The sequence below is a fragment of the Haliotis rufescens genome, unplaced genomic scaffold (assembly GCF_023055435.1).
Source record: "Haliotis rufescens isolate VD_foot unplaced genomic scaffold, xgHalRufe1.0.p SCAF_6, whole genome shotgun sequence".
NCBI lineage: Eukaryota > Metazoa > Mollusca > Gastropoda > Lepetellida > Haliotidae > Haliotis > Haliotis rufescens.
This window is the reverse complement of record NW_025964334.1, coordinates 6,497,696-6,747,146: the sequence shown is the minus strand read 5'-3', so window position 1 is coordinate 6,747,146 and position 249,451 is coordinate 6,497,696. Positions and strand designations below refer to the sequence as shown.

At 41.6% G+C, this 249,451-nt stretch overlaps 8 protein-coding genes across 10 annotated transcripts in view; 6 read left to right on the top strand and 2 right to left on the bottom strand.

The window, feature by feature from the left end:
* Positions 1 to 5,887: 5,887 nt before the first annotated feature.
* LOC124148777 lies at positions 5,888 to 7,171 on the bottom strand. The gene is made up of 2 exons (XM_046520068.2): positions 6,945 to 7,171; positions 5,888 to 6,277 (listed from the first exon to the last, which is right to left on the bottom strand). The coding sequence occupies exons 1-2, from the start codon at positions 7,162 to 7,164 to the stop codon at positions 6,168 to 6,170; spliced, it is 330 nt and encodes a 109-aa protein (XP_046376024.2). The 5' UTR covers positions 7,165 to 7,171; the 3' UTR covers positions 5,888 to 6,167.
* Positions 7,172 to 9,620: 2,449 nt separating this feature from the next.
* Positions 9,621 to 28,103, top strand: LOC124148795 (acyl-CoA synthetase short-chain family member 3, mitochondrial-like). Its single transcript, XM_046520089.2, has 18 exons — positions 9,621 to 9,918; positions 11,052 to 11,196; positions 12,695 to 12,883; positions 13,518 to 13,649; positions 14,308 to 14,451; positions 15,459 to 15,539; positions 16,346 to 16,441; positions 17,031 to 17,141; positions 17,595 to 17,638; positions 17,870 to 17,973; positions 19,501 to 19,596; positions 19,931 to 19,994; positions 20,609 to 20,690; positions 22,292 to 22,414; positions 22,722 to 22,821; positions 23,718 to 23,893; positions 25,520 to 25,604; positions 27,019 to 28,103. Exons 1-17 carry the CDS (start codon positions 9,641 to 9,643, stop codon positions 25,601 to 25,603), a joined length of 2,049 nt encoding a protein of 682 aa, XP_046376045.2. The 5' UTR covers positions 9,621 to 9,640; the 3' UTR covers position 25,604; positions 27,019 to 28,103.
* A 12,330-nt stretch (positions 28,104 to 40,433) lies between these two features.
* Positions 40,434 to 111,859, bottom strand: LOC124148796 (cytoskeleton-associated protein 5-like). 3 transcript variants are annotated; one of them, XM_048385584.1, is made up of 47 exons: positions 111,760 to 111,859; positions 107,654 to 107,719; positions 106,518 to 106,711; positions 105,525 to 105,651; positions 105,007 to 105,086; positions 103,362 to 103,533; positions 102,740 to 102,878; positions 101,224 to 101,321; positions 100,912 to 101,025; positions 99,275 to 99,379; positions 98,059 to 98,148; positions 97,000 to 97,164; positions 94,617 to 94,745; positions 92,954 to 93,097; positions 90,722 to 90,742; positions 89,522 to 89,545; positions 89,078 to 89,167; positions 88,743 to 88,853; positions 87,713 to 87,805; positions 86,082 to 86,267; positions 84,960 to 85,051; positions 84,622 to 84,679; positions 80,615 to 80,740; positions 70,299 to 70,441; positions 69,708 to 69,882; positions 66,239 to 66,352; positions 65,744 to 65,872; positions 64,670 to 64,864; positions 64,044 to 64,247; positions 63,381 to 63,485; positions 62,552 to 62,701; positions 62,186 to 62,389; positions 60,317 to 60,452; positions 59,170 to 59,363; positions 58,148 to 58,269; positions 56,824 to 56,997; positions 55,818 to 55,941; positions 54,820 to 54,999; positions 53,673 to 53,860; positions 52,555 to 52,630; positions 51,561 to 51,749; positions 50,588 to 50,728; positions 50,187 to 50,279; positions 49,602 to 49,743; positions 48,670 to 48,824; positions 46,764 to 46,826; positions 40,434 to 43,791 (listed from the first exon to the last, which is right to left on the bottom strand). In XM_048385584.1, the coding sequence occupies exons 2-47, from the start codon at positions 107,708 to 107,710 to the stop codon at positions 43,645 to 43,647; spliced, it is 5,958 nt and encodes a 1,985-aa protein (XP_048241541.1). In that variant the 5' UTR covers positions 107,711 to 107,719; positions 111,760 to 111,859; the 3' UTR covers positions 40,434 to 43,644. The 3 variants fall into 3 exon arrangements, with proteins under 3 accessions (XP_048241541.1, XP_048241543.1, XP_048241542.1); XM_048385586.1 differs by lacking the exon at positions 46,764 to 46,826; XM_048385585.1 differs by lacking the exon at positions 90,722 to 90,742.
* Positions 111,860 to 112,258: 399 nt separating this feature from the next.
* On the top strand, positions 112,259 to 119,198 carry LOC124148797 (DNA-directed RNA polymerase I subunit RPA43-like). The gene is made up of 4 exons (XM_046520092.2): positions 112,259 to 112,525; positions 115,070 to 115,211; positions 116,015 to 116,217; positions 117,527 to 119,198. The coding sequence occupies exons 1-4, from the start codon at positions 112,356 to 112,358 to the stop codon at positions 118,998 to 119,000; spliced, it is 1,989 nt and encodes a 662-aa protein (XP_046376048.2). The 5' UTR covers positions 112,259 to 112,355; the 3' UTR covers positions 119,001 to 119,198.
* A 32,380-nt stretch (positions 119,199 to 151,578) lies between these two features.
* Positions 151,579 to 167,244, top strand: LOC124148778. Its single transcript, XM_046520069.2, has 2 exons — positions 151,579 to 151,617; positions 166,300 to 167,244. The coding sequence occupies exons 1-2, from the start codon at positions 151,615 to 151,617 to the stop codon at positions 166,846 to 166,848; spliced, it is 552 nt and encodes a 183-aa protein (XP_046376025.2). The 5' UTR covers positions 151,579 to 151,614; the 3' UTR covers positions 166,849 to 167,244.
* Positions 167,245 to 185,858: 18,614 nt separating this feature from the next.
* On the top strand, positions 185,859 to 188,439 carry LOC124148768 (ankyrin repeat and sterile alpha motif domain-containing protein 1B-like). Its single transcript, XM_048385901.1, has 2 exons — positions 185,859 to 185,883; positions 187,619 to 188,439. The coding sequence occupies exons 1-2, from the start codon at positions 185,859 to 185,861 to the stop codon at positions 188,437 to 188,439; spliced, it is 846 nt and encodes a 281-aa protein (XP_048241858.1).
* A 22,669-nt stretch (positions 188,440 to 211,108) lies between these two features.
* On the top strand, positions 211,109 to 233,088 carry LOC124148798. The gene is made up of 12 exons (XM_046520095.2): positions 211,109 to 211,266; positions 215,964 to 216,063; positions 219,347 to 219,462; positions 219,789 to 219,864; positions 221,310 to 221,431; positions 223,201 to 223,273; positions 225,145 to 225,266; positions 226,398 to 226,470; positions 228,113 to 228,243; positions 229,504 to 229,576; positions 232,081 to 232,205; positions 232,381 to 233,088. The coding sequence occupies exons 1-12, from the start codon at positions 211,233 to 211,235 to the stop codon at positions 232,452 to 232,454; spliced, it is 1,119 nt and encodes a 372-aa protein (XP_046376051.2). The 5' UTR covers positions 211,109 to 211,232; the 3' UTR covers positions 232,455 to 233,088.
* Positions 233,089 to 240,949: 7,861 nt separating this feature from the next.
* Positions 240,950 to 249,451, top strand: part of LOC124148799 — a 22,776-nt gene continuing 14,274 nt past the window's right edge. Inside the window, exons 1-3 of the mRNA XM_048386133.1 lie at positions 240,950 to 241,095; positions 243,474 to 243,573; positions 247,079 to 247,194. Coding sequence (XP_048242090.1) covers positions 241,065 to 241,095; positions 243,474 to 243,573; positions 247,079 to 247,194 — 247 coding nt within the window. The 5' untranslated portion in view covers positions 240,950 to 241,064. The remainder of the gene's footprint in view (positions 241,096 to 243,473; positions 243,574 to 247,078; positions 247,195 to 249,451) is intronic.

The following is a 249,451-nucleotide window of genomic DNA, read 5'->3' as shown; positions in this document are numbered from 1 at the left end:
TGTGTAAAAACTAGTGGGTAACAGAAATTTGAATACCCAGATAGAATTACTGATACCCAATGATTTTAAAATGCATGGGTAAAATACCCACAACACCAAAAGCTTATCTGGAGCTCTGTTCATATATATGACATGCATCAACCAAGACACCGAGCCTGACCACCCAATCCCGTTAGTCGCCTCTTACGACAAGCATAGTCGCCTTTGACGGCAAGCATGGGTTGCTGAAGACCTATTCTACCCCGGATGTTCACGGGTATATCTAGTTTTAACGCCATAGGTTGTTTGTATACTAAAGAAAACATAATAAATGGACGTTTTTAAGACATAATGAATGAGCTGGGGTCTCTAAACTGAACCTGAAGAGTGATGGTGTGAGTAAGTTGGGTCGAGCTCCTCTTTGAACAGTATTCAAGACGAGATATATCACGACGTGTCAGCTTGATGTGGGAGGCAAGCCCGAAGTGACGCTTGTGAAACCCACGAGCACGGGTATGGTGCCGACAAACCTAGAAACAATCGCGACGAACTGGGATTCGAACCACATCATAGGATTCTGGTGTGTCCAAGAGCAACAAGTCTCCACAGCGAATTGCTGCACCACTGACGACTGGGCCACCCAGCCCCCCCCCCCCCCCCCCCCCCCCCACACACACACACCCCTACCCTCCCAGATGAAGAAAAGAGGGTGCCAACCCCTCCTCCCCTGAGTCCTGAATACCGTCTAAAATATTCACTATGAGTCTCATCATGTAAGGATAAGATATATGGATGAACAACTTCTTTTTAACAATTAGGAGCGACGTTTCGGTGTATAGGTTCTAACACTTGTTTCATAACGGTGTTAGAACCTACACCAAAACGTCGCTCCTAATTGTAATAATGAAGTTGTTAATCTCTAAATCTTATCCTTACTTAGTATTTGTAAATGCCTCCCAAAGAAGTTAAGAGTCTCTTTGTGCACGCCAGAATCCTGAATGCTACATAACACAAATGTAAAAAGCAAATGGTGAGAATAAAATTAGATTACTGAAAAAGTATCGAAAAAAATAATATATCGGAAACTTTAAAGTACACCATTACTATGTCTAAATTTTGTACCAAATATGATTTTATTTGGTACACACTACCGAGTCCCGAATACCGTTTAAATAGACCACCGAATCCCGCGTACCAAAAGGGGTTGGCAGCCTCAGAAAACGGTGTGGGGTATAGCACCAGTTTCACATTAGAAGCAGCTGACAACCCGCCTAGTGAACTACACTGCATGCACGTTCAGTGAACCTGGGACTTAAACAGGAAGCTGGAAGGCATGCGCACATCTGCTTTATCGTACATGTGCACGTGCAATATGAAACATATAGTCTCATTAATGTTAATCAGTACTGAGTGAAACGGCAACAGCGTACCGTGAATTACATATACACGGATCCATGGTGTTATAGGCACCAAATAAAAATCCAAAGTGTGCAGTGAGCCTGTCCCATTGTTAATAGTAAATTTGGAGATATAAATGCAAGGTTTCATTAATGCAAACAAAGACCACTCGCATTTTACGCATTTAATTCCCGCTCGCGTTAATTTCAAGATTTACAGTATATGATGCGGACAGAGTTAACCAATAAATAATCAATTTCAGTTTATATATTTTAAGTCTGTGCTTGGCATTGTAGGTCAAGCTGGTTGAGACGAATTAAGAATATTTGCCGTTTCTTCGGTTGCGTGGACGGTAATATTAGTTGGGCAATTAAGTAAAGAAACCGCTTCGTAATGATTGACGATTTCTTTCAGTGTGACGCAATGATGAATGTCAAGTTGTACAACCTCGAGCTCACGAGGCAAGACACGTGAAAAACCGACGCCATGTCAGATTATTTAAAATCATGCACTACAACGTGAGAGACGATTGGAAACCGTGGCCGTCTAGGTTGTGTTTGTTTTATATTGGATATATCACTAACAGGGACTCGAATATCAATTTAAAAAGAAATTAAAGAAAAGATTTACACATTTTCTTGACCAAATCACGTCATGAAATCTCCATCCTTTTCTCTGCCACATGTGAGCGCGCGAGTGATTGCACGAGGAGTGAGATTTAGCAGCGTTCAATCAATATCACGGAGGTGGACAAGATACATTCGGTTGGACGAGCGAACGCTTTAACCACTATGCTTAAATCCCAAGCAATATATCCTTAGGACAGCCTGGGGTTACAAGTTTTACAACAATTATTTTTAGAAATAGGGTCGTATCTGGATTGCCCAGATGAAACCATTGAAATAGGTCAAATTACTAGTTTCTAGTAACTATCACATAAATAATACCCTGTATAGCTTGGGGAAACGTTCTGCGCACATTTGGGCCACGTTAAATGTTTGCGTGTGGACATTTTTTACTCTGTGTACCCGGCTTACCTAGCCATGGAGGTGACTGACTATAAACTGGACTTTTATCATCTTCCCGAGGCAAGTGAGTTAACTGACTATAAAAGTCCAGTTTCCACCCTTGCCGAACTAGGCTGGTATTATGGAGTCACATTTCGGCTGGATTAACGAGTCTATGCTTAGTCCAATCAAAATCGCACAAAGAAATCGACATCCTGTCCGTAAACTGTCGTTCAGATTTCGGTCGATTGCAGGATTTGTAAAGCATGTGCTACGCCAACTCGGCGTCAACAGATATTTTCCAAATCTTTGCATGTTTTTAATCAAGGTGCTCATGTGATTTGATGCTTTTTGCGATTTAAGACCCGTTTAACCACAGCATAGATCGTGATTGTCGATCAGATCGTCTTGAGTGGGCGCAAATGTAAGTGATACAAGAGGTGGAATCTGATTGGTCAATAGGAGAGGCATAGAAGGGACACAACTCGTAATAACCACTGGTGGCGTTACGATCGAGCCAGAAATTCCAGTCTAGTTCGGCAAGGGTGGAAACTGGACTTTTGTAGTCAGTTAACTCTCTTGCTCGGGAAGATGGACTTTTATAGTCAGTTAATGCCCTTGCCTCTGGATGATGCTTTGTACCATTTTTCCCTGGGATTTTCTTTGTCTGCCAAGGGTCTGCTCTTTCCGCAAATACAATATTGTCCAGGAATGTATTTCGACATTGGTCTTGAAGTATGAGCGGTTACTGATAGACATTTAGAAGTCACCGAAAGTTAGACTTTTTCAGAACTTCAAATGGCTGTAAAGTTGTTCTTTTGGTAGTTTTGATTTATTTTAGTGATACTGTTGAATGCACACTGTGTACATGCATCTACATCATGTGGTATGGTTTAAGAAGGGGTCACGTGACCAGCCCCCAATGCATTATGGTCGGAAATTTCGGTTGAACCCGGTTTGGACGTGCAGAGTATATGGTCAGAGCGGGAGTGAGTGAGTGAGTTGGGTTTAACGCCGCCTTTAACAGTATTCCAGTTATATTACGGCGTGTCAGCTTAATGTTGGAGGAAAGCCCGGAGTGATGCAGGTCTGAGACGTTTACCACTACGTTGAAACCCACGATCATGGGTATGATGCTGACACACCCAGACACATAATTGGGGCGAACAGGGATTCGAACCCACAATCATAGGTTTCTGGGGTGTCCAAGGGACGCAACTCTGCACAGCGAATCACGGCGCCTTAGACGACTGGGCCGAAGGGAGTCTGAGAGTTGCTTCGATGCAGGGACCGTGGGGCGCAGCGGAGCATGATGCGGTATATGTAACAACCTGGTAGTCTATATATATACTCCTACCATGGTTATAACAGGAAAGTTGATCAGAAGAATGTAAACACAAATGACGAAATATCGCTAAGCGAGCGTCAGCGAGATAGATTTAGGGCACAACGTATTGCAGTTAATGTAGAGTAAACGGCCTACTACATTTCAACATAGAGTACAGGGAACCACACATGTGAGACTTAACCATAGAGTATACGGCCATGACCCTCACTTTAATGAACATATGAAACATCCTGAAACGAATTGCAGAGGTGCTTCGCTCGGGCTGATTGGCTTTGCAGGTCTGAATCAGCCCATTTATAGTGAGTGAGTGAGTATGGTTCTATGAAGCTTTAAGCAACATTCCAGCCATATCAGGGCGGGGGATACCGGAAATGAGCTTTACACATGTGGGGAATCGAATCCGGGTCTTCGGGAACGCTTTTACCACTAGGCTACCAAACCCATTTATAGATCAATCTAGCAGGTTTAGGCTCACATAATCTAATGAAATGACAGCCCACTTAGCAACCCATTCATACAAGATCTAATAACAAGACGTCACCATGCGTGCATTCCCACATGACCTAATTGATATTGGGTACCTAGGGTTGAAAATTTAGATTATGTGGGATGACACCTACTATAGCAATGCGTGAGCCCGCTAGGAGAAAGAAGTTCGGCTGAACACCGATTTAAGCTATTCCAGCAATATTATATAGAGAGACCAGAAATGGGTTTTTCATAGTGTACCCATGTGAAGATATAGAATCGAGTGAGTGAGTATGGTTTTACGCTGTTTTTAGCAATATTCCAGCAATATCCAAACTTTTAAAAGAAAATGTATCTTTGACTCACGTGTGTTTAATCATATGCGTACATACGAAATACATAAATAATTATGAAAATATGTTTTAAAACATTCATATTATTATACTAAACATGTATATGTTATTCGGCAACAATTACAACAGGGAGCAAGACTGGGTTATGTGCCCTATAGCGCCGCTAGGAGACGAAGGGCAGTATACCAGTCTAGCTCTATCCGACCTTTTTCCCCATACAACATTTCACTGCGGTGGGACGTTGACACATTTCCGTGAAGCGGGTCTGTTTGTCGAGAGGGACGGAGATAGGCCTACAGCATATCGCTATATCTGAAACGTTGACCCAATTCCGTGTAGCGAGACATTAGCAATTTTGGACAGTGTGAATAATTGACGTGTCAGGCTGCAGGATTAAACATATTACCGTTAGGGAGGTAGAAGTATTGTTCATGGTTAACAATATACAAGCGCACTCACAACGTTATGGGTTTCAATTTTTTACAATATCTGCATGTCTCCACAGATCTACTTCATTATAAAATAATATAAGAACAAATTGAACAATGTAGGCATTACTGTGATAAGATTAGAAATGTGATACATTTTCATCGACGACGGTGATGAACTGTCACCAGCAAATATTTTGCTATTGTTTTGCGATATATACATTTTATACTTCATCTCTATGTACAGTAATCTATTTTCATTTCGAGAACGATTTCATGATTCTTAATACTTATAGGTATCATTTAATTAGAAAGAAACATTGTTCAAATTTTGCTAAGCGACATTTACTCTATAAAGGGAAATCACTCTTCCTACCATACGGATTGAATCCCTCATAAAATCCTGATATAGCCGATCGACTCAATGTCCCCTAAATATATGTACAAACACAGACCCTGGATCGTCAATCTATCACAGACAGAAGAGGGCGTGGGGCCTATTCGTAGATTATATGTTGATGTGTGATTTTGTTTTGTTGTGACGTCGTGTCCGATTTGCCTCCAGTATATGAAAATATGCCATCAATCTGCTCAGGGAGATTACACAAAGATGTCGACTCCCTGACCTGCTAAATGGTAAAATGGTAAGATTGTCTCTCGTCTAGCGATATGTCAAGCGCCGTATTTCGTAGTGATGTAAATCTAATATTTCAGTTTTCACATCTACCCCAACAGGCGACTGGACATGCATATGCTGGAAACCACTCGGGGCAGAACAAAACACGGATGACCGTTGTCTGGCATCTCCGTTTTCAGCGCATCTCGGAGGAGTGAGTATAATTATGTCCATCTCGCAACTTTCACATCGCTCATCATTCTGGTTAAGGAAACACCACAACACTGACTTTATGTAAGTTTGGAAAATGAGTTTTAATTCTGTTTGACTGCTAGATGTACACACGCCATGCTGCTTCTATTACCACCATCTGCATACACAACACGATTTGTAAGTTTGTTTTCCAATGACAATATATTTGAACGAATTTTGGTGATATTTAAGATGATTCTATGCAAATATTTACAATATTTTTACAAGTGTATATATACAAACTCTTCTAAGAAAATAGGGTTTATCTACAGTTCTGTATCCATGACAACCAGTAGTAACAGTCACTCAGGAAGTTGGTCACGTGATGGACAAGTCCAGGAACCTTTCTAAGAAATGACCTGTGACTTCTTGGCTTCTGTTCACGTTGTTTCCTTGGTTCAAAACTGCCTTCTTCTCCGTTTCTGTAACTGAAAATATAAGACGTGACTATGCTTGTAAGAGGTAACTAATGGGATCGGGTGGTCAGGATCGCTGACTTGGTTGATGTTTGTCATCGCATCCTGTAGATCGATGTTGATGATGTTAATCAATGGATATCTGGGCCCACTTGCACAAAGCGATCTTAGCGCTAAGATCGCTTTGTGCAAATGGGCCCTGGCCCAGATTCGATTATTAACAGACCGCCGTCATGTAGCTGGAATATTGCCGAGGGCGGCGTTAAACAAACAAACAAACAAACAAACAAATCATTCATCCAGGTAGCAAACACGTGAATAAATGTTAAAACAGGGAAACACTCTTTGTAACTCAGGTATATAAGTGTAATTAGTAGCGTGTACATTTGACCAAAGTTTTTTTAAAATCGTGTGTGTAAGTAGGATCTTCAGTCCAACAATGAGGAGGAACTACTAAAGTGACGTAGACCGTCTATCATCTTGGTGAAGCCCACAAGCCCCGGGTAATCCAGTCAAACCACGGGTTACAGTTATAGAGAATTCAGGATTCGAACCCACTATCAGCAAATACATGCACTGACGTCATTAAACTCTGCAGTGCAAACGTTGGCGGCTTAGGCCAGAGGCCCACCCTTGACCCTTCTTCAAATAGAAATGAATATTTGACGTGTATACTTACTGACAAATGGTTTCTTGTTTGTCTCATGTCGTGACTGCCAGCTCGACATGACATGACTCATCCCCGAGGTCACAAGGTCATCCAAATTCTCCGCGGCATTCTCGTCTGCTTCTGGGTGATGGTGGTGTGGGACGAGGTGGACGATGGCGTGTTCCAGACTGCCCGGATGGAGAGCTGCTCGCAGTTGTTGGAGATGAATCTGTTGGCACGCTCCTCCCATCTCTTCACCTTCCTCGTTGTCACGTCGACGACCGCCCACTTCCACTGGTAGTCACGGTGGACGTCCAGTAGAGTATTTGCCTGAAGAAAAACATGGACTGAATTATGATAATTATGCATTTCGGGATTTCTATCTGAAACATATCTAAATTATTAATACAATTGTATCTCCAATGGGAAATGACTTTAAAGTAACGTTTAGCATATTAGTCATGTTAGTGATGTTAGGCTTGGAAATAAATCAAAGCTCAATAGATGAACGTGCATTTTTTACATGAAGAAAACATCTTTTCCAATACCACGCCAAGTTATGGTGTTTCCAAATTATGTGTTGTGAATTATCTCGTAACCGTCATGAAACCTAATGCTGCACTAATCTACCTACCCGCCAGGGGCCAGATTTCTCCGGGTACTCGTGAGCCGTCAATGCTTTCTTGGATCCAAGACATGGCTCCGCACAGCCTACAACAGCGAGAGCTTCCCCTGCCTCACAGTGGTAGCGAGTCTCCAGCTTCAGGGCGCAGGACCGGGAGACAAAATAGGTCGGATCCCGTTCCCCACGACCCATGTATCGACCCCTCGTGGTAGGACAGTCGGATCCTGAAATAAGAGATCAAGTTCATTCAAATAAACTTAGGCCACAACAAACTTCCTCTTATTTATTATTTTTCATGTTAAATTACGATAAACGTACTAAAACACATATCTACTCTTTAAGCGAAATCAAGCATCTCTATGCCAATGTGTTCGTGTTGAAGTAGGTTTACATCTACCATGAAAATGCACTTTGAGAAAGGTTTCCAAGGGGAAAGTATTTTGTAAGCTTCTACCAAGTTCCTCAGAAAAGTACTTGATTCATGCCGCCTCTTAAATCAGGGATTACCTTCTGTCCTGTGCGGGATGCCAGAAGAGGACATTCTTGTCATCAGCCACCAGCCACGACCATTCGAAGGACAAGGACACCGGAAGTTCAGCTGTAAAAAAATAAACAACAATTTTAAAAACATTTACTGCAATCAACACACAACGAATGTCACTGACCCACTTTTACACATATGGAAACGTCATAGAACAAACCAGATGACGTCACTATTGAACATTATAGCTAAAATGGATAGAATTATCATAAAAACGCCCGCATGTTATCAGAAATGAGCGGGCCACTGTAACTTGATAATGCCCTCATATTGCTTGATGACTGGTCATTATCACCCCCATTGTTATGTGACGTCATATTGATCATTTGCAGAAGCCCTCGGTCTTTTCAACCGCCCGCCTTCGTCGGGCCGTAAATGATCACCCGCGATGATTCTCTCTCTCTCTCTCTCTCTCTCTCTCTCTCTCTCTCTCTCTCTGTACAAGTACTCGACGTGAGGATTGTGTGAACGTGCGGGAAATACATTTTGTACATTTTGTCATCATCCTTAAAGAGGCTGTACATTATGTTGATAATGTATGATATTATGTTGATAAGAAATAAACGACCCGTGGTCGTTGTTTATCGTACAATAAAACACTGCGGGGAGAATAAACCACTGCGCAGTCGTCGGTTATTCCTTAATATTATTAAATGTTCAGGTTCCTACACACGATGTGAACGGGACGCATGCTGAAGGTATTACCTGAACTGTTAATATTCAAACGACATTGCTGCTCCGCTAGCCTATATTTCCCTATTTCTCTTTAACATAATTTTTTACATAAAAGCGGCGTTAAACCCAACTCACTCACCCAAAGGGTACCCTTTTTTCGTACTTATAGCCTTTGAGACGTCACAGAGTTAGCCTGATAGACTGGTAATATCCACGGATAGTCCTAGATATTTTAGCTTTAAAGCATGCTTGATAGTATTTTATTATATCAATTATTAATTTATCGATGTCCCAAATTTGTATTTTTAGATATCAATAAATAGGTTTATTGATATCAGTAAATCGATTTTAAGATATCAATAAAATCTATGTATTTTTAGATATCACCAAATCGAATTAATGATATCAAATAATGAATTATTGATATCACAAATTCGATTATTTGATAAAAAATAAATTGATATCACAATATAGATGTGATGTCATAAAATACATTTTTTTCGAATTTGTGATCTCAATAAGTATTTAATGATATCAATAATTATTTTATATAATAAATTCGATTTTGATTATTGATATCATAAAATCAGGAATAAATAGTAAACACTAATACACTGACATTGACAAATGCATAACGGGGTCTAAATGGTCTAATTAAATCCAATAGTGAGGACAGTTATTATTACAGAATTAAAACAGTTTGCTAATTGCTTATTAAATATGCCATGTCGTTATTACATTGATGCCTGGGCTCTGTCAACTCAAACGAATATATGCGCTATGTGTTAACAAACCGTAACCATTTTATGTGCATTCACTACGCCAGCCATAGCCCCGTGGCTTCACCCTGCTGCCTGTCGGGTCAAGGTCGGGTCACGAAGCAAGATGGTGTTAACTAGACGAGCGGTCCGTTTTGCGAGGTTTTTGAAACATTGCACTGTGAAAACATCAACAGTGAACGATCTATGCAAGTGGGAGAAGTGTATATTTAATCTCGACAAACGTGCATTCAGTACCACAAGATGTGTCAGGCTCTACGACAACGCATTTTCACGATCTACACAGCAACCGGACGAATACTGGGCCGAAGCAGCTGAACAGATAACTTGGCATAAGAAATGGACAAAAGTCTTAGATGACAGTAATTCCCCATTCACTAAATGGTAAGCTTGATGTCAGTATTCACTTATAACAAACATAGACATCACCGTCAATGCTTGTCAGATCAGACGGCACTGTGGCCATATTGATGTAGACCAGAGGAATGTTTATAAACAACTTTTTCCAAACTATTTTCTTCCATGGCCATATTGGGGAGAGGGAGGGGTGGGGGAGTGAAAAGAGAAAAGATGGGGTGGTTTTATAAGTACAATGTTTTGGAAGCATCATAAACAATGGACAGCTATTTCATGGTAAAGATTTTAAATGCAAGCTAAATTTAAACACTCCTTCAGAGCAGAAGAAATACAGAGTAGATCTATAACGTTTCTTTTATGTTAGATCTATGTGTTTAATATATGGTTATGTAGAAATGGATGACTTGATATATTTTCTCTTGATGTTGATTAATTTGATCATTTAATATTTGATTGTTTAATTAGACAGGAAATTGTATGAACCAAGCTGTGGCAGATCTCTATAGTCTCAGATTGCAAGTCATTATGATTCATTATCAGCATATACACCTGCCGCTATCTCTAGCTTGAGGTGATCCTTCAGCTGTCATGCCTATTGCTGGCTGTGTTTCTCACTCACTCACTCACGACAATGTACTGATAACAATGTTCTGTTTTTCTTTATGGATATACTGACGGCAATGTTGTAGAACATTGTCATCAGAATAAAATTGGGTCTTATAGCTGGAATATTGCTGAGTGCGGCAATGTTGTACTGACGGCAATGTTGTACTAATGGCAACGTTGTACTGATGGCAATGTTGTACTGACGACAATGTTGTACTAATGGCAATGTTGTACTGACAGCAATGTTGTACTGACACCAATGTTGTACTGACAGCAATGTTGTACTGACGACAATGTTGTACTGACGACAATGTTGTACTAATGGCAATGTTGTACTGATGGCAATGGCAATGTTGTACTGATGGCAATGTTGTACTGACAGCAGTGTTGTACTGACAGCAATGTTGTACTGACGGCAATGTTGTACTGACGGCAATGTTGTACTGATGGCAATGTTGTACTGATGGCAATGTTGTACTGACGGCAATGTTGTACTGATGGCAATGTTGTACTGATGGCAATGTTGTACTGACGGCAATGTTGTACTGACATAGGTTTGTTGACGGGGAGCTGAACATCTGCTACAATGCTGTTGATCGGCATGTGGAAAGCGGGCATGGAGAAAGGACAGCCATTATACACGACAGTCCAGTCACCAAGTCAATCCAGAAGATCACTTTCAAGGAACTCAAACGAGAGGTAACAGCAAGGGAATTATTGCCATAGTCCTGTTGATACAAACATGGACACTTGCCCTACCACAGATATGTAATAAACTAGCTACGGTTATAACAAACTCAAATTTTAGTTATAACCGTAATTCGTTATAAGCAAATATGCAGCATATGCAGCAAATGTCTGGGACCAAGAAGTAGATTCGTTATATCCGTCAGTTCGTTATAAGCGTGTTCGTTATAAATGTAGTTTACTGTATCTCTAACAGTTCATCTTTGTTCTGACCTTTGGTTTTTTTAATTGAATTTCACAGTATTACCACGTTTGGCCAGTTATAAATGTGTTCTTGTTGTGTGCCGAATAAAAATCAGATGAAGCAGTGAATAAATAACCAGACTCAGTAATTGATGAAAATATTATAGGAAATCTTATATGAGCACTGAAAATATTTCAATGGTTAGACAAGGGCAGTCGGGTAGCCTACTGGTTAAAGCGTTCGCTCGTCATGCCGAAGACCCGGGTTCGATTCCCGACATGGGTACAATGTGTGAAGCCCATTTCTGTTGTCCCCTGCCGTGATATTGCTGGAATATTGCTAAAAGCGGCGTAAAACCATACACACTCACTCACTCACTCACTCAATGGTCAGACTAATACATTTTAGAAGGCCTACCTAGGGACCATAATTTTGCACTCGGCACCACACCATTCATATGTTTTACCAACACAACACAAAAATATTCCTTTAGTGGTTTGTTTGCTTGTTTGTTGTTTAACGCCACACTCAGAACATTCCAGCTATATGATGGCGGAAAATAATCGAGTCCGGACCAGACAATCCAGTGATTGGCATCATGAGCATTGATCCGTGCAATTGGGATCGATGACAGGCATCAAATAAGGCAGCGAGCCTGACCACCCGATCCCATTAGTCGCCTCTTACCACAAGCATAGTCAGTTTAACAGCAATCATGGGTTTCTGAAGACCTATTCTACCCCGGATCCTTATGGGTTCCTTCAGTGGTACTCCCATTTTGGGTGTCAATGCCATAAAATATCCACAATATAGTAATGTGTTTTGTGCGTCCCGTGTTAGGATTTATGCCACGAGCCAGACTGGATTAATCAGACGAATACATGTTAGAATGCCAACCTAGGGACCAGCATTTTAAAATCGGCACCACATCGTTCATATGTTTTACTCACAAACAAATTCAAACAAATTCCTAATTCATTGTAAATCACAATAACTGTTTGGTTGAGTGGAGGTTAGCCTGTATTGCTCATAGGGGGTTATAAGAGATTTATTCCCCCGCTGAGAAACTTATGACCCTCCAAGGCGTGTATTTTATCAAGATCACCAATCAGATCTCATCATTCTGACAATGAGGTATGGTAAGACGTATTGACATCATTGAGGGTTGTCATATTTTTACGAGGAGAGGGTTTGTTTCGGAGTAATCGATCACAATTTAATTAAATTGATTTTAGCCCTCGATTTTGTATTATTTTAATCTTGCAGGTAGAAAAGTTTGCGGGTGTGCTGCGGAAGTATGGTGTGGAGAAGGGTGACCGAGTGTTGATCTATATGCCGATGATCCCGGAGGCTGTGGTGGCCATGTTGGCCTGCGCCCGTCTAGGGGCTATACATTCCCTGGTGTTTGGAGGATTTGCTTCTAAAGAACTCGCAACTCGGATCCACCATTCAGAGGTCAGTGCTGGTTGAAAGGTGTAAGGTGTAACCCGACATGGACACAAAAAATCATAAATGGAGACACAAAATGGATGCATTGCAAATAAATCTTTGAAATCATCCTTCTGTAATGTTAGGATGAATGTGTGAGTGAGTTTAATGAGAGAGTTAAACAGTATCTTATCATTACTTGTAAAACAATCCATCTATGTATTTGACCAATGTCATGAAAAAAACTGTACTGGTCAGCTGGCCGGTCTGTACGGTCAACTGTTGCGAGTTTGCATGCTTGTCACGTCAATATCGAAAATCTATGTCTCGCACAAATGTGCTTTCCTGAATACGTCTTTAAAACTGGTGTAATGTCAGACTGACTGTGATATCTGTAGAGGGCGTGTCAGACTGACTGTGATATCTGTAGAGGGCATGTCAGACTGACTGTGATATGTGTAGAGGGCGTGTCAGACTGACTGTGATATCTGTAGAGGGCGTGTCAGTCTGACTGTTATATCTGTAGAGGGTGTGTCAGTCTGACTGATATCTGTAGAGGGTGTGTCAGACTGACTGTGATATCTGTAGAGGGCGTGTCAGACTGACTGTGATATCTGTAGAGGGCGTGTCAGACTGACTGTGACTGTTTTGTCTGTTTCAGGCTAAGGTAGTTGTAAGCGCCAACTGTGGAGTGGAGCCGTCGCGCGTCGTCCCGTACAAGCCCATGCTTGATGAGGCCATCAACCTCAGTGAGTTCAAGCCACAGAAGTGCATCATCTACAACAGGCCTGGGGTTGGTAGTCCGCATCCTATGTAACTAGATTCATGACTCAGTTTACGTCAAGTTATGGCAATGAAGGTATGGTGAATCAAAGTCAACGTAAACGTTAATCTGGTCAGTGTAGCTGTGATCAGACGATCGGTTCCCAAACGATTTTGCTGAAAATGAATTAAACTGTATTTAATTAATGTTTGAATAATATAACTGTGGTAATGAAATACATGTAGGTCATAAATACTAATATACTGTTAATACATAGTGTTCACCATTTCATAAAGAATACTGTAATTACTGGACAAAATGGCATCCCTAAAAACAGATCCCTAAAAACAGATTGATATGCCCACAGTAATGTTTTTCATATAATAAGCACTCCTACACAGCTGAATTTTCTGTAGAAGAATTTGTATAATGCACAAAAGATTATAAACTTGTACTGTGTGGTTTTAATGATTATTTGTAGATTGGTGAAAAACTTGGTCATTATTTGAACAGGTTGCTTACTACGGCAAATACGGTAATTTGGAGATTTGATGAAATGAAGGTGAAGGTGCTGTGTCTTTATTTGCAAGTACTTGGACACACCTCTAGTTCATTAAAGTTCATATTTCATCAACTTCTTTGACTTATAAATGCCTTTTATTGATTGGATTGTTGTGAAATGTTTCAGTTTGAGGCTGCAGCCATGACACCTGGGATGGATGTGTCCTGGCAGGAGGAAATGACCGTGGACTACTCTGTCGACTGCGTCCCCGTGTCGGCCATGGACCCCCTCTACCTCCTGTATACGTCGGGCACCACGGGGCTCCCAAAGGTAAGGGTACATTACTCCCTGAGGTAAGGGCAGATAACTACCCCAGGTAAGTGTACAATACTCCCTGAAGTAAGGGCAGATAACTTCCCAAAGTAAGGGCACATTACTCCCTGAGGTAAGGGCAGATAACTACCCCAGGTAAGGGTACATTACTCCATGAGGTAAGGGCAGAAAACTACCCCAGGTAAAGGTACATTACTCCCTGAGGTAAGGGCAGATAACTCCACAAGGAAAAGGGGGATAACTATCCAAACTAAGGGCAGATAACTATCCAAAGCAAGCGAAGATAACCGAAGGCAGACAGTAAAACATGTGAACCATTTTGTATACAGAGGTCTTCTCAGGAAAATCAAAGTTTTGATAAATGGGCATTTCTATATAGCAGGGACTTATTTGTGATTGATAATACCAAAGGAAGCATTTATGCATGTATAGGACAAGGAAAGAGGAGTCCAACAGTAATCCTTAGGATTCAGATGAGAGCCTTGGGGCAGGGTCATCGTGTGGGTCATTCGTAAAATTTTGTTTGCCGTTTTCACTAAAACACATTTTCTTAAGTTATGTATTAGGTCTTATGCATGTAGTTGTTATATGATTTGAAAACTTAAGTCTTACATGTGACTTTACTGACTGAATGAATGAATGAGTATGGTTTTACCACTTTTAGGAATATTCCAGCAATATCACAGCAGGGACACCAGTAAAGGGCATCACACGTTGTACCAATGTGGGGAATCGATGAGTGAACGCTTAAACTACTAGGCTACCCCACCACCCCAGTATGACTTTAGATGACAATATTATGATGTAAGTCATGTTTATGAGTAGCATGTGCTATATGTTTCACTGGATTCCACCTGGAGACATTTAGGAATGTTAACGACTTGTTACTGATATTGAAGTCCAGTTCTCTCTCAGAAATGGCAGTGAAGGGGCTCCTGTATTATGTTTGTCTCGTTATTTGTCAATATTAACCTCATCAAAGATTTACTTATTTCGTTACGTAGGCTGTTGTTCGGCCCACGGGAGGATATGCTGTCAATCTGAAGTGGTCAATGTACAGCGTGTATGGCATGAATCCAGGAGACGTGAGTCCTACAGATTAGTGAGTGAGTGAGTGAGTAGGGTTTTACGCCGCTTTTAGCAATATTCAAGCAATATCACGGCGAGTGTCACCAGAAATGGGCATCACACGTTGTACCCATGTGGGGAATTGAACCTGGGTCTTCTGTGTGACGAGCGAGTTAACCACTAGGCTACCTGACCATCCCCTAACAGATAAGACATCAGTACTTCACACGACATTCCTCCATTAGCTGTGAGTACACATGCCCACCTTGTGGTGTAACAGCCAGTGTCTATATTAAGTCAGGTCATGCAATGAGGCCATCTATAACTCACAGAAGTCACATGAGCCCTGCTCTGTGGTAGTCTGGGTTAGAACAGGTCCGAGCAGCCTGTATGTTGTAAGAGATGACCAATGGATTGGGTGGCAGTGGTCGGGCTCTGTGATTTGGTTGATAGTGTGTATTTAGATCATTGTTGACAATATCAATGACTGGATTGACGTGTTCAGACTCGATTATTTACATAAAGCTGAAAAATTACTGAGTGTGGCATTAAACAAACAAACAAACAAACAAACAAACAAACAAACAAACAAATGAGTCATACCCGGTGCATGAACTTTGTGTGTGAATACTTTTCTTGAGAAGCATTGTATTTCTGTCCCAAATTTGAAAAAATGTGTCATTTGCCTTTGCAAAACGGCTACAGCATACACTGTAATTTAAGTTTGGTGAATATTTATCAGAACAACTTCAATTAAGTATTTTTTTCCATATTCTGATAACTAGATGGGTTGAGACTGTTTTCTCCCTACTGTTGGCTGCAGGTGTGGTGGGCGGCGTCTGACTTGGGCTGGGTGGTTGGACATTCCTACATCGCCTACGCTCCTCTGCTCAACAACAACACAACAATTATTTTTGAAGTGAGTATTCATGTTCTAAAATATATTATTAATGTATTACCTACAATCATGACAATCACGCCGACGCCCAGTCTGCCTGCTTCTTGGATTCTGTTATACATTGTCTCCTCTCTGTCAGCTCATCCAATAGATACCAGTGCCTTTTTTCCCTTGCAACCTGTCTTGTTCATGGTGGGGTATAAGAGATTTATTCCCACTGAGAAATTTATTTCCCTCCAAGGAGTGATACATAGTATTTTATCAAGGTCATGTGGACCAATCAGATCTCATCATTCTGACATGGAGGTATGATAATATTGATTGGCTGTCATTGTACCCCAGTGGCAGTGGATGTTGCTCTTTATATCAACCAGTGGTTTGTCCTGAATACCTACAGGCAGGCACGACATGGCTGGAATCTGTGAAACACCAAACAATAAAAGATTTAAAAAATACACTATCCGGAATTTGTGTTAATTAATCAACTGTGTGCATGACTATGGAGGTGCCTGCACTGGGTGAGTCTGTTCAGTCAGGGGAGTTTGGGTGAGATGGGATGTGCCCATGATTCTGTTGTGGATGTGATAGAACAGCGCTCCGTGTGTTGCAGGGTAAGCCAGTAGGAACGCCGGATGCCGGGACATTCTTCCGTCTGTTACAGGAACACGGTGTCAACGGAATGTTCACCGCACCCACAGCACTCCGAGCTATCAGAGCAGAGGTGAGTCGCATAGATGGCGGTGTGTTATATTGATAGTCACATAGATAGAGTTGTGCCACAATGATAGAGGTGTGCCACATTGCTAGAGGTGTGTCATATTGCTAGAGGTGTGTCACATTGCTAGAGGTGTGTTATATTGCTAGAGGTGTGTCACATTGCTAGAGGTGTCATATTGCTAGAGGTGTGTCACATTGCTAGAGGTGTGTCACATTGCTAGAGGTGTGTCATATTACTAGAGGTGTGTCACATTGCTAGATGTGTGTCACATTGATAGAGGTGTGTCATATTGCTAGAGGTGTGTCACATTGCTAGAGGTGTGTCACATTGCTAGAGTTGTGCCACATTGAGAGAGGTGTGTCACATAGATAGAGGTGTGTCACATTGATGTAGGTGTGTCATATAGATACAGGTGTTTCTGTGTGACTATATTTTACATGATATTTATTATTTCAGGATCCTGAAGGAAAACTATTGAGACAATATTTACCTCTAGAAAAGTAAGTATATTTCTTTCTTAAATGCTGACATACATACCAGTACATACATTATACTGAGCTGATATTTTCTCATCGACTCTTGTAATGATAAAAGTCACCGTAGACTTTGTGATCACAACAATATTAACATGAATTGGGATAATGTAATTATTATTTGGGAATCTACCTGCTGATTTAGGGGTGATTATTGTCCTCTGAGCACATGTAGATGTCATCGTTCTACTTGAACAGCTTCCGGACGTTGTTTGTGGCTGGGGAACACATGGACCCCGAGACGATGATGTGGATCCAGGAGATCATCAAGAAGCCCATCCTAGACAACTGGTGGCAAACAGGTTGGTTTGTATCTGTTGTGTATGTCTTCAGACATACATGGATTCCACCTCACAACACCCAACACTCCTTTTACGGCAATACGGACTACTTTTCATATCAATGCTTGGTATTCATACGCCACTCTGATAGATTCAGAAGCGTACGTAATATATATATATATCAAGCCCATTGTCAGTACATAACAATATTACAACTGGCAAACTACCAAAGTGTAAATTGTCTAAAATTTGCTTGACTTGGTACTTTCCTCCTTCAATAATGTTGTCATCATAGAAACTTGGCAGTTCTTAATACTTTAGGGAATTATCAATTGTAGCAGGGCGTGGAGTCATCCCACAGATGACATCCTTACCATGTCAGCTTGCTGACAGGGTTAACTTCTTTGGTCATATGGACAATGTGTCAGAAGGTCTGTAGTTTAAATCCCATCACGGGACTCGGAAATCTTTTGGCCGCTACATTGGCGCCCAACGTGGGGCTGAGCACATTCATTTTAAATTTGAGCAAAATAAGCCTCAGTACCCTGCTATGCAGCCCGGGACGTGCCTTCTGTTGACAAGGGAGTATGTAGCAGGGCGTGGAGTCATCCTACAGATGACATTCTTACCTTGTCAGCCTGCTGACAGGGTTAACCTCTTTGGTCATTTGGACAAGGCGTTGACTTCTGATTAGAAGGTCTGTGGTTCGATTCCCATCACGAGACTTGGAAATTTTATGGCCGCTACATAATTACAAATACTTGACCAAAGTGAAATTTAAAAAACGGAAATAGTGAAAACAGATGTGAAATTGTCCCCCAAACGAAAAAAGGTGATTCCCCTTAGTGGAGGTTAAAATGGGTTCCTGGTGTTTGACATGCTGTGCAATTTCAACAATCATGACGCTCGGGTGGAAGTCCAGTCTGCCTACTTCTGCCTCGGATTCTGTAATACATCGTCTTTTTTCCTGTCTGCTCATCCATTTAATTACCGTATCTACAACTTTTGTCACCTTGATAACAGGACTGAAGAAGCCTTCAGTTGTTTTATCAGGGGATTTATCTCTGACATGCATTTATTGTGGAAAATAGGATGGAGGATGTTAGTAAGAAATCGCTAGTTACCGATTGTTAATTGTTATTCTAATTATTCACATTGTCAAGTTCAAAGGTCGTTTCACACATTCAATTCATGTGTGCAATGTTGTTATTTTTGTATTTGTAACAGAAATTGCAGAAACAGTATTTATATAATGGCTGTGAATCATTGGAAAGACAAACGTGGCAAAACTATCAGCCAATGAAAACAGTTGTCACTGCTGTGTCGGTAGCGTTAGGCCACTCCCCCAAATAGGTTTGTTTTGAAGCCGATTACGGTGTGTGTGATTTCAGTACTTTCACATAGACATTGAATACTTTCTACGAATGTAATGAGTTTCTCTCTCTCGGAAATTGACTAAATGTATTTAGGAAAATTGATAATCACTTTCCTTGCCCTTTAATGCCTACTCACTTATCCTACAAGATTTATAAATGTTGTGTATTACAGAGACAGGGTCGCCGATCACGTCTACGTGTGTTGGTCTCGGCATGCAGTTGTATCCTCCTTCAGGGGTTGCTGGGAAACCGGTGCCAGGATGGAATGGTGACTATTTTGGGTTTCACTGTGGTTCAATAATAATAATAATAATAATAATGATGATGATGATGCAAGCATGCAGGTAATATTATTTGTAAGAGACGTATATATCTAAAAGGGTAAAATACTGAGATCGGTTGTTTTCTGTGTTCGCCAAACCACGAAATTTACAATCTTTCAATTTTTTAATTTTTTTTAACCAAAATTATATTCTAGTAAGTGGCCCCTATGTTTAATTTTGAGAGCGCCCTGGGCGCTTATTACGTCGAATACAGTAGTAGATGAAATTGAAGAAGTGAATCTGGTAGCCATGTTTCTCACGTGTCTGTCTGTGTGTCAGTGAAGGTACTGAGGGAAGATGGGAGTGAGACAGAGCCAGAAGAACTCGGCCAGATTGCTGTCAAGTAGGTCACTCTGATATATCGGGTCGTTTATGTCAGTCAGTCAGAGACCTGTTCAAGCCTAGAGATTTTAGCTCAGTTCAGTAAGGTTGAAAACTGGACTTTTATAGTCCGTTAGCGATCTTGCCTTGGGAAGATGAACCTCAAAGATGGGGCTAGAATAGGTCCCCACTCTGTTGCTTGTCATGTTTGGCAATTTTATTTGATTGGATGGTCAGGTGACATTGCTCATAATATCAACCACAGGTTGGTGTATTTACTGGCCACTGTGAGACTAGGCATGAAACGAACAATGTTTTCTAAGACTGTGTCTGAAACAAGCATGTATAGTGCATGTTGGAGAGACTATGACGAGTCTATTGTTTAATCAAGGTTTATGTTCATGGTAAGGCAATATGGGTATGTTCTAAGATGTGTTTTGTGTGTGACACACCTATCAATGAAACAAACAATGTTTTCCAAGACTGAAACAAGCATGTATAGTGCATATATACTCTGTGATCTTGTGTGAGTACTGTATGGAGAGACGATGACGAGTCTGTTGTTTAGTCAAGGGTTATGTTCGTGCTAAGACAGTAAGTGTACCGATGTGCTAAGATGTGTGTTGTCTGTGTCAGACTGCCTCTCCCCCCCGGCTCCTTCTCCACACTATGGATGGCCGACCAGCGCTTCCGAGAAACTTACTTCACCAAAATACCCGTGAGTACACCCCTCATGCTGTATATGTGTCATATCATGTCAGCGTGTCAACTTAATATACCATACTCGACGTAATAAGCACCCAGGGCGCTTTCAAAATTAGAAATAGGGGGCTCTTATTAGAATATCATTTTAGTGAAAAAAAACAGAGTTAAAAGATAAATTTTGTGGTTTATGCTGACAGCCTGAAATGTTTATGTACGACAGATATACTTTTCCAGAATTTAATTGCCATAATTAAGGGTGCATATAACACACACGAGTGCGTATTATACGCGAATATATAAGTCTTGTGTACATTGATCAATCGGAAGGGGTGCTATTTAGGATTGTTCACTAGCCAATATATAAGCAAATATTGCCGTGGGCGCTTATTAGAGCGGGGCGCTTATTACGTCGAATACGGTAGGTGGAATGTGTGTTTTTACCCGACAACCGTTCATCCAACAGTGCCACTGCCGCTATTCAGAGAATATTTTGGTTATTTTTGGGTTTTATCTGAATTTTTTTCAATGGGCAGGAAAATTTGGAAAAGTTCCTTCCTTTATTTTCAAACTGTGATTTTTTTTATTGTTGTTATATTCCTAACTTCAGAGGTATTTTAACATGGCATTGTATACATTAATATCTAACTCAGCATTAAAGCCTCTTTATATTGTTCTTGTTATCAGGGAAATACAAACAATACAACGCCATAACATGCATTATAACTATAACATGAACTGGAAAACTTTTAACCGATGTTATATTTGGGATAACACTTTCTTAGTAAAGTACAGATCCTCATACGTTTTTGGGGTTGAGTCCTATCCGGTATTTGGACCTACACTGCCAGAGTGAGGCACCTAATCGCCATCACACAAAGTCAGTGATCTAACCCACTCAGCCACCGAGGCTTCCACAAAAATGAAAGTCCGACAACTGGTAATCTAGATCACATACTTTGAGTACCCCTCTGACAAGTGTTAATTGGCACGGCTCCCATGGCTGAAAGCTATGAACACCCAATGGCATTAAAAAAGTACAAGAATCTGTACTTTACTAAGAAAGTGTTATCCCAAATATAACATTGGTTACATTTGACCACTTTCTTAATGGCATTGTGTGTTAATGGAAAACTTTTATTTCAAATATGTAGACTGGTGACTTGGGGTTGGTTGGTTGTTTAACGCCGCACTCAGCAATATTACAGCTATATGGCGGCGGTCTGTAAATAATCGAGTCTGGACCAGACAATCCAGTGATTAATATCATGAGCATCGATCCACGCAATTGGGATCGATGACATGCATCAACCAAGTCAGCGAGCCTGACCACCCGATCCCGTTAGTCGCCTTTTACGACAAGCATAGTCGCCTTTTACGGCAAGCGACTTGGGGATGAATATCAGTCTCTGTACAGAAGATAATGTGGTCATGATTTGTGGAAAAAATTACCTTGTTGTATATTTTTGAGAATGAGTTCCTCCCCAAGTCATCATGTGTTACTGACTGGTCAGTCAGCAGTTGACATCGATATCGTCAACAAGTGCTCTGTGTTCACTGTTCACTGTTCAGGGAAGTTTAGCCTGTTTAACAAATCTCTACATCGCATTGATCCAGGGTTACTACGACACAATGGACGCAGGTTTCCGAGACGAGAACGGCTACATCGCTGTGATGGCAAGAAGTGATGATGTCATCAATGTCGCAGGTCACAGGATCTCGGCAGGGGCACTCGAAGAGGTCGGTCAGATGGGAGGTCATTCATATGAGTGAGTGAGTGAGTGACAGGTAGATGGGTGAGTGAGTGAGTGACAGGTGGATAGATGAGTGAGTGACAGGTGGGTGAGTCAGTGAGTGACAGGTGGATGAGTGAGTGAATGACAGGTGGGTGAGTGAGTGAGTGACAGGTGGGTGTGTGAATGACAGGTGGGTGACAGGTTAGTGAGTGAGAGTGAGTGAGTGACAGCTGGGTGAGTGAGGGAATGAGTGAGTGAATCAATGCTTGTTTTGTACTGCAACTGTTGTTGATAATCAGTTCTCCCTCCAGGCTATCCTGGAGTGCGAGGATGTCGTGGAGTCAGCTGTCATCGGTGTCCCCGACTCTCTCAAGGGGCAGATCCCAGTGGGCATCTGCATCATCAGGCAGGGTAAGGGTCAAGGTCAGGCAGAGTAAGGGTCAAGGTCAGGCAGGGTAAGTGAGTGAGTGAGTATGGTTTTACGCCGCTTTTAGCAATATTCCAGCAATATCACGGCGGGGGACACCAGAAATGGGCTTCACACATTGTACCCTTGTTGGGAATCGAACCCGGGTCTTCGGCGTGACGAGCGAACGCTTTAACCACTAGGCTACCCGACCGCCCCTCAGGCAGGGTAAGGGTCAAGGCAGGCAGGGTAAGGGTCAGGCACGGTAAGGGTCAAGGTCAGGCAGGGTAAGGGTCAATGTCAGGCAGGGTAAGGGTCAAGGCAGGCATGGTAAGGGTCAAGGTCAGGCAGGGTAAGGGTCAAGGTCAGGCAGGGTAAGGGTCAGGCACGGTAAAGGTCAAGGTCAGGCAAGGTAAGGGTCAAAATCCGGCAGGGTAAGGGTCAAGGCAGGCATGGTAAGGGTCAAGGTCAGGCATGGTAAGGGTCAAGGTCAGGCAGGGTAAGGGTCAGGCACGGTAAGGGTCAAGGTCAGGCAAGGTAAGGGTCAAAATCCGGCAGGGTAAGGGTCAAGGTCATTCAACAACACAAGGTACCCATCACTGCAGAAATACATTGTTTAATCAGTCAGTTTATTCAGTTTGCAACATCTGGAAAATGAATATCACAGTTAATGTGCCAGCATTATGCAGGTTCCCATTCTGCGGCACTAGCACTACTTTGTTACTGAGCATTGTAATTTGTCATAATGAGTTTTAATGAATCACAAAAATAGCATGATCTGTTCATTTTTTAATTCAAAAGGACATGTTCCAAGGTATTTTGCCGTTCTATGTTCAAGGTCCAGCCATTACAGTTAGAGTGTGCGACTGAGACATTGTCTAAGTTGCTTCCTATTTTCCAGGCCTGGAGAAGGCTGGTGAGGATGTGATACGAGATGTGATTCAGGCAGTGAGAGAGAAGATCGGACCGGTCGCCGCCTTCAAGAAAGCTGTCATCGTACCCAAACTTCCCAAGACACGCTCTGGGAAAGTCGCACGGAATACCATGGCAGCAATGGCGGCTAACAAGCCCTACAAGGTCGGCCAAGTTTGTTCAGCCTAACAGTAATGTTGACACGAGATATTCCACTGTGTAAGATATATGGCCTTGATAAACAGAATCCGGATCAAGGCGGATCCAGAGGTGGGGTCCAGAGGGTCCAGACCCCCCTTTTTGAAAACCGAATGTAGTGTGTTGTAAACAATCCCCCCCCCACCCCCCCTACTGAGATAGGATTTTGAGATTTTGGACCCCTCCTTTATTAAAATGCTGGATCAGCTTTAGACACAATCGAAAGGGAGGAGCATGGCGGGCCAGCGGACAACTAGGATCATCTAGTGTTCACATTAGGCTAAAAAAATAATAGTCTTGGTTCTCAGACACCTACTGCATCATCCTAAAGTCTGCTGTACGTTTCGTTTTTATTTCCATTTTCCCCAAAAATGAAAAATTCTAATATGTGATCCATAGTACACATTTACTTCCTTTACATGCGTACTGCTTTACTGCACATCTCGTGTTTGTTTGTGTAGGTAGGCCCTTTCCCAGGTTGATGGTACACAACTGTTTATCTGGTGACATGCTAGTTTGAACAAGCAAACAAACAAAAACAGCCCACCTGCACTATTACCGAACCGATTCTTTAAGTTTTTTAAGCCTTATCTCTGTGGTTTAAATACCCTGTCCCACCAAGCTTCATTTTCAGTCATACTCATTCCACCAATGACGTCACAATGGTCTACAAAGCATTGTGATGCAATTTCCTTGCAGCGATATCTACAATGTAGATATCGTTTGATCTCACAAAAGTGATATCTCCTGTGGGAGCCAGTTTTGGATGATAATTAACCATATACATGTGTGAGCTAATCACATGCTATTGCAGCCAAGACTACAAGTTGAAATATTCTGATTTTGGTAACATATTAACCCAGTCACTGCGTTATGTAATTTCTTTCAACAGTTTACCAGTTTTCTTGCAGTGGAAACGTTGCTTCTGCCAACTGGTGAATTAATTGTGTCTGGTTGCTGCGGTATTTCCCTTTTCTACTGTTACTATAGTACTCACAGAAATGAAAAAAACCTGTTTTTTCGACCTCAGATCTTAAATAAATGCAGTTAATATACAAAATATGTAAATATTCAAACAACTAAATTAGTACTAATTGGGCCGTGGCACAAATACAGCGTATCAAATGATTTTATGCCTTTTTACACGTAAAAGTGTGTCAAAATGTGAATAAAACAGACTATTATGAAACAGGGCATAACCAGGTGTAAGTAGATCAAGGTGACCTATGACACCTTGACGACAGGTGAGAACAGGTGCATAATGCCTATATTCTGTTTCTGCTATGTCAATTTGGACTTAGTTTTATTTTTGAATGTTGAAAGTGCCGACAAATTACCTGCTGTAAAGTACATTTTGTATTGTTCACTGAGATCAAACTAGCAAATCCAGACTAGTACTTTTCGAGTTGTTTTGTTATTTCGTATTTACATCTACGTAATGCTTTGTGTCGATTTTTAGATTGAGAAAAACAGGTTTTTTTCATTTCCGTGAGTACTTTAATATTGTTGTAATGTTCCACATCTGTATGACACATCCCCCCACCCCCCATCTCTCCCCCAGCATGTGAGTGAGCTTGTTCTGTCTCTCCCCAGATCCCTGCTACGATTGAAGACGCCTCCGTCTACCCACAGATCAAGGCCGCTCTACAGACGATTGGCTATGCCACCGGAGACTGAAGTAGGGTTCTTCTGTTTGTCCTCAGTATTCATGATCAAGTTGGGTGGTGAGGTAAACTTGTGATCACAGTCCAGGGGTCATCGTTGCAATGTTAGCCTTATTTTTGGTGTCCCTGATGTGATATTGCTGGAATATTGCTAAAAGTGGCATAAAACCATACTCACTTGCTCACTATGAAGGGTTTGGTTTGGTTTGGTTTGTTGTTTAACGCCGCACTCAGCAATATGACGGCGGTCTGTAAATAATCGAGTCTGGACCAGACAATCCAGTGATTAATATCATGAGCATCGATCCGCCAAATTGGGATCGATGACATGCAACAAGTCAGCCAAGTCAGCGAGCCTGGCCACCCGATCCCGTTAGTCGCCTCTTACGACAAGCATAGTCGCCTTTTACGACAATATCCCAATTGCGTGGATCGATGCTCATGATGTCAATCACTGGATTGTCTGGTCCAGACTGTGTTATTTACAGAATACTATCATATAGCTGGAATATTGCTGTGTGCAGCATTAAACAAAAAAAACCAACACAAAATCAAAATGCTGTGTCAGATCCTACTCACTCAGTTGCTCACTTATAATCAAGGAATGCTGGCTGCCATGGTCTGATGGCCTTTAGTGAAATCTTGGCAAAAGTCATCTTCCCGAGGCAAGGGAATTAACTGACTTTTAAAGTCCAGTTTACACCCTTGCCGAACTAGGCTGGGATTATGGAGCTACATTTTGGCTGGACTTGCGAGTCTTTGCATAGTCCAATACAAAGCGCGCACCAAAGTCGAAATCGAGCGACGTTTCGGTGTAGGTTCTAATCACTTGCTTGATAACGGTGTTAGAACCTACACCAAAACGTCACTCTTCATTGTAATAAAGAAGTTGTTCATCCATAAATTCTTTTCCTTAGTTATATTTTCCAAATCCTTTTATGTGTTAATCAAGGTGCTCACATGATTTGATGCACTTCACGAGGTAAGACCCATTTTATTACAATATAGATCTTGATCATCAATCAGATTGTCTTGACTGGGCGCCACCATGTTGTTTGAAGAAAGTACAAGTTATATGACAGTTGGAATCTGATTGGTCAATAGGAGGGGCATAGCAGGGACATAACTCGTAGTCGCCACTGGTGGCGCTACAACCGAGCCCAAAAATTCCAGTCTAGTTTGGCATGGTAGGCAACTGAACCTTTATAGTCAGTTAACTCCCTTGCCTTGGGAAGATGGGCAAAAGTGTGGTCTAAGAAGATCATGTATAGCGTTGTAGTTACATTGTGGATTGAAGATCGTTAAAGAAGGTAATACAGATTGTCACTGAAGTCACAATATGACCGGTGAGCTAAAGCGTTTTTACTTACTTGATCTAGTGAAAAAAATACTTAACAAATACATAATGTGTTTATTCTTTCATTTCAGAGTCCTGTACAGGGGAACCTTGTTACAGTAGACACTTGTTACAATGGACCTTTGATATTGTGGACCCATTTATTTTAGAGATTGTTACAATGGACCTTTGATATTGTGGACCTTTTTGATAGTAGACCTTGGTATAATAGACCCTTTTACAGTTAAACCTTGCTACAGTGGACTCTCATTAAAGTGGACTCTTGTTATTTATTTAAAAGTTTGCATTATTGAAGCATAAACAAGCTCAGGACAGTTTTTATGTAGTACTTGGGTTTACAGACTATTTCCCTAAAGTTTTGTTTGAAAAGAAATTGGAAAAGAAATATGGATAACATGCATTATTTTAAAGGAAGTTCTTGTCATTTGGGTGAAGTAAATCAGAAAATATTAAATAGAATATAAAATAGTGTTTAGGGGGAGTGGCCATTGTTCCTTTCATTAGGATCTGTATGAAGTTTTTGTGGTTACCATGGCTATCAGACTCTGCCCAAGGCAAAAATGCCGCCATATATATCTTTTATTCTATATTGGTGAAACTTAGGGATGGCAGATCTGTAAACTAAGTACTTACAAATTATAGAACTGCATACATATTTTCCATCCAGTATTTGGCATATTTTGTCACTGGACTTCAGTATATAGATCTCAGATTATGGTATATGCCGCACTGGGACCAACTCAGAGATTAGCCTGATGGGAATATATTGTAGTTTCAAATACAGTCAAGTCCCGCTAATCTGACATGGTTGGTTGCATATGATTATGTCGGAATAACGAGTATGTTGGATAAACAAATTAAGTAGTATCAAAAGTTAGTGATTGAAAATCGGACAACTACACAATACATTACAATACAAACATGTAATAAATAAATGGAAAATGAAATATTCATATTCATTATACATTGTTAGTGGAATATGTATTTTAATCATACAACCTCTAAAGCTAAACACAAAACTACAGTTACTGACTGTATGACTGTTTCAAAATTCTTTAAAAAACATAGTCTGGAATAGAAGTCGCCAGTTTGACTGAGTTCGTTCTGACGTGACCTGTAATGGGATGTCCTCAGCGGTAGCGAGAACTTGTATCTGATATATCTCAATTGCTTGGATTGATGCTCATGAAATCAATCACTGGATTGTCTGGTCCAGACTCTACTATTTACAGACCGCCGTCATATAGCTGGAATATTGCTGAGTGTGGCGTAAAACATAAAAACAAAAAAAAAAACATAGTGAGGTTAAGGTAATCTAAGCATGTGATTAATCCTGTTTTGTTATTTAAAGCAGTAATTGTTTATTGTAAAGCAAGTTTATCTCTGCAGCTACTAGCTGACTCTTGTCGCATCAAAACACGAGCAGTGTACTCGCGGGCAGATGACCACAGAGTACGTTGATCACTGTGTCGGATTAACAAGACTGATTAGTGAGTGATTTCAGTAATTCGTTGGAAATTAGGTGTGTCGGATAACAGAGTGCTTAACTGTCTGGTTAACAGTTCTAAATAGCATTGATTAGATTGGTTTTCATCATTTGTATCAGAAAAAAACGATTGTCAGATTAAAGAGTCTCAGATTAACGAGACTTGACTGTATGAGACAAATGATCTTTTTATGAAAGAAACAAATTAGCATAGTCGGGGCCATGAAGTCGATATATTGGCACATTAGCGATTTCACTGAGGAATGTGGTTCAACTGTAATTCCCGTCACACCACATGCCTGTTCTATACATGCAGTCCTCGACCTGACAAGACAACCTGTCATAATGTGACTCAAGTTCTATGACATAATCAGATCACGTGATATTTTCGGTCTTCCAGCCGTTAGGTGTGCCTTACTGAAGACCTTTAAACGCAACAAGTTGCAATGGCTGGAGATTACTACTTACTCATTCACCATGGTATTCAGTTCTATATCACACAGCAGCCTTTTTACACTGGTTTGATGTACACAATATTTGTGTTTATCTACCAATTTATAGATGCATTTACTCTTTCAATGGATTTTACATGCTTACTGCCAAAATGTATATGGTAGTTTATTAGTTGTTAGTTTATTAGTTTTTGTTTATTCAAGAATGACATTGTAAATAATGTACTCATTTTGTTTACATATATATAACCAAACATACAGTGAAAATTGTTAAACCAGAACCTATTGATCTTGAAGTCGATCCTTCCAGACAATCTCTATGGATTTATTATACATATAGTTATGCCAAGGTTCCATCCATCCGTCTGTCCGTCAGTCCGTCCGTCTTTCCGAAAACTTTGTCCGCGCGATTTCTCTTAAACTATTCCGTGGATTCATCTCAAACTTAGTACATGTAATATGTGTCATATGGAGGGGTGCAGTCAAAAGATAAATATTGTTTTTATTAATTTTCCATTTTTTTATGAATTTTTCAAACCCTAACCCTATCCTAGATATTTTTAATTTGTAACTACTGACACACTAGGCCGGTTGGGGGTATTAGTGAGCCACACTCACTTTTGCACTTGTTTAAAAAATGTATGATGAAGGGACAATACCCTGAAACATTTTTGGTAAAGCTGGAGTTTTGAATATCTGGGCAATTCTGTCTGGATTTCTGGGTTTTCATTGTGTGAGATGATGACAGGATGTTGGAGACACTTGTCTTGTATGTCAGGTAAACTCTCCTTTTATACTAGCTCATTTCTTCCTGACAATATTTCCTTCACTGATATTAAATTTATCACCACAAATGTTTATACTCATACATTTTTACCCAGTTGTGTTGTTTGCTATTATGTTGGTACTATGTGGCGCCACTCGGCTCCATACCTTTGTGAAATAAGAAAAGTTTTGTTTTCCACCCCATCTCATTCAGCGATAGAAACTAATGTTTTTCGTCCACTAGTCCTTATAATGATAACATATAGCAAACCCTAAAAAATGGCAAATTTCTACTAGTCCTTATGATACCCTAACTATTGGGCAGTTTGGCAAGGACTACAGGACTAGTGCCAATTTTTAACACTGTCATTGAAGTCATTATGTGCTCCCTTACAATACCACTCTGCATCAAGAACTGACAACACCTCAAGGAGGTTGGTCAGGTGAACCATGAGGGAACTTTGACCATCCAATCTGCATGCAGGATGCATAGGCTCTTGAGCCAATCAGATGTCAGCTTTCTAAAACGATTAGACTTCATTTCTTTACAATCTCGATTCAATTCAATCGATTCAATCTTGAGATCTCGGCAAAAGACAACTGCCATAGAACAAATATATATATTCGATAGGACATCCTTTGGTAACATAATGTTCTAACGGTTCAGTTTGTTTTCAGCATCAGAATTCCCCAGTATATTTTCATTTCCGAGATACTTAATAAAAAATCAGAGATGCTTGTCGGAATGCTTCACTTGCTGAAACCGAGAATTTAGAAGCCTTGATGATGATTGGCTGATTCGAAAATTCACCTGATGTGACCTCCTATGGAGAGGCATTGCATTGGAGTTTGTATTTGATTGTGTCCCCCATCACAGTGATGAATATTCATGAGGTGGTTATAATATTCTCTGGTACTGCATTCATCCATGACGTATTTAAGAATTGACTTCAATATGTTTGCGTTGATGGAGATAGATAAAGTGGTGTGAAAACTGTAAATCTACGTAGCACACTCAATTATCAGCCAATCAGGAAACATAATCTGTTTGTGGGCGTGGGCTACTTTGTTTAATGGTTAAATCTACGTAGTACACTCAGTTATCAGCCAATCAGGCAACTTAATCTGTTTGTGTATGGGGGTTAATTTGTTTAATGGTTAAATCTACGTAGCACACTCAATTATCAGCCAATCAGGAAACATAATCTGTTAGTGGGCGTGGTCTTATTGCTTAGGTGGATGTAAACAGATACGCTGCCGAAAAGGCATTGAATTATTTGCAACACTTAGCTGACATCAGAAGGTAAGAGACCCAAAAAGTTCGTACCAATCCCTAGCTGACACAAATTAAGGTCCAATGAGCTGAGACTGAAGGGGAAGGGAGGATATTGATCTCAAAACAGGTGGAATTTTAGTTACAGTATTGTAATGGCTACAAGACTATGTGATTGATGTCACTGACCACAATTAATATCAGTCTCATAAAAATCAAATATTTTGCCTCAATTCAATACTTTTCTGTGAGATCTGACCAACTCTGCCTAGAAGGTCGCGTGGGGTGAACTTTCGAATCTGCCAATCAGCTTCTGAGTTCTCAGCATGATCAAGCACAGCATTCAGATTTTCTGTATTCCAAAATGATTATGAACAGGCAGTTCTGAATGACAATAAATGTTACACTCTTATATTGTTGTGGACATGGTACACTCACCCTATTTGTGTTTTCTTTCATTAAGACTGAAATGAAAGGAAATTGGTTTTGTAAGCTGACATCAGATCGGTTCAAGGAACCCACACGTCGTTCTTTTTTAGATTGGGTGGACAAAGTTCAGCCAGGGTTCACTTGATTCGACCTCCAAAGTAATGTTTGGTCAGACTTCAAGCAGAGAGGTTTCATAACGGAACACAACATCTGATTTTAATGAGATTGCAATAATATAATGAATATAAATGGGCAGTTCTGAATGACAATAATATAAGACCTGTTGCACTAGCCCTACTGAAGACTGAAACAAGCATAGGGCAGTGGGGTAGCCTTGTGGTTAAAGCGTTTGCTCATCACGCCAAGGTCCCAGGTTCGGTTCCCCACATACATACAATGTGTGAAGCCCATTTCTGGTGTCCCCGCCATGATTGAAGGAATATTGCTAAAAGCAGCGTAAAATCAAACTCACTCACTCACCCACTGAAGCCAGCATTATCTCCCTGGATTAGGGTGGGCTGTAACCCACTACCAGAAAATACTCCTACTCAGAAACCATGGGTGTTTTGACCAAATATTATGACAATTTTGTCAGCTGCTTTTTAATGTTTCTAACATAAGTTAATGTTTCTAACCTTAACTATTGGGCAGTTTGGCAAGAAAAAGGTGGCCTTTACAATCTATTTATAGATGATACCTGTCTTGGGACAGCCCTTTTGTCAAAAGTACATCTTTACCAGATATTATGCAATTTTGTTATTGTTTTATACTATTGTATTATATATTGTGTTTTATTGCCTGTTATAAAACAGTGTCAAGTGGTGTATGCCTCTCTATTATTGAGAGAAACTGCTTTTCTGCAACTCAACCTTGTGAGGATTCCAGAGAAGAACAGGTCCCCAGGACCAGACACATGCCAGTTAGGGAGAAATGGGGTTACAATGTGTGACCTGGGGCCAGTTGTGCAAAGCAACATTAGCACTACAACTGCTGCAAGCCAGTGTTAAAGTATGGGAAGTACGACTATCTTAGCGCTACAACTGTCATAAGTCTTTGTGAGAGTATGAAAATTACGATCATCTTAGCGCTACAACTGTCGTAAATCTATGTTAAAGTATGGGAATTACGATCATCTTAGTGCTACAACTGCCGCAAGTCGGTGTTAAAGTATGAGAATTACGATCATCTTATCGCTACAACTGCCGCAAGTCTGTGTTAAAGTATGGGAATTACGATCATCTTAGCGCTACAACTGCCGCAAGTCTGTGTTAAAGTATGGGAATTACGATCATCTTAGCGCTACAACTGCCGCAAGTCTGTGTTAAAGTATGGGAATTACGATCATCTTAGCGCTACAACTGCCGCAAGTCTGTGTTAAAGTATGGGAATTACGATCATCTTAGCGCTACAACTGCCGCAAGTCTGTGTTAAAGTATGGGAATTACAATCATCTTAGCGCTACAACTGCCGCAAGTCTGTGTTAAAGTATGAGAATTACGATCATCTTAGCGCTACAACTGCCGCAAGTCTGTGTTAAAGTATGGGAATTACGATCATCTTAGCGCTACAACTGCCGCAAGTCTGTGTTAAAGTATGAGAATTACGATCATCTTAGCGCTACAACTGCCGCAAGTCGGTGTTAAAGTATGGGAATTACAATCATCTTAGCGCTACAACTGCCGCAAGTCTGTGTTAAAGTATGGGAATTACGATCATCTTAGCGCTACACATGCCGCAGGTCCATGTTAAAACTTTCAACTTTGTGAGCCTCCTTTCAGTAGCTCTTGTATCATCTTCCCAAGAGAGTTAACCGATTATAAATGTCCAGTTTCCACCCTAGCCGGACTAGGGTGGAATTCCGGAGTTATATTTAGGCTGGACTAAAGTCTATGCATTGTTCAATCAAAATCACATAATGGAATCGACATCCCGTTTGTAAACAACATAGCAGAAGCTTTGCAGATTAAAGACATTCAACTGGGTGTCAAGAAATATTTTCCAGATCTTTTATGTTTTTAATCAACTGACTCAAAGTGATTTGATGCACTTTGTGTGAGTAAGTCCCATTACTTGCAATATAAATCTTGATTATCAATCAGATTGTCTTGACCATTTTGTTTGAAGCAAATGCAAGTGATATGAGAGGTGGAATTTAATTGGTCAGTAGGAGTGACATAGAAGGGACATAGTCACTGGTGGTGCTATGATCGAGCCACGAAATTTCAGCCTAGTTCGTCAAGGGTGGAAACTGGACTTTTAGATGCAGTTAACTCCCTTGCCTCTGGAAGATGCCGATGTGTATGAAGAGATTTATAAGTAGTTACCTGTCCTTAACGATCAAGTGCAAGGTCAGAGTTCATTATAGCTTTGTAAATATGCAAACAGATATTTTTACCTCAAAGAATTTTAATTTAACCTTAGGGAGCAGTTGCAAAGTTTGACGTTGGATAAAATGTTTGTTTCATCTTCAGAAAATTAATAGCATCCTGTCATAAGCGAAAAAAGTGATAAAATGCAAGAAAGATAGAGACAATGCAAAAACTTTCCTTGACGTGAGTATATGTTGCAAAACTTGAACTGGCAAGCACCAACAATTCTAACATCATGATTTTATATACAGATGTTCATCAAGATACACAGGGGCGGTCGGGTAGCCTAGTGGTTAAAGCGTTCGCTCGTCACGCAGAAGACCCGGGTTTGATTCCCAACATGGGTACAATGTGTGAAGCCCATTTCTGTGTCCCCCGCCGTGATATTGCTGGAATATTGCTAAAAGCGGCGTAAAACCATATTCACTCACTCACTCAAGATACACAGTGATACCTCACTCCCCAAATAGAAAATTGTAGTAACATTATGAGCCCTTTTCATACAAGTGCTCCTTGCACCTGTTCAGCTGAAATAACTTTCATCTATTGTCATAAATATTTACTGTCAGACATTTTGTTGTGGGATTCAAGATGGTGGACCATCACAATGTGTTCTTGAAGGAATTCATCAATGTTGGACCTTGTAAAGAGTTATTTCTTCCATGGTTTTTTTTAAAATATCGTTGTAGTTTAACAATATGAGATAATTCCAGAAATAACTACCTCAGAATCATACTGAATTTTGTTCTATATAGGGCACTACCCTCATTTTCTTAACTATGAAGGCACAGCTAGGCAAGTTGTGTCAGGAGCCATGGTTCACTGTGCAGAGTTGTGTCCCTTTGTTGGATCATCTGGTTGAAAAATGGTTCTGAATCGGCTTCCCTCAGATTGTGATCTTGATTTTCTTGTGGATAAACAAAATACGTCCTTTTATACTTGCTTCCACATTATACAGACAAATGCAAATACTGTATAAAGTGGCGATTAACCCAACTCACTCAGCCGTTACTGCAGTTGAAGATGGCTTGTCTAAATTCCGGAGTCATTATTAATAATAAAACATAATACCCCCCCTTCTCATCCTGAGTTCGGTGTGTTAGGCACATTACTAATAGCAGAATGGAGATAGATACTGTATAATCAAGGATTTAGATGATTAGATAATAAATTGTCAGTTGTGGGATGAAGTTGTTAGCTAATCCATCATGCATGTATTTACAATGATTTGCTACAAGGATGATTGGCAGTTATTGCTCAATGTAAAACAATTGATTTGATGCTCATTGCATCTGACCAAATATTACTGTCGCACATGCAGAAATGAATGATTTCAATAAATAAATGGATTTTATGTGCAGTGTTGTTTGTTCTGTGGTATATTTCTTGTTTAACGCCGCACTCGGCAACGTTCCATCTACATATATACGACGGCAGTTTGAAAAAAAAAATGATAATTTTTTTTCCTATTTGTCTTGGTATAGCCATTATAGAAACTAGATGTGAAATTCCAGGCAAGAAAATTTATCATCCAAAACTGGCTCCAACAGGAGATATCGCTTGGATTAGATCAAGCGATATCTACACTGTAGATATCGCTGCAATGAAATTACATCACAATGCTTTGCAGACCATTGTGACGTCACAATCAAATGACATCACTAATGGCTCTGCTACTGAAGCTGTTAGCAGTACTTTTTACACTTAAGACACTGCTTATTACTGTCTACAAATTGAAAAAGTTGGAAGAATGATTTTGGATGATAAATAAAATCTCACCCTGGTGTCTTTTGATATCAAATATATCAACACTCGTTGATAAAAGTGACAAAAATCCTCGGCAAGCCTCGGGATTTTTCCACTTTTATCAACTCGTGTTGATATATTTGATATCAAAAGACACTCAGGTGAGATTCTCTATATGTCCTTAGCAACCAATGATTGTCATAAGAGGCGACCAACAGGATCGGGTGGTCAGGCTCTGACTTAGTTGATGCAGGTCATCGTATCCCAATTGCGTAGATCAATGCTTATGTCAGTCATTGGATTGTCAGGTCCAGACTTGATTATTTACAAACCGCCGGAATATTTGTCCTCGGCAACCTGTGCTTGTAAGAGGTGGCTTAAATGAATCGGGTGATTTGTCCTCGGCAACCTGTGCTTGTAAGAGGTGGCTTAAATGAATCGGGTGATTTGTCCTCGGCAACCTGTGCTTGTAAGAGGTGGCTTAAATGAATCGGGTGACTTGTCCTCGGCAACCTGTGCTTGTAAGAGGTGGCTTAAATGAATCGGGTGACTTGTCCTCGGCAACCTGTGCTTGTAAGAGGTGGCTTAAATGAATCGGGTGACTTGTCCTCGGCAACCTGTGCTTGTAAGAGGTGGCTTAAATGAATCGGGTGACTTGTCCTCGGCAACCTGTGCTTGTAAGAGGTGGCTTAAATGAATCGGGTGACTTGTCCTCGGCAACCTGTGCTTGTAAGAGGTGGCTTAAATGAATCGGGTGATTTGTCCTCGGCAACCTGTGCTTGTAAGAGGTGGCTTAAATGAATCGGGTGATTTGTCCTCGGCAACCTGTGCTTGTAAGAGGTGGCTTAAATGAATCGGGTGACTCGTCCTCGGCAACCTGTGCTTGTAAGAGGTGGCTTAAATGAATCGGGTGACTTGTCCTCGGCAACCTGTGCTTGTAAGAGGTGGCTTAAATGAATCGGGTGACTTGTTGATTTTTTATATCTGAACTGTGTGGATCAATGCTCATATTGTCAATCACTTGCTTGTCTGGTCCAGACTGTTTACAGGTCAAACCTAATCTTCATCAAAACAGATTTATATACCCTTCTTGGTAAGAATAGGTCTTCAGCAGCCTATGCTTCTTGTATGAGGCAATTACTTGGACAGGGTGGTAGGTCTCCAGCAGCCTATGCTTCTTGTAAGAGGCAATTACTTGGACAGGGTGGTCAGACTTGTGACAGAGTTGACTCATTAAGACGCCGGGGTAGAATAGGTCTTCAGCAGCCTATGCTTCTTGTAAGAGGCAATTACTTGTGACAGAGTTGACTCATTGATGGCGTGGGATGTTGCTCATGCCATCCACTGGTTTGTTTTGTTCAGCCTCAGTTATTTGCAGGCGACTGCCATATCACTGACTGTAGCAAACAACATACACTCACTCACTCACTGTTCCTTCTGAACAAGTTGGTTTGTTGTTTTACGCCGCACTCAGCACTATTCCAGCTATATGACTGCTGTCTGTAAATATTCGAGTCTGGACCAGACAATCCACAGATTGATGTCATGAGCATTGATCCACGCAATTGGGATTGATGACATGCTCAACCAATTCAGCGAGTCTGACCACCCGATCCTGTTAGTCGCCTGTTACGGCAAGCATGGGTTGCTGAAGACAAATTCTATGCACAGCATGACTTCATTAGGCTGTATCTAAGCTGTAGACCGACATATTTGGCCCTGGAACACCAAAAACAAATTCGGACAGAACAAACTCAGACCTCCATGGCATCCACAGAAATACAATCAAAAATGACATAATTGTAGATGTTTTTTATTTCATTTATGTTGCATTATTACAGATTTACACAACAAATGTGTGTGTGAGAGAGAGAGAGAAGATTGACAGTTAGGAGATAGACAGAAGGGACTAAGATTCTGCTTTGTGGATCAGACATCTCAGCAGCCAGACAGCAAACTTACACTCACGCTTCTACTTCTTAGCGCTTCAAACACATGGCATGGTACAGCACACATCTTGCTGGCCTACACAACTTTGGGGATGGGGTGTGTGTCTATCACACAGACTGCTGAAATATACTGTTCTTTAGATGAAAAAAAATCCTATTAATCCAACATAAGGCCACATCAGTTGATTGATTGCTTTACAGATTTTCATTAATAAAATCGGCAGGGGAAATTATTTTAAAAAACTTAAACCACTTCTTATATAAATCAAATCACAGAGTGAAATTATACTGCATTATTACTGCATATAGAATGCACAATTTCTGGGGTTATCTTTTGGGCGTGTGCTAAGAAATGCTGTCACTTAAACTTAAACCACTTCTTATATAAATCAAATCACAGAGTGAAATTATACTGCATTATTACTGCATATAGAATGCACAATTTCTGGGGTGTTTTTTGGGCGTGTGCTAAGAAATGCTGTCCTTCGCTTCAGGAGTGAGCTGAAGGAAACATGGGCAAAATGCCCTTGTTACTATTTTTTCTGGGAGGGGGAGAAATGGCTAAAGAGTGATTGGAAGATCTTCTTTGAAAGAAAGGAACAGATTCTTTAAGCAAAGGCAGCCCCGAAAGTGACAGCCAGGAAGACTGCAAGGCTTGCACCAGCCCAACACTATACTGTACATATATACACAACAGCTGGCCAGGATAAAATGGTTCTCAGCTAACTGTAGAGAACAGGTAAAAGCTTATACAAAATAGCAGACTTTAGAGCACTTCAATTACATCAAAGCTGCTTTGTAACTATCAGTAAAACGAAAGTCACAAAGGTAGCCAAGCTAGCACATTTACCACTACAAACACCATACCCTGTGTGCCTGATTGGTTCAAGATCTGTGGGACACTAACGCAAAGGCAGAGAAGAATCAGCTTGTCTACTGACTTCTATAGGGCGCCTGATTCCAGGAAGGACCTTCGCTATGTCACCAAACGTAGTGCTACGACAGGGGCTATGCAGGATCTTAAGACTGGCTTCTGACCAGAGCACAAAAAGGCAGCAAACAATCATTGTGTCATTAGACCTGACACCTCAAACACTCAGCAGCCAACACGAACATTGCTTGTCACACACAAGTGGTTAAATACTAGAGTTACCTCCCCTTGCACAGGTGCCCACGCCGGCCCAGTCAAATCCTGCTTCCTATATAATACCTCATGCAGCACTGGAGAAGTGATGAAACAGAATATCATTGTACTATTGAATCCTGCAGCATGTGACAGACTCTCAGCTTAATATGCTTGAAAATATTGTGTCCGATTTTGATTTGGAGAAGCAAAAGGAAAGTCACAATTGCAGCCATTTTTTCTTGTGATGACAGTCACATGTTCCTAAATATGCTAGATCCTGAATAAGAGCGAGGCAACGAAATGAATTTGAGTAAATAACATTATAGTTGTATCTATTTGGTCACATACCTCTTGTTACACATACCTTTCATTACGCAGTGGAGGACCAGCTGATACACCAATCTGCTTAATGAAACAGTCCGTTCTACTCAAGTCAGGTGCTTGTTACACATCACATACTTGGACATCTGGTGCAAGGGAAGATAACTCGCTTTCCAATATAAGGTAATGAAGCATAACACATAGCCACACCCATAGAGATGACAGTGTCTGTCAGTGAATACAATCAATATTGTACATGTACCATACACCATCAGAGCGAGTCCTCATATTCAACACATCCCCTGACCTTCATAAACCCTTCACGAATAAAAGTAAAAATAACTTGAGTTAAGTTAATTGTTAAAGAACAACAGAGTTTTGCTGTCATGATATATGCTCGGTCTAGTAATGCTGATAACACGATGTCTTAACTCTTCTACAACATAAAACACCCTGGTTCATAAGCAAATACCATGTCTTTAATGGAAACTATATTTGTATTATTATTATAATTATTATAATTATTATCATTATTACATCACCACTCCCTAGTAAATACAAATACAAGCACATCACAATATCAACAGCGTCTTTGTACCAAGACTAAATTGGTCAATGTGGTGTTCATATATATATATGAAGATGTTTAGTAATTTGGATTCAAAGAAATTCGAGGAATGAATGGCCAAATAAAAGATACCGTATTCAACGTAATAAGCGCCCAGGGCGCTCTCAAAATTAGAAATAGGGGGCGCTTATTAGCATATTATTTTGAGTTGAAAGGTCGTAAATTTCATGGTTTATGCTAACAGCCTGAAATGTTTACATACGACAGATATATTTTTCAAGAATTTAATTGCCAATAATTAAGGGTGATATAACACACGAGTGCGTATTATACACGAATAAATAAGTCTTGTGTACATTTATCAATCGGAAGGGGTGCTGATTGGGTATTGTTTACTGGCCAATATATTAGCAAATATCGCTGTGGGCCCTTATTAGAGCGGGGCGCTTATTACGTCGAAAACGGTACTCATAAAAAACTATATAAAGCTGAAAGGATTAGGACTGAGTATTGTACTGACATATATTTCCCTGCACATAATCTGCCATAACAAATCATAAATGCCATTTGTCAACAAAGCAATGAACGTGGTGAAATGGAACGAAGACCACTGACAGTTTCATCAGACGTTTGTTGTCGAACACACACTTGTCTACACATTCGTATTAAACTGACCATTACACACTCAATCCTAGTGTTCAACCAGCCTGAGAAAAGTCATACCGGTACCCGATTATGCATTTCTCAGAATATACTTTTCACACTCTATTTACTAATGACAAGGTATTATGTACTCCCAAAAGCACAATTCGTTTGTTCAAATTGCAAATAAAATGTATACATCTTTTATTTCTGACAAGCTGAACCTCAATGATTTGACTAATGATGTGATGAATACTACTGACCAAGCCACTGTTGATGGTGTTGATGGTGTTGATGGTGATGATGGTGATGATGATGAGGACGATGATGTCAAAATAGGCTAAGATGATGTTGCAAATGTCAATGCTGATATATTTAATGAACATGAGAACGGAACAGACTAACTGTTCTATACAAGTAACGAATTGAACATGTTTTGGGATCACATTGTAGGACTGAAAATAACATGAACCTAATCAGACTAAAAAAATGAGCAAGGGACCAGTTTCACAAAGGAGTCATAGCACTAAGTTGACACAACTCATAAGTTTCAACACAGACTTACAACAGTCATGGCCCTAAAACAGCTTTGAGAAATGGGCTCCGAGATGCCTACCAAAGCGCAATCGCTGTAATAAGTCAATGTTGACGTGCGGGACGAAAAAAGGCCGCAGCTATGACGATTTTGTGCAGTGGGTTCCTTGCTGCTAACACTAAACCAATCAGATTGAATCCTCTGACTGAAGAAACATCCCGATCAAAATCAATATAAACAAAGATAAATGCTCCTGTTCAAAATGGTCACGTGATGACTGGAGGGGGGTAGCAAGAGGATCGTGGAGAAACATTCAGCACTCATGGTCACAGTGGTCTGTCCATTGCTAATGGTACTCGCTGGGCAACAATGTGCCTATATGTTATTATTTGGGCTAGAAAAAACGAACTGTTTACCCTGTACAAACAGATAAAAATCTCACACAAAATAAAAAGCACACCCGATAATGCGGAGAGAGATGTTATCAGAGAACAGGGCCAGAATTCTCAAAACAAACTTTAAGTTTATACTCAAATCTCAGTAGCATTTCTTGAATCAAACTCAGCAGTTGTATACATCCGTTTCTGCTCGAAACATAAATCTAAGGAATAAACCGTCATCCGACATTAATTCCAGTGGGTTTTCACGCTCGGTAAGCCTCCAAGAAATAACACCTCTCCTCCTCAATCACTGCTTACATCTATTTGCATTAAAACTTAAGTTACCATGTAAGCTAACTAAAGTTACCATATAGGCTAACTTAAGTTTTACGGGGTTTCGAACTCAGTTTAAACTTAGTTTTGTTTCAGAAATCCATTTTTCTGAGTTTTCTCAAATTTGAGTAAAACCTCGAACTTAAGTCAGTTTTGAATATAAGTTTGTTTTGAGAAATCGGGGCCAGGTATAATATACCTCTACCCCGGTAGTGACTTGAAGATGCTATGTTTAGCAGTAAGTAACACACCGGTTCATGGACACAGACGTCAGAACATACTTTGTATATACTCATGACACGGATAATGAGCATGTGGGGATATCCTTGATTCATACATATAACTTTCACTATGTAGTGTTTATATACAACCTAGACGCAGGTCAAGCAACATGGTAACAAGGAACCAACGTTCTGCCTGTGATGTTGTAACATAGTAAGTGAATCAAAATCTTCCCATGAACTATTCTGAACACTCATTTAATCTGCCAAGGAGAAACACTAAGTCAAGACATGCCTGACCTTGAAGATTTGACCTTTTTCTGTAACATATGATGATGTCATTTATTTGGGTGCATAACCTGAACACTGTCCAACGACCCAAGTTTGAAGGGTATATCGCATGTGAATTTGTGTGTAGCAAGTTGCCTCACACAGCCTTGAACTGTGAAACAAGCAATCGTCCAGACCTGTTCCTGCCCTTACTGTAGGCCCATCAAACACAACACTATTGCCTCTGATCAGAACTATCTAGTCACGAACATATCAATGTTCAACCTAAAACCTATTTTGATGACATTGCAGAACTGTTCTTGACCATAAAAACAATTGAGTTATTTCATTTTGATAAATACCTTTGAAGTTTTCTTTTCATAAGTAAACTATGCTATTTTCACAAACTCTTACAGCATTCGTTCCGAGTATATTACCTATCTTGAGCGAGTGAGTATGGTTTTACGCCTCTTTTAGCAATATTCCAGCAATATCACGGCTGGGGTCACTAGAAATTGGCTTCACACATTCTACCCATGTCGGGAATTGAACCCGGGTCTTCGGCGTGACAAGCGAACGCCTTAACCACGAGGCTACTTGACCGCCCTTATCCATCTTGAAATATTGGTACCTGGTTACATCATCCTTGTTTATCCAGTTTATCATATCTCCATGATTTCTTTTTGAGTCATACCTATTATTTGAATCACATGGCTCTATGGAAATGGAAACGTCACTTCTGAAATGAAGCTATGGACGTGCATGGGTCCAGGGTATTTATTATGGAGATATAATACCCTGGATTGATGGGGATGGGTTAGTTATAAGTCTTCATGGCGGTTGACACCGTTAGTCATATGCTACTTGTCCACAACTCATTTCAATATGCTGATTGATGTAAATAACTAGATTCTGGAATAAATCAACTAGTCTCTCAAGATTTTGACTAGTTTTGGACTAAAAGACATGTAGCCATCTCTAACAGTGCTCAAATAGCACTTCATAGATTCTGCTCAAACTTTCTTCAGTAAGTACGAGTGTGCGAGATCTGAACAGTCCAATCGTGGACGTGACATGTACACCTTCATCAGATAAATGTGGGGAAGATGGAGTAAGCGAGTATTGTTTTACGCCACTTTTAGCAATATTCCAACAATATCACGGCAGGGGACACCAGAAATGGGCTTCACACATTGTACCCATGTCGGGAATCGAACCTGGGTCTTCGACGTGACGAGCGAACGCTTTAACCATTAGGCTACCTGACCGCCCCTGGGGAAGATGGAGAAACAGATGCTGCAACAACACTCAACGTACACTGGAAGCTGCAGGTAACAATAATGTAACAACAATAGCACTTCATCATGTATCAAATCAGATCAGCTTCGTATCTTCAGATTCTCACCAAGCAAGTTCAGCAAACAAAGCTTCGAGAAGATCTTTGACATCTGGATTTTGTGTACCTGTACAAGATTAGCCTTAAGTCTGCAAGCCACTTCAATACACCAACGTGACCATCAAGTTTCACTGTGGATTTGCAGCCAACATGGCATATTGATAGAGAATCATAAATAAGATTACAGTAAATATACAGTTTGTAGGTCGCAGATTCAGTAAACAAACAAGCTGGGACACACTGACAATGCTGGGCAATGTTGACTGTTTATCACAAAGTTGGTGAGTCCGTCCTCTGGTGAGACGATGTAAGCAGGCACATAAATAAAGCAGAGTCCCACCAGTGGCCGACACATTGCTCAGGAAGTCCACAATGCTGAAGCAGGCCCTCCATGTTTTGTTTAACCAGCTCATTTCTGTGATTTTCTTGGATCATCTCAGCTTTTGTTCGCCAGCTTTTTAATTCTTTCAAGCCTCATTTTCAGATCGGACACATCTACGGAGACGGCAGGGTTGGTGGGCTGAGGAGGTTCGGGGTCGATGTTCTCCTGCTGTTTGTCGTCATCAAGGGAGGTAGCTTCGTCCTGAAACAGCCAATGATGAGTGAGAGTGCGAGCGTGAGTGACAGGGGGATGGAGTATGCAGCGTTCACATTTACAGCCAATTCATGTGGCTGCCAGTCCCTGTGGACCGGGAAATAAAGTGCCTTATAAATCATGCTTGTTGACCAAAACATCGGCGATAAACTTTTAAGTATATTTTTCAAACAAAGTCAGGTGGTCTGTTATCAGTGTTTCCCCATTGTTTATTTTTGTTCTAGGAAATCACTTTTCCCTGTGTTTCGAGGCTAAATATCTATTTGTAGTGTCTTGAACCAAAGTGAAATATCTAAAACGAGAGGGAGAGAGAGTAAAGATTGAACTTTGTGTGAATGACGTGTACATCTCAGTTACTTCATTGAGGATAATGTTGAATTAAGGATTGACTGTGTATTTTTTTCGGTTCATTGAGGTATGAATCGAAAAACCGATGTGCAAACTGTATGAATCCGCGTAGCAGATTCTTACAAAAGTTTGCACGTCGGTTTTTCGATTCATACCTCAATGAACCGAAAAAAATACACAGTCAATGCTTATAATTAAATTCGACAACGTTAAACATGTTTTATCTACAATAGTTTAACCCAAAACAGTTGCATATATCAAAACAGACAAAAATGACGACATTGATAAACATTCCAGGTGTAGGAATATATACAATGGCGTGACATGAATCAGGTGATCGTTTAATTTATGCACATAACTTGACACGCCTACACAGTCAGTAGCCAATCAACGGAGAGTGGGATTAAAACAATGTTCATTAGACCTGTCAATTAAGGCAAGAGGCAAAAAGAACTGCAACAGTCAGACTGTAACGAACCGGAAGATATATGTCGACCGAGAGAAGGCGGCTGTTTCAAATAACATGGTCATTTACTGCGTGATTCAAACATTACTTCCCTGATTACGGTAAAACTCAGTTAGAGAAATGCTAGTTAGAAATGAAACCCGAAGACATGAAAGTTGAACCGAGACGAGCAGGAAAAAAACAGGCGAGAGAGCCTGCACGTTTGCTGTTTCATTCGTTTTCGGCCTTCTGTTTCAAAGGGTTGTTTGGAAAATGAATATGCAAGAAAGTCGCTAAATATCCTGTGCATAACGATACACGTGAGCAGAAAGGGAATTCCCTCGACTGTAATATTGGGATTCCCCGACATTCAGCAGTAATAAAAGTAGTGCGCCGCGGTGGGTGTGGCTTAATTTTTTACATTCATTGGGAAATGAATGCAATAACACGTGACCAATTCAGCTAATCAGAATGCAGGAATTTCCATGAACACAACGAAAATTTAATTATAGAAGTATAACCAGGCATGTTTCATATGTTTATTTATTCGTTCAAAGTTGGGACTGACAAAAATTTGGGGGGACAGGTATTTTTTAGAGTTGCCCTTCCATTGTGACTGTCAGTTTAAAATGCCAGCGGTTGGTTGGTTGGTTTGTCGTTTAACGCCGCACTCAGCAATATTCCAGCTATATGACGGCGGTCTGTAAATAATCGAGTCTGGACCAGACAATCCAGTGATTGACATCATGAGCATCAATCCACGCAATTGGGATTGATGACGTGCATCAACCAAGTCAGCGAGTCTGACCACCCGATCCCGTTAGTCACCTTTTACAACAAGCATAGTCGCCTTTGACAGCAAGCATGGGTTGCTGAAGAGCTATTCTACCCCGGAATCTTCACGGGTCAAAAAAAGAAAAAGAAAAAAAAAGCCAGCGGGAACACTGGTATGGAGACCAAGAAGTGCCGCCAATCCTTGACCCTGGAGCAATTCTGGACACCTCCTCCCCATCTTTACATACAAATAGACTGGTGTCGTGGGAACATGGGGTGTGCTGGAGTGAGTGCCTGGATGCACTATACCAGTCACCAATATTATAGCCATGTCACCGGGTCTGTCGACCCATGAAGATTCTGGGGTAGAATAGGTCTTCAGCCACCCATGCTTGCCGTAAAAGGTGACTATGCTTGTCGTAAAAGGCGACTAACGGGATCGGGTGGTCCGGCGCTGACTTGGTTGAAGCATGTCATCGATCCCAATTGCGTGGATCGATGCTCATGATATTTACAGACCGCCATCATATAGCTGGAATATTGCTGAGTGCGGCGTTAAACAACAAAGCAACCAACCACCACCGGGTCTGTCACTAATTGAGTTCGATTTGTTTGTTGTTTAATGCCACACTCAGCAATATATCAGCTATAGGTTGATGGTCTGTAAATAATCGAGTCTGGGCCAGACAATCCAGTGATTAATATCATGAGCATCGATCTAGGCAATTGGGATACGACGACATACATCAACCAAGTCAGCGAGCCTGACCACCCAATCCCGTTAGTCTCCTCTTATGGCAAGCATGGGTTGCTGAAGACCTATTCTAACCCGGATCTTCACTGGTAAATTGAGTTTGGGATAAGTGAATAAGTTGTGGACATCTTCAACAATGACCCAGGCCGTCAGGTACAGTGACAGTGGGAGGGCGGGCTAAGATAACATGTGGTACCGTGGACCCACTCTCCTTTGGAAACCCAGAGAAACAAATCAAGTCAAAATTAGGGGGCACTCACAGATAAAAGACATACATGACTTGTTTATACCATACTTGTAACATTAAGCACGTTACATAAAGTCCAACAAATTCTAAAGCTCTAACAGTCAGATTAATCACAATAAGGATAAAATAAAATTTAAAAGGTCAAAGGCATGCACAGATTTGAATGAGGGGATTGCAAGGCTTGGTACCATTCCCCAATATATTTCCCATAAACACTATATTGAGGCTTTCTGGAACTATGTTTTCTTCCTCTGACCCTCAAGCAATCCAAACTGAGGAAATGGCGGCCATGTTTGGCGTGACACTTTGAGGACACAAAGACACATGCAATGTTTGAATGTAGAGAGTTCCAAGGCAATAGCTATACAATCTGCCCTTCCTACGCTACTTACGATTTCTTCAGTGCTACCTAGGAGGTCAATGCCGTCAGTGTTGCTGGGATCGGGATCCCCGGCCTGGAGACGGAGGAAACAACATAGAAAGCTTGTCATGCCACAACAGTCAGACCAGTCTCTGCCTCCATCCCCTACACCCAGGGCCCTATTTCAGAAACACACCAACCGTGGAAAGAACTTTTGGCAAAAAATAGAATCTGTGTTTCCATTTCAGCCCATCCAAAAATAGAGTACGTAGGTCATTTTATGCTTGATCGTTTTACTTGTTTGACTCTGTTTTCCAAAGAAAAATCTACTTTGACAGTTTTTTTTAGCGCTAGCCCACTGAAATACCAGTGTTTTACTGATCCCAGAACATCAGAGACCAGAGAGTGTTTGTAACCCGAAGGACACTGAAATGGTAACTTCCTAACACCTGGGTGGTGGAGGGTGGCAGACACAGACTGGGAAATCACAACATTCTTGGCTAGAACAAACCTGACATCTTGTAAATGTGCAGCAATGTCCTTTCTTGCACATGTTGCAGCATATGTTTCTTCTCAAAAGTCATAACACAAAGTAAATTACACATAATGTGTTTGCACTGTTACAATTAATGCCATGCAAAGTCAAGGACGACTGACTCTAATCAACATATCACAAAATCAAACTTACAATTCAAATAAACATTGAAAAGAATAAAACTAAACAGTCTTCTAGAAAACGTTTACTCCAACAATTCTAATCTTACAAAACAAGGAATAGCAAGCTTGTTACATGCCACATGTATTTCCAATGATGGTCAAGACACAAAATAACACCTAAATGAATGTCATTATAAACAAGAGCAGCAACAACAGCACATGACTCAGGTGGACATATCAATCATGCATGGGTTGAAATGAAGATGGGGAAAGGCCTGTACCAGAGATTCAGCTTTCACTTATTTACAGGGAGAGAATGCATGTTGTTTTGTGATGCAGACAGCAGTATTCCAGCTGTATTCTAGGTGTCAAGTCTGTAATGAGGGTGGAAAGAGTGTCCAGGTGTCAACTCTGTAATGAGGGTGGAAAGAGTGTCCAGGTGTGAACTCTGTACTTTGAGGGTGGAAAGAGTGTCCAGGTGTCAAGTCTGTAATGAGGGTGGAAAGAGGGTCCAGGTGTCAACTCTGTAATGAGGGTGGAAAGAGTGTCCAGGTGTCAACTCTGTACTTTGAGGGTGGAAAGAGTGTCCAGGTGTCAAGTCTGTAATGAGGGTGGAAAGAGGGTCCAGCAAACTATGCTGGGACAGACAGCTATAACTCTGTTGTTCCATGGAGTGATCTTTGTGCTGTTACTGGACTTGAGGTACAGTGTACTGGACTAGAGGCAATAACATAAGCTGGGATATACTGACAGCAACTTGATATTCTATAAAGTGAGTGAGTGAGTCAGTCAGTAAGTGAATATGGTTTCAGCAATATTCCAGCAATATCACGGCGGGGTACACCAGAAATGAACTTCACACATTGTACCCATGTGGGTAATCAAACTCGGGTCTTCGGCGTGACAAGCTAACACTTAAACCACTAGGCTACCCAACTGCCCCTATTCTGTAAAGTAAACTTCGTGCCAGGGTCGTTCTTTGGGGAAACAGGATCCTGCATAAATGTTAATTACAGCCAGGACACAGTGTGTGAAATAAGCGCCTTCACGTAGACTGTGGCAGGTAGATCTCGTGGTGGGCTCGTAGTATCAAATTTGTATGGGTCTTTATGGATTGCACTACATTTGTGTGTCGATTTATTTGTCACAATAAGCTGCATATTTTTTAAATGAGGGCCTGAAAAGTTTAATCAGGGCCTGCAGCTTGTAAAGTCTGGATGGCAGCCTGGCAGTTGCTTTATGTCAAACACTGCCAGGACATGTCATGTACACAGCCTTACCTCCTTGTTGTGGTCAAGGCCACACTTGACCCGGAGCATCTTCAGTCTCTCGCGGAAGTAGTTGGGGTCCTCCTTCTCCTCGCCAGATCCCACACTTGGACCCGATGACGATGATGATGTGGATGACATCAAGACAGGAATGATGCCAGATTCACCTGACAGAAATAGGAACATTACACTACATCCTCTATCTATACACCAGTAGGGCTAGCCTAGTCCCTGCCCTGCACGCTATCCTGTCCTCACACTGCTGAGTGAGTGAGTGTGGTTTTACGCTGCTTTTATCAATATTCCAGCAATAGCCGGGGACACCAGAAATGGCCTCCACATGGGCTATGGTGAAAGCCATGATCACGAATATGGTGGTGACAACCCAGAGACTTAATCTGGGACCAACTCTGCACAGTGACGTCCAGCACCATAGACCCCCAATCAGTAAAGTGGGTGTTTCTTTGTTTGTTTAATGCTGTACTCAGCAATATTCCAGCCATATGACAGCCGTCTGTAAATAATTGAGTCTGGACCAGACAATCCAGGGACTGACATCATGAACATCGATCCACACATTTGGGATACAATGACATGCATCAACCAAGTCAGCGAGCCTGACCACCCAATCCTATTACAGTAAACTACGGTTATAACGAACACGCTTATAACGAACTGACGGATATAACAAACTTACTTTTTGGTCCCGACTATTTGCTGTAGTTATGCTGTATATATGCTTATAACGAACTACGGTTATAACGAACTAAAATTAGTAGTCCCTTTGAGTTCGTTATAACCGTAGTTTACTGTAGTTGCCTCTTACGACAAGCATCCTCGCCTTTTACCGCAAGCATGGGTTGCTGAAGACCTATTCTACCCAAGATGTTCACGGGGGTCCAGTACTGTGGGTCATGGTGCTAGACCGCGACTGGCCACCTCACCTGATGATCCCATCCTCTCCTCCTCGATGCCGCGCAGGCCACGCTCGATGTAATTCTGGAAGAACTGGGAAGACTTTTTGAGGAAGGGTTCCAGGTCGGCATCAGGGTACTTCCTCTTGAAGTCATACAGGTCATTCAGGCCCTGGGGACACAGACAAGCAAAGGAATGACAGCTGCTTGGTTTTAGTTGAATATTTCAGATGTGCTAAACAATGCTTGGACCAACAGTTTCTAACACAGCTTGTAAGCTTAACATAAATCATCAAAGATTGTCTGATTGAGCTGGGTTAAATGCCGCTTTCATCATTATTCTATCCATATCAAGGCAGCGGACACAAAAATTGAGCTTCAGACACTGTACAGATGTTCAAACACCAAAGACGACATCGTCACTAGTGATGACTTAAGTTGTGATCCATCAAATAACACTTTTCTTGTGACATTTGGCAACACTGACAAAGGGGCTAGGCAATGACGGAACCATGAGTTGGGTAAACAGTTGGGTAAACAATTAACTAAACATTGAGGAATGATCACACCCATACAAATCACCATGCCGTAAATCAGTAGTTAGTCCATGCTCACCTCTTTAGTGTTTTCCTTGGCACCAATCTTCTTGAAAATCTCTGCCAACATGTCATGTGTTGTTTTGGAGAATCTTTTCGTTTTTGTTGAACTCTGAAAAAGAAAGAAAAAGTCTCAAGGAAATAAATGAGTGAGTGAGCGATCTGATTTTACACAGCTTTTAGCAATATTCCAGCAATATCACATTGGGGAACACCAGATATGGGCTTTACATATTTACCCATGTTGGGAATCGAACCTGGGTCTTCGGTGTGACGAGCGAACACTTTAACCACTAGGCTACCTCAAGGAAATAAGAAACATACCAACATGTCACCAATCACCAACACGATTTTAACAAGCTCTGCATCTGATAATTTTCAAGGTGTGTTCTTATTTATATATTGTATTTATTTTCTAACCTTTGGTGTCTTCTCCCTGTTGTCATTCAGCTCATCATTTTTAGCATTTGTGGCAGCGACATCGTTTTTGAGAACCTTCTGGAGGTATGCCTCCACCTCGGAGTTCTCGGAGCTCTCGATCATCCCAGTGTGGTACAGAATCTGCAGTGACAGAACAATGTCATACACAACACAACCAATGTCATACACCACACAACCAACGTCACCACCTAGCTCTCGATCATCCCAGTGTGGTACAGAATCTGCAGTGACAGAACAATGTCATACACAACACAACCAATGTCATACACAAGACACAACCAATGTCACCAGCTATCTATCGATCATCCCGGTGTGGTACAGAATCTGCAGTGACAGAACAATGTCATACACAACACAACCAACGTCACCACCTAACTCTCGATCATCCCAGTGTGATACAGAATCTGCAGTGACAGAACAATGTCATACACAACACAACCAATGTCATACACCACACACAACCAACGTCATACACAACACACAACCAACGTCACCACCTAGCTCTCGATCATCCCAGCCTGGTACAGATTCTGCACCGACAGAACAATGTCATACACAACACAACCAATGTCATACACAACACACAACCAACGTCACACACAACCAACGTCATACGCAACACACAACCAACGTCACCACCTAGCTCTTGATCATCCCAGCCTGGTACAGATTCTGCACCGACAGAACAATGTCATACACTACTTACATACCAATGTGACAAACATATTCTCTAAGTGTTCCTTCATAGAACATTCGAAAAACATTTTCAACTTGAAAGCTGTGTTATCTACTCACATGGATCAAGATGTAATGAGAAACATCCAATATACATCCATTATGAACTGACCTTATGACCCTTACATCAAGCCAATATGAACTGACCTTACGATACTTGAGTCGAGCCAATATGAACTGACCTTATGACCCTTGAGTCGACCCAATATGAACTGACCTTATGACCCTTGAGTCGAGCCAGGGAATGTAAAATGGTTTTGATGGTCCTCAAGGGGAGGTCACTCCCCTTGTCCTTCCAGGAGCTGGAGGGGAACGCACGCAGGAAGAGATGGCAGTCCATGAGGATGCGATCCACGTTCAGGTCATTGATGATGTCGGGCAACATCCGGATCATCTTCCACAGACACTGCAACACACCAACGTGGAATGTGAATTAAAATCAGAAGTATAACATGTCATCCACTATTTGTCTGATGACACCTGGAATATTATGAACTTTCTTAGCAATTTTGGATTGTTTGTCATTTATCAGTTGTGCATGATTTTTCAACCTACAATGTTTAGTGGTCTTAAGCCACTTCTAAAATATTCAAGCCACTACAAGGGTTTCACATATTGTACCCATGAAGCGTGAGTGAATATAGTTTTTCGCGGCTTTTAGCAAAATTCCAGAAATAATATGGCAGGGGAGGCCATGTGGGGCCATGTTGGGGCCATGTGGGGCCATGTGGAGGCCAGGTGGGGCCATGTGGGGCCATGTTGGGGTCATGTGGAAGCCATGTAGAGACCATGTTGGGGGCCATGTTGGGGCCATGTGGAGGCCATGTTGGGGTCATGTGGACGCCATGTAGAGACCATGTTGGGGCCATGTGGACGCAATGTTGGGGCCATGAGGAGGCCATGTAGAGGCCATGTGGGGACCATGGAGACGCCATGTGGAGGCCATGTAGGGCCCATGGAGACGCCATGTAGAGGCCATGAGGAGGCCATGTAGAGGCCATGTGGGGACCATGGAGACGCCATGTAGAGGCCATGTCGACGCCATGTAGAGGCCATGTTGGGGCCATGTAGAGCCCATGTTGGGGTCATGTGGGGGTCATGTGGGGGTCATGTGGGGGCCATATAGGGAATCAAACTCAGTTTTTGGTGTGGCAAGCTATGCTACACATTAGCACTGAAATTCACAGCAAACATGGACACGAGGTGCCTACCTTCATGATGAGGTCTAGGAACTTGCTGGTGCATGTCTCACTGCTCACACAGTCTTGTAGGAGCCGAATCAGGGCACTGAAAGCAAACACCACCATCTAAGCCGAGCTCACACTGTATTCAACAAAGGCAGGGATGCAAACTTGCACTAGTCTGCCAGCCCCAATCAGTTTGTTTGTTCTTCAATTCTGCACTCAGCAATATTCCAGCTATTTGGCAGCGGTGTGTAAATAATCGAGTCTGGACCAGACAATATAGTGATATCATGAGCATCGATCCACACAATTGGGATACGATGACATGCATCATTCAAGTCAGCAAGCCTGACAACCCGATTGTGTTAGTCACCTCTTACAAAAAAACATAGTTGTCTTTTACAGCAAGCATGGGTTGCTGAAGACCTATTCTACACTGGATCTTCACCGGCCCCAGTCAGTAGCTAACTAGATAGTTGAATGTTATCACTACAGAACAGCCCATATCATCATCATTTTCAAAGTATACACAAGACTGAATCTAAATCTGTTGCTATGATATTTTTGTTATTTCCATGACAAAGGACCATATGTTTCGTTTCTCTGAACATGAATGATTTCAATGCCACAAATAAGTCTCATGTAGGGTACATCATAGTAGTGTGTGCAGATACCGATTGATAATGGCTCTGTAGTTACATACAGTAATTACTTCTCTCAAATGCTAAAATAATACATTTGTGTGCATATTGTTTTATGCTGCACTCAGTAATATTCAGGGATGAGAATGGATATTTTCCTTTTCGGCTGAAACTTCTTGGCAATGGAGCGTGGTAAATAATTTGGGGGTGTTTAGGGGGGAAGCAAAGAAGTAAACAAATTTGTGGTCACTAAAATTCACGGAAGATTCTCATCCCTGAATATTCCAGCTATATGATGGCAGCCTGTAAATAAACCAGAGACTGATATTGTGAACAACGATCCCCACTGTTGGGGTACGTTGACACACCATCAACAATCACTGAGCCTGAAAACATCTGATCCATTTGGTCGCCTCTACGACCAAATTAGGTCACTGAGGACCAATTCCAATCCGGAATCCAATGGGCCTCTGTAACCAATGTGTTTCAGAACAAGTGACCCACCCTGTGATGCTGGTGTGGTCGGTCTTCTCGACGATCTTGACGACGGTGACGTTGACGGAGCGGACGACCTGGGGCCCCTCCTCCAGCTCCATCAGGCGACTGTCCAGCAGGATGGTGATTAGTGAGTTGACCACGTCCTTCAGGATGTCCTTGCCAGCCTTCTTGGCCAGACGCTGGGTCTGGAGGATCTGGAGCAAAGAGTCATCCACACTGAGGCCAAACAGTTTATTTCTTTAAAATTTCTTGTCTTCTTGAAAACAATGTGGCTTGTATGTGGAGATTTCACATAGTTTTGTTCTTTTCATCATAAGGTAAATGAAAATTTTAAAATAAATTGTCTATTTATATTCTCATCCTATCTCACACTATGGATTTCTTTTTCAATCTTACGGAGTTGCTGGGATGTGTTCGGATGAATTATTTTTGAGAGGCTGGAAACCATGTTTCCACATAGGATCGAAGAGGAAAGAAGAAATGCATAGTGTGAGATAGAATAAGTTTAAAAATTCTGAACATGTTGCCCTGTGTGCCACGGCTTGTCTCATCGATCTTGCAGCTTAACCTATTGAATGGACGTTTGCATTGGAAAAAACACACAAAATGATAATGTATTACTTTTGTTCCACTAGCACAATCTGTGAAACTTAAAAAAAAAAAGTCTTTAGAAAACCAACACATCTCAAAACTAAGTTAGCAAAGCAATTTAAAAAAATCTTGTCATTTGTTTCTCAAGGTGTGTGTGTGTGCGTGTCTGCTTGTACTAGTCTGGACTGATGCCGATTTTTAGTGCTAGCCCACTGAGATACCATGCCGCAGTTTAACATGAATACCCCACTCAGACACAGTATACCCTGAGCCGATCAGTCCTTGTTTCAGCCCCTTAATGCCGAGCGTAAGCCAGCGTAACAACAAGTACCATCTTTCAATGTCTTTTGGTATGATGCTGCCGGGGATCGAACCCCGGACTTTGCGCTCTCCGGGCGGACGCTCTACCACTAGACCACGGAGGCGGTGCGAAACTAAGTAGCAAGTAAGACATTATATTTTAAGGCTACTTTTCACAATACTGCATCCCACGGAGTCTGGTCCAACATAAAACCCTCCCTGACTACATGTGATCCTTACAAACAAGCAATTCACTACTCACTGCTAGTAGTGTTCCCAGCAGACATCTGTAGAGTCTGACCACGTCGTCCTTCGGGGTGTCCTCGTCCCCCATGTGGGTGGAGTACACCATCTTGAACTGCATGGACAGCGTCAGCAGCAGCTGGTCCACGTGACCCGCCATGATCTCTGCCCTCTCCTCGTCCTTCAACACCTCATCAACCTGGAGGAAATAAAAAATAAAAAATATCTAGATATTTTTTACAGTTGTATACTTATCCTGCATTACTCCTTAATGCATTCACTGCTTACCTTACGACAATGAACTTTTCCTCTTCAAGGTTTATCAACCAACTTGTGTTGTGTTTTCAGGGTGTGAATTATTGAGGTTTCTGTATTTCTGAAGGTTTACCCACCTCCAAACTGTCGGTAGAGATGCATTAAGGAGTAATGCAGGATAAGTAAATTCTTTTAGCAAAACCTAAAAATTGTTTACATTTGTATACTTATCCATTACTATGTTTAAGGACCCACCGGTCACAGATTTTGTCTACACAAACCTCAAAAGTATGTTTTTTAAGCTCAGGCGACAGGCAGTGATTCTTTATTTCTTCACACAAGATTGAGTGAGTGAGTATGGTTTTATGCCACTTTGATCAATATTCCAGCAATATCACGGCGGGGGACATCCAGAAATGGGCTTCACCCATTGTAGCCATGTCAGGAATCGAACCTGGGTCTTTGGGGTGATGAGCGAACACTTTAACCACAAGGCTACGCCACCACCCATAGCTACGATAAGATTGATAACATAAGAGTACACGTCCATGAATGACAAACATTTCAAATCTGGGGAAAATTACAAACTCGTCAGCCTGTTTGAGGCATCAGGTCAACATGGTAAATAAGAAATCTTTTCAACTTGGAGGAGAAAACAGCCAATGAAACGATGGTTTTAACCCCTAGGCTAGCCCACTGCCCCTCCCACTGCCCCTCCCCCTGCCCCTCCCCCTACAGTGGACAGTGTCACTTGGTGATCACCTGGACCAGGGCTTGAATACATGTTGTGATGTCGGGACTGGTGATCTGTGATATGACGAAGCCAATGGTTGCCGCAGCATCGTTGGAGTTGAGCAGCTTCATCGAGGGAGATGGGGGCCTGGCTCTGTGGGAGACAAACGTTGCATCATTCTAACACGTAGTGAAGACAAGTGTGTATATAATAGACATACAGAAATACTTTTTCAATTTTCAACATTCAATCTTGTACTTTGTACATTACCTGTTTTAACAGAAACATACCGTGTCAACTCATTTCCCCGAAGCATTAAATGCTTTAGTGCCAAGGATGTTGCAATTGCTTTTTTAACCTTAATAGAAATTATTGTCAACCAATTTGTTTGGGTTGATCAAAATACATATAAATAGGTGTACCTCATTAGTACAAGTTATTTAGCATACAACTCTCTGTGTCTGTCAGTTAAGTGTGTGTGTGTGTGTGTGGGGGGGGGGGGGGAAAGTAAATGCTGGATCTGTTCAAATGCAGGATATATAGTTCTGTTACAGTGACATGCCTGTATACTTGCATGTTTCAGAGAAAGCTTCTCTTATAAGAGGATTGCAATTGCCAGAAATAACGTACAATGTATCTGATCAATTATAAATAAAAAATTATTGTCAAAAATATTTTACATGTATCTATTTTCCTACTCAATCAAGAGTGAGCGAGTATGGTTTTACGCTGCTTTTTGCAATATTCCAGCAATATCATGGAGGGGGATACCAGAAATGGGCTTCACAAATTTTAACGATGTCGGGAATCAAACCAGGGTCTTCGGTGTGACGAGCGAACGCTTTAACCACTAGGCTACACGACAGCCCCTACTCCATCAAGAATAGAAGAGGCAAATAAAAATAAGTCTAAACTACTTGTATGCTATTTACGGAATTATTTCTACAAAAGAATACGTCTTGAGTGTTTGTACAGTTCAGTTTCCTGCCTTATATACATGCATGCCTGCAAAGACAAAGGTAAACAGGCTCTCACTTAATCTTGGGTAGTTTGACCGGCTCGTAGATGTCATCTAGATCGTGCTGAATCAGCTGTGGCATGTCGTAGGAATTGGTGGGCTCCGTGTCGATGTCCAGAGCAAACTCGCGCTTCACGGAGTTGGAGGAGGAAGACTTCTGCATCGCAGAGTTGGCACGAGGAATATTGGGTCTGGAAAATGGTAGTGATAAAAACATAACGAAAGAACCAAATAAAATAGATCTGTCACAAGTGAATGTTGATTAATGCCAGTGCAGCTTTATCATGCAGCCTCTAAATAATCAAGTTTGGACTAGGTTGGTTGGTTGGTTTGTTGTTTTACGCCGCACTCAGCAATGTTCCAGCTATATGACAGCGGTCTGTAAATAATCGAGTCTGGACCAGACAATCCAGTGATTAATATCATGAGCATCGATCCACGCAATTGGGATCGATGACAAGCATCAACCAAGTCAGCGCAGCAAGCCTGACCACCCGAATAACTATGAATAACCACAGTTGTAGTGTGAGAGGGGCACCTGCAGTTATGAATAACACTGCCATTCACTAGGACACAATTGTAGTGTGAGAGGGGCACCTTCACACTATGAATAACACTGCCACTCACTGGGACATAGTTGTGTGAGAGGGGCACCTTCACACTATGAATAACACTGCCACTCACTGGGACATAGTTGTGTGAGAGGGGCACCTGCACACTATAAATAACACTACCACTCACTGGGACATAGTTGTAGTGTGAGAGGGGCACCTGCACACTATGAATAACACTGCCACTCACTGGGACACAGTTGTAGTGTGAGGGGGGCACCTGCACACTATAAATAACACTGCCACTCACTAGGACACAGTTGTAGTGTGAGAGGGGCACCTAAACACTATAAATAACACTGCCACTCACTGGGACACAGTTTTAGTGTGAGGGGGGCACCTGCACACTATGAATAACACTGCCACTCACTGGGACACAGTTGTAGTGTGAGGGGGGCACCTCCACACTATGAATAACACTGCCACTCACTGGGACACAGTTGTAGTGTGAGAGGGGCACCTGCACACTATGAATAACACTGCCACTCACTGGGACACAGTTGTAGTGTGAGGGGGGCACCTGCACACTATGAATAACACTGCCACTCACTGGGACACAGATGTAGTGTGAGAGGGGCACCTTCACACTATGAATAACACTGCCACTTACTGGGACATAGTTGTAGAGTGAGAGGGGCACCTGCACACTATGAATAACACTGCCACTCACTGGGACACAGTTGTAGTGTGAGAGGGGCACCTGCACACTATAAATAACACTGCTACTCACTGGGACATAGTTTTCTGTGTTAGTGGTGCTGTCTTCGGCCTTTCTTCCTGTTTTGGAGGTGGTCTGGTCTTTGCTGACCTCTTGATTCTCTCTTCCAGAAGACTCTGATCCTTCTCTGCCAACTACAACAAAATACCACACTTTCAATCCCACATGACTTGATGACAAAGTTCACATTTGTTTGCATTGATTTTTGACTGGATCATCTGAAGGGTCCTATTGCTCAATTACAATCTTCAAAAGTCTCAGTAAAGAAGCACAGTACACCCCAAACAATAAAATATTTTCTTATTTAAACAAAAGTGAAATTTTATAATTAGCTGGTATTTTTTGTTGTTGTAAGTACTTAAGTCTTTTGCCTTCCGACAGAGAGAGTGTTTGTCATCATTGCTACTTCCACATTCCTTAATGACCTTGAGTCATCTCTTCAAAGTTTACATTAGTGCCTAATGATTTGCTGACGAAATTATTTTCTATGTACTCTCCATGCAATTCATGTTGCTAGTTTACGTAGCTACTCTTGTTTATCAAACACCCACCAGAATTTACAACTGTCTGTAAGTAGGGCATAGTTGCAATGTTTGTTTGTTTGCCGCACTCAGCAATATTCCAGCTATAGGATGGCGGTCTGTAAATAATCAAGCGTGGACCAGACAATCCAGTGATTGATATGAGCATCGATCCATGCAATTGGGATACGATGACATGCATCAACCAAGTTAGCGAGCCTGACCACCTGGGCCCACTTGCACAAAGCGATCTTAGCGCTACAACTATTGTAAGCCTATGTTAAAGTATGGGAATTACGATCATCTTAGCGCTAAGATCGCTTTGTGCAAGTGGGCCCTGATCCTGTTAGTCGCCTCTTTAGGCACACATGGATTGCTGAAGACCTATTCTCTACCCCGACCTTCTCGGGGGGAAACATGTATTTAGTACATAGATGAAGAATTCACAACAGTACCCCAGCTTATATTCTGCTTTTCAGTGTCTCAGCCTGACTCAGGTCTCTAGATACTCACGTGGCCTATGTACTTGTAGAGCCCGTCGCCCAGGATAGTGTGTGCTGTTAAAACCGTGTTGAGGGCTGCATTCCTGACAGATGTGTCCCGGTCACTGATCTGCTGGGCGATGATCTTGAGGGCGTGGGCCGGAGACGGCTGACATATGGTGATGCCGTACGACTCAATGAGGCTCCCCAGCTCATCCAGACACTCTGTACGGACAGCGAGCAGCATGTTACATGAACACACGTATCATTTTTCAAACATAATGTTGCGATCTGAAAGGCCAGTCTCAATGATTTGGAAACTCATAATGACAAATTAGTTACACGTGTCATTTTATGAGCAGAGTGTTCTTGTTCACATTTGAGCACTACTTTCTACTAGAACTACATTGCACTAGAAGCACAAGTGACTCATACAAGGATGGGGTGAGGTGAAATGAGGTTTTAACTCGTGTCCAAGAATATTACACTTGTACAGTGATGTGAATGGGTACGTGGTCGCTGCTAGTGCAAGCCCACTGAGATACCATTAACATGGATACCCACTCAGGCACAGTGCACTGACTTCGAGCACATCAGTCCTTGTTTTAGCCCCTTAATGCAAAGCGACAGGGTAACATCAAGTACCATCTTTTAACGTCTTTTGGTATGATGTGGCTGGGGACAAACACACCACTATGAACAGAGTCAAAGTCAAACTTATTGCCATGGAAACAGGGAAAAGATAAATTTATAAAAAATCCTAAATAGCAAAAGGCACCACTTCAGCCCCTGATTAATACATCTAAGTTTGGATGCAAAATATTTCAAAGTTTTCAAGTTACAGTCCGGAAACAAAATACGGATGGATAGACGGACAGACCAGATGATGGCTATATTCCCTAGCATTATATGCCGAGGGGATTATAAAAATTTCGCAAGCCAAAAGTTAAAAACTTCATCAATTCTAGTTAACTAAAGTGAGTGAGTGAGTGAGTATGGTTTTACGCCGCTTTTAGCAATATTCCAGCAATATCACGGCGGGGGACACCAGAAATGGGCTTCACACATTGTACCCATGTCGGGAATTGAACCCGGGTCTTCGGCGTGACAAGCGAACGCTTTAACCACTAGGCTACCCGACCGCCCCTAGTTAACCAAAGAATGAAATCAGTGCACACCTGCTCTCTGTTTGGAGTTCTTTGACTTGAGGCCATCGATGAGATGTGAGAACATCTTGCTGGCCGGGTACACCTTGCAGATGAGCTTGAAGATTTTCCGCACTTCACGCCGTACGTTGTCTTTAGATTCCCCCACCTGTAATACAAGGCATAAGTTGTAGCTACACTTCACCGTTCATTATTAGAGAGCCACAGTCATAATCGTAATGACTCGTAATGGTATGAAGAACAGACATCTGAAGGTAAGTGAGGCAGCAACATTCGCGCCATATTACACAAGACTGTAAAGAAGAATCTGAGCCAGCAAAACCAGAGGTAGACAGCGTGTACAACAATCCATGCCATCTCTTAGGCAGATTTTTGTTTTTGTTGTTTAATTCCACTCTCAACAATATTCCAGCTATATGATCGCGGTCTGCAAATAAAAGAGTCCGGACCAGACAATCCAGTGATTGATGTCATGACCATCGATCAACGCAATTGGGATATGATGACATGCATCCACCAAGTCAGTGAACATGACCACCTGATCTTGTTAGTCACCTCTAATGACAAGCATAGTCGCCTCTTACTCAGGCATTGGTTGCTGAAGACCTATTCTAACCCAGATCTTCACGAGTGACAGGTTACATGTTGTGACTGCCCTTTTGTTACTGGTCTTCTGAAATATGATGTTCAGGGACAGGTATGGTGTAAAGGAGACAGCCAGCATGACAGCCTACCTTGAGGACAAGATAAGGTGTGACAACGTACCTTGAGGACAAGATAAGGTGTGACAGCCTACCTTGAGGGCAAGATAAGGTGTTACAGCCTACCTTGAGGGCGAGATAAGGTGTGACAACGTACCTTGAGGACAAGATAAGGTGTGACAGCCTACCTTGAGGACAAGATAAGGTGTGACAGCCTACCTTGAGGGCAAGATAAGGTGTGACAACGTACCTTGAGGACAAGATAAGGTGTGACAGCCTACCTTGAGGACAAGATAAGGTGTGACAACGTACCTTGAGGACAAGATAAGGTGTGACAGCCTACCTTGAGGGCAAGATAAGGTGTGACAACGTACCTTGAGGGCGAGATAAGGTGTGACAACGTACCTTGAGGACAAGATAAGGTGTGACAGCCTACCTTGAGGACAAGATAAGGTGTGACAGCCTACCTTGAGGGCAAGATAAGGTGTGACAACGTACCTTGAGGACAAGATAAGGTGTGACAGCCTACCTTGAGGGCAAGATAAGGTGTGACAACGTACCTTCAGGGCGAGATAATGTGTGACAACGTACCTTGAGGACAAGATAAGGTGTGACAACGTACCTTGAGGACAAGATAAGGTGTGACAACGTACCTTGAGGACAAGATAAGGTGTGACAGCCTACCTTGAGGACAAGATAAGGTGTGACAACGTACCTTGAGGACAAGATAAGGTGTGACAACGTACCTTGAGGACAAGATAAGGTGTGACAACGTACCTTGAGGACAAGATAAGGTGTGACAGCCTACCTTGAGGGCAAGATAAGGTGTGACAGCCTACCTTGAGGACAAGATAAGGTGTGACAGCCTACCTTGAGGACAAGATAAGGTGTGACAGCCTACCTTGAGGACAAGATAAGGTGTGACAGCCTACCTTGAGGGCAAGATAAGGTGTTACAGCCTACCTTGAGGACAAGATAAGGTGTGACAACCTACCTTGAAGGCGAGATAAGGTGTGACAACGTACCTTGAGGACACGATAAGGTGTGACAACCTACCTTGAGGACAAGATAAGGTGTGACAACGTACCTTGAGGACACGATAAGGTGTGACAACCTACCTTGAGGCTGAGATAAGGTGTGACAACGTACCTTGAGGGCGAGATAAGGTGTGACAACGTACCTTGAGGACAAGATAAGGTATGAAAGAAATGGCCTCGATGTCGGCCAGGTGGTAGTCGGAGTCGGCCAGCATGGAGAACAACTTATCCAGGAACTCCAGGGCCTTGTTCAGCATACTGGGGTTGGTGTCGTAGAACCGCAGCGTAATCCACTTGAGGATCAGGTCCAGGTTTCCCACAGTCTCCTCTGTGTGCGTGTCGAGGCACTGGAAACATCAACACTTGCACAGGTCAGGCACAGATCAGGAAGGTTAGGATCAGTTCAACATCATCAAGGGCTGTTTCTTTATACAAAACACAAACACACAAATGTTTGTTCCATCCTAACATATGTATTGATTGAAACAGCTCCTCTGGGCTGGGCCTACCTTGATGAACACCTGGATGGCTTTGATGTGGAACTTGAAGTCGTTGTGGAACAACTGGTCCATGGTGCTCTTGCTGAAGTTCTTCTCCATCTGTGTGCGCAGCTGCTCCACATATTCCCCGCGCACCTCCAGGAAGTTCCACTTCAGCACCTGATGAGTGAGTGAGTGAGTGAGTGAGTGAGTGAGTGAGTGAGTGAGTGAGTGAGTGAGTGAGTGAGTGAGTGAGTGAGTAAGTGAGTTTAACACTGCTTCAAACAGTATTTCAGTTACATCAGGCAGCTACATGTGTGAGGAAAGCTAAAGAGACGGAGGACATTAGTGGGCAGGACATGAAATATACTCCATGTTTGTCAAATTGCTACCACAATGGATGTTGCCACAAGCAATTATGAATATTTTCATTTTTATTTTATTTTTCGTTAATGTTAATGCTTAAGTTGTGTATTAATTTCTTTGAGTGAGTAAGGTTTTGCTCCGCTTTTAGCAATATTCCTGCAACATCCGGGCGGGGACACCAGAAATGGGCTTCACACATTGTACCTATGTCAGGAATCGAACCCGGGTCTTCAGCGTGACGAGCGAACGCTTTAACCACTAGGCTACCTGACCGCCCTCGGTCAAAAGAAGTTAAACTTAAAGAAGTTCACTTGGAGTAGTATATATGAGTTTATGATCACAGAACCTTTTGCAAATGCTTTAACCACTAGGCTACCCAACCGCCCCGTTAATAACATAACAAAATATAATGGCTGGGTATTGGTAAGTTATAGGTCTATCCTGTCCCCTGTGCCTGAATGGAGAATAAATATATATGCAGTTAGTAACAGACCTTCATGTTTTTCTCATCCTTGAACCTCTGCTCCTTGGGGACCATGAGTGTAATGGGGGGACCAGTCTCCTCTTCCTCCTTCTTCTTCCCTGATGAGGCAGGAGCCTGGGAACAGAAGAGGATTTCTTCAAGCGTGAGAGAGTGAGTGAGTGAGTGAGTAGTGTTTAGTGTCGCTTATAACAGTATTCCACATAATGAAGGAGAAAAGCCCGAAGTAATGCAGGTCTCAGATGTTTACCACTTTGGTGAAACCCAGGAGCACAATAATGATGCAAACAAATCTAGAAACATAATCAGGGCAAACCAGGATTCGAACCCACCATCGTAAGTTTCTGGTGGGTCCAATGGATGCACCTTTGAAAAGCTAATTGCGGTGCCTTAGATGACTGGGCCAGCCCTGCCCACTCTTCAAGAAGAAGACAACAACAACATTTAACAGTGGGGGATATTCTATTCATCAGTGATGGCATGTTGGAGCATAAACAAAGGGGAAACAGGATGGGGTAAACGACACAGTAACGACAAATGACAATGAAGGGGACAAATTTGTGATTTGAACCAACAACATCTTGGCACAGCAAGGAACAAAACACAATTTTGTCAAGGGACACAACTCTGCAAGGAAGCTATTTACTTAAGTGGTGTCACTCCTAATTATCTCACCTTGGCTCCCTTGCCCTTCACCGCCTTTGACTTGGGCTCGGCCTTGGCTTGTTTAGCTGGCTCCTCCGGCTCGTCAAACCGTGATGACGCTGATGGAGGTGGTGCTGCAGCAGGGGCACTTGCCTTCTTGCCTTTAGGTGCCTTAGCAGGGAGATTCGCCCGCGCAGCCTCGATGATCTTCACGATCTGATCCTTGGATGCCGGCTGAAGGAAAAGGTAGGATGTCAGACACAGATTATTAACGCAACCTTTATTTTTATTTTTTCAAAATCACTTCAAGCTCAGTGAAATTGAAAGGAAAAATACATCTTTGAGAGTGACGATAGTTTTACGCGGTTTAATTCAAATTTCAAGCTATTTCACAGCTTGGTTGAGCAAGAATGCAAGTGGGGAATCCAACACAAACCTATAAACCATGATGCTACCCTACCATCCTTGAAGATTACACCATACAAATTCAACATTAGTGTCACTTTCAACATCACCCATGATTTTATGACAGTACATGTTCTTTAACTCTGCCAAGGAGTGAAGTGACAGTCTGGAAGCAATATTCCAGATACGTGATTCTGGCCAATAAAAATCTGAGTCTACTCTGCACTATCACCTGGAGAATGCGAAGTTACCTTTAGCTTTGAGGTAGCTTTAAAGAATGAATCATAGCCTGTATGAATCATGAATGGGACGAGAGATTCCTGGGCTTTCTTGCGGACATCAGCGTTCCGGTCCTCCAGACAGGCAAGGACAACTGGCACGCACATCCTCAGCTCTGTGGGAAGGACTCTGTGAGTGGGAAGTTTTTCCACCAACCAGTTCAACAGCTGAAATAGGCAGTAAAGTGTCATAAAATAGACAGTACAGTGTTCAACAGCTGAAATAGGCAGTAAAGTGTCATAAAATAGACAGTACAGTGTTCAACAGCTGAAATAGGCAGTAAAGTGTCATAAAATAGACAGTACAGTGTTCAACAGCTGAAATAGGCAGTAAAGTGTCATAAAATAGACAGTACAGTGTTCAACAGCTGAAATAGGTAGTAAAGTGTCATAAAATAGACAGTACAGTGTTCAACAGCTGACATAGGCAGTAAAGTGTCATAAAATAGACAGTACAGTGTTCAACAGCTGAAATAGGAAGTGGAAATAAGCAGACATCGACACGATCCACAGCATAAACCAATTCTGAATAAACAACTTCAAAAACATTCAATACACATATTAATTTAATACCATACTACATTCACTAGAATAGGTTTAGAAACAGTGTATCAATACATTTCCTGTGTGAACTGCACCATTCATTACATAGCGCCCAATGATTTGCAACCATGTTTGTTTAGTCAATAGTCTTTGGGCAAGTTTGTTTATTGAGTAATGCCAAACTCAGCAAAATTCAAGCTATATGATGGCGATCTGTAAAAATTGGAGCCTGGACCAGACAATCCAGTGATTGACATCATGAACCAGACAACTGGGATATGATTACATGCATCAACCAAGTCAGTGAGCCTGACAACCCGATCCCGTCAACCACTGAATAACTGTATGAAACTTACCATGCTTATTGAAAGTTTATACACCAAGTTGATCAGATTGGCTTATCGCAATGATATTTTTGTGATAAACAAAAGTACGGGCTTCAAAAGTTAAAATAAGGTAAACGTATGTGCTAGGGTCTGAATGTTAACGTGGTAAATATCTTACCTCTGTTCTAAGGTTGGGGTTTTCTGTCTTCAGTCCGTCAAAGATGGCCTCGCTCTCCACCAGGGGAGTCAGGGTGCACTGATCCACCCAAGCGTTCAGGGCGTTCACCGTCGCTGCCCGGACCTGAGGCTGTGAGGAAGAGAGGGAACATGTGTGAGTGAGTGAGTGAGTGAGTGAGTGAGTGAGTGAGTGAGTGAGTGAGTGAGTGAGTGAGTGAGTGAGTGAATGAATGAGTGAGTGAGTGAGTGAGTGAGAGTGTTTTTAGCAATATACCACCAATATCACGGTGGGTAACACCACAGTTTTAGTCCACTTGCCCTTATAATGAAAACCTATAAAAGTGGCAAATTTTTACTCATCCTCATGATACCTTAACTTTGGCAAGGGCTACAGGACTAGAGCCAATTTCTAACGCAGGACTATAGCTTGTTTCAGGATTGACTTCACTGTCTCCAACTCTGTTAACCGTTATCACTATGTCAATGTGTGGTTTACCTTTCCGTCGGCCATACAACTGATGAGACCTGGTCCGATGTTCTTGATGTGATGCTTGCAGTGAGGACCCATCGCCGTCGCCAAGCTCAGACAGATTCCGATAGTGTTGTTTACCTGAAATGTAATGGTACATTTTAAAGTCTAGTAAATATCAATCCCTTTCATGACAGATTTGACAAAATTGCATAGTCATCAGAAAATAATTATTTTTCTCTCCTCCCACATTTTCAGTACAAATGAATTAAGCAAATTAATCTCTTGATGTTCAATATAAGTATAAGTACATGAGTGATAGAAGGTTTCATAGGTAGCAATATCACATCATCTTTCTGGGACAAGGGAGTTAACTCACTGTAACAGTCCAGTTTCCAACCCTGCCGAACTAGGCTGGAATTATGGAGTTATCATTTGGTTGGACTAACAAGTCCATATATAGTCCAATCAAAATCGTGAAAAGAAATCAACATCTGGTTCATAAACAACATGAATTTCAATGTGTACATTTCGATCGACTGCAGGATTTACAAAGCATATGTATCGTCGTCAACTGTGCGTCGACATATATTTTCCAAATCTTTTCATGTTTGAATCAAGGTGCTCACGATTTATTTTGTTTGATAGGCATTGCTTAGAAGTTACGGATGACAAGATAGACACAATTTTATGGATAACAACTTCTTTAATACTGTGAAAAGCGACGTTTCGGTATAGAACCTTATACCGTTGTCAAGGATCTATACCGAAACGTCGCTTTTCACAGTATTAAAAAAATTGTTATCCATAAAATTGTGTCTATCTTCTCACATGATTTGATGCCTTCACGAGGTATTTTGTTTCAAAACAGCTATTGATCATCGATCAGACTGTCTTGACTGGGCACCACCATTTTGTTTGAAGCAAATGTATGTGATATGAGAGATGGAATCAAATTGATCAATAGGAGGGGCAGGTAAGGGACATAACTCGTAATAACCACTGGTGGCGCTATAATAGAGCCCAGAAATTCCAGCCTTATATTAATCTGGCAAGGGTGGAAACTGGACTTTTAGAGTCAGTTAACTCCCTTGCCTCGAGAAGATGTAGTACATACCAGCTATATGATGGCATTTTCAAATAACAACTGCATGGCAACAAGATGAGTATCAACCCATGCCGTCAGAGTCACACGATGTGGGAGGTCAAAGCTAAGATTTGGTCTTTTCTGGGCTAACCCATTTTAGTACTGTCTGAAGCCATATTTGGAATTGTCATCTCGATAGAGAGAGTGAGTTGGGTTCAAAGCCACTTGGAACAGTATTCCAGTTATAACACAGTCGGGATCTCCTGAGAACCAACTTAGGACCACCTTTGGATGCCGGTGGATTATCCCTGGATGAACATAGGATCACCAATCTCCTGGTCCCACTTGCACAAAGCGATCTTAGGGCTAAGACAATTGTAAGCCTATGCTAAAGTATGGGAGTTACGTTCATCTTAGCACTAAGATTGCTTTGTGCAAGTAGGCCCTGGGCATTATCCGCATAACCCCTCCTGGTCACCTGAATATATCATGAAGGTTACCCGTGGATATCGTGTTGATCACCATGGATATCATGAAGGTGTCCCCTGGATACCATGTAGGTCACCATGGACATTGTGTCGGTCACCATGGATGTTGTGTAGGTCACCCATGGATGTTGTGTAGGTCACCCATGGATATCGTGTAGGTCACCATGGATATCGTGTTGGTCATCATGGATGTCATGTAGGTCACCTGAATATATCATGAAAGTCACCCGTGGATATCGTGTAGGTCACCATGGATGTCGTGAAGGTCACCATGGATGTCGTGTAGGTCATCATGGATATCATGTAGGTCACCAGAAAATATCTGTCGACGCACAGTTGACGATACACATGCTTTGTAAATCCTGCAGCCGACCGAAATCTACACGTTGAAATCCATGTTGTTTAAGAACCTGATGTTCAATTTTTGTACACGATTTTGACTGGACTATGCATAGATGTAGGTCACTATGGATATCGTGTAGGTCACCCGTGGATATCGTGTAGGTCATGTCACCTGTGGATATCGTGTAGGTCACCATGGATATTGTGTAGGTCATCATGGACATCGTGTAGGTCACCATGTATATTGTGTACGTCACCATGGAAATGTAGGTTGCAATGGATATTGTGTAGGTCACCCAAGGATATTGTGTTGGTCACCAGTGGAGACTGTGGATAACAGGTAGGTCACCAGTGGAGACTGTGGATAACAGGTAGGTCACCCGTGGATATCATGTAGGTCACCCGTGACCCATGGATAACATGTAGGTCACCCGTGGATATCATGTAGGTCACCCGTGAATATCATGTAGGTCACCCGTGGATAACATGGAGGTCACCCGTGACCCGTGGATATCATGTGGGTCACCCGTGGATAACATGTAGGTCACCCGTGGATATCATGTAGGTCACCCGTGGATATCATGTAGGTCACCCGTGGATATCATGTAGGTCACCCGTGGATATCATGTAGGTCACCCGTGGATAACATGTAGGTCACCCATGGATATCATGTGGGTCACCCGTGGATAACATGTAGGTCACCCATGGATATCATGTGGGTCACCCATGGATATCATGTAGGTCACCCGTGGATATCATGTAGGTCACCAGTGGATATCATGTGGGTCACCCGTGGATATCATGTAGGTCACCCGTGGATATCATGTGGGTCCCCCGTGGATAACATGTAGGTCACCCATGGATATCATGTGGGTCACCCGTGGATAACATGTAGGTCACCAATGTATATCATGTAGGTCACCAGTGGATATCATGTAGGTCACCCGTGGATAACATGTAGGTCACCCGTGGATATCATGTAGGTCACCCGTGGATATCATGTGGGTCACCCGTGGATAACATGGAGGTCACCCATGGATATCATGTAGGTCACCCGTGGATATCATGTAGGTCACCCATGGATATCATGTGGGTCACCCGCGGATAACATGGAGGTCACCCATGGATATCATGTAGGTCACCCGTGGATAACATGGAGGTCACCCGTGGATAACATGGAGGTCACCCGTGGATAACATGGAGGTCACCCGTGGATATCATGTAGGTCACCCGTGGATATCATGTAGGTCACCCGTGGATATCATGTAGGTCACCTGTGGATATCATGTGGGTCACCCGTGGATATCATGTAGGTCACCCGTGGATATCATGTGGGTCACCCGTGGATATCATGTAGGTCACCTGTGGATATCATGTAGGTCACTTGTGGATTTTCTGAAAGTCACCCATGGGCCACTTGTGTTGAGTGTTGCCCCAAGAAAATTAAGTGAGTTATCATTTAACATCACATCGGCCATAAAGTGACAAGTACCCCAAGATAAGCTGTGGATCTCCATGGATAACCTGGGGACTACTGGGAATCTCAACAACTCTGTACACATTGTTGACATGAACTTACTAAAATCTTATTTGCGTCACTGAGTCTGGTTTTCAATGCAGAGGCCAGTTCTCCAATGCTGGACTTGATGAACTTGGCCTCATTCAATATGGCGATAACCTTCTGTAGCGCCTCAGCTCGAACCTTCCAGTTCTTGTCAGCCAACTCGGCCAGCAGCTCCTCTGTGATCTTCTCACTGACACAAACAGATGTTTGTCATCATCAAGAAAATATAGAAAAACTATCAGATTAATGTGGGCTGTAATTCTTTGGAAGCAAGTTCTACACAAATTGGATGGATGTCAGTGATTAACATGCTTCCCCTTTTATTGGTAACTGTTAGAATAAAATATAACAGTACAACTTTTAAAGTATCCTTTTGAAGACAAGAATCAATCAAACTAATACTTAGCTGATTGAACAAATACCAGTGAAATTCTTTACAAAGTATTTAAACTACAAAATAAAAGTTAATGCCATGACAGATTAACTATAGTAATATGAAAGAATTGGGTGGTCCATAACTTCTTTTTAGTAGTAAATATTACCACAAAAACTACGGGTTCACTCAGGCACATTGATGACAATACTTGAGTATACAGTGCTACATACGAGATGTCATTCCTGGGCATGAGATCCTGCACGTTGACCTCTTCCGCTGCGCCACCGCCACCATCCCCACCGTTCTCCTCCTCATCCTCCTCCTCCACAGCAACAATTCCACGTGTCGGGGCAGGGGGCTTCTGGTCCTTGTTCTGGGACATACAGGCATACAGGTGACTAACTTACACCCTGTGTTCTGGGACATACAGGCATACAGGTGACTAACTTACACCCTGTGTTCTGGGACATACAGGCATACAGGTGACTAACATACACCCTGTGTTCTGGGACATACAGGCATACAGGTGACTAACTTACACCCTGTGTTCTGGGACATACAGGCATACAGGTGACTAACTTACACCCTGTGTTCTGGGACATACAGGCGTACAGGTGACTAACATACACCCTGTGTTCTGGGACATACAGGCATACAGGTGACTAACTTACACCCTGTGTTCTGGGACATACAGGCATACAGGTGACTAACTTACACCCTGTGTTCTGGGACATACAGGCATACAGGTGACTAACTTACACCCTGTGTTCTGGGACATACAGGCATACAGGTGACTAACTTACACCCTGTGTTCTGGGACATACAGGCATACAGGTGACTAACTTACACCCTGTGTTCTGGGACATACAGGCATACAGGTGACTAACATACACCCTGTGTTCTGGGACATACAGGCATACAGGTGACTAACTTACACCCTGTGTTCTGGGACATACAGGCATACAGGTGACTAACTTACACCCTGTGTTCTGGGACATACAGGCATACAGGTGACTAACATACACCCTGTGTTCTGGGACATACAGGCATACAGGTGACTAACTTACACCCTGTGTTCTGGGACATACAGGCATACAGGTGACTAACTTACACCCTGTGTTCTGGGACATACAGGCATACAGGTGACTAACTTACACCCTGTGTTCTGGGACATACAGGCATACAGGTGACTAACTTACACCCTGTGTTCTGGGACATACAGGCATACAGGTGACTAACATACACCCTGTGTTCTGGGACATACAGGCATACAGGTGACTAACTTACACCCTGTGTTCTGGGACATACAGGCATACAGGTGACTAACTTACACCCTGTGTTCTGGGACATACAGGCATACAGGTGACTAACATACACCCTGTGTTCTGGGACATACAGGCATACAGGTGACTAACTTACACCCTGTGTTCTGGGACATACAGGCATACAGGTGACTGACTTACACCCTGTGTTCTGGGACATACAGGCATACAGGTGACTAACTTACACCCTGTGTTCTGGGACATACAGGCATACAGGTGACTAACTTACACCCTGTGTTCTGGGACATACAGGCATACAGGTGACTAACTTACACCCTGTGTTCTGGGACATACAGGCATACAGGTGACTAACATACACCCTGTGTTCTGGGACATACAGGCATACAGGTGACTAACTTACACCCTGTGTTCTGGGACATACAGGCATACAGGTGACTAACTTACACCCTGTGTTCTGGGACATACAGGCATACAGGTGACTAACATACACCCTGTGTTCTGGGACATACAGGTGACTAACTTACACCCTGTGTTCTGGGACATACAGGCATACAGGTGACTAACTTACACCCTGTGTTCTGGGAAATACAGGCATACAGGTGACTAACTTACACCCTGTGTTCTGGGACATACAGGCATACAGGTGACTAACTTACACCCTGTGTTCTGGGACATACAGGCATACAGGTGACTAACATACACCCTGTGTTCTGGGACATACAGGCATACAGGTGACTAACTTACACCCTGTGTTCTGGGACATACAGGCATACAGATGACTAACTTACACCCTGTGTTCTGGGACATACAGGCATACAGGTGACTAACTCACACCCTGTGTTCTGGGACATACAGGCATACAGGTGACTAACTTACACCCTGTGTTCTGGGACATACAGGCATACAGGTGACTAACTTACACCCTGTGTTCTGGGACATACAGGCATACAGGTGACTAACTTACACCCTGTGTTCTGGGACATACAGGCATACAGGTGACTAACTTACACCCTGTGTTCTGGGACATACAGGCATACAGGTGACTAACTTACACCCTGTGTTCTGGGACATACAGGCATACAGGTGACTAACTTACACCCTGTGTTCTGGGACATACAGGCATACAGGTGACTAACTTACACCCTGTGTTCTGGGACATACAGGCATACAGGTGACTAACTTACACCCTGTGTTCTGGGACATACAGGCGTACAGGTGACTAACATACACCCTGTGTTCTGGGACATACAGGTGACTAACTTACACCCTGTGTTCTGGGACATACAGGCATACAGGTGACTAACTTACACCCTGTGTTCTGGGACATACAGGCAACTAACTTACACCCTGTGTTCTGGGACATACAGGCATACAGGTGACTAGCTTACACCCTGTGTTCTGGGACATACAGGCATACAGGTGACTAACATACACCCTGTGTTCTGGGACATACAGGCATACAGGTGACTAACTTACACCCTGTGTTCTGGGACATACAGGCATACAGGTGACTAACTTACACCCTGCGTTCTGGGACATACAGGCATACAGGTGACTAACTTACACCCTGTGTGTTCTGGGACATACAGGCATACAGGTGACTAACTTACACCCTGTGTGTTCTGGGACATACAGGCATACAGGTGACTAACATACACCCTGTGTTCTGGGACATACAGGTGACTAACTTACACCCTGTGTTCTGGGACATACAGGCATACAGGTGACTAACTTACACCCTGTGTTCTGGGACATACAGGCATACAGGTGACTAACTTACACCCTGTGTTCTGGGACATACAGGCATACAGGTGACTAACTTACACCCTGTGTTCTGGGACATACAGGCATACAGGTGACTAACTTACACCCTGTGTTCTGGGACATACATGCATACAGGTGACTAACTTACACCCTGTGTTCTGGGACATACAGGCATACAGCTGACTAACTTACACCCTGTGTTCTGGGACATACAGGCATAGAGGTGACTAACTTACACCCTGTGTTCTGGGACATACAGGCAACTAACTTACACCCTGTGTTCTGGGACATACAGGCATACAGGTGACTAACTTACACCCTGTGTTCTGGGACATACAGGCATACAGGTGACTAACTTACACCCTGTGTTCTGGGACATACAGGCATACAGGTGACCAACTTACACCCTGTGTTCTGGGACATACAGGCATACAGGTGACTAACTTACACCCTGTGTTCTGGGACATACAGGCATACAGGTGACTAACATACACCCTGTGTTCTGGGACATACAGGCATACAGGTGACTAACTTACACCCTGTGTTCTGGGACATACAGGCATACAGGTGACTAACTTACACCCTGTGTTCTGGGACATACAGGCGTACAGGTGACTAACATACACCCTGTGTTCTGGGACATACAGGCATACAGGTGACTAACTTACACCCTGTGTTCTGGGACATACAGGCATACAGGTGACTAACTTACACCCTGTGTTCTGGGACATACAGGCATACAGGTGACTAACTTACACCCTGTGTTCTGGGACATACAGGCATACAGGTGACTAACTTACACCCTGTGTTCTGGGACATACAGGCATACAGGTGACTAACTTACACCCTGTGTTCTGGGACATACAGGCATACAGGTGACTAACATACACCCTGTGTTCTGGGACATACAGGCATACAGGTGACTAACTTACACCCTGTGTTCTGGGACATACAGGCATACAGGTGACTAACTTACACCCTGTCATCTGGGACATACAGGCATACAGGTGACTAACATACACCCTGTGTTCTGGGACATACAGGCATACAGGTGACTAACTTACACCCTGTGTTCTGGGACATACAGGCATACAGGTGACTAACTTACACCCTGTGTTCTGGGACATACAGGCATACAGGTGACTAACTTACACCCTGTGTTCTGGGACATACAGGCATACAGGTGACTAACTTACACCCTGTGTTCTGGGACATACAGGCATACAGGTGACTAACTTACACCCTGTGTTCTGGGACATACAGGCATACAGGTGACTAACATACACCCTGTGTTCTGGGACATACAGGCATACAGGTGACTAACTTACACCCTGTGTTCTGGGACATACAGGCATACAGGTGACTAACTTACACCCTGTGTTCTGGGACATACAGGCATACAGGTGACTAACTTACACCCTGTGTTCTGGGACATACAGGCATACAGGTGACTAACTTACACCCTGTGTTCTGGGACATACAGGCATACAGGTGACTAACTTACACCCTGTGTTCTGGGACATACAGGCATACAGGTGACTAACATACACCCTGTGTTCTGGGACATACAGGCATACAGGTGACTAACTTACACCCTGTGTTCTGGGACATACAGGCATACAGGTGACTAACTTACACCCTGTGTTCTGGGACATACAGGCATACAGGTGACTAACATACACCCTGTGTTCTGGGACATACAGGCAACTAACTTACACCCTGTGTTCTGGGACATACAGGCATACAGGTGACTAACTTACACCCTGTGTTCTGGGACATACAGGCATACAGGTGACTAACTTACACCCTGTGTTCTGGGAAATACAGGCATACAGGTGACTAACTTACACCCTGTGTTCTGGGACATACAGGCATACAGGTGACTAACTTACACCCTGTGTTCTGGGACATACAGGCATACAGGTGACTAACATACACCCTGTGTTCTGGGACATACAGGCATACAGGTGACTAACTTACACCCTGTGTTCTGGGACATACAGGCATACAGATGACTAACTTACACCCTGTGTTCTGGGACATACAGGCATACAGGTGACTAACTCACACCCTGTGTTCTGGGACATACAGGCATACAGGTGACTAACTTACACCCTGTGTTCTGGGACATACAGGCATACAGGTGACTAACTTACACCCTGTGTTCTGGGACATACAGGCAACTAACTTACACCCTGTGTTCTGGGACATACAGGCATACAGGTGACTAACTTACACCCTGTCATCTGGGACATACAGGCATACAGGTGACTAACATACACCCTGTGTTCTGGGACATACAGGCATACAGGTGACTAACTTACACCCTGTGTTCTGGGACATACAGGCATACAGGTGACTAACTTACACCCTGTGTTCTGGGACATACAGGCATACAGGTGACTAACTTACACCCTGTGTTCTGGGACATACAGGCATACAGGTGACTAACTTACACCCTGTGTTCTGGGACATACAGGCATACAGGTGACTAACTTACACCCTGTGTTCTGGGACATACAGGCGTACAGGTGACTAACATACACCCTGTGTTCTGGGACATACAGGTGACTAACTTACACCCTGTGTTCTGGGACATACAGGCATACAGGTGACTAACTTACACCCTGTGTTCTGGGACATACAGGCAACTAACTTACACCCTGTGTTCTGGGACATACAGGCATACAGGTGACTAGCTTACACCCTGTGTTCTGGGACATACAGGCATACAGGTGACTAACATACACCCTGTGTTCTGGGACATACAGGCATACAGGTGACTAACTTACACCCTGTGTTCTGGGACATACAGGCATACAGGTGACTAACTTACACCCTGCGTTCTGGGACATACAGGCATACAGGTGACTAACTTACACCCTGTGTGTTCTGGGACATACAGGCATACAGGTGACTAACTTACACCCTGTGTGTTCTGGGACATACAGGCATACAGGTGACTAACATACACCCTGTGTTCTGGGACATACAGGTGACTAACTTACACCCTGTGTTCTGGGACATACAGGCATACAGGTGACTAACTTACACCCTGTGTTCTGGGACATACAGGCATACAGGTGACTAACTTACACCCTGTGTTCTGGGACATACAGGCATACAGGTGACTAACTTACACCCTGTGTTCTGGGACATACAGGCATACAGGTGACTAACTTACACCCTGTGTTCTGGGACATACATGCATACAGGTGACTAACTTACACCCTGTGTTCTGGGACATACAGGCATACAGCTGACTAACTTACACCCTGTGTTCTGGGACATACAGGCATAGAGGTGACTAACTTACACCCTGTGTTCTGGGACATACAGGCAACTAACTTACACCCTGTGTTCTGGGACATACAGGCATACAGGTGACTAACTTACACCCTGTGTTCTGGGACATACAGGCATACAGGTGACTAACTTACACCCTGTGTTCTGGGACATACAGGCATACAGGTGACTAACTTACACCCTGTGTTCTGGGACATACAGGCATACAGGTGACTAACTTACACCCTGTGTTCTGGGACATACAGGCATACAGGTGACTAACATACACCCTGTGTTCTGGGACATACAGGCATACAGGTGACTAACTTACACCCTGTGTTCTGGGACATACAGGCATACAGGTGACTAACTTACACCCTGTGTTCTGGGACATACAGGCGTACAGGTGACTAACATACACCCTGTGTTCTGGGACATACAGGCATACAGGTGACTAACTTACACCCTGTGTTCTGGGACATACAGGCATACAGGTGACTAACTTACACCCTGTGTTCTGGGACATACAGGCATACAGGTGACTAACTTACACCCTGTGTTCTGGGACATACAGGCATACAGGTGACTAACTTACACCCTGTGTTCTGGGACATACAGGCATACAGGTGACTAACTTACACCCTGTGTTCTGGGACATACAGGCATACAGGTGACTAACATACACCCTGTGTTCTGGGACATACAGGCATACAGGTGACTAACTTACACCCTGTGTTCTGGGACATACAGGCATACAGGTGACTAACTTACACCCTGTCATCTGGGACATACAGGCATACAGGTGACTAACATACACCCTGTGTTCTGGGACATACAGGCATACAGGTGACTAACTTACACCCTGTGTTCTGGGACATACAGGCATACAGGTGACTAACTTACACCCTGTGTTCTGGGACATACAGGCATACAGGTGACTAACTTACACCCTGTGTTCTGGGACATACAGGCATACAGGTGACTAACTTACACCCTGTGTTCTGGGACATACAGGCATACAGGTGACTAACTTACACCCTGTGTTCTGGGACATACAGGCATACAGGTGACTAACATACACCCTGTGTTCTGGGACATACAGGCATACAGGTGACTAACTTACACCCTGTGTTCTGGGACATACAGGCATACAGGTGACTAACTTACACCCTGTGTTCTGGGACATACAGGCATACAGGTGACTAACTTACACCCTGTGTTCTGGGACATACAGGCATACAGGTGACTAACTTACACCCTGTGTTCTGGGACATACAGGCATACAGGTGACTAACTTACACCCTGTGTTCTGGGACATACAGGCATACAGGTGACTAACATACACCCTGTGTTCTGGGACATACAGGCATACAGGTGACTAACTTACACCCTGTGTTCTGGGACATACAGGCATACAGGTGACTAACTTACACCCTGTGTTCTGGGACATACAGGCATACAGGTGACTAACATACACCCTGTGTTCTGGGACATACAGGCAACTAACTTACACCCTGTGTTCTGGGACATACAGGCATACAGGTGACTAACTTACACCCTGTGTTCTGGGACATACAGGCATACAGGTGACTAACTTACACCCTGTGTTCTGGGAAATACAGGCATACAGGTGACTAACTTACACCCTGTGTTCTGGGACATACAGGCATACAGGTGACTAACTTACACCCTGTGTTCTGGGACATACAGGCATACAGGTGACTAACATACACCCTGTGTTCTGGGACATACAGGCATACAGGTGACTAACTTACACCCTGTGTTCTGGGACATACAGGCATACAGATGACTAACTTACACCCTGTGTTCTGGGACATACAGGCATACAGGTGACTAACTCACACCCTGTGTTCTGGGACATACAGGCATACAGGTGACTAACTTACACCCTGTGTTCTGGGACATACAGGCATACAGGTGACTAACTTACACCCTGTGTTCTGGGACATACAGGCAACTAACTTACACCCTGTGTTCTGGGACATACAGGCATACAGGTGACTAACTTACACCCTGTCATCTGGGACATACAGGCATACAGGTGACTAACATACACCCTGTGTTCTGGGACATACAGGCATACAGGTGACTAACTTACACCCTGTGTTCTGGGACATACAGGCATACAGGTGACTAACTTACACCCTGTATTCTGGGACATACAGGCATACAGGTGACTAACTTACACCCTGTGTTCTGGGACATACAGGCATACAGGTGACTAACTTACACCCTGTGTTCTGGGACATACAGGCATACAGGTGACTAACATACACCCTGTGTTCTGGGACATACAGTCATACAGGTGACTAACTTACACCCTGTGTTCTGGGACATACAGGCATACAGGTGACTAACATACACCCTGTGTTCTGGGACATACAGGCATACAGGTGACTAACTTACACCCTGTGTTCTGGGACATACAGGCAACTAACTTACACCCTGTGTTCTGGGACATACAGGCATACAGGTGACTAACTTACACCCTGTGTTCTGGGACATACAGGCATACAGGTGACTAACTTACACCCTGTGTTCTGGGACATACAGGCATACAGGTGACTAACTTACACCCTGTGTTCTGGGACATACAGGCATACAGGTGACTAACTTACACCCTGTGTTCTGGGACATACAGGCATACAGGTGACTAACTTACACCCTGTGTTCTGGGACATACAGGCATACAGGTGACTAACTTACACCCTGTGTTCTGGGACATACAGGCATACAGGTGACTAACTTACACCCTGTGTTCTGGGACATACAGGCGTACAGGTGACTAACTTACACCCTGTGTTCTGGGACATACAGGTGACTAACTTACACCCTGTGTTCTGGGACATACAGGCATACAGGTGACTAACTTACACCCTGTGTTCTGGGACATACAGGCAACTAACTTACACCCTGTGTTCTGGGACATACAGGCATACAGGTGACTAGCTTACACCCTGTGTTCTGGGACATACAGGCATACAGGTGACTAACATACACCCTGTGTTCTGGGACATACAGGCATACAGGTGACTAACTTACACCCTGTGTTCTGGGACATACAGGCATACAGGTGACTAACTTACACCCTGCGTTCTGGGACATACAGGCATACAGGTGACTAACTTACACCCTGTGTGTTCTGGGACATACAGGCATACAGGTGACTAACTTACACCCTGTGTGTTCTGGGAAATACAGGCATACAGGTGACTAACATACACCCTGTGTTCTGGGACATACAGGTGACTAACTTACACCCTGTGTTCTGGGACATACAGGCATACAGGTGACTAACTTACACCCTGTGTTCTGGGACATACAGGCATACAGGTGACTAACTTACACCCTGTGTTCTGGGACATACAGGCATACAGGTGACTAACTTACACCCTGTGTTCTGGGACATACAGGCATACAGGTGACTAACTTACACCCTGTGTTCTGGGACATACATGCATACAGGTGACTAACTTACACCCTGTGTTCTGGGACATACAGGCATACAGCTGACTAACTTACACCCTGTGTTCTGGGACATACAGGCATAGAGGTGACTAACTTACACCCTGTGTTCTGGGACATACAGGCAACTAACTTACACCCTGTGTTCTGGGACATACAGGCATACAGGTGACTAACTTACACCCTGTGTTCTGGGACATACAGGCATACAGGTGACTAACATACACCCTGTGTTCTGGGACATACAGGCATACAGGTGACTAACTTACACCCTGTGTTCTGGGACATACATAAAAAAAGAAATGGTTCTACCTCCTCACTATCCCAATCCAACATTATTTAGAGTCAATATTTCTGAACGTTTGCATCAGGGGTCACTCATACATGTGTTCAGCACTTGCACAGTTTCAATGTACCACCAGTTTCACTCCAAAATCCATTTAACCCCCACAACCTGAATTTCTTTCATTAAAATACTTGTTTCGTTAATCATGATAATGTCACAATAGGGAAGAGAGTTTATGGATGTCAACTTCTGTATTTTGAGGAACCTGATGAAGGAGTAAGCATATACTCCGAAATGTTGTGTTCCTCATAATAAAGAAGTTGACATCCATAAATTCTCTTCCTTATGCGTATCACTTCTAAATGCCTTTCAAAGGCTTGATGTCCCACTAGATTCCACACTTGACAGACACTGTGTCTGTCCACACCTCAACTGATCTCACCTTCTCAAACTCGGCATCAATCTGCTGCAGCAGGGCAGCCTTTTCATCCTCGAAGAACATCCTGAGTTGTGGCCCCATGTACAGGTGCACTGTACCTAGCAGGCCGATAGCTGCCCCTCTCACTGCCTGCAACAAACAGTCCCCCATCAGCAGCTGCATCTCAGGAGCCTGACAGCTACATCAGTTATGACACAGAAGCCTGACAGCTACATCAGTTACGACACAGAAGACTGACAGCTACATCCGTTACGACACAGAATACCTTACAACTACATCAGTTACGACACAGAAGCCTGACAGCTACATCAGTTATGACACAGAAGCCTGACAGCTACGACACAGAAGCCTGACAGCTACATCAGTTACAACACAGAAGCCTGACAGCTACATCAGTTACGACACAGAAGCCTGACAGCTACATCAGTTACGACACAGAAGCCTGACAGCTACATCAGTTACGACACAGAAGCCTGACAGCTACATCAGTTACGACACAGAAGCCTGACAGCTACATCAGTTACGACACAGAAGACTGACAGCTACATCAGTTACGACACAGAAGCCTGACAGCTACATCAGTTATGACACAGAAGCCTGACAGCTACGACACAGAAGCCTGACAGCTACATCAGTTACGACACAGAAGCCTGACAGCTACATCAGTTACGACACAGAAGCCTGACAGCTACATCAGTTACGACACAGAAGCCTGACAGCTACATCAGTTACGACACAGAAGCCTGACAGCTACATCAGTTACGACACAGAAGACTGATAGCTACATCAGTTACGACACAGAAGCCTGACAGCTACATCCGTTACGACACAGAAGCCTTACAACTACATCAGTTACGACACAGAAGCCTGACAGCTACATCAGTTACGACACTGAAGCCTGACAGCTACATCAGTTACGACACAGAAGCCTGACAGCTACATCAGTTACGACACAGAAGCCTGACAGCTACATCAGTTACGACACAGAAGCCTGACAGCAACATCAGTTATGACACAGAAGCCTGACAGCTACGACACAGAAGCCTGACAGCTACATCAGTTACAACACAGAAGCCTGACAGCTACATCAGTTACGACACAGAAGCCTGACAGCTACATCAGTTACGACACAGAAGACTGACAGCTACATCCGTTACGACACAGAATACCTTACAACTACATCAGTTACGACACAGAAGCCTGACAGCTACATCAGTTATGACACAGAAGCCTGACAGCTACGACACAGAAGCCTGACAGCTACATCAGTTACAACACAGAAGCCTGACAGCTACATCAGTTACGACACAGAAGCCTGACAGCTACATCAGTTACGACACAGAAGCCTGACAGCTACATCAGTTACGACACAGAAGACTGATAGCTACATCAGTTACGACACAGAAGCCTGACAGCTACATCCGTTACGACACAGAAGACTATCAGCTACATCAGTTACGACACAGAAGCCTGACAGCTACATCAGTTATGACACAGAAGCCTGACAGCTACGACACAGAAGCCTGACAGCTACATCAGTTACGACACAGAAGCCTGACAGCTACATCAGTTATGACACAGAAGCCTGACAGCTACATCAGTTACGACACAGAAGCCTGACAGCTACATCAGTTACGACACAGAAGCCTGACAGCTACATCAGTTACGACACAGAAGACTGACAGCTACATCCGTTACGACACAGAAGCCTTCCAAATACATCAGTTACGACACAGAAGCCTGACAGCTACATCAGTTATGACACAGAAGCCTGACAGCTACGACACAGAAGCCTGACAGCTACATCAGTTACAACACAGAAGCCTGACAGCTACATCAGTTACGACACAGAAGCCTGACAGCTACATCAGTTACGACACAGAAGCCTGACAGCTACATCAGTTACGACACAGAAGACTGATAGCTACATCAGTTAAGACACAGAAGCCTGACAGCTACATCCGTTACGACACAGAAGACTGACAGCTACATCAGTTACGACACAGAAGCCTGACAGCTACATCAGTTATGACACAGAAGCCTGACAGCTACGACACAGAAGCCTGACAGCTACATCAGTTACGACACAGAAGCCTGACAGCTACATCAGTTACGACACAGAAGCCTGACAGCTACATCAGTTATGACACAGAAGCCTGACAGCTACATCAGTTACGACACAGAAGCCTGACAGCTACATCAGTTACGACACAGAAGCCTGACAGCTACATCAGTTACGACACAGAAGCCTGACAGCTACATCAGTTACGACACAGAAGCCTGACAGCTACATCAGTTACGACACTGAAGCCTGACAGCTACATCAGTTACGACACAGAAGCCTGACAGCTACATCAGTTACGACACAGAAGCCTGACAGCTACATCAGTTACGACACTGAAGCCTGACAGCTACATCAGTTACGACACTGAAGCCTGACAGCTACATCAGTTACGACACAGAAGCCTGACAGCTACATCAGTTACGACACAGAAGCCTGACAGCTACATCAGTTACGACACAGAAGCCTGACAGCTACATCCGTTACGACACAGAAGCCTGACAGCTACGACACAGAAGCCTGACAGCTACGACACAGAAGCCTGACAGCTACATCAGTTACGACACAGAAGACTGACAGCTACATCAGTTACGACACTGAAGCCTGACAGCTACATCAGTTACGACACAGAAGCCTGACAGCTACATCAGTTACGACACAGAAGCCTGACAGCTACATCAGTTACGACACAGAAGCCTGACAGCTACATCAGTTACGACACAGAAGCCTGACAGCTACATCAGTTACGACACTGAAGCCTGACAGCTACATCAGTTACGACACAGAAGCCTGACAGCTACATCAGTTACGACACAGAAGCCTGACAGCTACATCAGTTACGACACAGAAGCCTGACAGCTACATCAGTTACGACACAGAAGCCTGACAGCTACGACACAGAAGCTTGACAGCTACGACACAGAAGCCTGACAGCTACATCAGTTACGACACAGAAGACTGACAGCTACATCAGTTACGACACAGAAGCCTGACAGCTACATCAGTTACAACACAGAAGACTGACAGCTACATCAGTTACAACACAGAAGCCTGACAGCTACATCAGTTACGACACTGAAGCCTGACAGCTACATCAGTTACGACACAGAAGCCTGACAGCTACATCAGTTACGACACAGAAGCCTGACAGCTACATCAGTTACGACACTGAAGCCTGACAGCTACATCAGTTACGACACAGAAGCCTGACAGCTACATCAGTTACGACACAGAAGCCTGACAGCTACATCAGTTACGACACAGAAGCCTGACAGCTACATCAGTTACGACACTGAAGCCTGACAGCTACATCAGTTACGACACAGAAGCCTGACAGCTACATCAGTTACGACACAGAAGCCTGACAGCTACATCAGTTACGACACTGAAGCCTGACAGCTACATCAGTTACGACACAGAAGCCTGACAGCTACATCAGTTACGACACAGAAGCCTGACAGCTACATCAGTTACGACACAGAAGCCTGACAGCTACATCAATTACACCACACAGAATTTGAATCAAAGGACCCCAAAATTTAATCTTTAACATTTGGCTCATGACAAGGATCCCTCTACTTATGCTCAACTTCCAACACTGGTCAGATGGTCTAGATGTATGGCTTCATAGACTGTGTTACAACAGACAAAACACAATAATGAGTGAGTGAGTATGGTTTTACGCCGCTTTTAGCAATATTCCAGCAATATCACGGCGGGGGACACCAGAAATGGGCTTCACACATTGTACCCATGTCGGCATTCGAACCCAGATCTTCGGCGTGACGAGCGAACGCTTTAACCACTAGGCTACCCGACCGCCCCCACAATCATAATATTATTATTTACAATATAAAACAATGATGTAAAGAAACGTCTAAATGTTGAGACCATATTCAACCGTAAATAGACTATCCATATTGCTGAACAGCGTGCATTGTCGACTTACTGGATTGGTAGCAGCCAGTGCCTTCTTGATATTCTCGATCATTGGCTTAATGTTTACTCTGTAAACACAATCACAAAGCATAAAAATTACAAGATAATATTTCCTGGCAATGTTAGCATACTCTAATTATTTCTCGTTCTGGAACCAATATCATATATTTTTATACTAACATTCAATCACTGATATTGACACAGCAAATGGAGAAAGCTTAATAACAACACTATGGATATACATTCTACATACTTCCAAAATGTTAACTATATCTATATTAAACCTAAACAGATCACATCGGAAAAAAATACCAATAAAGTAGAAGTGAGTCAATAATTTTCACTTACTTGAATCCGAAGTCTCGTACCGCCTGTGTCAACCAGACCATGGACTCCGATTGGTTCTTTGGGTTTTTCTGTTCAAAAGCACACCTAATAACCTGTAGACAAAAATGACAAATCGTTACGGCTGTGTATTGGCAAAAAAATTGTATTGCAGGTTCAGGTGCCTGTATTGTAGCACGTACAGGGGTAACAACAAATGTGCATGTAGCCAGCAGGGCTTGCTCCTTTCAAAAGTTACTGGCCCTTCTCTAAACTAACTGGCCTACAACACAATGATGGAGGCAACAAGGCAGCCGAACCCGAATCATATCGTGACTGAGTTACCAAGAGAACTATGAAAATTTCCTAACCCCATCCCTCTTTTCCTGCACTCTGAGATTAAATCTTTACTTCCATTTGCCTCATTTTGTGGTGATTTTTGAGAAAATAAAGATGCTGTTGTACACAACATTACAGAATGGCGACTGATTGTGTCATTTTACCAAGCAGATCAGGATATAACTTTCCTTGAGTTAACCATTCACACGATCTCATCCCCCCTAATTATAATCAAAATTACATGCTTCACAAGCATTGTCAAACTTAGACATAGACAGGGAGATGGGTTGAAATTTGGACTAGTCAGGCGATCTACTTCACATTTCAGCAAGTCTTTTGCAAGTTTAACTGGCCATGGGCCAACGGGCCAGCAGTCAAATTGACACCTGACGTATTGTGATATAGTGGGAGCCTAAGTGTTTCACAGTGATTCACAGCTATTGTACATGCAGATCCTATTTTCTACACACTGAAGGAAATATTACTCAGCATGGCATTTTGCCGCCATGGATACTGAGGAAATAACGTGAGAGAAAAAACACTCCGCTGTTTCATCACTCAATGTCGTAGGGAAACATCATCTGTGAAGGAAATTCTGTGAAGATTTTAGGATAAATGATCAAAATAATATTGAAACTCATTTCCAGTTAGGACTTCGGTAGAAAGAGCAATGTGCAATATGTAATGCAGGAAAAGTTTAAAGCTTATTGCAGTAAACCAGTATACCAGGCAGTCCTACAATTCATGTTACACAAGCTCCAAACACCACTCTCACTGCATAGGTCATAAGTGTACAGTGACACCCACCTCGCTACTGACAAACTGCAGTGACGTGGCCTCCGCAATACAACTCAGAGCTTCCTGTGCGATACTGCCATTCTTCACGTCCCCAACCTTGTCTACAATGTCCGATAGACAGAACTCCGCAGTCGTCTTTGTGAACGCAGAATTCTGTCCCAAGTAGCCGATGAGCTCCAGTTTCAGTTTCAAGACCTGGTCACAAAAATATTTGATTTATACAATAATATAGTGAATACATTATATTTTATCATATGTCAGGGTTTCTACAGAAATACAGTCATAACATTCAAGTCATTTGTTAATTGTACATGAGGTGAGGTGAAATTGGGTTTAACGTCGCATCCAAGATTATTGCACTTATATAGCGACGTGCATGCACGTGTATGTGTGTGTGTGGCTGCTTGTACTAGTCCGGACTGATGCCGATTTATAGTGCTAGCTCACTGAGATACCATGCCGCAGTTTAACATGAATACCCCACTCAGACACAGTATACTGACTCCGAGCCGACCAGTCCTTGTTTTAGCCCCTTAATGCCGAGCGCCAGACAGGGTAACAACAAGTACAATCTTTTAACGTCTTTTTGTATGACGCGGCCCGGGATCGAACCCTGAACCTTCCGCTCTCCGGGCGGACGCTCTACCACAAGACCACGGAGGCGGTCTTAATTGTACATGATAGTTTGTCTGTTGTTACAGCATCAGCTTCATCACGACAGCCTGCACATATTTGATTCTGGGCCAGGTACACAAGTCCACTGTTGGTATACGATACACACACCATCAGCAAAGCCACTGACCCTGACCCTGTCTCCTATTAAGTTGGTTGTTGGACAAGCATGAGAGAGTGATTGAGTTAAAGAAGTATTCAGGTATATCATTGCATGTCAGGTTAAAGTGAGAGGCAAGCCCCAAGTGATGCAGGTCTCAGATGTTCACCACTTTGGTGAAAATCAATGAGCATGGGCATGGTGCTGACAAACCTAGAAACATAAGGTGGTGAACTGGGATTTGAACCCACGATCATAGGTTTCTGGTGTGCCCAAGGGACGCAACTCTGCACAGCACATGTTGGCACCTTATACGACTGGGCCAAACAAGTACACAAGGTAGTGGAGACTTATAATGATCCACAGTCCCACAGTGAGTGAGTGAGTTGGGTTTAACGCCGCTTTTAACAGTATTCCAGTTATATCACGGCGTGTCAGCTTAATGTGGGAGGAAAGTCCGAAGTGATGCAGGTCTCAGACGTTTACCACTTCGGTGAAACCCAGGAGCACGGGTATGGTGCTGATAGAAACATAATTGGGATGAACTGGGAATCGAACCCACAATCATAGGTTTCTGGCATGCCCAAGGGACGCAACTCTGCACAGCGAATTGCGGCGCCTTAGACGACTGGGCCACCCATGCACACCCTCCCCTGAGTCCCAGAAGGGATATATGTATGAAGGTTGAGATAGAAGTATCTGAGTGTGTCTAGTCTTAAGCCGCTTTTAGCCACATTCCAGCAATAGCACGGTGGGGGACACCAGAATTTGGCTTCACACATCGTACCCACGTGGGCAATCGAACCGCAGTCTTCGGGTGGCGAGTGAACGATGAAACCACAAGGCTACCCGACCGCCCCAAACTCACCTGGAAGTTGGTGTCCTTCAGGCCAGGTTTCTTGGTGAGTGTTCTCACAAACACTTGTGTCTGTATCTCCTCCTTGCTCATTCCCTTCACGTTCTGAAACACAAGGAAGGGTGACTTAACATGGGGAAGTCCTCAGCCTGGGCTAACAAAGAAAGAGATCAATCTCTTTTTGTAATCGCTGCACACAACAATATTCTATGTATGAAGACAGCATGTAAATAATTAAGTATGCACCTGAAAAAGAAGTGATTGATATAATGAGCAACGTCCCACACGGTCAGGGTACGATGACACATGATCAACAGTCCCCGAATCTGACCATCTCATCCCTTGACCTTGAACGACAAGAAACTGATTATCATGGAGTATGGTTGAGCAGCCAGGTGATAGAAATGAGGAGAAACCTGGCCATGAATGGAGAGCGGAGTTGTCTTTCCTGGTGGTCACCCATCCCCAATCTGATCGTCCAAAAACAATGAGTGAGTGAGTGAGTGGGTTTATTGTCACGTAGAACACTCGTTCAAACCATGCAGCACAAGTGCGAAGAAAGCCTGAAGAGATGCAGGTCTTAGACACAGTCTGTGAATTTAGCCACTAGTCTGAAGCCTGAGTCTAATGAATATTCTTCAGGTCTAGTAAGATCAGCTGATACTAGTCCACAAACTAAGACTAAAATCTACTGAAAACAATGCTACATTACAATTTAAGCCCAGTCTTTTCGGCATGTTTATCACTTTGGTTGTTTGTTTGTTTGTTAGGAATATTCCAGCAATATGACGGTAGTCTGTAAATAATCGATAATGTACCAGACAATCCTGTGATTGACTTCATGACGATCGATCCACACATTTGGGATACGATGACATGCAGGGGACACCCGAAATTTGCTTCACACATTGTACCCATGTGGGGAATCGAACCTGGACCTTCAGTGTGACGAGTGAACGCTTTAACCACTTAGGCTACCCCACTGCTCCCAGTGCATCAGAAGACTTTGACACACATGACCCATATAAATAACAACTGTTACCTGTGAGAACGTCTCCATGGCAGCCAGCCTGAGTTTCCAGTTGGAGTTGGACAGTCCGGATATAACATCAGCTGACAGAGCCGCTGCAGCCTTCTCCTCTACAACTTCGTCCTGGAACATCAGAGCCATCATATAACATCAGCCATGTGCTCATTGTTTAAATGTATGTTTTCTTGTGGTCAAACACTTGTCAATCTTTTTAACTGTAAATGAGCCAGAATTGGGTTAAGAATTCAAAAACGATCATGAAATTGTCCTTCTTAGTGTTTCCTATAGAATCACTGCTCACATTGATGTGGTGTATCGGCCAGTGAAAGAGAAATGAAAATACTCACTGCAAGGATAGATTCGGTTGGTTCCTCCTTCGCTGCCCCGCCCTTCTTTCCCTTGCCTTTGTCCCCACCCACTTTTTTCTTCCCCGGGGGCTGCAACATACCAATCAGGTCAGTCAGCACCTTCAACCACTAATCCACAGTCTAGGTAGGACATGTCAGAATCATAAATAATTCACCATCAGCCATACCACATAGTCCATGATAGGACATGTTCTGTCAGACAATATAATTCACTACTTATCTCCCATTCGTGAAAGTACCAACAGCAGTGAGAAAATATTGTAATACAGACTGTTAGAAATGAATACAGTAAGAGGTGCTTAACTTTTAGCAGATGGATATTTGGTAGATCAGTTAAAAACATGTTTTACTTCATTCTGTTGCCTAAGTTACTAAACATACTGATTTACACAAATATGAACCGAATACAGAAACATAACTTACTCCTCCTTTGGCAGCGGGCTTGGCCTGAAATGGTGAAAACAGTCTTATACATCAACAGACAAGGTGGAAGACAAGAATGTGCAACGACCCCCTCTGTACTTCAGCATTTCCTTGTCCTAAACCCTTTAAAACCGAGGCTGGCTTGTGCAATATGTCCATGTGGTCTAAAGGGAAACTTTAATCTTGTGTGAGTCGGTCCAGTTAACATCATATCATAAGATCATAGGTTTCCGGACATTATACGTTTTAGGATGGCAATGATTATCGCAATTTCTTGCGCTATCACAAGGGGTGTGACATCATTCAGGTCATAGCGATAGCTGGAAGCACTTCCGTGAGCGGCTGCATAACATGCTTCGTCTAAAACTTCCAAAGGTAAGTACCTTTTATAAAATATGTTAAAGAGACGTACTGTGGAATCAGTTCTCAGATTGTCTGACATACCTTATATATAAATGTCCGTGCAAAAAGGACACTACATTCATGACAAAGTCAAGTCAAACTTGCATGCAAAAATGCATCTTTCCTTGTCCTGACAAACAAATAATTGTCACACTTCCAATGAGGGATGCTTACAGGCAGCAACACTGGGTTAGTGAACAGGGGGCGAGGTGAAATGAGGTTTAACGTCGCGTTCAAGATTATTGCACTTGTATAGCGACATGCATGAACGTGTTTGGCTGCTTGTATAGGTCCGGAAAAATGCTGATTTTTAGTGCTAGCCCACTGATATACCATGCCGCAGTTTGACAGGAATACCCCACTCAGAAACAGTATACTGAATCCGAGCCGACCAGTCCTTGTTTTAACCCAGTAATGCAGAACACAAGGCAGGGTAACAACAAGCACCATCTGTTTCATTGCCTCCTGGTATGACAAGGCCTGGGATCGAAACCCATGACCTTTCGTTTTTTCGGGCAGATGCTCAATCTACTCGACCATGGAGGCAGTCCAGGTTAGTGAATAGTATCGTTACAATTTATGACTTTAAAATCTGTTCAAAGACCCATAAACACATTCAAAAACTTCACTACCGATTCATGCATACTACTTTTGTGTATAACTGTGTAAGGCAATTGTATCAATACTTGTCAACATATAACCACCATTTATCAATATCTGTGTTTGACCATGCATTCTGAAAGATGCAAGTTTTAGTCCTATGTTTATTGAGTGGGATATAAACACACAACCACATACCCCTGAATTAGAGTCTGTAGCCTGGAAAGAAATACAGACAAGTCACAATTACAGGGAGAGACACGCCCACTAGTTGGTTAGTCTGGTTGTTTTAGGCCAACATCTTTTACATAAACCACTGGGCCATAATGACCAATGGTGTCAACCCACGACTTACATTAAGGAAAAGAAAAATCACCCAGTAAACTAAACACTGTACAGGTAAGTGAATGAGACTGATGGAGTGAGTGAGTATGTTTTTACGCCGCTTTTAGCAATATTCCAGCAATATCACAACGGGGGACAGCAGAAATGGGATTCACACACTGTACCCATGTCCGGAATCGAACCCGGGTCATCAGCGTGACGAGCGAACGCTTAAACCACTAGGCTACCCGACCGCCCCGAGACTGATGGAAATGACAAAATGTTATAGATTCGAGAACTGAGTGAGCAGGAGACTGAGTGACTGGTGCTATGCTGCAGTCAGAAATATACTGCTCAAAAGAAGATAAAGAGCACCTGTTTCTTTCATCATGTTCATATGACAAAAGTTAATTTGTCATGCCAAAGGGTGTGTGACATAAACAGCCAAGTCACACAGATGTAATTATTTGATCCCCAGGAGTCCACTCACATGATTTTTTGTTTGTTTGTTTAACGCTGCACTCAGCAATATTCCAGCTATATGATGGCGGTCTCAAATAATCGAGTCTGGACCAGACAATCCAGTGATTGACATCATGAACATCGATCCACGCAATTGGGATACTATGACATGACACACATGGGATACAGGGACCTAGATTGCCCCCGAATCCACATGAGGCAGACTAAAATAGGGTACTGGAGACCTACATCCTCGATTATCCGGTAAATGACAACTCCGTTCTGTTCTATTCTATTCCCTTGTGATGAATACCCTGGGTCTATTCACATAGACTCGTCCAAATGACAATATATTACATAAATTAGTCCTCCAAACAAATCACTCTGTTCTTTCAAAATTGAAAAGAGCAGTGACTTTGCTTGTTTAATGAATGTTGAACTCGGAACGTCTTGTGGCAAAATAACTTCACTCAGGGATACAGGTGGCCTAGTCGTCTTTCGCGGGACAATTCAATGTGCAGAGTTGTGTCCCTTGGGTAAGCAAGAAAACTATGATTGTGTGTTCGAATCCCGTTTCGCCCGTTAAATTTCTAGGTTTGTCAGCACCATACCCTTGTTTGTCGGTGTCACCAAAGTGGTACACGTAAGACACCTTCCTCATGGATCAAGCTGAGATGCCATGATAAAACTCAAATAGTGTTCAGGCAGTGTTAAACCCAACTCACTAACTTCATGCCCCTGTCTTAATACTTTTATTAACCTCCAATGATGTCATCCTATTGTTCTCCAGTCTGGTTATATCTCATAAACAGAGATGTTTAATGTCCTCAGGATTTTATAGGATACTCCAAGCTCATTTGCTATATAATGTGTTATAATATACCAGGGATATTATTAATACAATTTCCAATCTGATTGTAACATTTAATGAAATGTAAAATCAAATGACAAATGTTTTCCTGAGGATCAAACACGCAACCTTGTATCTGTAGCCCAGTGATAACCAGCTGATAACCCGCAAAGCTTTTCAGAAAGTCATTTTCAAGAACCGTACGCCAGATATTTAACACCCGTTTCCTAATGTTCATGGGAAGTATGTTTGGAACATAAAAATGTTGATAAATGTTGTTTTAAGTTTCTTTTTTCGGTTCATAAGTTAGAAAAAACACTTACCCTTGGCTTTTATCCTGCAAATGCGGGTTTTAAATATCATAAAAACCCTTGGATGTGCTTTATCCAACATATAAAACGTTTCTGCCAAACAAGATTTAACTAATGTGGTATATCACAGCCCGCTGGCATGTGGCTGTAATCTTGCATGCAGATCTATGAAAATCTTGCAGTAAGCAGATACATTTTAACCGGCTGTTGATCTTTAGGTCGTGAGTGACAGAAATTCTGCCGAATGTTGGTGAAAAGAGAGGTGGAGCTGGAGACTTCCCCCAAAAAATTGGTGGCATATATTATAATAATATAATGGAGATATCATACACTGGAGTCCCAACGGTGGAAAGACGAGCACGGATTACTGGGAACCTATTCTGTTTTGGGGATCAAAGGAAGGCTGATCAAGAAATAGTTGGACAACATGAAGAGTAATGTTACATATCCTAAAAGCAACTGATGAATCATTATTGAACTTACCCGTGCTGTTGGTTTGGCTGGAGGTCGGGTAACAGGCTTGGGCTCATTTTTCTTGGGGGCAGGAGCGGCAGCTGCTCCACCCCCACCCTGCCTTGGCTCCCCCCGGGCATTTAGCAACACAGCATTTTGACAGCACTCTTGGATCTGGAGATAGAGATGAGAAATTTTATAGTAAACAATTACCATTATTCTTTATCCTGTTTATGGTGAAACTTTATGTTTATGAACAGGTGTTCGGTTTGTTTCTTCATCAAGGGATTAAGATTTGTCAACTTATACCGAGCCTGTGTGTTTGTACTGGAGGATATAACCTTACATTGCACATGGAGTAATATATAGAACTCTAGCTGAGACCCAATCCATCCCTTGGTAGATGAATAGAGAGTAATATATCTCAAATGGTTTTAGAGTTCCTAATAAATGTGACTGAAACCCAGATGAAACTATCTCATGATTTTTTGTTTGTTTGTAATTTAACGCTGCATTCAGCAATATTCCAGCTATATGACAGCAGTCTGTAATTAATCGAGTATGGGCCAGATAATCCAGTGATTGACATCATGAGCATGGATCCACGCAATTGGGATATGATGACATGCATCAGCGAGCCTGACCACCCGATAGTTAGTCGCCTCTTACGACAAGCATAGATGCCTTTTACAGCAAGCATGGGTTGCTGAAGACCTATTCTAGCCCGGATCTTCACGGGTCAACTCTCTTATGAACTATTCTTCATTTGCAAGCTATAGTAAATGTCAAGAATCAGTAATACCTAACACTTGAATAAAGTCAATATGAGCTTCTAATTGCGATTTACCACCATTTTGCAGTCACAATAAAAACATCCAACATACAGTATTTTGAACACAAGGTACCATAACCCTGTATGTCAACAAGCGCACATAAGGGTAAATAAATAAATAATAGTCTTGGTTCTTAGGCACTGCCCACATCAAAGTCAGCTGCACGTTTCATTTTTATTTTCATTTTCAAAAAAAAAAAATCCTTACATTTTCCACATGTTGGACCCCGAAAATGAAATGCTACAATACTTAAAAACATTGGGATCCAATGTAGGATGCAGTTACTTACCTTTACAAGCGTATCTAGTGTTATGGTCATACTGTATTCCAGTTTTTAACTCATCAAGGAATACATTTATGTAGGGAGGCCCTTTCCTAGGTTCATTGTACACATCTGTTTATTTGGTTACATACTAGTTTGAACAACCAAAAAAAACACCGACCGCCATTGCCTGAGAACCAATTCTTTTATTTTTCTAAGCCTAAACAGTTTTATTTCATTCTAATAAATTCCTCCATCACCCATAAATACAGATGAATGCCATGCAGTGAAGTAGCGACTTGTGTTCTTACAAAGAAATGAGGCGATTTATCAAACAAGGATGACAAACGAACAAGACTCCGTGCATGAACTGTGTGAACGCTTGCACTGCCTGACGCAGAAGCAATGTGTACTGCAAGGCTATGGCACATGTTGTCAAGCAAGAAACAACGTTTGTAAGCTGAGTAATTGGTTTCCTCCCACTGGCTCCAGTCCTTTTCTTGATTCAATGGTTAACTACACTGCAGATGTGTTTATGGGATAAAGCATCGATGGAGACAAACAATGGGAATTCTACGCATGAAAGAAAGATTCTCACCTTCTGCATCTTCAGGGTGTCTACATCATTGAGGAAAGGAGCGATGTTCTTCTCCGAGACGACCCTCATGGCTGTCCCTAGAGCCTGGAAGGATGCTTCCCTCACGTCAGGGGTTGTGTCATTGATACTCTGAAACAGTCAGCCGGAAACACTCAACTTCCCATGCTGCTTCAACACTAGGGGTGAGTGAGTGAGTGAGTTGGGTTTAACGCCGCTTTTAACAGTATTCCAGTCATATCACGGCGTGTCAGCTTAATGTGGGAGGAAAGCCCGAAGTGATGCAGGTCTCAGACGTTTACCACTTCGGTGAAACCCACGAGCACGGGTATGGTGCTGACAAACCTAGAAACATAATCGGGGCGAACCGGGATTCGAACCCACAATCATAGGTTTCTGGCGTCCTAAGGGACGCAACTCTGCACAGCGAATCGCGCCGCCTTAGACGACTGGGCCACCCGTGCTCCCCCACTAGGGGTGAAACAATACATCAGTGCACCAGTGAATCGTGAGTTTTCAGGTGACGATATGATACACGATACGTTTTTTTCTGTATCTATGGCGATACACTTGCTGAAATAAATAACTTACTACTCACTTGGTGACCCCTGACGATTTTGTCAGTAAGAAGTAGCAAAATGTGTTGTAATGAGCGTTCCACGTTCAGTACTAAAAATAGCCACTACGAACATGTGTCTTCAGCTAGCCTTTCTTTTTGACCCTGCTCTGAAATATCTGGGCATGGGGGTACGGAGGTAACGGGCGATAACTGGATCAGTGGCCAATCTTTAACAAGGATATCTGCTGGTAGGATTTTGTAATCGGTGCGAATCTCTCATGAATAGGAATGACGAAATATAAAGCAATCTACAGCTCATTTGAAGCAATCTAGAGCACAAATTGGAATTACAAATTTCCCAATTCATTTTATCTGTTACTAACTATTGTCATCTATTTGTAAAAATTACTTGTATTTAAATTTGAGAAAAAAACAACCCAAAAGACAATTCCGCAATTTACTGTCAAGAACACTTCGTTTGAATTCCTGGATAAATCCCTGATACCACAAAAAAGGAATTAACAAATTGATGTATAAATAGAGAATCTCACCCAAGAGTCTTACGATATCAAATATATCAACACGAGTCAATAAAAGTTTAAAACCCTGAGGCTCACCACAGGGGTCCGGAAACCGTCATATGCGCCGGACATGTCCGATTGGGAATCTCAAATGTCCGTTTTAAAATATTGCTTACCGTACATTTCAAAAAGTATTGTCCGGACATTCTTAAATTTTGACCGGACATGATCAACAGTTAGGACTCAGCAGTTTCTGTCTGCAGTTGCAACACAATGAAGATTAACTACACTGACAAGCTTTGTTTGTTTTGATTGCTGAAAATACATCGTACCTACATGATAGTCCAATCGGTCAATCACTGTAATAGGCAATAAACTGAGTTGACACTGATTAATCGAGGATCAATTACTGAGAACATCTTGTTAATTTGAGTGAAAGGTGTTTACAACTGTACATTAATACCTTGCATCATCGATGTACCTCACTATCCTCACAATGCTACGATACGTAACCTCAGACAAGAAGCGAAAGCGTGACGACAGCCAGTCGACCGATGCAGATCTGCCAAACCCTCAAAGTCTGGACGATCATTTTGTAAGTCGTGGCTAACGACTTTCACTTGGTTGACATACAATGAGGATTTGCAGATTTTATTATTTTCAGTAGCTAGTCGTATATTGAATCTTGATTGACCGCCATTTTGCGCTCTCGGACGATCGATATCCAATTTTTTTATGGTCAATAATTAAGTACAGATGAAAACAGTATTCAAATAACTATTGCTATCAACGATATTTTAGTATTTGTGATTAAATTATCTGTCTTGTTTTTAAAAAAAACTTGAGTTAAAAAAAAACCTTTTCCCGTGAGGTCACGTGATAACCAAATATGGGATAATAGCCTCGATCCAAATGTTACAACGCGTACACTTGAGCAGACTCATGAATATAACTCATGAATATTAATTAGACCGTTCACTACGTTAACAGATCGTTATTATAAGAGAAACAAACGTATGTTTTCCATGTAAATCTAAATATTCTCTGATCTCTGATATTATTTGTTATTAATTGTCCGGTGAATTAAACAATTTAAATTGAAACAATTCATAATTCATAATATTATGAATACGTAAACTTGTAATGTGTGTGAAAAGTCGTACTAAAATACGCTATTTGAAGGGGGCGTGGCCTAAATGCAAATGTCCGATTGGGATTTTAAATTTTCCGGACCCCTGGCTCACCACAAGGTTTACAAAAGCCACGTAGTGCCCCGAGGTGCCCCGAGGTGCCCCAAGGTGCTCACCTTCAAGAGACTAGAGCAGTAGCCCTTCAACAGTTTCTTCGGCAGGGTCCCCACTGTACTCTTGGCAAAACATCTTGCAAGGAACTGAGCTGTCTCGGCTCGGATAGAGGGGTTCTTGTTTTCCAGGGCAGTGACACAGTCCTCCATTATTTGATCCAGTGAGGTCTGCCGAGCCACAACTCAAACATTTCATACACAAGGTTTCTACAGCGGAAACACCTTAAACCATGATGCCAAATACAGATCAAGATCAAAATCATGAAAATTATTTTGGTTAAGATATTTAAAAAAATAAGAATAACCCCAGAGTTAATGTCAAAAGAAAACATGGAGCTTTGGACAAGGATCTCTTGAGTTTTCGGGAGCTTGGATCAAGAAACCGATACAGCTCTGATCATTGAGCTCTGGTTAAGGAGGGTTTTTTTAGATCAAGGAGCTCTGGGTTTTTAAGAAGCTGGGTTCAAGGTGCTCTGAACTAAGGAAATATGGTATGCTCTGATAAAGTCACTCTGTTTTACTTCAGGTTGGTTGGTTGGTTGGTTTGTTGTTTAACGCCGCACTCAGAAATATTCCAGCTATATGACGGCGGTCTGTAAATAATCGAGTCTGGACCAGACAATCCAGTGATTGATATCATGAGAATCGATCCACACAATTGGGATCGATGACATGCATCAACCAAGTCAGCGAGCCTGACCACCCGATCCTGTTAGCCGCCTTTTACGACAAGCATAGTCGCCTTTAACGGCAAGCATGGGTTGCTGAAGATCTATTCTACCCCGGAATCTTCACGGGTCATTTTACTTGAGGAGCTTAAATCCAGAAGCTCTGGGTTTTTAAGAAGCTAGGTTCAAGGTGCTCCGAACTAAGGAAATATGGTATGCTCTGATAAAGTCAATCTGTTTTACTTAGGGTTAAATCGAGAAGCTCTGGGTTTTTAAGAAGCTAGGGTCAAGGTGCTCCCATCTCAGGAAATATGGTACACTGATAAAGTCAGAGCTGGATCAAGGTGTCCTCACTAAAGGATCAGTTAGCTTGAGTTCACCAGGCATCACTCACCCCTGCAAAGGAAGCATCGATAGCCTCGCGGAGGGAGGTCACCACTGCTACTTTCTTTTCTTTGAACTTCTCAATGATTCCTGACACACACTGAAACAGGCACCAACAGACTACAGATTGTACAAGTAGATAATACACATCGGAAATAATACTTCAGATTGCCCTTGACATGTGGGTACCTACCCAGGGAGCAGTCTCACTAAAATCAGATCTTTTACTCCAGTCTGCACGAAGACCTGACTGACCCTCCACGGGTCACTCCACGTTAACCCGAGAGAACTCTTACCGCCCAATCAAAGTTAAAGATGAATGGGAGTTTGAGCCAACCAGATGTCGGCTTTCGAAAAAGATCTGACTACATACACAGTCTCATATTCTTCCTCATGGGGTTGTCAGACATACCATCTGAATTTAGTGAATTGGGACTAAAAAACAAAACACACCAAACACAAATGTCCTTTCAATATAACAACATTTTGGTTGCAGATACCACGGCGCTCAGTGAGTGAGTGAGTATGGTTTTACACCGCTTTCAGCAATATTCCAACAATATCACGGCGGGAGACACCAGAAATGGGCCTCACACATTGCACCCATGTGGGGAATCGAACCTGAGTCTTCTGCTTTACGAGCCAAAGCTTTAAGCACTACGCTACCGCACCGCCCCTCATGGCGCTCAGCAAAACAGGGTGTTCATTAAAGTTATTATTATCTCCACTCGGAACTCCTGTCAACATTCATTTCTGAGAGATAGAGACATCAATAGTGCCGCTTTGAATGCTATGCTCGCACAATTGAGAACTAAACCGCTTCCACTCTGGTTGATTAGAAAGTTCCCATGACAAGATCTGTCTATGGAGGGTTTTTCAGATCTTCACCCAGACAGGCATGGAATCAGACGAAAAGATTTGAGTTTAATGAGATTGGCCCAGGAATCCCAATGATTTTTGTTTGTTTGTTTGTAGTTTAACGCTGCATTCAGCAATAATTCAGCTATATGACGGCGGTCTGTAAATAATCGAGTATGGACCAGACAATCCAGTGATTGACATCATGAGCATGGATCCACGCAATTGGGATATGATGACATACATCAACCAAGTCAGCGAGCCTGACCACCCAATTGTTAGTCGCCTCTTACGACAAGCATAGTCACCTTTTACTGTAAGCATAGGTTGCTGAAGACCTATTCCAATGAGGGACATTTTTAACTCACCTGATGAGCGTATGGCTGGAACTTCTTCCTCAGGCCTTTGGCTATGCCGGAAAGACACTTGCCGGCGAGAGCAACCAGCATCACATTGGTGTCCTTGGCTATAACCTGTCAGAGATATGTAACCACCAGTTTAACACCTGTAGAGGCAGTATGCAATATGCAACCAATTCAATGGCGGTTCTCAAATTCCACTCTATTCACCAAATCCTGCAACGAATAGTATCTTCCTACACCAAACCCAGCATTAGAAATTTGTACTAGTCCTGTTGTCCTTGCCGAACTACCTAATAGTTAAGGTATCGTAATGACGAGTAGAAAGTTGTTATTTTTAAGAGTTTTGCTATATATCATCATTATAAGGACAAGCGGACTAAAGATGTTAGTTTCTACCGCTAGAGCCTCTGTGACAAAACAGGATAAGATAATTACATTAGTAAACTAAATTTCACCAAGTTCTGCAGAATATGGACTTTCTATTCAGATAAACATGGACTGAATTATACCACGACTCCAAATGTCTTGACCCCGACTAATGGAATACGACTCCAATACATCAAGGTGTTGACGAGTGAGAGAATGAGTGAATGCTTAGTCAGCAATATTACAGCTTTGTATGGCTTGTAAATAATCAGATCTGAGGCGTGTTCAGGAGGGCGAGCGACCGCGCGAGAGTACAGTGAGGCAATATCACGCCTTTCTGAACGGGAGGTGTGTACTCGCTCTCGCGTCACAGCATCCAAAATGGCGTCGCAGGGTATCAAAACAGCCTTGTCCACAAGTGTCATAGGTTCACACATTTAATTTCATCACAAGTTTGATGGGTTCATACTTTGATGTTTATGATAACAAAGTGTTTATTTTTATTATTAGTTACATGTTCCTGTGCTGGACCAGACAATCCAGCAATCTACATGAGCATCGGTCTGTGCAATGGGGATACGATGACATGCATCACCCAAGTCAGCGAGTCTTATCACTCGATCCTTACGGCAAACATATGGGTTGCGGAAGACCTATTGTCTTCCCTGATCATCACGTGTCAATATATTGAAAATGCAAAAATAACTTTTTGATAACTCTTTTGATCTAGTCTAAAATAATATTCTTTTGACATCGGTTCCATTCTCGTCAAAGGCAAACATTTGTTCAATGTGCGACGCCATCTTGGATTACGAGGCGAACTACCTCTCGGGCTCGAGCGCGAGTACACGTATGGGTTGCGGAAGACCTATTGTCTTCCCTGATCATCACGGGTCAATATATTGAAAATGCAAAAATAACTTTTTGATAACTCTTTTGATCTAGTCTAAAATAATATTCTTTTGACATCGGTTCCATTCTCGTCAAAGGCAAACATTTGTTCAATGTGCGACGCCATCTTGGATTACGAGGCGAACTACCTCTCGGGCTCGGGCGAGTACACGCGTGCGCTCATGCGGTTAGCCGTGTTCAACAGCGCCCTCCCTCCTGAACAGGCCAATTCCACGTTGACGGATATATGACACACAATCAACGAGGCCTAATGGTGCTGTAAGAACTCATCCTTATTACCTGTCTCATACAAGCATGTGGTACTTCGGCAGACAAATTCTGCCCCAGAATCCTGTATAGAGAAGTATGAAGTAGAATTTACGTACCTTCAGAAGGGCTCGGATAACATTACCGAAGTCCCCGTTTTCAATCTTTGGGGAGTCTGTCAGTTTCTGGAGGGCATCTAGGGCCTCCTTCCTCTCCTGCCATTTCTTGGCCTCCTACGAGAAACACACAACCTTGCTTAGACCATGGCATGGTTCATACAAAACTTGAGTCACCAAGTCGAAGTCTTTTTCAAAGCAATGATCCCACTTTTCACTTTCAAAGTAAATTCTGCTAACACTTCAGATAAGACTTTGCTTCTGAAGTATATGATACATCAGGATCATATATGTTTAGCATTGCACAATACTTACTATTTGATCGAAGAAATCCTTGGGGAGTTTTGCCAGTATGTCTACAGCCTCGATGAGGTCAAATGGATCAATCTCTTCTGTTTCAGCAGCACCATCTCCTGAAACACATATTTGAGTGAGTGAGTGAGTGAGTGAGTGAGTGAGTGAGTGAGTGAGTGAGTGAGTGAGTGAGTGAGTGAGTGAGTGAGTGAGTGAGTGAGTGAGTTGGGTTTAACACCGCTTTTAACAGTATTCTAGTTATATCACGGCGTTTCAGCTTAATATGGTAGGAAAGACCGAAGTGATGCAGGTCTCAGATGTTTTACCACTTCGGTGAAACCCACAAGCACGGGTATGGTGCTGACAAACCTAGAAACACAATCGGGGCGAACCAGGATTCGAACCCACAATCATAGGTTTCTGGCGTACCCAAGGGACACAACTCTGCACAGCGAATCGCTGCGCCTTAGACAACTGGGCCACCCGTGCCCCAACATATTCCAGAAATATCCCACCAGTATCATTACATCATGTTTTGTTTTTTTGTTGTTTATCGAAACTCTGCAATATTCCAGCTATATGATGGCGGTCTGTAAATAATCGAGTGATTGACATCATGAGCATTGATCTAAGCAATTGGGATACGATGACATGCACTATGCCCATATATAGGAAACTGAACACTGGTCGTTAGAGAGACAGTGAAAACTTAAACCATGAGTCTACCCAGGGTTCCTGACTTCTGGAGTGAGTGAGTATGGTTTTACGCCGCTTTTAGCAATATACCAGCCATATCACGGCGGGGGACACCAGAAATGGGCTTCACACATTGTACCCATGTCGGGACTCGAACCCGGGTCTTCGGCGTGACGAGCAAACGCTTTAACCACTAGGCTACCCAACCGCCCCTCCCTGACTTCTGGAGGGAAGCCAGGCACAAGGATGCAGACGAAGGATCACAGCCTCTTTCCAGTAAGTCCAACTTTCTTTACATTGTTAGAAGTACTTCCAAGCTCCTCACAGCGATAGCCCATTGAGTTCTCTATACTATTGCTACCCCTACTCACAGCTCCCTACTGTGCTAGGCAGCTTTCAACCATACACAGAGTTGAACATGCAACTGACTGTTTACAAACAAATGATGACTGTTGTGATGTGAAATACCATTCCCCAAGCTAAACCGTTTTGTTCATCAATTTGAATTTCTATTTCATTTCAAATATAATGCAACTAGCAAAATGACTGGAAATGGGAAGTTGGGAGTTTTATCTGATTAAACAAACCAATGTAAATTCATCTGGGAAATATTAATTTAGCACTAACCCTTCTCCTAATTCATTATACTAGCATTACCAAAGACATACACAAAAATATGACTGTCACTTTATTACGGGTTTGAGGCCAAGTTTTCAAGATTCTTGTAATGGCCGCTTGCTAAATGGTGGTAGCAATGGTACCGGGAGATAACAAAGGTATCATGGGCAAGGAAGGAACGTGAAGTAGTTTGAAGTAGTTCAGATCAAGGGAGACAACTCACCTCCAGAAGCCTCCCCTGAAGCTGCGGCAGCTTGCTGTTCCTCTATCTTGGCTTTCAGGTCTTGCTGGGACTTCATGAAGCGGGTCTGAACAGGCTTCTCATTTGGTAGCCTCTCGAACTCAGCCTCCAGCTCTTGAACCTGGAGCACATTGAACAGTGTTACCACCAATGAACAACTACCTATTTGCACACACACTTAAATAATTAAATAATAAATTAATTTCGGGAGAGGGCAGAGTCAGGCGCGGGAGGAAATCCCAACGTGAAGTTGTCCTTGTCCTTTTCAACACTTTGGTGAAACCCTCAAGTTTGGTTATGGTGTTCACAAACCAAGGATAACAACCAGGACAGATATGACGGATCCGCTTTCAACAGTATTTCAGTTATATCACTGAACTCGAAAAAAAAAAAAAAATCAATCAAAAATCCCAAACTATCAAAAGGCACAAGTTCACCAAATTTGGTTAAGATATCTCATGGATTTTGAGTTCTGCTTCAGAAACAAAACGTGACGGACAGACAACACCCATTCCTATATCCTCCTTTCACTTCATTGAGGGGCATAAAAACCCACGTAAATCCCTACATGAGTTTCTATAAACTTGCATGCTGCTGTTCCCACCTGAACAGGCTTGAAGTGGGACATCTGTGGCTTCAGGGCTCCCCCAATCCATCTGTACAACTCAATGATGAACTGCTTCGTCTCCTCACGAACATTCTTGTCTCGGTCCTCCAACAACTTGGGCAGCACCTTCAGGCAAGGCTTGATCTGTATCGTCTTTGAACCAAAGTCTCTGAGAGAAGGACAAAGCAGCTTATTTCAGAGTGTGAGAACGCTAGAACGTGAGAATGAAATGACAGAGTAAGTATGGTTTTATGCCGCTCTTAACAATTTTCCGGCAATATCACGGCAGAAGACACCTGGAACGGACTTCACACGATGTACAAGTGGGAAATCAAATCTTTGGTGTGACGAGCGAACGCTTTAACCACAAGGCTACCTCCATGATGAGGAATTGAGGATTATCACTGTCTGGTGAATTCATTGTTAGCCATGGCAAGGGTTTACAACATAAAATTCATGAGATAGAATTCAGAATGTCAAGAGAATGTCAACACAATCAGGTTCTTAAAGTAGGGTACTCTAAAACCCTGAAGCAATGTTTGGCACTGGTAGAGTGCATTACGTCAAATTAGGACATCATATGTCGTGAAAGAAAATCAATTGTAATTCAAAGCAGTACTACCAACTGATTACAATTCAATATTTTGCCCCACTTGGGCGTTGACAAATGTTCAACAGTGTACATGAATTTTTCTCTATCATACAATATCTCCTTGTTCATCCACAGTTGGTTATTTAGGGGATGCTGTACATAGTAACAGCTTCAATACTGAATGCTGACTGTGGCGGCAAAAATTCTATTGTATTCACTCGCAGGAATTCCTCGCAAAAACATTGTTTGAAATATAGCTTGAACAAGAATCCTTGTCAGAACCCGCAAGTTGATCTACATTGTCCCCAGACTAAAATACTACTTCCAAAGAGACACAAGAAAATCCGGGGTAGATTAGGTCTTGAGCAACCCATGCTTGTCATAAGAGGTGACTATGCTTGTCATAAGAGGCGACTAAGGAGATCGGGTGGTCAGGCTCGCTGACTTGGTTGGTGCACGTCATTGTATCCCAATTGTGCAGATTGATGCTCATATCAATCACTAGATTGTTTGGTCCAGACTCGATTTTTTGCAGACCGCCGTCATAAAGCTGGAGTGGGGTGTTAAACAAACAAACAAAACTTCCAAAGGACTCCTATACACGGAATACTAGGGATGGGTATTGAAGGTTTAAAGTGTATCATAATATTTTGCAATGCCTAAGGCTGTATTGCAAAAGGTATCACGACGTACTGCATAATTTCAGATTTTGAATTCAGAGAAATCTGAAACATCAATGCATGGATGGAAGTTCACAAATAGAACAAAAAGTGGATGCTGGTACAACAAAATGTTTACTCATTTAATAAATATGCAGCCATCTTGGGGCCCTGGCTGCACGCTCAGGGGCAGTGAAGGTATTTGGCGAGTGTATAACATGAAACACATGATAGAAGTCGCCATCTCAAATCACCCAATATACTGAGCATGAAAAAATGATATTGTGATACGTATCGTGGAAAGAATGAACCTCAGTTTACCGATATACCCGTAATACCGTGCACCCTTACTGAATATCTGATACAAATACATACACTGTAGTCTACATACCTGAGGGCGATTGTTAAGGCTTGAATGCAACCAACGACTATTTTCGGCTGTTTGTTTTCAAGACCAGCAAGAAGTTGTTCCTGAAATGGTACAAAGAATAAACATATCAACATTGATTGATTGGGTTGTGTCTAACATGGCTTTTCTTCAATTATCTTGAATTACAGTTTGATGACGTCAAGCCAAGGAAAGCACGACAAATTACACATAACACAGGGATTAGTGATGTATTATGGTAGTATGGTACATCGATTGTTGTTGTGTCGAAAAGTAAGGGTTAGTAAGACACAAATTTGATAATTTTTTACATGAAGCAGGAACATGTAGACATAATATTAGGTTGCAATTTTTAAATAAAAGGTTGCAAATCGAACTCTGTATTATCTCCCTTTACACCGACAGTAATCGCCTAACAGCCAAGGTCATAATGGAGGAGTTAGACTTGACATGTAACTAAAGCAAGCAAGAATTTGCATCGTTGGAAGGCAAAACTGATGCTGCAACGGTGGCACCATTACCTGGACAACATCTGGTTTCTCTATCTCGATGTACATCATGATGATCTCCATGCCTTTCTCCTTTGTCTTCGTCTTGCTGGCATTCAGACATTTTGAAACCACACCAGCCACTACATCAGCTGTCGTCCTGCATCATCAACATAAAACATGTTTAATACTGAAACCTTTACTCTCTAACGATGCTGCTCTAAGGTTAAAAAACTCATCAAGAAATTGTGATATTGCCAAATAAACACAGAATATATTGACATTTAGATCAAATAATTTCAGACGTTTGGGGGGAGGGAGAGAAGAATAGGGAAGAGGGAAGAGGGAAGAGGGAATCATCAATGCAAGCCTCTGGCTCAGTGATTTCTTTAGAGGAAAGCACCTCCTGGAATTTTCATTCCAACATAATACAACCTGATTCCATTATTCCAAAATAATCCAAGCAGCAAGTTAGTTTCATTACAATTATCCCACTATAGGGTGAGACCAATCTAATTACAGATCCCCCTGTCTCCGTTTAATCATTTAAACATAACAGTACCACAGCACTGCAGCCCACCTACTTATGTAGTGAACAGTATTGTACGTCAACAAATGTTGCTGTCAGCATTGCAATTCAAATATGTTCAGAAAAAAGTGTTAACAAATCTGAAATAAGTTTGTTTGTTGTTTACACCACACTCAGCAACATTCCCGCTATATGACAGTGGTCTGTAAATAATCGAGTCTGGACCAGACAATCCACTGATTGACATCATGAGCTAACTTCCACAATGTTTCCAAATCTTAAAAACTTAATGTACTATTTTAGAACATCGGTGCAATGCACAACAGATACATTTACTTGACACAAAGTATCAACACTGAGACTCTAAACCTTCGGAATCTGGACTGCCATAACTTTGTTTCACTGTTTCCTGAAAAACACAGTAAATCCCAATGATTAGAACAAAATGTGATATCAAAAGGAGATACACGTCATATTTAATGTCCTTGTTGACGTACCTTGCAGCCACATGTGCATTTTCCAAAAAATGTAGAACAGCATCCAGAGCCTTTTCCTGAGCTACAGCATTGCTGTCAGTCACAAATTTCTTCATCAAACCCGCATACTTGTTGAATTCAGGACTCTTTTCATCGTCAATGCGCTGGAACAGTTTGCCTGCTTCCTCGTAACCCGCTACACGGGCCTTCCATACCTGGACAAACACAGAATTGATCATCACACGGAGTCTGTTTCCTCGCATCTTCCTGAGGCAAGGGAGTTAACTAGGGGTGAAACGATACATCGGTGCACCTCAAATTTTCATGTGATGATACGATACAGGATATGTTTTTTTTTTCTGTATCAATACAAGACGATACAATTGCTCAAATAAATTACCTACTACTCATTTAATGACGCCCACCCCAGCACTTTTGTCAGTCAAATATTGCAAACTGTTTACAAGTTCACTACTAAAATTATGATCATGTGTCTACGGCCATGAACAGAAATACTGATGTAGTGCATCACAAAAGGAACAAAGAATCCAAAATGATCCCCCAAAATGGATCTGTAGGCTGTGAGTGGCTTTTTATAAGGTCACCTTGTCCCAATTTAGGTTGGGTTAATCATTTATATTGTAAAAAAAATAAGAATTATGTATTGTCATGTTTTTGACATACAGGTTTCTATATATTGTGTGTCACATCAAGGCAATGTATCGCTGTGTATCAGTTCAGTGAATCGTTTCACCCTTAGTTTATATTGACAAGTGTCCGACTGTAAAAATTTGATCATGGACTGTCTTCCATTGTTCAAGAGTAACTATCAAAATACCGAATATTTAACACAATCAATGAATGTCATCCAAATAATCATTGTTTACACAGATGCTACAACGCAACAGGTTTGTAAGCACAACCATACTTTTTCGGATATGAAAACCCCACGAAAATAGCGCTCTCTCACACCATGCAAACTGACATTTTTGCACTCACTTCATTTTTTTTATCATGAACAGTGAATATGACATATACTCTTCAGCACTTGTTATATATTATTGGGCATATGTTTATATACAGGTGGTGAATAAAAACCGTTAACATTCGGTTCTGAACATATCACATATAGGCGATCATGACAAAACAATTCTTACCTTGTGGGTGCACTTTTCCTCTGTGGGGAGTTTCATCCATTCTGAATCATCCCCCATATTGGATCACTGAAAAGTGAATAGGGGTGACTATTGGTCTGGAAATGACTATTGTGATAACTATTGATGCTGAAAGAAACTATTGCGATAACCATTGATATTGCTAGCAACTATTGCGATAAATATCGATAGTCTTCAGTGTATCATTTTAAATGGATTTTACAGTTGAATTAAACCTTGGAACTGAAGTTTCCCTTGAATGTGATAACCATAACAACAAATAAAAAGTAAAGTTTGAGATATGACTGATTTGTTTTTTCTTTACCCTAATAATTTTAGAATAAGAAACTACCACATTACTTTTTTAACTGCGAGCGTGTTTCAGTGACTCAATCACATGATGGTAAATACAATCGAAACTATTGATATTCCTAACTGAAATCGATACTATTGATTGGAAACTGATTTAACAATCGATTTATTGACATTAAGTGCTTACCAATAGCAATATATAGATATTTCGATTTATTGTGACACCCTTAAAAGTGAGAGTTTATAGGATCAGCACCTCCTTGAAACAGTATTTCAGGATGATAGTAACACAGGCCATACACAGAGACTTACTTTGGTCTATCGACTTGAGTGTCCTAGGGACTTAAAATGCAGTTCCCAGGGCGATTGTAGCAACAGTAAATTAATTACACAGAATGTGTGATGCCTTATGCTTTATATGAATCAAAACTTAGCGGTTGAGTGAAAAAAATATGACTTGGACATTGATTGCATTTCTTATCAAAACAGAAATATCAGATAAATCTGACACATTTACAATTTAAATAAGTCCAACATCCATTCTGTGTTGTGTCTAATAGGGCTTTGCAATTGATATCATTTGCATTGATTCTCAATTCCTATTAATACAGAAGGCGATATTTAAAACAATGGGGCAGGTTAACGTGGTCCATCAACCTTTCTTAATATTTTTAACCAGAAATAAGTTGTTTTTTCTTCTAAATTCAAATAAAATTACTGTTAACCATGTTTACTTGTTGATATGAACACGGAAAGAAACAAAGACTTCCCTGTGAACAAAAGACGTCAGGGGTTCACTTTATATTACATATCTCATACCACGAATTAACAGTTTTATGTGGTCAGTTTGTCAATTGGACCTTATATCATGTATATGTCCTTTCTTTCTCAATATGTAGACAGTGGTAGAGGCTGTATGAAAAGACAACTGCTCATTAAGATTTACAGAATTAGGAGCATGAATTGCAGGAATATTACAACACTTAAAGGGGCACTGATCTAACGCAATTCCCCGGACTGGTTGTTGCCTTTGTTATTGTTTTTTTCCCCGTGAGTACCCGGATGATACGCAACGCAACTGAGCGTGACCAGAGACTAGGCTACTGTCTGCAAGGACAGCTAAATAAACTTGGAGGCTGGAGGCAATATTTGTTTTACGCATTTTTGCATAAACACTGATTGGTTACCTGTGATCTATAAAGATTTCGACAAAGGGCGCATGTTAATTAATTTCTTCAGCCTAAACAAACAGACAAAAAGAACGGCGGAGCTCATCGGATGTCGTTATTTGGAAATACCCCAGATGGTTATAGTTGAATACTAAAAAAATGTATCCATGCAGTGAAAGCGTTGATAATACGATTACTACTCCCTTGTTGTCATCCACGTTTTCTCGTCTAACCCTACACTTGTGTATTTGTCGTCATTCACTTGATGCTCAGTTAATGAATTTATTACAGGTACAATTAGTGGTAGCACCACTTCTATTACCTGACAAAGGTTCCCATTTGGCATTTATTGTGTCTGGGGTAATTATTCAATCTAAATCCAGGCTTGAAGTGAGGTGAAATGTGTGCTATGTAATATGCACGTGGCAGCCCAGCAAGAGATGAATGATCAGTGCATTTACTTTTTTTTGTAATTCAATGGATCGTTCCTAGTCATCAAAGGATTAACAGAAAATACGTTGATTGATTAATCACTGTTATCTTGCACAGTGGATATGTCAAAAGTGAGTGTTTACATGTCTAGGTTTACTAAAACAAAGGGAATACACTCATATCATGGCGTGAAGTGCCGATGTAAAAACAACATCTGTTGTTCAAAGGGTTAACTGAAAATACGTTGATTGATTGATTGATCATTGTTATCTATCACTCAATGGAATTTTTAGGAACCGTGGACGTTATGAAAATAGTTGTCACGTGGGCTTTCTCAGCCGACCCTTGAGACTTGATACCTATGTGAAACACCTGAAACAATCCAAGTGATCAGTTGAGAAACGAACATGGGTTATAATATTCCGAAACGATATATATCTTTTAAAATATTTGATTGTTACAGACACGTGACATCGAAAAAGTTTCTTTGTACAGCTGCAGACGAGTGGGATATTGTTCCTTTGTGTGGATATTCACGGATACATTCCTCGAACAAGGAAGCTGCCTAAAAATTTATACACATAAATTTGGTAGGTTGTAATTATGGTATTTGCATTTTGTTTTCCTTCATTTGAACCGATTTGTTCTTGGTTCTCTACGTCTTGGTTGGGAAATTCTTCAATGCCGTTAGACATTGTTTTCACAGGTCTTTTCCTCTGTAAGCGTGTATATATTACCGTCAATTTGTAAAACGTGATTCTCTCAGGCAATTTATAAAATGTGTAAATATTTCAGCCATTTTGACCAAAAAATCTGTCCAGATTGATGAAGACGATCAAACGGGCCTACAAACATCACAACAGATTATTATGTAGGATTAGAAGCCAAACAACATAGAAATGTACTTTTCAACGTAACATTTTCAGTCTCTTGGTGATGACATTAAACATCAAAATGTTTGGAATTCGTGATCATAATAATACAGATGGAAATGTTTTTCAGTCACTTTGTAAAATATTTAGACGTTTAATAAATATGTTACACATTTTGACAGTAACAAAATATACACACTATAAAAAAAGCAATGCTCAGGTGAAATATTTACTTTGTGTTGCAAGTCAAAATAGTGTAAACGAAAATCGCAAAATTACCAAGCAAGTGACTTATCCAAACTTTGTCACCATTACCGATGCTACCCACAAAGATACCTACATTTCCTTATTATCTCGAAAACTGTATTTCATTTTGTTGATCAATGTGACCATACGCCCTTATTACTACCGGTATCCATAAAAGTGACTAATGCGCTTACGAAAGGCGCAGCAGAGGTTGCGAACTAGTCTAGATTTCTGCTATACATCTGGGTACTCACTGGGTAAAAACAATAACAAAGGCAACAACCAGTCCCGGGGAATTGCGTTAGATCAGTGCCCCTTTAATGGCCTATAACACATTGGTAGTTTAAACCAACCACTAGTGTGTTATGTAAACAGTGCTCTTACCTATGACCTTTACATACCTTATTCAGGTAGGTAGTAATTCAACATATATTATAGCATTACTTTTGACTGAACTATGCTCAAGAGATTAAACAACACTGTTTATTTGCTGATGACAACATCTTCAGACATGTCGCAGGACGGTTAACCCATGATCATCAAGCAGTCAATGTGACCTCATCGACCAGCCAAAATGACATTTGAACTTGTTGACATGTCTCATGAACTCCACATAGGAAATAGGAGTTACAGAGAATGCATGTCAGTTTCATAATGCCATTGACATAATCATTATAATCATAAACCTGTCCGGGCTATCTCTCAAATGATATGAGTACGTCTCCCTTCATGTTTTAGAAATCAAGGATTATATATAGACTGATTAGTAATGTGTGCTCAGTGCAGCTGTGCGTAGGCATGAATGCTTAGCATGAACTGTCGTAACAGATTACTTGCTTGTTTAGCACTGGGTGTAGGTTCATAACTTACATGGTATTTAAGGAATGTTTTCTATGACATACTTTGACATAAGTACAACATATCAGACATAATTTGTGAAATTAATATGGCCTGTTGAATGAATCACGCATCTTTTTTCAGAGGGAATTCTCTCCAACTGGGATGACAGCATGTTAAAAGACACTTGATCTTCATCGTCATTACAGTCCTAACCTCACAAAGCAACGATCTAAATTACCTTTTGTGTGTAAATATCGTCAAGTAAACAAATGACAATCTCTTATCATACTTCTTCAGTCCATTTTGAAAACTGAACAGAACAAATTCGGGATTGGTCGATATAGATGGGTGGTTTCCTTAAAACTAATTTTAGGATATAGTATGTCTTATATTTCCAATGTATATTTTATGCTTTATCGGTTCAAATATGACAACAAGTTAATATTTAAATACACCATATATTAAATCATGAGTTTAAGGAGGTACAATCGTCATATTACACCAGTGTGAATGTTTTTAACATCTCGTTCTTAATGTGGCTTACAGAATCTAGCACGCAGAAGCGCCATCTGTTAAAGAACTTAACGCAAAGGGAGGTAATGAAATAAAGGTTAAAACGACATTTAGAAATAAAATATGGATGATTCAATGTGCAAAATATTGTTTTCTGTTAAAGATTAAGATATGATACCAACATATTAACACTATTTAAGAAATATTATCGAAAGAATGAATCAAAGGTTAAGGTCATTTGTTCCATGATGGCCGCCTCCTGAAACCTGAACACCACGTGTAGCAATGTTTACGTGCTGAAAGCTCTGTGTGTCTGTCAGTATGTCCAGTATCTCATATGTATCAGCAACAGACATTCTCAAAGATCCATTTTCTGGATTTAAGGCAATGACAAGTTCAAGAAAGATTTGCCTACCCCCGCGATACTTAGGAAACGTATCTCAAGGAATTCGAGATCAGCTGGACTCGGAAATCAACTTGTTTTGTACAGAGTAAGTGAGACAGAAGCATCAGTTAATAGTTACTTCAGTTTCTACTGTAAGACTTAACAACATGCTCTTATTTGAGTAAAGGGACACTTACCTTGATACCGTGTTTGGTACGTTGTGACATTTCAATGAATGGTGAAATGGGTAAGGCTAGTGAACATACTGCCAGACCCGTGAAGATCCGGGGTAGAATAGGTCTTCAGCAACCCATGATTGCCTTAAGAGGCGACTATGCTTGCGGTAAGAGGCGACTAAAAGGATCAGGTGGTCACGCTTGCTGACTTGGTTGATGCATGTCATCGTATCCCAAATGTGTGGATCGATGCTCATGATGTCAGTCGCTGGATTGTCTAGTCCAGACTCGATTATTTTCAGACCACTGTTATATAGCTGGAATATTGCTGAGTGTGGTGTTAAACAAAAACAACAACAAGAATGTCAATGAAGAATCATACTTTCTTTCTGTTAAGGGGTTTCAGACGCGTAAGAAACATTTGTAGTTTTCTCACTAATCATAAGAACAACTGTAAAACATCTGTAAGAATTAAAAACATGCTCTAGTTTGAGTAATGGGACTCTTACCTGAACACATCTGATACCGTGTTGTGACATTTCAATGAATGATTAAATGGGTCAGGCTAGTTGGCATACTACCAAAAGAGTGTCAATGAACTAATACTAACGAAATGCGTGTTACATAAGTTTTCCATTTTAAGTGAATATAGAGCTATATGTACATTTATGTACATTTTTTCTACTTTAGATCCATTTAACTAGTACATGTAGTAGGGACAGAGGTTAGAAAAAGGTTCCCAACACCCTCAGGGTTAGAAATTAGTCAATGACTTAGTTGATTATGTGTCAACCTGATGGCACATGACATTGCACATAATACCCGTGAAGATCCGGGGTAGAATAGGTCTTCAGCAACCCATGCTTGCCGTAAAAGACGACTATGCTTGTGGTAAGAGGCGACTAAGGAGATCGGGTGGTCAGGCTCACTGACTTGGTTGATGCATGTCATTGTATCCCAATTGCGTGGATCGATGCTCATGATGTCAATCACTAGGTTGTCTGGTCCAGACTTGATTATTTACAGACCGCCGTCATAAAGCTGGAATATTGCTGAGTGAGGCATAAAACAACAAACAAACAAACATTGCACATAATATCCACCTTTCATTTATGTGATCAAGAAAGGATTTTGAACCATGTTCACAGGCTGCTGATATTCCTGTGATATTGTTGACTTCTGTGTAAACAACAAAACAACCCATCCATTTCTAATTTGAGGAAAAAGACAATTATTAAAAAGGTACTTATCTCTGACAATTCACTGGGACTGGTTGTTGCCTTTGTTATTGTTGTTACCCTGTGAATATGATGATATTCCAGAAATCTCGAATAGTTTACGATCCGTGCCGCACCAACTGTAAGCACATTTGTCGCTTTATTGATAGTAAAAGGGCATTTTGACACATTGATCAACAAAATGAAATACAGTTTTGTCTTAGAAATAATAAGGAAATGTAGGCATCTTCGGAGGTAGCTTCATGGTGACAAAGTTTTGAGTGAGTGAGTGAGTATGGTTTTACGCCGCTTTTAGCAATATTCCAGCAATATCACGGCGGGGGACACCAGAAATGGGCTTCACACATTGTACCCATGTCGGGAATCGAACCCGGGTCTTCTGCGTGACGAGCGAACGCTTTAACGACTAGGCTACACGACCGCCCCTACAAAGTTTTGATGAATCACTTGCTTGGTATTGTCCGATTTTCATTTGCACTTTTTTGACTTGTAACCATGGTAACACAAACTTAACTGTAGCATTCACCTGGGCATTGCTTATTTCATCATGTGCATATATGTTTATAGTCAATGTGTAAAATGAGTAAAATTTTCACTGAGGCAATTTAATATTCAGTTATTAACTCTTAAATATTCAGCATGTTCAGTTATTTTAGAATTTACTGAAAAATCTGTCCATTTATGTTGTTATGACAATGAATTCCAAACTTTTATACGTCTAATTCATCACCCAGTGACTGAAAATAATAGGATTAAAAGAAAACGAAAGTAAAACTACATTTCTATTTGTTTTGTCGAGCATCATTAGTCTATTGTGATGTTTTTAAGCCCTTTTGAACTTCTTCATAAACTTTAGTCAGTTCGTTAAATAAATGGACAAATATTTTAGTAAATTTGTAAAATGACTGAAAGTGTTAGACATTTTATACATTACCAGAGTGAATCACATTTTACACATTAACTGTGACATACCTGTCTACAAACAAAAAGGATTGTAAACGTTCCTCCAACATTAAGCTGACATCCCGTGACATAACTGGAATACTGTTCAAAGCGGCTTTAAGCCCACTCACTCACTCACTCACTCAATCACTAGGATGATGTTAGTGTTATACATGAAAACTATTTAGTAGTTTCTCCTCCACCTACCTATGCCTACATAGATAATCCATATCATCTGCTGAAGGGTTTGTTTGAGTTTAGCCTGATTAATGTCATGTCATCACTTATTTTCAGTTTGCAGAGTGTAGTCATAGCCTATGACAACATCAAATTGCTGAGTGCTCTCGGGAATATTATGGATGACTCGCCCTTCCTCCATCTTCGACTACAGGCTGACTACATCCTCTTCAAGCCCACACTGGGGTGTGTTCTCAAGGTAGTCCCAGTCTGTGCTACTAACTCTTCTGTGTTAATGCCTTAGCTACCCTCAACCCTAGTACATGTTTCAAGTAATCAATAAATCGAATGTTGCTTGATAACCATTATAGAGTTGTTAATGACTAGATCTGAAAATATAAAGGTGAAAAGTCATATTATAAGTTATACCCTCTGACATGTGAAGGTCATGTTATACCCTCTGACATGTGAAGGTCATGTTATACCCTTTGACAGGTGAAGGTCATGTTATACCCTTTGACAGGTGAAGGTCATGTTATAAGTTATACCCTCTGACAGGTGAAGGTCATGTTATACCCTCTGACATGTGAAGGTCATGTTATACCCTTTGACAGGTGAAGGTCATGTTATAAGTTATCCCCTCTGAAATGTGATGGAAGACCTGGTTTGATGACCATTATATAGTTATTAATGACTAGATCTGAGAATGTAAGCCTGAAACGTCATACTATAAGAAGATATACAAGTTATACCCTCTGAAATGTGACGGTAGACCTGGTTTCACTTCCCTGTTGGCAACAATGTCCTGATTGCTCCTATTTATTAAATATTTTAAGTTGCAGTTACTCAGATTGATTTGTCTGCAATAGCTCTAAATAAATGTGTGACTGAGTAGTAAGGATTTTAAGTCTAAAGAATCAATATGCCCCTCTTGGGGATGCAGTATTTAAAGAAAGATTTTTTTTGAGTATTATGCCCAGTAAATATGCTTGTGTTCAAATTTAATAATGCTGTTCGCAAATATTCAAATCTCATGGTAACATTTATGGAATCATTTTTCAGGGGACAGTTAACAAAATGAGCAAAGATCATGTTGGTTGTCTGGTTCATGACCGCTTCAATGCATCAATCCATCGACCTCGAACCCACCTGAACGGCTGGCGGGGGTCTGTGCTTCGACCAGGGGAGGAGTTTCCATTCCAAGTGGAAGACATCTACTCCAACAATTCAGTTATCTCCCTCAAGGGGAAGTTGGTGGATCAGAAGTATGTACACTGTTTGTTTTAGCTTAATATGTCAGAAGTATATGATGCTTAAAATTTATACTGATTATTTATGCCCACCCTGTTTACTAATTTGAGACTAAGAACTATAAATATACTGAAACTACTGCTCACAAAGGTAGAACACGGTTGAAATTGACTACAGGGTCTATTTAGTCATTGGCACTTTTTTCCATTTTGTTTGTTGTTTAATGCCGCTCTTAGCAATATTCCAGCTATATGACGGCGGTCTGTAAATAATCGAGTCTGGACCAGACAATCCAGTGATTGACATCATGAGCATCCATCCACGCAATTGGTATATGATGACATGCATCAAAGTAGTCAGTGATCCCGTTTGTCGCCTCTTACGACAAGCATGGGTTGCGGAACACCTATTCTAACCCGGCTCTTCACGGATATGGCACTATTTGTTATTTAAATTGTTAAATTGAAATGGATCATACTGCTTATATCAGACATTAATTATGATATAAGTGTTTATCACATACCTATCAATGCTAGGAGGCATGTGTGGTAGAACCAACATTCAGACAGGGGAGTAATAACCAGACATATTTTGTCTCAGCCAGGCTGATATGGTTTGACAATTTTGAATGGGCGATCTATATCAGCCCAGATGGTAAGAAATTTGAGTTATTTCCCTTAGTGCCTATCTGCTTGGCTAGCTTGCCTGTGACAATGTCTTCCGAACAAGGTGAAAATGTATTGCATTAACTTGCAAATACCGTATTCGACGTAATAAGCGCCCAGGGCGCTCTCAAAATTAGAAATAGGGGGCTCTTATTAGAATGTTATTTTGGTGAACAAAACAGAGTTGAAAGATAAATTTCGTGGTTTATGCTGACAGCCTGCAATGTTTATGTACGACAGATATATTTTTCCAGAATTAAATGCCCATAATTAAGGGTGAATATAACACACGAGTGCGTATTTTACGCGAATAAATAAGTCTTGTGTACATTGATCAATCGGAAGGGGTGCTAATTGGGATTGTACACTAGCCAATATCTTAGCAAATGTCGCCGTGGGCGCTTATTACGTCGAATACGGTAAATAATTTTTATAACTTGATGTTATAGTATATGATAAAAAGGTTATTATATGACAGTTTTCATAACACACCCAATATCAACTCTCGGCCCTCATATCAGCCCTATGGCCTACATCCCTCGGTCTGATATTGGTGTCTCGGGTTGATATAGAGTATGACAGACTTGAAAACTGCCATATATAATAAACTTTAAATATGTATGTGACAGTTTTACAATATTGGCATCTTATCTTACAGGATCATTGAACAGTACCTAAAATCCTTCAAAAAAGATGGCAGCACACCTTGTGCAGGAACAACAAATGATGCTTCTCCAAGGGAGGATAACTCTCTTGTAGACTCAGAAGGGGAGATAACTCTCGACAAGGATCCTATTTTGTCTCAGAAGCGAGGTAGAGCAAGTTCAGGATCTAGAGACTTGGACATGGTTGATGGGAATTTGTCCCAGTTGGTTGATGTTATTTCAGAGAATGACATGTGTCCGTCAAAGTCCAAGAAAATGAAGAAAAAGAAGAGAAAGCATGTGCATGAAGACGTTTCCGAAGTTGCTTGTAAAAAAATACAAGAAAAATCCCTGGCCCACAGTGAACTTGACTCATTTACTGCAGTTTCTGTAAAGAAAAGAAAGCTTAATTATTCAGATTCAATTAATGAAAGTGTGTCGGTGAAAAAGGTTCACTTTGATCCAAAAGTTGTTGATTCTTTTGAAAGATCAAGGGAGAAAAAGAGGAAAAAGAAGAACTCTTTTGACATCTCAGAAATATCTGGTGAAGATACATCACATCTTGTAGATAGTTCCTTCGAGAGTAGTTCTGTTTTTGATAATTTCCATGAGCAGTCAAAGACAGAAAGGAAGAAGAAGAAGAAGAAGGAAAAGAATGTACTTAACATCTCTCAAATTTCAGGAGAAGGTGTGTCAGATTTTGGGGATAGTTCAATCCAGGACAGTTCTTTTGTGGATTGGGAGGAAAGTGAACAGTCTTGGACAGAGAGTAAGAAGAAGAAGAAGAAAAAGAAGAAGAAGAAATTTGAAGATGACAGTTTTGGTAAGGCAGAATTAGCTGCCACAAAAATAAAGCCAAAACAATGTTCACCAGAAAAAGAAACTGTCAGTGATGGTGCAAAGAGCAAGAAGAGGAAGGAGAAGAAGTCCCCGAGACAGAGTGTATCTGAGTTGGAAGGTGATTCAGAAGGTCAGGAGAACGTTCTCAGTGGTCTTGCAGCTGGCCTGGGAGAAATCTTCTCTCAGATGAAGTCCAACATGTCAGCAGGGAAGACGAAAAAGAAAAAGAATCAGAAAGATTTAATGGAGGTGATGATGGCGTTACAGAGTGAGGTGACAAAAGCAGCCAGCAGACTCACAACGCCCTCTCCAGCAGGGAGGAAAAAGAAGAAACAGAAGAAGAAGAGAAAGAGTGGGGCATCTTCCTCTTCGGAACCGGAACTGGATGTGCCCCGAGACAAAACGTCAAATAAGTCGAAACATAAATCAAAGAGTTTTGACTCGTATGTTACAGAGAGTGACCCCTCGACAAGTAGACAGAGTGTGAAAGAGATGGACACCAGTGCTATTGATAGGTCTGTTTTAGAGTCTGTGTCCAGAAAGAGGAAGAGGGAGAGAGACAGTACGGGGCAGACAGCGCATCATGACGAGGAGCTGCTAACAAGGAAAAAGAAAAAAAAGTTAAAGAAAGATCGGATATCAGTTTAAGTTTTGTTTGTAATGTTATCGACAATGAATTCATCATTACCGATAATTTGTAGATTATTCAACACATTTTGTTTTGATGTCTAATGTAGAAAGAAGTTCCCCTCATGTATAATGAAACTGGTGATATCAAAATGCTTTCAGATGTTTGAATAATGTTTCAAGCATATTGAAATGAATATGATAAAGGAAACTGTTGAATATTGTGTCTTTTGTGCCATAATCACATTCAATACACACTGGTACACTAATATATATAAAAAATGCATTTTAATATTGCTCTGTATACAGGTCTGGGCCACCTCCGTGGTCTAGTGGTAGAGCGGGTTGGAAAGCAGAAGGCCCAGGGTTTGATCCCCTGTGTCATACCAAAAGACCTTAAAAGATAAAATTGACTACAGGGTCTATAGTGAGTCATTGGCACTTTTTTTCCATTTTGTTTGTTGTTTAATGCAGCTCTAAGCAATATTCCAGCTATACGACGGCGGTCTGTAAATAATTGAGTCTGGGCCAGACAATCCAGTGATTGACATCATGAGCATCGATCCACGCAATTGGGATATGTAGACATGCATCAACCAAGTCAGCTAGCCTGACCTGCCGATCTCGTTAGCATAGTTGCCTTTTACAGCAAGCATGGGTTGGTGAAGACCTATTCAACCTGGATCTTCAGGGCCCCTATTGTATGTACCATGACAACAAATGAGTCTGCGCTGTGCAGAGTTGCATCCCTTTGGCATGCCAAAAACCTATGATTGTGGGTTCGAATCCCGGTTCGCCCCAATTATGTTTCTAGGTTTGTCAGCACCATACCTGTGCTCGTGGGTTTCACCAAAGTAGTAAACGTTTTAGACCTGCATCACTTCGGGCTTTCCTCCCACATTAAGCTGACACGCGGTGATATAATTGAAATAATGTTAAAAGCGGCGTTAAACCCAGCTCACTCACTCACTCACAAATGGGTCTGATCAGAACAGGACCATAACCTCAAACGATCACAAATGCATCTCATAGACGTGGAACAGTGATTCTGCACAGACTTTCCATGATATCATGTCAGATGAGGCGACACAAACTCGGATTGCAGGGTGCTATCACTGTTTAACACAGATATTAGAAAGGGCGGGAAAATGCATGTGGCCCACGTGGCCTTTTTCCAAGAGAAACCAGCCAGCTGATAATCAACCTGAATGGTGGACAAACATAGATGGATAGATATTCTCGAAATTCAAATGATTAAGATGATTCTGAAATGTATAAATATACTCAGGGTAGCTTTAAGTACATGTGATGCCAGCAACCATAAAATAATCTGTTTCATTCAATACCTTACAAATATCGCATCTCTCATTGTCGTTTAAAGGCCATGTACATAACAGAATGATAGAAAAGGTTAGATCGGAAAATAGTAACAAAACTTTACGTCATTGCATATTTTGTAAACAACACTTCAAATGTTAAAGAAAATGAATACCACTTCCTTTTATGCCCAACATATGCTTTTATAAGACATAAATATATACCTGAAATTTTCAGAGTAAACCCAAAAAAACAAAGGAACTTGTGGCCTCTTAAAATGAATAAACAATCTCTATCTCAGCAATCCATGCTTGTGGTAAGAGACGACTAACGGTATCTGGTGGTCAGGCTTGCTGATTTGGTTGATGCATGTCATGTGTTCCAATTGCGTGGATCGATGCTCATGACATCAATCACTGGATTGCCTGGTCCAGACTCGATTATTTACAGACAGACGTCAAAAAGCTGGATTATTGCTGAGTTAGCAAACAAACAAACAGAAACAAACAAGCATTAAATAAATCGGTCGTAGCCTTAAGTACCAGCAGATCAGTTCTGAAGGTACATTCATTATGACAACTGTTTTTATGAATCCTGGTTGTCCATCATCATGACACTTGCAAACAGGTGCTTGTGACAAGGGTTGACGGACCGCGTCCGTGGTCTAGTGGTAGAGCGTCCGCCCGGAGTGCGTAAGGTCCGTAGTTCGATCCCCGCCGCGTCATACCAAAAGACATTAAAAGATGGTACTTGTTGTTACCATGTTTAGCATTAAGGGGCCCTACCCGTTCGGCATTAAGGGTCTAAAACAAGAACTGGTCGGTATACTGTGTCTAGTGGTGTATTCATATATATATCGGCATCAGTCGGCATCAGTCCGGTCTAGTACAAGTAGCCACACATACACGTTGTTAAATACTCGCAATAAATCTTGGACGCGACGTTAAACCCCATTTCACCTCATCTCACAAAGGGTTGACAGCAAACCAAACGGAATAGGTCGCGATCTTCGCGTGCTGACGTCACGTGAGGCCGCCTTGACCTTGGACGGTCCTTTACCTCATTAGTTTTTCAACGTTTCTGTGTCAAGCTGCTTATAAACGAATGTCGACCTACAGCTTTGTTCATGCCAAGTATTTGCCACATTTCGCCTTAGGATAATCTACGAACCATGTAAACAAGAATTAGACCAGAGGTTCAGAATTATTTCAAATTGTGGTTGGATTAAGGATCGTGCGTTTTTAGCAAGTCGCGGGTAACTTGTTGCACGTGCAACCTTCACGTGATTTGCGCGTCAGTACCACAAGGAAACGTTCACAATTTAGCTATGGATAACTGTTCATGTCATTACCAAAATTATCATTTTACCAATACATTCGCGGTCGCTCGACAGTGATTGACTTTTTCAGGGGGTCTTAACTTCTGTTCAAGGTGTATATTTTCAAGCGTGAATTTCCATATAAAGGAACCTGTAAACAGACCATTCCAGGAACATTTAAAAAGAATATTTTATGATCTCCAACAGTTACTGTTTGTGATGACCAAGCATTTCCAAGGGGTAGTCGGATAGCCTAGTGGTTAAAGCGTTCGCTCGTCACGCCGAAGACCCGGGTTCGATTCCCGACATGGGTACAATGCATGAAGCCCATTTCTGGTGTCCCCCACCGTGATATTGCTGGAATATTGCAAAAAGCGGCGTAAAACCATACTCACTGACTCACTGCATTTCCAAAACCATGCTGGTCGAGCATACCAAAAGACGTTAAAAGAGGTTGCCCTTGGGGACAAAACAAGGTCTGGTCGGCTCGGAGTCAGGATACTGTGTCAGAGCAGGGTATCCATGTTAAACTGCGGCAGAGGGCTAGCACAAAAAGAGTCCCGAGTAGTACAATATGAGCTATATGTTCACGGACGCCACGTTAAACCCCTGCACACCTCATCTCACATTATAACATGTAGAGTCATATTGTGGGATATATGTTTTTGTCAAGATCACACCACGATTCATATTCTAAATACTCTTACGGTGGCACGGCTGGCCCAGTCGTCTAAGGCGCCGCGATTCGCTGTGCAGAGTTGCGTCCCTTGGGCACGCCAGGAACCTATGATTGTGGGTCCGAATCCCGGTTCGCCCCGATTATGTGTTTAGGTTTGTCAGCACCATACCCGTGCTCGTGGGTTTCACCGAAGTGGTAAACGTCCGAGATCTGCATCAATTCGGACTTTCCTCCCACATTAAGCTGACACGCCGTGATATAACTGGAATACTGTTAACAGCGGCGTTAAAGCCAACTCACTCACACACTCTTACAGGGTTTAATACAAATGAGGGGCGGTCGGGTAGCCTAGTGGTTAAAGCGTTCGCTCTTCACGCCGGAGACCCGGGTTCGATCCCGACATGGGTAAAATGGGTGAAGCCCATTTCTGGTGCCCCCCGCCGAGATTTTGCTGGAATATTGCTAAAAGCGGCGTAAAACCATACTCACTCACAAACACAAATGACATTTTGTGAAGGATAAAGCACGATTCCGAGGTTATGGTCGAGGAAGTAAGACCGAGGCAAGAGGGTATTGGTAATTATATCTTATTTCCTCGACCACAACCGAGGAGGAGTGCTTCATATTACTTATAAACCGTCTAAATGCAAGAAATAACAGCAAAAATAAGAAAACATTGAGATATCTTATAGCGAAACAATACAGTGTCGCGGTATAAAAGGAATATGATCAAAGCCTGCAAGAGAAGAAACAGGAGCAGCATAGACAAAACTAAGTTATGACATCTAAAACTAAACATTCTTACATAACCTGCCCCTGAGGCTCAGTGGGAGAACAGTGGATTACTCAACTTTACACGGTATATTAGGCTACAGGTTCGATTCCCGCCATTCATATTAAATAGGTTTCAATTTCTTGTCTTCAATTTTAGAACATTGGACGTTCAAAACACAAGTCCAAATTCCATCTGCTCCTCAAATCACCAGATCTTACTTGCAAAACGTTGAACCCCCAAAGAGATTATTACGAGATCAATCTCATTAAAATCAGATGTCAGATCTCGCTGCCTTGTTTAGCGATAGCGAGAACTAAGATCTGATTTCAATGAGATTGTTACGAGATACCAAGATATCTACAAATTAATAGACAAAAAAGGTTTATACCTTGCACCCAGGTATCCCCACACGGTGTTGAATTAAACGCTTCTTCACACCCCTCCTGGTTGTCTACCATACTCCGCTGTGGCCTTGCCAGGGGCGGTCGGGTAGCCGAGTGGTTAAAGCGTTTGCTCGTCACGCCGAAGACCCGGGATCGAATTCCGACATGGGTACAATGTGTGAAGCCCATTTCTGGTGTCCCCCGCCTTGATATTGCTGGAATTTTGCTAAAAGCGGCGTAAAACCAAACTCACTCACTCACTCACTCACTCACTGTGGCCTTGCCTTACTGATTAAAATGAGTGAGTGAGTGAGTTGGGTTTAACGCCGCTTTTAACAGTATTCCAGTTATATCGCGGCGTGTCAGCTTAATGTGGGAGGAAAGCCCGAAGTGATGCAGGTCCCAGACGTTTACCACTTCGGTGAAACCCACGAGCACGGGTATGGTGCTGACAAACCTAGAAACATAATCAGGGTACTGATTAAAGATTAGAGCCATTCAAGTCAGGAATGTGAATGTATTTTTTATGAAATCTTTCATACATGTATGTGATATATGAAGAAAGATCTGTCACTAGTTTCCATGGAAAAATAGTTACCTGCGGGTTCGGAGTGCGTTCCTGGGTGGAGCTCGGCTCTAAAATTGTTGACTAGCCGAGTTCCTAGCACTCTTCTTACTGCTCTTGTTAACGTTCATTCTTATAGATCGGTGATTTGGGGTTGCAAATGTCATCTGGGACTTAAATGTGGATGTCTAGTTGTTTGTTAGAAACTTTGAGTGTTGATTTCCTTGTTCTGTTTATTCTTGTGGTCCTGTCTAAGTGACCAGACATCTGCCGCTGTTGGTTGTGAATACTGCTTATCCAGGTGTGTTAGGACTTGGACCGGTTTGACCACAAGCCTTCCATTCTTGTTGTAGGGCGGTGGGGTAGCCTAGTGGTTAAAGCGTTCGCTCGTCACGCCAAAAACCCGGGTTCGTTTCCCGACATGGGTACAACGTGTGAAGCCAATTTCAAGTGTCCCCCGCCGTGATATTGCTGGAATATTATTAAAAGCGGCGTAAATCAATACTCACTCACTCCTGTTGTAACCGTGCTCGCCTTTCTCATGCTGTGTTGCAATGCCTGGTGTTTAATTGAATTGGCCGAGATTCCTACTTTAGACTTAGAAAAGTTATCTATTGTCTTCATTGCAAAATCTTTATCCTCTGTAACAACAATCCAGCAATCATCACCCCCACCCCCGCAAACATCAGTCTCGACCTGTTTGTCCCCCCCCCCCCCCCCCCCCTTTACCCGGTTTCCCCCGCCGTGATGTTGCTCGAATATGGCTAAAAGCGGCGTAAAACCATACTCACTCACTCATGCATAACCCATAGAATCGCTCGTATAGTGTTTGTGTATAATTGGCACAGGACTTGCGTAACGTATAATGTAACGGGCACATTGACCTGTATCATTTGGAAATTACACGAACAGTTAAAACAGATTGTAATCAATTGGAACAAACCAATAATAAGTAATGACCGATGATGGAAAATAAACCAAACTGGCTACAGGAGATTGTATGCACCCTCAAGATTGGTCCCTGACGTTAAACGTGGAATGATACCAATTAGAATCGCACATAAAATCTTTAAGCAACTTTAGAGCATCTTTGACGGCAATCAAGAAATACAACACCCCATTTAGCTCTTTGCCTCGTCTAGACGTTTGGTTTTAAAATCTATTTTGGAAACTGGGTTGGATCTAAGCTTTGGGCGATCGCTTGTCAAGTTCAAGGTCTGCCGCTTTTCCTCCCACATCAAGCTGCCATGCCGTGATATAACTCTCATCCTGTTCCTGGGCCCCGTTCTCGATAGCTATCGTAGCGCCACAACTGCCTTACGTCTATGTTAAAGTATAGGAATTACGATCATCTTAGTGCCACAACTGCCGTACGTCTATGTTAAAGTATAGGAATTACGATCATCTTAGTGCCACAACTGCCGTACGTCTATGTTAAAGTATAGGAGTTACGATCATCTTAGTGCCACAACTGTCATAAGTCTATGTTAAAGTATAGGAATTACGATCATCTTAGTGCCACAACTGTCGTACGTCTATGTTAAAGTATAGGAGTTACGATCATCTTAGTGCCACAACTGTCGTACGTCTATGTTAAAGTATAGGAATTACGATCATCTTAGTGCCACAACTGCCGTACGTCTATGTTAAAGTATAGGAATTACGATCATCTTAGTGCCACAACTGTCGTACGTCTATGTTAAAGTATAGGAATTACGATCATCTTAGTGCCACAACTGCCGTACGTCTATGTTAAAGTATAGGAATTACGATCATCTTAGTGCCACAACTGTCGTACGTCTATGTTAAAGTATAGGAATTACGATCATCTTAGTGTTACAACTGTCATAAGTCTATGTTAAAGTATAGGAATTACGATCATCTTAGTGCTACAACTGTCGTACGTCTATGTTAAAGTATAGGAGTTACGATCATCTTAGTGCCACAACTGCCGTACGTCTATGTTAAAGTATAGGAATTACGATCATCTTAGTGCTACCCCTGTCGTACGTCTATGTTAAAGTATAGGAGTTACGATCATCTTAGTGCTACAACTGTCATAAGTCTATGTTAAAGTATATGAGTTACGATCATCTTAGTGCTACAACTGTCATAAGTCTATGTTATAGTTTAGTAGTTACGATCATCTTAGTGCTATAACTGCCGTACGTCTATGTTAAAGTATAGGAAATACGATCATCTTAGTGCTACAACTGTCGCAAGTCTATGTTAAAATATAGGAGTTACGATCATCTTAGTGCTACAACTGTCGTACGTCTATATTAAAGTATATGAGTTACGATCATCTTAGTGCTACACCTGTCGTGCGTCTATGTTAAAGTATAGGAATTACGATCATCTTAGTGCTACAACTGTCGTACGTCTATGTTAAAGTATAGGAGTTACGATCATCTTAGTGATACAACTGTCGTACAAAATTTGCATCATGTCTGGAGCAGGTGCAAATGTAAATGTAAATTTGCACTGTGTGTATATGTTGAAATATGAACGTTTATAGCCCCATTCACATGGAAATTTACTCATGGAGTATATTTACTCATGTAAGCAAAAGTATATTTACATTTCGTTCACATGAAGTTTATGCAAGGCAGAAGTAAACATCATTTCATAAATAAATTGTGGACTTTTATCACTTGAGGCCATGTCGCTGTCGAAGATAGTCAAACAGAGGCGAAAGAGAGACTTTCCATACTTTCTTAGTATGGGATTAGTCTTAGGATTATGCCAGGAAAGAGAACTGTGGAAGAGAGAACGTTCTCAACACTGGTGGAACAATGTCGTCAAACGATCATTTGATAATAAACTGTGGATGGATAACTTTCGCATGACACGCGAAACATTTTATGAACATGTTATGTTCTTTGCAAGGAACTACAGTCGTATTTTCCTGATTATCAGTATCTTGGATTTAATATGCTTACGTAAGCAAATAGAGAATCTGTTCACATGACCAGAAAAACTCCAGGAGCATATATACTTATGAGTAAATATACTTTTACTAGACCTCATCAGGTGTAGCAAATATACTTTTACTCATGTCTCTTTACTCCTGGAGTATATTTACTCACGTAAGCAAATGCGTTCACATGCCACCATAAGTAAATTCACTTATGTAAGTATATATATTCACGTAAGTAAAAGTGTCCATGTGAATGGGGCTTAAGGCGCCGCGATTCGCTGTGGAGAGTTGCGTCCCTTTGGCACGCCAGAAACCTATGATTGTGGGTTCGAATCCCGGTTCACCCCGATTATGTTTCTAGGTTTTTCAGCACCATACCCGTGCTCGTGGGTTTCACCGAAGCGGTAAACGTCTCAGACCTGCATCACTTCGGGCTTTCCTCCCACGCCGCGAGATAACTGGAATACAGTTAAAAGCGGCGTTAAACCCAAATCACTCACTATTACTGTAGTATTACATTGTAAGGTTTTATAATATCCTTGGGATTATACCTAAAATTATAGGGTTTCAATATCAAAATCTGTGTTGAAAGTTTGTTTCCATGTAAACAACACAATTACGAGATTATCGTGATCGATAGCAAATTATCATCAAGAGAGTCGAGTTACAATGACCAAGTTCACACACTGTGGCGCGATGCCTCCTTTCCTCTGTGCGTGTGTATATCACTCACTCGTCTTTTAACATCGTAGTGGAAAATCGATATTCTTCTTTTATAACAAGCTGTTTTGGGAATCAAATGTGTAACTTTATACAAAGGCATATCAATCCTTTTGATCATAATGTCGTTCATCTATTAGCTTGAAGTTTGTTCACTCACAGTTTATCTGAAGCTGTCAAATAAAAGAAATCGTCGCATAGTACTCTCAGCAGTCTAGTTAAAAAAGGCGAAAATTGCCTTTTAGGCATAGCCTTATCTTAGACTACACTTAGCGATGTCTGTTGTTCAAACTAGTCTTTTATGTGCAATTAATTTTACATTATCATATAGACATATAATATTCCATGTCTCTACTTAATGTTATAGTCATGGGTAGACCAAGTGCCGTGCGCAACGTTCACTTTTCAGAACTTAAAAAAATTGCGTAAAAAATATCACGGTATAGGGAACCAGGGCCCACTTGCACAAAGCGATCTTAGCGCTAAGATGATCATAACTCCCATACTTTAACATTGGCTTACAAAAGTCTTAGCGCTAAGATCGCTTTGTGCAAGTGGGCCCTGGACATTACGCATGAGCACACACCGGTAGGTTCAGGTCGAGGTTCAGGGTTTTACGCTACGCAAAAATGTCGAGATTTGACACAGAAATAGAATATACAGCATTTATAAGCGTTACTTCATCCATCAATCATGACCACTGTCGACATGATCACTGATTCATTGCAGACTCATCTAAACGTACAGTACACTACACCATTTCATCACTTCACAGGACCCTCATATTGCCTTCAAGGGCCCTGAAAATGTATTATTGGTCCTCCCTGAACCCACACCTTTGTAAGTCAAGGTAAAGCGCTGAGGTTATAAACCGTCCCAATAGGACTGTGTATGTGTATGTTAACTCGGACAAGTTGGTTGGTTGGTTGGTTGTTTTGTTGTTTAACGCCGCACTCAGCAATATTCCAGCTATATGACGGCGGTCTGTAAATAATCGAGTCTGGACCAGACAATCCAGTGATTGATATCATGAGCATCGATCCACGCAATTGGGATCGATGACATGTATCAACCAAGTCAGCAAAAAAACCCAAAAAAAAACAGAAAACCCCCCCAAAAAAACCTAAGTCAGCGAGCCTGACCACCCGATCCCGTTAGTCGCCTCTTACGACAAGCATAGTCGCCTTTTACGGCAAGCATGGGTTGCTGAAGACCTATTCTACCCCGGATCTTCACGGGTCAACTCTGACAAGTACAGTAAGGATATGGTAAGACAAAACTCAGTATTCTAACAGCTGCCATTGTAACAATTTTGAAATTTTCGAAAGGAAACCAAACTGTTAACCAGGATCTATACACATCCTCTGAAAATTGATAAGGATATATATTGATATGTTCAGTAAATTGGGAAAAAGTCGAGATTTTCCGTTTCAAACAGATGACGGACGAAGACCCACAGCATAAGCTCTCAGACGATGTCAAGATGAGCCGAAACTTCGTTTCGTAAAACCTGTAGGACACGCCCACGCAATAATCTCAAATAACGCGTCGACGGGCAAGACTGACATATTTTTTTATCATTGCTATGTTATGTATATAGAATACTAAACGAGCTCCCTTGTAATACCAATTTTATGAAACGAGTGAATAGTTGTGGTATCTGACGAGCGAAAGGGAGTCAGATACCATAACTATTCACGAGTTTCATAAAATTGGTTTTACACGGGAGCGAGTTTAGTATTTTATTTATTACTGGCCATTTATAACGTTTTTAGAATTATACTGTTGAGTGTGAATAGGCTGACACCTACACGATCCACGGCATAATCCAATTGAGTTTAACACAGTACAGTAATACTTCAAACACGTCAAAAGTTGAAACGTGTGAATTTAATACCAGACAACAGTCCACCTTTGTAATTCCGGCGTCCGTTCCACAAAATTATCGTAGCGTTAAGGTTATCGCAACTCATATACTCTAACTTAGACTAACGACTGTCGTCGCGCTACCGTACGATCGCCTTGTGGAACGGGGCCTTGCACCACAAAGTTTACAATCACGTCACAATGCCCGATGACGTAATTTGTGGAATTTTGTTGCAAGATCCTTTAGGCGAAACAATGCCATGTGACGTCAACCTAGCAACAAGGTTGCTGGGGTCATCGAGTGTGCATAAGCTCCTCTCAGTGATCTATCATCTCCACACGCAATGTCGTTGAATAAGCCAAGGGATGTTGAGAGCTTTCAAAATTTGTTCGTGAAACGTGTTCCGAGAGTACATAAGCACGCGTTTTGGTATTACGCAATGTGTAATACAGCTGCATGTTTATTAAACGGGTGATCTCTTCACGGGCAAGTAATAAACTAGGTTATTTCAGGCTGTCAATTCAGTCAGAAAACTTACATTCGGGCGAGATATAGCACCAGTGTTATGAGACAACGGATATTTGTGACACAGTGAGAAGGCGTTGACATGTTAATAGACTTCTGTTTCCCCCTCGGATGATGGTACTGATAATACCGGATGCATTATCAAAGTGATCATCCCTTTTTAGTCTGACTTTATTACTCCCTATTCTCGGTGACGGAACGAACACCTATAAAACCATCCCACAGACTTCATTGCGTGCTCACGAAGCGCGTTAAAACAGTCAAATATGAGAATGCTTGTCACTTAACTTAAATTGATGTGTTAAAATCGCATGGCAACGTTTGCTAACGAGCAACTTTATGTTTGTTCTAAATACATTTGATCAAGATAATGAAAGAGGTTCGTAGCTGACCTTCACATGTAATGGATAAATGGGTCAGCGGCAACATTTTCATCGCTTTGATAATTATGACAGTGAGTACATTTAGAGAGGAAGATTGATATCTCGACTTGTATGCCATTTTCAGAATCGAATTTGATCGAATTCGCAAACAATAATTTTGTAATACATGTATAGGACTTTTATTAAAAATTGAAAGGAATCGTGTTTCCATTGGTGATTTGTTTTACATCAGATGTTCAGAAAAAAATAATTATTTATTTGTTTTTACTTTAAATCATGTGTCTCTGTATTGATTGATAGTTCTTCTCTTTTGTGTAGGTGTTCAACCTGTAACATAATCTTTCGCTTATGTTATTCTATTTCTATTTCAATGATTTGGATCTCATATCATGGATTGTAACTGTCAAGGTATAGCATTGGATTCTGTCTCGCTAGATGCTTTCCTTGGTTTAACCATGTAACTATCTTGGTGTTTCTATAATCATTATAGCTTGACGTATTAGGAAAACCCGAAGTGATGCAGCATTTGGACGTTTACTTCTTTACGAGTGTTTGTTTGTTTGTTTGTTTGTTTATTTGTTGTTTAACGCCACACTCAGCAATATTCCAACTATATGACTGCGGTCTGTAAATAATGGAGTCTGGACCAGACAATCCAGTGATTGACATCATGAACATCGATCCTAGTAATTGGGATACGATGACATGCATCAACCAAGTCAGCGAGCTTGACCACCCGATCCCCTTAGTCGCCTCTTACGGCAAGCATGGTCGCCGTTAATAACGGCAAGCATGGGTTGCTGAAGACCTATTCTATCCCGGATCTTCACGGGTCGTGTATTGCAGGTACTGCTACTCTACATCCCAAAGGCCCATCCTTCCTTGTATATTGGCTTCCACCAGATGACTCAACTGGTGTTAAATGAGCGAGATACTTTGTCATGTGCTTCAACTTCCTCTCTCCCCTCAACCCTGGCTGTGCTTACATTCTGACACCAGCAGCGTTAGATGCCTAGGACCTATGTTTAGGTAATGTGAGTGAGATCCTCCAGTCAAGTATCATGTGAACTGAAACATGTGTATCATTTTGACGATTTAGCAAATATCTGCTAGCCAGCTGTCATCTTTCATCAATCGAATTTGTGATATCAATAAATTAACTATTGATATAATCATTTATAGATTCCCTTAATACTTGGACAGAATACTCATGTAACGTCAGGGGGCATGGGTGGCCCAGTCGTCTAAGGCGCAAGCTATGATTGTTGGTTGGAATCCCAGTTCGCCCTGATCATGTTTCTAGGTTTGTCAGCACCATACCCGTGCTCGTGGGTTTCACCGAAGTGGTAAACGTCTGAGACCTGCATCCCTTCGGATTTACCTCCCACATTAAGCTGACACACCGCGATATAACTGTAATACTGTTAAAAGCGGCGTTAAACCCAGCTCACTCACTCACGTTAACCAATGCAAGGCGAAACCGATGTTTTATACGACAGTACATCCATGTCTCGATCATCTATAATACATGAGGCTAAGAGGCCAATTATCTGACCGAGACTCAATTATTTACAGACCGCCGTGACATGGCAGGAATTGTAGTATTTTCTGACGCCCGTGAGCTTGGATTCAACACCAAATCAAAATGCCTCTACTGAATGCGAGTTCGGTATAGATCCAAATTCAGAATCGCGGTCTTGTACGATCGAAACCCGGTATATCTAATCGAACCAGGAGACTGTTATAAATTATTTTCATCCTGGAAAAATTGATCTAATGTGTATTAAGACACATTTCAGTGTACATATGCCACACTACCTTTAGGGCATCGGGACGGCATTTATTAATTAATATTTTTAATAAATGGAACGTCTTGATGAGAAACACAATATAACTTTTGCCGTCAGCGTATTCATTTCTATAGTACTGAACCAATGATCATTATACTATACGTATCATTTCCTGGGAGATGGTTCGGGGAAGGGGGATATATTTATGAGAAGTTGGGTTTCACCTTACATGTTCCTACAGTTAATGTGGGAGGCAAGCAGACACCACCTTGTCATCACTACTTGATGTCTTCTGAATTTGAAATATACACAAAGAAAAAAGTTAAGCACAACCTAATATATTTCATTATTGTTTGGTCCCAATATTTGTAACAGCCTTGAAAGATATAATGCAGCATGCTACCCTCGAGTATCTTTAAAAGCAGTATAACCAGACGTTAAAATTGCTTTCTTAAGCTCGGTTTTAAACAGTTATTCCATCACATTGTGTGACCATGGCACGAAGGCGATTATCAAACGTCAAAAGATGGCAAATAATCGGCATGCATAACGCAGGAATGTCTTGTAATGCCATTGGTCGGAATTTGGGGTATCATCACACTGTCGTAAGCCGTTTAGTCGAGAAACATGCACAGACCGGTGATGTACAGGACTGTTCCAGATCCGTCAGACCTCCCGTGACGACACATCACGAAGACAGGGAGCTTCTTCGTCTCGTACGCCGAGAACCCTTTTTAACAAGTACTCGTCTGAAACTGCTGTGGTTGCCCCATCGTCGTTTAAGCACCAGAACCGCCAGGAACCGGCTGAAAGCAGCAGGCCTGAGGGCTGGATGAGTCATAAAGCGTCCCTTGTTGAGAGATCACCACAAAGCTGCTCGTTTAGCATGGTGTATTGCGCGACTGAACGGGAATCTGAGAACTTGGAGACGGATCCATTGGTCAGACGAAAGTCGCTTTCTGCTCAAGAAAAAATTATAAAAGACAATTTATATCTAGAATCTCATATTTCATCTCTCATAAACAGCCAGTGATGTTCTCTATTAATATTTAGATTCTGCATCCGTTATCCTCCTATAACCCTGGGAAGATGCATTGAAACAAGTTATAATATTTGTGAAAGAAACGACATTGAAAAGGAATCGGCCTAATCATTTCATGTTTCCGCATTTGAGACCGAAAGATTCGAACATCTCTCAGCCTAAGGTTACAAAATTCCAAATATATTTAAAATTCAAATAATTTCCACACAAGTCAAGTGGGAATCTTAAGAAAACAAGCAAACATGTGGAAATTTACTTTTTATCCAAGCCATTAACACACAGAGCGTTCTGCTAGTTATGTGGTCTCACAGGGATTACATATGTGGGCATATTGAACATCTATATATGAATGTACACTATGTTATGCATATGATATCCAAGTACCCCAGGAACAAGTGACCGCCACCTGCTGGCGACTAGGGGTAGAGCGTCAGCCCTGAGAGCTGAAGGTCCCGAGTTCGATCCCCGGCCGCACTGTGGTTTGTGGTTGTTTGTTTGTTTGTTTGTTTGTTGTTTAACGCCTCACTCAGAAATATTCCAGCTATGTGACGGCGGTCTGTAAATAAAAGAGTCTGGACCAGACAATCATGTGATTGATATCATGAACATTGATCCACGTAAATGGGATACGATGACACGCATCAACCAAGTCAGCGAGCCTGACCACCCGATCCTGCAAGTCGCCTCTTACGACAAGCATACTCACCTTTTACGGCAAGCATGGGAAGCCGAAGACCTGTTCAACCCCGGATCTTCAGGGTATGGTATCTCAGTGAGCTAGCACTATAAATCGGTATGCACACACACGCTTGCACGTGTGCATGCATGACGCTATATAAGTGCAATAATCCTCAACCAAGGGACCCAGTTGTCTGAGGCGCTACAATTCGCTGTGTGGAGTTGTTTTTCTTGGGCGTGCCAGAAACCTATGTTCGTGAGTTCGTCTTCCTGTTAGCCCTGTTTACTTTTCGAGGTTTGTCTGCACCCTAACCCTTTTCCATATACATGGTAAACATGGAAGTCTTGCATCACACACTTGATATTACTGAAGGGGGCACGGGTGGCCCAGTCGTCTAAGGCCCCGCAATTCGCTGTGCAGAGTTGCGTCCCTTGGGCACGCCAGAAAAATATGATTATGGGTTCGAATCCCGGTTCGCCCCGATTATGTTTCTAGGTTTGTAAGCACCATACCCGTGCTTATGGATTTCACTGAAGTGGTAAACGTCTAAGACCTGCATCTCTTGGGGCTTTACTCCAACATTAAACTGACACGCTGTGATATGACTGGAATATTGTTAAAAGCGGCGTTAAACCCTACTCACTTATTGAAAAGATAACAGAGAATTTGGAGCGTATGATTGCTTTTCATCAGTTAGGCATATCTGTCTTTATTAGTTGGTTTACAGACTATTTTCTTAGAAACTTTGCTCATATGTCGATATAAATATGAAAATTTAATTACACTCTTAGAATTAAATATTTGTGTTTTTGTTAGAATATATAGTCGGTAGGATGAGAATAGGGTCAAATTTATTGTTTAAACAGTGTTAAACTCTATTCACTCACTCATTATTACTACCATGAATTTGGAATTTACTCAATTCTGATTGGTGAATCAGAGGCTATTAAATCACAATAAACCCCCTCTGATTGAAACAGCTGGTTTGACGGCCGCATCACCGCGGAAGCTAATATTAATAGAATAGTACTATTTTCAGCCATTGTCGGTAGGCATATTTGAATAATTATATCTACAATTACAGATTACAAAATGCACAGATGCGCGTTCGGTTCCAAATTCAATTTACCGCGGTTAAATCTACAGGTAACCTACCTCTCCATTGAAAACACAGTAGGTGTATCTCCTAATCCATTCACTCACGATTACAAATTAGGAATTCATTCGCCGTGAAATACTTATATTGTTTTTCTTGAATATGGACATTTATTATAATTCGATATAGGCATGTTGATAAGCAAACATAATATTTTGAAAATTTGCAATTTGGCAAGAAATACTCTTAAAAAAAGAAGAAGAAACGCACAGGTAGATTTTTAGGGCAAGACGCTGATGTTGGCATTATGCAGGTAGTCTACCGTGACACGAGCTGTGTGCGGTGGAGCGTTGTCCTGTTGGAACAGCTCCCTCTGGCGGTCAATGATTGGAAGAAGGTCAGGTTGAAGAATTTGATTCATGTTGCGATTTATCAAATTTCCCTGAACCACAACCAAGTCAGATCTCGTGGTGTAGGATATGCCCCCCCCCCCCCCAAAAAAAACAACAAACAAACAAAAAAAACAAAAAAAAAACCCCAAAAAAACCAAACAAAACACACACACAATGACTTTACCGCCACCGAAATTGTCGAATTCACGTACACAATGTGGGGCAAAACGCTCATTTCGACGACGATAAACACGTTGTCTTCCATCTCGCCGGTGAAGAAGAAATCGTGATTCATCGCTAACCACACTCGTCTCTAGTTTCTCAAATTCCAAGGCTGTAAGGTATAGCACCAACGCAAGCGTCGCTGTCGATGGATCTGTTGCAAAACAGGGACGATAACTGGTCTTCTGGGTCGGATTCCACCCTCGTGAAGATGGTTCCTGACAGTCTGGTCCGATATCCTCCTCAAATCAGGGATGTGTCTCCGTAGCTGTGGCATTGCGATGACGTAGGTGGAACAGTCGAATGTAGCGATCCTGTGAAGGGTGGTAACTCTTGGTCGGCCGGTTCTCGAACGGTCTGCAGTGGAATTGAACTGTGTTTATCGGTCACAAAGGCGGCAAATGGTGCTTTGGTGGACGTTGAAGTGGCACGCAACAGAAGTCTGCGATTCCCACTTTTGGATACGTCCTATGGCGATGTTCCAGTCGGCAGCGCTGAGTCTCGGCATTTTCGAACTTGAAACATGTTGACAATTGAATGACAAATTATTGGCATATGCTGGACTTATTTTAGCCACTACGACGAGTTACGAATGCCATAACTTGCACGTGTATTTTGCTTTACTGTTTTCCTCCATGACATTTTTGAACAAGTGTGAAAACAATGCCTTTTAAGACTTTGCAAATCAACAATGGCTGCGTTTTGACGCACCGTTTGTCGAATATCAGGCCACCAACATTTTCCAATAACATATATCCAATATATATACCGGATTTTTTGTGTCGTCAGGTTCAATGAACTACATACTACCTGTGCGTTTCTATTTTTGAAGAGTGTATATTGTTTTATTTAATACCGCCATACACCATCAAACTGTTTTCTCAGTACAAGTGAGTGAAGCTTTCAGGCACGTGTATTTCAATCTCCTTGTCTTTATATTGTGGTAAGATTAAACTTGAGGCAAAATGTAGGCTTATTGTTGTAGCTCGTTGTAGGAATATCCTCGGGAAAGATGGTTTGACGTCCCCGGTCACACATAGTGGTCACACAGATTGTTTAGAGGCCACAAAGAGAGGTCACAAAAGAGGTCATATAGAAGGGTCACAAAGAGAGGTCCCACAAAGAGGTCACATGGAAGGATCACAGAGAGAGGTCACACAAAGAGGTCCCATACAAGGGTCACAAAGTGAGGTCACACAGAGAGGTCACACAAGAGGTCACAAAGTGGACACATAGAATGGTCACAAAGAGAGGTCACACAAAGAGGTTACATAGAATTGTCACAAAGAGAGGTCACACAGAGAGGTCACAAAGTGGTCATATAGAAGGGTCACAATTTTAAAGAGAGGTCCCACAAAGAGGTCACAAAGAGAGGTCACACAAGATGTCACATAGAAGGGGCACAAAGAGAGGTCACACAGAAGGGTCTTACAGAGAGGTCACACAGACAGGCCATGCAAGACAAGTATTCCCAGAGGAATAATGCAAGAACTAATAAAGTACCCAGGGTACATTTTGATGGCAACCCGGTCGAGAAAGACCGCCGTCAGCCAGCTATCCCTTACACGCTACAGTACTTACTGACTTATATAAATGACATATTGAAATTACAACGTTATTCATATGAGATTACGCCCGGCATATCCGACTTTCGCCATCATATTAATCGATCACCATCGATCACTCAATATTTTATACCCTTATATCTCTATTGCGCAATGGGCTGTCGGTAAAGGCATCCAGGCCTAAGTACTTCTTGTGGAATAAACCGCTTCAGAGCATTAACCGTGTCACAGCCATGGGTTTAGCATAGAACCAATTTGGGGGTGGGCGAGTAGTCACGTCTCGAGCACGTTATAAACCGTCATGTAAACAACCGGCCTTGATCGCACAGAAATAACACTGCCGAAGCATTTCTGCTCTGTGAGGAGTTTGTGTTGAGGTTCTACAGGGGTGCCCAACTATTGCTTCTTTTCAATTATAATAAATCACCCTCGTAAGTGAACTGATCACATACATCCTCTATTATCCAGGGCATTATTTAATTATGATACCTTGGAACCATTCGTTTCGGAAGTGACGTCACCATCCGATAGAACGGACATATAATGGACTGGATAATCGAGGGTGCTGATCATTTTGGTGATTTTGTCCCGGGATGGTGTTGGCCGATGCTTCCGGACTTCCGGTTCGTCTGCTCAATACCATTGCGTGCTCACAATAGACGTTTTCACACGGAACCCACGACAATAGGCCACAAGACATTAATGCTGGTGATAAATGGCGACTGAATTAGATCGGTTAGTCAGGCTCTGCGAATTGGTTGATTGCGTGATGATGCTTCCGGTGACTGGTTCGTCCAAGACTTGATTGTTGTGACATAGTTAGAATACTTCTGACGGTGGCGTACTGGGAACCTCTTATTTACAATAGATTATGTAGAAACGCGATGTAAGCAATGATCTTACCTGGGCTTCAGATACCAAATCTTGCAAAATAGCATACAACCAACCGCTTAATCAAACCTTGGCAGACTGACAGACAGACATACAGACAGTTCATGAGTCTCACCTCATGGCAATTAATGTAAACACTCTTAATAATACCCAGTTCGTAATGAGCCCATCTACACTGAGATAGTATATACTATTTCTAAAATAATGTACATAAAATACAGCATAAAATCAAAAAGTTATTCTGTAAAAGTGTTATTCTACCAGCCATCTGATTGGATATCGCGTTTTCATCACACCCTGTGTGTGTGAGGTTGGGGGTTGGGGGTTGGGGGTTGGGGGGCTGATTTGGTTATGTCGTTAAAGCAAATTTAATCCATTGTGTTTGTGATTTTTTGGGGTGGATTCCCCACCCCCACTGAAGTTACAAATGGAACCCTCCACACATCCCTTTTGTAAATATTCTGGACCCGCCCCCGTTTCGAAATCACCTCCAAAAGAAAAAAATAATTTTTAACAGAAAGAAAGCAATCCTTCTGTCATTCAATGTGTATTCGCCCTGTCTTCATAAATACCAAGATGTGTTACACAACAGCTGTGTCGGGAACATCGTCCCCACAACAAGCCTGGGTCCATCACGAGCCTCTTCCTGGAAATGCCCATACCGTGAACGCAGATTGAAACGCAGCATGCACTGATAACATCGACGGGTGTATTTTTGTTAGCGGGACAGGGAATTGGATATTAACAGCAATAGAAGCACAGCTAGGAATAACACTAGTTTACTAATATTGTCAAGGCGGATATTGTTGGGGCTTTGCTCCACGAGTATTATGCCAGGGATTGGAAGAGCGGGAGTTGTCTCCGGGCGAGGGATATATTTCACAACATTTCACAAGAATGAGTGAGTGAGTTTGATTTAACGCCGCTTTTAACAGTATAACATTAATATCACGTTGTGTCAGCTTAATGTGGGAGGAAAGCCCGAAGTGTGCAGGTCAAAGACGTTTACCGCTTCGGTAAAACCCACGAGCACGGGTATGGTGCTGACAAACCTAGACACATAATCAGGGTGAACTGGGATTCGAACCCATAATCAGAGGGTTTCTGCACAGCGAATCGCGTCGCCTTAGGGGACTGGGCCAGCCGTGCCCCCCATTTCAGAAGAACTAATATCAACATAACATTTATTAGGTAAGGATAAGATATACGGATGAACAACTTCTTTTGTACAATTTTGGACAGCTGGGAAGTTGTTCATCCATATATCGTATCCTTACTTAGAACTCCAACTTCTGAATGCCTCTGTTGACATGTGAGTGAGTGAGTTTGATGTTATGTCGCTGTTATCGACTGGAATACGTGCTGTTTATATTTCAAATAAAGACATTTATTATATACTTCAGTGTGAAAGACTGAGTTTTCTGAAGTTGAGAAAGTTGGGGAGGGTGTGTGTGTGTGTGTGTGTGTAAATATTGTATTTTGATGATTCTAGTTATTAGTTATATTCATATTTGTGGATAATCTTATATCATTTTATTTTACTATTTTTGTAAGCGTTCATCGTGAAATTTTAAAATTAGCTGGTATTTCACTGGGTTGTAAGCACTTAAGTCTGTCGCGTTCCGACAGAGAGAGTGTTTGTCATCATTGCTATTTCCACATTCCTTAATGACCTTGAGTCATCTCTTCAAAGTTTACAAGAACATTAGTGCTTATGTCTTGCTGACGACTTTATTTTCTATGTACTCTCCTTGCAAGTATTGTTGCTAATTTACGTCGCTGCTCTCGTTTATCAAACACCCACCAGAATTTTACAACGATCTGTAAAAAGAAGGGCATATTCATAATGTTTGTTTGTTTGTTGTTTAACGCCGCACTCAGCAATATTCCAGCTATATGACAGCGGTATGTAAATAATCGACTCCGGACCAGTATATGGCGACGTGCATGCACGTCTGTGCGTGGCTGTTTGTACTAGTCCTGGCTCATGACTTATAGAGCTAGCCTACTGAGGTACCATGGCTAACCCACTCAGACACAGTATACTGACTCCGAGCCGACCAGTCCTTGTTTAAGCCCCTAAAGCCGAGTGCAAGGCAGGTTAACACGTACCATTTTTCAACTTTGGGTATGACGCTGCTGGGGCATATGTGTGATGTTTGTTTGTTGTTTAGCGCCTTACTCAGCAATATTCCAGCTATATGACAGTGGTATGTAAATAATCAAGTCTGGACCAGACAATCCAGTGATTGACATCATCTGTCTACGCAATTGGGATACGAGGACATGCATCAACCAAGTCAGCAAACCTGACCACCCGATCCCGTTTGTCGCTTCTTACGACAAGCATGGGTTGCTGAAGACCATTTCTAACCCGGAATCTTCTCGTGACGGCATATTTTAAATATATTTGAAACGAAGATATTTTTTTTTTCAGAAATAGCTAGGAGTACGGATTCGACCAACTGAAAAGAAAATCCACAAATATAAAATAGTACACTGTATGAGTGGGTGAGTGAGTGAGTTTGATTTTACTCCGCTTTTAGCAATATTCCAGCATTACCAGGGGACACCTGAAACGGACTTCACACATTGACGGGAATCGAACCCGGGTCTTCGTCCTGACGAGCGAACGCTTTAACCACTAGGCTACCCGACCTCCCCAGTAAACTGTGTGAAAGATGTATTGATACAGGACATGTAGGCATAACAACAGAACGAGTGTTTGAATGGGTCATATGGAGAGACGTCGTGGTTGAATCCCGTGGGAATCCCTGGACTCAGGGCTGTTTGGGTGAATTCTCCCGTTCCCTGGGATTGTCTGGGCAATGGTCATGCCGGTCTGGTGCCTGTTGTGGATATGGGCCACACGTCACGCACGTCATTGTTGTTTTGGATTTGTCTAATCAGCGATGAAATTGTGTTTCTGTGATAATAGAAGCAATTTTTGCAATGGCCTGATGAAGTACTGCAGTCGAGCATGGCGTTTTTGGGGGGTTCGTTGTTTAACGCCTCACTCAGTAATATTCCAGTTATATGACGACCGTAGCATGACGTATCCTGTCCTACAGGTATCCGTCACAAACACAGGCAAAGGCAAGTCAAATGTTTACCTGAAAAAAACCCAACAACACTGGAACATCTGGTACAAGTCAAAATAGGGAATTGCATCGGACATAATTTTTTGTCACTGATGCGTCAAATTTGGAACTGCCCTCCACATATCTAGAATAAAACAATCATAGGTTTCTGGCGTTCCCAATATTCCAGCTATATGACGGCCGTAGCATGACGTGTTTCTCTGACAAGTTTCAATTGCCGAACGATGGAATGTCCAAAGGATGGCCTTTTAAACGGGAAGGCAGCTGGTGGCCCGGATGAGCTACATGAACTGGTTGTTTTCCCGTGTTGATGCCGTTGTCCGTGACGTCATCCAACATGGTCTGTTACATACCTTTAAAAAAATATGGATTCACATTAGCCGTCAGGCCAGCCACGTGATCCTGTAGGGTCTGTTGTATAATCGTGGCACCTAATGTCTGTCGCATACCCGGTGGTTCATCTCACACGTGTCTGTATACGTCTGTCGTCATTACATATTTATATCTGACATTTATTTTACATTGTTGGTATGCAGAGTTTCATGTTGTGGCCAGGTCGTGTTGTGTGATGTTATGGTTTCGTGCACAAAACTGGTTCCTGTCAGTGCTGCACTTCGTGGAATACAGTATATTTTCCTGCAGGGACTAGAGAGGAACTATCTGTGCATGTTGCTGTACAACAGCCTGGATTAGACATGAAATATCAGAATTCCCTCGTCCTTACCCTGATAAAACCAAACTTCAAGAGTTGTTTTAACAGATCTCATGATACCCCCATGTCAGAATGATGAGATCTGATTGGTCCACGTGATCTTGATAAAATACTGTGTAACCCGCCTTGGAGGGACTAAATTTCTCATCGGGGGAATATAAATCTCTTACACCCCGCCACGAGCAAATAAGGATGCACGTGAACTTCTGAGAGACAGAATAAATCCCTTTGTCACCGCTTTAAAGCAAAAAGCCGCACCCCCCACCCCTAGTCAACGGAAGTCAAGTGACATAGGACAAACTAACCTCAGCTCAATCAAGCAGCTGTTTTCTATCAATTTTGAATATGTTTGAATTCTTTCACAATGTCATATTTAAACATGTCGGTTAGATAAATTCGTTCGAGCAGGCTCCATCGGGGTAAATGGGATTTTATGCGTCCCTCGTTAGGTTTTATAACACTCGCTTCCGGCTCGTATATAACCTGACGCTGGACGCATAAAAGCCCATGTACACCTCGTGGTCATGCTACAACTTATTATATACACCCATGCGTATTGTTACCACTGACGGCCTCGTCTTGCAGATGACCCACAGTTGCCGTGAGTACAGCTATATAAGGCGACAAAACCCTTTCCATATCCAAGAGAAATAGAATATATTATGAGCATGTCTTTATGAATCACTATCAAATAGTGATGAAACCAGGTGTTCGCGAAAAGGTGAGCGTATCCTGCCCTACAGGCATCCGTCACAAACACATGCAAAGGCAAGTCAAATATTTACCTGAAAATACCCAACACTGGAACATCTGGTACAAATTTAAATAGGGAATTGCATCGGACATCATTTTTGTCACTGATGCGTCAAATTTGGAAATGCCCTCCACATGTCTAGAATTAAACAATCATAGGTTTCTGGCGTTCCCAAGGGACGCAACTCTGCACAGCGAATTGCTGCGCCTTAGAAGACCTACCCCCACCCCAACCCCCACACCCCGTGGCCCCCAAAGGCGGTTGGAGAGACTGATGTAATACGTCCCAAACTCCTGTGCACACAAGGTCTGGAAGAAGAGTGACGATAAATATGACATACTTCCTTGCTTAACATTCCCAATATTTTACATGCAAGTAGAGTACGTAGTATTTATTAAGAAAACGTATAACAGAAGATTCAAAAGTACAAAGTAGATTAAAGTGATAAATCTAAAAACATCTACATCTAGGTATTTGCGTGATAGATTGTGTTATGAAATTGCTTTTGCGGGGTTCGTAAAATATGTACAAGGACATGGGGAGGGTCATCCAAAAATATGACAAGCATAGATTGTTTCTTGTCATTAGGTTTGTCCTTGAATGTCGAGACGACGGCTTTCGTTTTGTGAGACGAGCTCATCATTTACATGACATTAACAATCTTCGTATCCTGGAGAAAAAGAAAAGCGTAATTTTAAACGGTTGTAAATGCCCTTTCACAATGATTCATAAAAGGGCACTCTGAGTTACCTGCCCTTTGTTAGAATTCCGGAAAATACAAAAGCCCGACGCAGGGGGTTGAAACTAACGGGGGGGGGGGGGGGGGGGGGGGGGGGGGGGGTGCAGGGACCAGAAACATAATACTGTTTAAGGCCTTTTCGTTACAACTTTCAAACAAGGACGTTTGTCACAGAGATGCTTCGTGACCTTTAGATGTAAAAGATTTCTATAAAAAACTTATGAAACAATCCCCGTAGGAGAAGTAAGATCATAAAGCGTTTACGTGCGCAATCTGTCTGGATGGATTATTAATCTGACAAAACAATATTGTTTGAAAATGTCAGTACTTATATCACGTACCAATTATATTATTTGATTATTTATTCATCGGCCTCTTTACACTCCTGTTGCTGCTTCTGTTTCTCTTTCGCAATTGTAGAACGTGCAATAAGTCTTTGTAATGTTGGACTGGGAGTGGGTTTAAAAAACAATAATCAATTATATGATAGTCCGTTGCATCATTTCCAAATATGATATGCTTAAACTAAAGAAATAAAACAAATGCATAGGGTCGGTGAAAATATCACTCGGCTCACCCAAGTCATTTCTGCCAGCAGTGAGAGGAAGCCATATTGGAACAGGACTCAATAGTTTCACTTGATCACGTGACTATTACATAACATAATGTGGCAACAGTCTGGACCCTTAATTTGTGTTTATCTAATTAATATTAATATCAATTAACAACAAAATAATAACCTTTCTCAAATTAGGCTATCCTGTTGCACGAACTTTATGCGGAGGGATCAATCGGTGTGCGGTTAACAGTCAAATCACACTGTGTTACTACTCCATTGCTGTCCGAGGTATTCAAGCCGAGGAGGCCCGAATGCTGAGAATATCTGTGGCTATAAGCTGTCTGTAGGCGGAGACCACATAACAGTTATGTTTTAAACAAATTTAATTCGGTTATTACATAACAAAAATCTGAAAACACGTATCATCAATATCAACAAGAACAAAATATCGATAATTAGCCTTAACATACTACATGCATTCTATCAGCCGTGAGACGTCGATCCAGAGGACCGTGACACCATTTACATGACTGAAAGAATAACTTAAAGGCGGAGTGTACACGTAAAAATCTCTTTCTTTCTTATTTAAAAGAATAACTTAAAGGCGGAGTGTACAGGTAAAAATCTCTTTCTTTCTTATTTAAAAGAATAACTTAAAGGCGGAGTGTACACGTAAAAATCACTTTCTTTCTTATTTAAAAGAATTACTTAAAGGCGGAGTGTACACGTAAAAATCTCTTTCTTTCTTATTTAAAAGAATAACTTAAAGGCGGAGTGTACAGGTAAAAATCACTTTCTTTCTTATTTAAAAGAATAACTTAAAGGCGGAGTGTACACGTAAAAATCTCTTTCTTTCTTATTTAAAAGAATAACTTGAAGGCGGAGTGTACACGTAAAAATCACTTTCTTTCTTATTTAAAAGAATTACTTAAAGGCGGAGTGTACACGTAAAAATCTCTTTCTTTCTTATTTGAAAGAATAACTTAAAGGCGGAGTGTACACGTAAAAATCACTTTCTTTCTTATTTAAAAGAATAACTTAAAGGCGGAGTGTACACGTAAAAATCTCTTTCTTTCTTATTTGAAAGAATAACTTAAAGGCGGAGTGTACACGTAAAAATCTCTTTCTTTCTTATTTAAAAGAATAACTTAAAGGCGGAGTGTACACGTAAAAATCACTTTCTTTCTTATTTGAAAGAATAACTTAAAGGCGGAGTGAACACGTAAAAATCACTTTCTTTCTTATTTGAAAGAATAACTTAAAGGCGGAGTGAACACGTAAAAATCACTTTCTTTCTTATTTAAAAGAATAACTTAAAGGCGGAGTGTACACGTAAAAATCACTTTCTTTCTGAATTTGAAAGAATAACTTAAAGGCGGAGTGAACACGTAAAAATCACTTTCTTTCTTATTTAAAAGAATAACTTAAAGGCGGAGTGTACACGTAAAAATCACTTTCTTTCTTATTTAAAAGAATAACTTAAAGGCGGAGTGTACACGTAAAAATCACGTTCTTTCTTATTTAAAAGAATAACGTAAAGGCTGAGTGTACACGTAAAAATCTCTTTCTTTCTTATTTAAAAGAATAACTTAAAGGCGGAGTGAACACGTAAAAATCACTTTCTTTCTTATTTGAAAGAATAACCAATAAGCGGAGTGTACAGGTAAAAATCACTTACTTTCTTAATTGAAAGAAGAACATAAAGGCGGAGTGTACACGTTAAAATCACTTTCTTTCTTATTTGAAAGAATAACTTAAAGGCGGAGTGTACAAGTAAAATCACTTTCTTTCTTATTTGAAAGAATAACCAATAAGCGGAGTGTACAGGTAAAAATCACTTACTTTCTTATTTGAAAGAAGAACATAAATGCGGAGTGTACACGTAAAAATCTCTTTCTTTCTTATTTAAAAGAATAAATTGAAGGCGGAGTGAACACGTTAAAATCACTTTCTTTCTTATTTGAAAGAATAACTTATAGGTGTAGTGTACACGTAAAAATCACTTTCTTTCTTATTTGAAAGAATAATTTAAAGGCGGAGTGTACACGTAAAAATCACTTTCTTCCTTATTTGAAAGAATAATTTAAAGGCGGAGTGTACACATAAAAATCACTTTTTTCCTTATTTGAAAGAATAATTTAAAGGCGGAGTGTACACGTAAAAATCACTTTCCTTCTTATTTGAAAGAATAACTTAAAGGCGGAGTGTACACGTAAAAATCACTTTCTTCCTTATTTGAAAGAATAACATAAAGGCGGGGTGTACTCGTAAAAATCACTTTCTTTCCGGTACGGATTAACCAATGGAATTGCAAGTTTCTTTATAGAGGTATAACAGTACATATTGTCTGGTAGTGTCCAAACATCTACGAGTAGAAGCAATTTAAAGATGACAAGAAGTCATATTAAATGCCCTCGGAGATGGATAACTGTAGTTTATTAACTTATTTGTCTGAATATTTCTGGAACATAGAGATGCACTGAGGATTAAGCTCCTTCTAATGAGACAGGATACCCTAAATGTTTGCTGGGAGATATAGAAGTTTGCGGAAAGGTTTCCCCAAGTTCCAAGCCCCGGCTGTCTAAAGGATATTGAAAACATTGGATATTTTGGATAAATGACGTTTTAGATACATATAATAATGGCACAGCTTCAGTAAGAACGTAACTGATCAATAGAATCCTGGGGACAAATCATCTCGAGTGAATGATGTCTGCCAGCTGTTTATCGATTGAGTAATTAAATATTAATAATGAACCGAGTGAGTTTTCAGATAAAGACATTGTATTCTGCGAGACCCCGCTCCATGCAGTAAGTATAAACGGGGTCTTTGAGAATAAGGGGTTAAGGTGGTATGGGGGTTTGGGGTAGGGTAAGCAAAGTACGACTTAGTCCTAAGACCAATCGTACCGGGATGCTCTTCAACCATCAACCCCAACTAAGAGCGCTGACTTGGAGTGATGTCTAGTCTTGACACAACTTTATGTTTTTTCGTCCATTTTGAACCATCGTTTGAGTTAATATTTCTATTTGGCAGTTGATAGCTCTCATCTCGATACTCGTCTAGACGCTCACGTAAAACCCCGGAGACTGCGTTGGCATTTGACTTTAAGCAATGTTCGACATTTGCTGATAAAAACATTTGAGCCGTTATGCGACACTCCCTCGGATGAATTCAGTGACAATCAGTGTTTATCAAAGTCTTCTTGTGGAGATTTTATAATTCATAGGAATATATTGTACCACATACATATACATGGATTGTCTGGTTTACCATTATAATACAGATGAATCTGTGAAGCTGTATGGGAGGTGTTGAAAAAGATGGTTTGCCTTAAAAATGCCGGTATTCTTGAAAGAATTTTGAAATTACTTTCCCTGTAAGATGATTTAAAATCCAGTAATCTCGGAGTATATTATATATGCACACTCTTTAACCAGTATATGCTATATTCTCCTTCAGGATACTGATGAGTAGGGTTGCACCCCTTAGCTTTGTCAGGATCCGCTGACCGCACGTTCGAGTCCCAAGTAATGTAATCAGAGGGGTCGCTGATTACCATTCACCAACAAGTTATTACTCCTCATGTCATCCCATCCGCCTTCTATGAACTCATCAAACAATAAAAACTTATCCTGTTTATTGGCTTCTGTTATCCCACTCATGTATGCAATTGTTGTTACTGTTAATCCCCCACCTACTATATATATTCTGTACTATGTCCCTCATTCAGTCTTGCTTGACAACGGTATAAGGATCTATACCGAAACGTCGCTTTTCACAGTATTAAAGAAGTTGTTATCCATAAAATTGTGTCTACCTTGTCATCCGTCAACTTCTAAGTAATGCCTATCAAACAATTTATCAATATTCCATCTGGACCATGGCGGCCTGTACAGAATTGAGCCCGCCAAACCAGTATCTCACCAAGGTCCCATGACTCGGATTACCATGAGGAGCAAACACTGAAGTCACCGAGCTTCACCATGGTCATCAGATGATGATGGTCACTCCTAACCTTGGTCCCCAGGATATTTATGATAATAATGATCTACAAACAAACAAAAAAAACAAGCAAACAAACTGAAAAGATACACACGCGGATCCAGAGACGCCATCCCACCACCCCCCACCCCACCCCACCCATCCCATTTTTATTTAAAGCTGTCGGACCGACCCATATTTAATCTTATGTCAATGGACACTGGAAGAGGAAACATTAGCCTTGGCTAAGCTGGAGAAGTATGATATACTGCAAATACTAAGACAATTATACAGGAACTACAGTTAATAGTTCACAGTCTGAAGATATACAGGATTTTCTCGAAATAGTGAAAATTGATTCTTATCCAATCCGGATCAAATATGTTACCAAACAGGTGTATGCGTGAATCTGTGTCCGTGTGTCTGCGAACTAATCAAGGACGGGAGTGATAGTGGCAGGGGTCCGAACATAGACAATCAGGAATCCCCATGGGGTTATTTTTTGGGACGATAACAATTCACAACACCTACTCCAACTTATAAATACGGTGTTTCAATCAGTACTTGAGTCAAGTATCATTTTGTAATTTTTGAAACAAAATAGCTGCAAAACGTTTTTCAGCCAATCTTACACCCCACACAACCTACATCTGCCTACATCTGCAGACGTCTAAACAGACGAGGGTTGTATATTCCCAATCACACACACACACAATCAATAAACCACTCATGTCCAGGTGTCACAAAAGGGGCGAAAATATCATTGCCATGGTGATAAATGACTGTCATGCGCAGATTGCTGGTGCTCCTGCATGGCACGGGATTTTCGTGAATCTGCTGTGATCGCTCCACTTCTCTAACTGCATTCCGTCCGATTAGAGTCCACTGGAAACAATAGCCAGTGCTGACACATGTCTCGGAAGTGCTCAGAACTATTGTTGTATGGTTAGCCCCGCCGATATTCACTGTAGAAATCAATAGCGGAGCTCCTGATGAACCACACGACACTCCAATGTCTTGGGAAAATCAGAAACGAGAGACGTCCCAAATACAATTCCGCTCATCAAACGTGAAACGTTACATGGTCAAGGTCACTCCCACGCGATATTCAATTACGTGTCGGAAAATTAAGCCGTTAACATCTTAACGCCAAACTGACATCCGAATTATTTGAGACTTTATTTTTAACTGCTTCATAAAGCTCCAATGGTTAATAATAGGAGAGTTTAGTGGTTTAGCAATTTAAGAACTATCCGAGGGAATACGCCGGGGTCTTAACGCTGTCTGATGTTCACAACGAACGGACGCTTATTTCATCTTATGTCATTCTACACTGGAAAAGGAACAGTTGCCTTGGCTAAGCTGGAGAAGTATGATATACTGCAATCACTAAGACAACTATACAGGGACTACAGTAAATAGTTAATAGTCTGATGATTTGTCCGAAAATAGTTTATCCATAGTACACGTGTCCCGCAGCGATACTAATAATGAATCTTTCGTATTGGAGTTGGTGTCGTAGTAGGGGAGGAGGCAACATCAGCAGCAGAAGTAACAGTGGTTGTAGTAGGAGTAGTAGTAGCTGAAGGAGTAGTAGTAGTAGTAATAGTAGTAGCCGCAGGAGTAGTAATAATAGTCGTAGTAATAGTACTACTTGTAGTAGTAGTAGAAGCAGCAGCAGTAGTAGTAGTAGCAGGAGTAGTAACAGGAGTAGTAGTAGCAGGAGTAGTAGTAGTAGCAGCAGAAGTGGTAGAAGTAGTAGTAGCAGTAGCAGGAGTAGTAGTAGTGGTAGTAGTAGAAGAAGTAGTAGTAGTAGTAGCAAGAGTAGCAGTAATAGCAGTAGTATTAGTAGTAGAAGTAGTAGTAGTAGCAGGAGTGGTAGTAGTAATAGTAGCAGCAGTAGCAGGAGTAGTAGTGGTAGTGCTAGTGGTAGTGGTAGTGGTGGCGATGGCGGTAGCAGTAGCAGTAGCAGGAGTGGTAGTAGTAATAGTAGTAGCAGTAGCAGTAGCAGTAGCGGTATTGGTAGTGGTAGTGGCAGTGGCAGTGGCAGTGGTAGCGGTAGCAGTAGCAGTAGCAGCAGTGGTAGTAGTAATAGCAGGAGCAGTAGCGGTAGTGGTAATGGTAGAGGTAGCAGTAGCAGTAGCAGGAGTGGTAGTAGTAATAGTAGTAGCAGTAGAAGGAGTAGTAGTTGTAGTAGCAGTAGCAGTAGCGGTAGTGATAGTGGTAGTGGTAGCGGTAGTGGTAGTGGTAGTGGTAGTGGTAGTGGTAGTAGCAGGAGCAGTAACAGTAGCGGGAGTAGTAGTTGTAGTAGTAGTAGTATTAGTAGCAGCAGGAGAAGCAGTAGTAGCAGGGGTTGTAGTAGTAGTAGCAGCAGGAGTGGAAGTAGTAATAGTAGTAGTAACAGGTGTAGTAGTAGTAGTAGTAGTAGTAGTAGTAGTAGAAGTAGGAGTAGTAGTAGTAGTAGCAGCAGTAGCAGTAGCTGTAGTAGTATTGGTAGTAGTAGTAGTACTTATAAACATATGCTTATAATATAGTTGCAATCGTACAATCGACTCTGCTTCAGCAAAGATTTCTTTTTAATATCGAAAGGGTTTGGTCGATTTTATTAAAAGAAAAATAATTGCATTGTGGTAGTGGTATCAGTATGGCTAGTTGCAGCGGCAGTGGTATTAGTAAGTACGGCTAGTTGCAATAGTAGTGATAAAAGTAAGGTTACTGGTAGTGGTATAAGTAAGGATAGTGGCAGTGGTATTAGTAACCATAGATAGTTGCAATAATAGTGATAATAGTAAGGATAGTTGCATTGGTATAAGTATGGATAGTGGCAGTGGTGTAAGTAAGGATAGTGGCAGTGGTATATGTAAGGATAGTGGCAGTGGTAGTGATATTATTGATCATTGATAGTTTCAATAGTAGTGATACTAGTAAGGCTACTGGCAATGGTATAAGTAAGGATAGTGGCAGTGGTATTTGTGATCATGGTTACTTGCAATAGTAGTGATAATAGTAAGGATAGTGGCAGTGGTATTTGTGATCATGGTTACTTGCAATAGTAGTGATAATAGTAAGGATAGTGGCAGTGGTATTTGTGATCATGGTTACTTGCAATAGTAGTGATAATAGTAAGGATAGTGGCAGTGGTATTAGTAAGGATATGGATAGTTGCAATAGTAGTGATACTAGTAAGGATAGAGACAGTGGTATAGTAAGGATAGTGGCAGAGGTATTAGTAAGAATAGTGCAGTGGTAGAAGTAATTATGGTTACTTGCAATGGTAGTGATAAAAGTAAGGATAGTTGCAGTGGTAGTGATGTAAAGTAAGACAAGTTGCCGTGGCAGTGGTATAAGTAAGTGGTTACAGTATGACAACACACCTACCTCAACCACTAATCACAGGATTCACCTTCATTTCACAACCACGAATCCCCACTCTAAACTACCGACAACGACGTACAACAAGCGATGGTTTCCCTCGGATATTACTCCGGCACTAGTTTATCCCTGTAAACCGCCTGACCAGAACGCCATCGCCCCACCCCGCCCCCTCCCTCCCCCACCTGCCTGTCGAGATCGCTACCGCCCACTCCCCAACCCGTCAGTTATAAAGGGGGTCTGCCTTCGGTGGCCATTGCTGTCCACACGCTGACCTCGTCACAATGGTAAGTCGCACTTCCCTTCCATCATATTCCTCATTATTTGTTTCAGATGTAATACAGGAAGATCATGGTCTAAATATATTGCCCGCGTGAATATTTAAGACTGTTTAATGCATTAAACGGCCTGAACAATGCACCACTCTGTATTTATACACATTATAACCTTGAATATTTACAGCGCTAACTAGTTACTAGTCACTATAAATGATAGTGGCACCTGCTTTGGGGTTCTATTGAATATGTCATCGTTTTATATCTACTTCGTTTCTTTGGAATTATTCGAATTTTCAAAAACTAAATGTTCGATAACATTTAGCAGTTGCGGTCAATATTAAACTAATATTCTACAGCATTCTAACTGTAAAAGCGTTCGCCTGTCACGAAGGAGGTGTACAATGCAGAAACATGTACAATATTCTTGCCTTGCGCAGTTCTCATGGGAGTCAGGCAGACCAGTTTCAACAAAACCGTGAACGTTCACCACACTCCTCATAAGAACGATGAAAATGTTCGGGTTCGAGGGGTTTTGTTCTTGAGTAATTGTTGAACATGACATATTTGTAATTTTCATCATGTGGTTGAATAACGTTCAAATTGCGGCGCTCTGAGACAATGACGCCGCTTTAAACGAGCCAAATTTAATATTCGATAGTAAAGGATGTATCTCTTAAGTGGGAATAAGTACCAGTTTTTGTTGTTAAAATGTCCATTTCATACTGATCTAAGTAAGAAAACCAGAATATTCTTGCTGTACTCAAAATGCAGAAATGAATTCTGTTCGAATGGTAGCTACTTTAAATATCATTATTTCAAACCAACTCTGCTACTATTCAAGAAACTATTACTATCCCAGAAACTTATCAACTGAGAGTGTGAGTGAATGAGTGAGTGAGTTGGTGTGAACAGCTTGATGTGGAAGGAAAGCCCGAAGTGATGCAGGTCTCAGACGTGTATCAATTTGGTCAAACCCACGGGCACGGGTATGGTGCAGACAGACCTAGAAACATATTCGGGGCGAACCGAGATTCGAACCTACGATCATAGGCTTTTGGCGTACCCATGGGCCACAACTCTGCACAGAGAATTGCGGCACCTTAGACATGTAGAGAATCTCACCCGAGTGTCTTTTGATATCAAATATCTCAACACGAGTTGATAAAAGCGGAAAAAATCCGAGGCTTGCCGAGAATTTTGTTCCACTTTTATCGACGAGTGTTGAAAAATTTCATATCAAATGACACGAGGGTGAGATTTTATTTATCATCCAAAATCATTCTTCCAGCTTTTTCAGTTTGTAGACAGTAATAAGCAGTGTCTTAAAGGGGAAGTGTACACGCAAAAATCACTTTCTTTCTTTTTCTAAACAAAACGCAATTTTAGAATAAGTTAGTATCTGTGTTTGAAAATATACACTCATTTTTTTCACAGTGAAAGTAGGAAGCTCACAATAGTGTGAAAATGATATGCCGTTATGAGGCCTTCGTTTTTCGAGCTAAACAGGCCTGAGTTATCCCCCTTAGATTATGACGTAATTGGTGCCAATTCAACTGGGTCCCTGTCTATTCTGAACGCAAAAGATATCAAGTACAAGTTTTCGGTAAAACAACATGGCCTACGACACACTCCGGCGCAGTGGTGACTCAGCATAACACTATGCTGGCTGGCATCTGAGACGCTAGAATCACACACCTGTACCTACACCACGTGAAGCGGCTCTAACAAAGCATGATGACGTCATAATGTTTATCAATTGGCACCAATGACGTCATATTGCAAGGGGCATAAGCCATGGTGTTTTTGTTATGGAAATAGAAGACTTGGTAAATGTGAAAAATATAAATCGTTTTAATGCGAAACATATGTTAATTAATTGTGATATTTTTATATTTTTGTCTATAACACTTCTAGGTTAACACTTTTATTGTGGAAAAAGTACAAGAAAATTAGGTTCATTTCCGTGTGAACTTGCCCTTTAAGTGTAAAAAGTACTGCTAGCAGCTTCAGTAGCAGAGCCATTATTGATGTCATTTGATTGTGACGTCATGGTAAACAATGACATCACAATGGTCTGCAAAGCATTGTGATGCAATAACATTGCAGCGATATCTACAATGGAGATATCACTTGTTATTGCCCACGTGGTGAAGATACAGGTGGTAAGATACTAAATCGGTACGTCACACGTGTGTCGTACAAGATTGACCTTGTTTTATTCGGTTTGATTGGATAACCGTGACCTCTGTCACATCGGGACTACTTTTTTCCTTCATTAAATATCGCGAGACGTCATTCATTTTGCAACTACAAGGCAGAACTGAAGCAATCTCATGAGAGCGAGAGATATTTACAAACACTTTATTAAACCAAACAAGATAGAAACCACGCATGAATTCGATTTGCATTCTACATAGGTTATGCATAGAACTTCTACAGACATTATATAATCGAGCTATATCCATTCACAATGTACGACTACCGATCAATAGATCGAGGGTCCCCATGAGCGTGACGCACCCGGACCGCTTTCGCAATTTTCAATTTGTTTAACGTAAATTCATAATCGTGGTGAAATAAAGTCAGTTTAAACTATCTGGACAGATATCTAGTTGGGATGATCCGGTTGTGCCATCACTGTCCCCTTCGAAGCGCATTTTGTGGCACTGTTTCGGGAGTTGTTTGTTCACGACTGCACTACCAGATCACTCCAAGTGTACATTTTCGAAAACTCCGTAGAAGTGTGCCTGACTCCTGATTATGTGGCCCGAAATATCCCAAAGGTGAACAATAACATTCCCCATCTCTAGCGTAAAACGCTGTGAATAGATCACGGTTGTCTTTTCTTATTCCGGTTGTGACCTTGCCCTTCGTTCGAAGCTGTCACTGACATGCAAGCAGACTTGAGTTTGTTGATATTCACGTCTTCAGTATAGGGTGGTACAGTTAACATGAATGTCTTAGGCGAACAATTTGATTTCCCTCTTCCAAAATGGTACGGACATGACATTAATTCAGCTGATAGATCAAGGAAACCGAACCATTTTGATTGCACAGTTGGGACATCGGCTGTGCGAGTGACCGACTGTTGGTCCGATATTCAAAGCGCGGCGCTAATGTGACTTTTCAATTTTTCTTATAGGTGCCCTTCGTACTAACAACAGGGCGCTTGAATTATCATAAGTTGAAGAAATTCTTCCAAAAGGATCTTGAGCGTCGGTGCTGTTTTGTTTTCCAACACAACTGCAGGCGCATGTTGTTAATGCGTATGGATAGAAATGGGCAAATATCAATATTCATGCACAACCAGATTTTGCAACCGGTTTCAGCTTGGTCTGTCAACGAACGAAAGTTGTTATGTATTTACACTTAAATATATATTTAACGTGGGTAATAAATAAAATACCACATTCAATTTCGTTAGATACCAATTTTACGAAACTCGTGAACTTTCAATGGTATCTGACCGAGCGAAAGCGAGTCCAACCTCGTTTATCCAGACGTTACCGCCCGAAGTGAAATTGTCGGCCGGATAACCAATTTTCTGGATAAACGAAGCATGGGAACGCGGCTATGCTTCTTTACCAAGGGTGTCAGCCCGGGAGCGCCAAATTTGATATTTAGGAGGAAAACTGCTCTTGGCCTTCCCGGGACCAGTAAGGGCTCAGGAACGGTTAATTGACACGGGACCCATGAAGATCCGCGTTAGAATAGGTCTTCAACCACCCATGCTTGTCGTAAGAGACGACTTATGGGATCGGGTGGTCAGGCTCGCTGACTTGGTTAATGCATGTCATCGTATCCTAATTGAGAATATCGATACTCATGATGTCAATCACTGGTTGCAGACCGCCGTAATATAGCTGGAATATTGGTGAGTGCGGCGTTAAACAAACAAACATTGACACGGGGTTTGGTACTCCCGGTATCAGGCAAATAACATGAGAACAAAGGCCTACCGCTTATCCATTTCATTACCGTATTTATGCATCAAAGTTAATGCGTGTTTAAATGTACATATTCATGTTTATGTTCAGTCCCGGTTAAGAAGTTCCGAGAAGTTAATGTTTAATTAATGCACTTGCGCATTTGCTAATTGTTGTTGTCGTTGTTTCTTTAAGTCTTCAGACCCGTGAAGATCCGTGGCAGAATAGGTCTTCAGTAACCCATGCTTGCCGTAAAAGGCGACTATGCTTGTCGTTAAAGGCGACTAACGGGATCGGGTCGTCAGGCTCGCTGACTTGGTTGATGCATACAATCGTATCCCAATGATATTGCGGCGTAGATCGATACTCATGACGTCAATAACTGGATTGTCTGGTCCAGACTCGATTATTTACAGACCGCCGTAATATAGCTGGAATATTTCTGAGTGCGGCGTTGAATAACAAACCAACCAACCAACCAACATTAAGTGTTAAAGAGGTCGCCTTTTGCCTTAGTAATTTCGGCAGACCTGTCCCTCTATGGGACACACATGTGTGAGTAGGGTACACATATACGAGTTTTAGTATTCATAACCTTTCTGTTTTTGCATTGATATGATTTCTATTTTTGTAAATTATTATAATTACATTTTTATCTTTGCCTGCTCTGTTTATATACGTTCGAGAAGCTCTCCATCTCTCAGAAATAGAGTTTGTTTGGCCCTCGCTATTGCATCTCTTGACTTTAGGAGATCTACGACAGATAACTGCAATTCTTGTTTTAACCGAGCCCGGGCTGGAACATGGTCTTGACATCCCAGTAACAAGTGAGCAATGGATTCAGGTTGATTGCAAGACGGACATACCTTGTCATAGCGCTTTTTGGGACCTAGTTTGAGACGTAAGATGGCTTTTCATTCATTTTCGTGTGTTGGTTGTGCCCATTGATTTGATCCTGAACGCCGACAGCATTGTTGGTTGGTGATTTTCTTTGGGGCTTGGCAGACTCGTTGATAAAGCTGGTTGTCAGTGATCTTTTTGTCCAGGTGTACAACGCACTTAACATTACAAAGCCAGGTTATTGTGGAAGATAAGACGAATATACTATGCATTATCGATGTTATTTCAATTATTACAATTCGGCGTATGAAAGCTTTTCAGAATGTTTGATCTTCCAAAAACAAGCGCTTTATCTGTAAACACATCTGAATCGTGAGTAGACTCACTGCAACTGTAAACAAAATGTCAATAACTCTTTAATAGTTTTGATCTTCTTAAGCGCTTTTTCTGTAAACACATCCGCATCGTGACTCACTACCACAACTGTTAACAAAATGTCAATAACTTTTAAATAGTTTTGATCTTCTTAAGCGCTTTATCCGTAAACACATCTGAATCGTGACTCACTAGTACCACTGTAAACAAAATGTCAATAACTCTGTAATAGTTTTGATCTTCTTAAGCGCTTTATCTGTAAACACATCCGCATCGTGACTCACTATCACAACTGTTAACGAAATGTCAATAACTCTTAAATAGTTTTGATCTTCTTAAGCGCTTTATCTGTTAAGACGTACGCATCGTGACGCACTAGCACAACTGTAAACAAAGTCAATAACTCTTTAATAGTTTTGATCTTCATAAGCGCTTTATCTGTAAACACATCCGCATCGTGACTCACTAGCACAACTGTAAACAAAATGTCAATAACTTTTAAATAGTTTTGATCTTCTTAAGCGCTTTATCCGCAAACACATCTTCATCGTGACTCACTAGCACAACTGTTAACACAGTCTATAACTCTGACTCATTCACGGTTCATCGCACTCACGGGTAATCCGACGATTTGGCGCTCCCGGTACCAACAGCAGAATCCCTCGATTTGTGATGGCCTTCCCGGGACTATCTGAAATTCAGATTGGGCGTTCCCGGCCCATAACCATACTAAGTCGTTGACGGAATTAATTGTCCGGAAAGCGGGGACTCCGGATTATCGGGGTTTCGTTGTTATCACGAGAGATGTTTCAGTTGTGTCCTAGGTAACCATCGACCGCTCATCCCAAGCGCTGCCTACATTATTGTGCTTATTGCTTGAGTCACGTTTTACTTTCTGCACATACATTCTAACTATTAGTTAACACTTTTAGCAGAGATATATTGTAATTATGAAACTTGCTTTTATCGCTTTTATTTCAAAGTTGTCGGTAAAAGGATTTCTTACTGTATTTGCTTTCGCATTCCTCATAATACTTTCGAGGGGCGGTCGGGTAGCCTAGTGGTTAAAGCGTTTGCTCGTCACGCAGAGGACCCGGGTTCGATTCCCGGCATGGGTACATTGTGTGAAGCCCATATCTGGTGTCCCCCGCCGTGATATTGCTGGAACATTGCTCATAGCGGCGTAAAAACCATACTCACTTATTCACTTATTCATAATACTTTCGAATGAGTACTTCTAATATATGAACAGCAGGCAAGGAGTGAATATTGGATAATTTTGTCATATCATACTCGGAGTTACCCACGCACGTGAAAATATCAATTATATATTTAAAGGTAATTGTGGGGGTGTTATTTTCAGTTTGTATTCAAATACGAAACATGTGTTCAATTTCGTAGTCGTTTGATGCTTCCAACAATTCTTCGATTATTCCAAAATTATCACCAGGCCATTATTTCAAACACCTTTAATTTGGAATAAGGCGTTATTTAGTGAAACACGACACACGTTGCTTATTAGACGAGAAATTGACTAGTTATGATCAATGTGACAAGCCAATCCAAGACACGTTCATTGGTGTATTTCTCTGTTTGACTCTTCCGGTCGGATCATCAATGGTCTCTTTTCATTTCTTTTGTTATAATGGAGACATTGAAGAAAAAGAAGAAAAACTTTATCTGTGGGCGTGTGTTCATTTGTTGTAGTGTTGATCTTGGCACGAGGCTACTGTTTGACCCCATTAAACTCCTTTAACTCCCATTAACTCCTAATTGCTGTCGTGTTCGTATTACCCCAAGGACCTGCCATCTGCATAACCACACTCCCAAAATATATTCGTCAACAGTTCAGCTGCGCTGTAATTACAAACACGCCAATTCTCTTAATTGCAATTTTGTAGTTTGTTATTTAACTCCGTATAACCTATATTCCATCTATAATACAAGGTCTGTAAATAACCGAATCTGATTGGTATTATAAGCAGCCATCCACGCCGTCGGGGTACGATGATACTTTATCACCAATGACCTTGTCTGACCACTGTTTTATTGGGATTGGCTGGGACGTGTTCGCGATTGGTGTAACTCCCGTGCTATAACATTCAATTACACACGATATAAGAAGCGTTAATATACCTTTGTGAACTCTACTTAGCAGTTGACTATAACACTAAGATGTGATGCTTCTCTGACGTAGTTGCCTGGGGTTAATGAAAGTCAGATTCGGAAATATCATCACGGCGCTAATGTGAGACATGATTCCAGGAAGGAGTTGCGAGAATTGTGAATTATATGAGACAGTTCAAATTTGTTATAATATTATCAGCTTATAATCTACATATAGAGTTTATTTAAGAATGCATTACTTGAATCGACATGGTGTGCCTATAACGGTAGCGCGTTGAGGTTTACTTATTCCAACGCACCCGTATAGATCTGGGTTTAAATAGGTCTTCAGCAACCCATGCTTGCCGTAAAAGGCGACTATGCTTGTCATAAGAGGCGACTAACGGGATCGGGTGGTCAGGCTCGCTGACTTGGTTGATGCATGTCATGATTGTCATCCTATCCCAATTGCCTAGATCGATGTTCATGATATCAATCACTTGATTGTCTGGTCCAGACTCGATTATTTACAGATCGCCGTCATATAGCTGAACTATTTTTGAATGTGGCGTTATACAAACAAACAAACAAGTTATTCAAACGCCCTTCAAAACAGATGTGAAAATGCGTGGGCTTAATATACAAGTATCACTTACCTGAAAAACAGTTGGTAATTCATTTCTCTCCTTACAAACTCCTTGAACTCACAACATCTTAAAAAACAGCATTGCGATCCTTTCACCCCGTTTGTAAAACAGGAACCAAACATGAAGTGTAAAAAAAGATGCTCTATATTATATATAGTTTGATGTGACATTACGAACCTCCAACAACAGACAGTCGATTTCTAACAGCCACTGTAGTGATGACTCCCTGTAGTGATGACTCCCTCAGTTCAACAGCCACTGTAGTGATGACTCCCTGTAGTGATGACTCCCTCAGTTCAACAGCCACTGTAGTGATGACTCCCTGTAGTGATGACTCCCTCAGTTCAACAGCCACTGTAGTGATGACTCCCTGTAGTGATGACTGCGTCAGTTCAACAGCCACTGTAGTGATGACTCCCTGTAGTGATGCGTCCCTCAGTTCAACAGCCACTGTAGTGATGACTCCCTGTAGTGATGACTGCGTCAGTTCAACAGTCACTGTAGTGATGACTACCTCAGTTCAACAGCCACTGTAGTGATGACTCCCTGTAGTGATGACTCTCTCAGTTCAACAGTCACTGTAGTAGTGATTCCCTCAGTTTAACAGTCACTGTAGTGATGACTCCCTGTAGTGATGACTCCCTCAGTTCAACAGTCACTGTAGTAGTGATTCCCTCAGTTCAACAGCCACTGTAGTGATGACTCCATGTAGTGATGACTCCCTCAGTTCAACAGTCACTGTAGTGATGACTCCCTGTAGTGATGACTCCCACAGTTCAACAGTCACTGTAGTAGTGATTCCTTCAGTTTAACAGTCACTGTAGTGATGACTCCCTGTAGTGATGACTCTCTCAGTTCAACAGTCACTGTAGTGATGACTCCCTGTAGTGATGACTCCCACAGTTCAACAGTCACTGTAGTAGTGATTCCCTCAGTTTAACAGTCACTGTAGTAGTGATTCCCTCAGTTTAACAGTCACTGTAGTAGTGATTCCCACAGTTCAACAGTCACTGTAGTAATGATTCCCATAGTTTAACAGTCACTGTAGTAGTGATTCCCTCAGTTTAACAGTCACTGTAGTAGTGACTCCCACAGTTCAACAGTCACTGTAGTAGTGATTCCCTCAGTTTAACAGTCACTGTAGTGATGACTCCCTGTAGTGATGACTCCCTGTAGTGATGACTCCCACAGTTTAACAGTCACTGTAGTAGTGATTCCTTCAGTTTAACAGTCACTGTAGTGGTGACTCCCTGTAGTGATGACTCTCTCAGTACAACAGTCACTGTAGTGGTGACTCCATGTAGTGATGACTCCCACAGTTCAACAGTCACTGTAGTAGTGATTCCCTCAGTTTAACAGTCACTGTAGTAGTGATTCCTTCAGTTTAACAGTCACTGTAGTGATGACTCCCTGTAGTGATGACTCTCTCAGTTTAACAGTCACTGTAGTGATGACTCCCTGTAGTGATGACTCCCACAGTTCAACAGTCACTGTAGTAGTGATTCCCTCAGTTTAACAGTCACTGTAGTGATGACTCCCTGTAGTGATGACACCCTGTAGTGATGACTCCCTCAAATCAACAGTCACTGTAGTGATGACCCCCTGTAGTGATGACTCCCTGTAGTGATGACCCCCTGTAGTGATGACCCCCTGTAGTGATGACTCCCTGTAGTGATGACTCCCTCAAATCAACAGTCACTGTAGTGATGACTCCCTGTAGTGATGACACCCTGTAGTGATGACTCCCTCAAATCAACAGTCACTGTAGTGATGACTCCATGTAGTGATGACTCCATGTAGTGATGACTCCCTGTAGTGATGATACCCTCAGTTCATCAGTTGCTGTTGTGATGACTCACTGTTCATCTGCTAACTATGGCGTTCATCATGGCCCAGGTTCCCACACGTGCAGTAAGGTGTTTTTTTCTGGGGTTGAGTGAGTGAGTTGCGCTGAACGCTTTTCTGTAGAATATTTCCGCTATATCCAGCGTGTAAGACTATGTGCAAGGAACGCCGAAAGTTACCCAGGTTTACGGGGGACCTACTCTGCCCAGGGCCCACTTGCGCAAAGCGATCTTAGCGCTAAGACTATTGTAAGCCTATGTTAAAGTATGGGAGTTACGATCATCTTAGCGCTAAGATCGCTTTGCGCAAGTGGGCCCTGGGCAGAGTAGGTCCCCCGTAAACCTGTTTTGATTCACCATATTATTCCAGGGCAGAGTAGGACATCTGTAAACCTTTTTTGATTCTCCATATTATTCCAGGGCAGTAGGCCTCCAGCACCTAGTTTTCACTCCCAGCTGTTGTTCTGGGCCCACGGTTTGTTGTAGACATCATATTAGACTGGTTCCCGGATCCTCCGCTTGGTGTCGCTGCACTTGTTCCGCTTTTCAATCTGTCGCAGGAACGAACGGGAACCAGTCTAACATCATATTGCCCCGGTGACTGCTTCAAGAGACTCTATTTTATCCTCAGAAAGGAGGACCCAAAGAATATGTATGTGACTCACAACAAATTACTTAGTATCTTACGGTCATTCAGTGAGAAGTCAAGATAACGTTACACAGACAGAAATCAAATCTAGAATCCAGAACTGTAATTTGTTTCTTTGTTTTAAAAAAACATAATCAGATATATTGACATTTAGATTAAAGATATTATAAAGCGATATGATTTACGTATCTCGTGTTAACGAGTTGTTTATGTGTAAGTACACAAAAGCTCGATGTCTTCTATTTGAAATAGGTGAGGTGAAATGGGGTTTCACATCGCGTCCAAGATTGTTGCACTTTTATCGCGACTTGGAATAACTATACACTAGGTATTGATTGTTTATCCCCTTGGGCCTTTGTGAAAAGATACTCTCTTGTCATTTAAATACATTATCGCAAATTGGAACAAAATTAATTTACTTGTATTTTTTTCGAAGATACGAGTAAGTATTTTAGAGGTGAATTGTGGTGAAATGGGGTTTAGGGTAGCGTTCAAGATAATTGCTCTTATATAGCGACATGTATGCGCGCGTGCGTGCGTGCGTTTGTGTGTGTGTGTGTGTGTGTGTGTGTGTGTGTGTGTGTGTGTGTGTGTGTCTGCTTGTACTAGTCTGGACTAATGCCGATTTTATAGAGCTAGCCCACTGAGATACCATGCCGCAGTTTCACATGAATACCTAACTCAGACACAGTATATTGTCTCCGAGCTGAGCAGTCCTTGTTTTAGCCCCTTAATGTCGAGCAACAGGCTGGGTAACAACAAATACAATCTTTAAACGTCTTTGGGTATGACGCGGCCGGGGATCGAATCCCGGATCTTCCGCTCTCCGGGCGGCCGCTCTACCACTAGACCACGGAGGCGGTCTTGAAATAGAAAAATAGTCAGAATATGTTATACAAATCCAATATGATCTCTAGTTCCAGTATGACCAGCTCTGAACTCACTATATGATGGTAATATGCAGAAATGGACTCTGAAATTGCGTTTGTGTGTTTGTTGTTTAACATCGCGCTCAGCAATATTCCAGCTATATGACGGCAGTCTATAAATAATCGACTCTGGACCAGACAATCCAGTGAGTGACATCATGAGCATCGATCCACACATTTGTGATACGATGACATGCATCAACCAAGTCAGCGAGCCTGACCACCCGATCCCGTTAGTCGCCTCTTACGACAAGCATAGTCACCTTTCAGGGCAAGCATGGGTTTCTGAAGACCTATTCTACCCCGAATCTTCACGGGTCTCCGAAATTGCAAGTAATGAAGGACTTATACTGTGAACTGATAACGCATATGTTCTCTTCTTAAGAGTTAATAATCAGAGTGTTTGCTTCAGGGTTTAAATGTATTTTAGTGAATATTTGACAAGTGCGAAAACAATTATTTATGATAATTACTAATACGTTTGTTGCCGTTTTTAGCCGTATATACTGATGATGATAAGAAAGTATACCGAATTTTGTCATAAAGGTAAAATAGAACACTAACAGCGCGCTGATGCTTATGTTTTAGTGAGTATGGTTTTACGCCGGTTTTAGCAATATTCCAGCAATATCACGACCGGGGAGACCAGAAATGGGCTTCACACATTGTACCCATGTGGAGAATCGAACCCGGGTCTTTGACGTGACGAGCGAACGCTTTAACCAACAGACTACCCCAGCGCCCCAACTCTCATGAACACACTATTGACCTTCAAGTGTCAACATCATAGATCCCACACAGCACTAGGGCCAGATCACGCTCATATCAGGACGACTTGTGAGTGTATATTCGTTATTGTCTCTAAATGAACGTCAACCCGTTAATAATGTGTATGGCCTCCACGTGCAAACAAACAGACGTGCACACGAAGTCGGACAGAGTTCGTTGGCGTCTAATGACGCATCAAGAATTGCTCTCCATTCCTCTCTCAGTTATTGTTCAAACTGATTTCCGGTCATTGGAGGATTGGGATGGCGTCGGATGTTCTTGTCAAGATGATCTCAAGGATGTTCTGTGAGTGACATGTCTGGTGAAGCGGTTGGCCATGGGATAACACTGACGTTGTTCGAGGCCGTGTTGTACAACACGAGCTGTGTAAGGTCATGCATGTTCCCGTTGAAACAAGATCTTGGGTTGCACTGAAAGAACGGTAACATGTAACACGTCGTAACACGAGGTCAATGTAACTGTTGGGGATTTAAATATTAAAATATATATCTATGACAACCAGTTTTGTCCTCTGTAGGCCAGATCTCCCCCCCCCCCCCCCCCCAAATAAAAAACAAAATACCATGCTCTCGAAGTCTCTGATATCATGCTTCAAGTTATCTTCACAACATTATTTTACACGTGCAGATTCGCCCAAACGCAGCACCTTGCGACGATGTTTCATGTTGCGTTATGTCGAACAAAGCTGTGACCTATATGACCTTGCATGGAACTGAAAGCCGACTGGAAATGACTATACACGAGGCATTGATTGTTTATCTCCTTGGGCCTTTGTGAAAAGATTCATGCTTGTCATTCAAATACATTATCGCAAATTGGAACAAAATTAATTTACTTGTATTTTTTTCGAAGATAAATATTTTAGAGGTGAAATGTGGTGATAACGTAGCATTCAAGATAATTGCTCGATATAGCGGCGTGTATGCGCGCGTGTGTGTGTGCGTTTTGATGCGGAAACAAGTCCCGACTAATGCCGATTTTATTGTGGCAGCCCAGTTTAGGGTAGCGTTCAAGATAATTGCTCTTATATAGCGACATGTATGCGTGCGTGCGTGCGTTTGTGTGTGTGCGTTTGTGCGTTTGTGCGTGCGTGTGTGTGTGTGTGTGTGTGTGTGTGTGTGTGTGTGTGTGTGTGTGTGTCTGTCTGCTTGTACTAATCTGCACTAATGCCGATTTTATAGAGCTAGCCCACTGAGATACCATGCCGCAGTTTAACATAAATACCCCACTCAGACACAGTATACTCCGAGCCGACCAGTCCGTTTTTTATTCCCTTACAGCCGAGCGCCAAGGAAAATCATTTCGAAAAATATTCAGTTTTAGTTACAAGATAAAAATTAGGTGGCTGTTCACAACCTGTTTATTTCATGATTGACTGTGTTTTTTCGGTTCATTTAAGTATTGACTGTGGGTTTTTCTGTTCATTTCAGGATTGACTGTTGGTTTTTTCTGTTCATATAAAGATTGACTGTGGGTTTATTCTGTTCATTTCAGGATTGACTGTGAGTTTTTTTCTGTTCATTTAAGTATTGACTGTGGGTTTTTCGGTTCATTTCAGGATTGACTGTGGTTTTTTTCTGTTCATTTCAGGATTGACTGTTTTTTTTCTGTTCATTTCAGGATTGACTGTGGGTTTTTCGGTTCATTTAAGGATTGACTGTGTTTTTTCCGGTTCATTTCAGGATTGACTGGTTTTTTTCGGTTCATTTCAGGATTGACTGGTTTTTTTCTGTTCATTTCAGGATTGACTGTGGGTTTTTCGGTTCATTTAAGGATTAACTGTGTTTTTTCCGGTTCATTTCAGGATTGACTGGGTTTTTTCTGTTCATTTCAGGATTGACTGTTTTTTTTCGGTTCATTTAAGGCTTGACTGTGGGTTTTTTCTGTTCATTTAAGTATTGACTGTGGGGTTTTCGGTTCATTTCAGGATTGACTGTGGTTTTTTTCTGTTCATTTCAGGGTTGACTGTGGGTTTTTTTCGGTTCATTTCAGGATTGACTGTGGTTCTTTCGGTTCATTTAAGGATTGACTGTGTTTTTTTCGGTTCATTTAAGGCTTGACTGTGGGTTTTTTCGGTTCATTTCAGGATTGACTGGTTTTTTTCGGTTCATTTCAGGATTTCCTGTGTTTTTTTCGGTTCATTTAAGGATTGACTGTGGGTTTTTTCCGGTTCATTGACGTATAAATCGAAAACCGATGTGCAAACTTTTTATAAGACGACTATGTAAGATGTGACGAATCGTCACATGGCGCTGGCCGGTGCCAGAGGTACTATCCTGGCCGCATGGAACTCTGGGTAGGGAAGTGTCGCCAAGTAAAATTGCTTTGATAATTTATGATGTCTTGTCTGCATTATTGTACCTTACTGTGTGAAGCCCATTTATTGTGTCCCCCGCCGTGATATTGCTGGAATATTGCTAAAAGCGGCGTAAAACCATACTCACTCACTATTGTACCTTATATTATACATTTGCTTAATATTATTATTTTTGCATGTTTACGAAATCCAATCTGATAAATGTATTACAATTAAACATTCCTAATTCAAATCCAACATTTCAATGAACAAACATCGTTTTCTTACAGCTCCCTCTGGTGGCTATCGCTGTGGTCCTGATGTCATCACCAGTACTACACACACATGCAGGGGCGTCAACACCGATAGATGGCGCTGTTTCTCACCCTCACCAAAGCCAAACAGACGACGTTTTCTTGAAGGCCCTGTTACATAATATTGGACCACTGATACCTGACTATGACACCTATTCACAACCAACTCAAGATGAGGCTACCCCACGTGAATATATCACTGTCAGAAATTCATTTCATCAAGGAAAACCCAAGAACAGCATCTCTGTTCCCACCTATAAAGGTCAAGGTCAAAACAAACGTGACTTCTGGACACCTCAAAATCGCTACAAGAGAGTTCGCGTGTGTCCGTTCTTAAACCGGGTGGGATTCCCACTCGGAGGCTGTCTCTATTCTTATATCAAACCGGCCTACAAGCCCCCACCACCCACCCCGAAACCAGCAAGCAAACCCAAACCCATCCCCCGTCCTGTGATCATGTGGCAGCCTTACCAAGCAAGATGGCCGGAGTTTTACTTCCTGGGAGGCGCGCTTGGAAGACGGTAAAGTGAAATCCGTCAGACTACGATGACTCTTAACATTTAATTTGAAACTTGAATTTGAAAAACGTCGAAACGTTATCACCAGAATTTCACATGTCCGTCGTGTAATAGCCTTCTTCATGTGATTGTGTAACGGAATAAAACATATGACTTTTCATAATGATGTGCAGTGACTTCATAACGAGACGTTTTAATTTTTTCAGTGGCAAATCTATTGGGTTCGGTTGGAGATTCACAGAATTTTGTCTCAGGAAGCAGGTGACACGTGCTAAAGATTATGCTCGTGTGTTTTGGTTGTTTACGATAAGATGAGTGCATGCACGGCGATCTCGACTGTTTGTTCATGCATTGTGGTAATAATAATAATAATGATAATAACAACAACAATAGGCTAATAATGTTGCGCATATTTCCACACCACTCAAGGGCATGCTCCGGTCACTGGATCAGTGTGCACTCAAGAACCATTCTCACCTCCCTAGGGAGTATACAGCCCAAGCTAGAAGGTTAACAACCACATTGCCTTCTCATCCTACCGGGTACCCATTCAAAGCCTGGTGAACAGAGGCATATTTCAGACAAATGTTCTTGGCCAAGGAGACGCCACATGTCTCACATGTGCTTCAGTGTGGGACAGGACCGAAGCCCTAGAAACTCTCAGGAGCCAAGGTGCCGAGACGCGGTCAAAGGACTCTCCGCCACGAACGTTGCTTAACTTCACCCGATGTGTGACCTGTGCGCTGTGCACAGGACCACGTGTCACCACCATGGTATGGGCGCTTGGGCAGTCCATAAACTAGTCCCTTGTACCAGAGATCACCGAGGATCTTCCAGCCTGGAATAATGGATTTGAAATCCAGGCTCGGTGACTTGCTTCATTGCGTGTCTTCGTATCCGGACGGCGTGCGGCGTTGTTCATAATATCAATCATTGATTTGTCTGGTCCAGACTCGATTATTTATTTGCTGTCGGTAGAATATTCATGAGTTAGGCTTTAAACAACAACAATAAAAAACAACAACAACTGTATGAGCCATTTTACGAACAGATGGGTTACATTTGGTATTTCCCACATATTCCCACAGTCGCGTAGATTATCTGTACCTTTTCTCCAAATACCGATTGTCATATCTCTCCCACTTTTGGATGCGATCATTCGGCCAAACCGTTGATCTGCGTAGCCAAGCTATATATATGGGGAACAACTTAGAGACACTTTCCTCTAAAAAATAATGTCGTCCAATATATCAAGTTTATATATCAAGTTGCGAGCGGGTATTCAAATCTCCAGAAAAGACGTCATGATAGAACACTGTTTTATCGACAAATTAACCACGCTTTGTTCTTGATCGCTCTTTGTGATTTATCGTGTAGCTATCTTATATTATGTATAGAAAAAGAGCTGTTCTCATGCTACACAGACACGGAACTCATCATTTAATGACATCTTTTGTAGCTGCTTCGCGACAGTATTAAATTTTGTCCACCCTTTCTGATTCTTCATGTGGTTCTCTGTAGCGACTTGAAGACCCGTGAATATCCGGGGTAGAACAGGTCTTCAGCAACCCTTGCTTGCCGTAAAAGGCGATTATGCTTGTGAGAGGCGACTAACGGGATCGGATGGCTCGCTGACTTGGTTGATGCATGTCATCGTATCCCAATAGCGTGGATCGTGGCTCATGATATTACTCACTGGATTGCCTGGTCCAGACTCGATTATTTACAGATCGCCGTCATATGGCTGGATTATTGCTGAGTGATACAAACATCAAACATGTAGAGACTCGCCACCATCACGAGGAACATGTAATGTTCTTGTATCATGGGGAGGAACATCTGGGGGAAGATAGTGTTCTTGTAACACCTGGAAGAACTTACAGTGTTCTTGTTCCATGTCTAGGAACATTCAGTGTTCTTGTACCACGTGGAATTACATTTAATGTTCTTGTACCAACTGTGGGTTGTACCAGCTGTCTACAGGGTATGGGTTGTACCAACTGTGGGTTGTACCAGCTGTCTAGGGGGTATGGGTTGTACCAGTTGTGTAGGGGTATGGGTTGTACCAGCTGTCTAGGGGGTATGGGTTGTACCAACTGTCTAGGGGGTATGGGTTGTACCAACTGTCTAGGGGGTATGGGTTGTACCAACTGTCTAGGGGTATGGGCTGTACCAGTTGTGTAGGGGGTATGGGTTGTACCAACTGTCTAGGGGATATGGGCTGTACCAGTTGTGTAGGGGTATGGGTTGTACCAGCTGTCTAGGGGGTATGGGTTGTACCAGCTGTCTAGGAGGTATGGTTTGTACCAACTGTCAAAGAGGTATGGGTTGTACCAACTGTCTAGGGGGTATGGGTTGTACCAAATGTCTAGGGGGTATGGGTTGTACCAACTGTCAAGGAGGTATGGTTTGTACCAACTGTCTAGGGGGTATTGGTTGTACCAACTGTCTACGGGGTATGGATTGTACCAGCTGTCTAGGGGGTATGGGTTGTACCAACTGTCTAGGGGGTATGGGTTGTACCAACTGTCTAGGGGGTATGGGTTGTACCAACTGTCTAGGGGGTATGGGTTGTACCAACTGTCTAGGGGGTATGAGTTGTACCAACTGTCTAGGGGGTATGGGTTGTACCAACTGTCTAGGGGGTATGGATTGTATCTCGGCCATTTGTCAAAATGAGACCGATATCATTTGTAAAAGTTCACAAAAGATACATCGAAGTACGAGATATCCAAAAATATAAAAAAGACGGCGGTTGACCTTTTTTCCAGGAGCATATATTTAGGCATATTTTGTGTTTCTGCTGGTATGGCAATGAGTTTCAAATCACAAAGAAGTTAAAAAACAAGCTGCTAATGGTATTCTTGTGTAGAATAAGAAGAAAATGATGCATTGTGCATCATGATAGTCTGATATTCTGTGTCGCTAACGCCATTTTCAAAGCGTTAGTTAAGAAGAAAGCGAGATTCCAATATACAAGATTGATATGTTGTATTTCATCCATACATGCTTCTCGATGAATTATTGACTTTATGTATTGTATTTATTCAGTAAAGAAGTTTGCCCACACAAATATAGTTTTGTTTTCGTCCTGATTTATTTCATTTAATCTGAGAGTTTTATGTCCTTTCTTCAATACATGCACAAATGTATGTTTATGTAAACCACTAGACATACTGTATCCATACTGTGTACTTGACTGGGGGCGGGGGTAGCCTTGTGGTTAAAGCGTTCGCTCGTCACGCCGAAGACCCGGGTTCGATTTCCCAAATGGGCACAATGGAGTGTCTCCCGCCGTGACATTGCCGGAATATTGCTAAAACCATACTCACTCACTCACTCACTCACTCACTCACTCACTCACTCACTCACTCACTCACTCACTCACTCACTCACTCACTCACTCACTCACTCACTCACTCACTCACTCACTCACTCACTCACCCACCCACCCACCCACCCACCCACTCAGTATACTTGATTAAATACAGTTAACTGGTTATAACGAACTCAAAGGGGCCACATCTTTTAGTTCGATATAACCGTAGTTCGTTATAAGCATATATACAGTGTATACACAGCAAATGCCCGTGACCAAACAATAGAACGTTATATCCGTAAGGTCCGTTATAAGGTATGCCTCCAAGGTATGACGACACACCATCAGCAATGTTCCACAGTGTGACCAGTTGATGCCCATCTGTAGTGTTGACCCTCATATAGCACGTATGTATGTGGACAGTTACGTGCAGCCTCGCCCCTTAAACAACGCTTGTAATACATATTACGATGTATGTCTTCCTCTGTCAGCACGGAATTATGGGGCCCAATGGGGAATATTTGACGTATTGGGCAATCAAGGTCCTGTTAAAACACAGAAACGGAATTAACTTATTTAGCTTAACGGTAAAACAAATACACGTAAATATAAATCTATAACGTCAAAGCCAGAGAATAATCGGTCATTCCATTGATCGTAAAAGGCAAAACAGAGGGAAATATATAAACAAATCAGTAAAAGTCCAGTTCTTTTCCTCAGTAAGCCCCCGAAAGCAATGACGTCACGATGATAGCCAGAACCAGGTGAGATGCCTTCTGTATTTGACCAATATGGTACCGATAATCGTACATTTACCATTTATGACCAGCACAACATTAATTTATATTGTTGTGCAATCGAAAATGTGTTAGGATAAAAGTAAAATGTTCTTGTGGCTATGGACAGGGCTTTGTCGACTTGTTGATATTTATGTATCAATGGAACAGTGGCCTAAGGGTCTCGCATACACTTCAACCCACAATGGAGATTTACCTGGTCTACAGAATCCACTGGTTTTGGTTCAGTAAGATTCCTAGATATCCCTACACCACTCTCGGGCGTCACCTACGGAGGGGTGTTCATTAAAGATTTCCCCTGACACACTTCCGATGGACCTAGCGGAATGAAACTTGGCATAGGTATTAGTATTTCACCATATAGGAACCACACTTCTCCCATCGTTTTATGCAACTATGGAGACCTCGCTTGTAAAAGCCCTCATTTTACGTCTCAAACTAGGACTTGACTTCAGAAATCAGTGTTTCATCATCTGTGAAACGTTTTCCCTTCAAAAATGACATCATGGTTGGAAAGAGGTGGAAGTCAGATGGTGCAAGGTCAGGAGAGTAAGGAGGATGTGGAAGGATTTCATAGCCACAGGACCGTGCTTCTGTCTGGGCAACATGAGAGTTGTGTACTGGAGCATTGTCTTGCAGGAGACGGACACCCTTTGTCAGCATGCCACGCCTCTTAAGCTTGATAGCGTCCCGCAATTTCCGCAGCAGTGAAGCATAATAAGCTCCTGTAATTGTGGTACCCTTTGCCAAGAAATCCATCGTCACTACTCCGTGCTGGTCCCAAAACACCGTGAGCATGACCTTGCCTGCAGAGGGTTAGAAACGTGCCTTCTTTGGGGGTGGTGACTCCACATGCTTCCATTGCATCGACTGAACTTTAGTCTCAGGATCATAGTGATGGACCCATGTTTCATCCTGGGTGATATGTCTGTCAAAAAAGTTTGCCTGTTTTTTTGGCTCATGTCCAAAAGATCCTTTGAGCAATTGACTCGTTCCTGCTTTTGGAAAGGTGTGAGCAACCTGGGAATCCATTGTGCAGACACCTTATGCATGTTCAAATTGTCATGGATGATTTTTTTCACAGACCCTACACTGATCTTGACATCTTGTGCTAACTGGCGAACAGTTATACGTCGGTCTGCCAAAATGGCGGTCTCCACTTGATGGATAGTGTCCTCATCAATGGCTGAATGGGGGCGACAAGGAATGGCAGCTGTTTCCCCAGGTGTCCGACCACACTTGAACTGGCGATGCCAGTGTTTACCAACGTCATATGATGGGGCATCTTCCCCATAAGTTGGTTTCATTTCATCGAAAGTTTCTTTTGGTGTGCGACCTTTCAAATATAAAAACCTAATCACTGCTCGGTATTCTACTGGCTCCATTGTCACACCCTACTCGATCGTAACACCTGTAAAAGTAGTAAGATTGATAGTTCGGTGCTGCAAATTCAGACATAACCCATAGATACATGTATCATTACACATGTGAAATTTCAACCAAATATGATAACCCTAAGTGGTTTAGGGGAAATCTTTAATGAACACCCATGTACGTGCTCATCGCCTTCTTTACTCCATACAACTGAATTGTAGCAATATTCCAGCAATATCACGGCGGTAAACACCAGAAATGGGCTTCACACATTGTACCCATGTTGGGAATCGAACCCGGGTCTTAGGCGTGACGAGCGAACACTTTAACCACTAGGCTACCCCTCCGCCTAGTGAACCAGGCAAGAACTGTGCAATATCTGCATCTAGAAATATCTAAATAAGATGGTTTCATGTGTCCACACTAACTTTGCAATAGCTAATCAGAACCAGCCGTAAATTTATTCGCCTCATTTTAGACGATACAAACTTTTTAACTGGCCATCATAGCTTTGGAAATGGATGAGTGCAATTTCAAAAACAAGTTTAGAATAATAGTTCCATTTGAATGTACACAATCCTCGAAAAAAAGTCTTTTGGCAGTGCCGGGTATGTTCACCGTTTCTATTTAATAGTGATTCATAAACACATGCTCATGTTTGTTTGTTTATAATCGCCGCACTCAGTAATATTCCAGTTATGTGACGGCGGTCTGTAAATAATCGAGTCTGGACCAGACAATCTAGTGATCCACATCATGAGCCTCGACCCACGCAATTGGAATACGATGATATGCATCAACGAAGTCAACGAGTCTGACCACATGATCGCATCGTCGCCTTTTACGGCAAGGATGGGTTGCTGAAGAACTATTATGCCAAGTTCGGTGAGTGAGTGAGTTGGGTCTAACGCCGCTTTGAACAGTATTTCATAAACATTGGAACAATTACCGCATGCCCACTGATTGTGGAGGACACAGCCCTATATATCGATTAAAGACACAAAGTGACATTCACAGTTCACATGTTTTGAAAGGTTTTAGATATTGTGTCTCTACTGATTGCTATGTAAAATTCCACAGTCATATTTGCATTGTATGATTTAATAATAATAAGATGACAATGATAAAACGTAGCCCTTTTGCGTCCTCATTTTCCAATCATTATTCACTGAGGATAACATTTAGAAATTTGACGCACCAGTGACAAAAATAATGTCCGATCCAAATACCTATTTGGACTTGTTCCATATAATCCATGGTTGTTCAATTGACTAGCCTTTGCATGTGTTTGTGACGGGTGCCATCGATGGGGCAGGGTTTCCTATGAACATGGAAAGCGTTTTGTCGAAGTGTGAAAAAAAGTATTGTCACAAAATTGTTATTGTCCACTCTGCACGATCCGACCTGACCGAGACAGGCCAAGTGTGGTGATGGTGTAAGGGAGGTAACTGTGCACAGACTTGAATGTCTGTGCAACCCCCACGAGCAAATTTATCGCCGATCACACAGCAACCTCAAAGTTATGAATAAAACTTTCGAAGACGCAAGAATTCATTGGCTACTCTTTAAAGCTGTTGTAGTTAGTGTCAAACACTGATATAGAGGGATGCTGGAGTTCGCACCACCTCCCCTTTAACCATTCCTAATATTCAAACATTCGTAAATTTTATAGGTGATCGAAAAACTGAGAGAAAACAGGTACATACACTTTGATAAAGCAATTTCCCCATTTGAATGAGAACAGACAAAAACATGCCCTCTTCCTTTTGAGATGACCACGTATAGTCAATGTTATATCCTCATCTCTGTGGGGTTGGAAGAACAGCAATCTTGTATTTCTCAACCTGTGATGCTGAAATATATATTATTTCAATAAGCCTGTTGTTAATTATTTACTGATCATCATCGTGAAGAAGCCGAAGTCAGGCCAGAGGAAGAGGAGCAAACCAAACACTATTGTAAACTCGTGGGGAGTCCGGTTCAGATTATAGGTCCCCATTAGCCAATGCTTGTCTCCCCGTGGGGATTCCGGATAAGATTATAGGTTACAAGCAGCCTCTGCTTGTCTCCCCGTCGGGATTCCGGGTAAGATTATAGGTAACAAGCAGCCAATGCTCGTCTCCCCGTGGTAATTCCCAGATTAAGCCTCTGCTTACCTCCCCGTAGGAATTACGTTTAAGATTATAGGTAACAAGCAACCACTGCTTGTCTCCCCCGTGGAGATTCCGGGTAAGATTATAGGTTACCAGCAGCCTCTGCTCGTCTCCCCGTGGGAATTCCGGGTAAGATTATAGGTTACCAGCAGCCTCTGCTTGTCTCCCCGTGGGAATTCCGGGTAAGATTATAGGTTACCAGCAACCTCTGCTTGTCTCCCCGTGGGAATTCCGGGTAAGATTATAGGTTACCAGCAGCCTCTGCTTGTCTCCCCGTGGGGATTCCGGGTAAGATTATAGGTCCCCAGCAACCTCTGCTTGTCTCCCCGTGGGAATTCCGGGTAAGATTATAGGTCCCCAGCAACCTCTGCTTGTCTCCCCGTGGGGATTCCGGGTAAGATTATAGGTCCCCAACAGCCTCTGCTTGTCTCCCCGTGGGAATTACGGGTAAGATTTAGGTCCCCAGAAACATATGCATGTCGTAAGAAGCACCTAAATGGTCAGGCTCGTTTCCCAGTTGAATGGATCTCTGCTCATGTCAATCACTGGATTGTCTGGAACAGACTCGATTACCACAGGCGGCCGCCATATGGTCGGAATGTTGTTGAGTGCGCCCTCAAACAAAAAACTTTTCGAATAAAATTCGACGATTTCCAAGTCTTCAAGAAAAACGACATGGTATCCTCGAAATCCTCTCTGAGCTATTTTCTCTTACGCACAAGGAAGTGCGGCGGCTTCAAAATAAGATTATTTAAATGGAAACTTTCACAAATTGAGATGATGATTCAACTGGTGACACGATTAAGGTGTTCATACAGTAGAAATTTGCCAAAGAGGGCATGGATTTAATTAATTTAGGCAATATATTCAGAAACAAAAGTGTTTCACACCATTTCTCCATTTTTCAAAATCCAAATGCACCACTCTTACGCCAACACCATTGCAGCCAAAGACGTCATGTGTGTGTTTGCATGCGCGTGCGAGCGTGCGCGTGAGTGCGCGTGAGTGCGCTTGTTGCTTAACGCCGCACGTCACAATAATAAGACGGAGACCTGTAAATAATCAATACTCCAAGAAAGGAGTTCAAAATGTTTAATGGATGTTGTCAATTGTTAAAACAGAAAGTAACGCTTCTCAGAAATATACGGAAGCAATTTAGGGCCATTTGTTTATATTTAGTTAGTTAGTATCTTGAAATTTTAACTTAGTATCTTGAAATTTCAACTCAGTGCCTGAAATTTCAACTTAGTATCTTGACATTTCAAGCAAAAACGAAAAAACAAATGACCCTAAAAGGCTATAGTAAAAATATTCAGATATTCAGATATATGATTTGCTGGATTATTTGCGTCTTTCCAATAGTTAACATTCCCTTTATTCAAACAGCTCCAGCCTGTGGAGTTTACATTTCCCAATGTCTGGAGTACCATCGAGCGTGAGCTCTCTGCCAAGATTTCAAAGAGCTCTTAACGAATTTTGGTCAGATGGCGTTTGATCAAGGTTTCAAACATTCAGGACCTCAGCCAAGCTTGTAAAAAGATTTATGGTAGACATCTTGAGGACAAATATCTCCAACAAATATTCTTGATATTATTGCACTAATATAGCGACGTGCATGTACGTGTGTGCGTGGCTGCTTGTACTAGTCCGGACTGATGTCGATTTATAGTGCTAGCCTAATGAGATACCATGCCGCAGTGTAACATTAATGCCCCACTCAGACACAGTATACTGACTCCAAGCCTACGAACCAACCGGTCTTTGTTTTAGCCCCTTAATACCCAGCGCCAGGCAGGGTAAAAACAAGTACCATCTTTAAATGTCTTTTGGATACAACCCCCGACCTTCCGTTTCCGGGCACACGCTCTATCCTCTAGAGCATGGAGACGGTCCTCGCAATGTAAACAATCTGATATTTTCAGAAAATAACCGCCATTCTTTCAATTTGTTATTGATTCATAAACTTCTTAATACCTGTCAATACAAGTCAACAGGTGGTCTGTTACTTAGCCCAAAGAAGTGCATGAAAAAAAAAAGTCTGCTTAGAACTTCACAATTTGTACCCCGTGAAGATCCGGGTTAGAACTGGCCTTTAGCAACTCATGCTTGTCTTAAGAGGAGACTATACTTGTCGTAAGAGGCGATTAACAGGATCAGGTGGTCAGACTCGCTGACTTGGTTGCGTAGATCGATGCTCATGATGTCAATCACTGGATTGTCTGGTCCAGACTCGATTATTTACAGACCGCCGTTAAATAGGTTGAGTATTGCTGACTGCAGCGTTAAACAACAAACAAACAAGCCAGCCTTCACAATTTGGCAATATTTCTGAGGTTGCCTGAGGCAGGTGTTCTGAGTGAGGTGTCCAGCACTCGTGCAGATAGCCACAACCTGGATGGTTACAGATGGAGGGGAGTCTTATCAGCACAAGGCTATAAATGAGGTAGTATAGTCTGTCTTACAGACCCTGATACAAATATATATCAAATACAGCCCATGCAAGTCTATAATGTTTGGCAAGTTTAGATTACTGCATGAAAATGAAGAGAGTCACTGGGCTCCCTTTTATTATATTTTTTATTAAGATAACTGAACAACTGTTTTTTCTGTACGATATGTTCATTTCAGAGACTAGATGTTAGTCTAGAGGTAGTATAACCAACAGTGATACCTTCACTCAGAGGCCATTATAATGAGAATAGTTCCATATTTTAAGTTGCAACGTAGCATTTTTGATAATCCACTGGCACCTCTTTATGGCAACAATGTTGTATGTTTCTGTTTTTAGTGTCACTGCAAAATAGTTTTCTGTAAACATGATATATCTAAATAATTAAAAAACTATGTTGGTCCTTACTTGGAGTCTCTTTGCAAGTGTCATTCGCATGACACCATAAAATGAAAGCAGTGGGTTGTTTAAACGTTGTTATCTTAATCAACGGCAACAACACGTACTGTGATCGTATTTGCAGACACTGCAACATGCTCTTTATTACAAAAAAAATAAACAGTTATGGGTTAAGTTGACAGCAAATATGTTTTATCTTGTCTGACTGTGTGTACGCTCACAGTGTTTGCCTTCTCTGATTGATGATGACGTGTCATGGCGCCCTGGCGGTCGAGACTCAGTTACACACTGGCCACAATTATTGTTGATCCCGTGTAGGGTGGAGCAGATACATTGTCTTTTTTCCAGGTATTTGGGAGTCCCATCGTTTAAAACGCCGCGATTCACTCACTCACTCACTCACTCACTCACTCACTCACTCACCCACCCACCCACCCACCCACCCACTCACTCACTCACTCACTCACTCACTCACTCACTCATTTCATCGGCGATATGACCCAAACTGTTCTGGATATGAAATATTAAGGAGACCTTAAACATGAACGCCTTTTTCAGATGCAGTTCTTCATTCCGGCTTTCAAAGGTTGCTCACTTGTGACGATATTTTCTGAAAATACAATATATGAATCTCAACTTCGTCATTTTCGCTAACGCCGATTGCTCACTTGTAACGACATATTCTAATATTTCTGTTTGCATGTGTTTTGGACGGGTGCCGCCGGTGGGGCAGGATAGCATCACTATTTGATAGTGGCTTGTGAGCACATGCAATGATCTGGTAGGAATCGTTCAATTAATTATGGATGGGGATATGTGTAGCTTTTAATATAATTATACATTTAGTATAAACTATCTTTAGTTTCTTTATCCACATGAATCGGAATTTCTGCTCGGATTGGCAAAGTCGAAACAAATGAATTTGGCCAAGAAGTTTAACTTAAGCTTCCGTTATATCTGATATTGTTCAATCAAATAGCCAATTCCCTTCCACTGATTTACCCACCTGAACCAGAAATAAAGGAGACCAGTTAGACCGCCTCGTCTGTTCTATATTGTGATGTGGGGGGCACGGGTGGCCCAGTCGTCTAAGGCGCCGCGATTCGCTGTGCAGAGTTGCATCACTTCGGGCTTTCCTCCCACATTAAGCTGATACGCAGTGATATAACTGGAATAATGTTAAAAGCGGCGTTAAACCCAACTCACTCACTCACTCACTATATTGTGATGTATGCATGAAGACTCAATGACAAAACACTCTCCACAAGACTGTATGGCAAGAGAGATGACTTCAACTTTCCAATAGTTAACTTTCCCTTCATGTCTAGCAATATTCCAGCAGCTCCAGCCTATGGTGTTTACATTACACTTTTAAGGTAGCATCAAACCTGCTCTTTCTATCAAGATTTTAATGAGCATCTTACGACTTTTGGTCAAGGTAACAACATTCAACGACAAAGCCAAGCTTTCAAAAGGTTTTATGGCAGACATTTTGAGGACATTTCAAATCAGATGCATCTGTTACAAAAAGGATGTCCGATACGATTCACTATTTTACAGGTGAACAATTGACTTGCCTTTGCATGTGTTTCTGACAGATAACACCGGTTGGGCAGGATACGTTCACTTTTCCGCGTACACCTGGTATATTCACTTGTCCCCATTATTCACAAAGTGCACACGTTCGTGGAGTAACTTATTCTGTTAACACATGCTTCCCATTATTCACAAAGTGCACACGTTCGTGGAGTAACTTATTCAGTTAACACATGCTTCCCATTATTCACAAAGTGCACACGTTCGTGGAGTAACTTTTTCAGTTAACACATGCTTCCCATTATTCACAAAGTGCACACGTTCGTGGAGTAACTTACTCAGTTAACACATACTTCCCATTATTCACAAAGTGCACACGTTCGTGGAGTAACTTATTCAGTTAACACATGCTTCCCATTATCACAAAGTGCACACGTTCGTGAAGTAACTTATTCAGTTAACACATGCTTCCAAATATTCACATAGTGCACACGTTCGTGGAGTAACTTATTCAGTTAACACATGCTTCCCATTATTCACATAGTGCACACGTTCGTGGAGTAACTTATTCAGTTAACACATGCTTCCCATTATTCACATAGTGCACACGTTCGTGGAGTAACTTATTCAGTTAACACATACTTCCCATTATTCACAAAGTGCACACGTTCGTGAAGTAACTTATTCAGTTAACACATGCTTCCCATTATTCACATAGTGCACACGTTCGTGGAGTAACTTATTCAGTTAACACATGCTTCCAAATATTCACATAGTGCACACTTCGTGGAGTAACTTATTCAGTTAACACATGCTTCCCATTATTCACAAAGTGCACACGTTCGTGAAGTAACTTATTCAGTTAACACATGCTTCCAAATATTCACATAGTGCACACGTTCGTGGAGTAACTTATTCAGTTAACACATGCTTCCCATTATTCACAAAGTGCACACGTTCGTGGAGTAACTTATTCAGTTAACACATGCTTCCCATTATTCACAAAGTGCACACGTTCGTGGAGTAACTTATTCAGTTAACACATGCTTCCCATTATTCACATAGTGCACACGTTCGTGGAGTAACTTATTCAGTTAACACATACTTCCCATTATTCACAAAGTGCACACGTTCGTGGAGTAACTTATTCAGTTAACACATGCTTCCCATTATTCACATAATCCACACGTTCGTCGAGTAACATATTCAGTTAACACATGCTTCCCATTATTCACAATGTGCACACGTTCGTGGAGTAACTTATTCAGTTAACACATGCTTCCCATCATTCACAAAGTGCACACGTTCGTGGAGTAACTTATTCAGTTAACACATGCTTCCTATCATCCATCGATAATCCAGGTTACATCATTCACTGAATTGATTTTCACTTTTATGAGTTCATTGGTGTGTGAACCTTCACAGAGTGAGGGCCAAATGAACGCCGTAGCTCTCATACTCCAATGAACTCACATAAAGTAAAAGTCAATTCTTATGACTTTTTATATCACTCTTTTTACCACAAAGGATGTAGATCTATACACAAATTTATTTTGTACGCGTGACTTCATGTTTACACTGATAGCCATACGACCAGCAACTGTATCGCTGATTGAAGTAGTTCCTCAAACAGAGAGGTGACATGAGCGTATTTATGATGACATTTTTCCATAGTGACATCTTTTGTAGTTTAATTACAGCACATATAGTCAAATAGTATCACCACTAGATGAGAACGAACTACCCCATTAAGTGAGTCTCAATGACAGCTCGTCGTAACACATTTACATCAAGTACAAGACGTCAAAATGGCCGACGGGCGAGACATTCGAAGCCGTAATTAAACCTGTGACGATTGTGTTCATCATCATTGTTTAGTTGGCCGATCATTAAAAGATGGTTGTAGAGACGTGTCAAATCGATACTTAGCTATATTTATTGATGGCTGTTGACTGCCACTGTCAGCCTAGACACAGATCGAGTCGGTACGTAAAGGATAAAACCTTAGAAGAGTGTTTTATTTTTTAACTTATGAATTGTCTAAAAGCAAGAAATATAAGAAGAAAATAAGGAAACATAGAGGTTCCTCTGTGAAAAATGATTCTGTGCCGCGGTATTAAAGGAATTCGATCAAAGCGTGCGAGAGAAAACACACGTGCAGAATGGATATAATTGAAGTCATAACATGAAAAATTGAACAACCTTTTCTCACCTGCCAGGACGGCTAAGTGAAAAAAACCCGAAGGTTACAAAACCTAACACGATATGTGAGATTGCAGGCTCCACTCACGTAAATGAATTTTCCTGTAAAATATTTGACATTTTACCAATCAAAAATCAACATTATATTCACATCAAAAGGCTATTTTATTATAACTTAAATTGTAGAACCAATTGGTAAGCAAGGATAACTTGAGTTGTGACAATATGATTAAACCATGTGACTATGTGTCAACCCCGCGACAAGTGCTATGGTGGATATGTACATGTCAGGTCTCGGCATATCTTGCATAGGTAACAAATATTAAAAAAGTATCGTGACAAATGAAGGGAATGCATTTGCTGTAAAAATGGAATACTTTTTGTTACCCCCAAGCAATAATGCTAGCTTTTGACAATACTTGAGATTTATTTGTACCTTCTTTCTCAATGTAATTTATGACATTAAAGGCCAACTCTTGAGGTTGAGAATGTATGATTTGGCCAAAAGAGTTAGATTACTGTAAAAGTCCAGTTTCCACTCTTGCCAAACTAGGCTGGTATTATGGAGTTATATGTTGGCTGTACTAACGAGTCTACATGGTCCAATCCAAATCGAGGAACGAAATCAACATTGGGTTCACAAACAACATGGCGACTGCCGTCCATTTCGGTCGATTGCAGGATTTGCAGGGCATGTGTACAGTCAACCTGGCGTCAACAGATGTTTTCCAAATCTTATAATCTTCTTATTTAAGCTGCTCAAGTGATATGACTAACTTCGCAAGGTAAAACCCATTTTATTACAATAAAGGTCTTGATTATCAATCAGATCGTCTAAACTGGGCGTCGCCATGTTGTTTGAAGTAATGCAAGTGCTAGGATAGGAGGGACAGAACTCGGAACTCCCACTGGTGGCGCCACGATTGAGCCATGAAATCCCAGCCTATTTTGAGAACGGTTAGACTAACATATAGTCTCTGAAATGAACATATCTTACCGAAAAAAACAGTTGTTAAATAAAATTAATAAAAATATAATAAAAAGGAGCCCAGAGACTCTCTTTATTTTCAGATACTGCAGTAATCTAGCCAAACATTATAGACTTGCATTGGCTGTATCGGATAATTTTATCAGGGTCTGTATGACAGACTAGGTAAGGGTGGAAACAGGACATTTATAGTCAGTTAACTCCCTTGCCTCTGGAAGATGTGCTTTCCTGGCTTTGATATTCTATTTGTTTGTAATTTACTTCTATTGTCTTGGAATCTTGACATGTTGGTATCTTCATGGAAACAAATATACTTTTTGTCTAAAATGTACTGAACACCCATCGAGGCTGTTGCTTACCAGTTACACTCCGGGTGAGCTGAAAGTTCTTTTGTTGTGAAATCTTGCGCCATCAATTAAATATAAATTGTCAATGCAAGAGAGTAACCAGTCTAGATTATCCGCCGAAACAGATTCCATTTGGCGTAAGGGCAAAAAAGCTTTGAAAATTATATGAATGGACCACTGAAAATCAGTGATGACACCAGGTGTTCCCCCAAAAGGGTAAACGTGTCTTGCATGAAAAGAGTGACTTTCACGAAATGGTTTGAAAGATTTTTATATTCCTTTCTTGTGTAAAGTGTTCTGATTGATGAGAGGGCCGTATTGCAACAATAATATGTTCGGTTTACTATAATCAATTAATTATTTCAACTCATTGTGATCGAAGATAGTTTATGCCCCCGACATCTACAATGAATAAAGCTAGGTTAAAACAAAAAAAGGTTTTCATTCTGATCAGTTTATGTTAGTTTTGCAGACCACTTTAGAAACCTATTTTAACTGCACATTGTCTTTCAACTGAGACTCATGAAGTATACGAAGATATGAGGAATACACACACTTCCTTTGCTTCATGGCGCAGTTAGCTACAGTAATGTTCCCCGATCAATTTATTCTGATGTTGCGTGAGTTTACCTTGCTACGAAATTGTTCGAAGTTGAAAATCCCTTCAAGTTTTAATGAGGTATTTTAAGAATTTCCTTTTCGAATGTTCAGAATTTCTAAACGTGACATAACACTTTCCGTCAAATGGTCGGATGCATCATTTAGATATTTTGATAAGAACATTTATATCTGTAGTTTTTATATCTGACGAACGGCCAACCTCTCATTCTGCAGAAGGTATATTAGACTATGACAGCATGTCAGTCTGTAGTAAGTAACTATCAATCAGTACAGAATGCTCCCAGAAATGAATATACATATTGCAGGGTGTTGTCAGATGTCTATGTACATACTACAAATTGATATAATATCTGATATAAATTGTTAGATAGTCGGATAGACACGCTACATACTAGATTTTCAGAGAGCCAAGAAAACACACTGCAGAATAATATGTCGCTAGATTGAAACTACATGTACAAGATAACTATTGAAATGCCGTCATTGTTTGATACACATACTACAGAATGAGAGGTTGTTATAGCCTGATATACACACGACATATTGAGATGTTGCTATGGTCTGATAATCTTACTGAGATGTTGCTAAAGTTGTAGTCAGAGATACATGCACAATATTAAAAGGTTGTTGAGGTCTGATGTGCACACTACAGACTGAGATGTTGCGGTATGATATGTACACTACATACTGAGATGTTTTTGTCGCTATACACACTATAGATTGAGATGTTATAGTCTGCTATACACACTATAGATTGAGATGATGTGGTATGATATACACACTACAGATTGAGATGTTGTGGTATGATATACACACTACAGATTGAGATGTTATAGTATGATATACACACTACAGCTTGAGATGTTATAGTATGATATACACACTACAGATTGAAATGTTAAAGTCTGCTATACGCAGTATAGATTGAGATGTTGTGGTATGATATACACACTACAGATTGAGATGTTATTGTATGATATACACACTACAGATTGAGATGTTATAGCATGATATGCACACTATAGATTGATACATTATTGTCTGATATACACACTACAGATTGAGATGTTATAGTATGATATACACACTACATATTGAGATGTTACAGTATGATATACACACTACAGATTGAGATATTATAGTATGATATACACACTACAGATTGAGATGTTATAGTATGATATACACACTACAGATTCAGATGTTATTGTCTGATATACACACTACAGATTCAGATGTTATAGTATGATATACACACTACAGATTGAGATGTTATAGTATGATATACGCACTACATATTGAGATGTTATAGTATGATATACACACAATAGATTGATACATTATTATCTGATATACACACTACAGATTGAGATGTTATAGTCTGATATACACACTATAGATTGAGATATTATAGTCTGATATACATACTACATTTAAGATTGTATTTCTTACATATCGATTATCATACCCCAAAACTTAGTGTCTTTGATAAAAGATACACAACAAATTAGAGAAGAATTACATTTGCAGTATTCACATTTAAAATATAGGTAGTGTGTATGCCAAATATGTAATGACTTAAGTAGGGTGTGTTGCACATAGGTACATGCGCGGTGTACAATTCCTCTTGCTCACTCGACAGCAACTGTGAGCCATGTTTTAAACATGCTATATTGATCTCTGACTTTAGTCTTCAAGACGAGGAACGTGAAACGTCACGCGGTGTATCAAAAACAACTGCTTCAACGCAGACGTCGGTCAACCTGGTCGTACTCTCTGAACAGTCGTCTTGTATTCGTTATTTATTTGGTGGCAGTCTCAGGACTTTGGTGTCAATAGTCGTCTAACCAGTCAGTCGATCCTGTACTCCTCAAGATGATGCCGTTGTTTTCAAGTAACTGTTGCAGTCTGCAGATGGCATTAACAACAATTGTATACTTGATGTTTGGGCTTTCCACATGCAGCGCCAAGAAATGTGGACTTAAAAAAAACAGACAAAATGAGGTACAGTTCTGTCATTATCAGGAACAGTGGCATGAAGTTGTGCCAAGTTAAATGTGTTGAAAACTGCTTCAGTTCCAATTTCAAATACATTAATGAAACGTTGGAGTGTGCTCCAGCACGTGATGAACCAAAGAAGAACGAGAAGACGGGCGGAGTGAGTGTTCATCCCAAGAAGTTTCCAGATGTAAGTTATGTGAATCTGTTGCGGCAGCAAATAGACACTGAATATTCTCTGGCGTTGATGTTGTATATCAAGTAGATGTGTGTATATATTTTTCGGAGAATTAAACGTATAAAGAATCTCACCCGAGTGTCTTTTGATATCAAATATATCAATACGAATTGCTAAAGTGGAAGAACACTGATGCTTGCCGAGGAGTTTTTCCACTTTTATCAACGAGTGTTGATATTTTTTATATATAAAAAACACGAGGGTGAGATTTTATTTATCATCCAACATCATTATTCAAACTTTTTTCAGTTTGTGGACAGTAATAAGCAGTGTGTTAAGAGTAAAAAGTACTGCTAACACATTCAGTAGCAGAGCCATTAGTGATGCCATTTGATTATGACGTCGTGGTAACCAGTGACCAAAAATGGTCTGCAAAGCATTGTGATGCAATTTAATTGCAGCGATATTTACAATGTAGATATCCTTTGATCTCACCCACGCCATATCTTCTGTGGGAGCTAGTTTGGGTTGATAAACCTAGATGCCAATGCCAAAAAAAATAACCAGTCTAGATTATTCGCCTAAACAGAATACACTTTGGCGTGAAGGTCAAAATTGCTGTGAAAATTATATGAATGGACCACTGAAAATCAGCGATGACAACAGGTGTTAGCGACAAAGGTAAGCTTGGCATGCCCTGCCGGTAGCACCCGCCATTCACACAATTACACAATCACATATACCACATTGAATGTTACTTAAACGTACAGAAGCAAGTACTCTGAGTTCCAACAAAGTCAGTGAGATTATAGGTTATCTGTAACATTTATCTTTTAACAAAAGCTGTAAGGACGTCCAAAACACACGTGTGCTTCCTCGTGAAGATCCGGGGTAGAATAGATCTTCAGCAACCCATGCTTGCTGTAAGATGCGACTAACGGGAGCGGGTGGTCAGGCTGGCTGACTTGGTTGATGCATGGCATCGTATCCGAGTTGCGTGCATCGATGCCCATGATATCAATCAGTGGATTGTCTGGTCCAGAATCAATTATTTACAGACCGCCGTCATATAGCTGTACTATTGCTGAGTGCGTCGTTAAACAACAAACAAACAAACAAACACAGGTGTGATATGACTTCCATTCATTCACTATAAAGGTAAATATGCGAGCAGGATATAATAATAATAAATTTACAAGTAATCCCTTAATGATTAACTTAACACTTTAATGATTAAGTGGCTATAAGTCTACAATATGCAAGGAGTACAAAAGACTGACGAGTAAACCAAGAAGAATTCATGGCTATTCCAGGAGGAATGATATAGCATTTTTGGCATACGGTACAAGTTTTCAATATTTCGACCCGTACTGTCAATATTGATAGAAATTTAAAGACATACAACATTCGCTTACAGGGTTCTTTTTTCTGTCTAAAGGTCCCGACTAAACCCTGTGCATCCAAATTCTGCGATGTGACTTCCCGATCTGGATCTGGAAAAGCCGTGTGTGTGAAAGGTAAGTGTTTCATGCAGAGAAGTGCACGGCGTTTAGCTTAATCTTAATAAATGTCATATTTGGGATAACACTTTCTTAGTAAAGTACAGATCCTCGTACTTTTTTGGGGTTGAGTCCCGTCTGGGATTCGAACCTACACTGCCAGAGTGAGGCACCTAATCGCCGGCACACAAAGTCAGCGATCTAACCCACTCAGCCACCGACGCTTCCACAAAAATGAAAGTCCGACAACTGGTAGTCTAGATCACGTGCCAATTTATACTTGTCAGAGGGGTACACAAAGTACGTGATCTAGACTACCAGCTGTCGGACCTTCATTTTTGTGGAAGCCTCGGTGCCTGAGTTGGTTAGATCGCTGACTTTGTGTGCTGGACGGGACTCAACCCCAAAAAGTACGAGAATCTGTACTTTACCAAGAAAGTGTTATCCAAAATATAACATTTGTTACATTTGACCACATTCTAAATGGCATTGTGTGTTCTAAGCTGAATCTTGTATCTATCAGTTTCATCACCTTAGAGCTGGGGTGGAGAATCAAAACTCTGGACATTGGTGTGAGATACCACCTTGTGTACTTCAATTTGTTATCCTTTTAAAACTACTACTAGATTAACAACGTAACAAGCCATTTTGAGAATTAAAACTGTATTTGTGTGAATGTTAGTTTCTACGTACCATGGGAGGGATAGTGTAGGGGACATGCAGGTATTGTAACATATTGTAGCTACGGGATACTTTCTGAAGGCGATGATCTGGCAAACTCCTCTCTTTCTCGCCATTACATGATGTCCTGGTACTTCCATCTTGTACCTTTCACATGGTTTACTGATCTAAGAAAGCACTTAGAAAGATGTGTGAAGATGTTGTCCAGTATGTTGAGAGTAAACCTTGTGTTACAGCAACATCGACTCCACCACCGTGTAAGCCAGGAGCAGACTCAGAACTCTCTGATGCCTGCCATAACGGGGACCTATCAGCAGTGCGACGCATCTTGTCAGAGGGTCGGGCGGACATTAACTGCAGGAAGGTCAATGGCTGGACACCTGTGATGAGGGCATCAGCGACGGGACATAGAGACGTGGTGGATTTACTCATGAGTAAAGGAGCTGATCTGTCAGTCATGGACAGAGCCGCATGCAACATCCTTCACGTGGCCTGTTGGAATGGACAGGTGGAGGTGGTGAAGTTTGTCCTCTCACAGGGCATGGTGAACATCAACTGTAGAGGATGGAAGAAGATGACACCAGTGATGATGACAGCACACTTTGGACGCAGAGAAGTGATGAAGTTACTCGTGGGTGAAGGAGCTGATGTGTCACTCGTGGATTCAAAAGGTGACAACATCCTTCACTTGGCCTGCTTGACCGGTAGAATGAAGGTGGTGAAGTATGTCCTGTCACAGGGCTTGGTGAACATCGATGCTAGAGGATGGAGGAAGCAGACAGCAGTGATGAGGGCAGCATGGAATAGGCATAGAGAAGTGGTGAAGTTATTAGTGAGTAAAGGAGCTGATGTGACACTCGTGGATTCAAAAGGTGAAAACATCCTTCACTTGGCCTGTTGGAAAGGACAGGTGGAGGTGGTGAAGTACATCCTGTCACTGAACATGGTTGACATCAACGCCAGGAACTACAGAGGACGTACAGCAACCTGGATGGCGGTATTCAGGAAGCATGGAAATGTACATGATCTTCTTGTGTCACGTGGCGCTCGAGGCTAGTTCATGAAATGTTTACGCAGACATTGACGTGTTGAACACATCATGTTTAAGTATCTCATGATTAACGTGAGGACATTTCTTCAAGGAAGAAAGAGAAATATAATTTCTTAAATTAGTTTGAATATCTTTGTCATTTGAAATAGTTGCTACTTTGTTCGATGAGGTAGAAAGCTTGTAAATTACATCATATATTATGATTAAAAGAGAAATATAACATCTCCCAATAACATTCTTGTTAATTGTCGGACATAATCATAAGGTCATTGGTGTTAAAAAGAAACTAGAAGTAATTGTTTACACCACAGTTTAGCTCACCTGGTTTGAGGTGCTGATACGCTGGGACACATGAACCCCTGCCACTCGTAGTGAAAAGTGATACATTCGTTCTGTAGCCATAGTTCTCATGTGTAGAAACTGGGCCCATAGTATAGACGCTATCTGACAGTGGACTACAATGTCTGGACGTCCAGTAGGTCATCACTAACGACCACGCTGAGGACGTCATCTGTCAGTCGACTACAATGCCTGGACGTCCGGGAGGTCATCACCTAACGACCACGCTGAGGACGTCATCTGTCAGTAGGCTACAATGCCTGGATGTCCGGGAGGTCATCACCTAACGGCCACGCTGAGGACGTCATCTGTCAGTAGGCTACAATGCCTAGACGTCTGGGAGGTCATTACTAACGACCACGCTGAGGACGCTTTTTGACAGTAGACTACAATGCCTGGACGTCTGGGAGGTCATCCCCTAACGGCCACGCTGAGGACGCTTTTTGACAGTAGTCTACAATGCCTGGACGTCTGGGAGGTCATCACCTAACGGCCACGCTGAGGACGTCATCTGTCAGTAGGCTACAATGCCTAGACGTCCGGGAGGTCATCACTAACGACCACGCTGAGGACGTCATCTGACAGTAGGCTACAATGCCTAGACGTCTGGGAGGTCATCACTAACGACCACGCTGAGGACGTCATCTGACAGTAGACTACGATGCCTGGACGTCCGGGAGGTCATCACCTAACGACCACGCTGAGGACGTCATCTGTCAGTAGGCTACAATGCCTGGACGTCCGGTAGGTCATCACCTAATGACCACGCTGAGGACGTCATCTGTCAGCAGACTACAATGCCTGGACGTCCGGTAGGTCATCACTAACGACCACGCTGAGGACGTCATCTGACAGTAGACTACAATGCCTGGACGTCCGGGAGGTCATCACTAACGGCCACGCTGAGGACGTCATCTGTCAGTAGGCTACAATGCCTGGACGTCCGGGAGGTCATCACTAACGACCACGCTGAGGACGTCATCTGACAGTAGACTACAATGCCTGGACGTCCGGGAGGTCATCACTAACGACCACGCTGAGGACGTCATCTGACAGTAGACTACAATGCCTGGACGTCCGGGAGGTCATCACCTAATGACCACGCTGAGGACGTCATCTGTCAGTAGACTGCAATGCCTGGACGTCCGCCATATGACAAAGGACTACACTGCTGTATCGGCTATACTGTTGTGTCAGCTTCCCATTGTATCGGCTATGCTGTTGCATAAATTATACTGTTGTATCGGCTATATTGTTGTATCGGGGGGCATGGGTGGCCCAGTCGTCGAAGGCGCCGCGATTCGCTGTGCAGAGTTGCATCCCTTGGGCACGCCAGAAACCTATGATTGTGGGTTCGAATCCAGGTTCGCGCCGATTATGTTTCTAGGTTTGTCAGCACCATACCCGTGCTCGTTGGTTTCACCGAAGTGATAAAGGTCTGAGATCTGCATCACTTCGGGCTTTCCTCCCACATAAAACTGACACGCCGCGATATAACTGGGATATTGTAAAATGCGGCGTTAAACCCAACTCAGTCAGTCAAGCAGTGTATCGGCTATACTGTTGTATCGGCTATATTGTTGCATAGATTGTACTGTTATATCGGCTATACTGTTGTATCAGCTTTATTGTTGTGTCGGCTATAATGTTGTATCGGCTATATTGTTGCATAGATTATAATGCTGTATCGGCTATACTGTTGTATCGGCTTTATTGTTGCATAGATTATAATGCTGTATCGGCTATACTGTTGTATCGGCTATATTGTTGTATCGGCTATACTGTTGTATCGGCTATATTGTTGTATCAGCTATATTGTTGTATCGGCTATACTGTTGTATCGGCTATATTGTTGTATCGGCTATATTGTTGTATCGGCTATATTGTTGCATAGATTATACCGCTGTATCGGCTATATTGTTGTATCGGCTATATTGTTGCATAGATTATACTGCTGTATCGGCTAAATTGTTGTATCGGCTATATTGTTGCATAGATTATAATGCTGTATCGGCTATACTGTTGTATCGGCTATATTGTTGTATCGGCTATATTGTTGTATAGATTATACTGCTGTATCGGCTATATTGTTGTATCGGCTATATTGTTGCATAGATTATACTGCTGTATCGGCTATATTGTTGTATCGGCTATATTGTTGCATAGATTATACTGCTGTATCGGCTAAATTGTTGTATCGGCTATATTGTTGCATAGATTATAATGCTGTATCGGCTATACTGTTGTATCGGCTATATTGTTGTATCGGCTATATTGTTGTATAGATTATACTGCTGTATCGGCTATATTGTTGTATCGGCTATATTGTTGCATAGATTATACTGCTGTATCGGCTATATTGTTGTATCGGCTATATTGTTGCATAGATTATACTGCTGTATCGGCTATATTGTTGTATCGGCTATATTGTTGTATCGGCTATATTGTTGCATAGATTATACAGCTGTATCGGCTATATTGTTGCATAGATTATACTGTTGTATCGGCTGTATCTTGTATCAGCTAAAATGTTGCATCAGTTATACAGTAAGTGATATCGGCTATACTGTGGAGATAGATAGTTATTCTTTATTTCCCCCAACTAAATGAAGACATCAATATGCAGAGATAAGAAAGCAACATGTTTAACATGATTTGGGGGTGTATTTAAACATGTTCATAAACATACAGGTTTTTAGCAGGTATCTCCTTATAAAGTGACTTACATTATTAATTGTTACTTCTGCTCACATATCACTTTCTAATTCTGCAATGCATTCTTTTGAACATCCACCAAGTACAAACGCAAGAGTCGCATCATCATTATATTTCTTCCAAACAAACAAAATTATTTACATCTAGAATATCACATATGGTGTTGAAGAATAAATTTCGGTCGTTCATATTGATCGTACAAAACATAAACACCGCTGAGAACGCTAAACTGACAGTAGACGACAATGCCTGGATGTCCTGTCGGTCATCAATCAACGGCCACGCTGAGGACGCTATCTGACAGTGGACTATAATGTCTGGACGTCGGGCCGGTCATCAACCAACGGCCACGCTGAGGACGCTATCTGACAGTGGACTATAATGTCTGGACGTCGGGGCGGTCATCAACCAACGCTGAGGACGCTATATGACATTCTACCAGACACTGATGAATGCTGATGACACTGATGATTCTGATTTGTTAAAAAGAGGTTTCCTTTTTGCTACGGAAACCCCTTTTAAATATATGAAGCCTTTTCACAAAAAAACGTGCGCATGAATACATAGAAAGCCTACATATCGAATCATAAAAAATGGCTGCCGATCGATCATCCCCATATACACTGTAAAACGACTATATTTATTTCCTCTAATACACGCTGGGTCTCTAATACCAGCCAGGTCTCTAATACACGCCGAGTCAAGGGCTCTCGCGAAATTAATAGACGGCGTAGCGTCGAACAGAGGAAATACGGTAGTTTGATATCGGATGTTTGGGGCGTTCTAGGCCGCAACCCTGACTGTTTCGATGATGAAATTTAACGATTTAACGAAGATATATCTTTTGCAGACAAATGAAATGTTTATGAAACTGTTACAGAAATGTTCTATGGTGACCAGAATCGGAACAATTTAAGCTATTTCCTCATTGAAACAACCGACAATGAAAGTAAAATATAACATCATAAAAATTGTTTGAAAAAACTTTATTCATGACAACATGTTGTTTACAAATCTTTGTGTGATCGATATTCGTTGCCATCTCCGTCAACCACCACCGTTAGAATTTGGCAGGAGGGGATTTGAAAGTCCATCAGAAAACACCCCCCTTCGAAAGTCCACGAAAACAATGTCCCAACTGAAGTGACAGCTTATCAAACGTGATGAATTCATTTGAGAACACGCACAATTAAGAAAATTTCTAGGCCACAAATGTCTAAGTTCTGTCACTATCTGGCTTTGGATCCGTGAAATCTTGAAATTGACAGGTCACACCATGCAGATTCCTCGTTTCAAAATATCCGGCTCGTCTGCAGCCTATAAAGCGGCTGTTCAGTCATACTCAGTCACATTGGTAATCATATGGATGTACCAGCGGGCTCGATCAATCCAGGATAATCTACATGTTAGTTTAATGTTGAACCATATCATTGATCGGGGTTGTCATCTTGCTTCATTCTATAACTCGTTACGGAGAATGTAAACACAAGATTGTCAGCCATTGACAGCTGGGAGGTGTGAGTAACCGTGATGTAGGTCAAGTTCTGCCATATCCAAGATCGGGACGGAGAGGCATTTATTTTGATTTTATCATTGTTTACTGGGGGTAATTGCTAACTAACTAATAACACTTACACATGTTATATATATAATAGAATGTTAATTCATAAAGTTTGTTGTAGAAATATATTCGTTTAGCATTTTAAAACTTTTTTTTCTATAACCCGTCACTCCTACAATAGAAATGATGGCATGTTCTATTTCCAAGAAATGACCTCTCTCGCAAAACTCCGAGAAATGACAGTCAGTCCACAGTGTACAACAGTGTACAACAGTTTGGTAGAAATTAAAACATCTCTCTTTGGACCAAGTTTGGAGTGTTATTTGTCAACTTATTTTGAAAACCTATGTGTTTTGAACACTTATTATGAACTACTAACGACTATGGTGTTTTTAATCTTGAACTTTAGTAATAATTGTTACATGATATATAACTACCTGTGACCACTTTTCGGAATGTTCTATGATTGCGGACATGTGCACCTGTGTGGTTACGCGTTGCAAGAGAGCACTGCTATGTCTTCTCAATATACCACAGTATATATAGTTTGAAGATAGTAGGTTTATTGTGCTGAGTGTTGAGTATACAGCCTCCACATGGGCAATGATCTAAGGGGAGCTCACTCTCACTTCTCTTCAGTCATGCATAACAGAGCCAGTAATGTTTAGGTGGTAGAGCACCTAACATTAGTCATATATAACATAGATAACCCTACAAGCACCGTTTTCAAAGCGTTGTTGCCGTCATGGTAAAATGGAGATAAACCAACCGTGTTTTGAAATTTGATGTAGTCCCACTGTTGAGAAGATACCTCTTTATTTTAATTTTGAACCGAGCGCTTTAGGCGCTTGATGCCTCGTCTTGATGTAGTGTTCTTAAGCTTCTTAGCAAATGCAAATAATTCAGTTCACCGTCATAGATTACTCAGATTACTATATGTTAAAATGTTATTTAATGTAAGAATGTTTGTATTGTCAATGCAAAGTTAAATAAGAGGTTTTTATTTTATTTTAATGTCAAGGTTGTTAAATATTTAGGTAGTTGCGAACTAGTTTCCTTAATAACTGATTTCAAATCCACTCTAAAATACTTACTCTGATAGAGTATAACTAATTTGTTATCATTTCCGCTGTTGTTGAATTGTCATCTAGGCATGTCATCATGTTTCACTGGACTGCAAACTGGAGCTCTGTTCTATCTAGAGACACTTCTCATGTGATACAGACAGGGCAGACTGTGCAACAGTCTGTGTCTCAGAAAGAACTGTATGATACGTTGGTGTCATGTGGTCTTCAACAGGCAAATCAGGACTAGATGGAGGTTTCAAAATATTCAAAACAAAGTCACTGTGCACATTGTACTGATTAGTCAATGCATTGCCTTTAGGAATTTCTTCACGTGCCGTTGAAATCAAAGGTATATTTAAGGGAACTGATTTGGAACGGATCTGTCAACAAGGACTGAATTGACAATACAATTTATGGTTGTGATATGATGTGCAAGATCTAGTAGCAGTGCCCGCATAGGGTTGTATAATGTAGATTTCAGGGCACTTGACTCCTCTTTCTTGTGTTGATCCCACATCTCGAAACTGTGGACACTCTGACCTTTGATGTGATCACCACGGGGGACATACCAGGTCTGTGGGATCGATGTCTTGGCCACATCAATAGGAACTGCCACTTTCCAAAGTGTCTTGTAATTAGCCACAACCTGACCACATGCACCACTCTTGCCAATAATGCATGAACATGTTGCTCCTTTCACTTGTATGGGGGTGCCATTAACAAGGATTACCTGAAACAAACCAATGAGGAGTTTTGACAACTTAATCTAATTTTATTTAAACAATCATTTTGCCATCATAATAATGGGCATCATGTATTATGAATTGGGTAGCCACAAAAGACATGTTTGATCCTGTTAACCCCACGTTAACCCTTCAAGCCTTGTAACAAAGGTTGAGAGGTAAGGATTACAAAAACTGAAATCCACACATTATCTCACTACAACCAAATTCATATGTTCTTTGAAGAATCTAACTTTTATAAGATTGAAACAAATCCCTCGGCTACGATCTAAGGACTTCATCTGGGACAACATGTTGCCTGGCAGATTTTTATTGTGACCTTGCGCAGAAAATCGTTCACACTAAACTACTGAGAAATATTTGTTATATACCAACAAGGTCAATTCATCCAATGTTTTTTTATATCATAAATGCTTTTAGATAACTATACCTCGATAGCACGTGTAGGCTCATTAATCTTCTGTGAATGTTAGCATCTTGCTTATACTCGGCAGCCAAAAACTTTGGTGCTGAAAACAGTCAGAAGGTTTAGTCTTCATCATCGCACATACGATAATAAAATTAGCAAACACGGGAACATTACCTGGTGACATTTGTAGTGCTTTTGTGTTATACAATGTGTTTCTAAAACTATCAATGTACAGACTTCAATTTCTTAAGAACAGTCAACATAAATCCTTTTCTCGACAGGGTAAGCTTCGTGAACTGCTATGCCGGCGGCCATTTTGTAAGGATGTAATCGGTAAACCATTATAAATTTGACGTACTTTGGACCAATGAATTGTGATCACATAATGGATGGAATATGTCCAACAAATATGCACAAACAAACAGACGAACTATTTCAGATACCGGTAATGGGCAGTTCTAGAGCCAAGCCCAGAGCCACAAGACTCTCGTTATTTCTATCCATATACTGTTGACAGTATATTGTTTGAAACATGATAGACGAGCCTATCGTCAGAATGTTTGTTTCACTTATCACTGGATTATTTCATGCACACCAACACTTTGTTTGAAATGTTGTTTAAGCCAACTGTCCTCACCTCGTGTTGGAAGAATATATGGAACCCGTACCCGCGAGAATACGAGAAGCGACAAGGCAACATGATGACATTATACTCGCCATATTCTACACTCAAACAGGTCACATTCCGCAGAACAACATTCCATGTTCTGTAATACTCGCTATATTCTACTCTCAAACAGGTCACATTCCGCAGAACAACATTCCATGTCCTGTAATACTCGCCATATTCTACTCTCAAACAGGTCACATTCCGCAGAACAACATTCCATGTTCTGTGATACTCGCTGTATTCTACTCTCAAACAGGTCACAATCCGCAGAACAACATTCCATGTTCTGTGATACTCGCTATATCCTACTCTCAAACAGGTCACAATCCGCAGAACAACATTCCATGTTCTGTGATACTCGCTATATCCTACTCTCAAACAGGTCACATTCCGCAGAACAACTTTCCATGTTCTGTAATACTCGCCATATTCTACTCTCAAATAACTTACATAACATAGAACAACATTCCATGTTCTGTAATACACGACATGTTCATCTCTCAAACAGGTCACATTCCACAGAACAACATTCAATGTTCTGTGATACTCGCTATATTCTACTCTCAAACAGGTCACATTCCGCAGAACAACATTCCGTGTCCTGTAATACACGCCATATTCTACTCTCAAACAGGTCATATTCCGCAGAACAACATTCCATGTTCTGTAATACTCGCTATATTCTACTCTCAAACAGGTCACATTCCGCAGAAGAACTTTCCATGTTCTGTAATATTCGCCATATTCTCCTCTCAAACAGGTCATATTCCGCAGAATAACTTTTCATGTTCTGTAATACTCGCCATATTCTACTCTTAAACAGGTCATATTCCGCAGAATAACTTTCCATGTTCTGTAATACTCGCTATATTCTACTCTCAAACAGGTCACATTCCGCAGAATAACTTTCCATGTTCTGTAATATTCGCCATATTCTCCTCTCAAACAGGTCATGTTCCGCAGAATAACTTTTCATGTTCTGTAATACTCGCCATATTCTACTCTCAAACAGGTCACATTCCGTAGAATAACTTTCCATGTTCTGTAATACTCGCCATATTCTACTCTCTAACCAGGTTCCTCTCCATCGAACAACATGTCATGTTCTTTGAAAAACGTAAATGTTCTACTCCCAATCAAGTCCCAAACTATAAAGTGACATCATGCGATTCAGTAGGACACGATCAACACACGTTATTGAAATAAAACTTCGCACTTTGAAACGGAAAAAGTCATGCCTGGATATTACCCTCCACTTTGTGACTAGTCGCATTAGGTAACAAGATATGCCTGAACTGTCAAAAGTCAGACTCCGCATTGGGACAAGCCACGCCTCTCCCTTTGACAAGTCACGCCTCTCATTGTGACAAGTCACGCCTCTCATTGTGACAAGTCACTCCTCTCATTGTGACAAGTCGCGCCTCTCATAGTGACAAGTCGCTCTTCTCATTGTGACAGGTCACGCCTCTCATTGTGACAAGTCGCGCCTCTCATTGTGACAAGTCTTGTCTCTCATTGTGACAAGTCACGCCTCTCATTGTAACAAGTCACGCCTCTCATTGCGACAAGTCACGCCTCTCACTGTGACAAGTCACTCCTCTCATTGCGACAAGTCACGCCTCTCTCTGTGACAAGTCACTCCTCTCATTGTGACAAGTCCCGCCTCTCAATGTGACAAGTCTTGTCTCTCATTGTGACAAGTCACGCCTCTCATTGCGACAAGTCACGCCTCTCACTGTGACAAGTCACTCCTCTTATTGTGACAAGCCACGCCCCTCACTGTGACAAGTCACGTCTCTTATTGTGACAAGTCACGCTCCTCACTGTGACCAGTCACACCTCTCATTGTGACAAGTCACGCCTCTCACTGTGACAAGTCACTCCTCTAATTGTGACAAGCCACGCCCCTCACTGTGACAAGTCACGCCTCTCATTGTGACAAGTCCAGCCTCTCATTGTGAGAAGTCGCGCCTCGCATTGTGACAAGTCGCGCCTCTCACTGTGACAAGTCACGCCCCTCACTGTGACAAGTCACTCCTCCTATTGTGACAAGCAACGCCTCTCACTGTGACAAGTCACGTCTCTTATTGTGACAAGTCACGCTCCTCACTGTGACCAGTCACACCTCTCATTGTGACAAGTCACGCCTCTCACTGTGACAAGTCACTCCTCTAATTGTGACAAGCCACGCCCCTCACTGTGACAAGTCACGCCTCTCATTGTGACAAGTCACGTCTCTCATTGTGACAAGTCACGCCTCTCATTGTGACAAGTCGCGCCTCTCATTGTGACAAGTCGCGCCTCTCATTGTGACAAGTCACGCCTCTCATTGTGACAAGTCACGCATCTCACTGTGACAAGTCGCGCCTCTCATTGTGACAAGTCACGCCTCTCATTTTGACAAGTCACGCCTCTCATTGTGACAAGTCACGCAGCTAATAATAATCAGGTAAGGAATACTGAAAGTTGGCCATCTGCATAAACTATGACTGCCATGTACACACATACTCGTACGCTGAAGGATATACAAGTAAATTTTCCATATTATTCTTTTATTTAATATGCACCGACATTGTAATAAATCCTGTATTAAGATACATGTTTGCTGGCCTCCTCACTACCTGGACGATTTCTTGTTGGCGACACTAAACGTAGCACAGATTGGCCTTTATCAAACCACATGAAGTTTGTCGTAAACTTGTCACGCCAAATCCACCCCAACGGAGCAGATTGTTGGGGTGGTGGGGTGGGGGTGGGTCGGGGGTGGTGGTGGTCATGTCATGGGTTAAAACTAAACAAATACATGTCTTTGAAAGGCATTTAGAAGTGATACACATAAGGAAGAGAATATATAGAAGTCAACTTCTTTATTATGAGGAACACAACGTTTCGTTGTATAGGCTTACTCCTTCAACAGGTGAATGGTGATATATTCTCTTCCTTAAAAAAATACATGTTGTTAAATACCAAAAACATACCTGATTGGTATTTTTTAAATGTTGGCTCCACTTCTTTTGAAGCAGTGAAGGATAAAGTATTTGTATCTATAACTAAAATTCAGTCCGTTGCCACCCACCCACCGACCAAACTCCGCCCATTCGTCCGTTTCAATGGTAGGTCCCTAACTGTTCACCAGATAGTTTTAAGAGCATTCCGTACAGCCTTCTGCTTCTACGCGAGGCGTGCGTATTCCTGCTACATATCGAAACTCTCTATTTCTGTTCATCCCTTTTCATTACTTGGTAATAACACGTTTCTGTTATGCTACAGACGCAATGGAATTTGTAGGACGTGTTCTAGCGAAGCAACGACATACAATACCATTGAAAGAACCTGGCGGACGATGATTGGTCATGTGATTGGGCTGTGGTACAATGCTAACAAAGGCTCGGACACGGATCTCTACCATCGCCTTGACCTGAACGTCGATGTGAAATTGGAACCTGTGATCAAAGCACTCGCTGACTCCAAACAAGGACCCAAAACATATTCGACTACCAGATTCACTCACAGCGAAACCTCGCGTTCCCGGTGATCGTCGGGATTAACGAATACCCGAATTAACGAATCATTGGATTTCTGCATGTTATTACAAACGGACGAAGTTTGAACGAAGAATTAATTTGATGATAAATAGAATATTACCATCGTGTCTTTTGATACCAAATATATCAACATTCGTCGATAAAAGTTTCAATCACCATGGCAAACCTCAGAGAGAGAGAGAGAGAGAGAGAGAGAGAGAGAGAGAGAGAGAGAGAGAGAGAGAGAGAGAGAGAGAGAGAGAGATTGTGTCCGGTCCCTTCACGTCTTATAGGTGAAATATTAGTGAGTAAAATCGGCAACACACATTGCTCCCATGTGGGGGGAATGTCCACAGCTGCCACCTGGAATATTAAGTCATATTGGGTAATAAGAGTATATTTAAGAAACAAACGACTCGTGGTCGTTGTTTATCGTACACAAAAATCCAGGGAGAATAAACCATTTTAAACAAGTTGATTCTCCCAGCAGTGTTTTTTATTGTCCGATAAACAACGACCATGAGTCGTTTGTTTCTTATTTGGGTATCAACATTATGTACAGCCTCTTTAAGCTTGATGATAAAATGTACAAGCTATAAAAATATTTACTCGTATTTTAATAATGATGACTCCCTGAATAGAATCCGACCTCGGAGATGTCGGACACGTCCATGTTATGAACAGATAGGTTGGTAGTGGTATTTCCCGCATGTTCACACAATCCTCACATCGATTATCTGTACCTTTTCTCCCAATACCGATTGTCATATCTCTCCCACTTTTGGATTCGTCTATCTGTGTAAAACTATGGGAAACAACCCACGGGACACTTCCCTAACAAAATGACGTCGTACAATATACGACGTCATCAAGTTGCGAGCGAATGTTCGAATCTCCAGAAATGACGTCATGATAGAACAATGTTTTATGGTAAAATAAACGACGTTTCGTTCTTCATTGTTTTTTTCGCGATTTATCGTGAAGCTATCTTATATATGCATTTTAACCGTACCTTTCAGTGACTTTTCTGGTTTTGCAGTTATAGTTTTGAAATGAATTATTGTTAATGGGGTTGTATCAGGGAGTTATAAGCATTACTTAGTTATCCATGATTATTCTCCTTTGCCCTTATCCCAGCATCAATGTACTCCCATACCCCTGAAACACCCTTGACCTGATGGCCGTGGTGTCGTTGTTTCATCTCTCAGTTTGCACCGATCAGAATTCATTTGCTGATGAACCCTTGAAGCGATGTCTCTTCCAACACACGTTTCTCACACGTAGGATCATGTAAACAAATACATGTTATTCTTTCGGGGTAAAATTACAGATGCAAACTGTGCGTTAATAAAATATGTGTGGCGTCGTGAAAGAGTATATTTCATTCTTCCCCGCCCTTAAGGCGGGGAAGTATACGGGAGAGGTTAATTTTGTAGCATGTAAGTCGACATGTTGGTTTCTTTGAAATTTCAAGCCACACAGTTACCGAAACGAAACATACAAATCATGTGAAATGTGCCTGAAATGTTGATGTTTATCTTTTCCAGCAATAAGAGATACTTCAAAATCGACTTGCTATTCTGAGACTTAGTCACTTTTCGTAATGTTGATAACCCATGAAATTTGTTCATTTTGTTTTTAAAAGAGCTAAAAAAGGATCCCATTTCGCTAAAGTCAACCGGTCTATATTTTGTAAGAATAAACTATTGCGCATTGAGCGATGATCTCCTTTAGCTATAGGCGTAGTATAAAAGTGATAAATTCACGCACTGACCATGCATTGCTGTACATCGTATCTTATTCAAGCTGTATCACTGAGTGTGAGTGATTATCTCCCTTACCCGAACAGCTCACCACCTTTGCAATGTATCGTATGTTATTCAGGCAGCCATCGAGAAACGTTCCAGGAAGGAATTTAGGCCAAGCCTGTCACGCGCACTCAATTTTCACTCTGCTATTTCAACATATTGCTCAACACGATTAAATAACAGGCTTCTATAAAGTATGACTTTGTTCAATAAACAACACATGTAAAACAACGGGTTTGATATGAGAAAATTTTTATTAGTTGTCTTCATAATCACATGTATGGCGCTTGCTGTGCAAAGTTGAGCACAGCATTGTTTTAAATACTTCACTGTATGTAATATATGGTACATACCGTTTCATACGGCGGTTTACGTTTCATGCATGGTTTATTGCTTTGACAAAAAAAAATTAACTTCCAGCAGAGATCATACACCCGCATATGTTCTTTGCTTCTGGATACATAGGAAATCAACAGGTTGGTCTGTAGTTTGCAATTATTTTCCAAAAGATAATACGGTTGCATGATATCTTCACGATTTTTGGGTTGAACATAGTAACATTCTTCTAAACAAATTTCAAATCTAAACCGGAAGCAATCACAACACAAACCCAGTTAACCAAACGGAACCATACACAAGAGTGAGTGAGGTAGTTGGGTTTAACGCCGTCTTGAATAGTATTCCGTGTCAGCTTGATATGGGAGGAAAGTCTGAAGTGATGCAGGTCTTAGACGTTCACCACTTTGGTGAAACCAACGAGCAAGGGTTTTGTGCTGACAACAAAATCGGGGCGAACCGAGATTCAAACACACTGTCATAGGTTTCTGGCGTGCCCAAGGGACACAACTCTGCATAGCGAATTGCAGCGCATTCAAAAGAAGTACATTATAACAATTTAATTTCTAAAACAAGTGTATTATAATGATATGGAAACAACATGAGAATTGAGCAAAACTATGGTAATGTTGTACATACATGTACAAGGAATTTGTTTGTAATTGTTGATATGTTAACAGATCTTGGAAGTTGTTTCTGGATAACTGTTGGTAAACTTATTAAGAATCTGCTCCTTTTAACAGAGTGTACCAAATTCTTTATCATGATTGGGGATTATTTGTGATTCTCTTTCTTGGTTATATTATGTAAGACAGTGCGTAATGTTGTTCATCTTCTGAGACATCACATGTTTCACAGAGACGTTGTTCAAATGGGGTTGGTGTTTTTGTATATCTACAATGTTTCAAATTTTTAGTTTGTGATTACTTAAACGAAGTTTTGAGAAAAGTGACCTATGGCCTTTGTTTTTACAATATGTAAGATAATTCTCAATATTTATAGATAACGTGACCAAACTGTATGTTCCTAACTTGCTGCTAGATAAATGGGAATCCATTAATGATTGCGTGAATTTTTAAATTTGAACTGAAGTATATTTAGAGGGGATTCATTCCCTTTTTTGTGTTTACTATTTTAAAAGTTTGCTTTATTTAACCCAACCAACATTTTGACCAGAAATATTGATATTCGCTGCAAAAGCATGCTTTAGAATGACATTTGTTGTGTTGTCTATATAGGATTTTTTTTATTGGTACTAATAATAGGTATATATCAAGTTTTGCCTGACAGGCCCAGTTTTCTTGCCTGGGTTTTCTTTGTGCTGACCAATTAAAGACACTGTTTCTTTTATTGTGCTTTCCAAAGATAAGTACATTAATAACAACCAATTTGTACTTAACACAAATTCTCTCCTCCCATAGCTTACACTTCCTTCCTCTGCACATAACATTATATTGCGGGGAGCTATTGATGCTCTGCAGCAATCTCTACTTGTATTTATAGTGACCCATACTTGCCGCCTCTGTGGAGCTTCCAGGACAGAATAGGTCTCTTGTTCCCCTTACTTACCGCCCCTGTGGGGCTTCCAGGACAGAATAGGACCCTAGTTCCCAATACTTGCCGTTATTCTTATGGCGTACAATTGCAGATGCAAAAAGTGCGTTTATAAAATATTCGTGAAAGAATATATTTTTATATCTATTTATAGTTACTTATACTTGCCGCAGAGGGCAATAGAATAGAATAGGTCTCTTGTTCCCCATACTTGCCGCCCCTGTGGGGCTTCAAGGACAAATACATTGTAGGTCGCTCGTTCCCCATACTTGCCGTCCCTGTGGGGCTTCCAAGACAGAATTGGTCACTAGTTCCCCATACTTGCCGTCCCTGTGGGGCTTCCAAGACAGAATAGGTCCCTCGTTCCCCATACTTGCCGTCCCTGTGGGGCTTCCAAGACAGAATTGGTCACTAGTTCCCCATACTTGCCGTCCCTGTGGGGCTTCAAGGACAAATAGGTCACTAGTTCCCCATACTTGCCGTTCCTGGTCGGACTTCCAGATCAGAATAGGACCCCACTTCCCCATACTTGCCGCCCCTGTAGGCTTCAAGCACAGACTAGTTACACAGTATTTGTAATAAGAATCTATATACGGATTCCGGCTTACAATACGTGTAGGAACCAAGAACCCAAACGTATCACACGAGCCACTGCAGGGATCCGCCGGCGTGTATATGAATGACCTGGCTAAATGTGCCCTCGGACGGTTTAGACTGTTACTCAAACTGACACATACTTGTTGCCTCGTAACCAATCGCTCGTTAGGGGTCGCTGTCATATATACCTGAAGTATTGCTGGAACCGCGTTCGCAGTCAATGTATCCCATCACCAGATACATTTCACAAAAGGTAAATATTGGAACAGAATGGCGATCATTGTAGGCTGGATTATAATGAGAACGCATTGTGCAACGTATTCTCACTCCACCGTCTGGTCTGCGTGACAGTGGTCAGGGTGGATTCATAGATGTTTGCTTATTCTGCAACAAATCCTTCGTTAATATCAAATGTACGCGCAATTATCAAAGGAGCACGTTGACATACAAACATGAAACACACTCACCTGTTTGACTCCATGAAAACATGTACCGTTCTCATGGACTAATGTTTACCCAATATGAAAATCTCAATACCCTTAGACTTCTAATTGCGTTTTACTGCAGAGGGTGTATCAAACTTGACTTGGATGTTTGCATAATAGCACGAAGTTTGTATAGCCGAGTCAGACACATGCATGAAGCTACTGAAACGTTTCTTGCTTAGGACAACTACATGGTCAATCAATACAAAGTTTCAAATGCTGAGATAAAATATGTGAAGTGAATAGTGTTGCCAATCTTTTCTTGAAAAGCAAACACAACTGTGTGTTGACATCAAGAAAGCTAGTATCAACTAATTTGAAAACATAACCGTTTACAGAATATATAAGCCATTTGTACACGCACCGAGTCAAGGAGTGTATTACCGCTCAGGTACGTTTACCTTCACGCAATAAACCACAAACAATGTAAGCAGATTGTTTACACATAACTACAGTAAACTACGGTTATAACGAACTCAAGGGACCACAAATTTTAGTTTGTTATAACCGCAGTTCGTTATAAGCATATATACAGCATATACAGCAAATAGTCGGGACAAAAAAGTAAGTTCGTTATATCCGTCAGTTCGTTATAAGCGTGTTCGTCATACACGTAGTTTACTGTTCTGTCAATTTGGAGTTGCTAAGAGTAACCACATGAATTTGAAGCATGGTATTTGTTTTACGAATAGACAGAGTCACTCGGTCATATTCATGTATTTCTTTATATGGCACTTGCTTAATGAGTTGCATGATTGTGGGTTCGAATCCCGGTTCGCCCCGATTATGTTTCTAGGTTTGTCAGCACCATACCCGAGCTCGTGGGTTTCACCGAAGTGGTAAACGTCTTAGACCTGCATCACTTCGGGCTTTCCTCCCACATTAAGCTGACACGCCGTGATATAAATGTAATACTGTTTAAAGCGGCGTTAAACCAATCTCACTCACTCACTTAATGAGATGCACCTGTGACAAAGGTCATGTCCGATACAATTCTCTATTTCGACCTGTACCATATATTCCCGTGTTTTTCTCAGGTGAACAGTTGACTTGCCTTTGTATGCGTTTGTGACGGATGTCACCGACAGGGCAGGATACGCTCACGCTCCTTTTTGCGAACACACTGTTTTATAGTGATTCATAAACACATGCTTATAATTTAGTCTGAATTGGACAAGGGACTCTGCTTTCAAAAGACAGTTCATACGATTAAAGAAAGAGATTTAGCGCTTATATTTACAAACGATAAGAACATAACAATTTGGAATAAGGTCAGTATTGTTTTTATAACCAGACATTTTAAAACCTAGGTAAAAACACATTTATTTATCATCTAGATCTACATATGACCTTGTGTACTGCCCCAGCAGCCCTGGGTAATGCTGTAGTTTATGCGTTAGTTTATTGGTTTACCCACCTCGCTACTTTCAATTGTAGATATATATGTTACAGTCAATATGTAAAATGATTTTCACTTAGGCAATGTACAAAAAGCCTTAATATTTTTCAAATTAACTGAAAAACTGACATTTAATTTTAACATGATAACGAATTCAAAACGTTTTGATGTTTAATTTTATCACCCGCTGACTAAAAATGATATTAAAAGAAAACGAAAGTAAATGCTTTCGATATTTTTTATACTAGAAGTATTTTAATCAAAGCATAATTTGTCAATTTGATGTTTTTGGGGCCCTTTGAATTTCTTTATAATCTGTAATTAAACTGCCAAATAAATCGACACATTGTTCATTCTTTGTGAATACAATATATAGGCATTTTATACATTGCCTAACTGAAACACATGTTACACACTGACTGTAACAAATCTATGTTATTGATATGAAATGTACAGAGCATTGTGACAATGACAATTACATTTGTTTACTGTTCGATTGGCCATATAACACATGCATCTACTTATATACTATACTGTACACATATACACAAATGTAGCAAACATAAATATTGTTTTCTTGTTATTTGATCAACAAAAGGATCTTATATCATGATAATTAATAATATCTGAGGAACAAGATGAAAAGCATATTTCATTCTATTTTGGACCGTGCAAGAGAACATGTTCTTTATTTTCTAATACAAGAACGTTAATAAAAAGAATATCCTTATCGTCCACAAACATGAACCTTTCCCACGTTTCTGAATGCCAAATATAGTACACCCACTTCGACATTTAAGCAGTGCCTTCTCATAATTAATTTCTTCTATGTGATATATATTTTCTTCTCTTCTCTAATCACTTTTCAAAGTAGAATAAAATGTCAACGATGAGTATGAATGAGCTTGCATTGCCAATCTTGTTATAACAATCAACCAGACATAGAGATATGTTACCGACATCATGTCCATGAACAATCCATACCTCGACAAAACTTGGACATGTTCCTTGTAGATATTCGAATATCTGTCTTGCTCTTTATACTAGTATTTTACTCTGTCCAAATACATAGAACTATTCTTAGCACTTTCATTATCTGGGATTTTGTGCTTCAGTGGAATTGTAATAACAAGTGGAAGATGGTCTGACTGTACGTGATGTATGCAGATGCATGATATCTCATTCACTTAGGGATATATAACCTATTCACCGATTACACATAATCTCTCAGTCGATAGCTTCGGAGTTTTAAAGTTTTATCGACGAGTGATGATATCTTTCATATAAAAGGACACTCGGGTGAGATTCCCTATATCTCTCTGTCAGTAAATATATATTTGATATCAAAAGACACAAGGGAGAGATTCTCTTTATCATCCCAAATTATTTTGTCATTTTTCATAGTTTGTTAACAGTAATAACCAGTATCTTGAGTGTAAAGTACAGCTAACCAGCTTCGATGGAAGAGAGATTAGCGATGTAATTTGATTCTGACGTCATGGTTACCAATGGCGTCACAATGGTCTCCAAAGCATTATGAAGGAAATTCATCGTAGCGATATCTCATAAGCAATATCGCTTCATCTCACCCATGCGAAATGCCCCGTGGAAGTCAATATTTTAATACATAATCCTTGAAATTGTTGTAGAAGATTATATTATTTTCTTCAACCGACACCAAATTAGTTTATGTCAGATGACTGTGGTGAGAGAATGACACTGTTTTAACTGTTATGTCTACTAAGCAAAGTTGAAGCTACGTATATAGCAACCAGAACACAATATACAGCATACATACCGAAGGATATCAGATCCTGTATAAAATGAAGGTAACCATTAGAAACAGCAATATACATTGTAGTTGTAGCTAAACAAGACTCGAGTTATGAGTCACAAGTAACCATATATCCAAATATAATTTGATTTTTTTTTTTAAACTGTAAAATAATGCACAACTACTGATGGGTATCTTGGAATCTTATCTTTGAAAATCAATAAATTAGCTTTTTTTAGCAGATATTTACAATAATTCACACATGGTGGGGGGCATTGTTGCTGCAAATACATTTCTTACCCCAAATAAACATACTGAAACTATGAAACAGTTCTTTAAATCACATAAAAAATATACTTGGTATACTTTCTTTTGCCCCTCAGTTTAGTTATATGTAATGTCATTGTAGAGTGAGTGAGTGAGTGAGTGAGTGAGTGAGTGAGTGAGTGAGTGAGGTTTTACGCCGCATTTACAGCTTCACGTCGGCGGACACCAGATGAGCGTCTTTTTGTCATTCAAGAGAATATGAATAGATATGGATCTTCAGGCAATAATATTGAAATGATTATGTATTGCCTGAGTGATGTTATGAATAACATATAATCTCTGATTGTACGCATTCCTTGTAGCATGTGTAGAGAGAATGCCTCGCGATTACTTAGCACAACTTATATATCTCACCCACTTTTCTGCGGATAAAACAAAGTATGATGCAAGAGAATAACCAGCCTAGACTTTCTGCCGAAACAGATTCCATTTGGCGTAAAGGGCAAAATAGCTGTGGAAATGATATAAATGGATCACTGAAAATTATTGATGACACCAGGTGTTCGCTGGAACAGTGAGTATGTCCTGCCCTATCGGTAGCACCCGCCATTCATACAGCTTGCATCAAAATGTAAGAATATATTTATTGCCTGGCGCAACACAGCAGTAGACCTGCCTTGCGACGTCAGCATGTACACAAACCAGACAATCCAGTGACACGATAGTACCACTTCTAATTTTGTTGAAAACTAATCAAAACGATATGTTAATTTTGAATTACGTCTGCTGTGGACATGTGTAGATATTTTGCTGCTTATTAGTAAAGAGAAACGTTCAAGTTACGGCCAAAACATTTTGTTTTGTAGTTGACGCAGCATAGATAAATGCTTCTGAGCTTATGGAAGTAGACACGAATGGTTAATGGTGGTTAAAAATAAAACAACAAGAAATGGTTATTCGGTGCTGTTGTTTTATACGGTTGGATACTCAGTTGTGTTTTGAACCTTACGTTTGCAGTGTTTCGGCGACTGTTTTAAACCTAGTAACGTTTTGATAACGGTTGTTAGTTTTCGGTCAAATGCAATTTTCAAGTGTATACTTTCCTTGCCCGGCTAAGTCCCCATGGCCCCTAGTATGGTGATCTCCCTTCAGTGACTGACGATCTCTAGCCCATTTTTATATTGTGTTGTTCATTAATACTTACTGCTTTTTAATATTCTCAACTAGTTTTCAATCAAATCTGTGATATTCTAGATATTGTACTGTCCATCGTTGACAGGTTTATATTGAGTCTAAATATATGTATCATTAATGTATAACTTCTCGTCACGATATGGCTGATACGATACTGCCGATGTGATGTTAAATATTAACTCACTCACTCTTTGCCCGGCAGATTATGTTTAAACATAAACGTACGCGCAATACCATGTTCACGCTCACACCGTGATAATTATACAATGAAATGTTTAATTTAGATTATATACTTTTTTTTATTGGAATGTTTCATCATATAGGCACTCCCTCGCCATGGGAACACGTAGAATCAGGTTCGATTATATGATTCATGGACCTGTTTGTTCATTCAAGTCTAACAGAAACATCGTCTGTGTCAGTATGAGATAAATCAACTAATTGACCAACTGCCAAGTAAACCGAGACTCCCCTTGAGGTTCACATTGTTTGGGAAATGAGAAATCGTTATGGCCGATAACATAAATGCCTGCTTAACACATATTCCTTTATCCATGGGGTTAACTGAGAAAGGATTGGCGTGACATCTCCCACAAACCGATTGTAGGTCCCGTACATGCGATACCCATCTGAAACTGCCGAGTCAGTGTCGAGGTATCAGCGGAAGGTTTTGTTTTGCACATACATTGAAATCTTCCATGACAAAGGGCTGGGTTCGTTTTAAAACCAATTCAACCTTTGCCCTTTTCTTGTGAACCTGTGTTGCAAGACGTTAGCGACGTCACATACCAAAGGTTGGCAAGAACGCAATACACGATACAGCAGATTTAGTAATGTACATTGATGTGCCCGTGCATGTATGTTGGTTGGTTAACGGTATCCATATTTCAAACTTTGTCCACTATATATACCATAATGAACAGTGCCAGTGACCGTGTTCTCAGCATATTGTGATCTTTTAGAAACGCAAAACACTAAATTCATCTTTCATTTCAAGGTTTAAAATATACTGGTGATTAATAGCCTTTCAGAAGATTGATATTTTAAGTAGATTTAAATTCTTTAAATTTAAACATTTTTCTACAATAGCAATGTACGTCAGTTTAAAAGAAACGAAAAACTGAAGAGTTTGACGCACTTTGTGACCCAACACAATAATATTAATTTGCAGTTATCCATAAATGTATATGATTATCGTCCGTACTTGTTTCTTGGAGAATACACCGGTCGTGTCCCCCTGTACATTTTAGACGCCAGTATATGTTCACTACCCATTTAACCAGTTACCAGTGAAAAATGTTAATTGGTTGCAATAGCGAACAGCAACTTACTGGGTATATTGTAACAAAAGCGAAAAAAGAATTGCTTAATCAGGTAAAAAACAGACTCCATAGAACCATACCAACTATACCATAAGCATGTCAGATATATGATAAATATGTTACGCATTTAAAAAACATGTTAACCTATTCATTTTTTGCTTTTAAAGAACGACTTTCATAGGTCCACTAGGGTTGTGTTACCTCTACCTTGTGCAGTTAGGGGCCAATCATTTAATATTTCGGCTTAATTCTCCCCCCCCCCCCCTCCCCCCCCCCACACACACACCTTACTCCTTAAAGGGGCGGTCGGGTAGCCTAGTGGTTTAAGCGTTCGCTCGTCACGCCGAAGACCCGGGTTCGATTCCCGACATGGGTACAATGTGTGAAGCCCATTTCTGGTGTCCCCCGCCGTGATATTGCTGGAATATTGCTAAAAGCGGCGTAAAATTATACTCACTCACTACTCCTTAAGAACATCGCTCGGATGTCTTTTTAGAATTATATTCAAAATGTCTATGCTCTCAACTAACTCTCATCCCAGGTTCCAAATTTCGTGTGTCACTACATGAACACCGACCCTGGACATTATCCGCCGTCTACCACACAGCCAGTTCTTGTGTCCAGCCAGGCAGAACTGACAGAAAAAAAGATTGATGTCAGATCCAGAGGTCAGCTGACAATTAGATGCAATTTTATATGCCTTCTGTTGTGGCAACGGCGAGACCAGTCGGGTATCGGATGGCTTTAATGACCCGATAGAATCTGTTCTGTACATTGATGGTGATTCCCGTAGCATGTCAAATCCTGCTTTTGTCACAACCACTCAGGAGATGTTAGATGGTGGAATAGTCCCATTCCCTATACGTCACCAACATTGAAAAGGCCTGTGTCGAATTACTTTGTTATTTTCAGCCCATGTGACCCAACATGACAGTGCTATGGGAACGCGGATGACATATAGAGAGGCGCGTTGTTCGCTATTCCAGTATCCGTCCATCCACAAGTTGTAACGGGGTCTCGCTAGCATCGCCCACCATGTTGAATCTGTTCGTCTTTGCTTTGCTTCTGGGTAAGTTTCTTCCTCACAATTATCATTTTATGAAATAAACATTAAATAATAAATACGTTGGAAATGGTGTAAATTTATTAATTTTCAAAGATAAGACGTCTAAGACCCATTAGTAGTTGTTTATAATGCAAACCGTGTTTTTTTAATTTAAAGTGTACATGCATGAAAACATTGTGCGCGAGTTGACATTGTCGGTGTTTTCGACGTCAAAACGCGTTTGAAGTGATCGTGATTTGTCAATAAGGAGACTGTTTTAAATAATATACTACAATAAGAGTGACGGTTTGGATTTTATATCCAGATGATATTCCGCTCACGTCCATTCGGTGTTCGTAAATTTATGATGAAAACAACTTTGCGGTAATTGGCATCGAACATTTTTTATTCAACAAACCTTTTTTCGATCAGTTCGTTGTGCAACTTGGGAGACTAGTTATTAGTACTTCGGGTGGTATGTTGTTAATTGTTAAATCTAAATAATAAAATGCATAATCTTAAACAAGAAGTAAGAGTAGACTGTTTTTTCTTTACACGGAAAACAACAGCTAGATAAGGTGAAATAAGAGGCATGTGTTATTTTTACATTACGATTATAATTAAAAAATATCAAGATTAAGCGAAAGAGAAAATTTTGAAAATACGAATCACTTGAAATAAATTATTGTTAAATCCTTTTAATGTGCTCAACTATCTGAACAAATATGCTACAGTTAAACATTACTTCTTTGATAGGCATTTAGAAGATGGATTACAAAGTAAGGATAGGACTTTGGCTTTATGTAATAGAGTAGTTGTTCATAAATAAATCCTATCCTTACTCAGATAAAGATTCGTCTGCCTTGTACTGCGCGCTTGACTGCCTTGACGTGGGCATTTCCTTAAGACATGTCTTTATGGCCAGGTCATGAAATTCTCTTTCATGTTTGTTTTTTAGTCCAAGCAACTTTTAAATTATATTAATCTATTTTAAATGTAAGTTAAAAAACACACTCCATATAATACTTAACAGTTTAAGAGGAAGTAATGACGCTAAAATACTCAACACAGTGAATATGTTCCAAGACACGTTTTATTGTCTACAAATTCTATTTATTATTATTTATTTGTTATATTTACTAACTAAATACGTTTATATTCATATGGCATTAAATTATTTGATAATGTAGATATTAATTAGACATCAACCGCCGTCATATAGCTGGAATATTACGTAACAAACAAAAACAAAACAATATTGCATCAACAGAGGATGCAGGGTAAATGTCTTTAAAAACATCATCACTCAGAAATCAATTATGTATTCTGTGTGTCTTTTCTATATTATGTTATCGAACTATTCGAAATTAATCTGTGTGGCCAAAGCGTACAGAAAGCTTTTTTCGAATTACATCTTTGTTTGATATTTTGGCAATTATATGCACATATGATAATTTTTTTAAAGCACATTTCAACATTGGAAAACTGTTTTAAATTCCTTCAGTGTTTATCAAGCGATCGACGGTCTCTAATTACTAGTCGGTCACCGAAGAAATCTCCCAAATCGTGTTATACTATGCGTATTAATGCAATCATAGATTATATCATTATTTGTTTAGAAACATAAACCACGTGTATCTTTTACGACCACGACAAATATAAGCTGTATCACGTGACATCATGCACGTCAAAACACGTGACGTCAAACCGCGCACACATGTCCAGACAACAAATTCACAACGGAGGAAAATCACCGACTGTCTGTAAGCGTATTTGATATAAATGCAGATGGCAACTTCATTGAACGAAAAGATGAAGCCATTGCTGACATTACAAAAGACACATCATGTACAGGTCAAAGATTTGCAAAAGAGTATCTTAGAAAAATGGAGAGTACACTCCACATAAATAATTTATGAATTTCATATTAATATAATAATACGGATAAATGCATTCACTGTACATAAGTGAAAATGAAACTTAGAGTCAGTGAGAGCATTTGTTTGGTGAGGTGTGTGTGTGTGGGGTGGGGGTGCGTTGCCATTCGGTAAGAGGCCTTGTTCAAATTGCTGTCGGTTGACCAGAGCCACTGGTCGACTTCTGGCGATCGAGGTTGTACCATAAATCTTCAATTGGGTTCATGTCAGGCGAACGCCCTTGCCTCGGGAAGATGGTCACAGTAACCTGATGGCGTAAATCTTGATCGCTTGCCTGTCCGACCAAGACTCGATTATTCACATACCGCCGTCATACAGCTGGAATATTACTGAGTGCGTCGTCAATTAGAAGACAAGACAAAACAAAACCCAATCTTGAACCACACTTGTGTACTTCCAGGTTACTTAACGTCATGTCATTCTGTATGTTCCAGTCTACACTTCCATGTCACTTAACGTCATGTCAGTCTGTATGTTCCAGTGTGTACTTCCATGTCACTTAACGTCATGTCATTCTGTATGTTCCAGTGTGTACTTCCATGTCACTTAACGTCATGTCATTCTGTATGTTCCAGTGTGTACTTCCAGGTTACTTAACGTCATGTCATTCTGTATGTTCCAGTGTATACTTCCATGTCACTTAACGTCATGTCATTCTGTATGTTCCAGTGTGTACTTCCATGTCACTTAACGTCATGTCATTCTGTATGTTCCAGTGTGTACTTCCATGTCACTTAACGTCATGTCATTCTGTATGTTCCAGTGCGTACTTCCATGTCACTTAACGTCATGTCATTCTGTATGTTCCAGTGTGTACTTGCAGGTCACTTAACGTCATGTCATTCTGTATGTTCCAGTGTGTACTTCCAGGTTACTTAACGTCATGTCATTCTGTATGTTCCAGTGTGTACTTCCATGTCACTTAACGTCATGTCATTCTGTATGTTCCAGTGTATACTTCCAGGTCACTTAACGTCATGTCATTCTGTATGTTCCAGTGTGTACTTCCAGGTTACTTAACGTCATGTCATTCTGTATGTTCCAGTGCGTACTGGCAGGTCACTTAACGTCATGTCATTCTGTATGTTCCAGTGTATACTTGCAGGTCACTTAACGTCATGTCATTCTGTATGTTCCAGTGTATACTTGCAGGTCACTTAACGTCATGTCATTCTGTATGTTCCAGTGCGTACTTCCAGGTTACTTAACGTCATGTCATTCTGTATGTTCCAGTGTATACTTCCAGGTTACTTAACGTCATGTCATTCTGTATGTTCCAGTGTGTACTTCCGGGTCACTTAACGTCATGTCATTCTGTATGTTCCAGTGTATACTTCCAGGTCACTTAACGTCATGTCATTCTGTATGTTCCAGTGTATACTTCCGGGTTACTTAACGTCATGTCATTCTGTATGTTCCAGTGTATACTTCCATGTCACTTAACGTCATGTCATTCTGTATGTTCCAGTGTATACTTCCAGGTCACTTTACGTCATGTCATTCTGTATGTTCCAGTGCGGACTAGCATGTCACTTAACGTCATGTCATTCTGCATTTTCCAGTTTACACTTCCAGGTCACTTTACGTCATGTCATTCTGTATGTTCCAGTGTGTACTTCCAGGTCACTTTACGTCATGTCATTCTGTATGTTCCAGTGTGTACTTCCAGGTCACTTAACGTCATGTCATTCTGTATGTTCCAGTGCGGACTAGCATGTCACTTTACGTCATGTAATTCTGCATTTTCCAGTTTACACTTCCAGGTTACTCAACGTCATGTCATTCTGTATGTTCCAGTTTACACTTCCAGGTCACTTTACGTCATGTCATTCTGTATGTTCCAGTTTACACTTCCAGGTCACTTTACGTCATGTCATTCTGTATGTTCCAGTGCGTACTGGCAGGTCACTTTACGTCATGTCATTCTGTATGTTCCAGTGTGTACTTCCGGGTCACTTAACGTTATGTCATTCTGTATGTTCCAGTGTGTACTTCCGGGTCACTTAACGTCATGTCATTCTGTATGTTCCAGTGTGTACTTCTGGGTCACTTAACGTCATGTCATTCTGTATGTTCCAGTGTGTACTTCCGGGTCACTTAACGTCATGTCATTCTGTATGTTCCAGTGTGTACTTCCAGGTCACTTAACGTCATGTCATTCTGTATGTTCCAGTGCGGACTAGCATGTCACTTAACGTCATGTCATTCTGCATTTTCCAGTTTACACTTCCAGGTCACTTTACGTCATGTCATTCTGTATGTTCCAGTGTGTACTTCCTGGTCACTTAACGTCATGTCATTCTGTATGTTCCAGTGTGTACTTCCAGGTCACTTAACGTCATGTCATTCTGTATGTTCCAGTGCGGACTAGCATGTCACTTTACGTCATGTCATTCTGTATGTTCCAGTTTACACTTCCAGGTCACTTTACGTCATGTCATTCTGTATGTTCCAGTGTGCACTTCCAGGTCACTTAACGTCATGTCATTCTGTATGTTCCAGTGTGTACTTCCGGGTCACTTAACGTCATGTCATTCTGTATTTTCCAGTTTACAATTCCAGGTCACTTTACGTCATGTCATTCTGTATGTTCCAATGTGTACTTCCGGGTCACTTAACGTCATGTCATTCTGTATGTTCCAGTGTGTACTTCCAGGTCACTTTACGTCATGTCATTCTGTATTTTCCAGTTTACACTTCCAGGTCACTCAACGTCATGTCATTCTGTATGTTCCAGTGTGTACTTCCGGGTCACTTAACGTCATGTCATTCTGTATGTTCCAGTCTTCTGTCCGAGCAGCTCGGCGACTACGTGTACCGTTTGTAAGACCACGTATGAGGCAGCTAGGGACGCTGGAGGCGCCACCGATGCTGAAAAGTGCACGTAAGTCAGCATCATTAAACCTATGTACAGTAAACTACGGTTATAAAGAACTCAAAGGGACCACTAATTTCAGTTCGTTATAACCGTAGTTCGTTATAAGCATATATACAGGATATCCAGCAAATGACCGGGACAAAAAAAGGTTCGTTATATCCGTCTGTTCGTTATAAACGTAGTTTACTGTATATTGAAACTCCTGTACCCTATGACACCAGTATATCGTTGAATACTCCTTTGAATATTACTGTGGGGGCACGGGTGGCTAAGTCGTCTAAGGCGCCGCAATTCGCCGTGAAGAGTTGCGTCCCTTGGACACACCGGAAACCTATGAATGTGGGTTCGAATCCTGGTTCGCCCCGATAATGTTTCTAGGTTTGTCAGCACCATACCCGTGCTCGTGGGTTTCGCCAAAGTGGTAAACGTCTGAGACCTGCATCACTTCGGGCTTTCCTCCCTATTAAGCTGACACGCCGTGATATAGGCTTTCGTTCGCCGATGTGTTTGCTTGTTGCATTAGGTATTTAGGATATCTGGCTTAAATCATAATGATCAAACTACACGTACAATATAAGCTGTCAACCGATCTCGAGGGGTATATGCTGTGATATACCCAGTGTATGAGCCAATGTACCCCGAGCGTTAGATGGCAGCGAATTTATCTAACCGAGATTCATTTATACAGGTTCGGAATATATGTTCGCAAGTTTCACGGAGTTAGGACAACGTGTAGCGGAAGACGCATACGAACGAGTCACTTCCTTTTACCGAGGGATTTCAGATAAACATCGGTTCATTTCAGAAACTCAACGATACTCATGCGAGATAATCTAGTAACCTAAAATGTGTTCCGAATTGATTTCTCAGCGGTCTTATTTTATCTTGTACTTAGAAGTCACAGAAAGAATCTCTTGAAAACCACATTTGCTACATCTTTAAGATTATCTCAATGCAATGTTATGGAACTAGCCCCATGCCTTTATAAGTGTTTGACAAAGGCACCAGCATCCGCCTATGTGAAGAAATGAGGAAACTTTCTGACATCTATTCGACATTTAAAAGATCTGTTCTTCTTTATTTTAGAAAATTTCTTGTTTTGACTTTGCATGGAGAGGTACAGACGTTTAGTGAGCATTTTTCAAATATTTGAATTAGGCGTCTGCTTGAATTAGGCGTCTGCTTGAATTAGACGTCTGCTTGGGCAACGGACTTGCTCATAGTAACATTTTCTCTAAACGTTCGAGAAATCAGCCGAATTGTCGTTTATGCTGCCTATATATTTAAAAAAACCCAGAAAAGCAATGGGAACTCGTGTGTGTATGTCCCATCCCTTTTTTGTCTGTCTGTCTGTATGTCTGCCTCCCTCCCGCCCTCTCTTTCCCTCTCTCATTTTAACACTGTGTGTGTCTCTCTCTATCTCTCCTTGTCTCTGTGTGAGTCTTTCTCCTCTCTGTATGTCTCTCTCCCTGTCTCGCTCTCTCCTATCTCTCTCTTTCTTTCTGTGTCTCTCCCTCTCTCCTCTCTCGGTGTCGCTGTGTCTCTTTCTCTGTATCACTCTCTATGTCTCTCTGTCTCACTCTCTCCTCTCTCTGTATCTCTTTCTGTGTGTGTCGCTCTTTTTCTCCCTCTCTCCCATCTCATTCCTCTCTGTGTCTCTCCCTGTATGTCTGACTCCTCCCCCCCCCCCCCCCCTCTCTCTCTCTTATATACTGAACCAAATTAAAAACTTCCCAATCCTAAAATTTTGACCAGTTATCATTGTGGGCCCTTATTGTGTATTTAAACAGAAATGGCCACGTATTGTCTCAGAAAACACCCGTTTTTGTGCAGGTGAATCGATCAAAATCATGTGCACAGCACTATAGTGGCAAAAGTGTTTTTTCACGTGCAACTGGTCACGTGGCCATAATACCGCACGTGTTTACAGCCATACTTGTTAGCAGTCATTAACAAAAAAAGAAAAACACAAGAAAACAAAAGTCTTTACGGCCATTTGTCATGCAAAGCCTTTCAAATGTTCAACGTGAACGTGCCATCGGCATGTTGCAGACGGGAACGTCCGTAGCTGAAGCCGCAAGGACGATGGGTTGTAGTCGACGGACTGTTTATGATTTACAGACGCGTCTACAGCAAACGGGTACCACCGCTGATCGCCCTCGGCCAGGTCGACCACGTGTGACGTCACATGCAGAGGATCGTCAGATTGTCTTATGTCACCTCCGTAACCGATTTTTGATGGCTACATCAACCAGAAATGAACTGTTTAGGGGTAGACTGAGTGCGCAAACTGTTCGAAACCGTCTGAGAACTGCTCACCTTCAAGCACGACGGCCATACTGCGGGCCGATTCTGAATCAATTACACAAACGTCAACGTCAATTGTGGGCACAGCGACACTTACGATGGACTCAGAGGAATTGGAATCAAGTCGTCTTCAGTGATGAATCCCGATTAATCTTCGATTTGCTGATGGTAGGGCGAGGGTGTGGAGGCGTCGTCATGAACGTTACGCCCAGTGTTGTGTACAGGAAGTTGACAGATTTCGAGGCGGAAGTTTCATGGGGTGGGGTGCTTTCTGTGGCAATGCACGTTCCAGGCTTCTTGTCATGCGTGGCAAATCAACGCTGCTGCTTACCGCGACCAGGTACTGGCACCAGAACTTCTGCCTTTTATGGCAGCACATGGACCCGGTTTGATCTTCCAACACGACAATGCCAGACCCCACACAGCAATTTTGACAAGGAATTTCCTTCAGTATGCGGGAGTCAACGTCATGGACTGGCCGTCAAGGTCTCCCGACCTCAATCCCGTCGAACACGTCTGGGATGCTCTTGGCAGAAGTCTGCGCACTCTCCTGAACCAACCACAGAATTTGCAAGATCTTGGCACCATTTTGCAGCAACAATGGCGTCGTCCTCCGCATCATGTGTTCACAAGCATCACAAGGTCCATGCGGAGGCGTTGTGTGGCAGTTGTCAACGCACATGGTGGCCATACACGCTACTGAACTTGTGTCCCATCAGATTCTCGTGCTTGGGACTTATGATTTAAACTTTTGATGTTATTACCGAATACCGTAGGTGCTTGGATCAAATTATGGTTACCACCGTTAATTAAAATCCTTCTTTGGACATTAATGATTAAAAATTACCTTTTCTGATACATTTGTCCGTTGTATATCATATATGGGATTACTTTTAAAAAGTTTTTAATTTGACTCAGTATATATCATGTCCTTGTATATCATTGTGTGTTCTAGTATGTTTTTAATTTTTTTTGTGTGCAGTGCCCTGCAGGAGTACTTGACCTGTCTGGAGACGTCGGCTATGGGCGACGCAGGATGCCCACCGGCCACAGCAGATGCCGCACAGATCGGCACCGATTACACCGGTGCTTCTTGCTGTAAGGAGACAGATATATACCACAACCAACTACTTTGAAACACAAACTAAATCATTGCCGTTTTCATCATATGTGTATTAGGCTGAACATCTCATTTTCCCCTTTTAAACATTCGTTCATCTCTTAATGGGAACGAAAACATTAATATATATATATATTTTTATAATAACTTTTAAAATAAAATATGTCAGTACTTTGGTCTTACCTCCCATATCAAGCTTTTAGCCGTCACACAACTGAAACAGCTTTCGAATCGGTGTTAAACCAAACTCACTCACTTGAATGTAAATTACATGTACTTAATTATTTGTTCTATTTTTGCGTAGCGTTCACGGATACCTGCCTCTGTCAGAAGTTGTTCTGGGAAACTGACCAGAGCGCCGATGCAGCTGCAGTTTGCACGTAAGACATTATTGTTTAAACTCAGACTGATGGTGCTACCCTTGAGGAGTCCGGGTTAAAAGAGGCCGCCAGCAATAAGAGGCAATAAGATGTCATGGAGTTATGGAAAAGCATCTTTGGTTAGAGTGTATAAACTTTCAACCACGATTTTAATAAACCCAGATGGACCTTTCAAATCATCCTATGTTTATTGCAGTAAACATGTATGTTTATTAGTAACTCTAGCTTGAATTTTGAAAATACTTGATTCAGATCCAAACGATGAGTGGGAGTTTATCGGACATTATAAACCTATTCATTGGGATCGCTATTGAGTAAGAGACTTCTTTCTATAGGCATTAAAACCTATTGTGAGGTTTTACTTTCCAGTCGGGTTAAATGTCATAAACAGGGACGTTGTAATGTCCCAGGGATTTTATATAATGTCCTGGGTATTTTATTAATATAACTTTCGTTCAGATTGTAACATGTAATGAAATGTAAAATCAAATGACAAATGTTTTCTTTATATTCACGAGGATCGATCTCGCAACCTTCATATCTGTAGCCAAGTAAGTGTACCACGAGGCTACAGAGGTGTTGATAAGCCTCACTGGTTTTTAGAATGTCCTTTTCAAGATCCGTACGCCAGCAACAGATATTTTACGCGCGTTTCCTAAGGTTCATGGACAGTATGTTCGAAACATAAACATGTTGATAAATGTTGTTTTAAGTTTCTTTTTTCGGTTTATAAGCATGGAAAAACACTTTCCCTCGGTTTTGGTAGACAGAGCATGCCCTGGGGGTCGGTTTTTTTTTCCCTCTCCCAAAGGCATGCTCTGTCTACCAAAACCGAGGGAAAGTGTTTTCTCCAATACATAAAACACAGCAGGGAGAATACAGCACGAGGGGCCCAGCGAGGGGTGGTTTATTCTCCCTGCAGTGTTTTATTGTACAACTCCCACTCGTTCTTTATTTCTTATATGAGATATCAACATTATGTACAGCCTCTTTAAGCATGATGATGAAAGATACAAACTTTACAAATATTTACCCGTATTTCAATAATGATGACTCCCTCAATAGAATCCGACCTCGACAAGTCCATTTATGCACAGGTGGATATTTTTCGCATATTCTCACAATCCTTACGTCGATACCCCATACCTTTGCTCCCAATGACAATCGTCTCTCCCGCTTTTGCATGCGATCGTTCGGCCATCGGTTTTATCTGCGTTGCCCAGTTACATCTACGGGGAACAGCTCACGAGACACTCCCCTCTAAAAAATAACGTCGTACAATTTACGACGTCATCATGTTGCGAGCGCATGTTCGAACCTCCAGAAATGACGTCATGATAGAACTGTTTATCGTGAAATAAACAAAACTGCGTTCTTCATTGTTCTTTCCGATTTACATATTATGTACTAGTATATGAATGTTAAAAGTTACGCTATTTCCATAGTGCCGCCCAGGCTTACATCGTTTGTCTGAAGGGGAAGACTGCAGCGACCTGTGATGGGTCCGGCGTAATGGCTCTGGCTACTGGTGTCGAGGCAAGGATGACGGCTCTCACAACAGACTGTGGTAAGTTCCCTATTCGTTTCATGCAGATTTCAAGGATGTGATAGGGTAAATAAAAGCCACAGAATGAATCACTAACGAATGGTGATGATACCAGGTCTTCGCGTGAAGGTGAACGAATCCTGCCCCACGAATGTCCCCTGTCACAAACACATGGATAGGCAAGTCAATCGTTCACCTGAAAAATACCACGGGAACATAGGGATTTGCATCAGATATAATTTTTGTCACTGATGCGTCAAATTTTGAAATGTCTTCCTCGTGTCTACCATGAAACGGTTTTGAATACTGTAACCCCATTCGTCACCACTCGCCCCTTTCCGTAACCTGCAAGAAGACTCGTCCCCCTATCGATGAAAGTTATGTGCGAAAATACGACAAACCAATCAGAATGCGCGTATGATTTCAAGTTCTTCGTCAAAGAATCCTTCAGAAATAATTTCTGCTTTTACATATGTCTTGCATCTAAAAATATACCCAAGACACAGTTAAATGTGTTCAATCATACTGTATAATTTCGTATGTCCTGATGTGCTTTTAATTACAACTGAAATATAAATGATATGTGGGGAAATATATGTGAACCATTGCGCAACGAGTTGACAATTGTTTTATGTATGCCCGTTTGCGCTAAGACGGAACCCGGTCGCAAAAATGGCCACGAGAGGGGCACGAGTCGCTATTCGGCTTGTCCCGGAATAACACGAGTTGGTCACGAATGACTGTAACCCTTATCAAACAACTTTTGAGCAAGAGCCGTTTGGCGCCCTTTCAAAATCTTCACATTTGCTGTTCACGTACCTTGCGGTTCATGGGTAGCTTAGTGGTTGACGCGTTCACTCGTCACGCCGAAGCCCGGGATTAGGCCTCACATGAGAATAAGGTATGAAGCCCATTTAGGGCACAATCGGCTTTCTTTCCTCATCCGAGACGATATGGCATAATTGAAATGCTGTTAGGAGCTAACTCATACCATAGTTGGGGGAATTGGCAGCTCAGTCGTCTGAGGTGGTATGGGTTCGAACTTCGGTTCGCTCTGAATATGTTCATAGTTTTTAAGCACCATCCCCGCGCTCGTGGGTTTCGTCAAAGTGTCTAAGACTCCAAACTTTTACGCAGTGATATAACTAGAATACCGTTAAAATCAAACTCTACCCGTGAAGATCCAGAGTAGAATAGCAGCCCATTCTTGCCGTAAAAGGCGACTATGCTTGCCGTAAAAGGCGACTATGCTTGCCGTAAAAGGCGACTATGCTTGCCGTAAAAGGCGACTATGCTTCCCGTTAAAGGCGACTATGCTTCCCGTTAAAGGCGACTAACGGGATCAGGTAGTCAGGCTCGCTGACTTGGTTGATGCATGTCATCGGATTTCGATTGCGTGGGTCGATGCTAATGATGTCAGTCACTGGATTATCTGGTTCAGACTCGATTAATTGCAGAACGCCGTCACATAGCTAGAATATTGCTGAGCGTGGCGTTAAACAACAAACAAACAAACAATCACTCTAACACGCATTGTAGTTAATTACTCTGAGATTGCACGCCCATGCCAATGGTCCTTTAACGTTGTAGCTATATCGTGAATTGCAGTAAGATTGTACGTACCCCTAAACAATGTAAGGTTGAAAGTGACATATTTTAAGTAGAAGTAACACAGTCAATAAGATATTTCGAGGGTATCGTTTTCTTACCAAAATATCAAACAGTCCATGTCCATTATATTGTATTTACAAAGGAAATGTTATATACAATTTGGTGTAACTTTTTATCAGTTATCACAACCGCCTGCCAGTGTGAGATCGATGCTGCCAAAGCTGACATCTCCGACGATACTAAGAAATGCACGTGAGTATGCACATGAAGAGATATGTTGAAAGCTGGCACTAGAGGATGTCAGGTAACATCGACTAAAATAGCATTCAACGCAAACACAAGTACGGCGTTAAAGGTGCAAAAAAGGTGTTTCAGGTTTTTATGACAGATGTTTTACTATTGCTTTATTTGGAAATATAAATTAAATAATATTGTCTTTATAGCCTCTTCATTGTGTTTGTTTGTTTGTAGTTTGACGCCGCACTCAGCAATATTCCAGCTATATGACGGCGGTCTGTAAATAATCGAGTCTGGACCAGACAATCCTGTTATTGACATCATGAGCATCGATCCACGCAATTGGGATCGATGAAATTCATCAACCAAGTCAGCGAGCCTGACCCCCCGATCCCGTTAGTTGCCCCTTACGACAAGTATAGTCGCCTTTAACGACAAGCATGGGTTGCTGAAGAGCTATTCTATCCCGGATCTTCACGGGTGCTCTTCATTGTGAAAGGGGGCACGGGTGGCCCAGTCGTCGAAATCGCCGCGATTCGCTGTGCAGAGTTGCGTCCTTTGGGCATGCCAGAAACCTATGATTGTGGGTTCGAATCCCAGTTTTCCCCGATTATGTTTCTAGGTTTGTCAGCACCATACCCGTGCTCGTGGGTTTCACCGAAGTGGTAAACGTCTAAGACCTGTATCACTTAGGGCTTTCCTCCCACATTTAACTGACACGCGGCGATATAACCGGAATACTGTTAAAAGCGGCGTTAAACCCAGCTCACTCACTCATTCATTGTGAAAAATACCCTAATGTGATGTAGATAGCCACAAGAATCCAACAATGTATAACCTTCCTGTGATTCTGCGCAGAACCTACCTAAACAAGTCTTGAATACGGTCTGGCCTTCACCTGACCTATCAGCTGCATTCGTGACCAACTCGTGTTATTCCGGGACAAGCCGAATAGCGACTCGTGCCCCTGTCGTGGCCATTTTTGTGACCGGGTTCCGTCTTAGCGCAAACGGGCATACCTAAAACAATTGTCAACTAGTTGCGTAATGGTTCACATATATTTCCCCATATATTATATATATTTCAGATGCAATTCAAAGCACATCGGGACATGCAGAATTATACAGTATGATTGGACACATTTAACTGTGTATTGGGTATATTTTTAGATGCAAGACATATGTAAAATCAAAAATTATTTCTGAGGGATTCTTTGACGAAGAACTTGAAACCATACGCGCATTCTGATTGGTTTGTCGTATTTTCGCACATAACATTCATCGATAGGGGGACGAGCCTTCTTGCAGGTTACGGAAAGAGGCGAGTGGTGACGAATGCTATCAGCTGATGAACGTATATCAGTGCACGGAAATGCTTTGATTCGATAAGCACTGACGTCATGACAAGTTGTGCTTGTCACTGAATGGATATAGGGTATTAAGTGTTAAGTTGAAAATATCTCGAGATCGTAAAGGTATATCATCTGAGCTAGTTCCCTATCATGCAAACACGCCTCTACTTGAGGCTATACATTCTGTTCACAAGTTGCACATTTGTAGGATGTTCACCCACTAGCTGCCCACGTTTGGGTGTGTCACTTGCTCAGTGATTTCGTGAAACGTGAAGATCCGCGGTAGAATAGGCCTCCAGCAACCCATGCTTGCTGGAAAAGGTGACTAACGGGATCGGGGGGTTAGGCTCGCTGACTTGGTTGATGCATGTCATCGTATCCCTATTACGTAGATCGATGATCATGTTGTCAATCACTGGATCGTCTGGTCCAGACTCGATTATTTACAGACCGACGTCATATAGCTTGAATATTGCTGAATGTGGCGTTAAACAACAGACAAACAAAACAAACAATCACTGCGTTGGTGTTTCAGAGCTTACAAGGCCCAGTATGCCTGTGTGTACTCTCTGGCCACGGCTCCATGTGATGCAGGAACTACCATCACCACTCTACAGACATCTGCAGCAGCATCTGTAACGGGAGCCACATCATGCGGTAGGTATTGAAAGACAACCTCTTCAACTGCATTAAGGGGCGGTCGGGTAGCCTAGTGGTTTAAGCGTTCGCTCGTCACGCCAAAGACCCGGGTTCGATTCCCGACATGGGTACAATGTGTGAAGCCTATTTCTGGTGTCCCCCGCCGTGATATGCTGGAATATTGCTAAAAGCGGCGTAAAACTATACTCACTCACTCACTCAACTGCATTTAAGTGTCCAAGAAAAACTGTTTGAGACCATAACACCATGTCTTTAGAAACATACAACATCTCAAGTGAACAATTTATATATTTTTGTAAAACATGAGGACAAATTGTTTTTAGAGCATTTTGGGGAAGATATTACTGTATTTTCCTAAATCCCAGAACATAGTTGGAGTATCACGTGGGATTGAGTGAGTGAGTGTTTTGTAACGCCACAGTTAGCAATGGTCAAGGCGGCTTTTCAGAGGTCGATTCTGGACATTGAAAACCATGATACCACATGCAACGACGCACGTCACGATGTTATGACGACACGTTGGTTGACAGGTCTGCTTGACCAACCGATTACAATTGTAGTCGGCTGTAATGACGAGAGGGGCTGTCGGGTAGCCAAGTGGTTAAAGCGTTCGGTCGTCACGCCGAAGACCCAGGTTCGATTCCCGACATGGGTACAATGTGTGAGCGAGTATGCTTGTCGTAAGAGGCGATTAACGGGATCGGGGGGTCAGGCTCGCTGACTTGGTTGATGCATGTCATCGTATCCCGATTGCGTGGATCGATGCTCATAATGTCAATCACTGGATTGTCTGGTGCAGATTCGATTTTTTACAGACCGCCGTCATATAGCTGGAATATTGCTGAGTGAGATCCAGAGAGAGGTCCAAGCGGTCCGTTGTAGGCAGTAAAATTACCTGAGAGAGGATTTTGATATTGTCGACCCCTCTCTTTTACAAATGCAAGATCCGCCCTTGGTGTAGTGGGTTTGTCCATTTTTTTATCTGTGATTTTCTTTCAATAATATTTCTGTATTTCATTTTTTTATAAATGCATGTCATGTTTCCAATGCTTCATGGCTGTAACAATCCGTTGTACACTCAATTTTACTGAACTTATATGTGTGTGTTCTCTCCTCGCCATTTCACAGCATTTGACGACACGTGTTTGTGTCAAAGAGTATACGACGCCGCCACAAAAACAACTGACGCCGACAAATGCACGTAAGTGGTCTATTCTGATATCCCAGGCAGTCTAACAACGAGTCATTGACAATTCGTCGGGTTACTGGTGATTAAACGTGAATGATAATATATGATAAATCCGTTCAGGGTATACCAGAACATAAGAGCTACATTATCCTAATGTGGACAACGTATTTTGATGGTGACCATGGATACCTAGTTTGTCCAGTTTCACTTTTTAAAGAGTGAGTGAGTGAGTTCGGTTTAACGCCGCTTTTAACAGTATTCCAGTTATATCACGACGTGTCAGCTTAATGTGGGAGGAAAGCCCGAAGTGATGCAGGTCTCAGACGTTTACCACTTCGGTGAAACCCACGAGCACGGGTATGGTGCTGACAAACCTAGAAACATAATCGGGGCGAACCGGGATTCGAACCCACAATCATAGGTTTCTGGCATGTCCAAGGGACGCAACTCTGCACAGCGAATCGCGGCGCCTCAGACGACTGGGCCACCCGTGCCCCCTCACTTTTTTAAAGAAACCAACCACATCACTTCTGTGCTTTATATCCCTTTTCCGTACACCGTACAGTCACTGGGAATATACAACCGTCATTAATATTAGTATTAAATATACTCTATTCCGTCTCGAGGGGCCGTCGGGTACCTAGTGGTTAAAGTGTTAGTTCGTCACGCCGAAGACCCGGTTTCGATTCCCGACATGGGTACAATGTGTGAAACCCATTACTGGACTATTGCTAAAAGCGGCGTAAAACCAAACTCACTCACTCGCCGTTGGAGTTCTCCAGCGATACTGCCTGTTGCATGTCCGAGGGCGCTCTTATCCGCACCATTCCCATTCTTTGTCTGTGAGGTGGCAAGGGTGGTTCGGTCGTCGGAGGCGCCGCAATTCGCTGTGCAGAGTAGCGTCCCTTGCACACGCCAGAAACCCTTGGTCGTGGGTTCGAATTCAGGTTCGCCCCGATTTTGTTTCTTGGTTTATCAGCACCAAGCCCGTTCGCCTGGGTTTCACCAAAGTGGTAAACGTCTGAGACCTGCATCACTTCCGACTTTCATCACACATTAAGCTGACATGCCGCGATATGAAGGGATACACAATTCAAAGCTGTGTTAAAACCAACACAGTGATCGGTTAGTAATCAGGGGATGTCTCAACGAGATGTCCTTGTTTTGTTTGTTGTTGAACGCCGCAATATTCCAACTATAAGACGGCGGTCTGTATCATAAGTTTGGTAGTCATAAGCTCTGAAACACAAACGCAGTGATTGTTTGTTTGTTTGTTTGTTGTTTAACGCCGCGCTCAGCAATATTCCAGCTATATGACGGCGGTCTGTAAATAATCGAATCTGGACCAGACAATCCAGTGATTGACATCATTAGCATCGATCGTCGCAACTAGGACACGATGACATGCATCAAACAATTTCATTTGGTTAGTCGCCTCTAACGACAAGCATGGGTTGCTGAAGACCAATTCTAACCCGGATCTTCACAGGGGTATCGAGATGTTCCCATGACATACAGCAGAACAGTGGGTACATTTGCGTATCTTAATTAAACTGAGCCACTAGCTGTTTTGTGCTTTAGCGTGTCCTTTATCGATCCTCCAAAATCCAGCTTTATTTACAGATTTGTGTATCATTTTAATGGTTTTCTACAGTGCTCACAAAGATCAGCTGAGCTGCCTGAGAACTTCAAAATCAGCAGGCTGTGACGGCACAACCACCAAAAGCGCAGTAGCGATGACTTCAGAAACTGCACGAGCAACGTTGCCCGTGGGCGACTGCCCAGGTAGGTACCAAGTTCCACTGAGGTAAAGGGTGGTGGGGTAGCCCATTGGGTAAAGTGTTAACTCGTCACGCTGAAGGCCCGGGTTCGATTCTCCACATGGATACAAGGTGTGAAGCCCATTTCGGGTGTCCCTCGCCGTGATATTGCTGGAATATTGCTACAAGCGGCGTAAAACCATACTCACTGAGGTAAAGCTGTCTTGTCACAAAAGATCATGCTCCGTAGTTCATTCGAGGGGGCCTCGGGTGGCTTAGTGTCCAGTGTAAAATAACGTCCTTTGGGCGCGCCAGAAACCTGTGATCGTTGATCGAGTGGTATAATAAATAATAGCTCTGTAACATTAAAGACATAGGGAATCTCACCCCAATGTCTTTTGATATCAAATATATCAACACGAGTTTTATATCAACGAGTGTTGATATATTTGATATAAAAAGACACTCGGGTGAGACTTCATTTATCATTCAATATCATTCTTCCAACTTTTTCAGTTTGTTCACAGTAACAAGCAGTGTCTTAAGTGTAGAAAGTAGTGCTAACAGCTTCAGTAGCAGAGTCATAACACACTCCGTCGCAGTGGTGACTCAGCATAACACCACTGCCACAGGCTAATTTGCATATCACGTGACCGGACTTTTCTCTTGTTTGTAAACAAACGCGCTTTTTCAGAAATCAGTATAGAACGGACTAATGCAAGTATTTGGGGGCGCTTTACATATTGTTTTGCATAACTATATAGATATGCTACTACAACTGCGACAGTGAGTTGCATGACAATATATATTTATGCATCAAAGTGACCGTGTCGCTAGCTCTCCGTTGGGCTTCGATGACAGCACGTGGAGCCGTACAACCAATGTAAACATAGGATAACTACGCAAAAACAAGTAGATTTTTACGTATTTGCATACTTTCTCAATGAAAGTTAACCATTCTTTGACATTTGTTTATGAAAATGTGTAGACTTGTAAAACATGAAACGGATGAAAAGCATATGCAATATCTCGAATGGACTGTGAAAGATGTGACGAATCGTCACATGGCGCTGGCCTGTGGCAGAGGTACTATGCTAGCTGGCTGCCGGCCGCATGGAACTCTGGGTAGGAGAGTGAGATATCGCTTGATCTCACTCAAGCGATATTTCCTGTTGGAGCCAGATTTGGATGAAAAATTATATTTTCAACTGTAACCTCTGATTGAGCCAGTTGGAATTAGAATTTATCGCAGAGCAACGATTTAACAGCTTCTTAATGTTTACAGCTCTGACTGCTTCGTGTCAGTGCGAGGTTGACGCCGCCAAAGGAGACGCCGATACCGACGCCAAATTCTGCACGTGAGTAGGCACCGTGGATTAGTTAGTTTCCAGTGTGCTAACACGTCATGCTATTTAACACCGGACCGCAGGCGACTCGCTCGAATTGTCATCAGTAGCATCTACGCTAAATGTACATGTTAATGTGCAGGTGAGGTGAAATGGAGTTTAACGTCGCGTCCAAGATTATTGCACTTATATACCTACATGCATGCACGTGTGTGTGTGTGTGTGTGCGCACGCGTGTGTGTGTGAATGAGAGAGAGATACCATGCCGCAGTTTAACATGAATACCCCCCTCAGACACAGTGTACCAACTCCGAGCCGACCAGCCCCTTAATGCCGGGTGCCGAGCGCCGAGCGCCGACAGGTTAACAACAAGTGTAATCTTTTAACGTCTTTTGTGCCGCCTCCGTGGTCCTGTGGTAGAGCGTCCGCCCGGAGAGCGGAAGGTCCGGGGTTCGATGCCCGGCCGCGTCATACCAAAAGACGTTAAAAGATGGTAATTGTTTTTACCCTGTCTGGCGCTCGACATTAAGGGGCTAAAACAAGGACTGGTCGGCTCGGAGTCAGTATACTGTGTCTGAGTTGGGTATTCATGTCAAACTGCGGCATGGTATCTCAGTGAGCTAACACTATAAATCGGCATCAGTCCGGACTAGTACAAGCAGCCACACACACACACACACGTGCATACATGTCGCTATATAAGTGCAATAATCTTGGACGCGACGTTAAACCCAATTTCACCTCACCTTTAACGTCTTTTGGTATGACGCGGTCGGCGGTTATCCAATCTCATTAAAATCAGACCTTAGTTCTCGCTACCGCTGAACAAAGATCTTTGTTTAGCGGTAGCGAGAACTAAGATCTGATATTAATGAGATTGGCGATTATCCAATGGTCGATAATAAATTTATAACACGGACTCGGAAGATTACTTCCCCATTCATGAATAAAATGAGACAAAACCGTTCCCATAAACTTAAAGTGTCCTTTGTACGATTCCGACTATATCATCAGCAAGTGGTAAAACATCAGTGTCAAATAGGAAAACGTGTTCGTATTTTGCTCCACTGGTAGCACCCGTTCAAACATCTGTACAGCCACCTCAAGTGTTCACCTGAAGAAACATGGGAACATATGGTATAAGTAAACATAGAGAACCGGATATAATTTTTGTCACATGTCCTACATGAACATTTTGAAGGATTCACTGAGGCATTGAATGTTGTAACGCTTTTCAAACTACTTTTGAGCAAGAATCGTATGATGCTCTTTGCTATCATAGAAATAGCATTTTCAATTGATCCTCAAAATCTGTGAAATTTGTGCAACAAGAACTGGAGGTGCTGGAATGGTATTTGACATGAAGGGAAAGTTGACTATGACTACGACTACGACTACGACTACGACTATGACTATGACTACGACTACGACTATGACTATGAAAGGTTTCATTGGCCTCTTCTATTTCTAGCCCCGGTGGGGAATCAGTGAATGGAACGTGGCTCGTATATAATTATTGAACGGTATCAGGTCGTCGACTTTCCCGAAGCTTAAGTTAAACCTCTTGTCCAAATTGATTTTGCCAATTCGAGCAGAAAGTCCGATGCATATGCATAAAGACACAGATGACCAAGGAGGGAGCACAGTTGGTGCTACTTGGGATGTCTACGTCTTGCCCTATGTGCTGTCCCCAGACTGTACATAGGGAGTCCAGCATTTCACACATTGAAAGATGACATTTGCTTTCATTTTTTTAAAAATATTGTCCGATTTGATTCACATCGTAAAACACGAAAGGGCATTTTGAATACACCTATGGTCCTCGATGAAGGACCTGGCACATTATAATTGAATGTGCCTTTGTCGAGGACAGAGACAACGGAAACAATGTTGTTGTGGATAGCTGCATCATCTGTTGAGAAAATAAATACTAAATTTGGTAATGTGGTACCGGAGTCAGATTTACCATTTGTCAGTGCCTGCTGTGTTGTTCTCCTGCCAGGACACCTTGGACCGCGTTCCTCAAAGCGACCGTCAATCGCAGATCAAATCATAAGTTAAGACGTCGTAACGCCAAGATAACTCTGTTTGTTTGTTTGTTTGTTTGTTGTTTAACGCCGTGCTCAGCAATATTCCAGCTATATGACGGCGGTCTGTAAATAATCGAATCTGGACCAGACAATCCAGTTATTGACATCATGAGCATAGTTCTTCGCAATTGGGATACGATGACATGCATCAACCAGGTCAGCGAGCCTGACCTCCCGATCCCGTTAGTAGCCTCTTGCAACAAACATAGTCGCCTTTTACAGCACGCATGGGTTGCTGAAGACATATTCTAACCCAGATCTTCACGGGTTCCAAGGTATCTCTGAGGAACGTCAGTAATATGTTTCTGCGACTCTTACGTTAACCATGGAGAACATGGATTATATTCTGCCTGGAGTTTCCAACTGGTGTCACTAGTTCCAGATCTTGTGGACAGTTTGTATGATAATGCCATTTGCTTTCTACAGTGTGCTGATGACTTTGAAGACATGCCTTAGTGCGATAACAACTGTAACTGAGGCCGGGTGTACCTCTGCTTTGGCCCAGGCCGCCCTCGCCACTGACACTGCTGCCAAAATAACAACCGCAGCGTGTAAGTATCTCTGTGAACATTACGTCATAGCCCTGCATCAATGTCGTATAATTAGCTGCGGACGAGGATCCTATAACTATGGGTTCGAATCCCAGACTCGCCTTGATTAGTAGATTATGTTGCTCACTTGCTCACTTTGCAATGATGATCAATGCTACCTTTTTTCGTTTTTCAGGTAGCAGTGCTGCATACGTGACCATTGCGATGACGTCTTTGTTCGTGTCAGGTCTTGCTAGCATTATTCTTTAAACAAAGTCCGTCAAGGTTTGACTGTTAGCGTGCTATCATATTCAACCCTCTGTTCCTATTATAAAGTTTGATGCCTGCTTCATCTGGACACTTTCAACAAGATGTTTGCAACTAACCAGGGCTCCGTTTCCCCATCTGATGGAACGCCATGTACACAAGCCTGGAAGTGAGCCCGTGACGTTAGCCCGTGAAGTGATGATCCCATTTTATATTTTTGATACTTTTATCGTTTCTACACCTTCATTTATGTTGACGTTGCATTGTTAGACGAGTTGACCCATTCAAGTAACCATACATTCTCCAAAATATATTCAAAACCACCAAAAAGTGACTGCATGACCGCTGTGTATGACGTGGGATCAAGCAATTGTTACCACTGACAAACAATTTGTGGTCTTGCAAACGATGAGCGCTGAATTCCCATCAAGTGTATTGCTTTTTATTCAAGATTCGGGACAGCTCTGGTAATACTTTTCTAGTTTTACCAATGTTTGACACTCTTGGCTCACGGAATTATGAACTGTTGGCTTCTTGGAAGATTCAACTCCCGTGTTCTGTACCTTAATGACGTGTTGAGTTACTGACGGTACACGTTGGTTATTCCACAGAAATAAACGGTACTGTTCACGAACAATCTGTGTTTATTATTAGTTTCTTCACAAGAAAATCATGTCACAATCTGCATTGTATACTTCTCAAAACAGGTTAAAGAACACCCACAATTGAAGGCTGTGTGTTGCAATATCCACGAGGCATGACAGATTGATTATTGTCAAATGAAAGAATCGGGTGTACTTTTATATATTTTGAGTAATATATATCAGCCAAGTAAACGTGCTCTCACTCATTACACTTATAAACAATCAGAGGGACTTAAAAAGGTCATATAAATCAGTGTAAATATCCGTTATCACGCGAGTGTATTTTAGGATGGTAAATATTCTGTATCAGGAATGAAAAAATCATGAATACATTGTGAGTATTCCTATTACATGATTACCCTTCTCCAAACACCTCTTTATCATATATGACCTCTGTATCATATATAGTATCATCTCTCAAAAACGGCATCTAACATTCCTGGAATGTGCAGATTAATATATTACGTCACAATGTCAGTGACTAGTCATTCGGACAATGACAACAGTCAATATATTTTCAACTGAAACTTGTCGTTTAGACAGTGGCGTAACTACCATACAGGCAAAATGACAGTTGCCTACATATAATCTTTCAACTTTGTCAGTGATCGCCTTTCGCGGCAATCCATCGGTCCCGAACCGCTAGAGTACTGCCCCCTTATCAAAGGGAAGCTACTCTAGTCCATAGAACGTCACATTTGTTAAAGCCAGTCAGGCCTGGCAAAAGTTTCGTAACGGGTTACAACATGCAGTCAGATATTATCAAAAACCAAATGAAAGAAGGTAAAATTGCGGACATATTCCGGGCAAATCTAACATGTTAATTCAGGAAATATCTTAAGTCCAGGGGCCTACATAAGAGGCATAGGAACTGATATCCCTTCCTCGCTAAATTTCTTCGCAATTTATATCTCCAAAGTTGCCTACACATGTGAAATGCCCCTGTCAGACACTCATTGTCGGTATATTAGGGTATTATTTCTGAATTGACAACAATTGCCCAGGACCCTTTTTATCGTAGATTGTTTGTAAACACCATGGTATCAAAATGTCAGAATCGACCATCGGTGATCCGGACAAATATCTGGGATAATAAATCACAGCTCGCGTAGGAAGTCGTTCTTGGTTCTGATTAATGGGGCTGACGGATAACATCGTTTACCCAGCTACCACCCAAGTCCCACACCAGCCTGTCCCGAAATTGCCAAACGGTCATTAAAACATAACGTCTTTGTTATCATTATAAATTTAATAAGCATAGAATATCATTATCTAACTAAAAGTTTCAGTTGGAACTACATTGCCTCTTGTCGATGTCCGTCTCACTCACCATGTGACGTAATGTATTAATACGCACATTCTAAGAATACCCTCACCGTTTGTGAGAGATGAGAATACGCTTTCGATGATAGAATTTAAGAATGATATAAGGGGGTTGTCAGGACTGTGGTTTGTGGATGGTAAATATCCTGTTTTCACTATGTTGTAAGCTAACCAATGCTCACAACACTGTTCATTCCTAATACATGAGTTTTTCACTCCATAGCATACATGCGTGATAAACTCTATTCGTGTCATATATTAGGGACAGTTCTTATAACACATCAATTTCATACATATGCAAGTTGTATCGCACATTACTTTCAACATTCAAACAACAAAATGCAACAAAAATATGAATTCAAAACGTAGTTGAAACGTTGGCAATATGTGAAGCCCATTTCTGGTGTCTTCCCCACTGTGATATTGATGAACCCTACTTAGGTGGCACAGTAGTCTAAGGCTAAACAAGTCGGTGTGAAGACTGGCGTGCCTTATGTGTACAATCCTGTGGTCGTGGGTTCGAATCCCGGGTATTCCTAAATATGTTATTCCTAAATTAAATTTTTCGTCACTATTCCCCATGCTCACGAGTTTGACCCAACAGAAATATTCCCACGTCATTCTGACACGCCGTGATATAACTGAAATACCCCAACATGAGTGAGTGAGTATGGTTTTACGCCGCTTTTAGCAATATTCCAGCAATATCACGGCGGGGGACACCAGAAATGGGCTTCACACATTGTACCCATGCCGAGAATCGAACCCGGGTCTTCGGCGTGACGAGCGAACGCTTCAACCACTAGGCTACCCGACCGCCCCACCCCAACATGAACCTGACAACCGTGATATACCTGAAATACTCCCACGTCAGTCTAACACGCATTGATATAACTGGAATACCCTCACAGGAAGCTGACAACCGTGATATACCTGAAATACCCCGACATCAAGCTGACAACCGTGATATATCTGAAATACCCCGACATCAAGCTGACAACCGTGATATATCTGAAATACCCTCACATCAGGCTGACAACCGTAGTATAACTGAAATACCCGCACATCAAGCTGACAACCGTGATATAACTGAAATACTCCCACATCAGGCTGACAACCATGATATACCTGAAATACCCACACATCAAGCTGACAACCGTGATATATCTGAAATACCCCGACATCAAGCTGACAACCGTGATATATCTGAAATACCCTCACATCAGGCTGACAACCGTAGTATAACTGAAATACCCGCACATCAAGCTGACAACCGTGATATAACTGAAATACTCCCACATCAGGCTGACAACCATGATATACCTGAAATACCCACACATCAAGCTGACAACCGTGATATATCTGAAATACCCCGACATCAAGCTGACAACCGTGATATATCTGAAATACCCTCACATCAGGCTGACAACCGTAGTATAACTGAAATACCCGCACATCAAGCTGACAACCGTGATATAACTAAAATACTCCCACATCAGGCTGACAACCATGATATACCTGAAATACCCACACATCAAGCTGACAACCGTGATATATCTGAAATACCCCGACATCAAGCTGACAACCGTGATATATCTGAAATACCCTCACATCAGGCTGACAACCGTAGTATAACTGAAATACCCGCACATCAAGCTGACAACCGTGATATAACTGAAATACTCCCACATGAGGCTGACAACCATGATATACCTGAAATACCCAAACATCAAGCTGACAACCGTGATATATCTGAAATACCCCGACATCAAGCTGACAACCGTGATATATCTGAAATACCCTCACATCAGGCTGACAACCATGATATACCTGAAATACTCACACATCAAGCTGACCACCGTGATATAACTGAAATACCCACACATCAAGGTGACAACCGTGATATATCTGAAATACTCCCACCTCCAGCTGACAACCGTGGTATAACTGAAATACTCCCACATGAGTCCGACATACCGTGATATAACTGAAATACCCTCACATCAAGCTGACAACCGTGATATAACTAAAATACTCCCACATCAGGCTGACAACCATGATATACCTGAAATACCCACACATCAAGCTGACAACCGTGATATATCTGAAATACCCCGACATCAAGCTGACAACCGTGATATATCTGAAATACCCTCACATCAGGCTGACAACCGTAGTATAACTGAAATACCCGCACATCAAGCTGACAACCGTGATATAACTGAAATACTCCCACATGAGGCTGACAACCATGATATACCTGAAATACCCAAACATCAAGCTGACAACCGTGATATATCTGAAATACCCCGACATCAAGCTGACAACCGTGATATATCTGAAATACCCTCACATCAGGCTGACAACCATGATATACCTGAAATACTCACACATCAAGCTGACCACCGTGATATAACTGAAATACCCACACATCAAGGTGACAACCGTGATATATCTGAAATACTCCCACCTCCAGCTGACAACCGTGGTATAACTGAAATACTCCCACATGAGTCCGACATACCGTGATATAACTGAAATACCCTCACATCAAGCTGACAACCGTGATATAACTGAAATATTCCCACATGAGTCCGACATGCCGTGAAATAACTGAAATACCTACACATCAAGCTGGCAACCGTGGTATATAGATATAACTGAAATACTCCCACATGAGTCCGACATACCGTGATGTAACTGAAATACCCTCACATCAAGCTGACAACCGTGGTATAACTGAAATACTCCCACATGAGTCCGACATACCGTGATATAACTGAAATACCTACACATCAAGCTGACAACCATGGTTTAACTGAAATACTCCCACATCAAGCTGACAACCGTGGTATAACTGAAATACTCCAGCATGAGTCCGACATACCGTGATATAACTGAAATACCCTCACATCAAGCTGACAACCGTGGTATAACTGAAATACTCACACATCAAGCTGACAACCGTGATATAACTGAAATATTCCCACATGAGTCCGACATGCCGTGAAATAACTGAAATACCTACACATCAAGCTGGCAACCGTGGTATATAGATATAACTGAAATACTCCCACATGAGTCCGACATACCGTGATGTAACTGAAATACCCTCACATCAAGCTGACAACCGTGGTATAACTGAAATACTCCCACATGAGTCCGACATACCGTGATATAACTGAAATACCTACACATCAAGCTGACAACCGTGGTATATAGATATAACTGAAATACTCCCACATGAGTCCGACATACCGTGATGTAACTGAAATACCCTCACATCAAGCTGACAACCGTGGTATAACAGAAATACTCCCACATCAAGCTGACAACTGAAATACTACTCAAAGACGAAACCAAATTCACTCCTTGACGGTCGCGTTTCGGAGGAAGCAAATACTTTACGAAAGTACTTCCTTCTAAAACATTGTTGGAAAATATTTGAAATAATGATATGTACGATTATGGGCAACAAAACTCAGGGCCAAAAATATAACAATGTTTGAAGTATGTGAGTTAATACGTTTCGGGCAGATAATCCATGTAAAACGACAACTCGGTGTATTAACGTTTCAGGGACAACAGAAAGCATTGAATTTGGCGCTTCTGAAGCCGACCGTGACGTGACGTCTCTTGTGTCACGGTGATGATAGCGGTGAGCGATGTAGAATTAACTTTGCAAGGCTGGCTTCAGTTTCATTAGTGGTGCACACTTCATACTATTGATGTAAAGCACTCTTCGAGTATATAAAGAACCATATTTAATTTGTTTAGAGTCCATAATCGGTGCTTCCTAAAATCAGACCGTCTTTCCACTCAACTCACTGGACTGAAACCATGACCTTGCGGTCATAAAATTCATGGTATTTACTCATGTTGTATTTTGTATTGCAATTAATATCTCACCGTCAATACTTCATAGGTTTGCATATACACCACGCTCCGCAATCTCCCATTGATTACGTACGGCCGAAAATGGCTGAAAAGGTCTGGTCCTGATGATGAATGATGTATACAACACTAGGATTTTCTTGTATTAAGTACAATACTGTCAATACTTATAGGCCGCATATGAACCGCATACACAACCAGGCAGCATATTACTGCATGCAGATATCAATGTGACAAGTTTTTTGTCTGTTGATGAAATCTGGCTAGTTTCTATAAATAACATTTTACTTTCCACTTGGATGTTTAGCAGTTGTTTTTTTTTCAGGTGAACAATTGACTTGTCTTTGCATGTGTTTGTGACGTGTGCAGGATACGCTCACCTTTTCACGAATACTTGGTATCATCATACATGATTCATGATTCATAAACACATGCTCATGATAAGGTCGGAATCGTCGTATAGACTACGCTTTCCGCAGAGGTTTCTATTAGATATAAAAAAAGGTTTAATTAGTTATATATTCCCTGAGTTTAGTAAGTTTAATATCTATCTAAATATTCAAAGTGTCAATACAAATTAGATTACAGCTAGACCATTAATATCATGGTGTTATGCGCAGGGCATCTGCCGGATATTAACGTAAAAGAGAATGGCCGGTTGGCCACTGAAGCCTTACACCAAATCAGAATCAGTATTTCGACAAGCAGTTTTCGGAGAGCCTTCAGTGAAGATTGCGTCATCTGGCAGCTGTGATTGGATGATGTTGTGTAAGATTTTTATGTTTTTTTAAATGTACATCCATCCAGTAATCTATAGGAAGTGCTGTATTTTAAAAAATGACATCTTATGTTGAATGCATCCACAGATATTTTCAAGCAAGTGACATTTGGTGCGGAACTGGGGGTGGTGTGTTCAGCTTCCTGTACTCGGAAAAGGAGCTGGCTGAGCTAGTCAGGTTTTTTAGTTTTCTATTGCTGCTTTAAGGCCAGACTGTGCACACATGTACATGTAAACGCTCTTGAATTTTTAGTTATTTTAAAAAGAAAAACTAGTATTACGCAACTATAGAAATCTATGGGAAATCATTTCGTTGTGATTAACCTTCACATTGCGGATGAACCCATGCTTGCCGTAAAAGGCGACTATGCTTGTCGTAAAAGGCGACTAACAGGATCGGGTGGTCGGGCTCGCTGACTTGGTTGATACATGTCATCGATCCCAATTGCGTGGATCGATGCTCATGATGTCATTCACTGGATTGTCTGGTCCAGACTCGATTATTTACAGACCGCCGTCCTATAGCTGGAATATTGCTGGTTGCGGCGTTAAACAACAAACCAACCAACCAACCAACCATTGCAGATGAGGTGCTGGATACTGCAGGCTGACTGTACATGTAACGTGGCATGATACCTGGCAGTCTGACAGTGATTCACCTGAGGGATAAATACAGTACGCTTTCTGTTAGTCGGGACCTGTCCCTCGGAACCGCAGATAAGCAGGGTGGCTGACGATCGCCTCCAAGATGCCGCCGAGTGATTGCTCTACTTCTGTCTTGTTGAATATGTTTGTTGTTTAACGCCGCACTCAGCAATGTTCCAGCAATAGGACGGCGGTCTGTAAATAATCGAGTCTGGACCAGACAATCCAGTGATTGAATTGGGATACGATGACAACTAAGTCAGCGAGCCTGACCACCCGATCCCTTTAGTCGCCTCTTACGCCAAACATAGTCGCCCCTTAGAGCAAACAAACTGTTTTCTCCCCGGATCTTCAGGGGTCCCACAGTATTGGGAACTCGGCGTAAAGTGTTGTGGGCCCACTGATGGACTTCTGTGTTTGGACCCGTGAAGATCCGGGGTAGAATAGGTCTTCAGCAACCCATTCTTGCCGTAAAAGGCGACTATGCTTGTCGTAAGAGGCGACTAACGGGATCGGGTGGCCAGGCTCACTGACTTCATATCCCAGTTGCGTGGATCGATGCTCATGATGTTAATCACTGGATTGTCTGGTCCAGACTCGATTTTTCACAGACCGCCGCCATATAGCTGGAATACTGCTGAGTGTGGCGTTAAACAACATAAAAAACAAAAAAAAATAAAATAATTATGTGTTTGAAGGACAGATATCCCAGACCAAAATAGCCCGGGATCCATGGAACCTTGTAAACCTGATTTGGACAGCTATGAATAATATTCCGCATAATACTTAGGACATTCCCGCTAACATATACACATTCAAGATAGATTGAAATTGAATTATAATACATGGAGATAGTTAATAAGATTGTCAAATAGCAGACTCTCAAACACAGTGCTTTGCTTCAATGACCACCTTTTGTTATCAGAAATTAGATGCATTCACTCCACAAACACTACACACAAATATAATCAGAGAAGCATATTGCATTAAAGGACATGTGTGTACTTTGTAACCTGGTAACTTAATAGGTAGTGTCAAACAATGCCTAGTCAAGCAAAGATAAAGACGTAATTCAATCTTTGTTGATTGTCGCTTCATGCCCAGACAGATACCTCTGTAATTAACCATGGTATTATAATATATAATATTGGTCTTTCAATACTACTAATTGCTCCCCTCGAAACGTCTTTCTTATTGTGACATACAACTTATTTGTTGTGGAAACGCATGTCAATATTTGTTTATTCGATCACACAACGTCGGGGCTTCCAGTCACAGTTTCTAAAACTCTGAAAGTTTGCTGTGAAACCAGGAGAGGAGACTGGCAAGATGCGGCTGAACGTTGTGGTTCTCCTCCTGGGTAGGTTCCGTGCCGTCCCCCACGGCTTTCATTGCCTATTGTTTCATGTTATGTCATTCTTATTCATTCTGTCTTATCCACTCTTTTTCTCCTACACATTCTCTGACCATGTTCATGTTTTCATGCTAGTGGGAAGCTCTTACGAGTTAATGTCGATCTTTTATACCCAAACCGACGTTATATAAATATTCTTGTATCTTGTATCATTGTCTGTTTTTTCATTGTCTTTATTTGTATTCTGTTGCTCTACAGGTACTGGTAAGGGGTGACATATTTTGGATCGGGTGTCAAATTCAGTGATTTGGTCTTGTCTTATGAGACACATTGCAGCAAGATCTACTATCTTTATTGATGTAACCAGATATTTAAAAGATGTTATTAGAGTTTTTTAAAAAAGAGGAATTTCACTGGAGTATATTTTATATTATATTGCTCAAAAGTTGTTTGATCCAGGCTACAACACCCAATGCCTCGTTAAAGCTTTCAAATGGCTTTTTGGTAGACACGTGAGGGACATGTTGACGTTGCTGCAAAAAACTCGTACAGTCTCAGAAACTCTGAAAACATCAGTGTTCCTCTCACAAGACTAAGACATTCGTGTGAATCCTTTTACCCATCGTCTATCCGATTGTGGAACTCTATTCCGTTATCAGATCGAAATTCTACGATTTCTTGTTTTAAAAAGTCGTTACAAAAGCACCACCCCACGTCACCTGCGTACTTCGCTTATGGAAACAGAAAATATAATATCTTACACACAAAATTGAGATACATGTGCAGTCAGTTGAATTATGATTTATATAGAATTGGTATAAAAGATCACTCGAACTGTACATGGTCGAATACATGTGAAAATGTATATCATTATCTCATGGAATGTCCATTGCTTAGTCATCAGCGTGAAATTATGTTAAACAGCCTTAAAAATATTGTTCATAACATACCTGTTGATGTACACTTACTGTTATACGGCAATGCAGATCACGTTGCTACAGAAAATAAAGCTATATTTAAGGCAGTACAACTTATATATGTACAACCAAAAGATTTGTGTAAAGAACTGTTCATTCAACAATCTCTCTCTCTCTCTCTCTCTCTCTCTCTCTCTCTCGCTCTCTCTCTCTCTCGCTCGCTCTCTCTCTCTCTCTCTCTCTCTCTCTCTCTCTCTCTCTCTTTCTCTCTCTCTCATCTATAGTGTTTTATGTTTTATGCATATATATTGAATTTGAAATTGTGATTTTTTTGTAAATACCAGGGAGAGGGCATTCTAAGTTGGAAGAACTTGTCCCCCAATCCCGTTCACTCCTTGTGAATAATATGTTTTTAAAAAAACCAAAACAAAAAAACCATGTTGACGTGAGTAGAGTTTGACCCCAATTTTGCATTATTCCAGCAACATCATGGTGAGAGACATCTGAAATCGGATTCAAACATTGTGCTCAAGTAGGGAATTAAACGCGGGTTTCAGAAATCGGCGTGACGAGTGAATGCGTTAACCACTGGGCTATCCAACCGCGTGTAGATCTTGTAAAGCTTGTGGTATGAGGTGCCACAATTCCCTGAACAGATATACGCCCCTTGGGGTGCGAACGTGTGATTGTGGGTGGAATGCCAGATTAGGCCTGTTTCTAGGCCTGTCATCACTTGACCCGTGGACGTGGATTTAACCAATGTGGTAATTGTCTAATACCTGATTACCGTCTACAACAGGCTGACACGCCGGGATATAACTTAAATTCTGTGCACGGCGGTATTAAACCCAATTCACTCATTCACTCTTCAGCCACTATCCTTAATTGGCTCCTTAGCACATTCCTTGAGGTTACACACAACCAAATGTTTTCCCATAGACTTCTATTGTAACGTTATGATTTTTTTAAAATAACTAAGCATTCAACAGCTATTACCTGTATGTGTGTGCACAGTTTGGCCTTAGAGCAGCAATAAAAAAACTAAAAATGACTAGCTTAGTCAGCTCCTTTTCCGAGTACCGGAAGCTAAACACACCACCCCCAGTTTCGCACCAAATGTCACCTATTTGAAAATAGCTGTGGTCACATTCAGCATAAGTCATCATGTTGAAAAAGACAGTACTAAATATAGAAAAACATGGTCAGTTTTAATAACTGGATGGATGTACATTTGAAAGACATAAAGATCTTACAGAATATGCTCCAATCACAGCCTGCAGATATCTCTCGATCTACACTGAAGGCTACCCTACGAAACCCTACGAAAACCGCACTGTCCAAACTGGTTCTGATTTGGTGTAGTAGAACCTTGAGCGCGAATAGTGAACATGACCCGACCTTGCCTCTTCTTTGGCCATTTACCATGACACGAACTGTAAGTAATTAGTTGTTTCTTCCTATTTCTAGTGTATGCCACCCATTCAACGGCGACTAGCTGCAGGGACTGCACAAGAACTTATGAGACCGATAAGTCAAATTCAGGAACAGTTAATGCAGCCAAATGCACGTAAGTATTGTCCCCATTGAGCTGAGAATGATTGATCACTGATCAGTTGATCGGGGAATAATGCATTTGTCAGGAGCTTTGAGCATGGCTATCTTTAACGTGGAGTATGTGACCACATATATTTAAACTTTTTATGCAGACTATCTACTATGTACGCTGAAAAGTTAGGTGATATCATTTCACAAAATCAAAATGATCTTACAAACAAAAGAGGGCAAGAGTGACCTACTCGTCTGAGGATCCGCGATTCGCTCAACAGAGTTGCGTCCCATAGGCATGATGGGGCGGTCGGGTAGCCTAGTGGTTAAAGCGTTCGCTCGTCACGCCGAAGACCCGGGTTCGATTCCCGACATTGGTTCAATGTGTGAAGCCCATTTCTGGTGTCCCCCGCCGTGATATTGCTGGAATATTGCTAAAAGCGGCGTAAAACCATACACACACACTCACCCATGGGCATGCCAGAAAGCTGTGATCGCGGATTGGAAATCAGATTCCCCTGAATATGTTTCCAGGTTTATAAGCACCACACATATACTCAAAATGGTAAACTTCAAAGACCTGCATCACATCAGTTTTCCTTCTAAACTAGTGTCCAAAAGAAACGATACCAACTTATTTTCAAAATTGTTTTTTACTAAGTGAATTGTCTAGTATGAAAACATGCCAATTCGTATTGCACATCCCAAACACAGCATAGTCGATAAAAAATACCGGGAACACGTGATCACTTCCGGGAAGAAAACGTAAATTTCGTGAAAGTGACATTTCCCTCTCTAGCATGTTCTGCACGTGCATAAAAACTGTATAAAACGGCTGATCAGACACGTTGATATCACAGCAACAAAAAGAACACAAGATATGCCACGTTTGACAGCCATCGAGAGAGAGAGAGAGCCGTTGGAATGGTCCAACAAGGAGCGCCACACGTCGACGTCGCCTGAAGGTTGGGCTGCGCACGCATCACTATCACCAGGTTGATGCAGCGGTTACGTCAGACAGGTCAGACGTCAGACAGGCCCAGGAGTGGAAGACCACGAGTAACCACGCCCCGTGAAGATCGTTACATCCGGGTATTACACCTGAGGAACCGCACCGTAACAGCGACGTCCACGGCGGCTACAGCACTGGGACACAGGATCAGTCGACAGACCGTCTACAGGAGACTACGGCAGTATGGTATCCGGCCACGTCATCCCTACCGCGGACCGCTCCTGACGCCTCGACACCGGAACAACAGACTGATCTGGGCCAGGCGAGTTCGACGTTGGCAACGGCGGGACTGGGCACGTGTTATGTTCTCTGATGAGAGCAGATTCCTCATCTTCAGAAACGATGGACGGCAGCTTGTATACCGACGATTTGGTGAACGTTTGGCGCCTAACTGTATCCAACAGGTCCGGCCGTTTGGAGGTGGAGGGTTAATGGTTTGGGGTGGCATATGTGGTGACGTCAAAACGATGCTTGTCGTAATTCGTGGAAACCTGAATGCACAGCGTTATCTTGATGACATCCTACGGCCTGTTGTGGTGCCCTTTATTCAGCAACAGCCTCGTGGACTCCTTTTCCAACATGACAATGCAAGGCCACACACAGCAAGATTGACACAGAACTTCCTAGCCAACGCCAACGTACAGGTTTTGCCATGGCCCGCATGTTCACCGGACATGAATCCCATCGAGCACTTGTGGGACCACCTCGATCGGCAAATCCGACGTCGCCGTGTGCCTCCAGTCAACGTCCAGGACTTGGAACGATGTCTCCTCGAGGAATGGCAACGCATCACTCCAAACGTCATCAGACGTTTGACGTCATCAGTCCGTAGGCGTGTTCTGGCATGTATTGATGCTCACGGTGGACATACCCGCTACTGACTTGACTTTGAGACGTGTGGTGTGACATTTCCCGTTGTTTCTGTGATCAGTGCTCTAACGAAATGTTCATTTTTCGACCCCACCCGTCTTTAAAGGCTTGTCATATTGGTTGTACAGATTTTATTGAAATGAAATTTTTGTACAGATGTTGTGAAAGGATTTCTCGAAAGCATAACACCAATCTTAAACTTCTGCATTGTTTAGTTTTTCTTTTATGTCGTTGCAAACAGGTGGTATCGTTTCTTTTGGACACTAGTTTATATACAGCCGCCGATATAGCTGAAATACAGCCTACATTAAGATCAATTATTACACCAGTTGTGAAGTCCCACCATTAGTTTAAAGTTCGTGAGACAATTGCTGTCAAACTTCTTTCATTCGCGATTCAAACAGTGCATGAAACCGTTCCCTCAAAGCTTCCTTCAAATCAACTATTCTTGCTACAAGTTCCAAAATCATAGCTTAAGACCTTCAACTCCAGGTCTTTCAGCGTTGCTGTTGCTTCTGTGTAGAACTCAGAGCAAACCACGATTGCCAGTCTTGCAACTTTTGTGCGCTTTGCCCATGCCCCTGTCTGGTGTGGGAATGTAGTGCAATATATATGACATTTTTATTTATTACATATTAAATATTTAAAAAAATGCAACAAAGAGGGTTTGGGTGATCCTGGGACTGTCAGGATGGTTAGACTCATCATCAGCTCAGGGCCCTTGCCCCATCTACACGCAGCCCAGACAGCGAATGGGACTTCTTCCAGGAAGCGCTGCCTAGTCAAACCCACCCAGAACTATTCGGAGAATGTGAAGATTCCCAACACTGCAGCCGCCTGCATTACCCAGATTGTCAGAAGGGCTGTATTCCTTCTAGCAAACCCGGGCTCTCTCCCTATGTCAGTCAACAGATTGGGAGGTACCAAACCTAAGTCACCGAAAACAATGGAGAGTCGGACAACTTGCTACTTGGGATAAAAGCGTGACATTTCGAAAGCAAGGTCGACATATTTGCAATGTTTTTCCTGAATCGTTTCAATCACTTAGGTGTCAAAATGGACAGACAATTCAATGAACCCACTCACTCAGTCGATATCTTCAATTCGTTGACAGTCTGTTGGAGCCTGATGACATCATCAAACATACCAAAAAACGCAATAAAGAACTAGAATATGTACTTTACCAAGAAGGCGTTTTCCCAAATATAATATTTGTTACATATTACTAACGTCACAGAACAATGGATTTATGAATCTACAACGACAGAAACAATTCATCACTTATCAGAGACCCGACATAGATCTGAGTCTATGTAGATCATGTGTTATCACTTGTATTCATCGACCCGTCAAGATCCGGGGTAGAATTGGTCTTAACCGACCATGCTTGACGTAAAAGGCGACTTTGCTTGTCGTAAGAGGCGACTAACGGGATCCGGTGGTCAGGCTCAGTGACTTGCTTGATACATGTCATCCAATTGCGTGGATCGATGCTCATGATATCAATCACTGGATTGTCTGGTCCAGACTCGATTATTTTACAGACCGCCGTCATATAGCTGGAATATTGCTGAGTGCGGCGTTAAACAACCAACAAACAAACAAACACAACTTGTGTTCGTCATGTCCATCGTGTTTTTTTCAGGGCGCTGGCGAAGTATCTGACATGCCTGGAGACATCTTCTACGACGGACACAGAGTGCCCATTGACAACAGCGCAAGCAGCTGACATTCAGACTGTCTTTACAAGCGCGTCTTGTGGTACATATAGGGAAAGAGTGTTTTTTCAAAGCTTGCTTGTTCTTTAACGCCGCACTCAAAAACAATTCCAGCTATTTAAACCATTCCACTTTGGACTAATCAATCCAGTGATATTGTGAGTTACGAACCATGCCTTCCATGTAAGATGACACACAATGCGGGGTCGGGCGTAAAGGAATGAGTGAGTGAGTGAGTTGGGTTTAACGCCGTTTTTAACAGTATTCCAGTTATATCACGGCGTGTCAGCCTAAATATGGGAGGAAAGCCCGAAATTATGCAGGTCTCAGACGTTTACCAGTTCGGTGAAACCCACGAGCACGGGTATGGTGCTGACAAACCTAGAAAGATAATCGGGGGAACCGGGATTCGAACCAACAATCATAGGTTTCTGGCGTGCCCAAGGGACGCAACTCTGCACAGCGAATCGCGGCGCCTTAGACGACTGGGCCACCCGTGTCCCCTGGGCGCAAAGGACCAAACAGCGGTGACACTTATATGAATGGATCACTGAAACTTACTGATGAGGCCAGGAACATTTTACAAACTGCCACTTTCTACAATATAATCACACTGAGACGTTTCAGTAGCATTTGTAATGTAACTTCATCATAGTGCCTCATGGGGCACGTGAAGATCCGGAGTAAAATAGGTCTTGAGCAACCCATGCTTGCCGTAAAAGACGACAATACTTGACATGTGTCGTAAGAGGCGACTAACGGGATCGGGTGGCCAGGCCCGCTGACTTGGTAGAAGTATTTCATCGATCCAAATTGCGTGGATCGATGCTCATGATGTCAATCACTGGATTGTTTTAAGGTTTGATTGGGCATGTCTAGATCTTCAAAATATGCAATAGACTTTCCAGCATTGTTTTATCCAATCGCAAACGAAAACAAAAAAGTTTACTTGCTTTTGTATATGCCAAATGTATATACCATTAGTATATGTGAAGTCTAATACACACATGCGCAGTTATGCCTCCTAAGCTCCGGTACAGGTTGGGTGCACGGGTGGACCATTTGTCCAAGGTATCGCAACTCGCTGTGCGGAGGTGTGTCCATAAATCATGGGTTGGTGTGTTTGTATCCAAGATTCGCCCTGATTTTGTTTCCAGGTTTGTCACCAACCCTTGCGACCCGTGAAGATCCGGGGTAGAATCAGTCTTCAGCAACCATGCTTGCCGTAAAAGGCGACTATGATTGTCCTAAGAGGCAAGTAACGTGATCGGGTGATCAGGCTGGCTGTCTTGGTTGATGTATGTCATCGTATCCCAATTGCGTGGATCGATACTCCAGACTATATTATTTACAGACCGCCGTCATATAGCTGGAATATTGCTTAATGCGGCGTTAAACAACAAGCAAACAAACACCAACCCTTGCTCGTTGGTTCACAAAAGTGATAAACGTCCAAGAAATGTATCACTACGGGTTTCCTCCCACATCATACGACACGTGAAGATTACGGGGTAGACTTGGTCTTCAGCAACCCATGCTTGCCGTAAAAGGTGACTATGCTTGTCGTAAAAGGCGACTAACGGGATCGGGCGGTCAGGCTCGCTGACTGTGTTGATGCATGTCATCGATCCCAATTGCGTGGATCGATGGTCATGATATCAATCACTGGATTGTCTGGTCCAGACTCGATTATTTACTGACCGCGGTCATATAGCTGGAATATTGCTGAGTTCGGCGTAAAACAATAAACCAACCAACCAACCAATCCATATCTGACACGCTGTGATGTGACTGAAATACTGTTCACAGTGGCGTTAAACCCAACTCACTCACGCCGATGGTCAGCTACAACTGGTGCAGAGTACTCCACCTAGTTGTAGTGAGTGAGGGAGTGAGTGAGTATGGTTTTACCCCGCTTTTAGCAATATGCCAGCAATATCACACACACACCACACACACGCACGCACACACACACCACACACACGCACGCACACACACACCACACACACACCACACCACACCACACCACACCACACCACCACCACCACCACACCACACACACACACACACACCACACCACACCACACCACAACACAACACAACACAACACAACACAACACAACACAACACAACACAACCGTACCTTGATGTAGTGATCACAAGGATATTCAAGGTCAGTTGACACTGCCAAGCACATTCTGTTTCTTAAAACTTATCTTTTCGTTCTTTTACACTGCAGTTAGCATTATTCAACCTATATCACTGCAGCCAGCATATAATCGGGTCAGGGTTCACAAACC

What these genes read in the sequence shown, in the direction of transcription:
- LOC124148798 (XM_046520095.2), top strand. Translation starts at nt 211,233, where the DNA reads ATGTTGAATCTGTTCGTCTTTGCTTTGCTTCTGG. An exon ending in GACGATACTAAGAAATGCAC is followed by an intron (nt 223,274 to 225,144) that starts GTGAGTATGCAC and finishes TTGGTGTTTCAG; the next exon opens with AGCTTACAAGGCCCAGTATG. An exon ending in AACGGGAGCCACATCATGCG is followed by an intron (nt 225,267 to 226,397) that starts GTAGGTATTGAA and finishes GCCATTTCACAG; the next exon opens with CATTTGACGACACGTGTTTG.
- LOC124148777 (XM_046520068.2), bottom strand. Translation starts at nt 7,164, where the DNA reads ATGGGAGGAGCGTGCCAACAGATTCATCTCCAACAACTGCGAGCAGCT. An exon ending in AAACAAGAAACCATTTGTCA is followed by an intron (nt 6,278 to 6,944) that starts GTAAGTATACAC and finishes TTATATTTTCAG; the next exon opens with TTACAGAAACGGAGAAGAAG.
- LOC124148796 (XM_048385584.1), bottom strand. Translation starts at nt 107,710, where the DNA reads ATGGGGGATGATTCAGAATGGATGAAACTCCCCACAGAGGAAAAGTGC. An exon ending in ACTGCTCTAGTCTCTTGAAG is followed by an intron (nt 94,746 to 96,999) that starts GTGAGCACCTTG and finishes TGACTGTTTCAG; the next exon opens with AGTATCAATGACACAACCCC. An exon ending in TAGGTAGCACTGAAGAAATC is followed by an intron (nt 43,792 to 46,763) that starts GTAAGTAGCGTA and finishes TGGCTGTTTCAG; the next exon opens with GACGAAGCTACCTCCCTTGA.
- LOC124148797 (XM_046520092.2), top strand. Translation starts at nt 112,356, where the DNA reads ATGTCCAGTATCTCATATGTATCAGCAACAGACATTCTCAAAGATCCA. An exon ending in ATCAACTTGTTTTGTACAGA is followed by an intron (nt 112,526 to 115,069) that starts GTAAGTGAGACA and finishes ACTTATTTTCAG; the next exon opens with TTTGCAGAGTGTAGTCATAG. An exon ending in CACTGGGGTGTGTTCTCAAG is followed by an intron (nt 115,212 to 116,014) that starts GTAGTCCCAGTC and finishes ATCATTTTTCAG; the next exon opens with GGGACAGTTAACAAAATGAG.
- LOC124148768 (XM_048385901.1), top strand. Translation starts at nt 185,859, where the DNA reads ATGACAACAGGTGTTAGCGACAAAG. An exon ending in AACAGGTGTTAGCGACAAAG is followed by an intron (nt 185,884 to 187,618) that starts GTAAGCTTGGCA and finishes CTTGTGTTACAG; the next exon opens with CAACATCGACTCCACCACCG.
- LOC124148795 (XM_046520089.2), top strand. Translation starts at nt 9,641, where the DNA reads ATGGTGTTAACTAGACGAGCGGTCCGTTTTGCGAGGTTTTTGAAACAT. An exon ending in GCACCACGGGGCTCCCAAAG is followed by an intron (nt 14,452 to 15,458) that starts GTAAGGGTACAT and finishes TTCGTTACGTAG; the next exon opens with GCTGTTGTTCGGCCCACGGG. An exon ending in ATGGCATGAATCCAGGAGAC is followed by an intron (nt 15,540 to 16,345) that starts GTGAGTCCTACA and finishes TGTTGGCTGCAG; the next exon opens with GTGTGGTGGGCGGCGTCTGA.